The 219,588-nt window shown below is 31.7% G+C and overlaps 4 protein-coding genes and 2 long non-coding RNA genes across 27 annotated transcripts; 2 read left to right on the top strand and 4 right to left on the bottom strand.

Moving 5' to 3' along the window:
* Positions 1 to 10,254: 10,254 nt before the first annotated feature.
* On the bottom strand, positions 10,255 to 107,814 carry LOC143076340 (IQ motif and SEC7 domain-containing protein 1-like). 19 transcript variants are annotated; one of them, XM_076252084.1, is made up of 14 exons: positions 107,350 to 107,814; positions 60,063 to 60,086; positions 39,035 to 40,534; positions 37,868 to 38,029; positions 28,236 to 28,317; positions 26,810 to 26,842; positions 24,341 to 24,515; positions 18,354 to 18,493; positions 17,606 to 17,731; positions 16,742 to 16,841; positions 15,733 to 15,854; positions 14,015 to 14,228; positions 12,362 to 12,411; positions 10,255 to 11,937 (listed from the first exon to the last, which is right to left on the bottom strand). In XM_076252084.1, the coding sequence occupies exons 1-14, from the start codon at positions 107,559 to 107,561 to the stop codon at positions 11,758 to 11,760; spliced, it is 3,120 nt and encodes a 1,039-aa protein (XP_076108199.1). In that variant the 5' UTR covers positions 107,562 to 107,814; the 3' UTR covers positions 10,255 to 11,757. The 19 variants fall into 19 exon arrangements, with proteins under 19 accessions (XP_076108199.1, XP_076108223.1, XP_076108184.1 ...); XM_076252108.1 differs by lacking the exon at positions 107,350 to 107,814 and adding an exon at positions 84,435 to 85,061; XM_076252069.1 differs by lacking the exon at positions 107,350 to 107,814 and adding an exon at positions 71,226 to 71,380.
* Positions 96,689 to 98,777, top strand: LOC143076336 (uncharacterized). The gene is made up of 2 exons (XR_012978619.1): positions 96,689 to 96,877; positions 98,645 to 98,777. It is a non-coding gene; the product is annotated as an uncharacterized LOC143076336 (long non-coding RNA).
* Positions 107,815 to 115,105: 7,291 nt separating the features above from the next.
* LOC143076478 (uncharacterized) lies at positions 115,106 to 119,715 on the bottom strand. Its single transcript, XR_012978668.1, has 2 exons — positions 119,572 to 119,715; positions 115,106 to 115,675 (listed from the first exon to the last, which is right to left on the bottom strand). It is a non-coding gene; the product is annotated as an uncharacterized LOC143076478 (long non-coding RNA).
* Positions 119,716 to 120,257: 542 nt separating this feature from the next.
* LOC143076464 (sterile alpha motif domain-containing protein 3-like) lies at positions 120,258 to 145,867 on the bottom strand. Of its 2 annotated transcripts, none has more exons than XM_076252256.1 (2): positions 145,792 to 145,867; positions 120,258 to 129,583 (listed from the first exon to the last, which is right to left on the bottom strand). In XM_076252256.1, exon 2 carries the CDS (start codon positions 129,527 to 129,529, stop codon positions 128,639 to 128,641), a length of 891 nt encoding a protein of 296 aa, XP_076108371.1. In that variant the 5' UTR covers positions 129,530 to 129,583; positions 145,792 to 145,867; the 3' UTR covers positions 120,258 to 128,638. The 2 variants fall into 2 exon arrangements, with proteins under 2 accessions (XP_076108371.1, XP_076108376.1); XM_076252261.1 differs by lacking the exon at positions 145,792 to 145,867 and adding an exon at positions 135,722 to 135,794.
* On the top strand, positions 145,432 to 171,725 carry LOC143076449 (uncharacterized). Of its 3 annotated transcripts, none has more exons than XM_076252248.1 (4): positions 145,432 to 145,547; positions 154,628 to 154,792; positions 156,620 to 156,717; positions 164,097 to 171,725. In XM_076252248.1, the coding sequence occupies exons 2-4, from the start codon at positions 154,670 to 154,672 to the stop codon at positions 165,100 to 165,102; spliced, it is 1,227 nt and encodes a 408-aa protein (XP_076108363.1). In that variant the 5' UTR covers positions 145,432 to 145,547; positions 154,628 to 154,669; the 3' UTR covers positions 165,103 to 171,725. The 3 variants fall into 3 exon arrangements, with proteins under 3 accessions (XP_076108363.1, XP_076108345.1, XP_076108353.1); XM_076252230.1 differs by lacking the exon at positions 145,432 to 145,547 and adding an exon at positions 152,255 to 152,333; XM_076252238.1 differs by lacking the exon at positions 145,432 to 145,547 and adding an exon at positions 152,299 to 152,320.
* A 33,066-nt stretch (positions 171,726 to 204,791) lies between these two features.
* On the bottom strand, positions 204,792 to 219,248 carry LOC143076327 (uncharacterized). The gene is made up of 7 exons (XM_076252050.1): positions 218,700 to 219,248; positions 213,021 to 213,146; positions 212,259 to 212,416; positions 210,336 to 211,184; positions 208,490 to 209,926; positions 206,747 to 206,999; positions 204,792 to 205,798 (listed from the first exon to the last, which is right to left on the bottom strand). Exons 1-7 carry the CDS (start codon positions 218,953 to 218,955, stop codon positions 204,978 to 204,980), a joined length of 3,900 nt encoding a protein of 1,299 aa, XP_076108165.1. The 5' UTR covers positions 218,956 to 219,248; the 3' UTR covers positions 204,792 to 204,977.
* Between the last annotated feature and the right edge of the window lie 340 nt (positions 219,249 to 219,588).

The raw sequence follows: 219,588 nt of genomic DNA, 5'->3' as shown, positions 1-219,588 counted from the left end.
AAAACATTTGTATTACATTATTCGTAAAGGACTACGTTTTTCATGCCATATGTGAAATAGTTAAATGATTAACCCATTCATCCATGGAAATGAAATATGCTAATGCTAATAAACGGCATACCAAATAGCATTAACCAGCACTGCGTGGTTTTGTCTTAAACCAATGCAACTGTATTAGCATTCCCCTCAGCATGCACATATTCATTTTCATGAAGATTGTTATTAAGGCACTGCCCTTTTCTACATAGTTCATTGACTTCGAAATATTGAAATTGCTTACATGATAAACTTTGTGTTAAGGACAGTTTAAGGGTGACTACTTCGATAATTGAAGAGGTCATTGAATAGTATTTGGAAAACAGTTGTACTAGCTGTGATAGTTTTCATTTCTTAAGAGATTATTTGACCCTCACCTGTTATTGTATATGGATATTTCATACTTTACGTGTTTAAGTTTTGCCATTTTGATTTCAACATTTTTATTATACGATCAAAATTACATACAAAATTTAACTTTAACCATTCATTTATATCACAATAAAATATAATGTTGATTTCTATTCGTACTTGAAAAATGGGAATGACGAAACTAATAAAAAAAGATTGAGGATGGTTATGTTCATTAATGACCACAAACATGTCTGCATTATCATTAAAATCTCATTTTATGTCATAATAAAAAAAGATAACTGATTAAAGTTCATATCTAAACAAGATTGTTTGAATTATTGAATAAATTTATAAAATGAACTGAAATATAGAAATTTTAAAACGATTTTTGTTTATATGTTTAAGTATGAATGTGCGTTTCGATTCTGCTCATTTACATATCATTCCACTACATGACATTGACATAATTTACACTAAATCCCTCCCCTCCCCCCCCCCCCAATAAAAAAGAAAAAGAAGAAAGGAATAATCCTCTTGATTATTATGAGGAAGTGACAGAAACCAAAATATAAACTTTATCTGTTTAAACTTCTAAAAAAAAAATAAAAAAAAAATAGCTATGTATCAGATCAGTTTTAAAATTTTCAGAAAGGACACTTATCATGTATGGATCTTTTATGTAAATTTTTTTTACAGTCAACAGCATATGATTACTTGACAATGGTGTCTAAGATATACGCAAGATATCAAGATATCTTTAGATGATGTAAATAAACTCATCATAGATACCAGGACTAAATTTTGTATATTTGTTATTGTTGGGGTTTTGTCGTTTTTATTATGACGAGGCGTTACCGATACTATTGGACTGATGATTTTCAATAGCCTTTTTCTGGTATCATATATAAATCTCTCTTTCACTTATCTCGATAAGTTATTTTTCTTAAGAATACGAAAGAAGTAAAGTGCCAAATCGAACACATGAAATAAATGGAAGACATTGTGTAACCGCCAATGACAGTCACAATCACTCTTTATGTAGGTGGGAAGGGAAATCAATTGGTTGAATAAGATTTTTAAATTGAACATGAACAATTAGTAAGAAAACATCAATCCATGTGAACTCAGCAACAACTCAAAACTTGTATTTAGCTGATAACAATTTGAATGGCCAGGTAAGAGTAAACTGTAAATATATTTGATCATAAATTGTAATTGCTGTATAAATTATAAGGATAAATGATATTTATGTATCTTTTATTATATTTTCCTTCTTCAAGAGGAAAGTATTAAGAGTACTATTAGATTTTTTAAATGATTCATTACCGAGAAAGATGTTTTACTATCGTTATGGTCTTCATGCAGATTACTAATTTTTTTTGGACTTGGTACAAGTATGTACCTCATATCTTATTAAGCTTATTATCAATAGAAATTTATCATATTAAAATAAAACGATATCAGTAATATATAATATAGCATGACTGAAGGTAAATAAGGTTATTGTTGTATGTTTGTTTTTTATTAGAAAACCAACAATTCTAAATGGCCCAAAATCTTGCTGTCTGCGAGTTTTGTGATCTATCCATTGAAACAATTGCATGGAAGTGCATAAACTGTGATTTAACTCTGTGTGAAAATTGTAAAACAAAGAGACATGCGAAAATCAAAGGATCTGAAGAACACAACGTTATAATGTTAAAACAAATGGGAACTTTGGAGGCAAAAGATAGTGTTCGAAAGTTAGAACTAGCAAATATCATATGCTCTATGCACCAAAAAGAGAAATGTATCGCATATTGTAAAAGCTGTTCAAAGGAATTGTGTACTTTCTGTGCTTTTGAAGGAAAACATCAGGGTCATCAAATTTTAAAACTTGAGACTGTTTATAATGAACAAATATCTGAACTGACAAGTTTGAATAATAAAATGAAAGATGATTTGCCATTTTTTATTGCAAACTTGAAGAAAATAGAAATAAGTTGTCAGAAAGTAAATGACAATTATAACAAAGCAAAGCAACAAATAATTCAACGAGAGAAAGAGATAAAAGAAAAAGCTACCCATGAAGCAGATGTGCTCTATCGTGAATGTGATATGTTGTTTAAACCTCAGAATGACACTTTAACCAAAACAAAGGAAACTTTACAAAACAATGTTGATTACTTGAAGGAGACCACAAACCTTATAGATAAAATGCTTCATTCAAATGATGTAAAGTTAGTTCTTGACACATCGGTTTCAATAGAAACAGAATTGCCATCAAAGGATATTGAAGGATTAAATATGTCCCTGAAATCCCCAGTTGTCTTAACTACTCTAGTTTTGTCTCGTACATTTGGATCATTGGTAATGTCGAGACTAGCCATTATACAAAGTGTTCAGACTCCATTGAAAACAATCAAATGCTTGGAAAGCTTCGGTAATGGTACATACATAGCAATAGTTGATTCTGTCAATAAAAGAGATGAACAAACGTCTTTGCAGTATTTTCAACTCAATAATTCAAACTATATTGAAAAACATTGTAGTAGATTGGACTTTTTGTCTTTTGGCATGCACGTTATTGAGAACAATATAATTTTACTTTTATGTCCGAACAAAGTTGTGTCATTTTATGAAAGTAAAGAAATGGTAACCTTTTTCAAATATTCAACTCTACTTGAAAAGAAATTAACAAGTATGTGCACAACTGCTGAAGGAACAGTATTATTAGGGTATTCCAGGCCAAAATCTTCTGGTGTCAAATTGCTTTATGATAAAGGCAAATTGAAGAAGAGTTTTCAAATAAAATCAATTTTATGTGTTGACAAGATTGCAGCAAATCAACATGGTAAATTTATTATATCACATTCACGTTCCAAAAAGGTAGTTCAAGGACTAAGCTCTAACTTTCAATCAAAATGGACTTACACTGGACATAATAGTATTAACTCAAATGTCAAATTTGAACCAATGGATATGGCAGTTTCAGAGTCGGGACAAATATATGTGACAGATGAGAGCACACGTTCTATTTATATTCTTACACCAGATGGTGACTTTGTTGCAAACTATGGTAAAGAACATGGCATAATGGATCCTGAAATTCTCCATATCAATAAAGAAGGACAACTGATAATATGGTGTAAGGATGGCAAAATACATGTAGCTGATATTTCCTCATGAAGGTTTATGCTACATTTTTTTGTGGGAAGGAGATGGGATTGAAGATCGTAACGTTTTAGCGTAAAACATTTTTATATTAGATTATTCGTTTCGAACTATATTCAAAGAGGTCAAGGATTAACAACTTCATGTATTGAAAATAATTGATGCTTTTTTTTTTATATCATACTTCACCTGAACATTACGATATTTATATTAAAACATGTGGATAGAGAAAATATACCACTTGATTATTTTATGACATTAAACTTGTATCTTATGCTGGTTATTATGAATAAGAAAGACAACAGTATTATACCGCTGTTCAAAAGTAATTATGTTTGAGAGAATACATATCCGTGTTACAAATTAAAACCGAGTTGGATACGAAATGAAAGAAGGACAGATTTGGGATTTTGTAAAATTTCATCCTTTGTTAATGATGTTAAAGAATATGTAGGATTACCAGTTTTGCTGGTTATATCAAGTTTTTTTCTGAGACATTGCAAACAATGTTTTTTTTTTTATTAATAGAGGCCATATCTGCTCGAACAACGACATGTTTGTCATGCAAAGAGTATAAAGCATTCACAACCTCCGGGTTCTTGAATGGGTAAGAAATCCTTGTGTTCATAGTACATATTAGTATATGAACGCACTTTTGAATGCATGATCGAATAGCTTTGGTCCATTCAGACAAAGTGTCCAGTTCTGGTTCGTCTGATTCGCGATTCATCCATGTCCTACCATAGTCCTCAACTGCATCCATCAGTAACCTGAATTTCTTTTTCCAGTTAATGAACTGGCGAATTCTATATGTTGGTCCCTTGACTTAGAACTCTTTTAGTTTTTCATTGGTAACGATGACAAGGTCGGTAGTAATAATATGACCTTGTTCATAGTAACTGGGACAACGGAAGTGTCAAATTTCCTATTATATATACTTGTTTCATATTGTTGGGGGCTTTTGAACTTTTTTTTATTGTACTTTCTACCTTGAAAATGTACAGGAAATGAATTGTTACAAATTTAAAGTTATTACAACGCTATGATCATGGACTTCTTTTTGATGTTTTCAAACATCAGCATAAGCAAATCTTTGCATGATAATCCAGTTTCACTATAATGAAAAAGGACCACACAAAAGACATGAAGAAAAATCTGCAAAGATTAAAATCCTGTATCACTTAATATAATACACATTTTTGTTTTTTTTGCGTAGAAGAAACTCGGGACTGGTGCACAAAATGATAAGATGAGACAAAGTCTTGTATTTTTGTCCAAATAGGAACAATTATTTAAGAGAAATTTTTTAACAGCTCTGTTTTCCCCCTCGTTTTTTTAATTATATATGCACTTGTCTGCACTGATCGGGGCCTTTTGGGTAAGATGTGGAATCACTGGCTGTATGTCTGATGGCCAACCATATGAAGAACATTTTAACTCAAAACTCAACAATCTGTTATTTCTTTCTCAAAAAACAAATCCCATATTTTTATATTACACTATGGACTACAATTAATGGTATCAATAAACTCATCATAGATACCAGGAATGAAATTTTATATTTACGCCAGACGCCCGTTTCGTCTACAACAGACTCATCAGTGACGCTCGAATAAAAAAAATGTTTAAAAGGCCAAATAAAGTACAAAGTGGAAGAGCATTTAGGACCAAAATTCCTAAAAGTTTTGCCAAATACAGCGTATGAAAAAAGTGTTTGTTAACATTCCACCGTACGGTGACATATAGTTGTTAATTTCTGTGTCAGTTGGTGTCCTGTGGAGAGTTGTCTCATTGGCAACTATACCACATCTTCTTATTTTTTATACTACAAAAATTTTTGGACATTCGGAAAAAACAAAGTCAAACAAAAATAGCCCATTAAACAGCAAAAATATAATATTTTTAATGTTTTCAAAAACTAACTTTGAAGGCTACATTGATACGATATTCCCGTGCTTGAATTTCCTATAATGATTTTCTTGATAGAGGGTTGCTGCTCACAATTAGGAAGCTATTAAACCAAGAGTTCCAAATGGTGGAGTTGAAATCATCCCTTCGTAAATTTTACGGACGCCATCACGATTTAGTTGACCGTTATGGAATAACCTTTTCACAAATGATATCGAATATGTTCCTTACGTCGTAACTACATTCCCCTTCCCTTTCATGAATGTGACCTACCGAATTAGACTATTTAGCGGATTTGTTATCACATAAGCAACACGACGGGTGCCACATGTGGAGCAGGATTTGCTTATCCTTCCGGAGCATCTGAGATCCTCCCTAGTTTCTTGTGGGGTTCGTGTTTCTTATTCTTTAGTTTTCTATGTTGTGTCATGTGTACTATTGTTTGTCTGTTCGTCTTTTTTCATATTTAGCCATGGCGTTGTCAGTTTATTTTCGATTTATGAGTTTAACTGTCCTTCTGGTATCGTTCGTCCCTCTTTAATTCATCAGCTGTTTTTAAATAATGAATTTTAATGCACAGTAACTTTCATATTTGAAAAATCCTCTGAGGCCAAAATGCAGAATCTACTTTCCTTCCGAAAAACCTGCGATCATCCAGGTTTTATTGGGTTTCATGTTGCTAAGATTTTAGTTTTTTATGTAGACTTCTGTTTGTTATTCACCTCCTTGCAAAAGGAGGAATTTGTGTACAGTTAAAAATAAATAGTAACAATATATTTTTGGCTGAAACAAAGTAATGAGAGTTAATCAGCGCTGCACACATTTTAAGAGAATCGTGTAACAGTCATGTATACTCGTGTATGGCCGAGTAGAGATCGAAGAGTGGTCGAATATTGTCGCATAGAGATCGGGTATTGGTCGAGTTGGTCTGGAATGAAAAGCATATAGAAGTCGCAGTGATCATGAAGCGATCGGACATTGGTCGAGTTAATCTTGACCACATATCTTACAGTTTGTCGTTGATCGGGAAATGATCGGATATGAGTCGAGCAAAGATCGAAATGATCGAGTACTGATCGGTAAACTACTTGTATTCCGACCAAACCCGATCTCTACACGGTCCTTTCCCGATCAATTCGACCGCTACTCGACGAAGTCTCGATCTCTTCTCGAGTGACTGGCTTCTCGATCCTTACTCGAATGATTTTGACATGTCAAAAACTCTCGGGTAGAAAGTCAGATCGATGACGACCAAGGTAGACCAACCCGAACATTCTTGTCGATTGAGACAGACCAGTCTCCCGATCGCTTAATTTGTCTTGATCGAGTTGGTCTGATCGGCAGTGTGAACCTAGCTTAAACACTGAGGCATTAATGACTATTCCCTTTCAAAAACAATAATAGTTTGACGAAACTTTTCTTATTGAGTGTTGTGAAATTTCCAACTATCAGGAAACTCAGAGTGGTTGCAAATCTGATGCAAAAATCATTTACAAGCTAAATCTCAACATTACTAAAGTGAAGACCTATATCGGTAGTATAAAAAAATCCCTTTAAACTTTTCTTGTACATTGATTGTTGTAAAATTTTAAATAATTGGCAAACAGAATATGGCTGCATGGCAGATGTAAAAACTTGCACCAACTCAGAAGTGTCAACAAGATACAGACCAAATATAAAAGTATTCCCTTTCAAATGTGTTTTGGCGGAAAGACAGACAGATGGACAATCAGAGTTGGAGAGGTTGCTTGACCTACTATCGCCATTGGCTTTGTTGGTTATAATAGATCACTAAAATGGACGGGTTGTGAAGAATTTGTTTTATGCAATGGAGAATAATCTTCACTGAACATCTAAATACATAGATATATAGCAAGGAAACTGGGGGGAATCTGAAACAATGCCATAATGGAAGGTGCATACCTTTAATATGTTTGCAAACTTTCTATGAAGTTCCAACGATCTGCAATGAAAACGTAATTGGTACATGTGTTCCATCTCTTTTAAGTTAAAAAAAAAATGATTAAGGGGGCTCCTGGGTATAAATCAAATTTTTTTTTCTAATATAGGATTTTGCTATATTTTTTTATAAATGAACTTTATCATATACTTAAAAGAAAAATGAAATAAAAACATGGGATCACCCTTCATTTAAGCTCACAATCTGCCTCCAGAAGAAGCATACATTTTTGTTAATGTCCTTTTTTTCTGTTGAACTAATAGGAGAAATAGAGGTAATATCGAAATAAAAACATAACCTAATTACAGAAATCGCTTAAATTTTACAATTATTTAGTTTATGTACAGCTTATGTGAAAACAATAATAAAAAATATAGGTCACCAATGAGTTAAAATAGATATTTCAAATTCAATGCCAAAAAATGACATTTTTTCACAAAAGAGAGATAATTTGGAGCTTTTTCAATAATATAAACATTTTAAAAGTCATCTGGGCCCTTACCGAATCGATTTTTTTGGGTTGATGTTTTTACCATATCATAAAGTAGTAACTAATAATGTAATAAATAAAATTTGTAATGAAAAAATAAAGGTTCAATTTTTTGCTGAAATTTTTGTACCCATGAGCCACCTTAAGCTCTTATATTTTAAAAGCCAGGTCCTCATCGACTTCAATTTATGTACAATCATTCTGTAAAGTGTCAAAGATCGGGGTTGGAAAATGTAGGAGGATTTTATTACACAAAACTGATATCATTCATCTTTGGAAAATTTGAAGAAACCCCATTAGAATCAAAACTTCACATCTCTTTAATCAATTCTAATTCACGGAATTATGCAACAGTTGAGCAGGTGAAATTCAGTTACCTCCCTTTTATCAGTAGAAACATTTTGAGGACAGGAACCAGGATCTTAGTAAATATTTGTTATAACATTTTTCAGGAAAGTCCGCCAAACAATTTTAGCCATGAAAGTTGGTAATGCTTGAATTGATACTTAGAATAGATAGAAATTTGGTTGTCAGTGCATGTTATTTTAGAAGTTACATGGCATTGCCAATCAAACAAATTTATCTTTCCCTCATAATTATCTAATGCTCACTTGTATAATCCTATTGATGTCATTTGGAATTGAACTCAGTGAATCAAAGCCATCACTCTCAGCAAAATTTGAACAAAACTAACAACAGAAAAACTGAACTGCATCGAAAACAAAAGCCAACTTACATAGAAACGAAACTGCCATATTCCTGACTTAATACAGGACATTTTAAGAAAAAAAGGTGGGTTGAACCTGGTTTTATGGCTAGCCAACATCTCGCTTATATGGTAATGTTAAAAAATATTGTTAAAATGACAACACTATGGGACAGGAATACAGTGCAAACAAATGCAGTAACACTAAGCACAGAGAAATACATGAATAAATACTATAATAGTAAATTGTACATTAAAACGTGTAAATTGCAGAATAACAACAGACATCTCTCATGAATTAACGACAGCACAGGACACCACAAAGTGTGCTCGTTGCATGAATGGATCATCGCCAGAAAAAGTGACTTATTTTTGTGACATATAAATTTATCTTGAAATTCATACAAATTAAAAAGAACAAGTTTAATCAATACCTTAATTTTCCTTCGAAAAGGGGGTTAAAATGTCTCAAAACTGGTCTAAATAATTGTCATGTTTGTAACTGTTTTGAAAGGCTATTTCAAATGAATGCTGTGACGATGTCATAATTATTTAGACTAAAACAGTATAAAGAATTGAAAACAGCAATCATTAAAAACAACTCCAGCTTCAATGAATAAGGGATATAATAATTCTACATAAAACACCTTCCCCAATTTCATACTTTGTAACAAGAACAACATGGTGTTCACCAACAACTATAAATGGGAGGTAACTGTAGTATTGTAATTAATCACTGAAATCATAGTCAGATCATCATTCTGATTGTGTCCTTCACATCTTGATTTATTGATGATTGGGTTCAATATAACAGTGATTCACTTATCCTTGCTTTACCAAATTCCTTTTAATTGATCAGATATTTATAATTTTGTGTGCGAAAAAAATAACCTGGTCAATGTATTCACAGAAATAGGCAAATATGAACTGCATGGTATGGAACATGAAGACATAATATAGCAATTCACTCCAGTATCATATGACTATGCTTTGGTGGCTAAATAGTCAAACTATTGTATCCCTAGCTAGTCACTATGAGGTGAGTTCAAATCCTGAATGTGGCAGGTGAGCTTAATTGATTTTCAGTTTTCCTACTGAAGGTCAGTGATTCTCTCATCTCGTTAGGGCCTTCTTTACCAATAATAAACTGTTGGCACAGAGATATGTAAAGCCTTTTTGTTATTTTGATAGTAAAATGCAATTGTTGAAATTGAAATAGCAATACCTTTAACATGTAAGTTATACAAAATATTCAGTAAAGGAACCTTGACTGAAGGTACAAGGCAAACAATCTCCATGAAAAAGAGACGTGCCAATGCTTATATAAAAAAAAAACTTATCACAAAGTAATACATGTAAACTAAGCAAAGTTTCAAAATCAATAGGCTGAGGGGGTTTTCAAATAATCTACATGGAAATCAGATGTGCCTTTGTTAATACAACTGCATACCAAATAGTAGTGATTCCCCATAAACCAAACTTTTCACAAGCTTAATTGTTGTTGACGACGTTGACATTTTGCTTTTTGACTCTGTCAAAGCGAGACAAAAACTGACTACCATGAAATAGCACAGTAGTGCTGAAAGTGGCATTAACCACTGATCAATCTATCTATCGTATAAGAGGCATAAAATAATACAAAAAATATGAATTTTTCACCTTTATTGTGTGATATATATTTATGCAGATCTACTGCAATTAATTGTGGTCAACTTTTAAAATCTTTCATTCATCTCTTTCTCCCTCTCTCATTCTCTCCTATCAGATACATACACACACATATCACAATACACATGTACAGTGTTTTGTTTTAAAACTTATGATTGGTTGTATGACTAATGAGCTGTTACAAGATTGAGTATTCTATTTTCACTTTGAAAAATGAAAGAAAAAAAAGTTTAGAATTTCCATCAAAAATAATTTTTTGTAAGTTTTATAATACAATATGAAAAGAGTAAAAAAGTCAACTTCTGTTAAGGTTTACTTTAATGTATGAATTATTTCCCCAAAAAATTCCAATATGCATTTAGACAATGATTTTATAATGAAACAATACCCTGTAGTGCATTTTGGTCAGTTACTGTGCCATTTTTTCTTTCTCACTACCTATAAGTGTTTTTTTACATAACAAATATTGCACTCTAAAAATAAACACTGCATGACACACTCTGTCTCCACACTGACTCATAATGTAACCACCTCGTGTGCCAACCACAATCACCTAAACATATTCAAAACAAGGGAAAAAACAATATATTGTATAATTAAAAACCCAAAACAATAAATAACACTCTATCACGTAGACAGATTTTTAACTGAAAATAATCATAATTTATAGATTTTTTTTATAAGTTAAGACATATTTAAAACAAATACATTTCACAGTGCGTTACAAAGACATGTTTGTGTCTTTTATAAACGATCAACAAAGTATTTACAATATCTATATATGTACGTCATGATGTATTGCATAATTGAACTATAATTTGTCAACAACAACATGGCTAATTCCCTTACTTTCACTTCAATAAAAAAACCTAAATATCAGGTTTCTGGGACTCTTCTTTCACTGTTTACATCACAGTTTCTTTTCTTTTGTCTCTCGTTCGGTAATTTTTAGAAATCAGAAATTTTAAAACCATAATATTCTTTGATGTTCTTTATATCTAAATGAAATGTCAACTTCCTTTAAACATTTTAAATAGATGGAAAACATGGAATGGATCTAATAATAAAATTTAGTTTCAATTAAATTACATTTAAAATGTTATTTTTTAAATTTAGTTGTAGTATCTGTTAACAATATTATCTATTATGCTTCTGCCTATATAGATTTAACACAATTAAACATAGAATTGCACTTTCAAATGGATTTCTCCCTTAAATAACTTAAATATGGCACACAATCAGAAGAAAAAAAGATTTTAGTAAAGATACAATTGAAATACATACAGATTTTAAACTAACAGAAACAATATTTTAGAATACATATATTAAAGATTATCACATATTAGAGTTTATAGAGTTTGAAGTAAGTTTCTGAAAATCACTGTATCTTGAATAACACGTCATCCGGTAAACTTTCTAGAGACAACACTCCTTCCCTTCAACACCAAACGCCCCCCAGTTCTTAGGGCTATCTATAGACTATCAGACTTCAGTCCCGTGAGGTGCTTCATACTGTTGAGACAGAGATCCTTTGGACCGACCCTTTTTCCCCGATGAGAGTAAGGATGATGAAGATGGTCCCTTTATAACTAACAAGTTCTGACTGGTCTGTGTACCTAGTGACTCTCCACTACTGTTGACGCCTTGTGAGCTTCCTGAGGCCTGCAAAGATCAATAATCAGGTTGAATTGTCTATTCTGACTGATTAAATATTGTTTCAGTTTGTTTAAAATTCACAATAGATTTTATATATTTTAATTTCATGCAGATTTTTAAAGTTGATATGATAGGAAAGTAACCAAGCAATTACAATATGAGAACAGCCATGAAAGTATAGAATCTGACTTGGATCTATACACATATACATACATTTAATTTCATTTATATATACTTTAAAATAAAAACAGTTTTTTTTTGGTTCCCATTTGAGGATTTCAATTTTCAGTAGTGCTTATGTCTTTAAAGTTTTGATATTTAATATTTCTACATGCAAAGGCTAAATTTTGTTTTGTCCAAAATAATAAGATTTATCATCTTAGATGAACTTTGTTATAATTCAAATTTGTTGGTATATAAATATACTTACAACTCCACTATCTAATGATCCACCACTGCTACCTCTCCTCATCCCCTGAACTGTAACAAAAAAACAAACCAAATTACTTCCCTTGGTAAAAACCACATAAAAAAAAATTATATCCAGTTATCTCCCTTTGACCAATTTAATACCTTTTCATTTACAAAGATTAAACAAATTTATAAACAGAAAAATTTATTTGTGTATTTCCCAAACCCTTTAAAACTGTAAAAATATATATTGTTGTAAACATATATCTGATGAAGAATGAATTACTAACAACAAGTACAACAATCATAGCACATTTAACATAGAAATCACAAACAAGTAATTTAACACAAAACTTAAATTTGAACGTAAAATGGACTTTAATTTGTTGGACAAAAAAAAACCAAAAACATAACAGATATCTAATATGAATGGCACAACTTGTCGATTAACTTTTTTTAATAACATCGCTTTTAGCCTTATCTAATTTAATCATAGAAGACTAAATAAATTAACAAAAGGTTTGTTGCAAACCAAGAAATAACTAGAACTTTCTTACTTGAATAATTAAGACTATGTGAATTAGATCTAAATCATACAAGTCTTTCATATAAATCTTTTATAAATGTTATGAAATCAAAAAGATATGACTTATGATTTCTCCAATTTTAAAATCTGTGATAACAGGGTAATTCTAAAATTTGTTTTTTTATTATGGCATTTGATGATGAAAACAAGGCTTGGATAATTTTGTGTAAAATAATAAATTCTCCAAGGCAACGTAACAAATGAACAACAAATAAAGCTATGATAAAAATTGGAAATAACAGGAAAAACATATCCATAAAATAATAAGTAAATAAACTTTAGTTTCTTCAAATGAGGCTCTAGACTCCAATAATGAATATCATTAGAAATCTGTTTCGATCATTTAAAATCACACAATCCTCCTCTTTTGAAGAAACTTTAAAATAAAAAGTGTATGAAATGAAGACTGCATGAATAGTCGTTAGATGAACGATAGCTACTGTATATATATATATATATATATATATACGTTTTAATATGTCAGTTTCGACATGCATGTGAGAAATCAGAAATAATTAAAAATAAATTTATTGATAATGCAAGTCAAGAATGAAGTTATGCTAAGCTTGACATGATGAAATGACTAATTTTGTTATTATATCAAGCTAGATAATATAGTTTTTTTGCAATGCAATCATTTTCAAGATATATCAATAAATAGGACTGTTGTTTTGAGATTAATTCTAGAATGAAGTCAATCTTTTGCTGATTCAGTAAATATTTATGTGTTTGTGCCCTTCTGTTGATCATTATCTGATAAATCTGGAATATCGAGGTAAAAAACCAGTAGAGAGACAATGATTTCATTTTGTTAAAATTTATTTCCATCTTCTACCTTTTTTTTTTATTGCTTGATGAATTATTTCAAAATTTCAGAAATAGAAATCTTTTTTTTTTCACTGAAAGTAAAATGACAGCCTCGTTCAAAAAATCTTTGATGACATTATTATTTACTTAATCATTAAAATGAAAACAGTTTTTTTAGATAAAATAAAGAGTGGAATTTTTTGTTCTAAAAATATTTTCAGCAAAAGATTGAACTTGGTTATGCAGTCTTCTATTCATACTAAGTGACAACATGCATACCTTCACAAAGGTCAGTAAGAGAATTGGACAGATGAAGCTGTTTCAAGCCGCCACATTCAGGGGCAGATAATCTATTTAATGCAGGATCAGAAGGCTTTGATAATTCGTACATTAAAACCCTGGAGTCGTCATTAGCATATCTGTCTACGGAGTTGTGGTTAGCACTCTGTTTGTTTAATTCATCTTCTATTCTAAGTTGTTCCATTCCATTGCACTAAAATAAAAATAATAAAATGAATAATTCCACGTCATTGAAATGCATCATATGACAGAAAAGTATCTAAAATCTGGTCTCTCGATAATTTAACTTTACTCAGTGCTTGGAATACGTGCTAGAAACACAAAATCCAGTATTTTGATTGGTTGAATTCTAACTTATGAGAACGATAATACATGTAGTACTTGAAATTTTGAAGTCAGCAAGGCTAGAAATTGGGTCTTCTTGCTCTAAAAAGAAGAGTGCAGTATAAATTGATTTTAATGCACTTAAATTGTTATCTTCCTAGTAATTAGTCCTCCCAAGCTTTAGATATTGAGAGATTGGCATGGTAACTTTAAGATTAATTTACAATTACAAGTTTAAGTTGCAGATTCTGGCAAAATTTCATCTAAATAAAGTGCATGTATATGATCCACCTATCGTCTCTTTTTGTAACTTCCTCATTTCAGTGCACTTTAGATGTTGATATTTTTTTTTATTTCAATCGTGAATCATTAATTTTTCATCTGGTGCCAAGTTTTTCAACTTCCTGATTTGAAAACACAAACTTTTTTGATAACACCTAACATTTTAAATATTATAAAACAGATAATTTACAAAAACAAACTCATCAGGACATCTTACATAAATTTCAGATTTAATTTGAATTTTTTTTGTTTTTTGTTTAACAACAAATAGACAGATAAGATGTAAGTTTCAACTATCAAACAATGTACCTGATAAGAAATTGATTAGCAAACATACATCAGTTATCTGTTTCATTGGAATTCAACCTGATTCCTTGATTAGTGTAACAGTCAACATTGCATAATAAAAAATTCCTCAAAGGTGTTTTTAACTTTGTAGTTTTGAGAAAAGATCAAATATTTAGTATATAAAAAGCTGCCAAATAAAATATTTATTCCAAAAGTTGTTGCATCATGAGAGTATAAAGTCAATAAATGCTATCATTCTTATCAATGATACAAGTTTTTACAAAATCTAGAGTGTGTAGAAAGGATTAAGAATATCATTCTTACTTTCATGGTAAAACTCTCAGTAATATTTGAGTTTTTAGTCTGTAGATTAAAAGACATTGCACATATCAAGCAAATGGGGTTTAACAAAAAATTTCATAATTGTTATTAATCCCCAAATTTCACAATTACCTTATGAATTAGAGTACACTTAATACCTTTTATGCCATTTTTTCAGTTTAAAAGCATGTAAAGATATTTCTTTTCGTGTGACATGTCTCTAAAAAAAAATCAGTCTTTCACCCAAGGAACCTATTGAAAGTCCAGGTCATGGTAATAACTACTCTAGCATCCAAGTATACACCAGAAGCCCTCCCCCTTTGAAACAAATAAGCACTGTAAAAGTCAACGTTCTGTTTGAATTGTAACTGTTAAAGTTGAGTATGATAATATCAAGAAAAAAAACCATTGGAGATTCCTGGCTATGAACCTGTCATATGTTATTAATAAAGTGTGTATATTTAAGATTTTGTGATGGTCACCTCTGCTATAGCCTCTTTTAAATCTCCAACAAACTTCTGTCTATCATGGTCATTTCTGGCATTGAATGTGATTAAGGTTTTACCATCTAAGCCATTTGTTAATCGTACACCAAACTGGTAATCTAAAATATAAACAAATAATTGAGTTCTTAATCCCTTTGAATCAATTTCTTTCATTTGCATATGTGCTTCTTGTACATTTCATAAACAAAACAAGTTGAAAACAGTTTCATGCAGTCATACATTTCATGAACAGTTAAGATTGTAAGCATGAAATTCTATAAATTCAGAAATTAAGGTTTTTATTATTGCGAATAATGCGACTTGTGAGTATTTGAATAATAAGAACTTGCATTCGTAAATCTGATACATTTGTACATGTATTTGTATGCAACTTTTTCGCCTTTTCTGTAATGGCAACAATTATTCTCACATTTTGGTCTGTCATAAAAAAAATCTACTTTGAAAATATAGTTTCACAGTTTTTAATAGAAGTTTAAAAATTATCTCATTTTACGTTTTGTTTTATCAAATTTATTTTAAAGTCAGACAAAATCAAAATTGTCATCTGATGCAATAACATACAAGAGGTCAATAATCTCTACAAAACACAATGTATACCACAAACTACACGGAACATCCGATTAGAGCAATGTTGGTAGTTTTTGCAGTTCGAGAAGACAATGTTGTGACATGTTTCAGGAAGTCTGCATATATATCACTTTTATTTAAGTATGAAATTAACATTAAAATCATTAATATAATGTTCAATTCATGACATTTATAGATGTTATATTTTATGAGCAAAAAAGTCTGGAGTTTTCAAATTTGATTACATGTATGTTTTATGAACTATATTAAGTATTGTTAACATTTCATTGACAAACTTCAAAAGTTTTGGAAACATGGTGCCTAAGCCAAGCCTTGACTCCGAAACTTTCTTACAGATGAGACATAACTACAATTCTCTTGTGACAAATACATTTTTTAGTGCCATATATATACTTACGAGATGTTTCATATAAGTAAACATGCATGCCAGCCAGTGTAAAGGATTGTTTAAATGAGTATGTTATACCACTCTTCTTTTTACTTAATATTTTCGTCACCTGAAATAATAAAGAAATAAAAAATATAAACATCTGAACTTCATGTGTCAAAAAATGTAAATTTAACCTTATTAGACTCTGACACAATAAATACGCTAGTGAAGATTTCCAGTACATAAATGATACTTTTTGTTTAACTTTCTTTTTCGTGGTAATTCAAGTGTTTATCTGTACTTTGAAGCTTTAAAAGTAACCATTTGATACTTTTTTAAAAGAAATAAAATTATTGCGAGTTGAAATCTTTTTAAAGTTACCTATATATATATAGATGGTTTAACCAATGAACTAATGAACCTTTTTACCCAAGAAAAGTAAAATAAACATAAAATGTATAAGCTTGTGACACCAATTCTATAAAAATGTAAACACAGAGTATTTCTATTGTCTTGGTTTCTTTTTTTGTTAATGAATAGTTCAACACCTCATTTACCATTTCCCCCCCAAAAGATTATTTTGTCTTCAACATTTGTTTCTGTGATATTCTTTAGGGGTTATAGCTTCCTATCTGACTTTGTTCCTGTGATATTCTTTAGGGATTATAGCTTCCTATCTGCCTTTGTTTCTGTGATATTCTTTAGGGATTATAGCTTCCTATCTGACTTTGTTTCTATGATATTCTTTAGGGATTATAGCTTCCTATCTGACTTTGTTCCTGTGATATTCTTTAGGGATTATAGCTTCCTATCTGACTTTGCTCAGCTTATCAAAGCATGCAGTTTTTTTAGATTATTTTAAAATAACTATTTAACATTCATTCTACTAACCAGTAAACAATCATTAAATAGGAACACTTCACGTTGATGTAAGCCTATCTTCTCTTTCTTATTAGGGTCGTGAACCTCATACAATCTACAGTAACACACCAGTCGTCTATGAGGTAATGCTAGTTGCTGGAATAAATAATCAATATGTTTTATAATTGTAATGAATCTGATTAACTTACAGACATACATTCAATGAAATTTGTCTAGACAAAAGCCTTTTAGTATTCAGAATTTCTTTACAGTGCAGAGGTAATTTTCTGACCAAGGAGGTCTGCTTATAGCAGATATAGATGTATTTTTTCTGTAAATGTGTTCAAAGTTATGTCAGATTAAGTTTTAATGTAAATGTGTAAGACTTTTCCCCAAGGTGCATAACCTTCTTAATATTGCTGATGGTAAAAAACAGACAAAGTCAGCTGTTTATATTCAAATAACAAAAATATATGCATTTTAAACCTGCACAATAGTCAAAATACATTAAGATAATATGTGATAAAATCAAATGCATTTATCAGTGACAATTGTCAACAATATGCCCAAATCCATCATAAATCCCCCCTTCTTCAACAATGAAGAAAATCTCATTACAGCACTTAATGTTTCTTCACTCTTAAGACATATTTTTCATGTTTCAATATGTTTTGTTTGTGCAGACATCTTAGACAGGTATAAACCTATTTATTTTGATACTTGTTGTACTGAAGACATCCCACACTAGCAATTATGTTCTACGTTTACTATTACTTACTGGTTTTTTGCCAACAATCGTCTGCTCAACCTTCATGACTTGAGTCACATGATCCACGCCAGCACGGAATTCTGTCAGTTTGATTCGGTCATATATACCAAGTAATATATCTCTGTCTATATCATAGCCATCATCAAGATCTACGAAAAGATAACAAAACAAAAGTGTTAACTAGTTAAATCAAAATTAATCAAAGCATTTTTCACTTTTCTGATATAGTTGATGATAAGTATAACAGTGATAAGGTCTTTTGTACACTGTAGAGACAAGATCTTACAAATGAAAGAAAAATAAACAACAGAATGTGTCTATGGGCCACAGATGGTCTGTTAGGTTTAACATCAGTATTTTAAAAGGAAATGTTTAGGACTTAAGTTTGTTATAATCCAAAATCCAGATTACTTATCTGACAAACAAAAAAACAACTTTAATAGCTAATTTCTGCTTTATCAAAGTCATAAACTAGAAAGTCAAAAGTTAAATCAATCAAATTTGAATTTGATGTGTTTTGTTGTTTTTAATGATTTTTAAATAATTTGGTGGAGGCTGACACACGCCATTATTCAGAAAACAATTTTAGGTGCATATGTACTAACTGTGTACATAAATAAAACTGTATTAATAAAGTGCACAAAAAAAATTAATTATGCAAATAATTCTTATCTATAGAATATTTGTTTTCTGAAAAAGGAAACAATTCTCACACCTGCAGAAAATAAAAAGATATCTAAATGTATGTTTGTTTTCTGAATTTCTTCTGGAGAGGATGAGCTTCTAAGAATTAACGCTTGTTTTAATTCTCTATAATCAAACCAGGATTAAGATCAGTGAATATATTGGCAGACAAATGACTTTGTCCTTACTCACATCATGTACTTTACAACCTAAATATCAATCAAGAATTAATCGGAAGTTTTTATTTGTAAAGAAGCCAAACCAACAAGTTTCAGGAAGAGCTTGGCTCCCTGGGCAACCAATGCAATTTAAAATTCATTTATTTCCTCAAAAATAAACATCAGACTTTTAAAACTACAATCAGTAAGTACTTTTAGATTACTATCAAAATGTTCAAATCTGATTAAAAAGACTAGAATTTACGAAAATTTAAAAATAACCCAGGCAAACTTTTCATCTTGCATGCTCTCTGAAGCCACACAAATAGACAAGTTTGTGACTACAAAAGTATACATTTCAATTTAAATTCTATCAATTGCTCCTAATTCATTTATTAATATCCTAGGTCAGATTCAATTTTCATGGGTGGAAGTCATTAAATTTTCCAGATCATTTATTCTTTTTCAAAAGGTCATTCTCCAAACTTTTTATAGAATTTAAAAGTTAATCAAGCATTATGCCATGTTAAATTAATGCATTGAAGACACACAACTATTTATTCATGGACATGCAGGGTCATTTAGATATGATTATTCATGACCGTCTGCTAAAGGGTGAGACAGGAAGAAAAGTATCTAGTACCAAATACCTGTTGACTTCTGGTGACATTTTATAACCAACAATGGAAATTAATATATCTAATGTATGTTTAATGGTTTTCAACATTTTTCTACATTTTCTTTGATATTTTTTTTTTTTTTCAATCCCATTTCTTTTTTGAAAAGTTTCTTGAGCATATACAGATAAAACGTTACAATTGAAATCCAAGGACATAAAAATATATATGATAAATGTGAAATATATATCATATAAATGTGAAATCATATACACATTGACCAATAGTCTTGTACATGGTTAGTTCAACATCAAAAATTGTCTTAGAAATTGTTAGATGTTGACCAAAGAACAAAATTTTTCAGATGGTGCTTTTGTAAATTTAAAGTCATCTAAAGCAACTCTTTCTCCTAAGAAATACTTATTTTAATATCAAACAAATGTTCAAAGAGGCCTGGATAAAACTGTTCAACTGGCCATTTTCAAGTATACATGTAATTTATCCATTGGTAGAAATGTTATGACCCTGAGTAATCATTATAGCCAATCAACATTCTTATTTCTATAACTATTTTTCTTTGTCTTGGACTATCTCAAACTGAATAAATAATTCCGAATCATGCCTAAGGGACCTTTCTTATTTATTTTATCATTAATCTAAAAATCCCCCATCTGACCATATGTCAAGTTTAACTTTTGTAATTAAGCAAAATATTTGGCATTTAATGGTTTTCTGATAGGTGTTGAAAAGAAGTCTGGTTCTGACCATTCAAACCCACATCCAAATGTCAAAATGTCCAGATAATTCCTGTAAAACAGAAGCTATAATTGACTAAAGATAGCTCCATTTAATTACTCCCTATCAGACGAACAACTTAACTGACATATGTACTGACACATGTCAAACACAACTCATGGATGGCCAGTTAAGGATTGCCATTAGAAACTGACAAAATACATTACTAAACTGATGCCAGTGCTATTAAAATAACATTTAACAAACATATTCAAAATCATTTGGATGAGTATAACAGATGAATTGCCCTTTTAATAATGCTAGAAATTTATTCACAGGGTATATACCATATCATTATAAAAAGTAGAAAGAACTGCAGCCATAAAATTTATAAATATTATCCTTGTTGTAGTTCGAGATTGGTCTAATGTACAACATTTAGGACTTGTAAGGGCTACAATAAGTATGAAGTGATATGACTGATGTCAGAGTAAACTCGACTATATTGTGGGAATCTTAAATTTGTTATAAACAGTAAGAATGATTAATCCCGGACAATGAAATCACATCAAAATAAGACATCATTGTGTAAAGACGGAACTACATGTTAAGATAGTATGCAACATTCCTACACTTCTATTAGATAACAGGAATTCCTTTAAAATGCATCTGACTAACCAAACATTGTCAACTGATCAAAATTTGACAAAGGTGTGAAACTAAACAGATTATATCTGATACCACTGTCCTTTTTGACCTCCAGTAAAGGAGAGTTCATCTGATAATAGTGCACTGTACTGATCATAATAAACATTGATAGGTATCAATCAATATCTACCTATTATCATTCCTGTTTATCTCTCACGTGTGGAAAGGAGAATCTTATCAGCAATAAAACAGATACCATGTCCAAAACATTCAAATCAAAATTCTCTCAAATGCACCGAAATGCACAATTTTATTTCTATTTTATGACTTTTTTACTCTCAAAGTAAAACTTAAAGCAGTTTTCCAGAGATGTTATCAATTTATAAAATCTTCAGGTGGTCTTCAGGAAGATAAGTTCACTCTTCAAATGTTGCAGATCTATTAAAATAGTGCCAATATAAAACAAACAGGTGTTGCTAACAGATAGACATATCATGATGAGCCTACATGCAAACCCTCTCAATAATAATGCACATTGATTCTGGCTATTTTATCCACAAAACTTATCAGTCTATTTTCTACCAGAGACAGCATGTACATTGCTAGTTGGTAAATATGTTTGTCCTAACGTCATCGCATTTGACATTACGTCAACGGAAATGCACTGATTTACCAAACAAATTAAATAACTTAAATTATTTTCAAACACATCTTCTCCAGACTGCTGTGAACCAATTTTGTTCAGTAGTGCAATTATCTTAATTATTTTTACGTATGCTTTCCTAACTAATTTTATCATTATATATATAAACTGTAGCAAGCAGAATGAACTACAAAACAGGATAAAACTTTGACTATCAAACACTCCATTTGAGTGCATTTTTCTCTCAAAAAAGCAAAAAAATAATTATTATGTTACTTTTACTGTGACGCATAAATCTTTTAAAAGATAATTCTGTAAAACAATACACCCATCCTTGTAAAGATAACTACTTCCTCCCTATTTCACATGATACTAAACATAGCCAACATTTTAATCAAACGTCCTTGGATTACTGTCTCCATAATTTTAAGAAATCTTCAACCTTTCCTTTTCACATATATTAATATGATACTTCGACCCCTGAAGCTATATACTTAATTAGATGTCATCAGTTAAAGCTTTATCATCTTGTCAGAGTCTACATCATATCATCAAAAGGCTAATTTCATATATTAACATCCAAAAGAAAGACACTTTCAGTTAATTATTTTACATTGTATAAACATTTAGAGTAAAATTATGAAAAGAAATTTCCTGATGAAAAGTATTATCCTTAAAACAAATCAATCTTTAAGATTGATCTATTGGCTCCTACATACTTAGCATGTGTAGGACTGCTTGTGAAAAAGGTGATAATACAGGATTAGCAGCTTTTTCATTTTCCAACCTCAAAGGCAGAAATTAAAAAAGAGAAAATCTACTTTCTTTTTATGGAAAAATGGGTGGGATCAAACATTAACCATTCATCAAACATAACTGTATTAGAAAAATCTCGTTTTAACACTCCTAATACACATGAGACCTTACTAAAATTTACAAAAGCAATCTTTCAATATTTAAGGGGGCAGTTTTTTCAGGCTAAAATATTTGAGATCAAAGAATGCTTACTACAGCAAAAAAAGATTTACAAAGTACAACAAACTGAAAGACAAAACACATATCCTTGATCTTTATACTGGATGTCAGTTTCATACTGTACTGTAATGGTCACCTGTTTGTTTCACCCTTGTCCAACATATTTACACTGATGTAAACAATAACAACAACACCTCTGATAAATAGTTGATCCCATGCCAGGTCAAGGAAACTGGACATCTCTATCCAAGAATAACATTCTCATTATTAAATAGAAACCAACCTTTTCATTCATTTATCTATGTATCATCATAGAATGCATGAAAAACTTGCAACTAGACATACTCAACCAAAAAGATACTAAACAAACCACTTTCACAACTTCTGTGTTATTCCCAAATAAATCATTTTTGGTGAGAAACAGATACTCCTATTGACATGCCAATTTTTCAAGTCAGTTCAATATTTGTGACAAAATTGAAACATTTGCCTCAATATATTAAAACAAACAAATGTAGTTTTTTTGTAATTTTTCTTATTTTGTAGTGAAATTTCAAGTAAACTCCAACCAGGAAATCTTAAAAAACTGGTACATTTTCAAAATGATGGCATAGCGCTTAAATTTACATTCAATTTATAAAATAATGAAATTTTCAAAAGCAAATTCAAATGTCATTTCTCAATTTCAATAAGAAACTATTATTCAGAATCCTGACCACTTTTCTTCCTTTCTAATTAAAAGACATTATGTCACATAATGTTATTGTGAAATATTCATTTTATTCAACAGCTTCAGGCTACAGACACCTTGACTGAGCTTGATGCTTATTTAACCCTCAGGGTACTTTCTTATATACCAATGTTGCAAAGATTACTCAAACAAAGAGAATGAAACTTGATCATTGTCTGTTTTTCAAATAAATAATTACTATTTAATGTAATGAAACCTTTTCGTTTGGCGACAGCAATGAACTAACTCTACTTTTGTTTTGCTGATAAATTGCAAATTGATACTGATAATAATAATTTATCTTGGGTTCTTTAAAGTATGTGACTGTTGATATCGACATTACATGATGTTTAATTTTTTTTCATTAAAAAAAGTTTAAAATTTCCACTTTCATCTTTTCACAAATTCATGTGTATGGAAATTGAATATACAGAATAAACAAGTCCATCCACAAAGATGGGCAACGACAGAGCCTGGGATACTAGCCTTAAAAATGTTTCTGCCTTGAAACTTTTATATTGCAATGCATGTTGAAAAGATACTAAAAGGGGCAATCATTAGTCAAAGAAAACCAGACAACACCATGGGGAAAAGTAAAAGATCAAGACAAACAACAGTCCAGAGAACACTAATAATAAAACCCCAATAGATTGAGCAATACCAGCATCGTAAAAAAAAATCCAGGGGTGTTGAGTGCACTAAATGTTCTCCTAAACAAATGAAAAACTTCATCTCTGTGACATATTTTTAGTGATCAAAGAAGCACTTACTAATTTGAATGTAAGTATTAAGGCACATATATTTACCTCTTAAGTTTTTTATGAAATCTTCTGGTTTCATTCGTCTTTCTGGTTTAATACTGTTATTATGAAGGTCTGTGTTTAACATGATAATTGCAAACGCTAACAGGAATATTGTATCTGGATTCTTAAAGCTCTTGATTTGGTCGGGATTGCACAAACAAAATCTGGAAGCAAAAGCCTGCAAAAAAAGAAAGCATGAAATGTATTTTAAAAAGAAAGCATGAAATGTATTTTCAATATTACAGTGATCATTTTTATTTTTACATCTCCTTGATTAAATAATTGATTGATGTTTAGCACCACTTTCATCACTATTGTGTTATTTAGTGGCGGTCAGTTTTTATTGGTGGAGGAAGCAAGAGTGAACATTTCCTTGATAGCTGTAAATTCAAACTGTTTTGTTGAAAACAGACAGATTTGAGTGTCTATCATCCCAAATTAGTTTTAAATTTTAGTAAATTTCTAATTTAATGTTAATTGCAATAATTTTACAAGTAAACAATACAGAAGAGTTTGATAGCAGCATTAAGCTATTTCTGTATCCTTTAAGAACCTCATTATGATATACTTTGTATAATTACAACATCTAAGACTGTTTTATTTAGTTAATTGTATAGGTAATGGTTTACTACCACATTAAAGCTGTAAAATAATCAAATCATAATATTAGCTCATTATAGACTGGGCTCTTTAAAAACAATGTCCTAATGTAATCAAGTGCACCTTTGATAGTTTATACTATACTTAAAAATAAAGTGATCTAACAGATATTATGGCAACCTTGTAATTTTTATAGATTTATGAAAGTGGAATTTTCCCTCTTCAGATTTCAGAAAGTCATGAAACATTATAATGTGCTTGTTTTTCTACATCTCAAAGTCATAGAAACATTATAATGAGCTTTTTTTCCACGATTTCAAAGTCATTGAAACATTATAATGCACTTGTTTTTCTACAATCTCAAAGTCATGAAATCATTATAATGCACTAATTTTTCTACGATTTTAAAGTTATGAAAATGTTTAATGCCCTTATCTTAAGATTACTTTGAAGAAAAAGAAAAAAACATATTCTTCAAACCCCAGAACTGTGCCTCATTAATTGGACATCTATTAATTAACACCAACAACACAATTAATTTTGTAGCCTCCACATCAATAGGCACAAAACAAATCTGCCCCTTATGAAACCATCATTTGTGACTTGTAGACTAATCTATTTTCCATCTAAATCTCTATTTTAGCCCAGAATCAATACAACAGACCTTTTTTTGTCACAATGCTTCAATTAATGCACCAAGGCAGAATGATAATTTGCTGCTAACGATAAAATGGATTCAAAGTCATCATTTTCTTTCAGATAATTTTGTTGACATATCTTATTAATTCTTATACGCATGAAACAATGTTTTGGTTTTATCGATCAACACAAATTTAGAAATAACTTCCGAAATCCTAAAACTCTTTAGAAATATTGCAAAATATCGTGCCCTTGGAAAGCTATAGGAAGATTTTTTTTTTTTATCATTGCAATAAAATCTGAAGAGTACGGAAAATGCTTAGATACATGCAAACCATTACAGGTAGCAAATCATTTCAGGTTGTAGCTTTACTTGGTTATTGTTTTTTGACCAACAATTTTACCATGGAAACGAACAAAAACTCAATGTTACGTAATTAAATAGGTTGGAAATGTTTCATTTTTCCTATAAATTTTTGATGACTAAGTCATGATCAATTCAAACGTGAAAATATGGAATTGTATATGTTGGTCTTGGTTACAGTTTTATTGATATAATTCTGCACTGGAAGCTAATTAGAGTTTCCATTAGCACATTTGTACTATAACAGATGTACTTTAATAGTATTATTTATATATGAATCCAGAGACCTTTATTTCACACAATATGAGCCTACGTCCTATCTGCTATATATATATTTGTGATCAAACAACATATTATGTGAAAGGCAGGCCTCAGATGTATTACCCTCAGAAATTGTCATGTTTGTAAGTTTTTCATACTAAAATATCTGAAAAAGTTAAAAACTTAAGAAGGACTAAACAGACCTATGTATTATATAAATGTTTTAAAGTTAACAAGTTTCATTTTCTACTAATTGTAATGACTGTATTTCGTAATCCTGAATCACTCTTGAAGACTCATTTACAAGGACACCTCTTTCATTAATAAAATGTAATAGGAGAAAGGACCCTTCACATCATCAATTAATTCATCTCATGTAACCTTCCCTAATTATAATGTAGGTCTGTTTCCATCTTTAGAAAAGTATAATATAAGAGTAAAACCCTATCATTATCTTGTTTTGAAAGTGTCCATTTTGGTACAAGTTTGACAAATGTTCTAGATTGTGGTTTAAACAAGATATGACAAAGGTTAATCCATACTACTCAGGGTGTTGCTGTATTATTTTGTGATTGTGATTTAACCTGCTGTATAAATCAAGTACCTACCTCCATAAGTCGTTCTATCTTTTGAGCTTCTCCCTGAAAGTAGATATATATATTTTATGTTATTATAAATGACTTTGATCTTTGTTCTCAGTTCTTTCTTTTTTTCTGTCCAATTATTGCCATTGTTATCTGTTATTTACATAATGCTGTTTTTTCTCTAATTTATCATAAGGGTGTTTCCATTTCTTGTATTTTAACAACAATTTTTAAGAAATGTCTTTTAAAATTGTTTACTTCTATCAGGCTTCAAAAGAGTAGCTGTAGATAATTCGATAGTTATCGGAAACTACAAAGATCATCAACCTTAGGTTTTGAAGTTTATGTCTTTCTGACTCTTCTATCATTCAGTCTGGATGATTTTTTTTTATGTCTGTCAAAAATATTTCATTCTATGTGTAAATCATGTATTACACGCCTCCAGTCAAATCAAGAAAATGTTAGCTTCAATTTGGAGATGTTTGCTGTTAGAATGCAAGAAAAAAACGTATTTATTATGAATAATAAAGAAAACCAAGACAGAACAAAAATCAACAGAATCAAGTGAAGAGAAAAATCGCTTCAATTTGGAAATGTTTGAAGTTTTATGCAAAAAAACTTCCTTTATATATGAATAATAAAGGATACCAAGACAGAACAAAACAACAGACTTAATAAGCAGTTTTGTTTATGAAATCAATACTTATTTACATATATACTAATGGAAGTAAATCCTTTTGATATCATATAAGTCTAGGACCATAAAACAAATTCTGCTGACAATGTTCTTCTCTTTTACAGCGAAAAATCTATAAAACTGAAGTTCTAGGAGATTACAACTCACCAGAACCCTGCTTTATTGAACATATAAATTACTTAAACTCTTATAAGTCAAAGATCGATATAGTTTACCCTCTGGGCCAGAGAACTGACCTTATAACAGAAGTGATCTTTGAATTTGAGGTTTAAAGTTCATGTTAATACTACAGTGGGAGAATATGATGATAAAGGTTTTCATTTGATATAGAGGAGACCTTTTAAGCATGTTTGACTTAACTCTTTAGAGTTAATGCTTATATATGCAGTCTGGAACCTTATGTTCAGTGGTTGATTTTAGTTGATGTGGTTCATAGGTGTTTCTTGTTTCTCTTTTTTTTCCATATAGATTAGACCGTTGCCTGTTTGACACATCTGTGTTGAAGGCTGTACCTGTACTTTGACCTACAATGGTTTATTTTTGCAAATTGAGACTTGGATTGAGAGTTGTCTCATTGGCATTCATACCACATCTTCTTATGACTTTATGTCTATATGAGAGTAACTTAGTACGGAATAGTTTTTTTTCTGTAAGGCATTGGATACTTAGCTGTCTAGCAGCAGACAACTAGTTTCCAATTTCTTTTGTATCTTCTTACATTTCTGAAGATCTGACTTTAATTTCTAAACTTACAGGCATTCTAAAAAAGGACTGAAACTTCCGCAAGGCCATGTCTATTTGGAGTCCAGCGAGATCTATTTCCTGAGAAAAGTATCTGAAATAAAAAGAGAAAATAAATAATATGACCAAAACATTTTCTTAGGCATTAGCTGTAACCTTTGTTTGTTGGAAAGTTATAATTTGAGCTGCAAACCCTATCAAACATTGGCAGGAAATCGTAGTTAGTTAGATACAACCCTTTTAACTTAAGTATATTTCATACCATACTATTTTGATATTGTACTATGAATATTGGCAAACACTGTCCTATGCAGAAAATAATGTTGCAAGTGTTTCTGATTGTAATAAGCATTCTGAGTGGGTAATTATTCACCACCGCTGGTACTTAAATTGTTTGCAAAATTTTATCTCAAAGTATCTTTTGTGCAAGAGTATCTGTACAATACCCTGGAATGATGGCTGGGGACTTACGTGGGGTTACATTCATCTTACACTTGGAATACTAAGTGGTTTTACTATAATAAAAAAGATTGATAAATGATGACTGAATGTATACAATCCACTCAGCCTTACATGATTACTATTGATATTTTCTATTCTAATCACCCTTGCAATAGTAAAACCATATTGAATTATTGCGGTGGATTACTATAGCAGATTTAATGCACCCCTGTTAAATGCATTTAATGTTAATCTCTTCCATTCATAGCAAAATTCTTATCAAAGTAAATGGAAACATGTGTCTGTAAAAACATAAACCATGCCGTAAGGGTTTTACTGACCAAGAAATCAGATTACGATTTGAACAGTTTAATAATGAAATTATTTGGTTGGTTAGGTTTACTTAATACTATGGAAAGCCATATATCTTTTTCCATACATGAACAGAGACTTATAGTTATCTGTACTAGACATCTATTTATTGTATTGCAAAGTCTTCAAATAAATAAGTCTAAGTATAGGCCAGTACACAACTATTAGGTAGAAGTAATGTTATTTTCACATACTGGTACAATGTAATAGAATTTACAAAATTTCAGAAATTTTTGCATTATCAGCATAATTCATACCTGTGTGGTTTTAAGCTGTCCCATATATGTTTTTTTTTTTCAAATAGCCCAATCTATTGAGAATCTGCCTACATCACTTTTATGTTTTGGAATTTAAAAAGAGTTTAATTTAACTTTGTTAAGTTTTCCAAAATCTCAATTTGTACCATTATAATATTATAATAGACTATAAGGTAAGGAAATGAAATGGGATATTGATTTATCGGTCTATTTCAGCAAAAGTCAAAAACCCATCAGAACCTAAATCCAAACAAGAACGTTTTTTTACTTTCCCGATTTTAACCCCATGGCTCCATATAAACAAAAAAAATATAACATTGTTTATGATAACCTGATAGTGTCCTATGGAAATGTATACTTTAATAGCCTTATATCAAGTTTGTGACAGCTGGCCTTATTCTGACAACTTAAAATAATTTACTTTTCAACGCAAGTGCAAGGTGATTATTATCCACAATTTAAAAGGTCATTTCATAAATAAAGGAGGTAGATTGTATTTCTTCCTATTTCATACTAGTTATACATACACAAAAGTAGACCATCTGATTATGAAGTCTTTAATAGTTTTGCCTTGTGTTGCATGTTGTCTTATACAATTCAAAAACTTAAAACTACAATATATGAATAAAGAAACTGAAAATGTACCAAACTCAAGAGATTGTAATTCAGTGATTGGGTTTTGTTCATTGTTGAAAGCAAAAGAGTAACCAGTTGTTGCTTACATCCACTTCATTTGAACTCTGGTGCATAGTTGTCTCATTGGCAATCATACCATTACTTTTAATTTTATAATTGAGTGTTGCTTGCTTAGAGTCAAAGTATGAATGCAATATACCCAATGCTGTGTCAAATATTTGGAAAACTAGATCAAAAGTAAAATTATCAAAACTTCAATGCTACGCTGCTGACACCTTGCATTCTTGATTAGCTAAAAGTGGTTTCAATAATATTTTCAAAGCTTTATATCATTATCTCTGTATCAATTGACGTCAGAATTGATCTTTCAAAACATATATATCCACAGGAATTGAAAGCAAAAAGCATTCCAAGAAGTCCAAAATAAAGTAGACTAATTTGAAAATCATCTGTAATCATATAATTGAAGATAAGTAAAACGTAAATCAAATGCTGAATTCTTATTTTATTATATACAAGGTAACCTTCTACATTCTCAGTTTTGAAATAATTTTTTGATAACGATAATAATTATTTAACTGTCATCAAAATACAAAGGAAAGAATGTATGAACCATTTCAGTCTTTCCAAACCACTTTAAATAAAAAAAAGTTGTGGATTGATTATACATAGGTCTTATCAGGTGGGTCCATATTTTTCTTTGAAGGGGTGTTTCCAGCCCGGTTTTCTTGATTTAACCTGATAAAAATTACAAAGAAAGGGTCTAGTCCCTTGAACTCTCTGTCTAAGGGTCTGCTTTGAAAAGTACGAAAATGTATCACTCTTATAGCAAACCAATATAAAAGAGGAAAGCACTGAAACTATAATCTTTAAGCTGATATGGTTGTGATTCAAAACAGGCTAAACTGCATTCAATTTTTTCTGTTATAAGCTCAGATGTACAAACAAACAAATCCCAGCAGTATTCTTGAATACTTTTCATTAGGATTTTAACCTTTTAAATCAGCAGACCTTTCAGATCTATTAGAAGTAAGATATCTCTTAAACATCAAGACCAAAAACCCTCCCACTAGGAAACTACTTTCACCATTTTCTTAGAATTACTTAATATCAACAACTCCCACTGAACCATGGAAAACCCAGCAGCAAATTATTCTTTCTTTTTACATTTTGAAGTGTGCCCTGTCTCATAACTTCTAATTATTAACATGTTGTTAACCTAAACTTCAAAGGTTTCCGTGTTGTTTTATGTTATTCAAAACATTTTCTGCAGAACTCCTTAAGCAATGAGGAATTCCTGTAATGGCATATATATGTCATCCTTAACAAAGAAATATGCATTTCATGGAAAATCTCTGCAGATGCTGTAGCAATGAGATTTAGTGTGGGGTCAAAAGATCAAAGAACAAAAGTACTTTAAGTGTTGGGATAGACATATGGACAAACAAACAAACAAAATGGTTTCTATATACTTGTCACTTCTTACCAAAAATAATATATAAGAGTGACTCAACGAATGATTATATACTATAAAACATATAGAAAGAATATCAATCTTCATTTGTGTCTGTTACTTGAAGTAAAATACCATCAACTTCTAATTTTCAGGTCCAACTGATGATAAAACTTGCAGACCTGTATAATGATTGGTTTTTAAGTAAACATCTCAATTCATTGCAAGCTACAGATCTACTTAGTGTTAGCAGAATCAATCCCATTGATTCCATCATGAAGATTTGTACCGCTAGAAAATTTAGTAGGATTGATATAAAACACGTAAATCAGTAGTAAATTGGACTCCTGATTTTAGACTCAAACAAATCTTTTACAGATAAATGCTTAAGTTGGCGAAGAAAGGATAATAAAATCCAACTAATAAAGAAGAAATCAATGCAATTTCAATCTTGAAATTGGATGCTTCACAAGATTTATACAGGATTCTGAATTTTAAGATCCTGTTATTTGTAACGTATAACTAATTTATTAACTTCACTGAAACAGTTGCCATCATTACATTACATAATACTAATTATTTTACCACAAAAGAGAAGCACATGTATGCATGGAACATCTTTCGTTGAGTCTAAAAATAGTAGTTGTGTAATTAAAGAGTTATTTATGAACTAAACTCAAAGGTGTTGTATTATTAAAACTCTCCTCCCTTTGAACTTCTTTATGCAACTATATACATTTCAATCTCATTTAAGAAATATTCTTTGATCCTTCAGAACCAAATAATTGAATGTTCAATGTCTAATGGCAAATATATCATGTATTCTAAGGGTGCCTTTTAGAAATGTGATAAGGTACTTCTAAAATTAAATGCTTCAATACTGCATCAAGACCCTAGATTTAGTTTATAACTTTCAAACTTGGAAAATCTAAATAAAAGTGAAGGAAATTTACTAAACTTATGTTATTTCATATTTTTTTCTTAAACTTATGTTATTTCATATTTTTTTTCTTAAACTATAGGTAAGGGGAGACCAAAAGTGTTATGTTGAATTAAGATTCAAAGCAAAAATAACCAATAAAATTATGCAATAGGAATGTCATTTCACTAATTTATATACTTAGAGCCTGTTGCAAATTCATTTTTCCTATCTGATTGGTTTGAATGGTAAAGTGTTCATTGGACAACTTCCAGTTTATGAAGCTTAATTGTTTTGATATGTTGTAACTTCTCCAACTTGATGAAAAATACATCATTTTGAACTGATTATCTGATTTATCATATCAGAATAACATTTGCAATGTTGAATCAAACTCAGATAACGTTTAATCATCTTGAACATGAAGTATAGTTTTGCTTAAAAAGCTTTGGTTAGAATTTCTTTAGGGAGAATGAAACTAAGTTATACAATTTAAAGCAAAGTTCACAATCAGCAAGTCCCTATTAGCTAAATAAACAAGTCAAATTACCAGAATTTTTAGATGACCATCTTCAAAACTAAATTAGAGAAACAATACAAGAACAGATGGTTGATCACAATCCAACACTGATGAACACTTTATAATAATAGTGATGTTGAATGCAGAAGAATGCTTCATATTTGATAGAGCTAGGCATCAATTTTTAAGTGTTAACGCTTGGCACTTCAGAAGCCAGTCCTGTCAGTATTCATTTACTGGATATAGAGAAAATTTCTATTGTCATTAATTAACTTCTATCTACTTATCGTAATGACTTCATCTTTTTGTGTCTGAAAGAGAGCTGGCAAATAATAAGGTAGTGGTCAATAGTGACTCAATACTGTCGAGGTCATGTCATTAAATTAAGGACATCATGTCTGAGATATAAGAAGAGAACACTGACTTTGTAATCCTGGATTGAACTAAAATTTTAAATCAGTGCAAAAATGTATCTTTCCAAACAAACTCTGGAAAAGTACATTTTTAATCAAAATCAAACTCCTACAGCATATTGTCTCTGAACATTTGCTTGGCAAATACATCACTCCCACGTTAGTCCTGAGAGAATAAACCAGACAACGCAAGACCTTTCTGTATTTTATAGGACTAAACATTGGAGCATCATAAAACAGATAATCTGACATATGTCTAGCCAGGGAAATAGATTTCCATCTAAAATATAGAGAGCACTTACACAAGAATACCCTGGTTAACCATATATAATATACAGTATGAAGCATCATTATCTTGTTGATGAGCTTTCCTTTTTTGTTTCTTTAAATACTTTCTTCAAAAATTCAATAAGTCTAAAGGATATAACTTGGATGAAATCAATGTACTTTATCTATAAAACATATTCCAAAGGCACTTTAAACTAGCCTGAAAGTATATTTATAAGTAAGTGCCAATTTTAGAGGATAAATTTCAATCAGGAATTCTAATTTCAAACAATTCAGACTCAGAAACCTATGTTTAAAAGCAGACAAACCTAGGATTTATTTCACATGTTATGTACATTGTCTGATTATTGTTTGCTTAACAAACAGTATTATTCAAGATGAAAATAAATTAAGAAACAAATCATTTTGACTTAAATAATTGACCCTATAAGGGAAATTGAAATCCTCAAGTATAAGTGCTTTTCTGTATGAAACCATTAAAGAGAACATTAAGAAGTGATACTTTATTAAAATTGATGTTTTAATTAACACTTCAGATTAACTGGTTTGTTGTTTTCTTGGGTTTTGTTTCAATGAGAGAAAAGAAGCAAGCAGTAAATTTTGCATGTGCCATATTCTTTTCTCTTCATCTTAGATTTGCAATTATTATTCTAATGACAACTAATTTTGTGTCAGCCTCCAGGAAGTTGACAGTGTCCAGTCATTCTGTTGTAATTGGCATAAAGGAATATAATTCACATTGGAGATCAGTGACTCAGTCTAAGATGAGTTGACAAAGAGAAAGTCAGTTGGAAACAAAGACTAAAAATGCAGATTTTTTTTTACATAGATTTTAGCATTTGAGTTTGTAAAAACTATTGTATGTGCACACATAAATACATTATAAATACTTAACTCAGGTGACCACATACCAGTAGTTAGGATAAGAGTCCCTCTAGAAGATCAAATTTAAAAAAAAAGAGAGATATTTGATAAATTTTACTGAGATCTCAAACAGACTATACAAGGACAGCAAACTTTCCAAAGTACCAAACCCTGCAGAATAAAACCCTTTAAGGGACAGTTGCATGGAAATGATCCCTACTGTATCACCTTTCATTGGGAAAACATTTTGCATGCAGTTTTGAAGAAGTAAACAACTAGAAAATCAAACATGTAGATGAAGATGAACAAACAAAACAGGCAGCTTTATTGAAGAACAAAAACATTGAAATATAATCATATTTTCTAGTTAAATGTTTGAAGAATTACATTCAGTAAATACATAATCAACAGAATAAAATACAAAGCCTGATACCTGGTTACCTTTGCTACCTCATAAAACACGCGTTAATGATTAAAATTTCATAATTTCCTCAAATATTGATCACATGCCATTCTGTATAATAAAAGCTTTACAATTTTAAACGAAATCCTTGTTTTATTGATCCATCTATATCATAATACCATTATAAAAGTGTGTGATTTTTCTGTAATGAGCTTTCTGACAATAATTTTATTCGTATCTGCCTGCAGGAAGAGATCTATTGGAAATAAAGTGTTAAAAGTTTTAATACCTTGGGATTTTTATCACAAAATCGTTACATCTGGGATTTGCACGTTTTAAGTTAGATCAATGTCTTTTTTCTTTCTTTGTTAGGAATCCCGGAACTTCCTACTGTTTCTGTAAGCTTCTAACTTATAGTTCTTACAAATTAAATCCTTTGCATGCTATTAGGGGTTTAGAGTGAAAGCAAAGTCTACATTTTGTGTGGCTTTTATCTTCACTTTTAGTTTAACACTCCAACAATTTCTAAGTAAAGTTTTCCACACCTCATCTGAAAGCAAGGTGATCACCTGTTGATACATTTTGCAATACATAACAGTTAATTCATTAAAAGACCTCTGAAGACAACCTGTATACAAAAACCTCAAAGAATTATCACGAAATCAAAAGGACAGAGTGCTGAAGTGCAATGTGTTTCCTTCCACACCAAAACTTTCAGTTGCTGACTTTTGACTTAAAGGTCCCAAGAGTTGCGATCTCCCCAAAAGCAACATGAAAAAGTCAGGACTATGTTTTAAAAGCCATAAAAACTAAGCTTTTGTACCAGAGATATAAAATTTGAGTTCTTGAATCTAAGCTTTTGCATCTAACATATAAAATTGAGCTGTTGCATGACTAGTGTCGATGTCATTACAATAAATCTTACTAGGCTCTTTTATCAACCCAAAGAAAAAAGTTATAAATACATAAAATTCTTCCTAATGAGGGGATGTCTTAAAAAACAACAAACAGAAATCACTAATGAAGCCATATTTATATGTAACTAACAAATAACAGCAAGATAACATGCCACTCTTAAATTCCCTCCATTAGTGTAAAAAAATACTGTCATTTTAATCAACTCATTCAACTATTAATGGGATAATTCTCAGAAAAACTTGAATTCTCAAGTGTGTTCCATTTGTATCTGAGCAATAAACGAAAGAATCAACTTGTTTCAGAAGTGCAATTATAGGAGTACAACAGCTTTTTTCACATCTTTTTTAATGTTGGCAAATGAGTTGTTAGAAGGGTTTTTACAGATTTTGATGTATTTTCACTGTCAAGAGTACAGCTCTTTTGTCATTTTTATGTTCAAAATTTTGTAAGAGATCTGTAATTAAAAAAATACTGATGAATCATTCACAAATTGCCATATTAATTTTTGAAGGAAAAAATATTTTATGTGAAACAGACATTTTGATATGCTTGTTAATTATTACTGCAAGCAAGCTTATGCAAACTCTGCAGTGAAGCATTCTGGTTAATAATACAACAAGTTGCTTTAAATGTAAGTTTTTATTTAAGATTCCCCTATAATGAGTCCTAACCAAATACATGTTTTTATTTAAGGTTGTGTGCTGTAATGGGTCCTAATACCCAAATTCTCTGACACCTAACCTTTAATTATTTATTGCCAATTTACAAGGGAATGATCAGGGACCAGTACAATAAACCAGGAACATTTATTATTGCCTTGGAGTGATAGCATTAAGTCAGGAATTCCAAATACCAGTAAAAGATCCATTACTTATGCAAACTTATAATCGACATTTAATGAAATGGGGTAGATATACCTGATAGGACCATATAACTATAATAGAGTTATTATGTAATTTAGAAATGACTTTGTATGCTTCAATTAATCCCAGGCATGTCCTTATCTAGATGACTTATTCAATCAACTGAACCCGAGGGTTATGTAGACCAGATCAAACAAGTCATTGTTTATTATTTATAAGTAAACATTTCCCTATACATCTGAAGGACCTAATGATTTATTTCATCTCTCAGATGTATGTTATTCTACAAATGAAATAAGTAATAACATTATATAGTTTCATCATTAGTACTCCCAAAACTAATTTATACTACTTAAGGATGATCAAATATTGAACTTCACAAGGGCAAATCCTGGGTTATTAGAAGTGGAAAGCCAAAACAAAAACATTGCCAAATCATGCAAACAGGCTGAAAATTTGTACTTTGTACATTTTTCCAATTTTAACCATCTAGTTTCCTTATTTAGGTATTTTTTTCTCAGTCACTCTTCTTTGAAAGTCCTTCGAATAAGCCACTAGATACTATATATGATTAATTTTCATTATAGAAAATAAAAATTTTGAATTAAATACATAAAACCCATTTCTTATGTTTATTAATATCTTTCATACGACCTTCAAATTCTATACACAACAGCCTACACGTTCAATAAACAATGCATACATGACATATGTCACCACAGACTGTTTTTTATATCGGAAATATCTAAATATAAGCTTCTTGTTGTGTGTAACATCTGAGACAATTTATGTTCAATATACTCTGTTTTTGTGACGGGAAATTAAATCATAAAAATGAAAATATTCAAATACATGTACAGAAGCACGTAGAAGGAACATTCTTATGCAAATATTATTTCTTCAGTACGTCACAATAAAAATTGATTTAGAAAAATGAGAATTGTCTTTGACATAAGAGGGTATGAGTTTTTTGAGGTCATAAAAGCCATCACTTCTGTAGGTTCTTTTACTGTTTGTTCATTATATAACTAGCAGACAGGAGTCTAAAACAAAGATCTAAAGGAGTCCTATTTCAAAAAGAAGTCTGTCACATGTCTGGCTCCCCTAAGTTTATTTCTCTAATTTGTTTATAGTGTTTGAACTTCAAAGACAACTTAACTAAGACTCAATACCAGTTGAAAGACACCAACCAAAACTCCATCAGTAAAGAATTCTAGAATTCAGGCTGACTGCTTAGGCTCTTGCTTAATCTGTGGAATTAACATAAAAGCTATTTTTAGATTTGGTAAAAACTTACTCTAGTACTGCCATATTGAATTCATTCTGTAGGTTTCCTAAGTATTCTCCTATCATCTGTTTACTAAGTCCTTTCCGTGAGATGAGGAATTTTGCTACGGCATGGGGGTTTTCTTCTACAAATCCACACTCACATAAAAATTCTATTCCTTTATCTGGTTTCCTGGAGAAGAATACAATTTCATATAAAAAGGTAATTGCAACAAGAACTATATTTCAAAATTGTGCCATCCTACTGTAAAGGGGTTTATTTTCAAAGTTTAAATTTTGTTTTTTCTTCAAGAATAAGGCTTCAGTTTTTCTCAAAAGAAATTGATTTACATTTTATTTTGTTGTGGCATTGATTATATTGTATAGGTTTTGTAAATTTTGTTCATTGTAGAAGGCTGTATGGTGACCTGTAGTTGCTAACTTCCAAACTCATTTAGACTTTGATGGTTAGTTGATGATATACCAGATCTCCATTTTAATATACTTCATCAAATAGCAAGTGCATATTAGCCCCTTTGGCTAGTTAAGAATTTATGTATATAATTGCAATCAAATCTATTTACTCCATCTTAAAGTTAAAACATGATGCCATTTTTTCACAAATCACATGACTTGATGATTTTGAATGACCTACATAGTTACCAGAAGAAAGACATGGCCGTAACTTGTACTTTTGACTGTAATCAAAGTTAACAACAGGAAAGGAATGATTACGTAAAGGAAGGGATGTGGTGTGAGAATAAGAATGCTTCACAAGTGATTTCTGATGACTAATAAGGAACTATATTTGATATTACATGTCATTATTATAAACTAAAACGTAATATAAATATATATATAAACAAAAGTCCCTAATTGAAAATGTTCATTCAAATTACAACCACACTTGGAGCTGTAATTAAAACTAAATAGATATTTCCTTATGTGGTATAATGACGTAATGAGGCAATAAACCTATGGATATACCGCGGTAGACATTACCAAGAAGGGTGGCAGTGCTTGTATGAGATCATGGGTCTTTTCACTTAAAATTGCTCTCTGATTATAAAATTCTCTTACCGTACTCAAATATCAAGCTATCTCATCTATTACGATGATTATAATACTTTTATAAGATATGTATTGAAACAAAATAGAAAATACCAAGCTAAGAACTAGCACATTCTTCAAAACTTACTTGTTAAATAAGTTCATTCCGATTCTGTAGGTACGTTTTCTGACTTTGTCTGCAGATTTAGGAACAGAATGATGGTGATCAGGCGTTACACTAAGTCGTGATCGTCTCTGATAATGTAGACTACTTTCACTATTTAAACTAACATTTTCACCGTTAACGTTTTCTGAACTTGGGGAACTAGAACAGTTACCATCAAATGAACCTTCACTTGTCTCTGAAATATTGCTCATACGTTTTTCTACTGGTTTAACTTGTATACTACCATTCATAGCACTTTTTCGTTTCCAAACAGGTGAAGCCTCAGGAGCTCTTATCGGGACTTGAGGAGGTTTCTTTGAAAACACCTCTGCTATTTGTTTATTCCGTAATTTAACTTCCTGATTCATATAAAATCTTAAAGTCTGATCTGCCATTTGTTTTTGTTCTGGTGTTCGTATATTTTCTAATGAAGAACTATCGGTTTCTCCTTTGATTTGTAAATCCCCTTGACTCCCACATGATCCTGAGTCCGAGTAATTAGTCCTAAAGTTTTCATAAGAAGCACTTTTGTTACTTTCTAAAGTGTCTGTACTTGCATTTGAAAATAATGATGATGCCGAAGGTTTATGAGTATATGTGTGATTCGTAATTTCATTTTGACTATCACTGTTAATACTGTCACTATTAAAGCTGTCAACTAAAATTTCAGTCTCTCGACTATCTAACAGAGTTTCAAAATTAAGACTAGGTAAATCAACTGCATTTTCGGCTGGTCCACGTTGTGATGAATCGGTAGCACTACTTTGGTTCATTTCAGGATAAGAATTCCGATTATTATTTGCCTCATCAACAGTTTTGTTAAAATTTTGATTTTCAGGAATGTCGCTTAAATCCACCTCTTTACAACGTTCTAGTTTTTTCCTTTCAAATTTTGAAAGTTTTGTCCGTAATGAAGAATCGATTTTCATATTTTGATCTAAAGACATCTGAGGTCGAAGTCTAGATTCTCCACCCTTATTTTGATAACTGTCACTATTATTGTGTCCTTCTATGTTATTTTGCACTAATAGGGCACCCATTGTATGAACATTATCTGAAATTCTATCAGTCCAAACTGTATTACTGCGACCTAATTCAGATAATCGTTTCGATAATCTCCTTTCTCCAGCAGAATGTCGTAATTTTTCAAAGTTTCTGTTCATGCAGTGCTGTCTAAATGCTTGTTGAATAGTTTTAGCAGCACGGCGAGATCTGAGTGAACCTCCATATTTTCTCTCTAGCATTTCCAATTGTTTTTCTTTTAAATCTTCTGACAGTTCATAGGAAACGGAATGAGAACGGGAACGTTTCACATCCTCTTCATTGCTTCTGAATGAGCGCTGTCTCTGAGCTCGGTTACCATGTGTACTAGTTTGATGAACAAGTTTACTACTTCTCGGAGACTCCAATGGTGATCCCCCGACTGATCGTGACCTTGATTTATTTCTCAGTAAATCGTCTCCTGTTTTAGCTCCAGACACACTGCAAAATAGAAATAAAACATATGAGAATAATCCAACACAATAATTGATTTCTCGATTAAATAACACAAATCTGAATAGAAACCTTCACATACCTGGATTGAATCAATAATCATATCAATAAATGTAAGAATCAATTCATTAATTACATTCGGAGCAGATATTAATAACTTAATATCAAAAAGCGTACACCTTGCTGGAAACAGCTTTTTTGCGTCAAAACAAATGCTACAATAGAATCGTATTCAACTGGCAGATGGTTTGAACAACAAGACAGTGGATAATAGAACTCTTGTTCAATCACACAGAAAATAAATTTACCAAAGGAGAAGTTTAATTAGCCATGTCCTCCAACTGTGAACAGACAAGCACAAAATAACAAAAATCTTGGTAATTTTAATTAACAAACTTCTGTAAGACATATACAGCCGTGTCAAACTCATAACAACAATTCTTTCCAGATGTTTTAATTTTCCAATAACTGTTTTCCTATGATGACACTCATGCTGTTTTCAAAACATATGTTTTCGTAAGACATCAAAACATAATGAAGTTTCTTAATACCAGATAACATGATTCATTATATGTTTTTGCATCAAACTTTTCTTCTTGCAGATGAAAATTCAAAACAAAACTACATTAATTGGCAATTTACACACTTTTTTCAGAGACAAACTGAGTCATGATCTTGAAGATCGCAAGGTAGTCAGTTTGTCTAAAAAATAAACTCCAGAAATCCTTCAATAAAAGATAATTAATTAACATCAAATTACCCATGTATAACTTTCACCAGGCATAAATTGATTTCAAGCTGTTTTTCATTTCAAGGAAATTTATATAAGAATAGACACTTTAAAGTTCATGGGTCAAATTGACAAAATAGCAAATGACTTCATCATGCTCTTATCTTCAATAGAAGGAAGGAAACATCTAGGGAGAAACAATGAACCTCATTAAAATTTGACCTTGAAGAAAAGTCAATTGCATGTTGGGAACTGATAAACATTTAGTTCCTGTTTATAAAGTATATGAGAGACTTAAGATTTATGGAGGTGAAAAGATAACATGTGAAGTGTTGAAATACTCAGATAAATCTAGACACAAAGTTTATCCTCCAACATTTTCTGAAGCTTTACTTCTGTTCAAATGACAGTCTAATGTCTGTATCAGCACATTAAACTCAAATGTTAAGTTTAGTCTATATCAGCATTTTCAACTCAAAAGTGCAAAAAAGATGCAGTAAGTCTACAACATAACCATTGATTGACCTTTGAAGCCAGGTGTCTTGAGGTAAAATAATCAAAAAAGTTGGGCAAAGAAAATCAAGAAAACATTCTGTAAAATGGTCAAATATAAAGTGCTATACATAGAAAGCTTTCAATAAAACAGATTTTTGTACACCACCAAATTCCATTCCTTTTTCCAAACCAAGGTGAAGCCTCTGACATGTCTGGGGCTCAAACAAGGACTTCCTAATGTTTCTTAGAAAACACTTCAATATTTTTTTCTATTCTATAATTTTACTTGCTGATTCATAACAGATCAAACTTGGCAAATACAAAACCAAACATACATTTTCTGATAAAATAAACCCCATATGAAACCTCTTTAATTTCAACCTCTATAAAATAAATAAGTTGCATCATCTTTAACCAAATATTATTGTTGAGCACAGGAATAATTACAGGTGAAGAGATTGAAATCTACTTTTAAGAAATTATTTATCATTATCACCTGGCTTTTTCATTATCTTGTCTTCAAGGTTCCATTTTCCTATCAGCATGTGCTAAAACTTTAAAAGCTTGCTACATCTTATGTAATTGCCTGAACAAATTATCATGTAATTAAAGCAGTTTCCTCTCAGGCAAATGACTTATGTCTTCAAGTATCGGAGCAAATTATATGATTCTGCATCAGCGCCAGAAGTGAGAAAAATGTCATTTTCAAAGCATTGTAAGATGTAGCCAAAAAAAATCTTTTTCTTGTTTAAATTATATCAAATTTATGTTAAGACATGTTTTCTTTATTTGTAAATCAATTAAATGCTTGCCTTTTCTCAATTCTTTTTATAGAAACAGACAAGTGAATTATATCTGACACATTACAGACAAAGCTATCAACATGTTGCTCCAGCTAACAAAGCTCTTAAGAACCAGCACCCATCCATATTATTGTCTTTATATCTTAACATCTGCAAACTTTCCCAACTTTTATCACAAGACTTGTTTATTTTTATGCAACAGATGTGTATTCCCAAAAATCTTCAATCTTTAAATGAAAGGGGGGTCAAAAGATTACATTGTATACATGCAAGCAGATCAATGCTGGGTCTAAAATTTCATGCATTGCATTTTCAGCAGTAATTTGTAAACCTGTAAGGATATTCAAGACACTTCACTACCCAATATATCTAAAACAGCCTTTTGTAATACCCCAACTTAATTATGTAAATGAATTTTTGAAAGAAATTACTTACTTTAAAAGAAAAGTTGAAATTCATACTAAGTTATCCTTTAAAAATCCATACAAATATAACACAGCCTAGACCGATTTTATTGTTGTTATTTAACTCACATTGGTAAACAGACTAATTTTCTACTCTCATTTTATGGTGTTTACCTGTCTGAAGAGATTGCTATCATATCTACACCTGATATCTACCGGTAAACGGAAAAAAAGTCACAGGAAAAAAAGTCACGGGAAAAAAAGTCACAAAATCACTAGGAAAAAAAGTCACAGGAAAAAAAGTCACAAGAAAAAAAGTCACAGGAAAAAAAGTCACAATATCTTTTAGTAAAATTATTTCTCAGAAGTATGTTGGAATGCACATGAAAAGGTAACTATGTACATGTATGCAATAAATGATTCAACTGGAGTTTTTGAATGCATAGAAAAAAGCCATAATATACTTGTATCAGATTACTTACTCTTAGTGGTAAAGTTTAATCTTTAAAAACCATAAAGGAAGTATATATAAACTAATAAAAGCGTAATATAATATGTTCTTTTTTTCAAAATTGACTTTTTATCAAACAGGGAAAGCTGATTGTTTCCTTTCATTTAATATTGAGCTTAGTTGTATTTCATTGGTATGACTTCCAACGAAGACAGGAAGTGGCAGGTCTACAAAAGGGGGAAGGTGTCACAAGAAGCCACACATCAATATCAACAGTCCCTGTTAGTATTAATGGGAATGAGTTGTTTGTTTAACACTGAATTGAAGGAATTATACTTTATCTTCAAAAATCAAAATAACTTGTGATCAAGTCAAATACTGAACTTCTAACTTGAATTCACATTGAAGGAAATTGTTGCTGTTTAACTCACATCTCTTTCATTTCATAAGAGATATAAAACAAAAATAATTACAACAAATCCTTGAAAACATGCATGTATCAATAGTACACCAGAATGTACACGTTTCATTTTAATGTTTTGCGATTTATATCTAAATTTCCAAAGCTAGTCGTATAAAATGAATTAAAAAATGTCCATTTCCATACAAAATATTTATTGGGAATGTTTTCCAATATATTCATATATATGTGCGACCATATGACCATTTCCATAAAAAAAAATATATTTGGAAAGTTTCTCCTATTAATACATGTATGTGCAGACCATATGACTATTTCATACAAAAAAAATATATTGTGACTTTTTTTCCTGTGACTTTTTTACCTGTGACCTTTTTTCTTGTGACTTTTTTTCCATGACTTTTTTTCCGTGACTTTTTTTCCTGTGACTTTTTTTCCTACATTCTATCTACCTGGGGTATAAACTGCCCTATTATCAACATTCTTATAATTACTGATAAAATAATAATGAGCTTATTCATATCTATAATTTATAATCTAAAGGGACTGTAAATAACTCTCTATAAAAGGCAGATTATTGTCAACATTTAACTGCAAGGTAAATTTACCATTAATAATTGTGCAATTATGCAAGGTATTCAAATGCTTTGCTTGGTAAAACAAAAATATGAAAGAAAATGACAATTCAGCATAAATGTATTATTTATAAAAAAAATATTTATATGAATCATAAAAATGTCTCAGTAATTGCAAAAAATATATAAAACTGTATGTAAAAACTAAAGATTTGATAAACATTCTCATTAATCATTGTCATTTCACATCTGACCACAAAAATAAATAATAATAGTTCCAAAAAAATAAATTTCTGATAAATATCCAATTTATCATTTTTTTCCCCAATCAAATATCTATAATGAATACTATGAACAGCTGAGTGAACAGATAAATTTTAGATTTTTTTTAAGCACTTTTTTTGACAAATCCAAAAGGACTTGTAAAGCATTCTCATTTCCATTGTACAGAAACTAGTTTAAGCTAAATTCTTACCCAAATTTAACGTATAATGTCCATACAAATTCCCCCTAATTTAAGTCTGTCCATTGAGTTGACCAACTTTAAAATACTAGAATCTATAAGTTATATTTCATCATTTTCATAAAACTATATCCAACCTTGCATCATTCTAATCCACTACACCTTTACATAATGTCAAACAAAATGAAACTGAAGCCAAACGTGACCATCAGAACATGTGTCACTTAATTCTACAGCATCTTGTGTCACAGAATCCTTTGTAATCACTGAAGATTAATCAATAATCTCTTTCTGTTATTATTAATCAAACTTTATCCTTCATCCCCTTTTTAGTTCACTTGTAGGACTTCAATTTGGTGTCTTTGAAAACAAAAACATAAAAATATTGTTCCTTGTATATTAAAACTGTTATATGCAAGGCACGAGATCAGAAGCATGGTTCCCTGTCACGCTTGACAAAACATCCTCATTCTACAACAAAGACCTGACAGTCAGGCGCCACAATTACTGTTAAAATTAACATAAATAATTGATTTCAATTTATTCAGTTAAACTGCAATTTATTCATGTAAACAATGGACCATCATATTTTAACTAGACTTTCATAGCGAGACTAGAGCTAACAAGAACAACTGCAGCTGCAACATACAATGTATATCAAGACCTATTAGCACTCCTGATCCCATTCAAATGTGAGGACTTAAAAAATAAATATGAAGCATATACTTCAGTTAAAATATAATGGTATAAATTTGAATTTTAATGGTGCAAGACTCTTTTCACTTACTTGTTTAAAATTAATTCCCCATATAAATCTCTACAAAACCTTGGATGGCAATATTCCAAAGTTTCTTAACCATCTGATACTCGGTAACATGTTTGTGAACCGAAGGACCGTGAATCTTCAACAACAAACCTATGTACACCTGGTGACCCAATATTAATTAGGAATAGGTGAAAGACAAATAAACACATTAATACTCTGTAAATAAAGTCAGAAGGGATTAAATATCCCATAAATTATATCACCAAAATCACTGTTATCCCACCTTAATAAGTGAGCAATACTTGAGATTCAAGCCTTTAAAAAAATCTGATACCTGCACACAAAGTGAGATTCAAGCCTTTAAAAAAATCTGATACCTGCACACAAAGTGTGTCTTTTCCCCCAAAAGTACAACAATTCACTCCTCATTTTTCATTTTTATTTTAGGAATTAATTATTATTATTTAAAGTTTAAGCTATATCAGGTATTCAGTAACACACATGAAAATTTGCTGTCCAGGCCTGTAACTGAACCTGTTTGTAGTCTGGACAATGGGGAACCTCACTGGTCATTCACTGACTTCAAACTTTGCTTACAAAACTCCCCATGTTTTTTTTACAAGTGAATGCACTATCAACATGTTCTTAAGTTGAAGGCCATTGCTGAATAGCTTCTCAATGGCAATCATTAACACCTCTTGTATTTTGCTATCTGAATCCAAGGCCAGTCCAAACATACACACATAAGAATTTTTTTCTCCTGCTAAAAACAAACGCTCTCTGTAATCCACATCATATTCCCCCATGTCTGAAGTATCACTAAAGAACAGGTATACCACTGGGCTACCATAATATGTAAGTTTTTTATAGAGGTAAACATTCACAGGTGTGAAATTGTAAATAGTTCTTCTTAATGTGCTTGACAAGGTTAAAGTCTTTGCACCTGTAGTTCAAACATAAAATCTTACCTACTTCAACCTACCACAAAGAACCTTTTAAATATACATTTAATATAAAGTCGGTAATTATAGTCATAATTTTGAATTATTTCTATCAAATGTTCATATTTCTTATTCAAATCACCCTTCCCCTCTTGAGAATAAAATTTTGACAGTTCAAAAAGGCCTATAATTATAATTTTGAATTTCTATTGTGTTTTTCACAAGAATTAATAAAACACCCACACCCAAAAAACAGGATGGAATATGGACACAATTAGTTTTTCACAAAATGAGCTAAACATCTTATATGACTTACAAAAGAAAAGAAAAAATCATGAAGAAAAATGTTATAGAATCTATGTTCTATGGTTTTATCATTTAATTTCAGGTGGCATATGCAATTATCAAACATTTAACATAAATGAACTGAAACAACCACAAAAACCAAGGAAATACTAAATAACATGTAGTATCAGCCAGAAAACATGAATTCTGAGACATATAGGTCTGATTGAACTATAAAGTGGAGACAGAAAGCTTGTTACCTTTATTATATCACAAATATCATAGTGGAATATGATAGATATTACCACCAATAACATTTGTCATGGAAAATAATCATTATTGTAATTAAAACACTCAGCAACAGCTGAACATTGCAGTAATGTTTTATCCAAAAAAAATAAAATATAGGAAATATTATATCTGACAACTGCTGTAGATGATATTAATTACTTGTAACTTATCATCAATCATTTAATGTGTCGAAATCAAACATGTTGTTTTCAAGGTTAAAGTAAAGGAAAGAGTAGTCTCCCCTTTGCAGATTCTCTATTTCCAGAAATATTTATTTTTGTACATTATTTCATTTCATAAAGGTGGCACAAGCCTTTAAAACGTTACATATTTGGACAGACAAATGACCTATCTAAAAATAGACTCTTTGGAAGTGAGGTGGAAGTGGAGATTTAAATGAATACAACCATCATGACCATATATTTTACAAAATTAAATATATTCTTTTGAGTAAAACTTTTCCTGCAGTAATATATTGTACAGAAATTTTTGCTATGTCCAATAAAAAATATTTCATTTCAATAATATGATTTTACAAATTACAGAATTTTACAGATAAACAGCTAGTAAGTGTCCTGCCTCCTTTGTTTTCTATCCCAGAGACTGATGCCAAAGACAAATGGCTTCCTGATGCAGAATTGATCTGTATGCTTTATGTATTGTTATAAGAGATATAATGAATGAACTGAAATCAATCAAACCACCATATTGTGGTAGAAATGATGATAAATTCATCATAATTATCAATGGAATTTATATTAGTTTCCATGGCAACTATATTCAATATTAAATCTCCAAAGGTGCTAATACTATTATGGAACATCTGCTAATAAATTCTAAATAAAATGATGGGTGCTAATAAATTGATTTCAAAATATAATTAACTACTCCTTAATTTATTTCCTGCCATGCAACAAGAGGCTGAATGAGTCAAGTAGAAAGGAAAAACAAATGATGGCTCACATCTTAACTGCTATTGCTCATTGTCAAAGGCTAAAACATGACTTATAGTTGCTTACATGTGCACATCTTTAGACTCTGAAGGATGATTCCCTAAATGGCAATCATATCACATCTTAAAAAATAATAATAAAGGACTTGTTCTTAAAATGTCTATCTTTCACCAACTGAGTTATCAAACATTTGAATCATGACAAAAGAATTCTTTTTTAACTGACTTTCTCACTTCAATTTAACTTCAATCCATTTAAGCAGACAAAACACGAAAAAACATTGATCGATATCTACTTTTTCCTTCCTTGTAAGCAGTTGCACCCATGATAAAGAATCGTTTGTTTCCATCTCTTAGTAACTTTTTTTCAGCATTTAAAACATATCTATACAAATACATAACTAACATACCTGAATAAGATATCTCAACATGAAATCCAACATTTCTCTAAATAAATTCTCAACAATTAACCTTGCAATTATGAACAATAGTTTATTTTATCAAATCCAAACTCTCTGTATCAATTTTGTGCAAACTCAGCTTAATTATATCCCTTGAATCGACACTTCAACTGACAAAAACTTTTTTTTAAATCCTCCTTAACCTAGATTTTTATTTTTTAAAGTATTTGAAAAGTATTTTTGTTTGTGGTCCCCTGATCAACCTATTGCATGTTTCATGTCTTAATCAAGTCAAAATATATATGTTCATATGTCACACAGGTGTAAATGACACTTGACAAGATTTTTTATTTATGTTGTGGATTTTATATAATCTTCACCAATCCATGTAAGTGTATCCACGTCCAGCGACCTGAGATTATGTCCCATTACATTTAAACAATATTTAAAACTATCGAGTTCATTTTTTGTTAAATCCAGCTTACGTTTTTTTTCTGTCCAACTTGACCTTATAACATTGACGATTTAACTGTCATTCAAAGTCACACGATCAGTGGCAAATATGTCACTCATCAGAGTATCTTATATGACAAATCAAAAATGTTAAATATTTTATTCAACTTTAATGAGGCCGAAAATGTCTTCCCAAATCTTGAACCACATCATCTCAGTTTTATCAATCTTGTCATAAAGTGTCAAAATATATAGACCTCCCAATAACTTTATCAGGGACAATAATCTTCTTGACCGGTCACCCGTTGACAGTTTAGTATTATCGGTCAGATACAAATTTGTAGCTGCATTGTGCACCAATACACAAATGCAGAACATTGTCAGCTAGATCTATAAAATAATACATTTTTATCCCAAAGGATCTTTTATGGACTATTATGTATAGAAAAAATGTTTTCGTTTTAAATCAACACACTTTTGTACAATCCATTTACTTATATTAAGACCACCATGAAAAAAAATAATCCTTAACTTTATCACCATGAAAATCAAACTTTTTTAATCCTCAACTTTATCCTTTATCATATGTAACATCTAGCATGTATTTAGCTTACCTGATGAAGTTAACTATCTCATTGTATAACTCCATTTAATCTGTATCATTAAAATCCCCCTATTATTATCTGGAAATGTCAAAGATGTCAAAAACTTTTTCAACTCATATGACAACAAAATAACTCGGTCCTGTCTCAGCAATACATAGACTTCAAACCTTAAGTTCCTTGTTGTTCATGACAATGCACGCAGAGGGTAATTAACGGAAACATCTGATCAGTCACCTGAATGAGAATGACATCTTTTAACCTTTAAAGGTTTCAAAACATGTTTTCCTCATCACCGTTTTCACAAGCGTACATCACCAAAATAATTATACATGAGCAGTCACATCTACTTTACGTGTACATGTATATCTTATCAGTATAAAGTACTTAAGTTAAGGTTTTTTTTAATGTAAAGGTTCAACCATAAGTGTGCATTTTAACACTGTAAAAATTAAATCAACATATTTGGGAGAATTTACCAAAAATTAACTAAAATGGTGCAGGGGAAATCTTAACTCAAACTACACTATTTTCAACCCCAAAAACAGGGTATCTTACCTTATATTATTTCAATGTGTCAAATCCCAAATAAAATAATTAATCAATGACATATTTATTCCCATGTATGTAAAATAATATCAGGTGGTATGGTCTGACAAAATGTTTCACTGTTTCTATTTGTCCAATTAAATCCAATCTACTTTAAATTCCAAGTTTAACCATAGAATTCTTCACCCATATAATACCAGTAAATCAGATTTGAAGCAAACTGCATTAAGTCAATTATCCGACTACAATGAGAGCCAAGAGGATTAGATTTGTCCCTATCCCCCAATGGTAAATATACTTAGGATTAGATTTGTCCTGTATTCCTGTGGTAAATTAATCGTACAGTCTACTGTCTGTGATGCCAGCACCCTACTGTTGTTTACAAGTGTCTAGTCAAGTGTTAGAGTCAAGTCACACCAACCTTTTAAGGTTATTTATCTAAAACTACAGTCAGATATGATCCTTGATGAATGAACACAAAAGAAAATAGAAGATATATCCTTCAAAATTTTGCCTGTTTTTAGTAAATTTAAAAGATCCTGGCTTCACTGCAAAAAGACCAAACTGTATTTGACTGTATTTATCCTCGGTCTTGTAACATATGCAAACAAGAATTTGTTTTTTTTCCTTACGAAATCCAGATTGAGATTATAAGGGTGTTCTAGTAAATTTTCTCAGCACATAACCAGAAACAATAAGATCATAAACAAATACACAGCAAAACAAGATCTATCAAACTCTTAGGCTTGTTGAGAACTAATATTTCTCCAAGTTCACTCCTGCCCAGTATAAGTTACTGTTCCATACCTAACACATGTAAATATTGGCTCCACTGAGACAACATGTACCACCCCCTGCCAAACCTAAAACACAATATACCCTAATCTATTTAATAGTTAAATGTTAGATTATAGCTAATTGGTGGTTGTAAAATGGACTGGTACCAGTTTTCTTCATGACTCCAGGGTGTGATTGATGGATCAAAAGACCAGAAAACATGCCAAATATACCTGGGGACATGCTTCTTTTGATTGATTTTGCAGATTAACGTGTTTACAAAACAGGTCAATATTTAAAATATAAATCACCTGGCTGTGATTTTGTACCTTTACCAGCCATAAAACTGCCAGTATTCATACCAAAATAAGTCTAGCAAAAAAAAATGTCACCAAGAAGTCTGAATAACAGATGTCCAACCTACTGAATAATTTTTATTTTAACTGTAAAGAGCTCAACTCATATATAAATGAAAAGGCAAAAAGGTTGCAATTTTTTTTCCAGTATTTGGAGATTGCTACATAATTCTTCCAGATATGATATATCATGTTCATCCCCCCTCCTTTTCCCTACTGAGATTGGGGGTTAAATACTTTGTATTACACATTTGTTTCCCCGTTTTATGACAATAGCTGCTATTTTGCATTTTGATCCTGCCTTTATTATTAACCAAGAGTAACCTCCTATTATTTGCACAAGGTCATAATAAATTATTCCTTGCATGAAATGTTCTGGTTCTAGATTCTTGACAGTTGAAGTATGAATTATTTCCTAGATTTATTAGAAATATACGAAAGTCACCTTCAAAGTCAATGACAGGTAATAATATACTTCCTATATTATAATTGTAAATATGTTTTGATATGTTTTTTTTAAGACAAATCCATCAAATTCCAAATGTAAATACATCATAAAACAAATAAATATATCTATAATGCAAAAGGGCAAGCAGTAAGAAAAGGCAAATGATGTTCAGGCTAACCTCATTCATACTTAGGTAACAAGTCACAAGATAGTCATGCAGCACATACACGATTTTCAAAACTGTCGATCATGAAACATTTACATGGTTTTAACCTCTACATAACTGTGTTTGGGACAAATACGTTAAAATAGCATCAACATCGTTCAAAATCCTGCAGAAATCACAAATTGACAATTGATAAAATAAATCGGTCTTAAAAGAACCCCTTTCAATTATAAGTGCTGAGAATTTTAAGAAAATTGAAAGGAGTTTTGTGTGTTACAGGCTTGTTGTTTCTAAGTCAACAAGCCAGTGAGCAATCCAACAACTTAAAAAATAATTTTGTAAATACGGAAGAAAGCTGTTTAGCTCACTCAGGTTTCATAACTGTATAAAAACCTCTATATTTGTCCTGTTTATAAAGTTTCGAGTTCACACAGGGTTCAATGAGTCTGGATGCACTTAATAATCATACAATTAGAATCTGCAATGTCTTTCTGTTATTGTCTGAATTGTGATATATGTACCTCTATAACTTTAAAAGCAGAACCTACATGCCAAAATAGGTTTTCCATACCAGATTAAAATTTACAATGAAAAACAAATGTTTAAGACTTACAAAATTCTATTCCATTCAAGTGCATATATTTCTCAGTGTAAAATGAAAACATAATAAATAATCAACCGTCGCAATAATACGTATGATTGACAAATCATGTTGTACCTAACATGGAAATCACCTTAAATACACACCCCCAATGTACACTAATTATGAAAAATGTCACGTAATGTTATTCGAAGAATAGAAAAAAGCGTAATAGACTTAAGATCTAGCTGGAAGCATTTTCTAAGAATTAACAACATGTCACATACCTTTTGGTGGCACATCTCTGTCTAAGTAAACGAGTAGGGTCCATTGTATGACGCTAATACTTAACACAAGATGAATCTTCATTAATTTTACTTCATGTTTGGATTGCCGCATGTGACTCACTTCCCTCATTTACGACAAAATTCAAGTATACAAGGACACAATGTTAACTGTTACAACTCGATAAGTATATATGTATTCAATTGGCTAAATCTATGTGAAATTCTCCATTGAATTTTCGTTTCCTAACACAATTATCAATCACAATTTAGCTGATGAGATTTTACCTTCAAATGTCTAACGTTTCGTAACAGACAATTAAGAAAAACCAACAGCAACGCAAACAAACATGCATTGGCAAATAGAACAAAGATTGATAACAGTCTAAATGTTTGTCTTCCTATCCATGTATTTATGCAAATTTTCAATTAAAACAATCAATTCCTTCAACAGGCACTCTGTCCCATGTTTTTACTATACAGACATTCAAACAGTACAGAAGCTCTATACAAATCTATCATCACTATTATTTTTCTCCAATAATCAATACGGATACCAACCATGTAAAATCCGTTTTTTTCACAAACAGAATTCCTCAGGAGAAACAGCAAGCCAATCGCTGTACTTTCTGACTTCTACTATTCAGTTAAACTAAGTGGTTTTGATTGTACATTGGTATAGAACACTAGAATAACGTACGACGTATCAAACAGTGTGATCGGTCCTTTTTTCCAGCAGTAATTTTACAAAATGCCTTACATAACGAAATCAATACACCATGCCAATGTAATTAATGATAACACTCTATCTATCAATTATTTTCTAAATACTTAACGGACATTAAATAAAAGTAATACAATTACAGACTTTGTTCGCTTATTCCATAATCATGAATTTATTCATTCTCTGTTGATTACCACAGAGATAATATTAAATCTTGTAATGAACGATTTTATAATGTACATTCTGTGCGTAATAAAATTAAAGCAGTGAAAAGCTGTATCAAGTGATATCAAAGGAGTCCAACGGATATTTTGCCAAAACTTGATGAATAATTAATAGAGCTGTACTTTTTTTTCATCTACGATAAATAAAATAAAATTTCATCAGATTTGCCCTTAAAACATATACGAGCGCTATTTTACACTAAGTTACTATCTTTTATTCATTAAAGCATCATCTCTCATCATCAACAATGTCTCCATTGCCAATTTTTTTATGAGATCATAACAGTCTCATAACTCTTCATTCAAGTTGTCTATTATGCCATCATCTTTTTTTTACAAACAGTACTCATCTACTGTTATGCCAACATTAACATTAACTTCACGATCAGAAGAGCTCTCATTACAGATACAAGAAAGTGATGTACCTACTGCAGTAATTTTGTTTTGCCATACAACAAGACATGTATCAGAGATCAGTACAACTCTTACTACAAGAACAATCTAATGTCAAACACACGAAGACCTAAGCAGTGTAATTTTCTGCTAACTTAATATAGACTTGAGATATGGGATTCCACTGCTGCTGTAAAGTGTTAAATGTATTTTATATAATATGTAATTTATTTCAAGCTACGAGAAGATAATTCATTCAGCAACTAATATTTTCATAGTAATTCATGTAAAAGTGTGTCTGAATACTATTTGCCAATTTTTTTCATTCCAATTTGTATAAATGTTTATTTCATTAACTTTTAGGTATTGAAAATGTATTTTAACAAAAAAGCTATTTAAATATGCATGACTCTAAATTATATAATCATTCTGAAATCAATAAACTGACAATTTCATAAACTGAATATCTCTTTCATATTTCCCTTAAAACAGTTTTTCAGTGACCTCATCCAAATTAGGATAAATATCATCGATTAATAATCTCACAAACTAACAATTATTTATCATAATGGATGCATCATATGGAAGAATTGCAAAAAAAAGAGAAGATCCTTTGATAATTTTCTCTGATCAAGAACTAATACAGGATCGACCTCTCTTGGGATGAAACGGAATAGAACCACCATATGCTCCGTTAATAACAGGACAATCATAGAAAATTATACACAACCTAATATGAAATTATTGTCATAAGGTTAAAGAATGCATTCGTTCAGATTTTTTTTATTATCAATTTCATGCATTTATTTCATATATATTAAATACAATTAGGATGTCTTAAGAGTTATTAAGATGTCCCAATTTTCATAAATAAATAATTTGATGTTACCCACAGCGGGATAATGTAAAATATTAAGATGACAATCTCTACAAATGGTGTTTATTCAAACTTGCTGAATTATATTTCATTACATAATTTTCTTTTTGATCAAATGATTCCCCTGCTCTCCTGTCCATTAAGAAAACAATTCTATAGACAGTCTATAAAATTAAGAGGCAAGTAAAAGAAAATTTCGTAATTTTTGGCTAAAATCTCATATATCTAACACCTTATTTCTATAATCAGCAATTTTTTTTTATAATAAATTGTTTCTCAGCTGCTGTATCTGTTGAATCTCAAAACTAAATTAAATTTTCTTTTTCCATTATTAAACAATCAACGTTTCTTAAGAAGCATCATCACAGACACCAAAGGAACAAGAAGAAATGCTTACCATTAATGAAGTGAATTAAAGCTCCCATGGCCTTGCCTCAGTACCTACAGAACGACTATATAGATCTCACAAGATATCCACCTGGAGCATGTATATATAGATATACAATCAGTACATATAATTGCAGGATCACTGCATTTCTCATCCAATTGTTAACAATCTCAGTTTTCTTTTCTGAAGGTCATGATTGAGCAGAAGTTTAGAAAAACAGTAGATTGATGGAAAAATTCAGTTCCTTTTCATTGAAAATTCTGTTATATGTCAAAAAGTACAAAGTTTTAATGAAGAAATGTTATTGCTGTTCTTCTTCATGCATTTTTTTTTTCTAAATTCTTTTTCAAATTTTTTTTTTTTTTACAAAATTTGGCTCAAATTAATTTTAAGCAAATTTGAAAAAAACTTCAACATACAATACCAAACTTTCTTCTCTTATAATTTAGAAAAATAAACACTTTAATAATCCCTCACTGATATCTCCGCCAATTTAAGTTTACCAGAAATACAAACCTACTTCTCCATTTCCAGTATTCCAACAGTCTATACGGACTACAAGTATTACATTCCTCCTAGTGGAAACCAAAATGTGTAGATTGCATGTAGAATTCAAATTAATTTTGGTAAGTTCACGGTTCAAATGAGACAGGTGAAAAAGCAATACATTATGTTAATTTTAGGTAATTGTGGTTAAAACTCCTATAATTTAAATAATTATCTTGTCAATGCCATCAAACCAACAAATATTATCTCCCCTTATAAAAAGAAATCAGCAGACGATGGCATTATATTCATAGCTTTTCAAGACTTTCTGAACAGTCAACTTATGTTATAGAAGTTAAGTTTTTCATGCATTATATAAACAGCCCTTTAAAAAAATTAACGGTATGAAAAGTTTGATGGCTATCTTGAAACCAAGAATATGCAATGACTGAATAATTGTTTTGTTTCAGAAAGGAAGAGATTTCCTGTAGGCATACCACACCCAATGAACCAACCACAGCCTATATTGATTCCATGTTCTAAAGCATTGTCACCAAGACACTTTACTGGTCAGTAAACTTAAAGTCATAAGAAACAAGTCACCGGTGAAAAATAATGTTCTTCCAATTCTTGAACCAATGCATACAAACATCATAAACTTAGTCTTCTGTGCACGAATTTATAATTTTTTTCGTGTAAATTTCGTATAATCGTCAATTTTTTTTTCAATCGGTCAGTGTTGTTGTGAAAATATGGCTGGTAATTTAAAGTTCGTGTTTTGAAGCCGAAGTTTAATGATTGTCACCCGTTTGTCAACAATTGACAAAAAATAAACAAAAAAGCACGGAAATTGAGCACGTGTTTAACATGAAAATTCAGATAATAGTTTATTTTAAGGACATCCATGCGTATTGTGATCACCGGATTTTTACGAGATGGGTCACACTGAGGTCACTTTGCATACGGAAAATATGTTGGGGGGAATTGGAAGGAAGCAATTAAAATAAAGTAAACTTCTTCTAAATATGAATAAATTAAAGAATTTTCTTCAGAAAAAAGTATATGTACAAAAGTTTTATAATGAAAACTATCCATTGAGTTATAAAAAAACATATGCATTATTTTTTTGGATTTGAGGTTTCTTATGACTTTAATTGTCTAATTGTGTAGCAGATATCCGATCTAGATGAAACATCACTTATACATATCATAGAGCAAAAGCAAAAGCAGCTGCTGTTTGTCACATTATGCTACTTGACTATAAAGTACCAATATACTTGAAAATATCCACAAAAAAAGTTTTATTTCAATACAACCATCAATTAAGGGACGACATCAAAAGATTGATGTAGAATAAAAAACTTAAATCAAATAGTTTGGGGGTGGGGGGGGGGGGGGGGGGTCAACATTGCTGCAAGTTTTGTTAATCTAAAATCGATTTTACATATATCCTTATTGGTCAATCAATTTTTCCCAAATTAAGTTAAGAGGGGGGGTGTGGGGGTCAGTGAAAAAACTATGTGAATTAAGTTTTTTATCCTTCATTGAACGTTTGATGTCGTCCCTAATGTCATAGTCAAATTTGTTCTAAAAATAATTAGCCATAAATTCTGAGAGGCAAAGATACCGAAGGGGCAGAAATATAGCTAACATACTTACATATTCAAACCAATCTCAAAGATATTATATACCGTTATGTTCAAACCTTATGATTTCAAAATCAATCATTATAGTACAGATGTACCTAACTGAACCCCTCCCCCAACTGATTCAACTTCCTCCTAACTGTCAATCACCTAATCGGCCAGCATTGTTTACCCTATGCAACACACCAGGTACACAAGGAAGGGCATTGATTGTTTGATATTAATAATTTTATGAGGAGTTTATCATTTGCGGGGTACTGACCCTATAGTTATTAATTATCCAGGGTCTTGCCCTTAAATACATTTAAACAACATGATTCACAAGTACTTCTGAGTAAATACTGGGAAAGGTCGATAGAAACAGTTAGCCCCTCTCACCTGGTTAACGATTTTTTCATATAAATACTATTTATGGAATATGAATTTCTTTTCAGTTGTACTTTTTCAAAACCACATCAGAAGTGTGAAATTTTTTTATTGAAGTTTAAAGATTAAAGTAATTCCTAAACATAAACAAGCGATTCAAATTGTGCTATGATTAGGAAGTCTTTAATGTTTGCTTAAACTTTCAAATGGTAAATATTTAGGCTATAAAACTTAACTTTTCTTTTCATATGTACATGAGAATTAAATATATTTGACACATTATTAAGCAAAAGTAGCTTCCAAAATCATCTAGCCTAAATAACGACAATATATATAGGGTTTATTGCACTCGTATTGAGGACAATTATGTCCATTGCAGGTGACCTGCATGCAACAAGAGAAAGTAAAGAAATCATAATTTATCACCAAGATGCAAAATTTTCAACTCTTTGCATATATCCTCTACATATATTTAAGGACAACCCATAATTTATTTAAAAACAATAAATTTTAACTTGTTAATGTGATTTTAATGCCACATACATGTAAATGTACATGTACAAATGTTACAAAAGATGAAAAATCTTTTTTTGGCATTTAAGTATTTTTTTCTCAATGAAGCACAACCCAAATTAAGAAATTATTGATACCATTCAAGTAAGATTATTGCCTGCCATGAGCAATGATGATAATCTATATATATATATATATATTTTATAATTAATCTTCCAAGAAACATTTCCAATTCTTTTTTATTTCAACTATAGCATAAATATATTTAAGAGAGAACTATTCAAGCAAATTCATCACCTAAAGATGCACACTTTCTTGCTCAGATACCAGAAATGGTATATGCATGTAGTCAACTTACAAAATTTATAGAGCCATTTTGTCATTTTGATCTTGTGACACTTTTTATGCTTTTAAAACACTTACCATCTACAAGAAGCCTGTAATGTATAAAGCAGGGAGACTAAATATGTCCAAGTTATCTAATCTACAATGTAATCAGGCCACTAGTATATCCTGGTCAACTTAATGTCCACTTGTTTTGTTTCAAAACATCCTGTTTAACAGTTTCATCAAAGGTTTTAAGGCTTAAGTCTGATTTTTCACAAAAATTATTCAACCTTTTTCATGATGGGCAGTTCAAACCACTAATAACATTACCTCACGTTTGGTCAAAATTATGCAAAATGTCCTCTTCCAAACAGCTTTAACTGTAACTTTATCTGCCCCTGTTTTTAATTGGACAAGACATGCAGCTTGAAAAACAAATTTTACACCTTTCGCCAAAAAAATATCCTGCAGTTCAAATTTTCAAACATGTGCAATGATGAAATTCAAACCCTTGTTTATATCTTTAGATATTTGGTGTCAATCTAAACACATGTCCTGATTATTTCTGCCCTAATCAACACAAGCCATAAATCTAATTCTTATATCTCAACAAGCATGATCAATTAATTACCTACATCAAAGGATTTATTACAGTGAACATAAATAAGTGTTAATTGGTAACACCTATATATATATGACCTTACAGGTTAATTGTCAAATCACTGATACAGTTATACATACTGTTATTGTTATCAAGTACCTTTAAAGATTAAACAGTTTGAAAAAAATGTTTGTACAAAGATTAACACTAACAATTCTGTCTTTTGATCTTCTTTCATAGTAATTTTTTTCAATTTCATTTTTTTTGATTAACCAGTAAAGTACCTTTGCATTCAAAAGAAATGAAGCCAAACAGAAAAGAAAAAAAGGGGGATTATAGTGAAGCTAATGTTTTTCTTATTCATCACTTGAGCATTTTTTTGTGTAAAATAATGAAAAAATGTGCAAAGTAATTGCAAGGGATACCGCACTTCTAAAAAGCTAGAGCTTTTTAAGACAACATCATTTCATTTTCCATGGATCAAATCTTTATACTGATAAACTAAAACATCCCAACTCTGTAATGACATTGTAGTTTCAGACAGCTTAAAATAATGCTAAATAAAACTGGGAATAAATTATATATAAAGAAAACATAATAGGTATAGAGTACAAACTAAAGGAAGAAAAATTATTTTACTGAACATGCTATAGCTTAACATAAAATAATTGTAAAGACGAAAATTTTATAAAAATCTATATTCTGAACCAGTGTGGGAATAACCAAGATTGGAAAAAACATATAAAATCCTGATTATTTACACTTAAAACCTACTCACCTAAAATCCCTCCTGTTTGCATAGCTACAATTTACAAAAATAATTCAAAACTATGGTCAAAATCAAACAACAAAATCATTAGACAAGTTAACCAACCACATACTCATTGACCTGACCACATTGTTTGCAAAGAATCATCACTTGAAGGCGTAACCAGTCCTGGGTAACAGTTGCAAGTTGGGAAAGGTGTTTCAGGCCACAGATCAAACATAAAAATAAAGGGCTAGGTGAAAATTTAATATCCCTGTTGTTTTACTGTAGCTAATTCAATTAGATTCTCATTTCACAGGTCGAGAACTCTAGATTTTCTGACGTCCGAATATATTTGCATAGTAATTTCCAAAACACAAGGCCAATATGGCCTTGAAAAACTGACCAATCGACTCAATGAACTACAATGCATTGTGGGCTACTACGAGTAAACTACTACTTAAAACACGTGGAATTAGTGGGAAAACAGTCAATTAATATATTGTCTGGGACTCTCATTACCAAAGTTTTTATTCTGCAAATATATTTAATGTAAAATATATAACGTAATCTTCAATTTGCATGCTCAGATTAAAAAAATATCGTTTATTGGCTTCACGATTCGACTTTCTTTTTCGCCTTGCAAAAGTAGTTGAACCGGTTTTGTGCATTGTTATAAATTGAACCTGCATTAATTTCACGACATGACACAGTGAAATATCCAATGAAGTGACCACTGTCCAGTAAGAAAATCATTTGAGCTCTTTAAACCTGTATAATGTCATTGCAAAATCACTTCTGCCTAGAAAAACACGAAACTTTCATTGAAACACTTCTTTCTGTACTGAATATGTATTTTTTTTTTATCCGGACCTGAACTAATAGTAAGAACATCATAATATTCAGTATGCTAAAAAGAAGTGTTATGAAAGCGGCAGGGGCGGGTCCAGCCATTTTAAAAAGGGGGGGTCCTAACCCTGGACAAAAGGGGAGGGGTTCCAACTACATGTCCCAATCCAAATGCACTGATCGTCCAAAAAAAGGGTCCATCCCCCGGAACCCCCGCCCCCTGGATCCGTCACTGAGCGGGTACGGTATATAGCTCAATACATTTTTATAGTTTAAATTCATCCATCGAAAATAACCGTTTGTTGCTAATTTTATCACAAAATATACCTCAGAGGTTTTTTTTATCGTTCGACTGCTGTCCTGTTGACATATGTAAAATATCTCCAATATTAAAAGTCTCTGGATCATAGTGGGTACCATATTACCTATTATTTTTTTCTAAAACGTGCTTTGTATATAGAAATAAGAAGATGAGGTATAAGAGCCAAATGAGACATCTTTCCAACAAAGACATAATTTAGTAAAGTAAGCAGTCATAGGTCCAATGCTGAAAAGTAAGCTATTAATGACCCAAAAATTACTTGTGTAAAACAATCCAAACAAAAAAAAAACAAAAAAAAAACAGCCCAATTAAATATATAAAAGGACAAGAAATCTATCCCATAAAAAAAATATATTGTATAGGAGCCTGTATTTCAGTGGTTGTCGTTTGTTTATGTGTTACATATTTGTTTTTCGTTCATTTTTATTTTATATAATTAAGGCCGTTAGTTTTCTCGTTTAAATTGTTTTACATTGTCATATCGGGGACTTTTATAGCTGACTATGTGGTATGGGCTTTGCTCATTGTTGAAGGCCGTACGGTGATCTATAAATGTTAATTTCTGTGTCATTTTGGTCTCTTGTGGACAGCTGTCTCATTGGCAATCATACCACATCTTCTTTTTTATCATAGATCCAACGCTGCAATTTTCACAAAACATATCAAATATTCCACCTTGTCGCACATACATATTGATAAAATCATTACAGCTTATTTATTATGCATGTGGAGCAAAACTTTGGTTAGCTTGCTTGCTTGTTTGTATATTGTACAAAATATACAATATACAAGTTAAACTATGCCTATATATATATATTGTTTAAAGATGTCAATCTTATTTTCAAAGCTTGTATAAACAACTATACAAACAAAGCAAGCAAACCAACCAAAGTTTTACTTTGCAGGTTTAAGAAATCAGCTGTAATGATTTTATTCAGTTTGACAAATGTCCGAGCCCGTTAAAAAACGAACAAACTAAAACTACAGTTGCTGACTTCACTACTTTAAAAAAAAAGGGAACAGTTTGGAAGTCTCATATACTGAAATGTGACCAACAAAAATACTTATAAATTTTGTTAACACTGCCATGTATGTAAATATTTCTTCGCCTTTTTTACGAACACAAAATTCAAGGATCCCACATTTGCCTTTAATTATCTATACGAACATTGCTGTACTCTTGAATATCAGCACCGGCTGTTATCGACGGCTTTCTTTACACCAGTAAGTTTGTCTCATGGGTAATTGTGTTTTTTCGCTGTTGTTTCGTTGCTTCTGGTGGACAAATACATGAAATCTCTGTGCCATCATCAAACATGTTAATGACTATATATCGGGTAATTCAATGCCTTTTTTCTTCACATAGAAACAACTCTTCGTTAATCTGAGCATGGAAGTAATACTTTATATCACGAACTATAAATGAGGATACACAAAATGAAAAACTAAGCGAAATTGTGAATCCCGCATTGCACGAAAAAATGTGTTGTATTTCAGTAAATAACACGTGTTCTTGGTTGATTGTAAACACGTAGTAGTCCATCATGCATTGTGACTCATTTAGTGGATTGGTCAAAAACCTAGGTAAAAATAAATTGCGTCACATGTAAATAAACAATTACATGTGCGAGAACATAAGTATGCTAATTTATGCATTTCCATATAAGGTAGTGGTCCCGACCTGTTTCACGGTACATGAAGTAACAATGGCAATCTGATTGTCCTTTGTAAAACTGATATCTATAAATCATTCTTGGTTCCTTTCTGTATGTCTCATGAAGTTTTGATCAAGTGTGTTCAATTTTATTTCAATTTTAGGATCCATGATGCTACATACTTATTGTCCTTAATGAATAACTGATACCTGTAAATCACCCCAAGGTCATTACTGTTGTCAAGAGTTATGTCCCTTTGTAGTAGTTTGTTTTCCAGCCCACAAGATAGCAGTCAATAAACTTGACTGTCAACCAATAAATAGATTGTAAAATGTTAATTTTATATATTACAATAATGAGGAACATAAAAACAATCCCAATTAATTTGGGTCTCTAGATGGAAATTGTCAGTCAGTTAGAGTGTTCTGAAATGCTCAGAGACCAGTGCTAGATCATATTTTTTCAAGTACAAAAAGATCACTGAAATCATTTGAAGTCAAAAGACCTCAGGGCATATGGCATCTGTTGCAAATATACAGGAGGAAATTGTTACAAAATAACTATTAAATTCTGAATTCTAGTCAAAATGAATGATAAGTAATGATATTAGATTTTTTTATCCATAACAATTGTATAGATTTCAATATTAGATAACACAGTCAGTCTATAAACATCAACCAGAAAAACTTTCAGTTGTTGATTATATAATATCCACAATTGCTAATTGGAAATTCATCCATCAAAAACTATTGCTTACATCTCAGCAAATAAACTCCCACTAAAAACATTTAAAGACAATGAGTTAATAATGATCTTGTAAATGAACAAAATATATTAACATCAAGACACATGTATTAAAAGTCTTACCAAAGTAAACTCTTTAAGAGCGATTTCATTTCAAGTATGCTCCACTTATATCCAATTTGAAAGTAATAATTTACGTGTTCTAATAAATCACTTTATTTTCCCCAAACACCTAACCACCTAATAACATTACAAAACCAAACACAACCATCAATTTCATTCTCAATTAACTTTTAATTTTCAATTTTCTGACTATTGTCCAGTAAATACAGTATTTTCATAAGGATGGTTGGCCTTTCCCTATTTAGGTACATTTTATTATTGTCCATAAATAAAGAACTACACCGACAATTGACAAGCTATAAAAGAAGTAAACATCTCAATTAAAAATCAAATTTCCACAGCGTTTAGAGTGACATGCCGTGAATTATTGAAAACGACATAGAAATCAATCTTTTTAAAAAATTCATAGATGTCAAGTTTCTAGTTTTTTACTTATGTAAGATAATAAAATTTCCATAAGTAACGACCACATTCACCTTATTTTGAACTAAATTCTAGTACATTTCGAACAATAATTTGAAAGATTAAAATCAAATTTAAATTTATGAATAACAATGATATTCCAACATTGTAACATTCAAATATTATTGCATAAAAACATACACAATTTGCTTTTATATAATGAACTTTCTGAATACACAGGTTGAAAATAACAAAATTAAAGCTTACTTAAAAGTCAAAGTTTGTAACCCATTTTGAATTTGTAGAATTTATAAGTCAGTTTAAGTGTAAAATAAGTAACATTTACATGTCAGTTAAATGTGTTGACTTTGTTAAATTTTGTTAATGTCAATACCCCTCTACTTGCTGGACAGGCTTAATTTTTTATTTCTTGAAAATTGCAAGAATAGTTTAATCTACTCAACGACTATTTTATTTGAGAAACTCAGTGACCTACTTTTCATTCTTCATGAGTTATGCATTTAGATTTGACATGAAGTTTAGAGCTACAATATGCTGAATACAAAGCTATCTAAAACTTGGTTAAAATCAAATATCGATGACTTTTAATAAAAAGAAAAACACAGAAAGACAGACAGACAGACTCATAACATACTTGACAAACTATATATATATATCAAATACAAGGAAAAACTAACACTATTGAAAGTGCTAAGACAACAGGATTTATAAATTATATCACAAATAATCCTCAAATCTCTCAAGAGATGTATTTAGGTCACCTTTTATACTTGTTTAATGACATCCTTAAAAGTCCTCTTGACTTCAAGTGGTTTGTGAAGGAAAACAATATTCTTATTGGTTAGACAACTGCAAAGTTAAGAATAACAATTTCATCAACTTGTTATGAAAAATTATGCAAATTGAAGTCAAAGGGTTGGTACAGAGTGTTCCTTTCATAACATAAACATGATACAATGCACTGGAAAATAATTGATGAAATTTAAGACAAGAAGTATTTTGTATTACAGAAGAACTCTGTACCATTATGTAACTGTCTCTTCAGAGATTAAAGTCCAAAGTATATTTTAATGACATACTTCCAACTGCTGTCTCTGAACAAAAAACTTATGTTTATATGCGGTTTTCCCAGAACGAAATGTTTTTTTCTGCATGTTATTACCTAATACTTTTATTGGTAACTTGTCCAATGTACTAGTGTATTGCTCCCCATCCCCCAATTTATCATGTACAAGAAGTTTAAGGTACTTTTGTCTTTAAGACTTAAATGTTACCAAACTTAAAAAGACCTCAATATCTAGGAAGAACGAAAAGCAAGGTTAACATTTTTGTAGTAATCTTTGATCCTTTCTACAATAGTCCAACCTATACTTGCAAGGTCTTTCCCCAATACAGGTCCTTTAGAAAATCAAGATTTGTGGATGGACAAAAATTCTTTGCATAAACATTTATATTTCTCTTGAAACTACTAGGTATTTCATAATAAGGCTGTAACGAGCTATTTTGAACCTCTTAAAATATATTTAGCTAATGCAAATTGCAACTCAGTCTCTTTTCTGAACATTAATTAAAACATTCAGGTACAAATATCTAAAAAGCACCTTCAGACTTTGCCCAGTTACCAGACTCAACAGACAGAATGATAGATACATATATGTCTGTCAGACTGTTATGAAAATTTGAAGGATCAGCAACAAAAATAAGTACAATTGGGAACTCTGGAATTTATATTCAGTTTTTCATCAATTTGCATCATTTTGTTTATGACGTCAACTGACTTATATCTCTGACATTTCACAGTTATTTTCACCCTTCTAAACATTATAAGTTCCCTCCAGAAAAAAATGTCCCCACAAAAGTAAATTTTATAGAAAATAATTGATCATACCTTTCATTGTCTATAATAGGGCTCCACATCATAAAAGCCATGTTCCTGTATTGAAATTAACTTTCAAATTTTCTAATCAAAATGATGACAGGTGTATTATATATAATATAACCTATTATCATTCAAATCATATCAGTTTACACGTTTTGAATTCCTGTGTGACAAAAGGGGAATAACTCTTACTCCCAAAGACATCAAAGAAGTAAACAACTTTATAATAAATAACAAAAACATCAAGACATTCTTCTTAACCTAATGTTTATTTAGTGCATTTATTATTTTCTTTTTATTGGCAATGATGTAAATGCATCACATACTTCTTTAATCTGGTGTGGAAGAATTTCTTACTTCTAAGCCAAAATAAACTAAAAATCTCAACAATTATCACTGCAAAATATGAGAAAATTGTCATACATGTATCTCCTTTCAGTTTGAGCCAAAAATGACTATTAAATAAGCGAGTATTTCCAGCACATTTAATATAATATTGATACTATTAGATGTTCAGTCAACAAGATTTATTTTCCATTCTTTGAATATCATAACTTTTGTGCTTCTTGAAGAGCGTCTATTCTTTTAGCTAATCAGAATTGTGACCAAGATTATTTGAGTTAAACATTTTCAATGAGCTTCACATAACAGAATTAAAATTAAATCATGTATTTGTAACAATAAAATGTTATAACATGCCATATACTAGAAAATAAACCTTAAGGTTTATGTACACTCTAAGACATAAGCCCGAATTTCCAGCTACTTTGTAGCTGTGGTCTTATCAGACATCATGCTGATGCCAATTACCCCAGACCATGCATCATGCTGGGTTTGTTGATCATAATCCCCCAAATAACTGGTCACATACATATTATCATACTTAATATATATATCATTTTCAGTACAGTTACAAATGTGTATAAATGATTCCTAGTGAATATTGATATAGAAATTGAATAATAAAGTTTGATCATGTGAAAAGTAAAATCACAAAAATACTGAACTCCGAGGAAAATTAAAAAAGAAAGTCCCCAATCAAATGACAAAAATCTAAAGTTCAAACACATCAAACAAATGGATAACAACTGAAAGTTTACACCAGAAGTTGAAATAAAAACAGAAAACTATTACAGTAATTTTATCATAATTAATGTTAATATTTTAAAGTGATTAAGTTTTTATTGTAATTTATAGTATGTAATATGTTAATTGTTTGGCACAGTAGCAAATGTTACACCTGTTTAAAAAAAGATGACATAAATCTGATGTTGTCAAACAATTATGGGTATGATAGAAAAGAAGAGAACACATTGATTAACACATTCTATATTGTTTTGAAGAAAAAAGGGGGATTGTCATCTGGAGGTTTAATTGATTTTTTTCGTTTTCTGGTAATCAAATTGTTTTTTTTTAAATGAAAATCAGTTCTTTTGACCACATTGATTTTGTGTCACAAACCTATGCTGTGTCAAATATTCAATCACAATCCAAATTCAGAGCTGTTTTAAGCTTAAATGTTGTGTCCATACTTGTTCGACTGTTCCGCTTTCGACCTCTGCAGGAAATCTGGTTTGCTGTCACTCTTAAGTTAATTTTGGAATAGGGCTCTATCATGCATAGATCATAGTACTTAAAGAAAAGGAGTTTTTAAAGTCCTCCCCCTTTTTAAAAACATCTGGAGTTTTTTACTGTTAATTTCTAGCTGTGTAAAGTTAACTTAGAATTAAAAGCAAGTAGCAATTAAAATTTAATTTGAGCATGTTTATTTTGATATAGTATAGAAAAACCGTAAATTTAATCGAAATTGATAGAAAACTAAGAAAAATACCAGATTTAAATAAAAGGGGGAGGGCTAAAAAAGTTGTCTTTTGGCCAATACCTATGGCATAGACCAGATCATTTTTCAAAGTTAGGCTAATCGTTTATGGTAACTTTTTAATTTTCCCTGATTTCACATCAGTTTGAAAAAAATCAAAGTTATTTAAGTTTATTAAATATAGAAAAAAAGGTGAGGAACAAAATTATTTCATATACGTGTAAATGCAGGGAAAGTAGTCCATAACATCGAAATAAACTAAACATGCATATTATTATTTTTTTAATATATATTTTTTCTTTAGGATTTTTTTTTTCTTCAAATTTATTGTTCAGAAATACAATGAAGCTAGGAGGAAAGACACAGAGAAATATAAATTTATAGCTTATCATTTTGTGATCCACATGTGGTTATAATTAGTGAATCACTAAGAAAGTGTGTCCACATAATTTATATCTAACTGATTACTGATAACATGCTGAGATAGATTTATAGAAAAATATTTGGAAATCCGGGTTTATGTCTTAGAGTGTGTACCCTTCTGTAGTCATTTTTGTACGAACTTTTCAAACTTCAATTGTATCAAAACTACAGATAAAATGAATAATAGAGATAGGCCATTTTGTACATATTCCAAGGGGAAACTTGATGCAAAGCATTATTTTTTACTGTTCCATTGCATTTTATAGAAAAAGAGGACTTTGTGGCAAATAAATCAAGATTTTTATAGAAAATCCACAGCCTTTATCCTTGTACTCTCATATTTGGCAATTTGATGACTGATAGATATAGGATTATTGCATGCAGTGCTAGCATTGATTTCCTTAAAACAAGTTTATAAATGTAGTTATTGGTTAAGACAAGTATAAATATGGCCAAAATCAAGTACACCTTTTAGGGTGCGCTCGACTTTAGTGACTCAGCACGAGGTGTTTTGGAATTTACAGGTTACTTAGAACTTTTTGTAAAAAATAAACACTAGCACATCAAAGAAAATCAAGTGAGTAATTTATGTTTCAAATTTTATAACAAAAATCTCTGTATTAAAGGCTGTGGATTTTCTATAAAAATCTTGATTTATTTGCCACAAAGTCCTCTTTTTCTATCAAATGCAATGAAACAGTAAAAAATAATGCTTTGCATCAAGTTTCCCCTTGGAACATGTACTAAATGGCCTATCTCTATTATTTATTATATCTTTAGTTTTGATACAATTGAGGTTTGAAAAATTCGTACAAAAATGGCTACAGAAGGGTACATAAACCTTAAATAAAAATATCCAAATGGTTGTTCACAATATTTTGGCTATAACTGGAAGGTTTCTTCAACTAGGATTTGCCATTTTGATGAAGGTTGGTGGCTCTCAAGTATTACCCAAGCTTCCCCTGCCAGTATAAACTGGCCACCATGATGTAGTACAGTTTGCTGTAAGTAGTTTACTTTTCCAAATTGTGAGTTGGATTGAGAGTTGTCTCGTTAGTACTCATACCACATCTTCTTATATCTATTAAACACCAATCAATCAATCAATCATGAAATTTCTTGAGTATTCATTGTTTTCTTCCTGTCCCATTTCTAAAGAAGCTGTATGTAGCAGAGAGTGAGAAATTTAACACAGTACTTTAACATACAATCTCAGCAATGTACAATTTTACTACAAAGCATAAAAATAGTTTTTTTTCTGTATCATACAGATCAGCTCAGCAATAATTTATACTAACTGTTTTTTTCCCATGGTTACTTTGTTAAATATTGTGAATTCATTATCATTTACTGGATTACATTTTCTGTGTATATCATGGGTACAGGTGAACAACAAATATTAATGTTCCAATGAATTATAAATCTTCTATAAGAAATCAGAATTTGGCCAAACCAAAACATAATATATCAGCAAAAATTATGTTTTTTTTGTCATTCGGCAAAACAATTGATGACAATGAATATAAATGACTCTATAGCAGTTAGAAAATTAGGATTCCATTGGAATAGGATTCATGGGCAAGTCCATAACAAAGTATTCAATTTCATCTTAATGGTCCAGTGCTAAATAGAGATTACTATTTCCTATTTTTTTCTAAATACAAAAATATACATGCATATAACAAGTACATGTATTACCATCAGGGGACACACAAATGTTGAGTTAAACAACTTGGGGCTTTATTACAGGCTTATTAAGTTATCTCCCTTCTTGGCTCTGTTTTCTCAGGGTGTGGGTAGATTCTGGATAGGAAACATACTGGTTTGTTTCAATGCAAGAGGTCAACGGATGTCGTGGACATATGTCATAGGTAAAACAAATATTCTGTAAAATGTTATTTGTTGCTTCCTTACTGAACTCAGGCAGCATGTTTGAGTAAGATTCACTATTTCAAAGAAGGTTACAAACATGCTTGTTATAGTCATTTACAGCATAAGCTACTTCTAAGGGATGAAAAAATCCAATAAATTCACACCACCCACGTGTAATTGATATTATAAACAAACCATATATATAATCAATGATCAATTCTAAACATAGAAAAACAAATAACTTCAACAAAGCATCAATGTTATCCCCAGGGCCTTTTGGTACCATGGTAAACTAATGTTATGATATATTGCTTGAATGTGAATTATATTCCCACTTATTTTCATTGAAGGGATGCTATAATCTCTCAAAGTTCGTGGTTACCAGCGCTGTCAGTCAAGGCTTTTAAATACTCTGTGGCAAAGCTAAACTAAATTCAAACAATATGGTGGGAGGGTGAGGGGTCCGTAACAATGTGCACCAAAGTCAGGGCAAAATATTCAGTTTGTTGATTATGGCCATCATCCAGTAGAAGGAACTTCTGAAGACCTGTTGGTGACCTTCTGCTGTTGTCTGTTCTATGGTCGGGTTGCTGTCTCTTTGACACATTCCCCATTTCCATTCTCATTTTATTCTGTGAAGTTTATGAGAACAATATATACTGAACTCCCACAGCTCTTATGAGAAGAATAAAGATTAAAATATAAGTAACTGTTGTTTTTAGGTAAAATATGACAAAGTTAATAGGATAAGAAAGAAAATATAGGGATGAAGGATCACTAGGGTAGAAAGAATCTTAATTCTAAGCCCCCCCCCCCCCCCCCTTCCTCCTTATTCAAATTAAAAAAATAAGTTTGCGCCAAATACGAGAAAATTGGGTGGTACATATATTCAAAATGATACATATTTTTGGCAGTTTTGAATTAATCAACAACCTTTTGAACTCACTCAGGAGACATTCTGAGACATATAAGATCACTTTTTGTTGACAAACAATATTAACTTATTATCTACAAGCTCTTTTGTAGTTGGCATGGTTTCTGTTTCATTCCTATTAACCCAAATCTCCCTTTTATTTATAAATACCTTTTCTCTGGAACTGTTAAAAACTTTTTTACAGAAGAGTTTGTAACAGACTCACTGTCATCCTCAAAAGCTGGATTACTTTCAATTAAAACAATCTGGGGAATGGTTTCAAACGAAGAAGCTATCTCTGGTGGACCCATGTTATTAACAAACACCTTTTCGTCCCAAAAGCCATCACTGTCATAAAGGTCGTCCTGACTTTCACCGTAATATCCACTCCCTTTATCCTTCAGAAAATTATTAGGACGTCGGCAAAAACATTGCACAATCAAACTACGGACCCAATTAAGGGCCATAACTTCATTCCGGACAAGTCAACATTCTTATGTAGAGTAGGTAATTTCCAATATTCCCAATCAGGCCAAAATCTATGAATGTAAATGAACAAAAACTCCTAACGTATATAATTAATCTAAAAGAAGAATATTCGATTCTAAATTTCTCAATGGAAAAATGGCACAAGGCATTGATTTTTCACAACTATTCAATATTCCAGGCAATCCTACAAGTATCATTTTGTATGCTATCAATGTCAGTTCTGTTTGAGCTTAGGCCAAAAACAGATCAACATAAATTCCAGCGGAATACATCACTTTCTCAAATAATATACAAACAATTAAGTATGTATACAATGCCTTGTTAACAGAAATATAAGCAGCTGTTTTCCACGATGATTTTTCTTTTTTCAAGACAGTCAGCAAATTACAACATCATTAATAGTAAATGACCACAGCATCTTAAGTAGGTAATCCAGGTGAAAGAACGCAGGTAAATATTTGTTGATTTCAAACATAGAGCTCGTAAATTTTTATGTTTTCAAAGTATGTCAATAGATATGACAAAAGAAGATTGCACTATATGAAAACCGGACATCTTTTAACATTTAAAATAAATGATTTATGGAAACATACAAGTACATCTGTCAGAGACATAACATAATCATTTTCGTCACACAAAAAAAACAGGTGAGTTGAACAGGTGAAGAACCCTAAGACAAATTTTGTGTATTGAAAAACATGCAAGTCATGAGTGTTTCAACAACTCAACCATGACAAGTTTTTGATTAAAAAATTAAGAGAGAATAATTTATGCAAACTTTATAAAAACCACAAATCATAAATAATTCATAAATCAAGTTTATTTCTACAATTTTGTGCTGACACTGGTGGGAAATGGTAATTAAGGCCTTGGATATCTGTGTATTTACATGTTGCATGATTGATGAGAAGAAGTACCATACAGGTCACCACACGAATCTCATACCTGCAGGTGAGCATGTCAGGATATAATGCCATCTTTCATGTTCTACAAATTGTCTGATGGATGGGTAGCTTTGATCAATGTTCAGCACTGCAATGTTTACCTGATCTGGTCTATTTATAGAGTAACAGCTGGGTGAGCATGATAGCTCTTCCTGAATTACAACTGACAGCACTGTACCAGGCAAGGGAATTGAACCAAGGACTCCTGGTATAGTTCCCCACATAGGTAAAGGAATACCCCACTAATGCATCGTTTGAATGAATCCTAAGCACCTTTTATTGAAGCATAGGAACAAAATATAGTCAAATAATAGAATATTAGGACTGCAAGCACAAAATTATGGGTAGTAACCTGTAAATATATTGCTTAGCCATTTTCTAATTTTTCGTATCATAACCATAACACTTGGTTCCAATTTAAAATGAATTACCGAAAAAAGATCTTTAACAAGATATGAAGATGCTTGAATCAGTGCAACAACAATTGAAAGATAGATAGACAGGGAGGGGGGCAGATATCAGAGTGGAGCTACATCATCTTTGCATAAGGCCTTTGGCAGTTGAACCATTCATCCTCTATTTTTTCTTAGTTATACAAATTAGTTGGGGTTTTTATGTGTATGTACAGCACTATTCATAAAATATAACATGCCTTAAAACTTGCATTTCATATAATGACACTATATTTTGAATCAAAATGGTCAATTTAATTCAGCTTCATGAATAATACAATTATAATTTTAATAATGAAAAAAATATCAAAATATCTTCAGAACATAAATCAGATATCAATAAATTTATTAAGAACTTTGTCACTTCATTCTATTACAATTTACATTGTACCAAGGAATTGTATGATGAAAGGGGAATAACTCTAACTGCCTTCAAAAAAGTTTTCATTTCAGTGTATTATATTTTTCAGCTAAACTATTTTTAGATAAAACAAACTGTTTTCAATTCAATTAATTTATCTAGACTGATAAAACTTAATAAAATAATGATATGCAATCTACTTTAATGAAATTTGTTATCAAACATAAAAAATATGCAAGATTATTCAAATATTTCTGAACTTTAAAAAGCTCTTAATCAACAAGTTATCACATTAGAACAGTAACCTCTAGCATTAGAAAATATTATGACGCAAGCAAAATAACCCCAAAATCTAGATAAATAATAACAATATCCCACAGGGTCTGATAGCAGCATGCTCAAGATTTACTTTTGTCTCGGCTTACAATACAAATAAATGACAACACTAGTTACTTTCCCCTTCTGGATAAAAATCTTTGTTCATTTCTTGTCATTTCTTCTCGATTTTCATTAATCAACAGTGTCATTGGTTTAATATGTGCACATGATAAAGTAAGGAATACATATTATTAAACCACAAAACAAAACCACAACAGTTAACTGTTCATGGAAAACATTTTTTTCTTAATGTAAACATAAGATGTACTTTGACTAATACAACTGATAAATATCCTTGTCAAAGAAACGAAAATTGTTATATTTATAATACTTCATTTGTCATTGATATTGAGAAATAAAAAAATAAAATATAAATTTGTGATGAGTCTTACTTGACTATCATGACCATAATAATGCATGCACCAACATTTCATTCTGTACATTTTTAATTGCAATTTCAACAATTGTTCGCCTATCTCAGTTTTTTATTAAAATTCCACCCTGACTTGGATTAAGAGTTTTTCTACTGTCTTGTGTAATTAATGAGTATCCGTTCTTTTTAAACTATAAATAAAAGAACCTTGAGCTTCCATTACTAAATAAGTATATTTAAGGAATAAACTTTTCAAGTTTGACTGAAAAATGGCAAAGTCTGTCTCAGCCTCAGGAAATTGAGGCTGTTGACCTAACAAACAATAAGAAAGTGCATGCTCTTTTTAAATGATGGACAACATCTGAAATTTACAAAAGAACACCTACAAGTTCCATAACCAGTAGACAAGACTTGAGGGCAATGAACATCCACACTTTTCCAATCAACAGTTTTATCAGATCCTTGTTCTGGACAGACTTTTATGTCAATACAACATCTATCTAACATCTATCTGTTAATGAAAACAACTTATTTCCTATACCTTCAGGGAACCTACATATCTTTTTTTTATACAGATAAATATTTTTTCTATACAAGAAAATTGTTTAAAAAAACAACCAATCAATATCTAACTGGTCTGCCACAAGAGGTTTTCACCTCAAACCAAAATATATCACATATGTTCTCATAGGACAACTGTCATAACAAAGTAAACACACATGATATATTTCAACTGGGGGAATGTTCTAATATCTTTCATCAGAAAGGGCTACAGGCTCCATAAACAAATAAACTCAAATTGTTTCTTTCTCCCAATGGTCTTTCAAATACTGCTGGTTTCAATTGTAGTTTATGAAGAATGGGACTGTTGTATCTGATATTTTTTTCTTGAGAGGCAATATTCAAACAAATGCTACTTCAGCTGGATTCCTGTAGAAGCAGCTTTCTTTTTCTAATTAAGAAATAATTGATGCAAGCTATACTTTATTGTAGTTTTAACATGGGTAGGCCTTATATTCGTGATTATTTTTGCCAGAGTCATAGTGAGGGCTAAAATAACACGAATTTTGAATTCGATTCTGAATAGGACAATTAATTTCTATGTTTGATAAGTATAAGCGTTTAGCGTTTGTGTAGGCTCTTCCATGAACCTCCCTTTTAGTTTGTAAAGAAGCAAACGACTAGCACTGTGATTTTTCAGAAGGAGGCATTTGAACAGCCAGCATGAACGGTTGTTGTATCTAGGTCCAATATGTCAATATTGGAATGTAACACATTACAGTCATTATAAATGAATTAGTAACATCATGTGCAACATTTAAGAGTTTGAAAGTGTTTTAAAGTTAAGGAAATATATTAAGTGCGTAATATTTGATAAAATTCATTATCCTGAAGAAGTCAATACACGCATGTGCAAACAAATATTATTGGATTTAGAGCATGGGTTTGGTCACAAAGCGAAAGAAGCACGTCATATTAGAATTTCAAATTAATCACAGAAAACATAGTGGAGTTGCTATTTCTTGAAGGACTCAAATGGGAAAAAAGACCAAATATGTATCTACGAACATTGTAAATTCTGAAATTAAGGCAAACACCATCATTATCAACACTCTGAAATTATAACTATTTCCTTAGAATACAAGTATGGCTTTTACACGATTACCTATGACCAAGTATCATATCTTTTGCATTAATTTATTATTTACACTGGTAAATTAGCCAATCAGTCACCAGTGAGCAAGTTAATTAGTGCACTGCACTATGGTAGAATACATAATAGACATTATACAGGGGAATATATCAGCTATTTCATTAGAAAGAAGTAAAAATTACAATAAAAGATACATGATCCTGTCGATAATTGTTTTATACTGAAAAACTTTAGATTTTTACTGTTTAAAGTGCTCTATCCCAAGTCAGGAGGCTGAAATTCAGTGGAGGTTGTATGTTTATGTGTAACATATTGTTTTTCATTCATTTTTTCATATAAATAAGGCTGTTAGTTTTCTCGTTTGAATTGTTTTACATTGTCATTTCGGGGCCTTTTAAAGCTGACTATGTAGTATGGGCTTTGCTCATTGTTGAAGGCTGTACTGTGACTTATAGTTGTTAATTTCTGTGTCATTTTGGTCTCTTGTGAACAGTTGTCTCATTGGCCATCATACCACATCTTCTTTTTTATCTGAACTAATTTAGATATGGGACAGTTTTATTACAAGAGTGCACACGCTGAAATGTCTCGCCTTCTATACTAATCATTGATATTATGTTGATAGTCCTAGGTATAAAGCTAAGCTTTATTACAACTGTCACATAAACTTAACATTAACCAAGATAACTAAACAAAGACCAATGAACCTTGAAAATGAGGTCAAGGTCAGATGAAACATGCCAGGCAGACATGTACAGCTTACAATGCTTCTATACAACATATATAGTTGACCCATTACTTATAGTTTAAGAAAAATAGACCAAAACACAAAAACTTCACACTATGCAATGAACCGTGAAAATGAGGTCACGGTCAAATAAAACCTGCGCAACTGACATAAAGATCATAAAATATTTCCATACACCAAATATAGTTGACCTATGGCATATAGTATTAGATAAAAAGCCCAAAACTCAAAAACTTAACTTTGACCACTGAACCATGAAAATGAGGTCAAGGTCACATGACATCTGTCTGCTAAACATGTACACCTTACCATTATTCCATACAACAAATATAGTAGACCTATTGCATATAGTATGATAAAAACAGACCAAAACACAAAAATTTAACTATAACCACTGAACCATGAAAATGAGGTCAAGGTCAGATGACACCTGCCAGTTGGACATGTACACCTTACAGTCCTTCCATACACCGAATATACTAGCCCTATTGCTTATAGTATCTGAGATATGGACTTGACCACCAAAACTTAACCTTGATTACTGATCCATGAAATGAGGTCGAGGTCAAGTGAAAACTGTCTGACAGACATGAGGACCTTGCAAGGTACGCACATACCAAATATAGTTATCCTATTACTTATAATAAGAGAGAATTCAACATTACAAAAAATTTGAACTTTTTTTTCAAGTGGTCACTGAACCATAAAAATGAGGTCAAGGACATTGGACATGTGACTGACGGAAACTTCGTAAAACGAAGCATCTATATACAAAGTATAAAGCATCCAGGTCTTCCACCTTCTGAAATATAAAGCTTTTAAGAAGTGAGCTAACACCGCCGCCGCCGCCGCCGTAGCCGCCGGATCACTATCCCTATGTCGAGCTTTCTGCAACAAAAGTTGCAGGCTCGACAAAAATTAAAACGCACCAAACCACATGTACACCAACATTATAAAGGACTTAACCACAGGCTGACAGCATTGATTTTTATATGAAATATTAACCTATCTATTAAATTTCTTATCCTAATAGGAATGCAATGTAAGCATGAATACATTAAAAGCTGTGCATATATCATTTAATCTTTTAATTTTCCCTGCATTCATCACTTTTTAGAAGAAAGTCTACATTTGTAAAGATAAACCAAATTGAAGGACCTGAAAAGTCATTTCAATGTATGTAACTTATGTCACTGAACTAAATATCTTAATAAAATACAATGAGAATGCACCAAGATTATCTTCCTCAATAGTCAACAACGCATTTGTCAAAACATTCATCAACTGAAGAAAACAGTTTATGTACAGTATATCTATACTGAGCTTTAAAACCAGTGTTGACAAATTATTGTCACATGCAATATAAAATTGAGTAAGGAAACAAAGAATGTGTCAAAGAGACATCAACCCGACAAGGATGATTACATAGCCAAAGCCACGGATGAGTCTTCAGCACAGCAAGAAACAAGAATGTGTCCAAAGTACACGGATGCCCCACTCGCACTATTATTTTGCATGTTCAATGGACCATGAAATTGGGTAAAAAACCTAATTTGGCATTAAATTAGAAAGATCACACCATAGGGAACATGTGTACTAAGTTTCAAGTTGATTGGACTTCAACTTCATCAAAAACTACCTTGACCAAAAACTTTAACCTGAAACTCACACTTTCATTTTCTATGTTCAGTGGACCGTGAAATTGGGGTCAAAAGTTTAATTTGGCTGTAAAATTAGAAAGATCATATCATAAGGAACATGTATACTAAGTTTGAAGTTGATTCGACTTCAGCTTCATCAAAAACTACCTTGACCAAAAACTTTAACCTGAAGCGGGACAGACGGACGAACAAACAGACGGACGGACGCACAGACCAGAAAACATAATGCCCCTCTACTATCGTAGGTGGGGCATAAAAACGGCACCTGAAGGCTGGTTTTTAGCTGGCCCCTTAACAATTATGACTGTACTAGTACACCTCTAATGCAAACTGAGTGAATTTGGAAAAGAATGTGTGACCATAGGTCACCAAGCACTATGTTCACTCCAGTAAACCACAAAAACTTCATTTGAGAGATATATATATATATATATAAATTTTGAAATGTTCACATTTATATAATAGAAGGCTGTACTGTGACCTATAGTTAATAATTTTTGTGTCATTTGCTCTTTTGTGGAAAGTTGTCTCATTGGCAATAATACCACATCTCCTTTTTTATACATGTATTGAGTTATTAAATGTTAATGTGATTGTGACCAAAACTTCATTGCTAGGTTTCTCAAAGAAAAACATTCTTATACAGGACAGAGGGAGGGACACACAGACACATGTGTACAAACCAACAATGCCAACCTTCCCAAGATGTCATATTATTCATTCTTGTACCATCCAATGAACCTAAACATCTGAGGTGCAGCTATAATGCCTTTTGTGCAGTTACTTCTTGATGTCTTTTTAAAAACAATGAAATTACAGTCAAAGATACAATGTAAACACCTTCACACAATATATACAACTGTTTGTCAGAAATGCATAATAGCATAATTATCCCCCATGGACACTGTAATGACATTAATCTGCTCAAATAATATGGTTGTTACAGCAAAGAATGTGGTGCAGGTTACGAAAGTAATGCAATCCTTAGACAACTTAGTTTTATTTACAAATTCTTTGCCCATGTGATGCAAGGATTGAATGACACTATAGCATTAAATTTGACAGGCACTGTGACCTATCATCTGAGTCCGATATCATTCTAGTAGGTAAAAGATGTACTTTAGACCCCTATTACATTTAAGAGACTTGAAAATATAGGTATACCCAGTGAAACAGCAACTTTATAATGAAAGTTGGGTCAAGTATAAGTAAGTACCATGATATATCAAATTTCAAGTGGTAAAATAAACAAAGATCAAGTACCAAGTACAACAAAACAATAGAAGAGATGGATATAAATTATCCATGTGGAATATGATATGGGTACCTTTTAATTTTTTAATTTAACATATCATCTCATTGAATTACAAGAGGATATAAGAATTCATAAGAAAATATAAGTCAATCAATAACTTAAACATCTGAAGATTGTACATCTTTGATTACCCCCCTTTTTCATGCTTGCGTAAGGAATAAAGCTGTTGGGATATGGTCAGGTATTCAATTATATGTTTGTACTTATATTTGCCATGTAAATCATACTTTAAGTTATCCCATTTAAAGGAAATAAATTGACAACAAAGATGAAAAGCCATATAAATGTTTTTCTCATATTTTTTTGATATTTATCCTCATACCAAACCATGTTTTAGTCATTTGTACATGTCTGAAGACCTAATAAAAACCATACCTTGCAGTCATTAGACAGACCGTTAGGTCACTAAAGGTCAGTCATCATTTTAAACAAATTATTATTTGTTTTTGTAGTCTCTCACTACATTAATTTTCATAATTGCTGCAGTCCTGATATAAAGTTCTAGGTCATTTGAAATCTTTTGTACCTATAAGCCAAATTCAATGGTCCTCAAATTCTCATTGCATAAAACTAAGTTATTGTGCTTTTCTAAATGTTGCAACTTTACGTTGGCAAAGTTTGCTTTAGATCGCTTTTCCCTCGAGGTTTATGTACTGAAAAAGATTGACACTTTATGCTTTCCATATTTTGGTGTCTAAGTGTACCTGAAGACAATAATTTCAGTTTTTTTTTTTTATAAAAAACAGGTTGAAAACAGTCAAGAAAACCAGATGTATGGATGTAAACCCTTGACAATTTTATATGCATGTACACTCTCTAACAAAAAGAACTTTAGATTTAATATCCCAAATGCAATAGGAAAGACTTTTTTATTTAGACATGTGATTCTTCAACAGAAAGATACATTAGTATAATTTATAATCCTAGAAACATGAGAAAAGTTTGAATGCCTTTTTACATTCATGAAATTTGTCCCAGACAATAACATTAGTGATTGTATGGTGTGATATGGTGCCCATCTTACTAACTCTAGAGATGTCATTAATTCTACCCACACAAATCATTCAATATTTTTCTCATGTGAAAATTTAAAGATTAACTTCAGTTTCACATTAAAATGGATTTGAGAAATCTAAACCTGCATTCATTGATGCAAATAATAATTTATAGGTGCATTAGCATCATTAATATTTTCCAATTACTAATCATAATGTTCGATTGACTGTGGAAATGCAACTCTTCTAATGCATCTAAACAGATAATTCTATGCCATGATTTTTAATTGTATATCCTCAGCATGTTTTTAAGTGTATCTGTCATAAATCATATTTGACATATAATAAATATGCATATTTATTGATCCTCTGTGCATGAAATGCATTAAAAGATGCAAAAAATACTGAAAATATTCACAGTTTATATAAGTATTCTCACACTATTTTAAAACTTCAGTCTACATTCCCCACACATTCAAATTACGGTCACCAATTCACCATGTCGATAACTCTTTCAGAATGTTTCAAAACACATCTCTCCTTTGATGAGTCATTAGCGGTTTTTATATACCCGCCAATTATATTCCCATCAAAATCGTTTATCACCCTTCAAATTCAAATTAATAGGGGTGGGTTATGCAAAGTATCTAACCGTACCTCTCTATCCCTCTATTCCCTATCTTGGTAAAAACTTTATTTCTTTACCCCCTGGTCATATAAGTAGCCCATCATTATGGTCAACGAAGCTTTTAAACTTCGGTAATAATGTCCCGTCACAATCCTATTACAATCTATGGTGTTTTAATTTGATCAGATACAAAAGAATTCTAGCTTTTATATACCTCTAACTGTAGCATTCCGACAGTATATTTGAACTAATAAAATTGAAATAAAATTTCAATAAACATCCAAATAAACTAAATTACAAAAGCTTTTAAGTCGTAAAAGCATGTTTGTGAATTAATTCCAAGTACACTATGATCAATTTTATAATTTTCACAACAATCTCCTATTATAAATATATATATGTATTACTGATTCAATAAACAAATCAAATGAATTTCAAATTGGAGTTAAAAGAAAATAATTTCTTCTTAAACTGTTTATATTACGGACCCCACAACAAGAACTAAATGATATTAAGTTAAAGTATGATGAATATCACAAGTTCAAAAATATGATGCTTTACCTTCAAACAAAATAAAACAATCTCAACTTTAGTTCTCGAAAACCAGATTTAAAAATCCTTTTAAATCACAGTCCATTCTGCTCATTATTGAAGCTAAACTGATTCAATGACCAACACAGCAGACCAGTAGAAATCTGAGGAGCAACATGCATTAAAGATCCCAGTCCATAAATGACTACCCAAGGACAAGCCAATCTTTGGTAGATACAATGCAATTTAATTTCACAACAATTACTATATATGGTTGTATTCAAATTTACTTTAACAGTATGTTCTCCAAATAAACGTCAAGACTGGAACCATCATGGCATCAATTATCATTAGTTGTTGAAAAAGACAGAACCAAAACCATATCTTTTATTGTCTCTGGTGAATTCATTCACTGCTTGTCTAGACTTTAGGGATTTTATAGCTTGACATTTACATAATGTCTGACATGGCAGACTGTTGACCTCTAAATGTCTGTTTTAATTTTATAGTCTTCTTAGGTTGCTGTCTAATTGACATAATTACCCTAAATCTTTAATCTCAACTGTAGTCTATATGTTTTTAAAAGAAATAAAAGCGTAGCTGATTTTGCCCAAATTTAATTGCATTCTGAGGAATTTGAAGCAGTTCTAAAAATCAATTTGTTCTTTCCCAAATTAAAGGTTTATTGGTTTTTGCCATTTTATTTCAAGCCTCTTCAGTATCTGTCAGTGATGTATTTTTTGCGATTCTTAAAAGTCAATCCAATTTGATCAAATAAAACTGATTGTGTATCTTGTTATCAAACTATGTTCTTAATATAACAATATTTTAATCAGATGTTAAGAATGTGCAAACCTTGTATTGAGCATAAAAATCTGTTAGAATCAAAACACAGACAATCGTACTTTTAAATGTATGCCAGATTAATCATAGCTTGTTTAAACTTATTTTTCTAAAAAGGGGGGCTTAAGCTAAATTTTACAAAGTTTATGCTCAGGTAGAAATTGTTGCTGGATGCAATTTTAGTACTCCTTAATGATTGTTCTATGAAGAAAAAGCCACAAATCATATCGTTTTGTATTTGTGCATGTGGGTTGTACATGTAAGTATACATAATTAGAGTAATATGCTTCTTTTAAAAAGATAAACATATGAAAACTTAGCAAAGGTATGTTTAATGGTTTTATATTATGGCGTCAATTTTCTTCAATATTTCTTTGAAATATTTCTATTCCTTAACCATAATTCCTAATCCTGTTATTGCGTTATGTTTACCCAAACATCAATTTCTAAGAACCAGTATTCTGGTCAAATTTTTGTCACCATAGCATTGATTATATATTCTTGTAAGATATGTCGCATATAGATTTTTCTTAACAAAGTTCTGATACTTAAACATCAAATATAAAAAAATCCACCAACTACTGGTAAAAGATTTTCAATATTCATATAAAACAGAACCTGTGAAAGGCCACAGTCTCAATTCACTATGTAAATTGTGAAGCGAAAGAGTGCAAAAGTTTTCTTTACATTATGTACCGGTATATAAAAAGTAGACTTTGATAAACATTGATATGTAAATATTTAGAAAGCCTTATCAAAAGCTGATTTTTATTGGTGTTAAAAACATCAGGCTGATTAAATAAGCCATTAGGTTTTACAGGAACAAATAAAAATAATGGCAAATTTATTTGTGTAAATATTTTTTCTATCAGTCAAACAGATCCATTCATCAATTAACATTTCAACCAGATACAATCAAAACATGTTTTTAATGGAATGAATGAACTTTAGTTTAAATTTTATTAGGCAAATTATTTGTAAACTTCCATGGTGGCACAAATCTAAGATCTATAAATTGACCGACCTAAGTTGAAATGTTAATTGATGTAAAAATGGACTTTTAATTGATAGCTATAACATTTTTAAATGCACATTAGTAGGAAATAAGTTATTTTTTATCATCCATAAAAAGATATGTCAACAGGTCAAAAGTGGAAATTGAACACAAATTGATCATCAGCCTGCAGGCTGACTACTTTTTAATGAAATTAGTTTATCAGTCAAGTTTTTTATACAAATATGTTAGATTTCAGATAAAATCAACTTAACCTGAATTAATGAGGCCTTGACACTTATGACTTATATCTCCAGTGTATTTTGACATGTTTCATATCAAATTAATTAGCATAATTACATGTAATTGCAATGACCAGCAGCATCTAATTAATTACTCTGCATGTAGGACACACAACATGTGGCGATTCTGAGTAAAAGCACAAGGAAACTAGATGAGAAAGTAATCCAATTTTAGAAGGAGGATAAAAATTGAGAAAATTTTATGAAGGGTCAGGGCAAAATTAAAAACATCATAAGTCCTTGTTCACAATTTAGCAATTAGGAGGGATTAAACTGAGATATAGGCTATAATTCCAGAATTTTTTACTTTACTTAAAACTAGAGTATGCAACTTTTTGGCATCAAATAAAATTGGGAATCTTTCAAGTCTATGTGATATCATTTGAAAGAATTGTAAATTACAACCTGATCGAGAAGAGAAAATGAATTGTATTTCAATTCATCAGTTAGAAATTTACAGAACTTGTCTATAAATTCTTTTCTGCATTTTCTGACCAAAGTCACCAAGACTGGACAATTGTCCACTTTAACCATTATCAGTATCATATTTGACATTTTTGTAGGTATATAAAATTAAAACATATTTTGACACAGTCATCTGAAGGCATTATATACCTACTATATCTCAAAATTCTGTAAACAAATCTACATTAAAATTATCAATCAAATTAAATCCAGAGTAGATATAAAAATGATTAAATACTCTACCTACCCAGTGATACAAATATACATGTTGATTTTGTCTGTATAAATCCTACAGTTAGTAAGCTCCTGTCATGCTATGGTTCCAAAGTGACCAACGTGTCCACAGCAATCGGCAAATATTTAGTTAATTAATCCCTCTGTTCTATTATCATTCCGAAACTACAACCTCATTTTCAAACTATGTGGTCAATATTGTTTTAATTATTGCCCCGAATTCCACACTGACCTTATACTACAACAATCTTGATGAGTTACGACAGGCGATAATTGTGCTATTAACTCGAATTCCACAAATCGTAGTTTATTTTCCAGCACATCAATTCCAAGTTTCAATCATAATTTTCTTTAAAAAATCGATAAATGTTGCTGACTTTTTAATCTGAATAATCCTCCACAGTGAAGTTATTCAATAAGGTTTATGTATTGTTAAGATAACTTGCAGTGTTAATATCTCCTATTGATATAAATAATTGCACTCTTTCTATACACAACTATCCTCCCAGCACTAAAGTGCAACCTTTAATAAATCACTCAAATATGTCAGCTGAGTAATTGACCTTTTGTGACTTAGAAATTGACCAAAAACAAGGTAAACTCCAATTACATATATGTAAATTTCACAAAACTATATAAAATTTCAGCCTTTCACAAAACAATTGTAAATTACAAAAGTGTCTTAAAATAGTTTCAGGGCCATAAATGACCAATGGCCTAGCAGGAATCTGGAACTGTGAATATAATGTTCTAGGTTGTAATAGAGATTTGTCCAATTATTACTGAGGTGTCAACATTATTTGCCAAGCAATCATTTAGTCCACTGCCAATCAATGTTATCATGGTGTTTATCCCATCTGTGGCAAATTAACAAATAAAAACAGCAGAAAAAAATCAATTCCTTTGTATACTTGTAAAAATCTATCATAAAAATCTTTATGTTACACTATTATCTCTCCTTCTGATAAGAGGTGTCAGACTGCCATCAGGGAATACACTGGTCAGTTTCAGCAATCAAAAATCTGACCAATGGTCAATGGTGTCCAATTTCAGATTTTCTCTCCATTAAACTCTCACAAGTCTTTAAATATTTGTTTGCTACTCCACACTGAAGTGTACACAAATAGAAATTTCAATAGCGACCACTCAAATGGACAGTTCCAAAGTGTATATTTCACCTTCTATGGGTAATTTTCTTTGTCAAAAGACATCTGTCATTATAATCCAATAGCCGTAATCACAGGTCAGCTGTTAGTTGTGAATTTTTTCAAACACAAATTTCTGATATTTCACACAATCAGCTGATTACTAAGACATCTCTATGACACTTTGTGTACCTTTCAATATCAGCAAACAAATATTCATGGAAAAACGTATAGGTAAATTTGTATATATATATATACCCACAAGTTAATCCAGGTAGAACGCTTCCACAAACAAAATTGTTTACACAGATGTATATTAACGTCTCAAATTGATACAGTTAATACAACCAACAACAAAAAATTTAATTTATTGAAATGTCGGAAATTAAAATTAATAAAATTCTTAGTCAAATTACATTATTTTAAACCCCAAATCATGAGAACTCAATTTATTTAAGTGTCACCAATAAAAAGAACAGAATTTAAAGAATATGTTGATAAGAATTTTTTTATTTTAAAATAAACATATCAGATTTTTGTAAGTCTACCCCAGCTCAGCTAAGACAAACATAGACAAGATTTTAAAAGATAATTAAATTCTTAAGACTAATTTAATTGTTGAATAAATGAAATGAAAACTTGACAAACAATGGTCTTTTGAAAAGCTGAGATGAAACCAGATTTGACATAATGAACTCTGTTGTCCTTTAAATTGGCGATAGACATCTCAATCATAAATAAACAAATAATAAGATTTTAAAACAACAAATACATTTAATTTCACTTTTCACAAGGAAATATTTATTATTAGTATTGTCTTTCAAATATCATGATATATATATTTAAAACACTCTCCCTAGAAATAAATAATTTTAATTTGCAAAACGATTTCAGCATTATCAGTGGCTGATCCAGGGGAGGATTCCTTAGGGGTTTGTAGCCACTCTTTTTGTTGGACGATCAATGCATTTGAAATGGGACATTTAGTTTGAACCCCACCTTTCTCCTGGGTCAGGAACCCCCTTTTTAAAAATGGTTGAATCTGCCCCTGATTATGAAACATTGTCTATTACATCTGATTGTAAGGATTTATGGTTCATGGTCAGAAAATATTTGTTATTTTTCTTATCATAAAAAACCCAACATCCTCACAAACCAATTTAAGGAATTAATTGTCTGAATACCATATAAAATCCAGAATTTTTTTTTTTTTTTTACAGATATTCAAACACAAGTATTAATGCAGCTACAGAAATAAACATGTCATTTTCCTTTATTCTCCAGAGACCAACTAAAAATTGATCCATAAAAATCAAATCAACAGACAAAGCCAATAAAAAGAACAAAAAAAAGTACAGGCCAATAATCCAATTATCATTTTCCTCTCACTCTATTTGTTTCAATAAAACAAGAAAAGGGACAATTTGATAATTGAGTTTTTTTTGTCCCACCTATCAAATAGTAATCCAATTTCAAAAGGCAATATTGATCTTTGTCCATCAAAGATATTTGTGTTCATTTCATTACTAAGATGATTGCTACAACATGTAGATATCAGACTGACATTTGACCAATCAGCAATGAGAGAGCCTGCTCAGATCAATTCATTTGGTCAATTGTTATCTTGTTAAAATATGGCTGATATTGCAAGTTCGTAACACTAAAGATTACATTAACTTTTCCCATCAAGAACATCTGTGTTGTATTTTTAAAAACACAGTGATTCAATTGAAAATGTCTAATAAAATACTCATTTGGGTTATTTGTACAGGTGCTTAACTATATATGTTTCTTATAATTCTCATGGATTTGCTATTGCAGCAAAAAATTGAAACATTAAACTAACATGTTCTTTTTTCCCAGTTTACAGTTGGAAGAAATGCCTGCTTGAACCTTACAATGAAATGGAATTGAATTCACTAGGAATTCATCGCTGATGATGTCCCTTTCAAAATTAGCCAGTGCTGTACAACATATGACTGCCATATCTTTCTGATCTTCAGAATAAAATTGGTTTTGCAGGAAAAATACAGAACACCCTATACTTATTTATTGGGATAACAAAGCTTTTTGTAAGTGGTCAACTGTATACAGTATGTCACAAATCAATTTAACCAGGAAGATATCTCTTACATTTTATGGAAATCAGCTGATATTCCAGCTGGTTTTCAGTCAAACCAATAGCATCAGAGACAGCTGACACATTATGGTGTCACATTAGATATGGTAGATCGGTAAAAAACATTGAACGTTTTTTAAAGCTCAATACGTTTTTTTTTAAAATTTATGCTAATGAAACTTCAATATTATATATCAATATCATATATCTGAATCATCTACATATAATTTTTATTTATATGCAGCATTGCTGATGGAAATTCAATAATTATATCATTTAAATGTTTTATGAAATTTGAGTCATTTTTTCTTAACCCTTATAATATATTATACATATATATCTCATGATCTTTGAAATTTAAATCAGTTGCAAGTTTGATGGTTTAGGTAAGATTTTTTTTTATCATGCTATACATTTTGTGATAGGAATTTTTAACTTGACCTTGACCTAAATAGGACTACTTAACTTGACCTTCAACTTTGACCTTTTAAACTAAATAAGTGGATCCTCTCAACATTATGTTAACTATGCAGTCATATTTATTATCATTATGTGGTGTTGTTATTGTATTTGTTGACCAAATTTCATTATAAAAGGACACCTTCAAGTGAGGGAATCAAAGTACCATTCATTGTTATAAATTTACTCTAATATTAGTTCCTTCAGTCTAAAGTCAAATAAATTAAATAAAGAAGTCCCATAAAATTAGGTCAAAATGTCAAAAGATCGATTGAAGGAAAATCATTTCGAATTGAACATTACCAGTAATTCTTTAGAATATCACAAGTATAACATACAAAACTAGCATTTTCAGTCTTTTTAAAAGGGTCATGTGATCAAATATGGTCCTCTGTGATGTGAGCACAAAGGTCTATTGCCCATGCTTCGTAACAACATACACTTTACAGCCAGTACCTCAATTATAATCATTGTCAAATATAAAAACAAGAGTGCACACACTGAAATGTCTCGCCTTCTTTACTAATCATTGATATTATGTAGATAGTCCTAAGTATAAAGCTTTATTACAACTGCCACATAAACTTAAAGGGGCACTAGCTGTCAAATTCATGGTAACCGATTTGACTCAAATTCTCATATTTGGTTTATAACAATGTAAAACATTTATCCAAACTACCAAAAGTCTAAAATAAACAGTTTACAAAGCATTGGGTAGAGAATATATAGGTTCGTTTCGTGTGTATTTTAGTCCAGACGCCATCTAATTAACTATCGATTTGACCTCAGATGACCATATAAGCGATGTAAACAAAAATAAAGATACAAATAGATTAAACCAACACGTGCAATTGGATTTTTATAGGTCTGTTTGATTTTATTTTATAGATTAAAAATAGATGTTTCTCATTGTTTTTAACCGTATAAGAATGGTTTTATGTGCATCGAATTAGTAATCAAATGATTTTTGTAGTTTCACTTTCATTGTTGACAAGTGAATTACTAATTATCAATGTTTTTTAGCGTAATTTGACAAAATTGAACCTTTTTGGCTGCAAAAAGTGAATTGTTATTTCACTATTTCACTTTCATTATTGATTGAACAGAAAAAAATCAAACTTTAGATTTTTTATATATCTCGTAGCTAGTGTCCCTTTAACATTAACCAAGATAGCTAAACTAAGACCAATGAACCATGTCAGGCAGACATGTACAGCTAACAATGCTTCCATACAACAAATATAGTTGACCTATTACTTATAGTTTAAGAAAGACAGACCAAAACACAAAAACTTAACACTGTGCAATGAACCGTGAAATTGAGGTCATGGTCAAATAAAACCTGCCGGACTTACATATAGATTATAAATATTTCCATACACCAAATATAGTTGACCTATGGCATATAATATTAGATAAAAAGACCAAAACTCAAAAACTTAACACTGTGCAATGAACCGTGAAATTGAGGTCATGGTCAAATAAAACCTGCCGGACTTACATATAGATTATAAATATTTCCATACACCAAATATAGTTGACCTATGGCATATAATATTAGATAAAAAGACCAAAACTCAAAAACTTAACTTTGACCACTGAACCATGAAAATGAGGTCAAGGTGAGATGACACCTGCCAGTTGGACATGTACACCTTACAATCATTCCATACAACAAATATATTACACTTATTGCATAAAGTATGAGAAAAACAGACCAAAACACAAAAACTTAACTAAAACCACTGAACCATGAAAATGAGGTCAAGGTCAGATGACACCTGCCAGTTGGACATGTACACCTTACAGTCCTTCCATACACCAAATATACTAGCCCTATTGCTTATAGTATCTGAGATATGGACTTGACCACCAAAACTTAACCTTGTTCACTGATCCATGAAATGAGGTCGAGGTCAAGTGAAAACTGTCTGACGGGCATGAAGGCCTTGCAAGGTACGCACATACCAAATATAGTTATCCTATTACTTATAATAAGAGAGAATTCATCATTACAAAAATTCTGAACTTTTTTTTCAAGTGGTCACTGAACCATGAAAATGAGGTCAAGGACATTGGACATGTGACTGACAGAAACTTCGTAACATGAGGCATCTATATACAAAGTATGAAGCATCCAGGTCTTCCACCTTCTAAAATATAAAGCTTTTAAGAAGTAAGCTAACACTGCCGCCGCAGCAGGATCACTATCCCTATGTCGAGCTTTCTGCAACAAAAATTGCAGGCTCGACAACCAGAGGTGGCTTTAGAGGGTTTTTCAGGGGGCACAAGCTAAGCACCCCCCCCCTAATTGAGGGGAAAATTTGGTGGATTATATTGGGAATCACGGGAAGCATGAATGGAACAGGCCCCTCTTAGGCAGTCAGTGGGCACCTCCTTATGAAAATTTCTGTATCCACCACTGAAAACGTTCAAAAGAGACTCAAACTTAAAACCAATTTACCAAAGACATCAGTACTTTTGGAAAAAAGAAACAAGCAAAGTTTTCTTTGCCCATAAAAAGTGGATGATAGACAATAATGTGATGCTAGCACTGGTATACTGTGCTGCAATTTAAAAATATAGTCATTTTCTATGCACCTGAGCCAAAAAATCATCTGTAGGGACTTACAAATATTTGCTCCCACTCCAAAACTCACTACATCGACGTATGTACTTGTTAAACTTAGCCAGGAGGAGGAGAATATCAAAAGAAAGTTCTTAGACCTTTAATCTTAAAATTACAAGCCCAAAATATTAAACAAATTTCATAATCAAAAGACAAAATATTGAAATTTGTCATATAGAACACCCAAACAAATCTGAACATTTATAAATGAGTGTTCTACAAAGATTTTTCTAATAGATTGTAATTATATATCTCTAAAATTTAACAACAGTTAAACCTCTTTTGAAGTTTTCATTTTCCAGCTGGATAAAATCTAATTAACATACACTAGAAACTCTTCAAAAGGATGAAATTCAATGACCAAATTTAATTAAAAGATCAAGTAAAGCCTAAAGCCAATACACATTTTTACCTGGACAGGTATACCTACATCAAACACCAGCCTCATTCCTACCAATGATACAGCAAATTTTGTAAATAAGTTCTTTACAAATAAAAGTACAAAGATTAATGGATAACTTTGTTTTGTACAAAAAAATCTGTAATATTTGTCACAATGCATTCATTGAATAGGTTGTTTTTGAATTTGTTACTTGTAGATTTTTCTATGTAGGTATTTATGTAGTCTATATCTTGCAATATATATATCAACCATTCCATTAGATGTCTCATTGTCAGATTAAATTCACAATAATATAAGCTATTGACACATTTTCATTTTTAATACCTGGTTCATATCAAGGATTTGTATAGTTATACAAATCCTTGTTCATGTGTACTCCTTACTTCAATTTCTCTATCTTTGAATATGGCCCATATGGAAAAAAAACAACATTTCCATGATGGAATACTCATACCAATTATTGGCTATAATAAAAGTAAGGAACATGATAAAATAATATTGATAAAAAGTTACCCAATTAAAATGTAATCCACCATGGCCAGGCTTTGGCTATTGAACTCGAAGATGAGTTTGGAAAGTGCACAGATGAGAATATCATAGAAGTCCCTCTTGAATAGGTAATAGTCATACTCCTTTCATGAATTACAAGCAATGAACTTAAAAACCTGATTGCAAAATATATTTGTGCAGAGTATGGACCAGTTAACTGGAATCCATACATATATATGGCATCCAAAGGATTTCAAAATATTGACTTGTGATCTTACATTTTCTTATGTAAAAGGTCATGTCAAAATCTTGGATCATGGGCAACAAATATTGACAAATTTGTAGAGTGAACAAAGAATAAAACAAAGCTTCATGTTTATGCCACAAAATTAATTATCAAAGACATTTATGCTAAACCCCTTGAAAGAATTGTGCTCAAATTATACCAAATGTTTAGGTTTAAACTGATAGGATTGTTACTAACATATTTGTATGTAATGTGAATGACATTATCAAACATGAAGAAAAAAAAACACTTAGTTCAGTGCTGACTGCCAAATTATCATTTTATCTTTTTAAACTGTTTATTTGTCATTGCCAAATTTTCAAATCTTTTTTTATACAGTGTTTATTTATATCTCAAAACATTAACATTCAAGACAACTTTATCATGTCACATTCTAGAACACAGCATGTTATCATGGAGTTAAAAAGAAGATTTGAACATCAATAAGACAGTAACCTTTAAAACACAGTGTTCCTCTTGAACAATAGACAAATCAAAATACCCTACTCAGTACTCTACCTAAAAATTTACATTCCTTAAATCTTTGAATACGTAACTATAGCCATACACTATCAAATGACTTATAGTTATAATATTATTCTGTTCAAATTACCAAAAAAGAAATAATGAATTATTGATTTTTACCATACAAGTACTCATACTCTGTCAATGAAATATTGTATGCATCTACCGGTACGTTAAAAGGGAAAGAATCCAATTTGATCAGATCCTATTATATTCCTCATCCTAAACAGTTGAAAGAGAGACAACTCTTACAGATCTTTTTAATGCAAATCATTTTAATTAAACTTTGCAGAAGACTGGGAGAATTTTCATCATAAATGAATTGAAGTACTCATTAATTCTTCCATGAAGTGAATACCATCTATCAAGGATTAATAAATTCACACTATCAAATCTTTATCCTTCCAGAGCACTTGAGCTATACTGAAAGCCTAATTTTGAGCATGATTATTCTACTCTGACTCAAAAATCAAAATACAACAACTGGTGTTTTGAGCACACATATATCTGTTCTTCTAGTACGTAGTAAACTTTGATGACCAAAGCCACGGCCTTGGTCTCCTTTTATATTGGCTGTGGAAACTATGTGAGCTTTATCTGTAAGAGTTCGATAAAAAAACATTTATTGTTATTTAATCAATGGGAAGCAACTCTGTGTTACTTGTAAAACACATGTTCTTTAAAACTTACATTCTAAGGGAAATAACTCTAACGGTCTTGATACAATTTGTCTAATTTGATCTATATTCCTTTATCAATGAAATTGCTTGATGTGTATGTGCACATTCCAAAGAAGTATAAAACATAAGTCAGAATTTATCTTTCAGTATCTCTGAACTTGAACAGTTTTAGGATGCCTCAATTTATCTTCTAAAAGAAACATCTATTTCCCAATCTAAATTGAAAGATACCAAACCATCTTTTAGTTCTTATCATTATTGGCCTCTCAATAACAAACAGACAGGTGTGAATCAATTTGTAGTAAAACGTTTACTGTCTAGTAAATACCACCCTCTGTGAGACATTGGGAATGTATTTAACTCAGAAATAAAAAAAAGACATAAATTGTTTTTTAAGCAGTACTGTTTGGTCTAGTTTTTATTCATGAGAACATAAATTGTTTGTTTTTTTGTTTGTAATAGTTCTAGTTTTATAATAACACATAATAGCTTGAATGCATTAATCGATGTTCAATAATTCTTAGGTTTATACCCATACTGTGTGTAGTACAACATTCTCCCAAGATTCAGCATATAAATAACAAATATTACTGTTCTTCATATATTGAAAATTATAGGTATTTAATAATCCTCATAAAACCATAATTATACATGAAGATCAAGTCTTGCCTCCATGAAAATTTCCACTAAAACTAAAAGCTCTGTAAATTTTAAGCATCTTTAATACTTTATACATCATGGAGAAACAGTTAAATGTGATGTTAGCAATGAGAAATTCATGAAGTTTCGAAGAGATATTTTGTATAAATAAATGGTGACCCATATACAGGCCTAAAATGAATAACTGATAAAAAAAAATCTTTTAGGGGGTTGTCCAATTCTTTTTTCCCCCATCCTTTATCATTTAAAACCACTGCAGAATCTACCATGAAGAAAAGGATGACTAAATCTTTAAAAATGCACCTTAATAATCTGTTTCGATAACATATGCAAATATTATTAAATCATACAGTGTCAGAGATTTATTGCATAATTTCAATATATATATACAAATTTTCACTATGTTAAATTTAGAATTCCATAGAATTTGGATGGGTTTTCCCAGCTTAAATGTTTATTTTTCACAGCTTATCAGACTACAACCCTTTTGAAAGCAGATATCTCTACTCCAAATTAAATACCCCAATACCTGGTAGCATTATTTCATTTTTGTTAAACCAAAACAATTCAGTCTAACAACCCAAATCTGACATGTATTTATCACATAACCTTATCAAATGCTTACTCAACTGAAAATATGGGGTCAAAATCGGGTACCTTGAAAGTAACACACTGAATCATATCGTAAACTCTTTTTGTAAACTGCAAATAAAGAACTACGAAATCAGATAAATTGAAAATAAATCCATTTTTTAAAGGAACAATATTGACAAAACTCTAAGCAACGACACACCACCTTAGTTTTCTCCTCAAGTTTGCAGACAATAATATATATATATTTCATTAATATATTCCCAGGTAAATGTCATTGTTATGAAATAAATATATACAAATCCATTTGACTGAAGGAAACCTGTTTATTATAATATTTCATTCAATTGAAGTTGTCCAAATCTTTTGATCAAAGAAAATATTATGAGAAAGATTTAATCTATGACCTTTAATGAGCTGATCCTGAAAATGAAAAGTAAATGTTACTTCATTTCGTGTAATTGTTTATATGTTAGTGATTATTTGAATATCAAATGGTGTTGTATATATATATGTAGTAAAATTCATATTGATGTCAACTATTTTAATATCATGTTAAGCTATTTTAGGTACATTTTATTTATCATTTTTATTATGTATCATGAGGGGAGATTAACATCTTCATATACTGTGGACTCATTAATATTCGTTGGATATCAATTATTAAGGAAATTAGTGAGTACTGGGGAACCAAGAATTTAAATAATCAAGGAATTAAAAACTTTTGCAAGGAATGTATGCAAACGTTGTCAAAATCACGAAACGAAATATCCATGAAAAATACAAGTTCTCCACAAACTAAGAAAATTGGTACCCACAAAAATAAAGAAATGCACAGTATGTACGATTCCACATCTCCTTTAAAGCTACCTATATTCAGTCTTCAGAAAAGTTAACTCACAATGAAGAAACAATTGATTTCAACTTTTTATTAACTTTTAATACAGATTCAGTAAATTTTTTATTTCTCTTCCCTTTGTGGAAGCTGTGTTCTCAATTATGATTTTTTTTTATCTTTTATATCATCAAGACAGGTCTGTGGAATAGAGCAGGTAATTCAATAAAGTTTTTAGTTCTATGAACTTCTGTTTATCCCTCCCTGAGGCCAGCAGAGGTTGCAATAAATTATTAGGTAACATGAGTGCAGCTACTGAATGAAGATATATAACATGCATTTCAAAATTATTATTAAAAGAAACTAATCAGACCAAATGTGGTCTTGTCTATTGACCAAAGTCCGAAAATGGCTTTCCTAAACTGAGAAGAAAGTAAATTGAGACCAGTATATTATAGAACTAATAGGTAAGGGAGAGTTGTGTAAAGAAAAGCCACAGGAACCTTAGTATTGTTTTTTGGAACTTCACAAAGTATTGGTCTTTTTTTTTCTCTTTCTCTCTAACTTGTTTTCAATGTTAAATCCACATTTTGAATTTCTGTATCTACAAATTGCCTATCTAGTATAATAAGGGCTATTTTTTGCAATCTTGCACAGCCAAAAAAACATTTTCACTTAAGAATCCACCCAAATATGAAAGAAACATCAAGCCCATGGCAATGAGTATGTACATTTTCAACTATATTTTAGGGGACTAGTCCAAAATTAAGAAGCCAGTGCTACACAGCTCCTCACTCACTCACTCACAGCTCATCATTTTCCCTTTATAGAGAGGAGGCAAGAGAGTTGATGATTGAGATATATGTATCTGAAACTCATAACACAAATATTGTTGATGGATCGTGACTTCTTTCTCAACAAGTCAGATTAACAAACAAAAAAACTGTGTAAATATTATGCAATTTTTGCAATGATTATAAACTTTTAAGTGTAATACCAGAAGATTTACTGCATTCCAATGCTTGGCTCCTAAAAAAAATTCAAACATGAACTGATGGCAAGAAGGCCCTGATCAGATTGATAAGATTTTACTATAGACTTGGAGTTAATCTTAATTTTTATACTATCTTTAAGTCTACAGTTCTCAGTTGAAATGACAAAATCCCTGTATAAATGTCTGAAAAAAAACGGTGTCAACATATTCACACTTATCATTATGCAGAGCAACGGGAAAAATAAGCATTTTATAGATTCTAAGTAAAATTTATCCCATAAAACAGTTTGATATGGTTTGATAACAATATCTTTTTTATGGTTTCGTGGGGGAAGAAAAAAGATATCGGAAATACATAATAAACTGTACTTTTGTGGTCTCTTTATCTTTCAAAAGGTTATACAGGAAGTCAAGATTATTTGCATATGAATATGAGGCTTCCTGAGCTTTATTTTACAAAAAATAAAACAAGATGTAGTCCTTCTATTATGTTTGCATGTCATCATTTCATGCTTTTCATTCACCAGGTCCAGCACAATGCATGATGAAGATTTGAAGAAAAGGGATTCAATATATCAATATAACATTAGAACTTTTAGGCAGATGCACCTGTGATGCAGGCCTGCATTTCTCAAAAGAATGTAAGATTCACAAACAGATTTATTTTGTATTCTTCTCTTGTATATCTATAGTAGATTTGTTTGAACAGGGCAAACGCCCACAAGACTAAAAATTGAAGGCCTTTAACAATCCCAAATATACTCATCAATTCACCCTCTATAAAGGATATAGGGACCATAGGCGGATCCAGGGTGGGAGGGCCTGGGCCCCCTTTATCGTTGGAAAAATTTGGTTGATTATATAGGAAATCACTAAAGCATGACTGGAGTGGGCCCCCCCTTAGGTCAGTCAGTGGGCCCCCCTTATGAAAAGTTCTGGATCCGCCACTCAGGGGACCCTCTTCTGGAGCCTTAATTTAATAGTCCTCAAATCACAAACAATGAGTCAGAATAAAAAAAACTAACTTGCACCTATAAAACCATCAAGACACCTTGACTACCTTGATATTTCAGAGATTTATTTTGTTTCCTTCTATCAAACCTAAAACATTCCCCGACACTTCAATAGCAAGAAGCACTAACTGTCAATAAGGAAGGTTCTTTTTTCATTAACTTTTCATATAAATAGTTTTTTGGTCATTAAATGTACAACGATTTTAAACTGATAACATTCACTTCAATTTTTAATCGCAATCTCAAATAATTTGACGTAATCCATGTATTTTAAACCATAAAAGGTAGTCAAGAAGACGGAGATTTGTCGCATTCCATGTATTCATGGTTTACACAAAATCACAGATATTCACATGTTTACAGGTGGTTTATAAAAATAAACAGACTAGACTTCTAATGTTAAAAAGTCATGTTACTAAGTGCTTATTTACATATTAAATAAATTTATTCATAGACATTTCGAAAAAAAACAAAACTGAAATGAAGTTAATGATACACCAGCTAAGACAATTATATTACTCTGAATAAAATATTGCGCTTTTACATCAATCCAACAAATTTATATCTTTATCATGGCTCAAAATTGGAACATTAAATTAGAACAACAATTATCTGAAAGCCAGCAGGCACTGCCCAGATAGTCAAAACAAAATAGCTTAATTAACTTTGCATGCATCGATTCTATAAAACTATGTCTATGAGAAGACAAGACTTCATCTTTTTCTTATTTCTCTTTTGTTGTATTGAATGCATTTGAAAAGCAAAAAGCAAAACAGGAATTTATGATTCAACATGGAATTTGAGAATCAGAACTTATTAAATTGTAAACCGAATCAATCAAATGGGAAATGTACTGTCTATGGGACACAGATGATTCCCTGGCTTGCATATAACCTTATAAAGGGACATAACTCAAGAATGGTAATAGTGAACCCACAAAATTTCAAAACTGGAACTGTGTTTTGTACCAGTAATATTTTCATTGTGTATACGATTCATAACATTTTGGTGAGGCAAACTAAACTTAGGGAACCGAAACAAATTTCAGGACGCACAGTATGGATGGACAATGGTAAAACTGTGGGGGCATAAAAAGTACTTTTCCATTAATCTTAACTTATTCTAGCATCTTTCAAAATGCCTCTTATAACAAAATGATTGCTGTAGATAAGTGTTATACTGTTGACTTTCATCTCTTAATGGTTCAACTTTAAAGATTCTTAGTTTCACTGCATGTTCAAATCCCAATCCAAGAATCCTCACCATTGCCAGAACAAACAGCATTTGACACCTTACCTTGTTATGTGTGTTTAAATGAAAGTTTTTACCTAAATTTGATTCTCAGCCAGGTAAAGCAAAAATTAATAATGATATTTCTTACTTCTCTGCTTTCAGCATTTAGAAGAGAATGGTTTGGCTTGAATTCAGAAAATTGCATCTAAGTGGTGCAGAATGTTTTCATAAAGACTGTAACCTTAGAATGTGAGCTAGTACATTAAAAAAACTCATTGAGTTGGTCTGGTACAAAGCCAAGTTATCAATGCTCTTTGCAGTTCATGCCATGCAATCAGTTTTTGTTTTATGTTACTTTAATTTGTCTGTTTATAATTGATTAACCTGCATTTTGGAAAATCGGTAAATTATTGTCTCCATAATACATCATTCAAAATGACAGTACATGTAATATTTGTCTCTGAAATATCTAATTTCTAGGTTTTGGTTTTAGGAAATTGATTTAATTGACTAACATCTTAGATTGAAGCTCTCTATAGATTCCGATACTTTGACTATCCTCAATATAAATCCAACATTAGTCCGCTGACCTATGTATTGATTGATTGGTATTAAATGCCATTTCAGCCCAACGTTCATTTTGTGGTAATAATTTTGAATTGGTGGATTAAGCCATCAGTGTCTGGAGAGAACCACTGACCTTCGGTAGGATGACCAACAGACCTTAGCAGTTTAAAAATAATATTGGAGTAAAGGGTACCTCATTGACACCTGCAGGAATCAATCTCACAACCTTAGTGTTGACAGGCTAGTGATATTGTAGTTCAACTACTTAGACAACTCAGTTACAGAGGCCCCCAGACCAATTTAAAAACTCAATTTAACATCACTAGCCTACTACTTACATTTCGACCATTGACATATATATGAAATCATGCACATGGAGGAAAATATATTTTACCTTAGTATAAATGGGCTTTCCATTGTAAAGTATAATATTAAGTTATAATTCATAACTCAAAATCCTTTGAAGTGTCATAAACACTAAATATAAAAGGTTATTCATATTTGAATGAGATGACATTTTCACAAACAATGATTCAGATAATTTACAATGCATCTGATATAAGTACTTCAGTATCAGGTGTCAGGAGAGTATTTGTAAATAAAAACAATCATATACATACATGGGATATATGTTGAGTACCTGATTTCAGCCCAGTTTTTGATTTGTTTTGCTCATTGATAAACTTTCTGTGTAGTGTTTAAATAATGAGTGTTGTTTCTCTTTTGGTCAATTTTTGTTTTGACTGGTTTTCAACTTTTGTATGTCTTTTCTTAAACTGTTTGACTTATGGTTTTGATCGCCCATCCCCAAACTCTGGTATCGTTTTAATTTTAAATTTATATAACAGTTTATAATGCAAGCATTTTCATCAAAACTTGTACAAATCTGTTAAAAAACACCTTTCTGTTTTATTGACAGCATATTACTCAGTTTGGTGGAAACTGTTTTACATGTTCTTTTAAATCTATTTTCCATTTATTGACAAAATCTGGACAAATAACATGTTTTCTACTAACCAAATCCTGATTTAAATTACACATAATTCATCATTAAATAACTCATGCATTGCACAATGCACATGCACCATGGAGCGCTTGCAATTTAAAATGTTGTGACAATTAATCCGATCAATTTTGGTCAATTTTATGTTACACATTTTACTTTTAAGGAACAGCACGGTAAATTGGATTTATTGTCTTATTGAAGCATGCAAAACATTATTTCTAGAAATTAACTCATCTCACAAAGTCGTAAAATGTATTAGTTTGAGGTCTCAACTGAAAAGTCGGTCAACAGACATAATTATGTTTTTTGCCTTATAAAATTATAGATCATGTTGGTCCTATAGCTTTGTATTCACATAGAAATTTAATAGGGGAAAAGTTGTTTCGGAAAAAGATTTATTTTAAAATTTACAAAAAATTTATATATATATGTACACCAGCTTTGGGTAAAAGTTTTTGTAACGCCCATGTACATGTAACATGTATATCTAAGTTTTTTTCCTTTCCTGAAGGAACAACGTATTGTATCAAGCAATTTTATTTTTTTTTAACTGGAAAGTGACAGACCAAAGCTGAAGGTCACTCCAGGTCAAAGAACATTTATCTAATCTTAGCCAAAGGATAAATGAAGGTGTTTCACTTTTTTTGTTAAAAGCTGAATGAAAAACAGTTTGCTCTATTTGTTTAACCTTATACTATTACATGATTGATTGTTGAATTTTACACCTCAAATCAATATACATATATGTAAGTACATATACAGTTTTGTATATATTTTAACAATCACAGCTTTGGCAAACAATACCTAATGTTCAAGTATATTTTATGGAATTCATATTTGACAAATACATGTACCTGAAATAAATATACATGATGTTATGAATGGATCATGTCCACATTATTTATAGAGATATTAAATTTGTCAAAACCTGCATACATGTAGCCCAGTAAAAACATATAAATTGCAGTCAAAGACTTAGCAAAAGTAACTGTTAAAGCTTCAATGTATCACAAATATCCAATTATCTTCTTCTGGATAAAAATTGACCCATTTTTTTCAAATCAGAGATCCCTTACAATTTTCCACCATAACAACAATGATGTCCTTTTTACAGAAGATCTCAACTATAATACACCCTTCGTTAAGGCTGCACAATTCTCAGTACATAACTAACTGATTTACTGTTTTATATTTCTCATCTATATTTTTAATGAATATGTGGATTTCCACTAAATAAAAGCCTATTGAACATACATGTATTGTGCATCAATTAGATTTTTACTTGACCTTAAAATATTGTAAACTACAAATGTAACTATACCAAGACATCTAGTGTCTATTTTTTTTTACAATTTCACTAGCTCTGCATAAATTTTGCTTATAAAAATTTAGTGTCTTCTTTGACCGATGTATGTAATCTAAAATGGTATAAATTTTCAAAGTTTAATCTTGCACACCAATACATGTATCAAACCTGAACATCAACAATTGTTTACAAAGATCGTGTAACCTAAACAATACAAAACACACTTGAAACTCTAAAGTTTAACTCTCCTTTTCCAATTCAAAAATACAAATTTGAAGTGTAACAGGAAAGCTACTAAAGTCATTAAGTACAGGTAAATACTATTTCTACACTTTGATTTTATTCAAGATTTATCTTTGATGTGGTTATTCTGTCTACAACAGAATTCTTTTTGTTTCATATAGTGATGTGTTAAAAGCTTAAAACATTTTTGTTTGGTACACATCAATCATTTTAATCAATCTAATTTTTGGCTCTAGGAAACAATGTTGTTTTCTGAGTTAATATAACATATTTCATCTTTCTGATAAAAAAAATCAATCAATATCTGTCTCAGCATGAAACAATTCTGACTTTGGAAAATAAATACAACATACATATTTTCAGTAGGCCTCACTAAGCTATTGGCCATTTCATTATTTTGCATGTTTGTTTTTTTTCATTTTTATTTCATTTTGTATTTGGTAGTATTTGCATGATGCTGCATGATTTTTTTATGTGATAGTCGGTTAACATGGTTAAAGAGCTCACCAGAGCTCATGTTTTGCTTGTTATTATGTATATATATATGCCGACTCTAAATAAAATTTACTTACTTACTTACTTACTTACCATGGCCATACTGAAAATAGCAACTTGAATTGACACATTAAGAAATTTCAAGTAAAAGTTTGATATAGATGTTTTGCAAAATTGAACATGTAGCTGATCTTTTTTCTGTTCCCTTTACAGTTTAGAGGTCAAGTATGTATAAAGGAACACATCCAAAGTACATCTGTACCTGAAATCTCCTACATGTAGCCCTAGACCTTTTATTCACAATGAAATTCTCAGAGCCTATTTTTTCAAGGTCCACAGCCAGTAAATAACTACTGAAAAATCAGAAATTATTGCGAGCATTTATTTAACTGTGATTTTGACATTAGACCAACCAACATGACCAATATAGAAATTAATTATTCAATCTCAAGATGTGATCATGAGTTTTAACAATGTCTAAAATTGTTATATACAAAATGTACTTCTCCAGTTAAACATGTTGTATGATTCACAAAAAAAATGAATACTTCAGAAAATGATTTCTGAATTTACAGTTTACTCTTGATTTTGATTTGACTTTGATTCTTTTAGTTAAAGAAATGATCTGCATACTTTTTATAAAATCTTAATCTATAAAACCTCTATAGAGTACAGATGGGCTTTTGTGCAAAGTGCATTTATTGAAACACTGTTGATCATGTGCACAAGACATTCAGAGTTTCAGACCACACAAACTTTTTAAAAAAATATATCAAATGATGCAATTGCAACTGAATAGCTGCAGGTGCGTGACAATGTTGAACAAATGTGGAATGATTCTGCCTTTTTTTACAGTTTGGGATCCGATAATGTCAATCACTCTGACAAAAAGTGCACTGTGAACTCCTGGCTGATTGATTCATTGTAGTGTAACTTTGAAGTCAAAGTCTGGCAGAAATATTTTTTTATCTCCCTGTAGTAATTATCAGTTATATGTGAAACACTAACTGTAGTTATCAATTTGATTGATTTAATTGTTTGACTTTAATTCAATAGTTTTTTTTTCAACCCACATATTGTTCTTTAGTCAGTGTTTTCAATCAATGCTGGAGAACTATTGAGTACAGGTTTACAATACATAAAAAGCAATTTGTATACATTAGCTGAATATCATTATAGTTTTTGGTTTGAAAACTTAGTCTGCTAGATTCCTTTATATGCTAAAAAAAACATTTTTTTCTTTTTGAGAAAAGACAGAATAAAAAATTACTGATGCCTCTGACAATCAGTGTTCTCCCATGGGCCTTTTACCATTAATATGTAAATGTGATGCTATCTACTAGATTGTGTTATGGATGTAATAAATGCTATAATTTCTAGAAATGAGATGGTATTTTACAGTTCTCGATTTACAAGGATGCTATGTGAAATCTGTGGGGAGAACACTGGTTCAACATGTAAACATGACACATTGTAAATGTAAACATTGAAGTTAAATTTAGCTGAATTCTAGGAAATTATGCATTCAGTTTTATTATTTTCAAGATACATATAACACTTTTAAATTGCTTAAATTTTGATTACTTTGTCAATTAATACAAAACAGAACTTTTGTTCTGAAATGTAAAACCGTTTACGAATCTGGCTTTTTGGATTATAATTGTTTAACAGCAGTTGAGGTGCAACTACTCGAGTATATCACAATAGTATCCCATCTCTTTCTTCAAACTATATATATATATAAAGCTTGATTGTAGAGGGAAAGATTTATGTGAATTTTGTATTTCTCATCAGCTTAGAATTTTAAATGGGCATACACTTGGTGATTTAAATGGTAATTTTACCTGTTATACTCCTAATGGAGCAAGTGTTGTAGACTATTCTATTGTGTCGGAGAGTGCCCTTGATTATATTTTGTACTTTAGAGTTGCTGAATTTGTACCTACATTATCTGATTGTCATTGTAAAATTGAATGGGAAATGTCAGCCCAATTTAGTGCTAATTTAAGAGATGATTGTATTGATCATGATTTGCATACTATGCCTTCTCGATACATGTGGTCAGAGAACTCAGTTACAGTGTTTCAGGAGGCTCTAACTTCTCCATCTGTACTTGAAAAAATATCAGATTTCATACTTAAAGGGCATTTTACTTCCAAAATAGAGATAAATGAAGCCTCAGTTAAACTAACTAACATTTTCATTGAGGCTGCTGAACAATCTTTGAAAAAAACACCTAAATATAGGAAAAACAAAAAGAAACACAAAAATTTCTTTGACTCTGATTTGCACTCAATGAGAAAGAATCTTATAAATTATGGAAAAATTTACTCTTCTAACCCGAAAGATCCAATGGTTAAAAATCATTATTACAAATTATATAGGGAATATAACAAATGCAGAAAAAACAAAAAGAAAGTTTTTAAGGCAGATATTTTAGAACAGTTAGAAACTCTTCATGAGGACAATCCAAAATTATACTGGGGATTGATTAATAAGTTACAGGACAAAAATCATGATTCTTCAGTTAACAATATATCACCATCTGATTGGCTTCATCACTTTCAAGATTTAAATAAGATTAATGATAATTTTTTAGATAGGGTTAAACATCTTGAGGAGAGTTTAGAATCTGCAGAGATATCCCCGAAATGTTTTAATGAATTAGATTTTGTAATAACTGATAATGAAATTATCACTGCCATCTCAAAATTAAAGTGGAATAAATCCCCTGGTTTGGACAATATTACAAATAATATGATTAAATGCAGCCAAAGTATTTTAGTTGGTTGCTTCAAAAAAATATTCAACTCTTGTTTGAGTAATGGCATTTATCCTGAAAAATGGGCAGAAGGATATATAGCACCCTTACATAAGGCTAATGATATTCTTGATCCTAATAACTATCGTGGTTTGACCATAACTAGTTCAATAGGAAAATTGTTTAATTCTATTTTAAATTCCCGACTAGACAAATTTCTAGTCGAACACAAAATAATTGATGGCTGCCAAATTGGCTTCACAAAAAAAGCATGTATGAAGTAAGTAAATCATGTGTAAAGGTAAATGAAAACTTAACAAATTCCTTTTCAACACACCTGGGGGTGAAACAAGGAGACAATCTGAGTCCAAACCTCTTCAAGATCTTTATTAATAATTTGACAAACTATTTAAAACACTCTGAAGACCCAGTTTCAATAAATGATCAAGATTTACACTGCCTTATGTATGCTGACGATATTGTTTTATTGTCAACATCTCCGAATGGTTTGCAAAAAAAATTGGACATTTTGCAAAATTACTGCAATGATTGGTGCTTAAGTGTGAATACAAACAAAACAAAGGTTCTTATATTCAACAAGGCAGGTAGATTGATTAACAAATATGATTTTATGCTAAATGGTGTAAAACTAGAGTGTGTTAAAACATATAAATATTTGGGTATACATTTTTGTGCATCTGGCTCCTTTACAGTAGCCCAGGATGAATTGTATAAAAAGGCTCTAAAAGCCTATTTTAAGTTATCTAAAGATTTTTTATCCTTGCATCCTTCAGTCAAAACAAGCATGCATGTTTTTGATCATACCATCAAACCCATCTTGCTATACAGCTGTGAGATATGGGGTGCCTTTAATCCTATGTCGTCTAAATATAGAAATGGAATTTTTTCATTTGACCATATTTATTCTAAATTACCTGCTGAAAAACTTCATACTAAATTCTGTAAATTTATTCTTGGAGCTCCAAAAAAAAGCACCAATTTTGCAGTATTAACTGAGTTGGGAAGACTACCAATATATTTTAACATGATTAAAGCAATGACTAAATACTATTACAGATTAGAAAAGTCAGACACTAACTTTCCATTGTTATATAATGCATTTATAGAATCAAAGAAATTGTATGAGTCAAAGAAACCATCATGGTATATGTCATCTGAAAAACTTCTTTCACTGATTAATAATTATCAAATATCCTCAGACATGGCTAAACCAATTGACAACAGAAAACTAAGAATTGCCATGTTAAAAGATTGGGAAAAGAATCTCAAAACTCACTCAGAAGGAAAACTTTGCACATATGTTACGTTTAAAGCAAATTTTGGTTGTGAAAAATATCTTGATATTGTTAAAAAATTTGAAGATAGACGGAGTCTAACAAGATTTCGCATATCTGCTCACCATTTACTTATAGAGAGAGGTAGATATAGTAATACTCCCCGACACAATAGAGTATGTAAGAGATGTTGTAGTAATGAGGTCGAAGATGAAACACATTTTCTTTTTAACTGTGATAGTTTATCAGATCAAAGGAAAGACATGATAACAATGATAAATAATTGCTGCAAGAATTTTCAATATCTTGACCCTAAACAAAAACTGATATGGTTAATGAATAATGAAGATGAGAATTTATTATCAGAATTATGCATGTTCATTAAGAAATATGAAAAGTTTTAATGGGATTTATTTCCCTCTACTACTTGTAATTTGAACTTTATATTTTCTCCATAGTGAGTTCTAGAGCACCGTCCCTTGATGAATATTGTCCAGTAGCAATGTTAACCCTTGCTATTGTGCATTAGTCATGAGGAGAATCACTATTGGAGTAATCTCATGTATCTGTAGCTAGTTCTGAAGGATCCCCCCTTGATGACCTTTGCATTGTTGTGATGAAGTCCCTCACTACTGTGCACTGGTCATGAGGAGAACTACTGCAGATTGAGATACTATATTCCCGGTTCTATTTTTGCTATTTTTTAGTTTCCGTATTTTAAAATAAACTTAATATCATATCCTTTTAATATTAAATCGGCCTCATTGCACTCAATGTCTCTTACTATAATTATATCCTACATTACTCATATTATCAATTTATTATTTGTGTATTACTTATTGTGTATTTCACTAATGTTTATATAATCATTGTATTATGATGTTTTTGTATCTTGCCTGACAAGGGCCCATGATTGGAAAATAAAATAATGTCTAATGTCTAATGTCTATATTTAAAAATATCAGTATCTTTTGGCTTCAGTTTGGGTCAACTTAGGAACTTTCTCAGTATAAACAGCTTAAGTGTCCTTTAAATCATTGTACTCAATGTTTATCATGTAATGTAATTGTATGTTTAATCCAACTGTGTAATTGACATGTGTATTACCAGTGGTAATCAATTATTACTGATCATTACATTATGATTATATTATACACAACCTGTTACTAGATCAATATCAATTATTATACACACCTGTCATTCTCTGTGAGGGACGTCACCTTCTCTTTAAGTTCCTTGTTTTCTTGTTTTAGGTGAAACATTGCTGCTTTTAGTCTTTCAATTTCATCTCTTTGAGACTCAATAATCCTCTCTTTATTTTGCACTAATTTCCACAATTCCTCCATCTTATCCTTGTTTATTATTTTAGACTGAATTATAGTAAATTCCCCAATAGTATATACCATTTCTTATCATGATCAATACACAAACAGAGCTCACCCCATTCTAAATGCTACCAAAAATCGTCAGCCATGTTCCATGGAAAAAACAACACAAAAAATCAATGCCAGGAGAATATCAGGAGCGAGAACTTATTTACAACTCATTATCAGTCTACTGTTCACAGTCTAGTTGTAAATTGATGTAAGAAAAGCTAATTTGTGTATTACCCGCCAGCACAGATTCACCTCATATTACAGTCCCCATGGTCCGGAAGTTGTGATGACGTCATTTGACAGGTACGAGCTCGGTAACGCCACTCGAAATTCAGGGACAGGTGATAAAAAATTCCAGAGTGAATCATTTTCAAGAATTAAAAATGTTTATTTTTACTTTGGGTGTTCGTGTTATTTAAAGGAACATGCTGAGAAAATGACTGTTTCCATAAGTGATAGTAAATCATTGCATTTAAAAAAAACAAATCGTGATTTAAATCTAATCAGTCGAGTCACAGGCACTTGTCTATATCTACAGGTATTTTTTCACAGACAAGTGCCTGCGAGTCACCAGTGGCGTAGCTTGCATGTATGCTCAGATGCTCAAGCATCCACACCATTTTGACAGGAAAAAAATATAAATAAAGATATGTTCGCAGCAGTTAAACTCGGAGGTATCCGTATGTAACAAGGGTTAGGATATGAGGATAACATCCAATTATTTCTGATGAAGTATGCTTAGTCTTTTATTAAGGATAATTTAGTTCATGTAATAAAATAAGATGGATAAATCGCAGAAAAGTGTTCTCGATTTTTTTTCGTAAAAAGATTATGTCGTCGGCTACGGCAAGTACAGAGGACGATGCACAGATTCTCGGACATGTTTCATTTAAAATTGAGCCTAACGGAGCGATGGCTTCTACAACTGCCTAACAACATAACTGACAACTAAACCACCATATCCTGATATCGTTTCCTGTGACATGTAAGACGAAGTGAAAACCACTAATCCATAATAGAGTGTGATCATTCCCAGGCTTATCAGTAAATTCAACTTTCTATCTAGGTCCACATATTAATTTCATTTTCAATAAAAGAACAAAGTTCCTATGTCCCCTGTATTGCACATATTTTATGTAACCAAGGAACAAGGGCAATAACTAATAAAAAATAATGTTTTTCCTCTTCCTTTTATTTTTAATGGAGAAATAAAAGCTTCAGAGAAAATGCAATGGGATTTCCGTTATAATTTATATTTCAAAAGGTCAAAGCTTAGGACTTATTTTCGAAATTGTCATTGCTGATGATATAAAAAAATCTGGCAAGAATTGTACACATGAGAGTGTAAACAAGACCGGATTGACGGACACCAGGAATTTCGATGGTCTCCCCTGCGACGCGTTAATGGAATCACTTCAGTTCCTGTATTTCGAAGTGCCGCTGCGATGGGACCGTTTTTTGAGAAATGCTAGGAAAGGGGATCACTTCAGTTCCTTTATACAGAAGTGCCGCTGTGATTGGGGCCGTTTATGAGATGTCAAATATAAGATTGGTGGGAAACTTTTACATCAAATAAATAAATTATGAATTACATTCAATTTCGAGAATTTTGAGAAAACATTAAAATTTTGTTTGAAATATAATTATATGAATTGGGGGGTATTTTGAAATTAAACAAAAATCTAACCAGTGTCGGATTCTAGAGAAGTACATGTGCTTACAGGAACAATGTCTGAAAAAATTCTGCATAAAATAGTCTAAATCTCTCCGCTCGGCGAAGGCATCCACATCATTTCAACCCTGGCTACGCCACTGGTCACAATGACTTAAATTTTTCTCCCGTCATGTCTCTGAAATTGTCAATTCTCGGGATTTTAAAATTATACTGATTATTTATATTTATAATATGTTATAAATACTCAGTAATAACTGTGTGATATAAAATCTCTACGCTATTAGCTTAGTTGAAGAACTTTGGATTTTTGTCTATTTTCCAAATAAAAATAATATCTCTGATAAAAACGAAAAAGACACGCATGTCGTAACAGCAGTTATGTAAAAAAAAAATAAAATAAAAACCCACTAAAATTAAGAATGGATATGATGAATGTGTCAAAGAGACAACAACCCGACCAAAGAGCAGAAAACAGCCGAAGATCAATACAGCGATACAATCCCGCACCCGGAGGAATCCTTCAGCTGTCCCCTATAAAACAAAAATTTTACTGCATACCATATCAGTGATAATGGACATCATACTAAACTCCAAAATATATAAAAGAAACTAACATTAAAAATCATACAAGACTAACAAAAACCAGAGGCTCCTGACAGGGATCAGGCGCAAAAATGCGGAGGGGTTAAACATGTCCTCCCCCTATACCTCTAGCCAATGTAGAAAAAACACCCAACAATACGCACAGTAAAACTCAGTTTTAAATAAGTCCGATTTCAGAAAAGGGAACAAAAGAAACTACACAGAATGACAATGCTACATAAATTAACATTTAGGACTACTAGCAGTTACTGACATGCCAGATCCAAACCTCAATTAAACTGATAGAATTATTATGTCTTCATCATATCATGGAAGTATCATATTGACAATATAATACTTCCATGATCATATATATATATATATATATATATATATATATATATATATATATATATATATATATATATATATATATATATATAAAAGAAGATGTGCACGGTATGATCGCCAATGAGACAACTGTCCACAAGAGGCCAATATATGACACAGACATTAACAACTATAGGTCAAAAAAGGCCTTCAACAATGAGCAAAGCCCATACCGCATAGTCAGCTATAAAAGGCCCCGATATGACATTGTAAAACAATTTAACCGAGAAAACTAACGGCCTTATTTATATAAAAAAAAAATAATATCAAGCACAATCCCTCCCGTTAGGGGTTTAGTATCATACCATCATAAAATATATGAGAAAAACATAACCAGTATGTATGTAAGATTGTATGGTATGTCTTGCTTAGGTTTTTTTTCTGTCTTCTGATGTAAGGGAGATAACGCATACTCGTTGTATTGAAAATCGTTTAAAAAAATCAGGGCGGACACCAATACGATATAGTAAAAAGCCTTCCAGATCCCGCTAACATGTTTAACCCCGCCACATTATTTATGTATGTGCCTGTCCCAAGTCAGGAGCCTGTAATTCAGTGGTTGTCGTTTGTTTATGTGTTACATATTTGTTTTTCGTTCATTTTTTTACATAAATAAGGCCGTTAGTTTTCTCGTTTGAATTGTTTTACATTGTCTTATCGGGGCCTTTTATAGCTGACTATGCGGTATGGGCTTTGCTCATTGTTGAAGGCCGTACGGTGACCTATAGTTGTTAATGTCTGTGTCATTTTGGTCTTTTGTAGATAGTTGTCTCATTGCGGCAATCATACCACATCTTCTTTTTTATATTTAAGGTTTAGTTGTTTTGTAACTACTCTATTCAGTCAATATAACTGACAAGAAACATTCCTCTACATCTTCAAAAAATCACGCTATGTAAAGAAGATTGAACACCTTAGATTTATTGCTTACCTCTCACCCTTCATTTAAATTAAAATGCAAACCTTTACCATCAATAAGAAACAACGACAATGATATCGTCCTCCTAGATTTTACTTTTTTCTCCTAGATATGGCGTGTAAACCACTTAAACCTAAACCAGTCAGAAGAAAAATATTTCTATGGAAAAAAGCTGAAATACATAATATAAAGGAAGACCTACAAAACTTTATAACTACCTTCAAAAACATCAAAGATAGAAGCGTTGAGTCTTTATGGCAGGCATTTAAAACAGCTGTACAAACCACCATAGAGAAGAGTACAAACAAAAATGACCCTAGGAAGAAACACTCATCCATGAATCAATACAACCATAAGACACAAAGTTAATCAAAAGCAAAAAGCACACAAGAAGGCTAGAAAAACTAAAAAGAAAAGAGACAAGGATAGGTATAAACAGAGGCGGATTTAGGGGGTGGGGGGGGGGTGGGGGCCAGGGGGCCCCCCTTTTTGGAAAAAAAATTGGTTGCTTATATAGGGAATCACTGAAGCGTGACTGGAGCGGGCCCCCTCTTAGGTCAGTCAGTGGGCCCCCACTTATGAAAATTTCTGGATCCGCCACTGATAAAAGACTCATGACTACAAGAAGTACAGTGGGAGGTCCGGCAAGCCAACAAGAAATATATCGGGAAGAGGTCATGATCTTATAGACATAGACCGTCACCAATATTTGACCCCGAATGATAACCGGACCAGAGGTAAAAACCGCTTCTTCCAAGAAAGAACAAGTACAGACGCCTACGACCAATCTTTCTTCCCGAGGACAATCAGGGACTGGAACAACCTACCAACAACAGTTACAGCGACCAGCACTGTTGAGAGATTCAGACCTGCCCTAAAGGCATGTTCTGAAACGAAGTAGGAAAAACCAGTTGTAAATAATTTTAATTGTATATTGTTTGCGAACGTTTTAAATGTAATTTGTAAAGAGTCAAGAGAAATCTTTCTGTGTTGCCCGACACTGCGTAAAGTTTTCGCGCGGAACCATTCAGCTTAACAACCCCAAACACCCCCAACACCCCTACACCCTGTGTCACGACGACAGTTAAAATTTTATTGTCAACGTAGATATCTCTTGTCTAAGATTTATGGATTGACTCATCATGTAAGTATGTAAAATAAAATTAAATTAAAAAAAAAAAAGAATCAAAAAGTCAGATTCATAAAAAAAAAAGTGATTGAAGTAATTCTTTATTCAAACTGAGACTACTATAACACAGTGTTGAAAGAATTCCATTCCATTTAATGGATTTTGAAATTAGAAGTATCATTCCAAACAAAATCAGATCATGTGTATACTAACGCAACACCGTTAATATCTTAGTGTACTTCATTCTTTATCATGATGAGGTTTTTCTTTATTATGATGAGGGTTTTCTCGATTATGATGAGTTTTTTTCTTTATTATGATGAGCTTTTTCTCTATTATGATGAGCTTTTTCTTTATTATGATGAGCTTTTTCTCGATTATGATGAGTTTTTTTCTTTATTATGATGAGCTTTTTCTCTATTATGATGAGCTTTTTCTTTATTATGATGAGCTTTTTCTCTATTATGATGAGCTTTTTCTCTATCATGATGAGCTTTTTCTTTATCATGATGTTTTTCTCTATTATGATGATGTTTTTCTCTATTATGATGAGCTTTTTCTCTATCATGATGAGCTTTTTCTTTATCATGATGTTTTTCTCTATTATGATGATGTTTTTCTTTATGATGTTTTTCTCTATTATGGTGAGCTGTTAGATGTGAATCATCGGAAATTAAGAGAATTAAGATCAAACAAAAAAGAAATGGTACAATTGTTAACTAAACTCTTGAAAGTGATCAATACACATTTAAAGAAAAAAAAAACAGTGTTGATAAACCAAATGTCAATTGTTGTACTGTTTTATTTTTTTTTTTAAATCTAAGGTGCTGCCGATTTACTAAAGAACAAATACAAAATTTCTCCTATGTCATTGATATTTTTTATCACAAGGTCCTATTCTATTCTATTCTACCATTTAGTGACCGCCTTCTAATTGAAGATTATGTCACAGGAGGAAACTTACAACAAGACATAGATTGAAAAATGTAAAATTTAAAAAAAAATACGAAGAGTTAAAAAATAATAGGTTTTGTATAGTAAAGTAAGATGTTATAATTGAGTTTATACTGATGCTTTGGAATTGAAGATTTGAAAGAGTCTACTGAAGTGCAATTAACAATGTTATCCGGAAGTTTGTTCCAGTCGGTAATAGTTCTTGGAAAATAGGATTCTTTTCTGTACTTGCAGGATGGAATTTGGAAGCTGTTCGAATTAGAAAGTCAGCTTGTTTGTCTTTTTTGTGGAATTAATTTATCCTTTTTAGGTATTGCAACCTTTTCGTGTTCAATTTTGTAAAGCATTACCAATCTGGAGTCTTTTCTTCTGTCAGAGAGACTGCGCCATTTAAGATGTTGTAACATGTTACCAACGCTTGAGGTGTTTCTGTATTTGTTGGTAACAAAACACGCAGCCCTCCTTTGAACTATTTCAATGCTATCTATGTCTTGTTGTAAATATGGATCCCAAACAGAGCAAGCATACTCTAGTGATGGTCTTACTGGGGACTTATATGCTTGCTCTTTAATGGATGTTGAACTTACGTTCAGGTTCCTCCTTAGAAAGCCTAGTGTGCTATTAGCTTTCTTGCATATGTTGTTAATATGCACATCCCATTTAAGGTTGGAAACTGTTGGTGACCACCAGATATTTTGCTGTTGTTACATGTTCTAATGAATGATTGTGTAATGTGTAGTTAAATGTGATTGTTTTTTTTTTATTTCTGGTGACTGAAATTACATTAAACTTATCTGGGTGGAATGCCATTTTCCACGTAGTTTCCAACGATGCCAGTTTGTCAAGATCTTTTTGTAATGTTGATGCATCGGAGTTTGATTTTATTACCAAATAAACTATTGTGTCGTCTGCAAATAAACGTACTGTAGATGTTAGACCAGTTGGAATGTCATTAATATAGTACAAGAAGAGACTTGGTCCAAGAACTGACCCCTGTGGAACCCTGACTCAACTGTAACATACTCAGATCCCCCCTCTAGAACTACCGCCTGTTTACGATTGCTTAGAAAATTTTGTATCCAGTAATCTAATTCCCCCTGTATCCCGTAATGGTGAAGTTCAAGTTATTAGTTAGAAAAGAATGTGAAACTTTATCGAATGCTTTCGTAAAATCCATGACCAAAATATCTGTTTGTTTACCGTTTTCCGTGTTAAGTGAAACATCGTCTATAAATTCTAGTACACTGCAAAGGTACTATTTCTGTACAAAAAATCTGTAGTACTGGAGACATACCTTTAATATTTAGTACTATTCCTTTTCGTTAAAATAATTGTAATATTTAGGTACCTGTATTTTAAAGTACTTGACTTGTACTAAAAATTTTGGTACAGAAATAATACCAACAGTGATCGCAATATTCCTTGTTTGAAAATCAAATTTTTAGAGATTTGAAATAGACAAATTGCTGAAAATGTAACGGTGTAACCAAAATTCTGTATTACTAAGATTTCAAGTATAAATCAAGTACTGTAAAATACATGTACCTAAATATTACAATAATTTTAAGGTAACAAAACTGTATTGAATATTAAAAGTCAGTACTACAGATTTTTGGTACAGAAATAGTACCTATGCAAAAGTAGCTGTGTAGTTGTGTTTCGCAGGATCGACCTGACGTCTGCGAAATCCATGCTGTAGTGGATATAGAATGTATGATTATCTGCATGTTTCATCATCGATGTGTTTAACTACGATGTGTTCTAAAAGTTTGCAACAAACACTTGTGAGTGATATAGGACGGTAGTTTTCAGGGTTATATTTTTGGCCTTTTTTGTATACAGGAGAGACAGGGGCAGTTTTCCAGTCATCTGGAACAACACCTGTTTAACTGACTTCTCAAAGATAATGATAAGTATGGGTGCAATTTCATGTGAAAATTCTTTTAAAAACCTTGGATTAATTTCATCTGGTCCTGCTGCTTTATTCGGATTTAAGTTATGTAAAAGTTTTTGTATACCATCTGTTTTTGCCATCTTATTTAATTTCAGTAATTCCACTATAATCAGCTTTTTATGTTTAATGTCCAAAATTTGTTCATAGTGCCAAAATTTGTTTCATTTTGTGGTGGTAATATTATGCTTTCAATGTATTCCCAGTATGATTTTCGTATACTTTTCTGCACCTGGTGTTTAACCTCTTTGTAATTTTTAGCAAGTGATGCATTCACGGATCAGTTTTTTGTATTTTTTATAAAGTCTATCTCTTTTTCTAATGAGCGTTTTGTTTCCATTGTGATCCATGGGTGACCGCCTTTGTTTTTGCTGTTTTATGTGAGATGTGATCTTTCACTGCTTTTGTTATTGTTGTTTTAAAACAGTTCCACATTTCATTTACACAGATGTACACAGCTACATGCATATTCTAAAAACTCCAAACAATCTTGGCAGAAGTGCAGGATACATAAGGTGTTCTTCTCAAAGGATTCAAGTTGTCTCTGCAATTAAACAAATCAGCCAGATCAATAATCTAATCTTAAATTTTCAAATATTTTATATTGAGACAGAGTACTAATTTTCTACTCTTTGGTAGGATTGTTGTCTCTTTGATACATTTCCCATTTCCCATTTCCATTCTAAATTTTAGTATAATCTTACCATTTCTAATAAAAAATTTGATGGCTATCTTGGATGGTAATCAGAGTTTATCCAGAATGTATTTTTTGTCCATAAACGAGGGGGAGGACAGGGGGGTACCCTTCTCCCTTCTCCCACCCCTCTTCTCCTTTCTCCTACCCCTGTTCTCCTTTCTCCCATTAGAATAAAACATCTCCTTTTGAAATATTTTTTCTTGAAATATTAGAAAAAAATTTAAAAGGAGAGATATTTTATTTTTTCTCCTTTCTCCAACTTTTTCTCCTTTCTCCCAGCCTTCCTCTCCTTTCTCCTACCCCCTTTCTCCTTTCTCCCACCCCCTTTCTCCTTTCTCCGACCCCCTTTCTCCCTGTCTCCCTTACCCCTGTCCTCCCCCTCATAAACTTAGGGTCAATAGACGATGGCAACATAATTGAAAAGATAAGAATCTCCAGAACTACGATAGAAATAGTTGACTGGTGTTCTTGTCCTGAAAATAGTTTACAACATCAAACTTTTAATGTAAGGGGTGCAGAATGATGCCACTATCTCAAAACGCTTCAATACTGGTAATGAAACTGCCATTTTTTTTAATTTTTTTTTTTGAAGCAAGAGCAAATAAAGCAATTTATCAAAGTTTGTTAAACTAATATAATTCTTCTATGATTTGCATATTAGGGAATATGTTGATATGATTGGTAGAGAGAACTTCCGGTAGTTAATCTTGACGTTGGTTATTTTTCGACAGACGACGTTGACCGAACTTTTTTTCGTAACCAATGTAAACAAGATGGCGGCAATAATATCTCCGACATTACCAAATTTATTTTCACTGCACGTTTCAAAATCGTTAAACAAATAATATATAAAAAAAACATTCGTTTGAACTGGGATAATATATATGTTCCTGGTTTGAATAATAAGTTTTTGCAGTTTAGAGTACATATTTTTGCGTAAACCAACAAATATATTCATGCGCCAGGCCTATAAATATACAATTTACGTGTGATAGAGCAAGGATTTGTATACAAATCCTTGGATAGAGGTAACGAGTGTGGAAAAATATATCCCCTATCTCCAATTTACAAGAATTATAATGATTAATCGCCTTTTTAAAGGAAATTTATTGGTGTATAAACTGGACCAAATCACTCACAAACATATCATAAAAGTCCTTTGGACTTTTATATTTTTGTGAGTGAATTGGTTGAGTTTTATCAAGGATTTGTATACAAATCCTTGGTTTTATATACACAAGTAAATTCCTTTAAAAAGGCATTTAATCCTATAGCAATGTACAGTTGAAAAAGTATTTGGCAATACTTCTTAATAAACCTGAATAGAAAACAACAATAGATAATATTTGTTAACTGCTAGTTTGTTTTGCATTTTTTGTGTCATTGAACTGCTGTGATAGGTCTCCCACAAGGATCAGTTATAGCTCCACTTCTTTTTAATATCTTTATCAAAGACATTTTTGCTAACCTATCATGTAAAAAGTGTAAATTTGCTGATGATGGTACTGTATGGATAAATGGAAAGAACTTGAATGACATGGAGAAACTGGTACAAAAGGATCTTAACATAATCCAGGATTGGACCAAAAAATGGAGAATTAATTTGAGTATTGAGAAAACAGAATATTGTATCTTTTCAAGGAATGGTCCAATAAAGAAAATGAATTTACAACTAGAAGGTAAATTGCTAAAATATAACTGTAATCCAAAAATATTGGGAGTCACGTTAGATGAAAAACTATCATTTCTCAAACACATCGAAAATGTGGAACAAAAGGCACATAAAGCAATTAGCCTACTTAGAATGATCAAAGGAGTTGCAAAAGTTTCTACAAAAATTCTACTTCAAATTTACCAAAGTATTGTCCTTTCCACCTTAGAATATGCAAGTAGTGTTTGGCAGACCTGTGAAACCAATATAACAGTCAAACTGAACAAAATTCAACGAAAGGGATTAGCTATATGCCTTAATGTTACCCCAACATCAAGTGTAGAGACTTTGGAAGTAGTTTCTGGAATCCTACCAATACATCTGCGTAGAGAAGAAATTGCAACTCGTACACTTGCAAAAATTAACTCGTATGATATCTCCATTCCAATAAAACAAATCCTGGATGATTGGAAAACAATTAACATCCCTGAAAAATATGTATCTCCAGTGGGAAAAATGATTCTTCAGGCAGAAGACATGAAGGTATGTACAGGTGTTGATGTAAATGGTATAGAAGCAGAATTTCAGTTTAATGGGATACAAAGATATAAATCTCCTCCAGATTATTGGAAAAACCTTGGAAATTCCAAATCAAGATCAACAGACCAAAAAAAATGTTGGAAAACACATAATAATGGAAAAACTAAGTCATCTTCCAGCAAATTCATGTATAGCATTTACTGATGGGTCCTGTCTTGGTAGTCCTGGCCCTGTAGGAGCAGGTGCTGTCATCTTTCCATCAAATAATCAACCACAAATTGAAATTAGTAAAGCTGTATCCAAGAAAGGATCAATACTACTCGGAGAACTGATCGCCATTAAACTTGTTGTTGACCACTTTTTAATATCAGAAAACAGACAAAACACAGACTCAATTACACTTTTTTCAGATAGTCAGACCTCAATTGGAATTTTAACTTTAAACTGGAAATCAGAGAATTACATCAAAGTCATACTAAAGAGAAATTAAGAAAAACATGAAAGTATTAAAGATGAATGGAATTCCATTAAATTTTGAATGGACACCTGGTCATGCTGATATCCAAGGAAATGACATTGCTGATTCACTGGCCAAAAAAGGAGCTAAAGAAGCTGAAAAAATAGAAGAACCATCAGAAGTAACCAGGCAGGATATAAAACGTGCAGCAAGAGAAAGTGTTTTAAGAAAATGGCAGAACCAATGGGAATCAAGTCAACGTGGCAGAAATTATTACAACTATCATCAAAAAGTTTGTCAGAAAATACCAAAAGATTTACCATCCAAATGGTCGTTTTCAATTACTACTAGTTTGAGAACAGGTTATTGTGATCTAAATGATTATAAATCCAAAATCATACCATCATCAGACAAAAACTGTTCCTGTGGAGAGCCAGAAACTGTAGAACACTACCTTTTACATTGTTCTAACTATGAGGAGGCTAGAGAGAGGATGAGAACATCTATTTACTTTATTACAGGAAATATACACATGGATTTAGACACCTTATTAGGAATCGATGAAGAAGACATTAATAGAGACAATCGAAATGAGATATTGTGCCATCTGGAAAATTATTTAACGGAGTCTGGCAGATTCAAAAACACTATACAGCAAAAAACACTATAAATCTATATCAAAATTAAGTCAAAATTTTTTAAGCAGCAGCCACCATTTCAATTAAGTACAGGAGTGAACATTACATATGTGAAGAAACTACAAAAGAGGAAACGTACACAAGTGTTTACAGTGTCATTTGGGACACTTACTAAAGACTAAAGACTGCAATTTAAGTTGACCTCACATCTCCTTTTGTTCAGAATTATAGAATTTGTAAACTACTGAAGCATAGCTAGTAAAGTCATGTACATGCAACTAATTTTTGCTTAGAATGATAATGCACTTGAATGCATAGCATTACAAGCCTTTAATCAGTTACTGCAGTTGTTGTAAAACTATGCAGGTGATGCATTCAATTTTCAGATAATTTGCAAAAATCAGGATACTGTATACAGGTGTTTACAGACAACTTGATAGAAACACAAACAACTCACCATTGTTACTTTTGATGAACTTTAAGTCATTCATAGGCTTAGTTAGTCCTCCTTTTGTTTTATCATGAACTATTTAAAGCAGAGTACATATGAACATTGGCAAGAGATAATGAATGTTTTCAATTTGTGACCTACAATTAAACATGTAAACATGATACATATATTGTGTACAAAGAAACTCATTTTGACAATATATTTAACTGAGTAACTTCCCTTTGATCATAATTTTGAAGGAAGAATAGTTAGGTTAATACACCATGTACAACTTGTATAAGTATTCATAAAAACTGTTCTTTGAGATAGTATGGTTATAATCACACTTCTAATTGTAAATAAGTTATCTGGGCATATTTTGTGGGAAAAATTTGGTTGATTATATAGGAAATCACTGAAGCATGGCTGGAGGGCCCCCCATTAGGTTGGGCTTTTCTACAGGCTTGTATGCAGCATAGGAAAACCAAGAAATGTAATATATGCAAAAAATACATTTTCTCTATCAAGGAAAATTGGTATATATCAATGAACATGAATAAATCCACAGTAGCTATTAATATTTGAAATAGCTCTTGATAAATTTTTAATGTAAACGCTATGATTTTTAATGTAAGCGCTATGAAAATTGGGTATCACTGTTATAAGCTATCAGTATAGGCCATATGTATTGCATAAATAAAGAGTAAGAAATATTAAACTGACAACTTCTTTATTCTATAACTAAAACTTATACACAACAAATTATAAAAAAATAAACAACACTGAACAAAAGCACCAATGTGACATTGTGTAAACGTAAAAATAGACATTGTAAAATAATAGTTTAAAAGGTTTACAAAACCTCATCTTTATAAGCTATTTCTTTTATAAGTTAGTATATTTATTGCAATAATGTGTATGGGTGACAGCAGATAAAAATGTTTACATGAAAGAACAGAACCAGATGCTCTGCAGAGTGCAGCTTTATACGACTGCAGAGGTTGAACCATGAACAGTTGGAGTAAGTATGGACACAACATTCAAGCTGGATACAGCTCTGCATTTGGATTGTGATTAAATAGTTGACACAGTTTAGGTTTCTGACACAGAATGAATGTGGACTAATGAACTTAAATCTTTTTTTTCTGAAATCTGAGATAAGAAAAAAAAGAATGACCCCCACCCCAATTTTTTTTTCACTTCCCCCTTTACCTTATTCAAAAATGATCTCAATTCAAATTTCTAAATTGGAGTTTGCAACAAAAACTACTCATTTAAATACATCATAAAATATTAAAATATAAAATGTCATACAGTCATGGTTAAAATTAATACTAATTAATAGTAACTTCTAAAAAAATAAATGGTGAATGTGTCCAAAAGGACACAGATGATGCCCTCGCTAGATATAACATTATAAACGGACATAACTCAAGAACTCTTCTATTCTGGACAGAGAAAGATAACTCCAATTTTAAAAGAAAATTATATAAAGCATTGGTTTTAGGTGATTCAACAACCATTCTTGACAAAGAAAGATAACTCCAATTTATTGACTTGAAACTACAAAAATGCTTGTTTTTGGCCCCCTTTTGGACCTTTATTCATAGACTGTTTGCCTCATAACCCTTAAAATATATCTCAACATTCTACTCATGGTATTAAACATTGTGGAACAATTTCAAAACAATTGAAATACTTATACACAATTTATTGTTCTGACACTAGATAAATGCTTTTTTAGGCCCTTTGCGCCCCTTATTCCTAAACCTTAGGAACCATTACCCCTAAAATCAATCCCAGGCTTCCTTTTGAGGTTATAAACATTGTGTTAAAATTTTATTGATTTCTGTTTACTTAAACTAAAGTTATTATCCAGAAACTATCTGTCTTCAGACGACGCTGACGATGCCGACGTGATACCAATTTATAAACGCAAAACTTTTTGCGGTGGTATAAAAAGGTGGAAGAAAGTATTAAAGAATTTTTCATATAAAGAATTTTCAAAAGTTTTAGTAAGAAAAATCTCATGGAACATAATAGATAATAACCAAAAGGGACTGTTTTTGTTTATTGCTATTTTTCATTTTTAAACCATAAGGACCTTGAACGATAAAATTAATAAATTACATCCTTCAGAAAGATAAAAGGTGGTATTGTTTTGACAACATTTACACAAAAATCATTTAAACATAATGAAATGAAAAATATTTGAACTATAACATTGGTTTTTATTATGCATCTTTGCTTTGCCCTTTTACAAGAAACAATAAGGATGAAATTCAAACTATAGATAAAAATCTCTTTCTTCTTCAAATCAAAAATAAGTATATATGAACACACAAGGTTTTGTAGATTTTATATAAAACTGAAACTGACACTAAAGTAAATATTCCACCAGGAAACTGATAAATCATGCATGAAAATTGCTTTAAATTCTTTTTCTAAAGTAGTATTTACATCTGAACTTGACCTTTTATTGAATTTTGTATAGATTTGTAGTTGGAATTTTAAAATGTTTATTTATTCAGTAGCTTAAATCAGAGACATTCATTCTATGCTTTAAACAAATTATTATAAATTTCAATGTGTCTTTTTAACAGCTCTTTACAAGATGGTTTATCACAAATAATATGTAAATTGTGCTTAAAATAATTTTTTTAGAACTAATTTGATAAGTTATTATCGTCCTAATATTTCAAACAGCATCTATGTATTAAAAAATGACAAGATTGCGACTAAAAATTGAACACTTTGGATATTCATAAAATTCAATAAAGGATTATGGGTAATTACTTTGTTCAAACCCATAATGAAAATAAGTGTACATCATTGACTGTGTTGAGTTAACACTTGAGGATGTTGTTAGCAAAAAACACCATCTCTATGTCTGCTTTGAATTTTTCTAAGAATGCAATTTGTCCTGGAATTGTTAATTCAACAATGAATTATATCATTTGGTGTTGTTTATATTCAGAAGAAAAACAGAAGATGCAGTGCGGAAGCATGGTGAATGGAAGTAATATTCCCTTTTCAGACATTTGGAACGATTTGGAATACATGACAAAAAAGATTTTGATTTAAATAAAATTTATCTCTGGGACATGAGACAGACCTATTCAATTTAAAATTTAGATATGGTTGTACACAATGTTGTATGGGAACATTATACAATTCTCAAAAATAAGCAACATATATGGTAAAATTTTGTCAAGAAAGTTTGTCATTTAAACCATAAGCAACACTTCTGTGCATCTGTACATCTTAAATTAAAAAAGATATAATTATAGTGATAAAAACATCAATCTAATTAAAACCAATAGTCTACACTTGCTCATTTTTTATGCCTAGTTGCTGAAAGGAAAAAAATGAGCTAGACTAGCCTAGTACAGAGATTACATTTTAATTAGATTGTAAAAACATAAACAAATATTTGATTTAAAAAATGAATTAATACAAATAAAAATAATCATAAACAACATACTTAAACTATATGGTCATAAAATAGCACCATTGTACAGTTTTAGTACAAAACTTAATTAGTAAACAGTAACAAATAAAAATAAAAACATGGTTTTGTTGTAAGGTTTATATGACACCAACAGTAGGCACTTATATACTAGGGCGCGTTTGAAACAAAATGATACTGTTGTTAAAAATGCTGTAATTTTGAAATCAATAAAACATTTTTTTGTACATGTATAGTAAGTATTAGAGAACAAGCAATGCCAGAATAGAAGTAATCTAAAAAATTTGGTGCAATTCTAATTGCTATTTTAAAAATTAAATAAAAAAAATTTAATCAAGATGTTTGCAGCTTAATTTTGTTCAAAATGCCTTCTACTGTTAATATATATGTTTAGAAGATACACATATCATGTGTATAAATAGATTCAATAATGAAACATAGTTACAAAAAATATACAAGAAAATTGATCCTTGGAATAGGTAGAGTATGAACAAGCAGACAATTATGTAATGCTGAACAAATGCTTGAATCATGATGACCTTTGAAATTACTATCAAGGTTATTTGTACTTCACATAGTGAATATGATGACTTAAACTTTTATGGTACCCCCACCTTTACTCTTGTAATAAATTTGCATAAATGGATGACATAAACTCAAAAAATGCACATTTTTATTCGATTGCACCAAAATTTTATGTTTTATTTTTTAATGTTTTACATGAACAATTGATGACTATTTGAATTTAAATCCCTTTCATCATTTACTCTAGGTCTTCACAACCATAGCAGAAAACAAAGGAGACCACTTATTCATGAATTTTGTAGCTGGTCTTTTTATCATAGCAAACAACATGATGCCTTTCTTCTTTTTTGGGAATACCAAGGACTAAAAATCTGGAGTTATACAAGTACCTAATTGTTTAAAATATTCTTATAAATTTCCACACACTCAGTTAAGCGATAAAGTGACCAACACACTTCATTTATTTGTCAAGAAATTAAAGTGGTTAAATTTATTTAACCATTATAGAAATTCAGAATTTTACTTTTAGCTTTCAATCAAATTCTAATGAAATTTCAATAAAAAATGGTCAAACAGTTCTTCATTTTCATAATCTTAAGTTTTAGAAATACTTAAAAAAGGGAAATGCACAGTGATCACTATATATACCCCTAACCTTCTTAAACATTGGTATTAAATTATACTCTGGATGAAACAAATCAGCAGCTTGTATGCTAACTTTGGAAAACATATTGTTAACAGTATTGATAATAATTAGCCCTAATAGTGATAAAAAGACCACATAATCATGGATAACAGATACCATTTAAATGCACCAGAAAACAGCCAAAGGTGGAAAACCATTAATAAACTTAAGGATGTACTTAGGTGAGGTTTTGAATTTGTATCAAATGTTCGAACTCCTTAGTGTTTTTCCATACAATACAATGTAAAATATTTTGCCCCATAACACCCATTTATTTTTTCACATAAGACTTAATAGCTCATGAAAGGTCATTAACCAAAATTTAAGAAGATTCTCGATTTTCTTTCTTTTGTTTTGAGACCCAAATTATACCAATGCAAATATAAGGTAAAAGTCTGAGTCAGCCTTTTCCCGCCATATTTTAAATCTCAAATATCTCGAAAAGGAGGTCCATGAACTATCAATATTTTTAGCTTATCTTTATCCTTAATTGATGCTCTACCAGGTTAAAGTATCAATTTTAATTTCTTAATTTCCCTACTTTTTACCTTACCTCACCTAAATACATCCTTAAGCTTCAACTATACACATGATACAAAATGACTCTAGATCTACAGTTATCCAGTTTTGGGTTAGTTTGAATATACATCAATTGTGACTCGCAGCAAAAATTTAAAGCAAAATCTAATCCACAAGTACAACCATGAAAATCAAGTCATTTTTTACATCAGGACTGAGCCAAGGCTCCGTGTTGAAGGCCGTACATTGACCTATAATGGTTTACTTTTATAAATCTGTTATTTGGATGGAGAGTTGTCTCATTGGCTCTCACACCACATCTTCCTATTTCTACTGATGATTGCTTTGTAAACTATATAAATTATATAGTGATGACAACATGAAATATACCGATAGGTCATCATATAAGAAATAAAGTGGGCGTAGGAGCAATGAAAAATGAGTTTGCAACCAAACAATAAATGGACTAGGTGGAAGATGACATTTTATAAACAAAAACATAATTCTTCCTAGTTACATTGTTTTCGATAAATAACATGGATAAAATAAAATCTCAGGATTTCAAAGTTACACATATTTTGCCACTAGAACAGAAAAAATGTCATTTTTGATATATATTGTACATGTACTATTTGTTCATGAAATTTTGAAAGCAATATGATTACAAGCTTATAATATAGCTAAGACAATAAGTAATTCACAAAAAAATGAAAAGCAAATGTCTAAATAAAACATGACCAAACAAAAAATTTGTTAAACAATAAATATCCCTGGATGTTGGAATTAGAATGCTTAACAGATACAATTATCTACACATAATGAAGAAGGACTCGATTTTGCTGTTGCCACATTGCAAATCCAGAAAAATAATATAAAAATAATAATCTTTCATTAAGTAGACAGAAATTTTACCTGAAATGTTTAATCTTAGCTCTTAGAACTTTTACAGAAGTTTTGTCAATTTGATTACCTTACATGAACATATATGTTACAAGACAAATAGACCCAAAAAAGACGAATTTTATTGAAAACAAATCTATATTAAAAATTAAAATCTTTGGTTTAAAAAAAAATCAAAGGGAGACAACAAGTGACTGACTACCTGTCAATATATACAACCTAAAAACTAATACAACTTCTTAACAAACAATAACAAATTCCAAATATTACATTGGTATGTATATACTTATCTTTTTATTTAAACCTCTTGTAAAAGAAAGTTTCAGCAATTACAGCTGATTTCATTGCGTGTGTAGGCAAAGGTAATATCTTTGGTTAGCCTTTTGCTAGGTGGACTGTGAAGTCATTATTAGGTAAGGTATACTACCCTCCTTTCTAAGTAGCCTAGTCCTACAGACAGATTATATTGGTTATCTGTCGTACTAGTCTACTCTTAAAGGAGGGTAGTTTACCTAACCTAGTAATGACTTCACTGTTCAGCTAACAAGCAAGCTCACAAAAGATATTACCTTTGTCTACACACTCAATGAAATCTGCTGTAAAATTTTTAAAAATCTAATGAATCAAAGCCATATTGTTAAGGTTGGAAAACTCAAAAACAACTTTTTTTCCAAATGGTGAAACATCTTTGCAGTAAGTTAAAATGTTTAAATAATAAACTGTATACATCACTTTAAACTTCAGTGGATTCCTGTTAATTGCATAGGCAAAATCCCAGAGAAAATTAAGCAATTAACAAAACTATTTATATACATGTACTAAAAAATCTTCCTATTTTTTTTGTATTTTTGACAACAATTGTATGTATATCCTGACCAAAGTCATGAAAAAACACACATACTTGAGACACTTATTAAGAATCTTTGATGTAGATACAAACAATGTAAGGACACACTATTGTTACAAAAACAAAATACTTATGAAACCTTTAAAAACTCTATTTAGGATGTTCTGATGTCCTTCTTACATGTCTTACTAATTGGTTTAATACCAAAAATAGTTGCATTATTTCCCTGGAATACTATATTTCAAATCATCTCTTTATGCAATTAACAGGAACTGTTTTATTGACCTATGCAATTAAGAGAATTTTATTTACAAAGAAGTTAAAAGAAATGGTTCTATTCTGAAATTTTATGCAAATAAAAATATTATGTTTTTAACACGATGAGTCCACAGTACCTCAACTACAATTTACAAATATAACCTTAATAATTCAAATCTTCCTGTTATCTAACCTCTGAATGAATCAAATTACTGTTAATAGGGATATTAAATATACCAAAATGTTCAAGGTGCACTTGATCTATGGGATGGTCACTTGTACAGGGACTATTTGTTAGTAAACTTACAGTAAATAGATGAAATAATATACTGCCCAAAATCTGCCTGTCGATCCTTTTAATCCCAGTTTCTCATTTGTGTGCAAATATAGTATGAATGAGTCGTTGACATTAATGGAAAAGTGAATAAAAAACATTTTAACCTACATATCTGTTTTGGAGCTGCATGAGGATATAAATTTGTTTCAGTCATCTATCACAACAGTAATCAATATAAAGAAGAGTATATTCTTAAACAAATTCACAAACAAAGCAAAATCACTATTTGTAAGACTATTTTTTCTATAAAATAACAATACTTTAGTATCAAAGTTACCAGAGCAGTCAGTGTAAAATAAATCTTCTCTTGATCTCAAAGTAAACTGGAGGCTCCATGGATCATGTATTGGCCCATTTCACTTTTTTCTGTTTTCCCCTAGATATTATTTTCAGAAGATGAAAAAAATGTTTGTCAGATACTGTTACAGAAAAGGGTCAGGGGTGTAGCTGAATACTGTCCTAAACAGGAATGAAACTCAAATCAAAATCAGGCAATTGCTCAGAACTTTTCTTAATTTTTTCAGAAAACTTCTATTTATTACCATGCTAACACAAACAGCTATTTCTTTGCTCTGACAATACAATCGTCAAGTCCTAATAAATACCCATGTTTGCCTAATGTAAAATTTACAGAAAAGGGAACCAATTTTAGGTGAAACGTATGTTTAAAAATTTAAGCATCAACATTTTTTTTAAATAATCTTCTCTTAGATTTATGTCTATTGTTAAAATGAATCTATGATATCAATGAAAGTGGACAAAAAAAAAGCCTAGTAAGGCCAATAACTCTCACTGATGACTATACAGTCTGTCATGCTTAAGTGAAATTAAATTGACATTTTTACTTACAATTACATTCACAACAGCATGATAACACAAAATATAATACTTTCCAAAAATAATTACACCTTTATAAAATCAAGGTATATCAAATTTTCTAGAATAAAGTATTACATGTATTCAACACAAACGGTTAATTCTCTAGTGTGTAGGAAGCTGTAAATATTGTGTGATGACATTAAAACACAATTCAACCTTGTCAGGAAGCATGGTCATTATAATGAATGAATATAGAGAAAATTGGATATGAAGAAAATTATTAAAAAAAAAACATGACAGTTTTATTAAACATTGATAATATATTGGTCAAAATACTCACAAACTTTTTGTGCTCATATTTAACTTTAAGACGAAAACCTCATTTTGTCATTTTACAAGCATCTCACATAAGGGAGATACTAACAATTATCTGCCTTTGTTTTTATATAACTTGGTTTAAGAAACAAAGCACTTAATCAGCCATTATTTCTCTTTAAATGTACCAATACATAAAGTAAAATATTTTTAATGAAGCTGGTAATCAGTAGTAAAACTTTGTCAATTATACTGCTAAACATCTAAACAAAATTATATGATTTGAGTAATATTGTTAATTTCTTTCTTGAAAATACTATTTGTAAGAGATTCTAGTCAAGCCTTTTGATTTTGAGATTCTTCATGATGTCGTAGACAAAAAGCATATAATATATGGCACAATAGAGGATTTCACTGAATTTATTTTTTCTTTTGCTTTACACTTTCTGCTGCTTCCATTTTTTGTAACCTTTGAACTAGTTGTTTACAAGGAGGAGGTATCGGTGTTCCATCCTTCAGGTGTATGATTGCCTTTTGAATAAAGTTATAGGCATTGTTCAATGTTTTAGGGTACTGCATGTTGAAAACCCAGTATGCTGCAAACAAAGTAGCAAAAGCTATTGTGAATTCTTCAAATTCTTGGACGATTTCTTCTTCAATGACTAGGAAAAATTCATCACTTCTAAAAATGGTACCCTTAGATATTAGAATGGGGACAATTTTTCCTTTTGGATTAACTTGTTGATCATCAGTGATTTCAACCACCATTTCAACAAAATTTTCTTTCAAAAGCATAGGAATAAGTGATAAAGCCGTAACCATGTCCCAGTATTGTTTCAATGCTGCATTTTGCTGTTTAATTTCATCAGCTTGACGGAGAATGACACTTGCTCCATGAATATACTTTGAAATACCAATAATATTGTTAGCGTATTTTACACAGTACTCCTGAATCAAATGATCAATATCAAGATTTGTAATCCTCTGAAACTCCGCCAACATTTGTCTTCCAGTAAACAACTGTGGATAAGTCTGCTTCACTGCTAATGCAGAGGGCATTTCCACGGTAATGAAAGAACGTCTTATATCGAAAGTCTCATCCATGTATGCTTGGATTTCTTCTTGTTTTTTCTCGTCATTTGAGTCTTCTTCTGCTGATAATTTTATCTTTTTGTCTGGACTTGCATCCTCCTTCTCTTCCATTTCAAGTGATGTAGTAGCTTCTTTGATACTTCTTTCTATTGCACTTGAGGGTCCTGGCACAACCTCAGCAGTCATCATAGCAGTTTTCCTTTTTGGTCTCTGTGACATGGCAAGTCACCTCAAAGGTGATACTGGCTCTTCATATCTTAATTCGACATTTGTCTACAAAAAAGAAAAGAAAATTTAATATAACTATTAAGTACATGCATAGAAATTGAAAGGAGTTGAAAATACAAAGATTTTTACAAGGTCGTGGACTCTCATAGCATGGAATCTAGCCAAAAAAAGTAAAATCTAGTCATTTTCATTACAATTACAATTTGTTTCTTAATTATATACCATCACCTACAATAACAAAATTCAGTGTTATACTAATACATTATACATGCATAAAATTCAAAGGGACATAAAACCCAGAATTTTGATTTTTTTTGTATTAAATATCAATAGTTTAACATGACATGAGTCATTTTTAGTCTTCTATCATTCATATAACTAGATATATTGATTGTTGGTTGCTTAACGTCCAGTGGCAAATATTTCATGCATATTCAGGACGAGAACAAGGTAGGTCTTGAAATAATAGAGGCCATCTGGGATGATGGTCGTGGAAATTTGGACTGCCACTGGAAAATGAGGGTATATTGGATAGGGACAGAAATTTTGCCTTGCAACAGGCCACCTATGGACCCCTCAAAGAGTTGTTGCAAGGGTTCTTAACGTGCAAATAGCGTGGCACTCTCCTTACACGAGGCATCGGATTTAACGTCCCCAATCTGACCGGACATGACTGCAAATTTGATACATCCCGCACAGCCAAACGGACGCCCCACTTCGGCAAGCGTTTTACTGCCGGTCGGAAGAAGACCAAGTGACCATATTTCTATTCCCCAGTCACCCTTGGGGGTCATATAACTAGATATATTATCAATAAATATATATCCATTCAATTACCCGTTCACCGTTCACCTGCAGAACATGAGATATATGGTGGTCTGTATCTTATTCTGCAGTTCAATTACAGATAAATTCAACAATAATATATTGATAGAATACTTAAAATGGTTCACATAATTGTTTACCGAAATCTTTTCGACCACTTGGTTTGAGAAGCTATTTTTACTGACTCTGGCAAAACTTTTACTTCTTACAGTTATAAAACATAATTTAATATTTGGTCATGTCAACATCAGAAGCCTGAGGGAACCTCCTTATATATTGTCTTACTATCCACATGTTTAATAAACAAGAGGCTGACAGAGCAACTCTTTAAAATGTCAAAAGGAGACAACGTGTGAACAAGTTTTCTATGGAGTCAAATCTTAACTTCTCTTCTTACAATGGCTGATGAACCTGTAAGTTCATTTCATAATATCCACCTGTTCTTATCACTTACATTATGAAATACTTGCTATACTAAACATCAACAATTTGTAAAGCAAAAGTTATGTTTTAAATTTCAAGTCCTCTTAATCACCCTTTTGCTCCTTCTTATATTTTCTGATTTTTTTTCTTCAAATCAGACCAACACTTCAAAATTAGTTGTTTCAAATAACACTGACGGTTACCCCTCTTCACATCAAATTAGTTTATAAAAGAGAAAATCTATCTGCTTTGAAAATCCATATTATATCAAAACAAACTCTTTTTTCTTTGGCCTAAAATAAAAAAAAATTGTTTTATTTTGTTTAGGCTTTAATTACATGTTTGTGTAAGTTTTTCAAAACTGCACTTGGCCAACTGTCAAATATCTCATTTGTAGCTGAAGTTTTATTGCATATGTATAAAATAAAAACCTAACAAAAACAATATTACATAATGAAAAAGAAATTTTTAATTTTTACAACTAACATGATTAATGTCTCACAATAACTGAAAGTACACTAAACATCATTACATGTCTTATTTTACCTCCGTTTTATCGAAAACCATAACACCTTATTAATAGGGAAATGTGTACCTTATTTTACGTTTGTGCTGAAGAAGTTTTAAAAATGTTAGTAAATAAAAAAACAAGAAATGAGCTGTCCAATTGACCTTATTTACCCTGTTTTTTTATGCACTTTTATGGTATTTTAATCTGCTATGTCATTAATATTCCACTTGATCTCCATTTTGTTATCAGTATTACAACATATTGAAATTTGAAAAGCATTGACGGAACAGAAACAACATAAAGTCAAGGCCGTAGCACATGTCCTATTGAAGTGAGGCAAATCGCGAAAAAATTTTGAGCAGAGCGAAGTTCGGGTGCCTGAAAGTCAATGGTCATCTACAAAGTAATTGAACAAATAACCAGATGCTAGCATTATGATAATGATGATGAATGCCTGTTTTATGTCCAGTAGCAAGTTATAAGTATATAAAAGACGAGAACATGTTAATGTGAATATGAATACGAACAGTCACTGCTTTATTATATGCATATATATATATTTATGTCCAACAGTTATAATAGATATAGGAAGATGTGGTGTGAGTGCCAATGAGACAACTCTCCATCCAAATAACAATTTAAAAAAAGTAAACCAGTATAGGTCAATGTACGGCCTTCAACACGGAGCCTAGGCTCACACCCAACAACAAGCTATAAAGGGCCCCAAAATTACTAGTGTAAAACCATTCAAACGGGAAAACCAACGGTCTAATCTATATAAAATAAAAAAAACAAGAAACGAGAAAGACATATAAATTACATTATAAACAAACGACAAGTACTGTACATCAGATTCCTGACTTAGGACAGGTGCAAACATTTGCAGCGGGATTAACCGTTTTAATGGATCCAAACCTTCTCCCTTTTTCTGAAACAATAGCATAACATCACAACATAGAAAAACACAGGGTAAAATATCAATTGGCAGGCTTAACTCAGGCTTAACTCAATCAAAAAACGTACATTAATACACTATAAAGCTTATAAAAGACGAGAACATGCTATAAGCACCAATTAGGATGTATTTATTTTTAATACATAATCATTAACTATAAGAAAAGGTACAGAGAAGACTAGACCAACATTGTTACTTAACCAGATTTTTTACATGCTAATGTCACAAGTGATCACAAGTTACCTGTAAACATTCCGCTGGAGGACATGTCAACCTACCTGGACACATTATTCTACCAATTTTCAAGTCATTGGTTTGACCTACCGGGGTTCGAACCCACGAACTACTGCACTAGAATCAATGGAACATGCTAGCATACAACTAGACAATGCTGATCATAATCAGAAAAAGAAACACGAAAAAAAAAAAATATTTTCAAACAATACCAAAAATATATTTCATACTTTTATTAAAGATAAATAAAAATCATGAATTGCCTTATACATTAAAGATTTCCATAGAAAAGGCGCTTCATGATTTTGTTTAAATTAAATATAAATAATTATTATATTTTTGGTCAATGAATTATTTTATCGATTAGCATTTGTTGTTCAGTGAGTTGATAGTGTAAACATTGGTAACTATAGCGTTATCGATTCAAAAATAAACCAATAAAAGTAATAAGCCAGCATACTTATACTAGGGGGTGTTGATACCCATGAGTTACCCTTTTCATCTTTTTTTCTCTTTAAAGATTCCCTCTTCAACCAGTTTTGTAACGACATTAAGATTCGTTTCAATTTTTTTATTTGATTTGTATTCGGAGCACTTATTGTTTTTTACCGTCACCGCTATGGTAAAAGTTGCGATCGCTGCTGCTGATTGAACACACTGTATGTAGTGTGCCGGTAGATAATTGGAAACTCGAAACTCCCATACTGATAATGTAAAATACATAATTGAAAAAAAAAGACACTTCTAAATTTGGTCGTCGTTTCAAAAGTGAGGCATTTGCCTCAGTTGCCTCCATTATGCTACGGCCCTGAAAGTAACATAAAATTGTCATTTTGCAATCTAATAATTCAGGTCCATAACTTCTGAATGGTAAAGTTAAAAATCATCAATATCACAGTTGACCTCTATTTTGTTATCAATAGCAATATATTAAAAGTGTAAAGCATTGGTGGAAAGGTTTGTAAAGCTTTTAGCATGGAGATAACGCAAAATGTCATTTTCCAATATTTCAAAAACCATATATCCTAAACAGTTAAAGTATCGTCAATATTAAAACTGACTCATAAATTAATTTAACTATCTGCAGCCTGTCATCCATCTTCTGTAATACACCGTTTGATAACCGGATTTCAGAAAACACAGTTAAAAATTTGCTTTCACAACTAATAAATGTAATATAGTCAGTGGGCCCCAACTTATGAAAATTTCTTCATCGGACACTGATACAAGATACAACTTATATTCACTGAACGCTGATTAGTTGGGCAACTTCTATATCAATGCTCTTCAGCCCTGTACTTTATTTGGCCTTTTTAACTTTTTGGGATTCACGCCTCACTAATGAGTCTTTTGTAGACAAAACGTGAGTCTGACATAAATACAAAATCCTTGTATCTATGATGAGTTTATATATAAGTATGCTTACTAGAAGTATCCAAAAACAAATTTTGCATTCCGTGAGAATATAAAATTTGATTGAACAATGTGCATTTATTCTTGTGCAAAATGAATAATTGTCATATGTGATATAACCCACATTCAAGTCAGTTAATATCAAATTCTAATTCATTAACAGAGGCGATTTTTAGGGGGGGGGGGGGGGCCTGGGGGCCCGGACCCCCCCCCCCCTTTTTGGGAAAAAATTTGGTTGCTTATATAGGGAATCACTGAAGTGTGACTGGAGCGGGCTTCCACTTGTGAAAATTTCTGGATCCGCCACTGATTAAATTGGTCTTCCCACTTGTTTCTAATAATTCAATAAAAAGTAGGTGTAGTTTTCCATTAAGTGCATTAGTTGCATTGTTGAGCAAGCAAGTACGTTATAGAGACAAATGACAAACAGTAAAATGCTTATAGTGCAAAACATTGAAAGAATCTACAGTAAAAAAAAACAACATATATATACTAAGAATAATGGCAGAGACAGATGAAGTTTACGTGTTCCATCCAACTGTTCGTATATATATCAGTGGCGGATCCAGAACTTTTCCTAAGGGGGTTGGGGCAATGACTGACCTAAAGGGGGCCGTTCCAGTCATGCTTCAATGATTCCCTATATAATCAACCAAATTTTTCCCACGAAAGGGGGGGCCAGGACCCCCCTGGATCCGCCTGTGTGTATTGTCATATTTCTACTACAAGTTTAAGTACAATTAGGCCATGATGATAATTATTTTTCAAAAGAACATTCCAATTCATTATTAAGGAAGTTCGCTTCTCAGTTTCAGAGTAATTAACTTTTTAAAACACTAGTTTATATTGACAGGGGATTAAAAAAGGAATCCAAAGAGCAAAAAAAATATATAGGTCACCGTGCTTGTTTTCTAGATATTAGCCAGTGAAATTTTGGCAGGAAAATATTCTCTCTTGACTTTTCATAGCTTTATCATTGACAAATTGAAGTTCTCAAAAACTGTTAAAAAGTAATTAAAATTTTATAAGACTTTTACAGATGGCTTATCATTATACATGTAAAAGATTTATAAAAAGAAAAATGGGGGTCACCGGGCAATTTTTTTCAAGGCATTCAAATTGAAAAAAACCAGAGGATTCCGAAAATCTGACAAAAAATCCAAAACATGACAAGCCAGCTTCCTTAATATGTAAAAGTTCCTATTCTTTTGACTTCACTTTCATTCATTTCTGGGAGGAGAAGTGCGTGCATGACCAATATAAAAATGAAATAAAATTTCTTGCTTTTAAAAGAAACAGTACATCTTAAATTTCAAAAATTTTTTCAAATGAATTTAAATATAATTATTGTCAATATTTGACAACTTTTATATTTGTCTTACAACCAAAACACATATTTTCTGATTGAAATCAACACGATATATATAGCAACCTTAACTTTTACAACAACAATGGCCAGTGGTCAAGCTGACCTGCTGTCATTTTATCTCTGTATGCTATTGTTATCATGCTTATCCATTCATTACTTCAAATTATAACAATTCAAATCGTGACACATAAAAATTAATTGAAAACACACTTCAAATAGAAATTAAAATTTTAATCTCAACCAAATCATATGGAAACTAAAAGGGATAAAAATAGAACAGATTAGTTCTTAGCATCTCTGCAATGTTATTGTTCGTCTATTCTCTGCAATGATATTGATTTGCGTCTCATCTTCCTACATCTTTCTTCAAACAACAACAAAAAAGACCAACAAACTCATAAATTAGATTTTTAAAAAAACAAAGCAAAAACAAGAGAATATTGAATATTTTACCTTAGTGTATTGAGACATCACAGAAAAGTGGAATACATAATTGTGTGGGTCTGAAAACCCGTGGACGTTATTGATCAGCTGTTTAATGACAAAGAAAAATCTATTCTAGGGCATGATGCACCGTAGCTGGAAGCCTGATCATGGTGGTATTGACGTTATATCTTCAAATGTAACTAGATAGATGAGGAGGAGATATAGAATTTATTTTAGAAATAAACCCAAGAATAAAATTAAAATATTTTTTTGTAATATACTTTTCATAACTTAAGCTAATGTTTCTGTCTGGTCTACTCTAATGCAGGTCTACATTAAAATTGTCAATTTCCCTTCATTTTCTTCAAATGTAGCATTTAAAACTTTAAACTTAAATACACTAGTTTAATATGATTTATTGTAATAATAATATTTTCAATATATTCTTATGTTTTAACTAAGAAAAATGTTAGTGACCCAATTTCTTTGAAGTACTGAAATGTTGGCCTACATGGCCTAGATAGAGAAATACTAAGTCAGAATAGTTCAAGTTTATGACAAGATCAGCTGTTTCAAGATTTTCAGGAAAGATGATGAAATTAAAAGAATCAAATAAGCTTTTGTCTTAGCTTTTATATATCCCTTATCAATTTCAAAAAGATATATAACCATCATTGACCATTATAAAAGTACAAACTAAATGAAAAAAAACATCATTCTAAAAGTCTTGCACACAGCAAAGATTATGACCGCAGAGTTCGAACCCTGAACAGTTGGGGCAAATATGGACACAACATTCAAGCTTGATACACCTCTGAATTTGGATTGTGATTAAATAGTTGACACAACATAGGTTTCTGACACAGAATGAATGTGGTCTAAGAACTTAAACTTAAAAACTTGAAAATTTTAAATTGGACATTTACCTATTATGGTCCAATATCCAAAATCTAAATACATGGTTAGATTCAGCATATCAAAAAACCGCAAGAATTTAATTTTTGATGAAATCAAATAAAGTTCAGTTTTGGACTCTTTAGACCTCAATGTGGACCAATTTGATAACCGGGCCCAAATATCAAAAATCTAAATACATGGTTAGATTCAGCATATATATATCATAAAACCCCATATATTCAATTTTTGTTGAAATCAAACAAAGTTTAATTTGGACCCCGATTTGGACCAACTTGAAAACTGGGCCTATAATCAAAAATCTAAATACATGTTTAGATTCTTCATATCAAAGAACCAACCTTGTGTTTAAATTTCATAGATTTCTATTTACTTATACTAAAGTTATTGTGCGAAAACCAAGAAAATGCTTATTTGGGCCCTTTTTTGGCCCTTAATTCCTAAACTGTTGGGACCAAAACTCCCAAAATCAATCCCAACCTTCCTTTTGTGGTCATAAACCTTGTGTTTAAGTTTCATAGATTTCTATTCACTTTTACTAAGTTAGAGTGCGAAAACTTCATACCAATATACGACCGCAAAAATTTTTTGGGGTCGTATAAAAATAGTTGTTAAGAATTAATGAATAAACTATTCAAACACCATGCTGAATCTGATCATACTTAAAAAAAACTAGAGGCTCTTAAGAGCCTGTGTCGCTCACCTTGGTCTATGTGCATATTCAACAAAAGACACAGATGGATTAACCCTTACCATGCTGAATTGTTTTCAGAAAATGTCTAATTTTCGTTTATTTGCAAAAATATGCAAATTATATGCAAATGAGCTTAGCCCTGTTGCTGTAGCATATTGATTCCTTTAAATCTAATATAAGTGATCACGGGGTGGGGTGGTCGGGGTGAGGAGGCGGGGGTACGTGGGCGGGAATTTGCCCCAAAGTGGGTCATCAGGTGCAAAAAGCGTCAATTTTGCCTATTTTTCGTTCTTTCTCTTGACCAAGAAGACCCAGGGATGCTGGTAAAGGTATCCAGCTGTAGCCTGCATGTAGAGTGGACCCTAGTTAACGAATTGACCCCAGCAGTTGTTAGGTCGGAGTGAATCTGATCTTGGTTCAGCAGTCTACAGAAGGTCATTTGGACCAAAAATACTGAATTTCACAATTTTTGCCGATTTTTGACTTCAAATGGACCCAAAACCGGAAGTAGTTGTTTCCTATGCGTATTTCAATAATAATAACGATCAGTAGTTATATGGCCGTAGGTTTGCACTATTTTTGCAAGTTTTATGCCTCTGAACTTCCTGTGTAAGATACAGATGTGAAGCCCACCCCTCCAGAAATCCGAGTTTTAGCCAATTTCAATTTTCCAAGTCTGTATTTGTGCTCAAAATGCTACTTATACATGAGAAACGTGAATATGGATAGCCTCAGGTTGACGGAACATCCATAACTTTTAAAATAAGTATCATAAAGTGGACTTCTAAAAGTATGGAACGCCATTGGAGCCAAATAACGGTTAATTGGGTACGCCCGTCATATGACGGTCACCGCATGGTAAGGGTTAATGACAAAATTGTGTTTTGGTGATGGTGATGTGTTTGTAGATCTTACTTTACTGAACATTCTTGCTACTTACAATTGTCTTCATCTTTAATGAACTTGGCCCATTAGTTACAGAGGAAAATATTTTGTTAAAAATTTACAAAAATTTATAAAATTTATGAAAATTGTTAAAAATTGACTGTAGAGGGCTGTAACTCCTTAAGGGGTCAACTGACCATTTTTGTCATGTTGATTTATTTGTAGATCTTACTTTGCTGAACATTAGTGCTGTTCACAGTTTATCTCTATCTACAATAATTTTCAAGATAATAACCAAAAACAGCAATATTTCTTTAAAAATTGCCAATTCAGGGACAGCAACCCAACAACCGATTGTCCAATTTGTCTGAAAATTTCAGGGCAGCTAGATTTTGACTTGATAAACAAATTAAGCCCATGTCAGATTTGCTCTATATGCTTCGGTTTCAGAGTTTTAAGCCAAAATCTACATTTTACCCCTATGTTCTATTTTTAGCCATGGTGGCCATCTTGGTTGGTTGGCCGGGTCACACAACACATTTTTTAAACTAGATACCCCAATGATGATTGTGGCCAAGTATGGTTAAATTTGGCCCAGTAGTATCAGAGGAGAGGATTTTTGTAAAAGATTACAAAAATTTACGAAAAATTGGTAAAAAATGACTATAAAGGGCAATAACTCCATAAGAGGTCAACTGACCATTTTGGTCATGTTGACTTATTTGTAGATTTTACTTTGCTGATCATTATTGCTGTTTACAGTTTATCTCTATCTATAATAATATTCAAGATATTAACCAAAAACTGCAAAATTTCCTTAAAATTGCCAATTCAGGGACAGCAACCCAACAACCGATTGTCCAATTTGTCTGAAAATTTCAGGGCAGCTAGATTTTGACTTGATAAACAAATTAACCCCATGTCAGATTTGCTCTAAATGCTTCGGTTTCAGAGTTATAAGCCAAAATCTACATCTTGGTTGGTTGGCCGGGTCACACCACACATTTTTTAAACTAGACACCCCAATGATGATTGTGGCTAAGTTTGATTAAAATTGGCCCAGTAGTTTCAGAGGAGAAGATTTTTGTAAAAGTTAAAGACGACGGAAGACGGAAGGCCAGGTGAGCTAAAAATTCATAAAAAGCAAATAAAAATCATAGTTGTGAGATCCCTCACAATCATGCAATGTTCAATATAAAGAAGATTTCAAAGGGACACTGTTCTTGTAAAAATAGTTTATCAGCACTGACTGTTAATCAGTGATCTATTTAGTCACTGATAATCCTTCTTACAGAACAACCTCTTTATTTAAGGGTAAATGCCAAAACCCAAATTTGTAATGAATGGTACCTGTATTGTATGTTTCGTGACAATGCATTAAAATAAAAAAAATAAAAATTAATGTGTTGCTCACCTTGGTCTATGTGCATATTAAACAATGGACACAGATAAATTCATGAAAAATTGTGTTTTGGTGATGGTGATGTGTTTGTAGATCTTACTTTACCGAACATTCTTGTTGCTACAGTTATCTCTATCTATAATGAACTTTGCCCAGTAATTACAGTAGAAAATATTTTCTAAAAATTTACAAAAATTTACCAAAATTTATGAAAATTGTTAAAAATTGACTATAAAGGGTAATTTGAAAATTTTGGTTATGTTGACTTAATTGTAGACCTTTCTTTGCTGAACATTGCTGTTTACAGTTCATCTCTATCTATAATAATATTCAAGATAATAACCAACCAGATGCTCCGCAGGGCACAGCTTTATACGACCGCAGAACCCTGAACGGTTGGGGCAAGTATGGACACAACATTGAAGCTGGTTTCAGCTCTAAATTTGGATTGTGATTAAATAGTTGACACAGCATAGGTTTCTGACACAGAATGAATGTGGTCTAATGAACTTAAAATTTTTTTTGCCTTTGAGCAATTCACTATGCTGTTGAATATTCATCCTCTCAAAAAAATGTTTGAAGAAATTTTCTTTTTGTTTATGAAATCTGAAATGAGAAAAATTGACCCCCCCCCCCCCCCCAATATTTTTTTCACATCCCCCTTTCCCATATTCCAAAACTGATCTTAATTCAAATTTCTAATGGAGTTTGCAACAATAACTACTCATTTAAATACATCATAAAATATTAAAATGTAAAAAAAGTGCTTGTTATCACTGAATAGTAAAGATTGTTTTAATTTATCAGTTGGTGGTAAAAGTGAATATATACATTGTATATTGTGTAAAACAATGATTTAAGTTGATTCAACTACTATTCATGAAAAAGAAAGATAAATCCAATTGAAAATTTCTTGCTATTGTGCAATACTGTGCAATTGAAAATACTTGCTATTGCTCCATACAGTGCAATTGAAGATTTCTTGCTATTGATTGGTTGATTGCCTAAACTGTTGGGATCTCAACTCCCAAAATCAATCCCAACATTTCTTTTTTGTTGAAATCAAACAAAGTTTAATTTTGGACACCAATTTGGACCAACCTACAAACTGGGCTCATAATCAAAAATCTAAGTACATATAATTTTGGACCCTTTGGACCCCTAATTCCTAAACTGTTGGGATCAAAACTCCTAAAATCAATCCCAACCTTCCTTTTATGGTCATAAACCTTGTGTTTAAATTTCAATGATTTCTATTTACTTATACTAAAGTTATTGTGCAAAAACCAAGATTAATGCTTATTTGGGTCCTTTTTTGGCCCCTAATTCCTAAACAGTTGGAACCAAAACACCCAAAATCAATCCTAACCTTCCTTTTGTGGTCATAAACTGTGTGTCAAAATATCATTGATTTCTATTTACTTAAACTAAAGTTATACTGCGAAAACCAAGAAAATGCTTATTTGGGCCCTTTTTGGCCCCTAATTCCTAAACTGTTGGGACCAAAACTTCCAAAATCAATCCCAACCTTCCTTTTATGGTCATAAACCTTGTGTTTAAATTTCATACATTTCTATTTACTTAAACTAAAGTTATAGTGCGAAAACCAAAAGTATTCAGACGACGACGATGACGACGACAACGACGCCAACGTGATACCAATATACGACCAAAAAATTTTCAATTTTTGCGGTCGTATAAAAACTGCAAAATTTTATTTAAAATTGCATTTTTGGGGGCAGAACCCCAACAAGGGGTTGTCTGATTTGTCTGAAAATTTCAGGGCAGATAGATCTTGATCTGATAAACAATTTTATCCCAGTCAGATTTGCTATAAATGCTTTGGTTTCAGAGATATAAGCCAAAATCTACATGTCACCCCTATGTACTATTTTTAGCCATGGCGGCCATCTTGGTTGGTAAGCCAGGTCACGCCCAACATTTTTTAAACTAGATACCCCAATGATGATTGTGGCCAAGTTTGGTTAAATTTGGACCAGTAGTTTCAGAGGAGAAGATTTTTTTAAAAGAATACTAAAATTTTTGAAAAATGGTTAAAAATTGACTATAAATGGCAATAACTCCTTAAGGGGTCAACTGACAATATTGGTCATGTTGACTTTTTTTGTAGATCTTACTTTGCTGAACATTATTGCTATTTACAGTTTATCTCTATCCATAATAATATTCAAGATAATAACCAAAAACTGCAAAATTTTCCTTCAAATCACTAATTTGATGGCAGCAACCCAACAACAGGTTGTCTGATTTGTCTGAAAATTTCAGGCCAGATAGATCTTGACCTAATAAACAATTTTACCTATGACAGATTTGCTCTAAATGCTTTCGTTTCAGAGTTATAAGCCAAAATCTACATTTTACCCCTATGTTCTATTTTAAGCCATGGAGGCCATCTTGGTTGGTTGGCCAGGTCACGCCACACATTTGTTAAACTAGATACCCCAATGATGATTGTGGCCAAGTTTGGTTAAATTTGGCCCAGTAGTTTCAGAGGAGAAGATTTTTGTAAAAGTTAACGACGACGGACGACGACGACGGACGCTGGACGCAAAGTGATGAGAAAAGCTCACTTGGCACTTCGGGCCAGGTGAGCTAAAAAGCTGTTATCAAATGGTACTTTTATCATGCATGTAAAATCTAAACAAAAGTCTAAAGTTTAAGGTTACTAAGGACAATAACTCTTATTTATAAGTAAATGTAATCATAATTGATTTTGACCTGTAATTAATGATCATACGGTCCATGACATTGTGTTTAGAGATTTTGTCCAATCTTACTGAAATTTTCATTGTAAGCTCCAACAATTAAAATACCTATCTTTAATATAACAAGGGGCATATTTTACACAGTAAATATTTAACCATCAAAACCTAATTAGATTGTATTTTATGGCTCACAACATTGTGCTTAAAGTTTCAAATCATCTTAATAGATATAGGAAGATGTGGTATAAGTGCCAATGAGACAACTCTCCATCCAAGTCACAGTTTATAAAAGTAAACCATTATAAGTCAATGTACAGTCTGCAACACAGAGCCTAGGCCCACACGGAACAGCCAGCTATAAAAGTTGTTATTTATTATATTTATTCAACCAGAAACCAAACTTGCGACAGACAAACTAAAGTATGGACATACACAGTGGGAGGGATGTAACCTATGTATTTCTATGTTCCTTGCAGTTTCTTGAATAGGGGACACTAAAAAACAGAATTTGTATCTATAGGACAACATGACCTGTTGGCAGTACATGTATCTTATTTCCATGTTCACTGTGAACCCTTCTCACAAGGAATTCTACATCAAAGTTTCATAAATATACTTCAAACAATATAAACTAGAGGCTCTTAAGAGCCTGTGTCGCTCACCTTGGTCTATGTGCTATTAAACAAAGGACACAGATGGATTCATGAAAAATTGTGTTTTGGTGATGGTGATGTGTTTGTAGATCTTACTTTACTGAACATTCTTGCTTCTTACAATTATCTCAATTTATAATGAACTTGGCCCATTAGTTACAAGAGGAAAATATTTTGTTAAAATTTACAAAAACTTACAAAATTTACAAAATTATTTAAAATTGACTATAAAGGGCAAGACTTATTTGTGGATCTTACTTTGCTGACCATTATTGCTGTTTACAGTTTATCTATATCTATAATAATATTCAATATAATAGCCCAAAAAACGGTATAATTTCCTTCAAATTGTCAATTCAGGGGTAGCAACCCAACAACCAGTTGTCCGATTCGTCTGAAAATTTAAGGGCAGATAGATTTTTACTTGATGAACAATTCACCCAATGTCAGATTTGCTCTAAATGCTTTGGTTTCAGAGATATAAGCCAAAATCTACATTTCACCCCTATGTTCTATTTTTAGCCATGGCCGCCATCTTGGTTGGTTGGTCGGGTCACACCACACATTTTTTAAACTAGATACCCCAATAATGATTACCATTTATCCATGTGTTGAGAAAATGAAGGAATTACTTTCATTTTGTAATATCAAAGTTCTTAAAAATTTATCATTGTTTATTAAGAAATTAGTTAAAATATTGTAACTTATATGATTTTATGTTAACATATATATATATTGTTTTGTAGTAACCATAATAATGACTATGTATTTTGCATCTTGTTGCACATGTAAATATGTGTCTGAGTGTTTCCAAATAAAGTATATTGTTATTGATTGTGGCCAAGTTTGGTTAAATTTGGCTCAGTAGTTTCAGAGGAGAAGATTTTTGTAAAAGTTAACAATGACAACGGACAACAAGTGATGAAAAAAAAGCTCACTTGGCCGAAAGAGGTCAACTAAAAACGGCCAAATTTCCTTAAAATTACCAATTCAGGGGCAGCAACCTAACAATGGGTTGTCTGATTCATCTGAAAAACTCAGGGCAGATAGATCTTGGCCTGTTAAACAATTTTAAACAACTTCAGATTTGCTCTAAATGCTAAATGGTTTCAAGAGATATAAGCCAAATCTACATTTTACCCCTATGTTCATTTTTTAGCCATGGTGTCCATCTTGGTTAATAGTTGGCTGGGTTACCAGACACATTTTCTAAACTAGATACCCCAATGATGATTGTGGCCAAGTTTGGTTAAATGTGGCCCAGTAGTTTCAGAGAAGATTTTTATACAAGTTAACGACGACGAACCATGACGATGGATGACAAGTGATGAGAACATATATAACTTTATTTTTTATTCTGCAGAATATTTTTTTGGTGCTAAAATTGGACTTATTCTAAAACAAGCTTATAGTATGTGATGATGGGCAAGCAGATTGGCTTACGGATAGGGAAAAGTTGGTAGCTTTTGTGTAATGGACTCAGACCTTGACCCTTGAAAATGATAAGTATTAAAAAATTGCACATATGTAAAAGCTGATCACCTTCACACATATAATTGTTTGAGAAATTTTTACTTAATTTTCCAAACTTGATCACTTCTTTAAGAGCAAAACTTATAAAAGAGGTTGGGTTGAAAACTGTAGGAGACAGATCAAATTTAGGGGAGCCCGAGGTCAGGGGCAGAAGGCCCAGCCACCTCCCCCTTTTGTGGGAAAAAATTGGTTGATTATTCTTAAAGGGAATAACTGAAGAATGACTGGAGAAGACCCTCTCAAACCTTTTTCAAACATCACAAAAACATGACATCTTCAAATTGTACAACTGTTTTGATGGAATTGATTAAAGAACTTTCCCTCATTTTTCATGAAGTTGTATATACCTGCTTTTATGGAATTGCAACCTGACCATTTGAGATTTTGACAGATCTACAAAAAGATTAGTTTGTAAAAATGTTGGTCATAAAATTTTGTTTCACTATGATCATGATGATCATGTACATGATGTACAAGGGTCTAGTTGGTCTTTATGTCTGTGTACTCTTTGATTTTCAAGCCATTTTTTTCTCTATTCATAATTTCTTAATTAAACGCTATCCAGAACCATGACAACCATACGTATGCTATTTTGTAATATTGTCCGTGTCAGTAGTTTAACTGTCACATGTTTGATCATTTGTAATGTGTACAGAACAACTGACAGAAAAATAATAAACAAACTGTGCCTGATTAATTTCTTATAAATAAGTATTGATTAAATGTTTACTCTATTTGCAGTGGCCAATATCACATGCATATTTGGAACAAAAACATGTGAAATTAAAAGTGACAGACATGTAAAGTTGTCCTTTTAATTGTTTATCAACAAGAAAACAGGAAAGCATACATAACCACATGCAGGAAACCATGTATGAACATACCATGATATATTTAAACAGACAGCAGACACATATGTATAAACACATGTATAGACAGAGGGCAGGAAAATTATAAACCCATTCTGACAGTTTATACAAGACATGTGTGCATTTCAGCTAGCTAATCTGCATAATGTGACCTCAAATGGCATTGGTCACTGTTGGTGAGTTTTTTTATTACATTTTCAAGCTATAAATGCAACAGGTTCGACTTGTTAACTGCACTGCTTTAACCCATTGCACATCAGCATGTCATACATGTGCATTTACTAGTTCTTGGTGACCCTAGCTAGGCCTCTAACCACATTTTGTGTACTTTATATGTGTGCAGACTTTGACATTATTTTATAGATTTCGTTTGGTTGAAACCGTAAATTATTTAGGTTAGTAAAATACCTGTAAACTTACAAATAAATGCAATTCTTCAGTGATTAGCACGCACCTTGCAGCTGCAGCCGATCACTACAGAACGGTCTTCGTGTAGAGATACGAATGAGCGTGTAAAAACCGGGTCGGCTATGGGGAAAAGTGAAACAATCTTATTGCACGGAATAACACGCTCAAATTTATGTTACATAAATGATCTTAAATTTGTTCCTTAGGTTTGGTTCTAGATCAGTATTATTTATTTTTTCTGTCATGGAAAAATAAACAGACCAAATTGATGCAGCATTATTTCACGGTAAACAAAACCCACCAAGAATAGATCAGAATATAAACTTTCCTGTCGCATGCAGTGTCTTTTAAAACTGAATCTTTCAAGACGGATTTTTTTTAACTCTGTCATGGATCATTACGGACCCATAACGATTTCTAAATTTCGTGGACATTTAATGAGAGTCGTAATGGGTGTACCTTCATGACGAATAACGGTAAAAATTCTTGTCAAAATGACGTTAGCGGTAATTTTTCGTGCATGACGATAAAAAGTACTTTTTAGACGATAATAAATACGACTGATTTTGACGAATCACTGAAGTTATTTTTTTTTCCAAAAATATCACAACGGTTAACAACAAGTACTTTTGGGACCTCTGACGAATCACGGTAACATTTTAACCATTTTGACGCTAACAATAGCCGAAAATGACCGTTTGACGCCTGACGGCAAAGCTAAAGGCGTTACTATACGCACTTTTATAGTACTAGGACATATTGTATTATTTGGCTCTTGTATTTATTATCATTAGGAGTCTCGGTGGATGAGCAGTCTAAAGTAGTTTATTTACTGTTCCACTAACTTTGTAATTTTGAACTCCTCACGTGGAAGGTGCGTTCGATTCCCAATCTTGATTAACTATGATTGTCAGTTTTCCTGCCAAAGCAGTGGCGGATCCAGAGGGGGCCGTAGAGGGCGTACGCCCCCCCCCCTTTTGCTCGGGCTTTTTTTTTTTTTTTTGTAAAATGATTAATCAGACTAGATTTTGTGAATTTTGCCATTTCCCGTGTCTTTAATTTTCATGCGACAATTCTTTACTTATTAAGATAATTTTCGCTGATATTTACTTATCATGTCAAAGTCATGTGATTCGCTATGGTGGAGTTGACGAGTGGGTCGAAAAAACGTCACTCAGCCGTCATTTTGGAATTCAAATTACAGTAACACATTGCTTAAGCTGAGACTGACAATCATGACACCTCCAAAGCGACACAGGATTAAGCATGTTTAACCCGTAACACCCAGCCTATTTTAAAATAACATACAGTTAACTCTCGTTGTATCGAACTCGGTTGACTCGAAATTTCGGATGAGTCGATGTTTTCACGTGGTCTTAAATAACATACATGTAGCTGAATAATGATCCCCACAATAGAGTATAAGCTCTAGATATATTTTAAATCTAAGGTACGAACCTTTTGATTTGAGATATATAAGTGAACAAAATCTGACTCTGATTTTTGCTATTAGAAAAGAAAATTTCCAACAGAATCATTTAGCATTTAATCAACATGATGAATAAAAAGCAGGCGTATTTTTTTTTTTTTTGGGGGGGGGGGGGCGGAGGTTTGCATGCCTGTTTCGCCGAACTGATATATTGACTTTTTTTCTCAAGGCCAGAGCTGGGTGTGGCCTCCATTCTCAATTTTATTTATGTCTCCTTTTGACGACCGTCGTTTATTAATTCGTTGTCATTTCAGACTCATTCGTAGCCTTTTGTTGATTTGGAACCCCTCATATCCTTTCATTTTGTTGGGTGAAACATATCAACCAAACATTTAAATAAAATTGCGTGTCCGTCTGTTTTAACTCGTGTCGGTCGTATTGTATTCCATCGAATAGCCCGGCGTATATCTTGTTTACAACAAGAAATCTAACGAGGTTATGCTAACTTAACATACAACAAACGAGAATTGCCCAGGTCTATTTATTACTGACAAGTCTCACATCAAATATATCAGTACATAGCTTTGAATCCATACTATCATTTTATGATAGACAGTTAATAGGGAGAATCTGAGACTACTATAGTCTCAGGGAGAATAAATTAAACATCAAAAAATGTCCTACCCTTACACTTTACAGCAACTATAGAATATACATGCCACACGTCAGAAACCGTTTAAAAAGTGTATTTTACACTTATTTTATGTTTTTTAGGCTAAAAACAGGTCCCAAAAATTTTTCGCCTCGCTACGCTCGGAGAATTTTAAAAACTTCGCCCCCCTTTTCCAAAATCCTGGATCCGCCCCTGCAAAGATAGTTAGTTCTCTAAATAAAACACCGGCACAAAATACAAAAGTAACATATAAAAACTAAAAATCAAACTATCAATATTGCCATTAAATTAAGAAATAATTGATGCACGTTATACTTTATTGATCTTTATTGTAGTTTTAACATGGGTAGGCATTATATTCGTGATTATTTTTGCCCGAGCGATAGTGACTCATGTTAAAACTACAATAAAGTATAGATTGCATCAATTATTTCGAATCTGATTAGGACAATTAAGTTAATTTTGATGTCCAATGTATAGAAGTGTAGAGTGTTTGTGTAGGCCATTCCATGAACCTCCCTTTTTGTTTGTAAACAAGCAAACGACTGGCAATGTGATTTTTCAGAGGGAGGAGTTTTGAACAGCCAACATGAAAGGTTGTCGTATCCAGGTCAAACTGTATATTAAACTCATATGAAGAGCTAAAGCGAGTTTGCGAGTTTAAAGTTCTTTGAAAAAGTTTGAAAACTAGAGCACCAAACAATACCTTTAAAAACGATTAATATAAAAAAAGAAGATGTGGTATGATTGCCAATGAGACAACTCTCCACAAGAGTCCAAAATGACAGAAACAACTATAGGTAACCGTACGGCCTTCAACAATGAGTCTATTCTATGGTGTATTAAAGTAATATTGTGTTCGTAGAGTGCCAAGACCACAAATCGTCATCCACGGGTTAGTCTCAATGTTTTATAACTACATATATTCTGAGATTACTATAGTAATCTCAGATATATGTTCATGTATTTCCTTTTTTTTTTTTATCTTGAAACTATGTACATTTACGAATGACGACACACATTTGAGATGACAAGTAGTACATTATAAACTAACATAAACTTAAGAGACCGAGTATCTCGAAACAATTTAGAAAAACTATATATATTAGTTTTAATTCGACACAATTTGAATATGCCACGGAAGTGTGGGATAATTGTGGAATATGCCTCTCACACAAATTCGAAAAGTAGTTAGAGGCCGCAAGAATAGTTACCGGTCTACCGATATTCAATCTTTATACTCTGAGGTTGGCTGTGAATCTCTTTTTGAAAAAAGACAAAGAAGATTACAAATGTGTTATATATAGCAGTTAACATGAACCAAAAACATGCACCAGAGTACAATCAAATATTTATTGCGAAATGGTCACTAGTGATATTATTGTTCCAATTTGTATTGAATCGTGTATTCCCTCTTAATACGTGAGTCGAATAAACTTGATCCAAAAATTCGCAGCGTCGACTCTATTGCTAAATTTAAGAAAGAATTATAAAACGATATTCTACTAAGTTAAGTTGAAATGTTTTATTTGTACAGCCCGAGGAAATTGAATATTAGCTTAAAGCAAGGATTTGTAAAGTGTCACTATACAAATCTTTGCTTAAAGCAATTGCGATACAGTTACTCCATTCTTAACTTGACTATGACCTTTTCGAGCTAATATGATAAATGATCCTTCTTGACAATGTGGGTCAGATATTGAGGATGTTCATCATAATTCTTCATCTGTCCAAAATACATCATATAGAAAACCTTATTCGATAATCTTAACTGGCTTTCCGAAAACTTTGTTTTAGATACAAAACTATAAATTAGCGGAAACTTGGACCTTTCCAACGAACAAAATATTCAAATGTTCAAACATGTTCATAATTTCATCAAAAGGACAAACAGATGTCTTGTACCTTCATAAAGCGTTATTGATACTGACACGGAACAATATCATCATCAACACTCGTGTCATCATCAAAGAATTATATGACTTTTAAAAAAAAATTTCTCTGTCTCTTCTTTTTTTTTTTTTACCTACAATGACCTATGATTATGGAACGCCATAACTGCCTTATGTTGATGATAAGCATTATATGCAGTGGTCACAACATTATAAGAGGTGCTCACAACATTATATGAAGTGCTCACAACATTATGTAGCTTGTATTATTAAAGCTCTATACTGTTTGCTTTACATGCATGCGCATTATTCTATTATTGTATTTATTTATATTGTATTGTGGATAAGACTTCATCAGTATGATTTACTTAGTGTGTCTGATCCATTTTGCTTTAATTCAGCAAATAAAATATGTTTGAACTAAACTGAAAGCTTTCAACATAAACTAAAATTGTCAAAACTTGCGAAATTCCGACATTCAACACCTAATAATCGCTTAAGATCAAACTTGGTACTAACCAGTGCTATCTTATAAAACGCATATATATTGCAAACCTAAGATAACACTAAAACATAATTGTGTTATTCTTTCTAAACCAAAAACTCTTCGTAAGAGCAAAACAAAAAAATTAAGGTACTGGGTCCGTTCGCTCCCATAACACGTTCGGATATTTAAGGGCTGTCGAGTTCACCCTAATGACGTCCAGCAAGTGTTCTCCTTGACGTCCGCTGTCACGTTGCTTTCTTTGACGTCCGCTTAATCACGTTGCTTTCTTTGACGTCCGTTTGATCACGTTGCTTTCTTTGACGTCCGCTTGATCGCGTTGCTTCTCAGTTTGACGTCCACACAGGCGACATGTTATAATCAACTCAATTTAAATCAATTAAACCACTCGTGCATCGTTTCAGATTTCTAACATGATGTGCGATATATGATAAATAAACGATAGACATCAGTGGCGGATCCAGAACTTTTTATAAGGGAGGGGCGCTGACTGACCTAAAAGGGGCAGGCAGCTCCAGTTATGCTTCAGTGATTCCCTATATAATCGGCAACCAAATTTTTCCTACGAAAGGCCCCCCCCCCCCCTTTTGCATCCGCCTATGGACATTCGTGGATAGGTATATAAATCAGTTTGTTTATAATCTGGGAATAGTCTGAGGCTATTGTACCTGAGACTACTATAACTGTGTTATAGAAGTCTCAGATTGTACTAACGGGACTGGAAACCGTTACACCGATTAGTTTAATGATGTCTACATCACAGTCGCTAGAACGAGACTTTATCTGCGCTATTTATCGATACACCATATTTTTTGACAGTGACAGTGTGCCTTGATCTTATAATTAGTATAATAGTCCCAGGAATCTATACTATTAAATGAGAAGACCTCATTTTTGGTGTCGCTTCTCTTCTTTCCAGAATAAATTAATCAACACGCCTCTGTGTCCTATAGGTACAGTGCATAGTCGCATTTGTCATCCATTCATATGATTATTCAGATTGAGTTGTTTTAGGAGAAAAACGAGAAAAAAGGCATCCGGATATTGTCCCGTCATTGTACGAAATTTTAAGTCAGATTAGACTTCCGGTTTGCGTTTTTCTGTATACTTTGAACATACATATATACTACGAATAAAGTGTATTTTCAGAATTTTATCTGCTATCATTTTCAAGTTTACTATCCACGGCGGTCACAGAGTTTATTAAGTAGAGAGGGTCTGTATACTATATCAATGATCACCATTGATCGATTAGTAAACTTAGAATTGAAAGTAAATACGCTTTCGGCCTAGCCAAGATCAGATGTGCATTTCATATTGGGTCTATGTTATAGGCTTGTAAAGACAAGAAGATAAACTGTACATAAGTAATACATCTTTGAACTGAAGAAGAGAATGTAGGGCTTCACAATGAATATCAAATATCATGTATAGGTGTTACCATTTGAAAAAAAAAACACTAAAATACACGCTGAAAATGGGCAAAATTTCACGTAATATTGTTTCATTTAAAATTTCGCTGTTTTTATCAATTGATAGTTAATAAGTGAACTTAATTTAAACTACATTATTGGTTCATTGCTTTAGACAATTTATTCATCTTTCTTTTACTGTTTGTTGCAACAAAAAATCTTCAGTGGTTACAAAGTTATGATAAAAAGTTGAATACTATGCGCTTGTAGTATATTAAAGTTCTATCAGAGACATATAATACAACAATTGTATTATATGTCTCTGGTTCTATATACAAATCCTTGGCCAGTTTATTAAAATATATTTTTTTAGTCTTGGGCCATAAATTTGATCTTTAAAGACAAAACTTTGCTGATTGCTAGAAAATTCAGGTAACTGTGGCAATGTATAAACTGAATTCCACGATAAATATCGACACTCACAGTTTAAGTATGTTTCAACAGTACATAACTGTAAAACTGGTTTATTTCGAGACATTCCGAACATCCGCTTGTCATGCGTATTATTTATAAACTTCCGGGTTGGTTGCTTTCGTTGACCTGTTGTTGATGGAAAATATCAGCAAGTTTGTAAGAAAACATGGTAATATAAGACAGTAGATTGCCTAAAATATAAACATTCGAAAAGAGATAATTGTCCATTTTCGTTTAAATAGACCCCTGGGACGGAATATACGGGAAATTGTCCACGACAAGTATTGTAACGTGGTTCTACCATGTTTGTTATTGTAAGATAATGTATTGATTAATTTTGGAAAATCCCTTACCTTTGAGGTTATTCCTTAAAATTTTAATAATATTATTATCTTTAAACAAGGCTAAGAAAAAGTGTAAGTATGACACTGTGATATTCTTGCCTACAGTTTTTAAATAATATGCTTTGAAAAACATATATTTTTATTTTATTTTTTAGAGATCTTTAACATGTATTATTATTGATGCAGGCTACAGCTTGACTGTATCATATTAAATATTATATTGTCACTCTTTGTATTCAATCATTATTCATCTAACCGAAAACTTTGCTGTCATAACTTAAACTTATACACAGGTGACAAAATAAACAAAAAACTTAGTCAACAAACTTATGTAAATGGTAAGAAGAAAGCATCTATAACTAAAACAAACTTATATATATAATTACATGTATAAATGAATAAACAATGGATGTACATAATAAAGTCATTGTCAGAAAATATAGATTTATTTGTATGTGCTTTAGAAACAAGACATTAAGCAAGGCTCACTGAGCTTTTTTGCAGCAAGTACAAATAAATTTGATATTTTCCGACAATGTACATATATTGTTTTTATACTGAATTTAACTCCCAATACTTGAAACTTCAGTTATTTAACATATCTAAATCTTAGTTTCTTATTTTTGAAAGAAATCAAAAAGTTTGAACATGCACTGTGACGAGGATCCCAAAATGAACTGGTACTGAAAAAGAAATATGATCCACATTAATGCCTGCTCAACATGGAAAAGGGCTACCTGGAGACTTTATTTGAACAAGTACAAATAAAGCAAAAAATTATTTTTGTACCTGCTATTTGTGCATTAGTTAGCTGATTGCAGGATAAATACATATATAATAGTTTATAATGGCCTACATGTATTTGCCAATTACCAATTTGATTCTGTTTTTTTAACATTTTTAACCCAATTTGTTTCTTTTTTCCAACTTTAGACTGGTTTTAAACCAGGGGTAATGGGAACCTGTCTCTGTCACTAAGTCAGATAAGTTGAAAGTGATGCATTGTTCATTTATGCATTTTAATCAACTTTTAATAAAAAAATGATTTTCATTTCAAAAGTTTTAACCTTTAGAAAAGATTGAATTAGAATTTAAGGAACAAAAAAAAACCTGAAAGATTACCAACATTACTGTACACACAAATTAATTTGCATTTTCTGCTTTCATGTTCATTCATGATCAGTTTCATTGAAACTAGTTCAAAATGATTACAGGGTCAATTAGGGTATTGGCAAATCATTACCATATAGACTATCTATATTGAATATTCCTTTAGAGTAATAAAATAAGTTTTATAATGCAATTTATGCTTTCTACCTGTTTTGTTGTGTAGAGAATATATATATTTCATTTGTGCGTTTATATTATCAGCCCAAGTCACAAAAATCTTCTAAACAATTTTAAAATAACCAAACATTCCATTCACAACTTACAAAATTTAAAAAAATCCAACAAAACATCTTTCCGTGCCCTTCAGACCTATACTCATACATATCTTTATGTCCTTTTGTCCACATAAAACTGTTTAAAGTAAGTGAAATTTATTTAAATCCTTCATCATGACATCATGTTCATAATTTTTGTTTTAACATGTCTAAGAGCAGATCAAAACATGAGCTCTGGTGAGCTTGTTAACAAATTTTCACAGAAGTTTGCTGTAACCTGGTCTTTACAGTATTCAAATGATTTGGTGTATTATATTTTTTTTTTCAAAAGCAATGCATATATATATATATAATTATACAATTGTATATACAAACATCCTGCCACGTTTGTTGAATTTTTTCATCATGTTTTTTCCTTCACACTTGCGCTGTATGATAGCCTAAGTTGATGAGAGATGTTGTGGTAAGGGTCACTGCATATGGAAAAAAGAGTTGGTGAACATGGTGAATAAGGATACAGAAAGACAACAATTCAATAGTAGTTAATTTCTGAATATTTGTATGATACAATTTTATTTTGAAAGAATGTGGTAGTCTATGTACACATATTGTATAGCAAAACATCGTCATTCAAGACTGAAATATAAAAAAAAACATATTATTTTTTTAATTTGAAAGATCATACAACTCTAACTGTAAAAAAAATGCAAATAATTTAATGCTCTGTTTTTCAGAATTTAGAATAAGCATAACTGTATAAATGAATATCTACAAAAATGCCACGAGGGAAGACTCCAAACGGCCCACTACCTGCATCAGAGGCCAGCAATGGTAGCCTTGTCTCAATTGAAAGCAGAGAACTTCCTTATTTTTATAGCAATTTTAGCAATACAGATGAGGTATGAATCATATTTAGTATAGAATATTGGAGATTTGAATTGTGTCTGTAAATGTAGCTGGGGTGTCTAAATGTTCGACAATAGATTTTTCTTAAACTTGTATAAAAGACTTCATGCCAATCTGGGCTTACATTGTTTCAAATTTCATTATAAAACTGGGCATCACATTCAGTGTTTTCTCATGAAAATACATTGAAATTAAAGATATTACCGTTACTTTAAATCCGGAAACTTTTCGGGATTGTTCTTTATTGAGAAAACATTAAGCTTAATAAAATTGATTATAATTCAATGAGATTTATTGCTTTTCATGAATACATTGTATCACTGAAATGTCAATTGAAATATTGGGATATGGGCTTTATTTTCTTAGAAAATTCTAAAAAAAACACAAATTGTCAAATTCAATATAATTATCTGCCCTTGATTTAAAAGGATTTTTTTTTTTGAAATTTTAATTATACATAACATCACTTAATTTGTTTTATTATTTACTCTTACTTTAAGGTAGCACAATACAAAGATTTTTCATCCCCGATCAGACATCTTTAAACTTATGTGATTCCACTCATCTTTCTTTAAATTTTATAAATGAGGTACCAAAAGAAAGAAGAAGGATTAATCTTTCAAATTGTGATAATTTCATTAGGACATAATTATTACATCATTTATTATTATGTAATTAGTTGCTATATTGTGATGTCTATACTTAAATGAATTTAGCTTCTTTGTTATTCATAGCATCCAAAAATATTTTATAGATTTTTGCACAACACAGTTTGACCTCCAAAACTGTGTCTCAGATTTTTCCTATTGTATTTCATTCTCTCATAAATCTTCAATGAAGTTTGCAACATCAATTCATAAAAGACCACTAAATTCAATTGGGTATAAAATTTGTTCTATTGATGTTTTTGGAAATCTGAGACACAGTTTTGGAGGTCAAGCTGTGTTGTACAAGAATATATAAAATATTTTGGGATGCTATGAAGAACAAAGAAGCTAAATTCATTCAAATGTGGACATCACAATATAGCAACTAATTACATAATAATTAATTATGTAATAATTATGTCATAATGAAATTATCACAATTTGAAAGATTAATCTTTCTTCTTTCTTTTGGTACCTCATTTATAAAATATAAAGAAGGATGAAATGAATTACATCAGTTTAAAGTTGTCTGATTGGGAGTGACAAAATCTTTGTATTGTGCTACCTTAAAAGAAGTTTTAGATGTTTTGTTGTATGTTAAATGATACTGCATTAACAATTTTTAAAATCAGAAAAGTATTTTTGCATCATGCCCAAAAGGGATGCCTTTAAAAAAGACGCCAGATCTACCTGGAAAGCAAAGGGAAATGGGTATGCAATGGTGTTATTTAAAAATTGTTACTGGAGTTATGGGACTTAGACCATATTTGGATTATTAAACTGCAATGGCCCGTTTTGTACCATTATTTGATTTTATCAAAGCAATGGGATTTTGACTTTTTTTTTCAACTTACCTACCACTATGTCGCCATGCTCTGCCTATTAGAGAAAAGAAACAAAAATATAGTTTGAAATACACTAGAATAGGCTTAACCCAAAAATAAGTTTGTTTACAGTAATTGATTTATCTCTGGAAGTAAAATGTGATAATATAAATATCATATATTTTCTTGGTTTTCTGAAATTCTGATAGACTGATACAATTCAATCTTCATTGATTTTTAAATGTATTCATTTATTATAAAAAACAAAATTTCATTAAAATCCTAAAATATGGCCTTATCATGTCTTCTTTACCTTATTTTCTGTACATTTTCATGATTTGTTTTCCAGGTTGCTGACTACTTGCTCCATAAATCAAAGTCCAAAGTTGGAGTTTTTCTGGTCAGGCCAAGTTTTAAGAATAGATCTATGCTAACAGTTTCTGTTGTGTAAGTACATATATTATTGTATTTGTAATGTTTTGGCCTGCATATATACTCACTCTCTGCTGTGTCATTCAATTTATCCATTTGAATGAACTTTTTTGCACAGTGTCAATGATGTAATTCAATTTCATTTTTTTTTGCTTTGATTTTTATGATAATTACCATGCGAGAAAGGGCAGAAGGGTATACAATACACAGTAATAGGCAAAAAGTACAGAATAAAGGATAGAAGAAAATAGACAAAAAAAATAAAGATTTGAGAAAAATGGGGTTTTAAAATATAAAAATAATACTTTTATTTAACAGGAAGTGGCTTATTATCTCCCTTAATGGTGAAAAAAGTTTTTCAAACATTGTATTTTCAAAATCAGTGTGTGATAAGCTTGAATTTAAGCCTGCATATATTGTTTTTATCAAAATTTTCTTTTCTTAGACAGGGATCTCCATGGCCTGTTTAACGATGGTGCCCCACCATCGTTAAATTGTCTTCCGCCATCGTTCAAAACTTCATCGTTTTTTGTAGCCTGACGCCATTTTTTTTTATCAATTATAATCAAATGCATGTAATTGCATAACCCTTAGGCTTTTTATGTTATAATCCAATACAGTTCTAACACCTGAGGGATATCCGGATTAAGATCGCTAATCACTTGTAACTGAGCTTGTACAGGTAGATCAACAAACCAGACAGGAGAATACTATCTGAGGTTAGACGATCCATTTGTCGAATTAATCAACTAAGTTTCAGCAAATGATTAAGATAATTTAGATTAAATAAATAAATTAATAATCCAGTTACAAAGAAAGCAGTTTAACAAGTCGAACACGTGCTTTATTTTGACTAATGCAATCAGCATCCCCCTTTTTTAAGAATAACAAAATAAGACGCAAAACAGTAAATATTATTTCATCGCAAATAACTCGAGTACTGTTGTTATTTTAAATTAATTTACTTTAAAAGTTCAAAAGTAAAAACTTAAATATTTCCTGTAAAGAAATATCGTATCGTAATTCCGAATTCATTTCGTATATTACAATCAAATTGATACATCCGCTTTTCTGGTTCCTATTCAGACTCGAAAGATGCATGTTGCACAGCATCAATTTGTCAGATAAAGTCATTAAAAACCTTTTCATTTGTCAACGTTTGCTTTACAAATCTCTTTTAAAATTTTACATAACCCTTACTAATCGTTTTGTTGTTGCTGCAAATCAGCCATACCGGTAATGGGTTCTGAATTTGGTAGTGTCCATGAAAAATAAGCTCCACATCATATGATTTTCAACCCCCATAACAATTACTAAAAATTCAAGAAATCTACATGGAGACCTTCATGACAGCTTTTGGTCATTCTTGACTAAGGGGGGCACCATGAAGACTTGGCATTTGAATTATTAAAAACTGCAATAAATGAAAATATTGATACTTCTAATTCTATAATGAAAATTCAAATAAATATAATTTAAATAAGCAATGTCACAAACTAATTATAGTTATATGACAAGAAAGATTATTTATGTTACTTTAATACTGTACCACCAAAAGGTGTGCCACATTTAAGGCTAAAATTTCAAAATGCTTGGTTGTCATGAATGAGGCTTGAAGGTCCAGCAGTCAAGTTAATACCATGAAATTAGTTTCTATATAACTTGCTAAAATCTCACTTTTGAAATCCAGAATCTGAATAAAGATTACAACTGTATACAAATTATTTCCCTTTGTTGAGAGGTACATGTATACTGGTTTGTTGTAGTGGAATCCCAGGGGGGTTACTGACTATCCTTTCGGGTATAACTGTGCCGACAACACTTGCCAAACCATACCCTTTCTAACCAGAAAACATTAAAAAAAAAAAACACCCTGTTCTAAACAAAAATATTGAATAACATACCCTGTTCTATACACGCTCAGAAAATGTATACCTTGTTCTAGACTGTATAAAATAGATGCAGTTTAAGACCTGGGTTCTAGACTGTATCTTTAACAGCTAAATAAGCGATCCTGTTCAAGACAAATACTTTGTTTAAAAAAAGACCCTGTTCTCACCAGCATGGCATGAAAAAGCGGCCATGTTATAACCAACAGAGCATTAAAAGGTGATCCTGTTTTACAACACACTCATACATGTACCACTTAAAATAAAGGAAGTAACCCCACCCACCCTTACTAACTTACTGACTGGTTTATAAACCAAATGTTATCTTTAAAACAACTGGATTAAAAACTGCTAATGGTTGACTCTTTATTAGGCTCCTTTGCTACAATACAGTTTTACTTTCCAAGAAGGGAGATAACCTTCTTCCAATTATATTTTTATGACTATGATAGTGAATATTATTCCTTGTAAAAAATTAATGGTATCGACAACCTTGTTACATATAATTTTGTGCTTTAAACAGTATTAATGCAATAGGCCTTTGATTTTCTTAAACGAATTTATTTGCTGGTTATTTTGATCGAACAAAAAAAAGTTTGGTTATATTATCATCTTGAATATTGTTATAAACAGCAATAATGTTCAGCAAAGTCTCTACAAATAAGTAACCATGACCAAAATGGTCAGTTGACCGCATAAGGAGTTATTGCCCTTTAAAGTCAAATTTAACAATTTTTCGTCAACTTTTGTAATCCATTTCAAAAGTCTTCTCTGGAAACAAATGAGACAAATTTCATCAAATTTAGCCTCTTTCAGCATTAGGGTATCTGTTTAAAAAATGTTTAAAAAATGTGTCCAATGACTTTGCCTGCCAACCAACAATGCAGACATAAATAGAACTTAGGGAAAAAAAAGCAGTTTGACTTCAATCTCTAAAACTGAAGCAAAAGGATAACAGTTGCATTATTTCATACATCATTAACCGGATTTTTGTGACAAAAATGTCGGTTATTGATTTGGGGATGTACGGCGGGCGGCCGGGCGGGCGGCGGGCGGCAATAAAATGTTGTCCGTGCATTAACTCGTGAACCGTTCAACCAAAGCTTTTAATATGTTATTACTGACAACTATACGAAGGTCAAGTTCAATAATGGCGATTTTGACTTTTACCGTTCAGGAGTTATGGTTCTTGAAAGATTGAAAAATGGAGTTTCCAGTCGTGTCCGTGCATTTACGCATGAACTGTTCTACCAAAGCTTCCCAAATTTTAATATGTTGTTACTAATGACAGAATGGAGGTCAAGTTCAATAATGACGAATTTGACTTTTACCGTTCAGGAGTTATGGTTCTTGAAAGATTGAAAAATGGAGTTTCCAGTCGTGTCCGTGCATATATGCATGAACTGTTCTACCAAAGCTTCCGAAATTTTAATATGCTGTTACTGATGACAAAATGGAGGTCAAGTTCAATAATGACGATTTTGACTTTTACCGTTCAGGAGTTATGGTTCTTGAAAGATTGAAAAATGGTGTTTCCCGTCGTGTCCGTGCATTTTCTCATGAACCATTCAACCAAAGCTTTTGAAATTTTAATATGTTGTTACTGATGACAAAATAGAGGTCAAGTTCAATAATGATGATTTTGACTTCTACCGTTCAGGAGTTATGGTTCTTAAAAGATCGTAAAATGGCGTTTCCATTCACGTTGTTGCATTTACTCATGAACCATTCAATCTAAGCTTTTTATACGACCGCAAAATTTGAAAAATTTTTCGTCGTATATTGCTATCACGTTGGCGTCGTCGTCTGCGTCGTCGTCTGCGTCGTCGTCGTCGTCGTCCTCTGCGTCGTCGTCGTTGTCCGAATACTTTTAGTTTTCGCACTCTAACTTTAGTAAAAGTGAATGGAAATCTATGAAATTTTAACACAAGGTTTATGACCACAAAAGGAAGGTTGGTATTGATTTTGGGAGTTTTGGTCCCAACATTTTAGGAATTAGGGGCCAAAAAGGGCCCAAATAAGCATTTTCTTGGTTTTCGCACTATAACTTTAGTTTAAGTTAATAGAAATCTATGAAATTTTGACACAAGGTTTATGACCACAAAAGAACGGTTGGGATTGATTTTGGGAGTTTTGGTTTCAACAGTTTAGGAATTAAGGGCCAAAAAAGGGCCCAAATAAGCATTATTCTTGGTTTTCGCACAATAACTTAAGTTTAAGTAAATAGAAATCAATGAAATTTAAACACAATGTTAATGACTACAAAAGGAAGGTTGGTATTGATTTTGGGAGTTTAGGTCCCAACAGTTTAGGAATTAGGGGCCAAAAAGGGACCCAAATAAGCATTTTTCTTGGTTTTCGCACCATAACGTTAGTATAAGTAAATAGAAATCTATGAAATTTAAACACAAGGTTTATGACCATAAAAGGAAGGTTGGTATTGAGTTTGGGAGTTTTGGTCCCAACAGAATAAGGGGCCCAAAGGGTCCAAAATTAAACTTTGTTTGATTTCATCAAAATTGAATAATTGGGGTTCTTTGATATGCCGAATCTAACTGTCATGACTGTGTATGTAGATTCTTAACTTTTGGTCCCGTTTTCAAATTGGTCTACATTAAGGTCCAAAGGGTCCAAAATTAAACTTAGTTTGATTTTGACAAAAAATGAATCAGTTAGGTTCTTTGATATGCTGAATCTAAAAATGTACTTAGATTTTTGATTATTGGCCCATTTTTCAAGTTGGTCCAAATCGGGGTCCAAAATTAAACTTTGTTTGATTTCATCAAAAATTGAATAAATGGGGTTCTTTGATATACCAAATCTAACTGTGTATGTAGATTCTTCATTTTTGGTCCTGTTTTCAAATTGGTCTACACTAAAGTCCAAAGGGTCCAAAATTAAACTTAGTCTGATTTTAACAAAAATTGAAATCTTGGGGTTCTTTGATATGCTGAATCCAAAAATGTACTTAGATTTTTTATTATGGGCCCAGTTTTCAAGTTGGTCCAAATCAGGATCTAAAATTATTATATTAAGTATTGTGCAATAGCAAGTCTTTTCAATTGCACAGTATTGCGCAATGGCAAGAAATATCTAATTGCACAATATTGTGAAATAGCAAATATTTTTTTTTAATTGGAGTTATCTTTCTTTGTCCAGAATCAACCTAAATCTTTGTTATATACAATATACAATGTATATTCACTTTTTACTACCAACTGATAAATTAAAATAATCTTTACCATTCAGTGATAACAAGCAGTTTTTTTTACATCTTAATATTTTATGATGTATTTAAATGAGTAGTTATTGTTGCAAACTCCATTAGAAATTTTAATTGAGATTAGTTTTGGAATAAGGGAAAGGGGGATGTGATTAAAAAAATTGGGTTCAATTTTTCTCATTTGAAATTTCATAAATAAAAAAGAAAATTTCTTCAAACATTTTTATGCCCCACCTACGATAGTAGGGGGGCATTATGTTTTCTGGTCTGTGCGTCCGTTCGTCTGTTCGTCCGTTCGTCCGTCCGTCTGTCCCTCTTCAGGTTAAAGTTTTTGGTCAAGGTAGTTTTTGATGAAGTTGAAGTCCAATCGACTTCAAACTTGGTACACATGTTCCCTATGATATGATCTTTTTAATTTTAATGCCAAATTAGAGTTTTTACCCCAATGTCACGGTCCACTGAACATGGAAAATGATAGTGCGAGTGGGGCATTCGTGTACTGGGGACACATTCTTGTTTTGAGAGGATTAATATTCAACAGCATAGTGAATTGCTCTAAGAGAAAACAAAAATTTTAAGTTCATTAGAACACATTCATTCTGTGTCAGAAACCTATGCTGTGTCAACTATTTAATCACAATTCAAATTTAGAGCTGAATCCAGCTTGAATGTTGTGTCCATACTTGCCCCAACCGTTCAGGGTTCAACCTCTGCGGTCGTATAAAGCTACGCCCTGCGGAGCATCTGGTTCAAATTTTAATATGTTGATACTGATGACAAAATGGAGGTCAAATTTGATATTGACGATTTTCACTTTCACCATTCATCAGTAATGGTTCTTGTGATATTGCCAGGACATAAATAAATGTTAATAAATCCGGTTTGCTGTCGTTGTGACAGCCTCTTGTTTGTAAATAAAAATATCCTTGGAGCCTCTAGTTTGGGTTGATCCCTTTGTATGAATTGTAATTATGCTAAGTTTGATATCTGGGATTTAACATAATAAAATAAATGGGTTCACTGTTTGTTAAAAATTTAAAGGTTATCTTTTTCCAGACAAACAAATTTCTTATCAGAGTCTGAGATGAAAACTTTTTAAATCTAAAATCTCTATTCTTTTAATTTAGACAAAGGGATCAATGTATTTGATGTTTGAAAAGAATTAAGTCTAGAACAGATATTTTGCCCCTATTTAAATGTTTGAAAAAATTTAAAAGCATAAATCATAATTTTATGTATGATTATCTATTCAACGAAATTATTTCATCGATTATTTAAAGTTCTGACTGACATACTTAAATTCTTGCATACCAATGATTATGTCTTTATATACAGTATGTATGAATGAATAGGGAAGAAACATTTTAAATCATAAACAACCTTCCTCAATACCAGGATTTTAAATTAGCATATGTTTAGTAAACTACCTTTTTGCATGTCTTAGTCAGTTTACAAATATATTAACACAGAGTTACTTTTGTTACCAGTATATTAATTTAAAAATTGAAGCAGGAAGAGTATTGCATTTAGTTTACAACATATTATACTAAATGCATTTGCTACATTGAATCTATTGCAAAAATATGAGATTAATTTATTTTGAGCCCTGTACCAGCTTTAGTGGAATATATTTTGATAAACATGATAAAAGAGGAGATTTTAATACTTATGAATTCTCCCATGTCAAATTTTTAAAAAACTACATTAATATGGGAAAGATATATTCAATTTATTATAAGTATGAAACATGAAACAGTATTTGTAATATTAGGATTGCTAGTTTTCCTTTTGATGGTTGATGATTCTTACTGGACACTCTGGCTTCTTTCCTTGATTAAAAGTGGTCCCAATGAAACAAGTATCTCAAAGGCAGGAAGGGAACATTAAAAACTTCAAAACAATACCATGGCAAAAAATAAAAGACCACAAAAAGCAAACAAAGTCACAAAACACCACATAGGAACCTGTAAACTAGGCAAAAACAAACCTCACTAAAAATGGGTTGTGATTTCTAGTGGTCCTGAAGGGTAAGCAAATCCTGCTTCATTAGTTTTGAATGTTAGGTTTCTCATGGTAAATGTAAGTACACGTTTCATGATGAGTCTTATTCTCAATGAAATAGGCGTTTATCACTTAAAAACAAACAGTGTCACTGTGGTATGTGCTTTGCTAATTTTTGAAGGCTATACAGTGGATTTGAGTGATTGTCTCATTGGAAATCATACCACATCTTGATTTTCTAAAACATGAAATCACTAATTATGATTTTGATTTCTTTTCAGAGTGGCAGATAAAACAGTGAGACATACAAACATTGTCATAGAAGGAACAGGTGCTCTAAAAAAGTACTACCTTGTAAAGGAAAAGAAGTTTCACAGTGTTGATGAACTCATTAGATACTACTATGATCATGATGTGAAAAACTTACAGAAAGTCACCCATGTACGATTTCTTTATCCACTAACACCATCCAATTATCAACAAAGTCGATCTTCTTCAGGTGGTTCTTATCACACAATTAATAGTCAGGGTTCTGGTGGGGGACGTTCAGCATGTGTAGGGGGGAATGATGAAAGACCACCTTTGCCTGAAAGGAACCATGTTCGGAGAGGAAGTCAAGAAAGTTTTAATAGTCAGATGTCTGTTTTTACTGATACAGGTTCTATGAGCTCAGCTACGCCTCTTTTTCATAGCAATAGTGGACCTATACCAATTCCTAAAGGTGCATCGAGTAATAGTATTAATAAAGATGGGTCATTTCATTCTAACTGGACATTAGGACCAAGTGGTGGATCATTTCCACAGCTACCATCTCCAACTTCACCAACTGATGACATTGCTAAACGTCCTCCGCCTCCGATTCCTCAAATTCCTCAAAGTGATGTAAACCCATATTATTCTGAAGCAAGAAACGTTGATAAAAGTATAAAAGAAGAACTGAAAAAAGTCATACGTGACAGTGAAAGATGTGACTGTGGAATTCCAAGAGACATATCTGATTTACCACTGGGTTGGACAGTGCATCGTAGTAAAGATGCTGCAACTTATGGGAGGGTATTTTTTCAAAATGAGGCTGGTGTTACAAGCTGGAAACTACCAGAAGATGTAAATCGTAAGCTAACTGCACAGCATCAGACAAATTTGAAAAAATTAAAAGTGATGAAATTTGATGATGATTATTTGGAAAGTAACATACCTCCAGACTCTCTTCCAAGATCACCATCAAATCGCTCAAATGGCAGTGGAATAGGATCTGATGGCAAAAGATTTTCTAATACACAATTCTGATTCATTTGCTTTTATAAATATTTGTAAATGATGAAATGACTATTACACCAGGTTTAAAAATGCTGTTGAATTTTGAATGAGTCTGGTACCATTATTCACTTAAGATTTCTTTTTCCCACACTCAGTCCTACAGTTAAATTGAAAGAGTTTATGTATTATTTAAATTTTTTTGCTTCAGAATTTGATGTGTTTATGGTAATTTTTTTCACAAGAGTACAATAAAAAATAACCCATTTTGAATGGTTACTATGGTTCTTATTTCTAAACAAATATGGGGCTGGGAGGATTTGGAATATCTCTATCCATATATTTTCATCAACACTCACTAACAGGCTGAGATAATAATAGATTTGATCAATTCCATGAGAATGAATGACCAACAGTATAATTCAGATTTTGTTTGGGTGTTTACAAGTTGATGAATTTTCAATGGTATTTTAAATCTTGATGTACTAAATTTTGTTTCCATATCTTGTAAAGAAAGCACATTTTAATTGATACATTGACTCAACCTTCATCTTTAGTTCCATTGTATTGTCTAATCAGACGTAGATGTCACAAGTCAAAAAGTATAGTGGTGGGATATACATGTATGTTAAGATAAGTTTGCTAAATGTAACTATTACATTTTTGTTATGGTTTTCTGAAAAGCAAGATCTGACATGTCTTAAGGGTAATAACATTTGCATCATATTATTTTTTTATATGGCATTAGGAAAGCTAAAAATGGAAATGGGAGCATGCATAATTAATGTCTCATTGTATTCATTTTCTTAATTATCGTTTATCATAACTTCTATTATAAAATCACTAACAGTATCTCATTTGCATACATGTATCTATGTGGCTAAATATGTTTATTATCATTACTAAGTAATAATGGTAAAAGCTAGGTGGAAGATCTTGGTTAAAGGATTTTACTCATAAATTGGTTCTGTATTTGTGATAGAAGGTTTTATCAATGCATTTTTTGCATCTTTCAAACCAACTTTCTTAATCTTAAAGTTCAATAGTAATAAAAACAGTGCAATAATTTCTGAATTAACAGTATTAAACTGTAAATTCAGAAATTATTGCAATGTTTTTATTATGTGAAAAACGTGACAGGGTTATTATAAATTGTAAACATGCATTTTGAAATTTGATATGAATTTAACAGGATTTTTTCTCAATATCACAAAAATTAAATTCACATTTAAGTCTTAAATGACAAGATCACAAAAAAAAATGCCATAAATATTTCTGAATTTACAGTAGTTCTTCCAAAAATAGAAAAGGAAAGGATGATTCAATCATATCTTGTGTAAAAAAGCAGTGCAGCAAAATACATATAAATCTGTAGAATATACTCTCAACTAGTATTATATTTTTCAACATTATTTATCATATATAAAGAGCATGTGATTTGGAAATGTTTGTAATCTCCTTTTTTAAATGCACATTTGTTTAAAATAAACCAGTATTATCTGTCACTAAATAGTGCTATTCTAGCTGAAAGCTAAGCCAAAATCTCAGTGTTTACAAAAACCAAACTGTAAATTGGTGCTTTTTTATTAACTTTTATATTTTGTATCTGTTACAGCATTGTAAAGCTACATATAAAATGGTGAAGGCTGTTAGTAATGATACTTTTGCATATCAAACTTGTTATTGTATTCTTAATTTATTGATTCTTTTGAATTACTGACATATTTTGCCTGTATATTAAAACTTACTTTATATCTTATTGTATCGATAAAGTCATGGGAATAAGTTAAGATTTTGCCACATTTTTAATCACACTTTATCTTAAACTATTCCTAACTAGAATGCATTTCAAATCTTAAACCTCTTAGATGACTAAGATCAGTGGCACATCTTTTTGAATCACTGATTCCCCAATTTTTTAACTGTTTTCTCCAATACATTTTGAATTATCATGAATTATACATGTACAATAGATCAAAATTTATAAACTAAATTACTTGTGTAATTTTAAAAAAGACAAACATATACTATTTTATGGAACTTAATGTAAATATCTCTTTTATGATTCTTACATACTAAATATTCTCCTCTGAAAGTACTTCTTTTTCAATTAACCCTCTAGAAGTTATCTTACCCCATCTACATGTAGATGTTCAGGACCATATGAGTATTTGGACCATACGCGTATGGTCATGACCATATGCGTATACTCATATGGTCTGACCATACGCGTATGGTCGGACCATATAAGTATAATACTCGTTTGTTTTTTAACGGGCCGGACCATATGAGTATTTGGACCATATAGGTATTTTTTTAAATTAAATTATATAAGTTTCAATAATACAAAAACTTTATCTAAAAAAACAATGATGGTTACATGACAATGTATTATTTTTACTTTCCAGTGACTTCTTGTGTAACAGTTCATAATGAATTTTTTGGAATGAATTTTTTTAAGTCGACATATTGCCATCATTCGTAATAACAAATCGGGGCTTATTCTCATTTCGCCTTAGTTGTCAAAATGTATATATAAAATTAATCCCAGTTTGCCTTAGTACAAATTTTCAGGTACACAAGAATTATTTAAGGCGAAATGGGAGCTTCTGTAAACAATGGTAATTAAGTTATGTTTTCTTTGTATTGCAATAAGTTGACATTTTTTTATTCTGATGTCAAATTCTACCATGAAATACTTTTTAAAGGAAAGATATTTTTTTCAATTTTTGGTGTCCCACTTTTTATAGTTGCTCTTTTTTTTCTGAAAGTGTTTTTTTTTTTACTCATGTGTTATATTTTGTAAATAAAGTCTTATTAGAGATGACAAATTGGATATGAACATTTCATATCTTAAGGAATAAATTTATATAAAGACTAATATCATACAAGTACAAGGCACTGATATACACATTTGAATTTTCAAGGTTAATTTAGTTTCCAAGTTTGAGGATGTAAGATGCTGCATCACCATACTGAATATAGTCAGTTGTACCATTGTGTAAGGTTTTCTTTATGACCATCGGTATAAAATGTGTTTATTATAGTTTTGACAAGTAAGTAAAATTAAATATGTGAAACTTCTAATTTTTATTTAGCTAATCTTTTCATTATAATATAATAATAACATTACCTATATGATAGCGTCTTTTTAATGAACGGTCATACCATATGAAGAGTTTAGAAGTATTAAAAGTAAACTGTTACAGAGTGTCAATTACTCCGACCATACGCGTACGGTCGGACCATACGCGTATGGTCGGACCATATGAGTATATACCCATATGGTCATGACCATACGCGTATGGTCCAAATACTCATATGGTCCGGAACATAGACACTAGTTCATCTAGGTGATCTACAAATTATAGAAATGCTACATTTTTTTGTACTTGATTAGGTAATCTAAAATTCTGTTATTCAGTCATACATTCCACTTAAAAGTTCAATAGATAAATAAGAAATATTATTAGTTATGCATATTGTACCATGTCAACATATCATTTTTCTGAAAGCCAGTTTTGTGAATTTGTCAACTTTTATCAATTGGATAGTGCATGTATATGATAGAAAATGTGTGAAAGTGATTCCTACTGTTATGACTGTACATGAATACTATTATTGTTTGTGTTTATACCATAAAATATTTGTACATTTAACAATGTTATTTACAATTTGAACAAAACCCTATTTGGAGAAAACAATTTTAATGTCAATAAGTATTTTTATATTTTTTTTTTTTAGTACATGTACTATTTTATAGATCAGACAGTATTAAAAGCTCAAAATGTAAAAGTGTAATCTGTTGGAAATATCATGTATATTATTTGCATAAATAGAACCCCTGAATATGTACATGCATGCATATGTTAATCCAGAATTTGCAGTTTGTATAAACAGATTATTTTATTGTATTGATTTTTATTATTTTGGGGAAATGATTGCATAAAATGCTATCAAAAACCTATTTTCATTGACTTTATAGCTATATCTTCCAGGCCTAAACTGTACGGTTGAGGTTTTGTACAAAATATTGCAGTCAGGTTAACTTTGTTTTAGACAAGCCCATGTCAAGCAATTAATTATACTACCCAGTACATGTATATACTCAAATATATAATAATAATAATTGTATAAATCATATATTTCAAATTGGTCTAGGGAGGTGTCAACTAACCCTAATTTTGTCCTTTGATTATATGCAAACAAACTTTTCTGTTATTTGACAAATTCCTTGACTCAAGAAATTTCCGGGTAGTTGATTCCCTTATGTGATCTAGATCTGTACCCTTTTAAGTCTAAAATACATTTGTAAGAGTGATATAAAATTAAAAGATGTTGAAAAATAAATAGCCAGAATTGGGAAAGCTTAAGGTGGTACCCAACACTTTCACTAAAATTAATTTGGCTCGTTTAATTTTCATAAAATTTTGTCAAAGTATTTACTTTGAAACTTTAATAAAAATATAAAAATTAATTTTTTTTTGAATTAACCGTTTTGTCAGAAAAATTATACTGGTTATATAGCAATTTGACAAACACCAATTTTGATCATTGAGAAGCTTAATATTCCTTTTACAACTCAACGTAATTAAAACGTTTAGCTGACTTTACAGAGTTATCTCCCTGTAGTGTTAGGTACCACCTTAAATGTAATTATTTGATACTCAGATTTTTTGTGTGTCTTCAATCAGTGTGTAAATAGTTATTATTGTTCATAGGTGCTGCAGTATTGCATTTTATAAGCTAGAACAGAAATTGAATTTTTGGATACACATGTACAAAATCACAACGAATATAAATGCTTTAAACAGTTTTATCACCCATTTTAGTACAATAGTCAAATCACCTGAAGAAAAGATAAACTCTCAATTCCATCAGCCTACACATTTCACATTACTATCTGCATTCATCTAAATGCAGATTTAGAGTGAAAAGGATGTGTGTGGCTCCAACCATGAACACTGAAACTGTAATGTTTATACCGTTGAAAGTTAATTTGTTAAGAATTTGTATTTACTGTGAATTCAGTTATTTTCGTGGGTACATACCAATTTGCATGGATTTAGGAAAACTTGCATCATTGAGGATATTTAATTCCATGGTTTTGAAAAAGTCTGCATGTATTCCTAAATACAAAAATTTGTAATTTTCTTAACATTTAAACCCATAGTTCCCCTGTACCCATGAAATCAACCCAAAATAATGAAGTTAACTGCTATAGATTTTATTTTTCATGATTTTGATGTTTCTTCTCAGTGATACTACTGTGTAGTAATAAACCCTTATAAGATGATGATTTTAAAACACTTTCATGGTGTCTGGGATATCTATAGTATCTTACTAACTTGATTACATTTATAATTTACATTTCAAAACAGAGTTTTCAAAGAATATTTTAAGATACCGTTAATCAAGTTATCTATTAAAGATAATATATATATAGTTTTTGAAGAGTGCTCCACACGTTAGAAAATTGATTGATGAAAGTAGAAATGTATATTTTTTTTTAGAGAAATAGCAGTCTTCATATATATCCAAGTATATGTATTGGTAGACATTATTTGCTTCAATGATTGTCTTCTCAGATGGATGTTTGTTTTTTTTCATATGTTTTATTTGTAATCTTCATAGAAAGCATGTGTGAAAAATTTGTGTAATTTTACTAACTTATAAAATGGTTGTGTACTATTTTTTTTAATTATTTAAAGATATATTTATTTTTATTTATATTATTCATTTTATGAGTTATTTGTGATGACAGAATGATATCAAGGGGCACATGAAGTATTTCTGGTAAGAAAAATTATTGTATTCATGATACATTTAACATATTAAATGTATCATTTCGTAAGAGAGCTAACACATTAATATGTAAGCGTGTGTTCACATATAAAGGTAGGCTACTCTTGCTTAACCTGATATCTCTTAGGTTTTGAATTCATTTCTTGTTTGAAAGAGCAGACGACATGAGCTCATAGGCCAAATACTTTTCAATGATATCCATAAGAATTATAGGCTTGAGATGTTTGTAATTTTTTATTATTAAAATGATTGCCAAAAAAACAAATAAAACCCTGAGGTTTTTTTAACCACAGAAAAGACAGAAAAAAATCATTGTATGAACAAATAGTTATTTATTCAGACTGAAAAGGGAACCTATCTTGGATACCTTGACATTTGCTCAAGTAGTCAAAATTAGTATAAATTAATAATATTAGTATTTTGATATATACCTTTTTGTAGTTTAGACTATAAGAAAAATAATGGGCTTTGTATCATATGTAAAGCAATGAACAAATTCATTTAAAAGTGCAAGGGAAGTAACTGTTGTTGAACAACACATTATCTCCCTTGATGTTTAACATTACCTCATTTAAACTCTTTCTTTATGATAATTTTGCATATCTGTTCTTGATTGAGTATATTTATATCATGTTCTAACATTTTATCTTTAATTTATCATGAATAACCTATTTAAGTAGTTTTACTATCAGTAATTTACTATTTCATCATACTGTTCTATTTTATGCATTATATGATTTTAGTTAAATTTGGTATTTCGTTGTTATATTTCACATTCCATTTTGTTTTGTTATTTCTATATAAAAATATGTTTTCATCTCATGAGGCTTCCAATAAACAATATATCTTCACCATTGTTTTTCCTTTTTTTACATGATATGTATGAAAGAGGGAGAGTCAAACTCATAGAAAGAAAATAAACTGACAAAGCCATGGCTAAAAATAAAAAGACAAACAGAAAAATAATAGTACAGAAGACGCAACATAAAAAAACTAAAGACTACGCAACATGAACCCCACCAAAAACTTGGGGGGATCTCAGGAGCTCCAGAAGGGTAAGCAGATCTTGCTCCACATGTGGCCCCCGTCATGTTGCTTATGTTATTACAAATCTGGTAAACAGTCTTATTCAGTAGGTCACATTCATGAAAATGGAAAGGGTATTGTAGTTACGACATAAGGAACATATCCAATATCATCTGTGAAACGGTTATCCCATACCGGTCAACCAACCAGTGGTGGCGTCCGTAAAATTATGAATTTATGAAATAGGCAAATGATTATATCTATAATACTAAAATTACGAGGTCCAATTTGTCAGCCGTCATCACGTAAAAACGACGAATCAAAGAATTCAACTTTATATACAACTAATATAGTACAAAGGTGTAGATTAAAAATTACACCACTCCAGGCCCTTTTGTTTTCCATGTAATTAATATCGCCAATAATTAGGAAGTTCCGGGTCGAGTCCGATACCGATACCAATAGTATAATCACCTGTTACCTATTACCTTATCTGTACGTTCTGCATCTGACAGGCACACCACCAAACGGTGTATTCAGGATTAATATGCTATATAAACGGGTCATAATCACAGGGTTGACACTACTAAATTGTCAAATTGTTACCTATTGTAGTATTTTAATCCGTAAGACTTTTTAAGATAACAATACGAATACTAAAAGTCTGGACTAAAAATAAGTTTCAATTTGTTAGCGGGCATGACGTAAAACAGTGAATCAAAGAATTCAACTTTATTTATAACTAATATAGGACAATGCTGTTGATTAAAAAATACTCCATTCCAGGACCTTTTGTTTTGCAAATATTTAATATTACCAATAATTGATAAGTTCCAGTTCGATGGGTTCAAACAGAAAGATTTGAAAGCAGAGAAAATTGTGTATCTTATAATCAGCATGACTTTATCAGATGACAGTACTAATACTAAGATAAGGCTTGCGCATAGTTATATACTTTAATTCAGTCACGGACCCGCGATATCACAGGTGTGTTCTAGTGATATTGAAAAGGTTGTTCAAGATATTTTACATGGTATGTCTGAAATACCCAAGTCATTGTAGACAGATGATTATGAGATATTGAAAAGACTGTTCAAGACTGATTGATTGATTGTGGTTTAGCGTCACTTTCAACACTATTGTGGTATTTCATGGTGGTCAGTTTGTATTGGTGGAGGAAACTGGAGCGTCAAGAGTCCCTGCATTGGCTTCAGTCAACACTTTTACAACTCAATTAAATTATTAAAAGAAGCATAATTTCTTAATTGAACGATTCAAACTCATCCCCAGCTGTTCAAGAGTAAAAATTTACTTCTGAGGACTTAACACAAAAATTTCCCATCATTTATGTTCTGCTGTTGTTTTTAAAATTTTCACAAATATAATTTGAGTGTCCAGCGAAATATAACAACTGTTGTTAAAAAAAAACACATTACGAACTATACAGTAAGCAATAGGTCAACTTTATTTGGTGTGTGGAATGATTGTAAGGTGTACATATTTGTCTGGTAGGGTTCATATGACAATGACTTTATTTTTATGGTTCATTGGTCAATGTAAGGATTTTTTAGTTTGATCTGTTTCTCAGATTCTATTAGCAATAGAACCACTATATTTGGTACTTGTACGTCATGTCTGTATCAGAGACATATAATTTTGTCTTGTATTGTATTGTATTGTAATGTATTATATGTCTCTGTCTGTATTAAGTTGTATATAGTGACAAATGATATTGCAAGCCAAACAAAGTGTCCAAAAATTAGACCGATCATATCATATCATAGTGAACATGTGTTTCAATTTGATTGAACTTCAATTTCATCAAAAACTTATATATAACCTCGACGAAAAACTTAAACATGAAGTGGGACAGACGGACGAACGAACGGACGCACAGACCAGAAAACATAATGCCCATAAATGGGGCATAAAAAAATTGTACATAATGAATTAGTATCGAATTCATAACAGTGTGGCTATGGACATTGATTGGCGCACTTTAATATCCCATTGACTGGGACAGATAAGGTGAACGTTCGTCTATAACGCCTATTGCTCACGACGTCCTTAATATAAACATTTAAACAGTGGGGTCACCAAAGGTTCTCAACGCCTATATAAAATAATTCGAAATACTAATCAGGAATTTGTGTTTTGATTTATATTGATTAATTAAACGTCCTTTACTTGTGTTTTTGTTATGTTTCGACAATCAATTTTCATAATAAGATATCGCAAAGCCATGTTCTTTCAGAAAAAAGAATGACTTACTGAATGCATGTATTGATTGATTATCTTTTTCGGATTTAACAATTGCGATTGTCGAGTTATGTAATCTTTTAACTTTTATCTGGTCTAATATTATTTTAGAACGAATGCATAATCCACTTTCAAAAGTTGTGCAAATACGAAACATAAAGACAAAATATACTTCTGTCCTGTCTTTTTCGTACTTGAAAGTTATTGGATAGTAAGAAAGCTATTTGGATTAAACCTTGTGAAATTTGCATGCATTTACGTTATTGTATTGGCAAAATGTATCATTTGGTGTATATAGGAAACTTAAACTGTTCTGCTATACTGCTACTATACTTGTGAAAAACACTTGGCAACAGAAACGCATTCATCTTATCTATATAAAAAAATCGACCCAATTTACATAGAAATGGACGTCTTCGTGCATTTGTGATCGCAAATAAAATATGTTCCGGACCTTATGAGTATTTGGACCATACGTGTATGGTTGGACCACATTAGTATACCCTTATGGTCATGATATATGCGTATGGTCCAAATACTCATATGGTCCGGAACACGTACAGGATATTCTGTGCGTTGTCGGTCGTCTATTAATTTTTTTCTTTTGTTGATGGATTTGACGTCTTTCTGTGAGTGATTATTTGTTCATGACTTAAAACTTACTTGCAAATAATTTAAAAACAAGACATATTCACCATTTCCTTTCTCAATTTTATTTTGATTTATAAAAATGTCCAAACAAACCATGATTTTTTTTTAAACATACATCACATCCATTGCAAAAGGCTAAAATTCGCCAGGTCTTTAATTTCAACTAAGTGAGTTGACTAAATTAATGTTGCGGACCATTTTCCAATTTCCATGCGGTATCCCTATTTTTTTTCTCGCTCATCTTTTATGTTTGTTTTTTTTTTCATCCCAAGACCTCTCGGAGCTTTCATTCTATAAAGTGTGTATTTTGCTAATGGTCGAAGGCCATACGGGGACCTAAAGCTTGATAACGCCTGTTGGTCCCTGGAAAGAATGTGTCTGATTGTCTATCACATTTCATATTCTTATTTTAACATGCAGTTATATCTATGATAAGAATGAAAATTGAATTGTCATTGAGACAAAAACCCAACCAAAGAGCAAAACAAAAAAGAAAAAAAAAGCCCAAGGCAACATGTAGATCTTTCGTATCAAGGGAATTGCTATAAATATATTTATTTCAGGTTAATAGTATTAGGCCATACTCAAGTTATAAAATATATCTTGTCGTCAACTTTTGCAACCATCTTCTATGTTTCTATAATGCACTGTTCATCTTTTTTGGGCTTCGACTTTTCCATTGGACAGACAATTTTGTTTTCGACTGTTTTAAAAAGATGCATTTTTTTACAAAATCATACAAGTAAGTAGTCTCTGGCCTTTGGTAGTGTTGTATGTTAATTAATGTTTGTTTATTTATTTGTTTAGGAAATAAGTATGACGTACATTTTCACTGAACTAGGACACTTTTTATAATTTTTTTTCGATATCGCTCGGGCAAAAATAATCACGAATATAATGCCTACCCATGTTAAAACTACAATAAAGTATAGTTTGCATCAATTATTTCTTGAACCTACCATTTTTTTTGTCTGTGTTGGATTTGTGTGGCATTGAAAAAAAACGGGTATAAACTACACAGTGCAGCTTCCAACAAGAATACAAGATTTATTGATTTTCAAAATGCGACCAAAATTAAAAATTTGCTCGCAGCGGAAAAAATTCAACAGTTTGATTTTCATTGAAAAAAAATAATTGTTATGATTTACACACCGTTACTTTTTCCAATATAATTTAATATTCGAACTACTTTGTTTGTTGTTTCCTTTATAAATTTACATCATTTTTAAAAAGACCACGCGTCTTCGATATTTAGAAGACTATAAAAGCGATGTTCATTATCTTTCTTCTGCTGTAAGTTTAATTTAGTTATTTTGTGTCATAATTGCCATCTCGTATGTTTTAAATTTGAATAAAGAAGATTCAGGTTGTCTTATACGTCAATGATACACACACAAAAAACGATAACAAATAAAATAAGGTGCAACATTCATTCTCCATGAAAATAATACATCACATGGATGTAACTTTTGTAAGAAAAATACCAATTTCGTGAGAAGTTGTGTGTTGGACTTGAAGAGCCAAGGCAAACTGACAAATATCTGAATGAACGAATCGATTTATGGTATATAAAAAAAAGCAAAGCCCACATGGTTAGCATTGAATAAATAGAAGGCCACTCTTAAATGATCACAACGTAGAAGTTTTTGTTCTCTTAATCAATAAGATATTTTCTGAAATAACGCGGGTCCCTATTAACTTAAAAGTTTTTTTGTTTTTTTTTACCATGAATAAACTTTTTTTTTTATTATTATTATTTATTGATATCAGCTCTGGACATTAATATTCTTAAAAGTGAAACTGTTGTAAGTGATGGTATAACAATTATTTAAAATAAATTCCTTAAATGATTTGTGAAAAGAAAGTTTCATTTTATGTATCAAAATTTGTAACAAATGATTATTTAAATCCCCACTTGAAGGCCTCCGATAGACTGAGTGAGCATAAAATCATCGCCCACGACAAACAAGTTAAAGGTAAACTTTTCAGTACAATTACTAATAAACGTTTTACTGTCGACCACACTGTTACGAATTTCGTTCTATATTCGGGTCTACAATGATAAAGAGTGGCAATAGTTGATGCAAATAGATTCCGGTGAGCACAAACTTAAAAAAAAACCTGCAATCTAATTAAAAGTCGTATCTACAATACCTCGCATGCTCCTACATATGAGAATAACGAAAATAGAGAACTATATTTTGATTCGATTATCAAAACCGATACCATATGTACACATCAGGCTACTTCATGCAGAAATTGACAATGTTGATAGGTTGACCCACCCTTATGAAACTGAATTGTTTGCCGCAAACTTGCAGTAGACTTGCTGCAAGCTTGCGGCAAACAAAAAGTTTGCAGGAACACAGACAACAGTGTTTGCAGATGTTTGCCGCTAGCTGCAAACTTCCGGTAAACATTGCTGCAAGCTTGTGGCAAGTTTGCAGAAACATCAATTTTTGTCGTAAGATTGCCAGAAAGTTAAAAATAATATAGAATGTTTGCCGCAAGATTGCAGAAAACTTTGACCATGCCATATGTTTGCCAGAACATTGCAGGAATTACACAATATTTACTGGGCATGCCTAGTTGGCACTTCCTGGATGCTAACAATTTGAAAATGTGGCTAGGTCATGTATGTTGTGAATTAGGAAATGCATTTCACATATAAGAGATCAAGGAGGCATATTGGTTCAGTACTAATATGGGATAATCAGTATGTAATTGTGTAAGTACAAATGATTCATAGAATTGCATGTTTTAATAAAATAATGTTATCATCATATATAATTAAGTAAGCAACTATATATACATGTATGTGTGATTGAAAAACTTTTTATAAGTTTGAATTTGTAACTGATGTACTGCACCATCATGATCATGTTTATTAAAATTAAGTTAAAGCTTGCGGCAATGTTTGCTGCAAACTTGCGGCAAATGTTTGCCGCAGGGCTTATTTTTCGGTAAGGGCTATTATACTTCTAAACAAAAGAGACCATTTCAATTTTCCTATGTTGAAGTTTTCATTTGTTTGTAGTGACATTTCGCAGGACCTGTTTTTTTTAGAGTATATATTTTTGCAGTTGATACGATATTTGAGGTCTTTTGTTTCCTATCAGGATTTCCCCGAAAGCGTATTGCTTCATACAAGGACGTTATTGCAAAAAGGTATCTGCCTGGAAAAGTAGGGGGTCATATTACACGACTTCAACACTTGGTTCTGTGACGCAGATGACAACATATATATGTTCAACAATTTGGTCCTTCATTCTTCGATTTACGCATAATGGAATGTAGCTTGAACATCACAGTATTTCTACTTACAATGAGTAAAACGATAGTCTCCATTAATGAAGCAGAAACTAATTTCCTACTTTGTTACTTATTGTATTGTATTGTATTGTATTGTATTGTATTGTATTGTATTGTATTATATTGTATTATTGTATTGTATTATTGTATTGTATTGTATTGTATTGTATTGTATTGTGTTATATTGTATTGTATTGTATTGTCTTGCATTGTATTTCTATTGACACGAGTTTATTTTCCCTATTTTGCCTTATTTATATTGCTAAACAGATGATTGGAGGATAAAAACGGGGAGAAGTCTGGGAATCAGACATAAATAGGGAAATAGCTATATTTTGGAGATGTTACAACAATTTCAGATTCTTTTTGGAAAATGTGTTTGGCTCTGAAAAGAGCCTTCTTCAGCAAAAGCTGTTTTCGAACTCATCAACTTGTCGTCAGCTTTTCATTTTCTGATTCTTCGTTGCCACACCCATTTTCTCACTGCTAACTTCTTCTGGTACTGATGGTTGCCAATAAATCTGCAACATTCAAATTTTAGTGAACGATTTGATATTTGTTGTACCTCACTGTTCAACTTTGGGCAGTTGCTGTGTCTTTATTTCTCTCTTTAGACGACCGACTTGTGTCGCTTGTTTGACTGCATACTCATAAAACATGTTTCTGGCACCTTCTGTGGTGGCTAGTTGTAACCGTAATGTGTATCTAAAGCTCTTCATGTCATCTCGTTTGGCTTTGTCGTATCTAATCTGTAGTAAATTTAAACGTCTGGTGATTAGTTTAATCTGTTCACATGCTTTGCGGAATTTATTTTCGGCCATGTACAATGCCAGTCGGTTATCAGTACAAACTTTTTCAGACATGGTTGTTCAAGGTTATCAAACTTTGAAATTGAGATGAAGTTGAAATATCATTCTGCACATTTATATTCACCAAACATATTACTCTTTGTCATCTTCAGGTTCTGTCATAAAGTTAGCAAATAGTGTCGACTGACATCGGTGAACATTTCCGGTAGCGGTGAACAAATGTGACACCAACAGGTAAACTGAAGCGTCCCCTCTGTTCAGACGATCGTTAACATGACACTCTCTGGAATTTGATTGACAAAACCTTTTAATGATTAAGAAGAAACATTTGTTCAAGAACCAATCAGATATTGTTGTTTTTTAGTCTAAATGGTGAAAATTAACGTGTTTGAATGTATTGATGAATAAAATGAGTTGATTGGCGAATCTTAGCAATTGGATACACTAATTGAATACACTTATCTATTTTGGGGGCATAACGATACATCGAAGAGTTGTGTATTTCATACAAAACTGTTTACAAATGCGGGAGGAGACATAAAAAAAAAGATAAAAAGGGGTCACTTTTTCCAAAGATAAAGGAATAACAAGAGCTGCTGTTATCAGAAAATCAGCTTAAGAGATTTCTGTGAACAGTAAAAAAAATATCGATTCTCCAATGAAATATGGTTGAAAAACAGATATTTTTTTTCCGTATTTATTGTTTTCGTTGCTGATATGCTTTCTGAATGCCAATTTTGTATTTTATATCTCCATTTCCTTATTTCATGTAACATGAAATTTACCAATTGTATTTCTATTGGCACGAGTTAATTTTCCCTATTTTGCCTTATTTATATTGCTAAACAGATGATTGGAGGATAAAAACGAGGAGAAGTCTGGGAATCAGACATAAATAGGGATATAGCTATATTTTGGAGATGTTACAACAATTTCAGATTCTTTTTGGAAAATGTGTTTGGCTCTGAAAAGAGCCTTCTTCAGCAAAAGCTGTTTTCGAACTCATCAACTTGTCGTCAGCTTTTCATCTTCTGATTCTTCGTTGCCACACCCATTTTCTCACTGCTAACTTCTTCTGGTACTGATGGTTGCCAATAAATCTGCAACATTCAAATCTTAGTGAACGATTTGATATTTGTTGTACCTCACTGTTCAACTTTGGGCAGTTGCTGTGTCTTTATTTCTCTCTTTAGACGACCGACTTGTGTCGCTTGTTTGACTGCATACTCATAAAACATGTTTCTGGCACCTTCTGTGGTGGCTAGTTGTAACCGTAATGTGTATCTAAAGCTCTTCATGTCATCTCGTTTGGCTTTGTCGTATCTAATCTGTAGTAAATTTAAACGTCTGGTGATTAGTTTAATCTGTTCACATGCTTTGCGGAATTTATTTTCGGCAATGTACAATGCCAGTCGGTTATCAGTACAAACTTTTTCAGACATGGTTGTTCAAGGTTATCAAACTTTGAAATTAAGATGAAGTTGAAATATCATTCTGCACATTTATATTCACCAAACATATTACTCTTTGTCATCTTCAGGTTCTGTCATAAAGTTAGCAAATAGTGTCGATTGACATCGGTGAACATTTCCGGTAGCGGTGAACAAATGTGACACCAACAGGTAAACTGAAGCGTCCCCTCTGTTCAGACGATCGTTAACATGACACTCTCTGGAACTTGATTGACAAAACCTTTTAATGATTAAGAAGAAACATTTGTTAAAGAACCAATCAGATATTGTTGTTTTTTAGTCTAAATGGTGAAAATTAACGTGTTTGAATGTATTGATGAATAAAATGAGTTGATTGGCGAATCTTAGCAATTGGATACACTAATTGAATACACTTATCTATTTTGGGGGCATAACGATACATCGAAGAGTTGTGTATTTCATACAAAACTGTTTACAAATGCGGGAGGAGACATAAAAAAAAAGATAAAAAGGGGTCACTTTTTCCAAAGATAAAGGAATAACAAGAGCTGCTGTTATCAGAAAATCAGCTTAAGAGATTTCTGTGAACAGTAAAAAAAATATCGATTCTCCAATGAAATATGGTTGAAAAACAGATATTTATTTTCCGTATTTATTGTTTTCGTTGCTGATATGCTTTCTGAATGCCAATTTTGTATTTTTTTATCTCCATTTCTTTTTTTCATGTAACATGAAATTTACCAATAGGGGTGCTTGTTGTTTTAGAAGAACCCCATTGGTTTAACACCATATGTTGTATTGTATTGTATTGTATTGTATTGTATTGTATTGTATTGTATTGTATTGTATTGTATTGTATTGTATTGTATTGTATTGTATTGTATTGTATTGTATTGTATTGTATTGTATTGTATTGTATTGTATTGTATTGTATTGTATTGTATTGTATTGTATTGTATTGTATTGTATTGTATTGTATTGTATTGTATTGTATTGTATTGTATTGCATTGCATTGTATTTCTATTGGCACGAGTTTATTTTCCCTATTTTGCCTTATTTATATTGCTAAACAGATGATTGGAGGATAAAAACGGGGAGAAGTCTGGGAATCAGACATAAATAGGGATATAGCTATATTTTGGAGATGTTACAACAATTTCAGATTCTTTTTGGAAAATGTGTTTGGCTCTGAAAAGAGCCTTCTTCAGCAAAAGCTGTTTTCAAACTCATCAACTTGTCGTCAGCTTTTCATCTTCTGATTCTTCGTTGCCACACCCATTTTCTCACTGCTAACTTCTTCTGGTACTGATGGTTGCCAATAAATCTGCAACATTCAAATCTTAGTGAACGATTTGATATTTGTTGTACCTCACTGTTCAACTTTGGGCAGTTGCTGTGTCTTTATTTCTCTCTTTAGACGACCGACTTGTGTCGCTTGTTTGACTGCATACTCATAAAACATGTTTCTGGCACCTTCTGTGGTGGCTAGTTGTAACCGTAATGTGTATCTAAAGCTCTTCATGTCATCTCGTTTGGCTTTGTCGTATCTAATCTGTAGTAAATTTAAACGTCTGGTGATTAGTTTAATCTGTTCACATGCTTTACGGAATTTATTTTCGGCAATGTACAATGCCAGTCGGTTATCAGTACAAACTTTTTCAGACATGGTTGTTCAAGGTTATCAAACTTTGAAATTGAGATGAAGTTGAAATATCATTCTGCACATTTATATTCACCAAACATATTACTCTTTGTCATCTTCAGGTTCTGTCATAAAGTTAGCAAATAGTGTCGACTGACATCGGTGAACATTTCCGGTAGCGGTGAACAAATGTGACACCAACAGGTAAACTGAAGCGTCCCCTCTGTTCAGACGATCGTTAACATGACACTCTCTGGAATTTGATTGACAAAACCTTTTAATGATTAAGAAGAAACATTTGTTATAGAACCAATCAGATATTGTTGTTTTTTAGTCTAAATGGTGAAAATTAACGTGTTTGAATGTATTGATGAATAAAATGAGTTGATTGGCGAATCTTAGCAATTGGATACACTAATTGAATACACTTATCTATTTTGGGGGCATAACGATACATCGAAGAGTTGTGTATTTCATACAAAACTGTTTACAAATGCGGAAGGAGACATAAAAAAAAAGATAAAAAGGGGTCACTTTTTCCAAAGATAAAGGAATAACAAGAGCTGCTGTTATCAGAAAATCAGCTTAACAGATTTCTGTGAACAGTAAAAAAAATATCGATTCTCCAATGAAATATGGTTGAAAAACAGATATTTATTTTCCGTATTTATTGTTTTCGTTGCTGATATGCTTTCTGAATGCCAATTTTGTATTTTTTATCTCCATTTCCTTTTTTCATGTAACATGAAATTTACCAATAGGGGTGCTTGTTGTTTTAGAAGAACCCCAGTGGTTTAACACCATATGTTGTATTGTATTGTATTGTATTGTATTGTATTGTATTGTATTGTATTGTATTGTATTGTATTGTATTGTATTGTATTGTATTGTATTGTATTGTATTGTATTGTATTGTATTGTATTGTATTGTATTGTATTGTATTGTATTGTATTGTATTGTATTGTATTGTATTGTATTGTATTGTATTGTATTGTATTGTATTGTATTGTATTTCTATTGGCACGAGTTTATTTTCCCTATTTTGCCTTATTTATATTGCTATACAGATGATTGGAGGAATAAAACGGGGAGAAGTCTGGGAATCAGACATAAATAGGGAAATAGCTATATTTTGGAGATGTTACAACAATTTCAGATTCTTTTTGGAAAATGTGTTTGGCTCTGAAAAGAGCCTTCTTCAGCAAAAGCTGTTTTCGAACTCATCAACTTGTCGTCAGCTTTTCATCTTCGGATTCTTCGTTGCCACACCCATTTTCTCACTGCTGACTTCTTCTGGTACTGTTGGTTGCCAATAAATCTGCAACATTCAAATCTTAGTGAACGATTTGATATTTGTTGTACCTCACTGTTCAACTTTGGGCAGTTGCTGTGTCTTTATTTCTCTCTTTAGACGACCGACTTGTGTCGCTTGTTTGACTGCATACTCATAAAACATGTTTCTGGCACCTTCTGTGGTGGCTAGTTGTAACCGTAATGTGTATCTAAAGCTCTTCATGTCATCTCGTTTGGCTTTGTCGTATCTAATCTGTAGTAAATTTAAACGTCTGGTGATTAGTTTAATCTGTTCACATGCTTTACGGAATTTATTTTCGGCAATGTACAATGCCAGTCGGTTATCAGTACAAACTTTTTCAGACATGGTTGTTCAAGGTTATCAAACTTTGAAATTGAGATGAAGTTGAAATATCATTCTGCACATTTATATTCACCAAACATATTACTCTTTGTCATCTTCAGGTTCTGTCATAAAGTTAGCAAATAGTGTCGATTGACATCGGTGAACATTTCCGGTAGCGGTGAACAAATGTGACACCAACAGGTAAACTGAAGCGTCCCCTCTGTTCAGACGATCGTTAACATGACACTCTCTGGAACTTGATTGACAAAACCTTTTAATGATTAAGAAGAAACATTTGTTAAAGAACCAATCAGATATTGTTGTTTTTTAGTCTAAATGGTGAAAATTAACGTGTTTGAATGTATTGATGAATAAAATGAGTTGATTGGCGAATCTTAGCAATTGGATACACTAATTGAATACACTTATCTATTTTGGGGGCATAACGATACATCGAAGAGTTGTGTATTTCATACAAAACTGTTTACAAATGCGGGAGGAGACATAAAAAAAAAGATAAAAAGGGGTCACTTTTTCCAAAGATAAAGGAATAACAAGAGCTGCTGTTATCAGAAAATCAGCTTAAGAGATTTCTGTGAACAGTAAAAAAAATATCGATTCTCCAATGAAATATGGTTGAAAAACAGATATTTATTTTCCGTATTTATTGTTTTCGTTGCTGATATGCTTTCTGAATGCCAATTTTGTATTTTTTTATCTCCATTTCTTTTTTTCATGTAACATGAAATTTACCAATAGGGGTGCTTGTTGTTTTAGAAGAACCCCATTGGTTTAACACCATATGTTGTATTGTATTGTATTGTATTGTATTGTATTGTATTGTATTGTATTGTATTGTATTGTATTGTATTGTATTGTATTGTATTGTATTGTATTGTATTGTATTGTATTGTATTGTATTGTATTGTATTGTATTGTATTGTATTGCATTGTATTTCTATTGGCACGAGTTTATTTTCCCTATTTTGCCTTATTTATATTGCTAAACAGATGATTGGAGGATAAAAACGGGGAGAAGTCTGGGAATCAGACATAAATAGGGATATAGCTATATTTTGGAGATGTTACAACAATTTCAGATTCTTTTTGGAAAATGTGTTTGGCTCTGAAAAGAGCCTTCTTCAGCAAAAGCTGTTTTCGAACTCATCAACTTGTCGTCAGCTTTTCATCTTCTGATTCTTCGTTGCCACACCCATTTTCTCACTGCTAACTTCTTCTGGTACTGATGGTTGCCAATAAATCTGCAACATTCAAATCTTAGTGAACGATTTGATATTTGTTGTACCTCACTGTTCAACTTTGGGCAGTTGCTGTGTCTTTATTTCTCTCTTTAGACGACCGACTTGTGTCGCTTGTTTGACTGCATACTCATAAAACATGTTTCTGGCACCTTCTGTGGTGGCTAGTTGTAACCGTAATGTGTATCTAAAGCTCTTCATGTCATCTCGTTTGGCTTTGTCGTATCTAATCTGTAGTAAATTTAAACGTCTGGTGATTAGTTTAATCTGTTCACATGCTTTGCGGAATTTATTTTCGGCAATGTACAATGCCAGTCGGTTATCAGTACAAACTTTTTCAGACATGGTTGTTCAAGGTTATCAAACTTTGAAATTAAGATGAAGTTGAAATATCATTCTGCACATTTATATTCACCAAACATATTACTCTTTGTCATCTTCAGGTTCTGTCATAAAGTTAGCAAATAGTGTCGATTGACATCGGTGAACATTTCCGGTAGCGGTGAACAAATGTGACACCAACAGGTAAACTGAAGCGTCCCCTCTGTTCAGACGATCGTTAACATGACACTCTCTGGAACTTGATTGACAAAACCTTTTAATGATTAAGAAGAAACATTTGTTAAAGAACCAATCAGATATTGTTGTTTTTTAGTCTAAATGGTGAAAATTAACGTGTTTGAATGTATTGATGAATAAAATGAGTTGATTGGCGAATCTTAGCAATTGGATACACTAATTGAATACACTTATCTATTTTGGGGGCATAACGATACATCGAAGAGTTGTGTATTTCATACAAAACTGTTTACAAATGCGGGAGGAGACATAAAAAAAAAGATAAAAAGGGGTCACTTTTTCCAAAGATAAAGGAATAACAAGAGCTGCTGTTATCAGAAAATCAGCTTAAGAGATTTCTGTGAACAGTAAAAAAAATATCGATTCTCCAATGAAATATGGTTGAAAAACAGATATTTATTTTCCGTATTTATTGTTTTCGTTGCTGATATGCTTTCTGAATGCCAATTTTGTATTTTTTTATCTCCATTTCTTTTTTTCATGTAACATGAAATTTACCAATAGGGGTGCTTGTTGTTTTAGAAGAACCCCATTGGTTTAACACCATATGTTGTATTGTATTGTATTGTATTGTATTGTATTGTATTGTATTGTATTGTATTGTATTGTATTGTATTGTATTGTATTGTATTGTATTGTATTGTATTGTATTGTATTGTATTGTATTGTATTGTATTGTATTGTATTGTATTGTATTGTATTGTATTGTATTGTATTGTATTGTATTGTATTGTATTGTATTGTATTGTATTGTATTGTATTGTATTGTATTGTATTGCATTGCATTGTATTTCTATTGGCACGAGTTTATTTTCCCTATTTTGCCTTATTTATATTGCTAAACAGATGATTGGAGGATAAAAACGGGGAGAAGTCTGGGAATCAGACATAAATAGGGATATAGCTATATTTTGGAGATGTTACAACAATTTCAGATTCTTTTTGGAAAATGTGTTTGGCTCTGAAAAGAGCCTTCTTCAGCAAAAGCTGTTTTCAAACTCATCAACTTGTCGTCAGCTTTTCATCTTCTGATTCTTCGTTGCCACACCCATTTTCTCACTGCTAACTTCTTCTGGTACTGATGGTTGCCAATAAATCTGCAACATTCAAATCTTAGTGAACGATTTGATATTTGTTGTACCTCACTGTTCAACTTTGGGCAGTTGCTGTGTCTTTATTTCTCTCTTTAGACGACCGACTTGTGTCGCTTGTTTGACTGCATACTCATAAAACATGTTTCTGGCACCTTCTGTGGTGGCTAGTTGTAACCGTAATGTGTATCTAAAGCTCTTCATGTCATCTCGTTTGGCTTTGTCGTATCTAATCTGTAGTAAATTTAAACGTCTGGTGATTAGTTTAATCTGTTCACATGCTTTACGGAATTTATTTTCGGCAATGTACAATGCCAGTCGGTTATCAGTACAAACTTTTTCAGACATGGTTGTTCAAGGTTATCAAACTTTGAAATTGAGATGAAGTTGAAATATCATTCTGCACATTTATATTCACCAAACATATTACTCTTTGTCATCTTCAGGTTCTGTCATAAAGTTAGCAAATAGTGTCGACTGACATCGGTGAACATTTCCGGTAGCGGTGAACAAATGTGACACCAACAGGTAAACTGAAGCGTCCCCTCTGTTCAGACGATCGTTAACATGACACTCTCTGGAATTTGATTGACAAAACCTTTTAATGATTAAGAAGAAACATTTGTTATAGAACCAATCAGATATTGTTGTTTTTTAGTCTAAATGGTGAAAATTAACGTGTTTGAATGTATTGATGAATAAAATGAGTTGATTGGCGAATCTTAGCAATTGGATACACTAATTGAATACACTTATCTATTTTGGGGGCATAACGATACATCGAAGAGTTGTGTATTTCATACAAAACTGTTTACAAATGCGGAAGGAGACATAAAAAAAAAGATAAAAAGGGGTCACTTTTTCCAAAGATAAAGGAATAACAAGAGCTGCTGTTATCAGAAAATCAGCTTAACAGATTTCTGTGAACAGTAAAAAAAATATCGATTCTCCAATGAAATATGGTTGAAAAACAGATATTTATTTTCCGTATTTATTGTTTTCGTTGCTGATATGCTTTCTGAATGCCAATTTTGTATTTTTTATCTCCATTTCCTTTTTTCATGTAACATGAAATTTACCAATAGGGGTGCTTGTTGTTTTAGAAGAACCCCAGTGGTTTAACACCATATGTTGTATTGTATTGTATTGTATTGTATTGTATTGTATTGTATTGTATTGTATTGTATTGTATTGTATTGTATTGTATTGTATTGTATTGTATTGTATTGCATTGTATTGTATTGTATTGTATTGTATTGTATTGTATTGTATTGTATTGTATTTCTATTGGCACGAGTTTATTTTCCCTATTTTGCCTTATTTATATTGCTATACAGATGATTGGAGGAATAAAACGGGGAGAAGTCTGGGAATCAGACATAAATAGGGAAATAGCTATATTTTGGAGATGTTACAACAATTTCAGATTCTTTTTGGAAAATGTGTTTGGCTCTGAAAAGAGCCTTCTTCAGCAAAAGCTGTTTTCGAACTCATCAACTTGTCGTCAGCTTTTCATCTTCGGATTCTTCGTTGCCACACCCATTTTCTCACTGCTGACTTCTTCTGGTACTGTTGGTTGCCAATAAATCTGCAACATTCAAATCTTAGTGAACGATTTGATATTTGTTGTACCTCACTGTTCAACTTTGGGCAGTTGCTGTGTCTTTATTTCTCTCTTTAGACGACCGACTTGTGTCGCTTGTTTGACTGCATACTCATAAAACATGTTTCTGGCACCTTCTGTGGTGGCTAGTTGTAACCGTAATGTGTATCTAAAGCTCTTCATGTCATCTCGTTTGGCTTTGTCGTATCTAATCTGTAGTAAATTTAAACGTCTGGTGATTAGTTTAATCTGTTCACATGCTTTACGGAATTTATTTTCGGCAATGTACAATGCCAGTCGGTTATCAGTACAAACTTTTTCAGACATGGTTGTTCAAGGTTATCAAACTTTGAAATTGAGATGAAGTTGAAATATCATTCTGCACATTTATATTCACCAAACATATTACTCTTTGTCATCTTCAGGTTCTGTCATAAAGTTAGCAAATAGTGTCGACTGACATCGGTGAACATTTCCGGTAGCGGTGAACAAATGTGACACCAACAGGTAAACTGAAGCGTCCCCTCTGTTCAGACGATCGTTAACATGACACTCTCTGGAATTTGATTGACAAAACCTTTTAATGATTAAGAAGAAACATTTGTTATAGAACCAATCAGATATTGTTGTTTTTTAGTCTAAATGGTGAAAATTAACGTGTTTGAATGTATTGATGAATAAAATGAGTTGATTGGCGAATCTTAGCAATTGGATACACTAATTGAATACACTTATCTATTTTGGGGGCATAACGATACATCGAAGAGTTGTGTATTTCATACAAAACTGTTTACAAATGCGGAAGGAGACATAAAAAAAAAAGATAAAAAGGGGTCACTTTTTCCAAAGATAAAGGAATAACAAGAGCTGCTGTTATCAGAAAATCAGCTTAACAGATTTCTGTGAACAGTAAAAAAAATATCGATTCTCCAATGAAATATGGTTGAAAAACAGATATTTATTTTCCGTATTTATTGTTTTCGTTGCTGATATGCTTTCTGAATGCCAATTTTGTATTTTTTATCTCCATTTCCTTTTTTCATGTAACATGAAATTTACCAATAGGGGTGCTTGTTGTTTTAGAAGAACCCCAGTGGTTTAACACCATATGTTGTATTGTATTGTATTGTATTGTATTGTATTGTATTGTATTGTATTGTATTGTATTGTATTGTATTGTATTGTATTGTATTGTATTGTATTGTATTGTATTGTATTGTATTGTATTGTATTGTATTGTATTGTATTGTATTGTATTGTATTTCTATTGGCACGAGTTTATTTTCCCTATTTTGCCTTATTTATATTGCTATACAGATGATTGGAGGAATAAAACGGGGAGAAGTCTGGGAATCAGACATAAATAGGGAAATAGCTATATTTTGGAGATGTTACAACAATTTCAGATTCTTTTTGGAAAATGTGTTTGGCTCTGAAAAGAGCCTTCTTCAGCAAAAGCTGTTTTCGAACTCATCAACTTGTCGTCAGCTTTTCATCTTCGGATTCTTCGTTGCCACACCCATTTTCTCACTGCTGACTTCTTCTGGTACTGTTGGTTGCCAATAAATCTGCAACATTCAAATCTTAGTGAACGATTTGATATTTGTTGTACCTCACTGTTCAACTTTGGGCAGTTGCTGTGTCTTTATTTCTCTCTTTAGACGACCGACTTGTGTCGCTTGTTTGACTGCATACTCATAAAACATGTTTCTGGCACCTTCTGTGGTGGCTAGTTGTAACCGTAATGTGTATCTAAAGCTCTTCATGTCATCTCGTTTGGCTTTGTCGTATCTAATCTGTAGTAAATTTAAACGTCTGGTGATTAGTTTAATCTGTTCACATGCTTTACGGAATTTATTTTCGGCAATGTACAATGCCAGTCGGTTATCAGTACAAACTTTTTCAGACATGGTTGTTCAAGGTTATCAAACTTTGAAATTGAGATGAAGTTGAAATATCATTCTGCACATTTATATTCACCAAACATATTACTCTTTGTCATCTTCAGGTTCTGTCATAAAGTTAGCAAATAGTGTCGACTGACATCGGTGAACATTTCCGGTAGCGGTGAACAAATGTGACACCAACAGGTAAACTGAAGCGTCCCCTCTGTTCAGACGATCGTTAACATGACACTCTCTGGAATTTGATTGACAAAACCTTTTAATGATTAAGAATAAACATTTGTTATAGAACCAATCAGATATTGTTGTTTTTTAGTCTAAATGGTGAAAAATAACGTGTTTGAATGTATTGATGAATAAAATGAGTTGATTGGCGAATCTTAGCAATTGGATACACTAATTGAATACACTTATCTATTTTGGGGGCATAACGATACATCGAAGAGTTGGGTATTTCATACAAAACTGTTTACAAATGCGGAAGGAGACATAAAAAAAAAAGATAAAAAGGGGTCACTTTTTCCAAAGATAAAGGAATAACAAGAGCTGCTGTTATCAGAAAATCAGCTTAACAGATTTCTGTGAACAGTAAAAAAAATATCGATTCTCCAATGAAATATGGTTGAAAAACAGATATTTATTTTCCGTATTTATTGTTTTCGTTGCTGATATGCTTTCTGAATGCCAATTTTGTATTTTTTATCTCCATTTCCTTTTTTCATGTAACATGAAATTTACCAATAGGGGTGCTTGTTGTTTTAGAAGAACCCCAGTGGTTTAACACCATATGTTGTATTGTATTGTATTGTATTGTATTGTATTGTATTGTATTGTATTGTATTGTATTGTATTGTATTGTATTGTATTGTATTGTATTGTATTGTATTGTATTGTATTGTATTGTATTGTATTGTATTGTATTGTATTGTATTTCTATTGGCACGAGTTTATTTTCCCTATTTTGCCTTATTTATATTGCTATACAGATGATTGGAGGAATAAAACGGGGAGAAGTCTGGGAATCAGACATAAATAGGGAAATAGCTATATTTTGGAGATGTTACAACAATTTCAGATTCTTTTTGGAAAATGTGTTTGGCTCTGAAAAGAGCCTTCTTCAGCAAAAGCTGTTTTCGAACTCATCAACTTGTCGTCAGCTTTTCATCTTCGGATTCTTCGTTGCCACACCCATTTTCTCACTGCTGACATCTTCTGGTACTGTTGGTTGCCAATAAATCTGCAACATTCAAATCTTAGTGAACGATTTGATATTTGTTGTACCTCACTGTTCAACTTTGGGCAGTTGCTGTGTCTTTATTTCTCTCTTTAGACGACCGACTTGTGTCGCTTGTTTGACTGCATACTCATAAAACATGTTTCTGGCACCTTCTGTGGTGGCTAGTTGTAACCGTAATGTGTATCTAAAGCTCTTCATGTCATCTCGTTTGGCTTTGTCGTATCTAATCTGTAGTAAATTTAAACGTCTGGTGATTAGTTTAATCTGTTCACATGCTTTACGGAATTTATTTTCGGCAATGTACAATGCCAGTCGGTTATCAGTACAAACTTTTTCAGACATGGTTGTTCAAGGTTATCAAACTTTGAAATTGAGATGAAGTTGAAATATCATTCTGCACATTTATATTCACCAAACATATTACTCTTTGTCATCTTCAGGTTCTGTCATAAAGTTAGCAAATAGTGTCGACTGACATCGGTGAACATTTCCGGTAGCGGTGAACAAATGTGACACCAACAGGTAAACTGAAGCGTCCCCTCTGTTCAGACGATCGTTAACATGACACTCTCTGGAATTTGATTGACAAAACCTTTTAATGATTAAGAATAAACATTTGTTATAGAACCAATCAGATATTGTTGTTTTTTAGTCTAAATGGTGAAAAATAACGTGTTTGAATGTATTGATGAATAAAATGAGTTGATTGGCGAATCTTAGCAATTGGATACACTAATTGAATACACTTATCTATTTTGGGGGCATAACGATACATCGAAGAGTTGGGTATTTCATACAAAACTGTTTACAAATGCGGAAGGAGACATAAAAAAAAAAGATAAAAAGGGGTCACTTTTTCCAAAGATAAAGGAATAACAAGAGCTGCTGTTATCAGAAAATCAGCTTAACAGATTTCTGTGAACAGTAAAAAAAATATCGATTCTCCAATGAAATATGGTTGAAAAACAGATATTTATTTTCCGTATTTATTGTTTTCGTTGCTGATATGCTTTCTGAATGCCAATTTTGTATTTTTTATCTCCATTTCCTTTTTTCATGTAACATGAAATTTACCAATAGGGGTGCTTGTTGTTTTAGAAGAACCCCAGTGGTTTAACACCATATGTTGTATTGTATTGTATTGTATTGTATTGTATTGTATTGTATTGTATTGTATTGTATTGTATTGTATTGTATTGTATTGTATTGTATTGTATTGTATTGTATTGTATTGTATTGTATTGTATTGTATTGTATTGTATTGTATTGTATTGTATTGTATTGTATTGTATTTCTATTGGCACGAGTTTATTTTCCCTATTTTGCCTTATTTATATTGCTATACAGATGATTGGAGGAATAAAACGGGGAGAAGTCTGGGAATCAGACATAAATAGGGAAATAGCTATATTTTGGAGATGTTACAACAATTTCAGATTCTTTTTGGAAAATGTGTTTGGCTCTGAAAAGAGCCTTCTTCAGCAAAAGCTGTTTTCGAACTCATCAACTTGTCGTCAGCTTTTCATCTTCGGATTCTTCGTTGCCACACCCATTTTCTCACTGCTGACTTCTTCTGGTACTGTTGGTTGCCAATAAATCTGCAACATTCAAATCTTAGTGAACGATTTGATATTTGTTGTACCTCACTGTTCAACTTTGGGCAGTTGCTGTGTCTTTATTTCTCTCTTTAGACGACCGACTTGTGTCGCTTGTTTGACTGCATACTCATAAAACATGTTTCTGGCACCTTCTGTGGTGGCTAGTTGTAACCGTAATGTGTATCTAAAGCTCTTCATGTCATCTCGTTTGGCTTTGTCGTATCTAATCTGTAGTAAATTTAAACGTCTGGTGATTAGTTTAATCTGTTCACATGCTTTACGGAATTTATTTTCGGCAATGTACAATGCCAGTCGGTTATCAGTACAAACTTTTTCAGACATGGTTGTTCAAGGTTATCAAACTTTGAAATTAAGATGAAGTTGAAATATCATTCTGCACATTTATATTCACCAAACATATTACTCTTTGTCATCTTCAGGTTCTGTCATAAAGTTAGCAAATAGTGTCGACTGACATCGGTAAACATTTCCGGTAGCGGTGAACAAATGTGACACCAACAGGTAAACTGAAGCGTCCCCTCTGTTCAGACGATCGTTAACATGACACTCTCTGGAATTTGATTGACAAAATTTTTTAATGATTAAGAATAAACATTTGTTAAAGAACCAATCAGATATTGTTGTTTTTTAGTCTAAATGGTGAAAATTAACGTGTTTGAATGTATTGATGAATAGAAAGAGTTGATTGGCGAATCTTACCAATTGGATACACTAATTGAATACACTTATCTATTTTGGGGGCATAACGATACATCGGAGAGTTGTGTATTTCATACAAAACTGTTTACAAATGCGGGAGGAGACATAAAAAAAAGATAAAAAGGGGTCACTGTTTCAGAGGATAAAGGAATAACAAGAGCGGCTGTTATCAGAAAATCAGCTTTACAGATTTCTGTGAACAGTAAAAAAAAATATCGATTCTCCAATGAAATATGGTTGAAAAACAGATATTTATTTTCCGTATTTATTGTTTTCGTTGCTGATATGCTTTCTGAATGCTAATTTTGTATTTTATATCTCCATTTCCTTTTTTCATGTAACATGAAATTTACCAATAGGGGTGTTTGTTGTTTTAGAAGAACCCCAGTGGTTTAACACCATATGTTGTATTGTATTGTATTGTATTGTATTGTATTGTATTGTATTGTATTGTATTGTATTGTATTGTATTGTATTGTATTGTATTGTATTGTATTGTATTGTATTGTATTGTATTGTATTGTATTGTATTGTATTGTATTGTATTGTATTGTATTGTATTGTATTGTATTGTATTGTATTGTATTGTATTGCATTGTATTGCATTGTATTTCTATTGGCACGAGTTTATTTTCCCTATTTTGCCTTATTTATATTGCTAAACAGATGATTGGAGGATAAAAACGGGGAGAAGTCTGGGAATCAGACATAAATAGGGATATAGCTATATTTTGGAGATGTTACAACAATTTCAGATTCTTTTTGGAAAATGTGTTTGGCTCTGAAAAGAGCCTTCTTGAGCAAAAGCTGTTTTCAAACTCATCAACTTGTCGTCAGCTTTTCATCTTCGGATTCTTCGTTGCCACACCCATTTTCTCACTGCTAACTTCTTCTGGTACTGATGGTTGCCAATAAATCTGCAACATTCAAATCTTAGTGAACGATTTGATATTTGTTGTACCTCACTGTTCAACTTTGGGCAGTTGCTGTGTCTTTATTTCTCTCTTTAGACGACCGACTTGTGTCGCTTGTTTGACTGCATACTCATAAAACATGTTTCTGGCACCTTCTGTGGTGGCTAGTTGTAACCGTAATGTGTATCTAAAGCTCTTCATGTCATCTCGTTTGGCTTTGTCGTATCTAATCTGTAGTAAATTTAAACGTCTGGTGATTAGTTTAATCTGTTCACATGCTTTACGGAATTTATTTTCGGCAATGTACAATGCCAGTCGGTTATCAGTACAAACTTTTTCAGACATGGTTGTTCAAGGTTATCAAACTTTGAAATTAAGATGAAGTTGAAATATCATTCTGCACATTTATATTCACCAAACATATTACTCTTTGTCATCTTCAGGTTCTGTCATCAAGTTAGCAAATAGTGTCGACTGACATCGGTGAACATTTTTGGTAGCGGTGAACAAATGTGACACCAACAGGTAAACTGAAGCGTCCCCTCTGTTCAGACGATCGTTAACATGACACTCTCTGGAATTTGATTGACAAAATTTTTTAATGATTAAGAATAAACATTTGTTAAAGAACCAATCAGATATTGTTGTTTTTTAGTCTAAATGGTGAAAATTAACGTGTTTGAATGTATTGATGAATAGAAAGAGTTGATTGGCGAATCTTACCAATTGGATACACTAATTGAATACACTTATCTATTTTGGGGGCATAACGATACATCGGAGAGTTGTGTATTTAATACAAAACTGTTGACAAATGCGGGAGGAGACATAAAAAAAAGATAAAAAGGGGTCACTGTTTCCGAGGATAAAGGAATAACAAGAGCGGCTGTTATCAGAAAATCAGCTTTACAGATTTCTGTGAACAGTAAAAAAAAAATATCGATTCTCCAATGAAATATGGTTGAAAAACAGATATTTATTTTCCGTATTTATTGTTTTCGTTGCTGATATGCTTTCTGAATGCTAATTTTGTATTTTATATCTCCATTTCCTTTTTTCATGTAACATGAAATTTACCAATAGGGGTGCTTGTTGTTTTAGAAGAACCCCAGTGGTTTAACACCATATGTTGTATTGTATTGTATTGTATTGTATTGTATTGTATTGTATTGTTTTGTATTGTATTGTATTGTATTGTATTGTATTGTATTGTATTGTATTGTATTGTATTGTATTGTATTGTATTGTATTGTATTGTCTTGTATTGTATTGTATTGTATTGTATTGTATTTCTATTGGCACGAGTTTATTTTCCCTATTTTGCCTTATTTATATTGCTAAACAGATGATTGGAGGATAAAAACGGGGAGAAGTCTGGGAATCAGACATAAATAGGGAAATAGCTATATTTTGGAGATGTTACAACAATTTCAGATTCTTTTTGGAAAATGTGTTTGGCTCTGAAAAGAGCCTTCTTCAGCAAAAGCTGTTTTCGAACTCATCAACTTGTCGTCAGCTTTTCATCTTCTGATTCTTCGTTGCCACACCCATTTTCTCACTGCTGACTTCTTCTGGTACTGATGGTTGCAATAAATCTGCAACATTCAAATCTTAGTGAACGATTTGATATTTGTTGTACCTCACTGTTCAACTTTGGGCAGTTGCTGTGTCTTTATTTCTCTCTTTAGACGACCGACTTGTGTCGCTTGTTTGACTGCATACTCATAAAACATGTTTCTGGCACCTTCTGTGGTGGCTAGTTGTAACCGTAATGTGTATCTAAAGCTCTTCATGTCATCTCGTTTGGCTTTGTCGTATCTAATCTGTAGTAAATTTAAACGTCTGGTGATTAGTTTAATCTGTTCACATGCTTTACGGAATTTATTTTCGGCAATGTACAATGCCAGTCGGTTATCAGTACAAACTTTTTCAGACATGGTTGTTCAAGGTTATCAAACTTTGAAATTAAGATGAAGTTGAAATATCATTCTGCACGTTTATATTCACCAAACATATTACTCTTTGTCATCTTCAGGTTCTGTCATAAAGTTAGCAAATAGTGTCGACTGACATCGGTGAACATTTCCGATAGCGGTGAACAAATGTGACACCAACAGGTAAACTGAAGCGTCCCCTCTGTTCAGACGATCGTTAACATGACACTCTCTGGAATTTGATTGACAAAACCTTTTAATGATTAAGAAGAAACATTTGTTATAGAACCAATCAGATATTGTTGTTTTTTAGTCTAAATGGTGAAAATTAACGTGTTTGAATGTATTGATGAATAAAATGAGTTGATTGGCGCATCTTAGCAATTGGATACACTAATTGAATACACTTATCTATTTTGGGATCATAACGATACATCGAAGAGTTGTGTATTTCATACAAAACTGTTTACAAATGCGGAAGGAGACATAAAAAAAAAAGATAAAAAGGGGTCACTTTTTCCAAAGATAAAGGAATAACAAGAGCTGCTGTTATCAGAAAATCAGCTTAACAGATTTCTGTGAACAGTAAAAAAAATATCGATTCTCCAATGAAATATGGTTGAAAAACAGATATTTATGTTCCGTATTTATTGTTTTCGTTGCTGATATGCTTTCTGAATGCCAATTTTGTATTTTTTATCTCCATTTCCTTTTTTCATGTAACATGAAATTTACCAATAGGGGTGCTTGTTGTTTTAGAAGAACCCCAGTGGTTTAACACCATATGTTGTATTGTATTGTATTGTATTGTATTGTATTGTCTTGTCTTGTCTTGTCTTGTCTTGTCTTGTCTTGTCTTGTCTTGTCTTGTCTTGTCTTGTCTTGTCTTGTCTTGTCTTGTCTTGTCTTGTCTTGTCTTGTCTTGTCTTGTCTTGTCTTGTCTTGTCTTGTCTTGTCTTGTCTTGTCTTGTCTTGTCTTGTCTTGTCTTGTCTTGTCTTGTCTTGTCTTGTCTTGTCTTGTCTTGTCTTGTCTTGTCTTGTCTTGTCTTGTCTTGTATTGTATTGTATTGTATTGTATTGTATTGTATTTCTATTGGCACGAGTTTATTTTCCCTATTTTGCCTTATTTATATTGCTAAACAGATGATTGGAGGATAAAAACGGGGAGAAGTCTGGGAATCAGACATAAATAGGGAAATAGCTATATTTTGGAGATGTTACAACAATTTCAGATTCTTTTTGGAAAATGTGTTTGGCTCTGAAAAGAGCCTTCTTCAGCAAAAGCTGTTTTCGAACTCATCAACTTGTCGTCAGCTTTTCATCTTCTGATTCTTCGTTGCCACACCCATTTTCTCACTGCTGACTTCTTCTGGTACTGATGGTTGCAATAAATCTGCAACATTCAAATCTTAGTGAACGATTTGATATTTGTTGTACCTCACTGTTCAACTTTGGGCAGTTGCTGTGTCTTTATTTCTCTCTTTAGACGACCGACTTGTGTCGCTTGTTTGACTGCATACTCATAAAACATGTTTCTGGCACCTTCTGTGGTGGCTAGTTGTAACCGTAATGTGTATCTAAAGCTCTTCATGTCATCTCGTTTGGCTTTGTCGTATCTAATCTGTAGTAAATTTAAACGTCTGGTGATTAGTTTAATCTGTTCACATGCTTTACGGAATTTATTTTCGGCAATGTACAATGCCAGTCGGTTATCAGTACAAACTTTTTCAGACATGGTTGTTCAAGGTTATCAAACTTTGAAATTAAGATGAAGTTGAAATATCATTCTGCACGTTTATATTCACCAAACATATTACTCTTTGTCATCTTCAGGTTCTGTCATAAAGTTAGCAAATAGTGTCGACTGACATCGGTGAACATTTCCGATAGCGGTGAACAAATGTGACACCAACAGGTAAACTGAAGCGTCCCCTCTGTTCAGACGATCGTTAACATGACACTCTCTGGAATTTGATTGACAAAACCTTTTAATGATTAAGAAGAAACATTTGTTATAGAACCAATCAGATATTGTTGTTTTTTAGTCTAAATGGTGAAAATTAACGTGTTTGAATGTATTGATGAATAAAATGAGTTGATTGGCGCATCTTAGCAATTGGATACACTAATTGAATACACTTATCTATTTTGGGATCATAACGATACATCGAAGAGTTGTGTATTTCATACAAAACTGTTTACAAATGCGGAAGGAGACATAAAAAAAAAAGATAAAAAGGGGTCACTTTTTCCAAAGATAAAGGAATAACAAGAGCTGCTGTTATCAGAAAATCAGCTTAACAGATTTCTGTGAACAGTAAAAAAAATATCGATTCTCCAATGAAATATGGTTGAAAAACAGATATTTATGTTCCGTATTTATTGTTTTCGTTGCTGATATGCTTTCTGAATGCCAATTTTGTATTTTTTATCTCCATTTCCTTTTTTCATGTAACATGAAATTTACCAATAGGGGTGCTTGTTGTTTTAGAAGAACCCCAGTGGTTTAACACCATATGTTGTATTGTATTGTATTGTATTGTATTGTATTGTATTGTATTGTATTGTATTGTATTGTATTGTATTGTATTGTATTGTATTGTATTGTATTGTATTGTATTGTATTGTATTGTATTGTATTGTATTGTATTGTATTGTATTGTATTGTATTGTATTGTATTGTATTGTATTGTATTGTATTGTATTTCTATTGGCACGAGTTTATTTTCCCTATTTTGCCTTATTTATATTGCTAAACAGATGATTGGAGGATAAAAACGGGGAGAAGTCTGGGAATCAGACATAAATAGGGAAATAGCTATATTTTGGAGATGTTACAACAATTTCAGATTCTTTTTGGAAAATGTGTTTGGCTCTGAAAAGAGCCTTCTTCAGCAAAAGCTGTTTTCGAACTCATCAACTTGTCGTCAGCTTTTCATCTTCTGATTCTTCGTTGCCACACCCATTTTCTCACTGCTGACTTCTTCTGGTACTGATGGTTGCAATAAATCTGCAACATTCAAATCTTAGTGAACGATTTGATATTTGTTGTACCTCACTGTTCAACTTTGGGCAGTTGCTGTGTCTTTATTTCTCTCTTTAGACGACCGACTTGTGTCGCTTGTTTGACTGCATACTCATAAAACATGTTTCTGGCACCTTCTGTGGTGGCTAGTTGTAACCGTAATGTGTATCTAAAGCTCTTCATGTCATCTCGTTTGGCTTTGTCGTATCTAATCTGTAGTAAATTTAAACGTCTGGTGATTAGTTTAATCTGTTCACATGCTTTACGGAATTTATTTTCGGCAATGTACAATGCAAGTCGGTTATCAGTACAAACTTTTTCAGACCTGGTTGTTCAAGGTTATCAAACTTTGAAATTAAGATGAAGTTGAAATATCATTCTGCACGTTTATATTCACCAAACATATTACTCTTTGTCATCTTCAGGTTCTGTCATAAAGTTAGCAAATAGTGTCGACTGACATCGGTGAACATTTCCGATAGCGGTGAACAAATGTGACACCAACAGGTAAACTGAAGCGTCCCCTCTGTTCAGACGATCGTTAACATGACACTCTCTGGAATTTGATTGACAAAACCTTTTAATGATTAAGAAGAAACATTTGTTATAGAACCAATCAGATATTGTTGTTTTTTAGTCTAAATGGTGAAAATTAACGTGTTTGAATGTATTGATGAATAAAATGAGTTGATTGGCGAATCTTAGCAATTGGATACACTAATTGAATACACTTATCTATTTTGGGATCATAACGATACATCGAAGAGTTGTGTATTTCATACAAAACTGTTTACAAATGCGGAAGGAGACATAAAAAAAAAGATAAAAAGGGGTCACTTTTTCCAAAGATAAAGGAATAACAAGAGCTGCTGTTATCAGAAAATCAGCTTAACAGATTTCTGTGAACAGTAAAAAAAATATCGATTCTCCAATGAAATATGGTTGAAAAACAGATATTTATTTTCCGTATTTATTGTTTTTGTTGCTGATATGCTTTCTGAATGCCAATTTTGTATTTTTTATCTCCATTTCCTTTTTTCATGTAACATGAAATTTACCAATAGGGGTGCTTGTTGTTTTAGAAGAACCCCAGTGGTTTAACACCATATGTTGTATTGTATTGTATTGTATTGTATTGTATTGTATTGTATTGTATTGTATTGTATTGTATTGTATTGTATTGTATTGTATTGTATTGTATTGTATTGTATTGTATTGTATTGTATTGTATTGTATTGTATTGTATTGTATTGTATTGTATTGTATTGTATTGTATTGTATTGTATTGTATTGTATTGTATTGTATTGTATTGTATTTCTATTGGCACGAGTTTATTTTCCCTATTTTGCCTTATTTATATTGCTAAACAGATGATTGGAGGATAAAAACGGGGAGAAGTCTGGGAATCAGACATAAATAGGGATATAGCTATATTTTGGAGATGTTACAATAATTTAAGATTCTTTTTGGAAAATGTGTTTGGCTCTGAAAAGAGCCTTCTTCAGCAAAAGCTGTTTTCGAACTCATCAACTTGTCGTCAGCTTTTCATCTTCTGATTCTTCGTTGCCACACCCATTTTCTCACTGCTAACTTCTTCTGGTACTGATGGTTGCCAATAAATCTGCAACATTCAAATCTTAGTGAACGATTTGATATTTGTTGTACCTCACTGTTCAACTTTGGGCAGTTGCTGTGTCTTTATTTCTCTCTTTAGACGACCGACTTGTGTCGCTTGTTTGACTGCATACTCATAAAACATGTTTCTGGCACCTTCTGTGGTGGCTAGTTGTAACCGTAATGTGTATCTAAAGCTCTTCATGTCATCTCGTTTGGCTTTGTCGTATCTAATCTGTAGTAAATTTAAACGTCTGGTGATTAGTTTAATCTGTTCACATGCTTTACGGAATTTATTTTCGGCAATGTACAATGCCAGTCGGTTATCAGTACAAACTTTTTCAGACATGGTTGTTCAAGGTTATCAAACTTTGAAATTAAGATGAAGTTGAAATATCATTCTGCAAATTTATATTCACCAAACATATTACTCTTTGTCATCTTCAGGTTCTGTCATAAAGTTAGCAAATAGTGTCGACTGACATCGGTGAACATTTCCGGTAGCGGTGAACAAATGTGACACCAACAGGTAAACTGAAGCGTCCCCTCTGTTCAGACGACCGTTAACATGACACTCTCTGGAATTTGATTGACAAAATCTTTTAATGATTAAGAATAAACATTTGTTAAAGAACCAATCAGATATTGTTGTTTTTAGTCTAAATGGTGAAAATTAACGTGTTTGAATGTACTGATGAATAAAAAGAGTTGATTGGCGAATCTTACCAATTGGATACACTAATTGAATACACTTATCTATTTTTGGGACATAACGATACATCGAAGAGTTGTGTATTTCATACAAAACTGTTTACAAATGCGGGAGGAGACATAAAAAAAAAAGATAAAAAGGGGTCACTGTTTCCGAGGATAAAGGAATAACAAGAGCGGCTGTTATCAGAAAATCAGCTTTACAGATATGAAATGACATTTTCTGTGAACAGTAAAGAAAATATCGATTCTCCAATGAAATATGGTTAAAAACAGATATTTATTTTCCCGTATTTATTGTTTTCGTTGCTGATATGCTTTCTGAATGCCAGTTTTGTATTTTATATCTCCATTCATTTTTTCATGTAACATGAAATTTACCAATTGGGGTGCTTGTTGTTTTAGAAGAACTCTAGTGGTTTAACACCATATGTTGTATTGTATTGTATTTAAAGTTGAATGACGGATTAATAAAGTACATTGAAGATTTGTATCCAATTGCTATTTAAAGATTCGCCAATCAACTCTTTTTATTCATTAATATATTCAAACACGTTAATTTTCACCATTTAGACTAAAAAAACAACAATATCTGATTGGTTATTTAACAAATGTTTCTTCTTAAAATCATTTAAAGATTTTGTCAATCAAATTCCAGAGAGTGTCATGTTAACGATCGTCTGAACAGAGGGGACGCTTCAGTTTACCTGTTGGTGTCACATTTGTTCACTGCTACCGGAAATGTTCACCGATGTCAGTCGACACTATTTGCTAACTTTATTACAGAACATGAATATGACACAGAGTAATATGTTTGATGAATATAAAGTTGCAGCATAATATATCAACATTATTTTTCTAAGCTGCAAACACTTGGAACAAAAATGTCTGAAAAATTCTGTAGTGATAAAAGACTGGCACTATCTGTCCGTAAAGCATGTGAACAGATTAAAATGATCAACAGCCGTTTAGATTCACTACAAATAAGATACGAAAATACCAACCGAGATGACATGAGTAGCTTTAGATTCACATTTACGGTTACAACTAGCCACGACAGAAAGCTCCAGAAACATGAGTTTGGTATCAGACAGAAAACACATGTCGCTCAACTAAAGAGAGAATTAAAGACACAGAAACTGTCGAATGTTGACTGTGACAGTGAGTAACAACAGTCACAACATCGGATTTCAACATTGCAGACTTTGCATCTATGTCAGTGGAAGTCATTAGAAAGAAATTAGAAGGCTCTTTTCAGAGCCAACACACATTTTCCAAAACGAATTTGATTTTGTTGTAACAGTCATGATATAGCTATTTTCCTATTTCTGTTTGATCTTGAGTCTTTTACCACGTTATCTTTTCGATATAAATACAGTCGAACAAATATATCCTTGTATGTATTTCTGACATTCTTGGAAATTTTGAAATTGTGAACGTTATACCCTAAAGCTTTCTTTGAGATCCAATTACCCCAAAAAGTTTATTTTTTAAAGAAAAAAATAAAAGGATCACACAATGGTGTATCCTTTACAATTCCGAGTACTTAACATTTTTAATTAACAACTCTCTATGGTTTATTCCTGTTTTTGTATTATTCAAGTGGTTTCTTGATATTGTTGATATTGTTTTGTAAGTGTGTTTTTGTTTTTTGTTAGTAACTTTGACATCCTACTGCGGTTCTAAAACGACTATGAAACGTGCCCTTATGTTTGTTCAATTCTATATAGATATAAGAAGATGTGGTATGAGTGCCAATGAGACAACTCTCCATCCAAATCACAATTCATAAAAATAAACCATTATAGGTCAAAGTACGGTAGTATGTTTATGAGTGCAGTGTGTCTCTCACCTTTATGCTACGTATATCAAATCAAACTTTAGATTAATATACAATGTATAGGGATGCAAGAAAGAAACCCTGTATAATATACAATGTATAGGGATGAGAGAAAGAAACCCTGTATTCCTATGCTATCGTTCGAGTCTTGACATGGACATTTGATCAAGGCATCGTAAAATCATATATGTATAGTCGATAGCTAGAAATAAAACAGTAAGAAAATAGGAAGGTATACAGAAAAAAGATATGCCAAAAACTAAATAAATACAAAAGACAAACAAACAAAAAGAGAATTCTACAAATAACCATAGACATATAAAAATCGGACAATAAGAGCTCTGCGAGAAAACCCCCAAAAACATTTAAAAAAAAGAGCCCTTCAATTGTTGTGACATCAATACAGCGAACTACGTGTTTTTATCTCATATAGACTTTGCTCTTTCTACAATTAAATTGAATACTTAAAACTCTCAAGCCAATAAAAAGCCCTTCTTAGAAGTTGTTTACAGAAAGTCGTTATACAATATTTTTATCAGTAGAATTATACCGTCTATATCAGTTACTAACTTAAAGTAAAGTAGTTTGTCGGCAGGAGAAGTTGGATGGTCTTAACAAAAATTACTCCCTGATAGTATCTAATTTACATGTACCTACTTTCCATTCTATTTAAGGTTTCGATTTCAAATCTTTCTCAAAGAGTTTTGTAAAACCTAAAATTCATACACCAAATTTTGCTCCCGTTCAATAATAAAAACGTAAGGGGTTCCGCGTCTCGCCTATGATTGTTGCTGTCGGTGACTTACGTGAAATGGTGACTGGATTTTTTTTTAAAACTTTTTCTTTCGGCGCTATTTCTTGAAATTGAAGTTCAGCTTCTGTCTAAGTTTCATAACTATCCACGAAGGTCTGTATCAAAAGGAAACGCAAACTGTTTTTTTATTAAAAGTTGTTTTCGTTTGCAAACAATATAATGCGAACAAATTAGTCAGCGTTTCATTTTAACAAGACCTTCAGAAAGGAGATTGATGTGTATGAAATGTTTAGAATTCACATTCTGTTACCATCTATCCCCCTTTTTACAGAGAGACTTCATAAATACACAAAATTGAAATTCTTTTTTCCAAGTTATATTTTGTATCAATAATAATAATAGTAGTAACATAACATATTGTAAAATATTCTAATGTATAAATAGAACCCAAGTATTCTCAAGGTTAACAGTAAGATCTGGAATGTGAATGCCGATTACTAGTAATATCAAGTCATGTGGTATATTATATATATACATATGAGAATGTTAGACACGTGATATTTTCTGTGGTTCTTCGGATGAGAAACTTTTCAGTCTTTTTCGTCGCTCTGGAGACAAGTTCCCAGTCATATGTAGGGTTTCACCAGAAAATTGTGAATGAATTGAATTATTATGAGATACAGGTGACGATGGAGATCGAGTTCGATTTTCTTGGTTTGATTGTGATATTTTATGTTTTTCATATGGCGATCGAGGTGAAGAAGGCAGGCTTTGGGACGGAGGAATATGGGTTTTTGTTTGTAGTAATATGATTTCTGGATTTTCATCGTCTGGAGTTGTAGCAACTGGATGGCGAGGGGAACCAAATACACTTCCCTGTGAGTGTAGAGAATCAGTTGGAGTCGTCTGAATCGCAGTTCCCATGCGTGGTTGATTGCTTAATGCAAAGTAATTTCCCATTTTTGGTTTGATCACGGGATAAGAATTATGAATATCGCTTTCGGATTTGGATACTATTCTTTTATCGGGGATATTCCTTGGAGGTAAATCTGGACGAGTTGTTTCCAGAAGTGATTGATTACTAGCAGATACTGATTGTTTTGGAGTCGTCTGATTTAATAAATCAAGACGGTTTCCGTCATATCTATGAGCACTTCGAACTTGTCCAGATTCATGTAATGGAAGATAGTGTTGACCAGGCGGTTCTAAAGGAACGATACCGCCATTAGAAAATACAGGGTTGTCAAAACAAACAATATCTCCGTTTTTCTTTTCAGAATGTTTTTGTTTCTGTTTTTTTGCCGGCGTTCCTATCTCGTTGTAGTATGTAATTCTGGCTTTCGTTTCTTCAAGCATTTTGTGGAGACCTGAAAAAAACGGAGACGAATATGAGAAATTGATTATTAGAATGAACAGAGCAAACGTTATTCACCACAAGTATAAGTTACACGTTAAGAATAAAACTACTGGAAGGATAATAAATGTATTTGTTTTGTTCTAGATAATTGACTTTATGCTATCTCAATAGTGTTTTGATGAAGATCTACATACAATGATATATTTTGCTTCTACACAGTCCATACATAATCTTAGTACTTGGTTTTTTATTTGTGTGAATAAAAGAACATAGAAACACCAAGTTCGCAACCAAAAGTATATACCCTTAAAATGATAATATATAGACAGCTTTATATATTGCTACAATCAGATAAAAGCAAATATCATGGCACCTGAGTCAGAAAATAAATAAGTTTACTGAGTGGTTGTCGATTTGTTGGTGTGGTTCAAACGTGTTTCTCGTTTCTCGTTTTTCATATAGGTTAGACAGTTGGTTTTCCTGTTGGAATGGCTTAACACTAGTCATTTATGGGGTCCTTTATTGCTTGCTGTTTTGTGTGAGTCAAGGCTCCGTGTTGAAGGCCGTACTTTGACCTATAGATAATGGTTTACTTTAATAAATTGTGACTTGGATGGCCATGAAGAGTTGTCTCATTTGCACTCATACCACATCTTTTTTATTCGAAAATGCTTAAACAACCTTAAAAATAGAATTTTCTAAATACAATAAGCGAATTTGAGTCGTATCGTAAATTTTTGATTGATATTGTCAATATTAAAATTAAAGTTCATCTTTCCAGTTTACTAATCCAGATTTGTTTCAGATGAAGACAAAGTCATGTCAATACACTAACCCGAATAGTAGAGTCCCTCCCCGTAATATGTCTCTTCATCTTACGATAACGTAGTAATCGTAGATCAAGGGAATATAACGACTGAATTGTTCGGGTTTTACAAACTCTAGTATTAAATCTTACCTGTTGTCTTTCTCCAAAAACAATAGACGACAGCAACGATTACAATAACCAGAACAACACAAAGAGATCCGAGTAGAGCTATCACTACAATGTCCGCCAATCGGAAGTCTTCCTGTTCTGGTGACGAAGATGATAGATCTGGAATTGCAAGACCTGGATTTGCTTCACATTCGGCAACTGACAGTTTGTCTCCTATTACCGTTCTTACATTTTCGGATTTAATCATCAAATTGTTGTTGTCATAGGAACCAACCTAAAATTTAAACATTATAAAACAAGCATTGACACGAGGAAAAGTTCATCAGTGAATAGTATAACAGATCATTTTCAACGGATTCTTCAAGTATAGTTTGTTCTTAAGTTGCGCTGTTACACCACTGACCCAGGTTGTAGGGAGTGTTGAGTGCCCATAAACATGTTTAACTACACCACATTATGTATGTGCTTGTCCCTGTAGTATGTAGCTCAGTGGTTCATATCTATCATATAAGTATATCATAAATTGTTTTGTTATAAATAAGGCCGTTAGTTTTCTCATTTGAATTGCTTCATATTTTTCCAGTCTGTGCCTTTTATAGCCGACTAAACGGTATGGATTTTACTTAATACTGAAGGCCGTACGGTTGCCAAAAACTGCTTACGTCCACTTTATTTGAACTTTGGTGGATAGTTGTCTCATTGGCAATCATACCACATCGCATTATTTTTATAGTTACAGTTAGTCAAATAAATAAATTAGATTTCCGTAATGTAGGCTTTTTTTGTATATGTAACTCTAAATCATTGTTTTCTTTGTTTATTTTCTGTGACCATACATATAAATTTATCTTTCTGTGCAATTAATGCTTTTTTTAATGAATTTTCATAGTTTAAAGTTCGTCGAGTTTTACCTTGACCCTGGCATTGAGAGAAATTCTTTGTTCCGTGTCATTCAGCAAAAAATCATTTTAACCGTAAATTTAAAATACTAAACGTGTAATACGAACCGAAAGTCATGATCTTCATAACACTATATAAACTGAATATTAAGAAACATTGCACGATGATAAAGCAATATTGTAAAATGTATGAAGGTGAAACATATTATATTCCATATAACCATTCAGTTAATATATATTTTTTACATCTTTTTTATATTATGAGCTGTTCTAGTTTGCTTGACCAAAAAGATTAATATTATTTGAAAAGTCCGAAACAATTTTGCATACTGATTTTGATTCAGTTTTCAAACTTAAAAATGCGTTTGACCTGTATTAATAATATTTTAAACTCAAAATTATTATATAAAGTTTTATCTCTCTTCAGTTACTTCAAATGTTAAAAATGTAGCTCATATTTACCCTATGTAAAAGTTCGATAGTATTTAGAAAAGGTACCAGAATTTAAATCTACAAAAAGACTCATCAGTAACGCTCGAATAGAAAAATTCAAAAAAGAACAAATAAATTTCAAGTACGAAGTTGAAGAGCATTGAGGGCCAAAACCCCGAACGGTTATGCCAAATGCAACTGTTAAGGTAATATATTCCTGGTGTAAGAAATACATAACACGTCTAATTTAATGTCATGTGGAATTACCAGAACGTTTTAAACAATGACATCCCCCCCCCCAAAAAAAAAAACAACAACCCCGATACCATTTTGTCCATGAAAAAGAAAAGTGCAATTTTAATACCGGTACTAGTATAAGAAATTGATTTACAAATCATAATCTTAAAATATGATTTGTGAATATGATAGTTACCTCTGCATATACATATTCATCTCCATCTTTTCTTATTTGAAGAATCTGGAAACCAACATCGCCATTTCTGTTTTTATCAAAGACGTTAAAAGATATCTGGTTATCGTCCAATATTGTAACTTCTGCTATTTTATTCCGAACAAAGTCGATATTCCTATTATAGTTTGCACAAGGAAATTCGGCCTCTCCTTGGCATAATTCTGGTTTGGCTATTGCAATACCTTTAGTCAATGCTTTAACAGCTAATATACAATGTGAAACTCTTCCATCCGCCATTATGCCATTTGTATCTGTTATTGTTATATTTTCAGAACATGGTTTGGGAAATGTTTTAACGAAATCGTCTTCGAAATAACACTGAAAATAATTTCGAAAAAATTTCTTATACCAGTAGCTCGCTGTGTCTAAGGACGAAGTCTTTTTAATTAGGTTTCTAACAAAGTTTGTATTTGTAGTTCTCGTTTTTATCTTGAAGGAAATTGAACCTTCGATCATTTCTCCAAACATGTTCTTTATATTTCTACTGTCAGCCCAATCGTCGCTTCCGATAAAAATATATTTAGCACCCGTTTTGTCAATGTCTCTTATATGAGACAAAATATCAACCATTCGCCCTTCTGTTCCAAAGTATATAAACAGATTCGTTCCTTTGTTCATAATGGATTTCAGACCGTTCTGAATTTCAAAATTCCACAGTGCAGTATCTTCTTGTTGCACTGTTATTTCTCCTACGATACAAATACCAGAGTCATTTGCCACACGTTTAAAAGCATCTTTTCCTTTGCTTCCATAATTGCTATTTACATAAACTAGACCAACTGATTGCCAACCCATAGCATTAAGAACCTCAACCATTGCATGTGCTTGATCTACATCACTCGGAACTGTTCTTAAAAAGTACGGAAAATTTATGTCTTTGTCGTCAAGATCCGGTGACGTTGATGCATATGAAATTGACGGAAGAGCAATACTAGAGAACATAAAAGTGACGGGAACAGTGACGCCGCTTGGAAAAGGACCCACAACACCAACAATTTTAGCTGGATCTATGGGGTTTGTTTCAGATGGTATTTTTAGCTTACCAGTAAAGAGATCACTAATAATCATCGATGCTCTGCTTGAACTGTAACAATCATCAAAGACTATTGCTCCAAATTTTATATTAGTTTCCGATTGAGATTCTTTTATGCTATTTAAAAAAGCTTCAACTGAAAGAACGTCAAATGACAAATTTCTAAACTCGCCACAACCAAAAGGATCGTCTGATAACCTGTGTAGGGAAAATAATCCTAGAATATAGACATCGCCTTCAATAAATTCGTATGCTATGTTTGGCGTTTCTACACACAGTTCACATCCTTTTTGACATTTCGAAGAAGGAAACCCACTTGGAAACTCGGAATTAATGCTGAGAGAACTATTAACATATGACCCTACCTACAAAATAAAGTTATATGAGTTAAATGCAAATTAATTCTAAAGCATAAAAAGCTAAAGATTAAGACTCATTAATACAGATACAAAAGTTGGCTGCAAGATTTTCTAAACACGTTTAACGTTGATGTTTACGTTTGTGTGGTAATACTAGTTAGGTTTGCAAAACGATACACTGGACTATGTATAATAATTTGAACGGTATTTTTCACGATCCTGGTTTAAATATAATTTGGATGAAACTTGTTTCTTTAAATTCCACAGTGCAGGTGTTTTAAGTTTGTTTTTGTTTCTCGAAATTTGCTGTTTTCAGGTTGATCCGGGTTGGCGTGTGTTTGATCGTCATATTTTTGTAACGCGTATTTATATGGTTTTAAATGAAAGTCTGGGGTATAAACTTATCAAAACTTACCCTCAAAAGTTGTGAGTTTTTGTACATATTGATGTCGTAAAGTGAGGTTTTGGAATCGGGAACAAGGTCACCATAGCTATTAAATGTAACAACTCTGTGCTTGTTTATAAATTCTTTTGGAGAAATATCTGGACCTAAATCGGTGTAGTTCACTATTGTGTTATTCATTGTTTCCAACTTTTTGGAATTGTAATATTCCTCAAAGCCTTCACAAATAACTTTATACCCGGTACATCTTGTATCAAATGCCGTTTTCAAAGAAGTGGTTAGAGCAAAAACGCTATCTAAAATAGATACAATAAAGTCCTTCCAATCATCACCGGAAATTGGTCCAAAATTATTTATGAGCGTAGAAATATCATCCGACATTGACGCAGACGACCGGATGTTTTTTGCATGTTCAAGAACTTCTGGAACATTTAATGTTGACATAGAAACAGTCATAGCCTCGTTCGTAACATCTGGTGCTCCAGATAATACCATGACACGAGTACCTATTGATTCAGACATAATCCATTTTATATTCTTTAATTTTGCTTTAATATTGGCTGTTAGCTGCATTTTACTAAGGAGCTGCTGAATGACGTTTCGTTGACCAAAATACAGTACACCTAATGTATCGTCTGTTGTGTTTTCAACGTGTTGCAATAGTTTCTGAAGTATGCTGTCTCTGAATGATGTGTCATCAAATGTTTCTGTGGTTTTAAATCCAGGTATGACATTTACGCAAATATTGCGAATTTTTGCGAGCTTGACAATGTTCGTTACTCCATACCGACCATAATTATCATCCGTGTGCATTGCTACTACATAGTTCCAGTTGTGCTGTTCCATTAAGTCAACAAACACCTACAAGAAACAATATATTGATTGATTGATTGGTGTTTAATAGATATAAGAAGATGTGGTATGAGTGCCAATGAGACAACTCTCCATCCAAGTCACAATTTGTAAAAGAAAACCATTATAGTAACGCTACTTTCAGCACTTTTGTGTTATTGAGAGGCGGTCAGTTTTTCTTGCTGAAGGGAGTAGATAACAATAGAAACAGACATTATATTTGTTTTGATTGAGTAAAAAAAAAAGAGAAGTAACACAGTAAGTTACCACAGCATTTCCTCCTTGCGTCCAATTCCAGTGTTTACTGTACTTCTTTCAATTGCTATCTCTACACTCGAATTCACAAAAATGAAAAGTTACTGGTATTTGTTTTTTTTCAATTGTTTGTTCAGAATGAAGAAAATATATCAAAATAAAAAGCTACCCTTTTGCTTAAACACGTGCGCATAAGAAATGAAATAATTGATATGGAATTTTTACATGCAAGTTTTGTAACGGGTGATATCTCAATGATCTTCAGTGCACTTTTTGTATCTTTTTCGCCCACAAACAGGCAGTGGTAGAAGAATACCCTAAACCACTGTCACAGATTGAGGGAAGGATCTAGCACACACACACATGTTTAACCCCGCCAAATTATGTACATGTATGTGCCTGTTTCCAGTTAGAATCCTGTAGTTCAATGGTTGCCATTTGTTGTTAACTGTTATAAATGTGTTTTTTTTTTCTAAATTGTATTATAAATCAGGGCCTTTGTTTTCACGTTTTCATATTATCATGCGGCCGGTATAGGTTTTCTCATTGTCGAAGGTCTTACGGTTAGCTTATTGCTTATATCAATTTTATTCGAACTATGGTTGACAGTTGTTTCATTGGCAATCATATCACTTTACCCATCCTTATACTTATACGATAGTCAAATAACACAATTTGTAGGCTTAATTCATGTTAATCCCTTAATTAATTTTTTCGAAAATTGAATTATTATCATTAAAACAACTAAACTATTATTGTTATTATTAACAGGCATTGTCAATATAAGATATCACTAGCTACATTACTAGTAAAATAAAAAATACTTACGCGAACTTGGTCATCATCCGAAGGAACCGTTCGGAAGAAGTTAGGACTGTTGCGTAAATCAGGAGACGTTGATGATGGACTTACTACAGGAATGTCCATATTTTCTACCATTTCTAAAACTTTTTGCGTATTTTGACTGCGTGAGGGACCAAGAATACCTGTAATTAAACAACAATAGTCTTTAATGTTGATAGAGACGTATGCGTAAGTTTGGACAATACTTGTGTATGTCGATTCCTTAACGTCCAGTGGCAAGTATTTCATACATATTGTCGTCCTGTATATGTTCAAATATGTTTACTCTAGCCATAAAGCAGGAAACACCCAATCAATCGGATTTATTTGTAGTGCCTGCGTTAATGGAAAAAGATATTTTTACATTTAAGCAGACATTCAAAATGAAGACACAGCGACAATACTTGGAATCTAAGTATATGACTATGTGTGCTTTTTAAACGTGTATGTATTTTCATTATCAGTTTTCGAATATCAGTATCGTAAACTCAATTATTTTTCCACTTTGTAAATGTTGTGACAAGAAATATATATCGATATGTATGCAAAGGAACAAATCTCAAAATAAATCTTTATCAAAATTTATAAAACACTTCGCAAACACTATGGTTATGTTACAATAATAAACTTAATATTATGTAATAATTTTGTTTTAAAATAAAAGTTGCTACCAGCCATTTTAGAATAATGAATTAATGATAAAATTAAAAAAATATATATGCAAGAATAGAAGTTATGTCATAATACCTAGATAATATGTAGAACTATTTCCTGTGCAGGATCTCAGATCTGGCGGGAAATAGTAATCCATGGCATCCAGTACACTATACATGCTGTACCGCTCAATACCACAGTCATCGTATAGGTCATATCCTGATAAAAAAGAAAATATTTTTTTTTATATATGTGTGAATAAATAGAAACCCCAATAGTGTACAAATACACAAAAACCAGTCTTTGATATTTTTAAAATATGCTGTTTTAGCTTGAAAACTGGTGACAAAAAATCATCTTCCTACCAAATAGAATTCCTCAATGTTTGTCATGTTTTTTTGCAAGGACGCTAAACTGTCTCAGATTTACTTAATTAAATGCAGAATGTACATGCATTTATTCTAATAATATATTTTTATGTTGTTTTTACAAGTTTTACAGCCATGTAATTACAGTAATATGTTAAAAGTTACGTGTATATGCTATATATATGCCCCGCTCGGGATGGAAGTTACGAATCAGATCTACATTAGTATATATATATTGTAAATAATAACAAAGAAAAACAAAAAGCATAAAACAGGGTTATCGTTTTGCTTTATATGTAACATGCAAAGAGAATAGCCTGAAGGCAATACGAGTTTTGGGTGAAATTCTATTATGAAATTATATATAACGGTTTAGTTTTAAAGATAAGTACATGTACATGTAATAAAGTGTTATTTTCTTTGTCCTGAGACAACCCTCATTAGGGACCAATTAAAGGCAGCTTTGATTTAGAACCTAATAAGAATCCTAGGGTGGTCCCATACTAGTAATAAAACTCTGTCATAAGACATGTCTATCCTTGGATACTTTCGAAATTCAGGCCCCTGATTGAATCTTCTGGAATTAAGTCGTCAAATATTAAAGGAATGTTTTATTCAAACATGTATACATGTAATCTAGAAACCGTAGAGTGTGACAATTAAAACGACCCGAACGATAATTGATAAGCAAATAGTTAAATCCCCCTTGGATAATCTTTCTTGTAAATATATTTGCCTTTCCAATTTTAACATGGACAGACCAAACTTAAAACCGATTTGTTCGTACAGTGGCGCTTCTTTCTATATTGAAGTTCTCCGTGAAAATGAATGAATCGTTCAAATCGAAAACTTAGCAGTTGACATAAAGCAATGATACAGTGTAAGAAATGTTTTCTGGTCTTTGGTCGGGTTGTTGTCTCTTTGACACATTCCCCATTCCCCATTTCCATTCTCTATTTTATAATGCAGGACAGAACTTCTGTATATACATTTTATCTTTAAAATGTCAATGAAGAAAACGATTCTAACGTAAAAAAAATAATCTGAATATATAAAAATAAACCAATCTGTATTTGCACGTATATTTTAAACAGCATGTAGTTCGACAGAAAGTTTCTAAAAAAAAAAACTCAAGAAAAACAAACAAATAATGAAAATGATGTTTTGTTTAAGTAACCGAACGTATTGACGTTTTTATTTTACTTGGATTGCACGGAAAGGAAGTTTTCGACTGTCATGAGCACGAACATATTTAAACTGTTTTTTGTTTTTTTTTAAATAAAAAAAAAAATGAAAAATAAATTGACAATTTGGCACAGATTATAGCGGCCTTGCTTTTTATTACGCTATAAAGGGGCATTACCAGAGAACGGTAAATTCGAACTTGATCCGTGTTTTGTGGTAATAAGCATTGTGTCATTAGTTGGGTGTGTATACCATTTGGTTAAGCAAACTTAAGTTATAAAACGAAATCCAATTCTGAGACTTCAGACGGACGGACGGACAATGATATACGGTGACGCCGGGGGCATAAAACAGTTGTAAATTATGCGTTGACCCCAAAGAAACCGTTGCTTAAAAATCAAAATAACAATATAAAACAAAATGCTTAAACCTTGCGTTCTTAAAAAGACAATTATCAACTAGTTCATAACCTGTATCTGTATAGAAATTTCATATCTACCAAAATTAAGGAGCATTTTAATAACTCAGTAACTGTATACATATTTATTTGTACTCCTCGCCTTTTTTTCTCACGCAATGGTAAACCACATGTTTCTCAACCACAAGCAATAAGTAGAATTTAAATAACCAATAAACATAAAAATGTATTGGGACATCTTTTTTTTAATGAATTTACCACATATGTTAATATTCAATCAAAACCAGCAACCTTCAGAAATACAATCCTAAATATTTTTCAGTGTAAAATTCTAATTCCAACACGGGTCATATTATATAGTATGGCTATAATCTGAAGATAGACAACTTGAAGGTAGAAAAAATAAAAAAGAAAGAGAGAGGGGTTTATCATTTCCCGAACACTTTTAAGTGTGAGATTCAAAGCTACATAAAAAGATTTGCGATTCTATATGTTGGAAACAAATTCTGATCCCAGCAAAGTTTGGTAGTTAGCGATAACTTATAAAACACCCCATCTGTCAAAAGTAAGTCCATGGGAATCCAGAATAACAACCATTGGTACATGTATATTTGATTTTCAATTTTGTTGTGGCCTTCTTAATTATGTAATTTCATTAGTTATGATTCCAATATTCTCAGGCAAAACTGACTTCCGGCGGTTTCGGCTGTTAAAAAAAGCATTGCTCCTCATGTTTTATGACTGTATACATATACTTTATATTCAAAACTTTTTCGAAGTACATATACATGAAAGTAACATTGATTATGGAGCTGATGATCGAAATGATGATGGATTGATGTGAACGTCCAGTAGCAAATATTCCATGCATATCTGGACGGGATTATGCCGTTATTGTTATATGAATATGAACCTTGCTTTGTACTAAAACGCCACGATAAGTCGGGTTTTTAACGCGCTAGTTCACAAGATAATAGTAATAAAAACTTCCAATGATTCATATTATTTGGGTTTGTACGCGGATTTACACGGGTCTCAATTTTTAACACAAATCACATTTATATTTTTAAAGGATATATACAACCAAATTCTTTAATTTGAGAAAGCAAAATGTAAGGTGAATCTCATTCAGGCCTTCACCTCTTCAAATCGGTATAAAACCAAAATGCGAACAATTATTGTTCAAATTGAAATTTTGTTTAAAAAAAAAAATGTAGAAGCGATTTGATAAAACGATAGCTAAGCTTTGTGTTATACAATTATCTTGATATATATCTTGTCATAAGGATAAGTCATCCAGAAACAAGTAATTTGGGATAATTTGTGTTATTTATACAGCCTTTGGTACTTGTTCGCATTATGTTAAAACAGTTTTTGTATGAATTGGACCATTTTATTGGCTTTTGAACAAGTATGACCTTGTTTGTGTCTGGAGGAAATTTTAATGACTGAATAAGGGAAAAGTTCAATGTAATACGAATATTCTTCGTATATCTCGTCTTCTAATTCCCCAAATTAAATCTCTAAAACGTTTGCACACATTTTCACCTTTCAAACCTTACACAAGTTATTAAAACTTTAAACTTTTAAACATGCTTTCAAGATAAACAGGAATTAATATCATGAAACTTTCTACATGTAAATGATTAATGTGCAGATTCTTTAAATCCCATGATATGCAATTATTTCTGTGTCCGTTTTACTGCACTTAAATTCAAAGTAAACAAAAGTCAAAATAAACGTAGTTTTAACAGCATGAATGTGAATACATGCATAAAAGAAGATGTGGGATACACGGCTAATGCGAAAACAACCCAACAACCAGAAAAAACCAGAAAACAACCTATTCGAGATATTTTTTCTGGTTGTTGGAATGTTTTTTCATTGGTGTGTACCCCCACATCTTCTACTGTTGACCAAGACTCAAACCGGTGCAATGGGCCGTCTAATGAGATTTGAGTTTCTTTAGTTTCGTGTTGAAGGCCCCACTGTGACCTTGAAATGAAGAACAGCAACAAAAGTGACGTTCCATTGACTTTGTGTGTTTTTGCTGTGCATTGTTACGCCGGCCCATTCAGTCAGGAGTCTCTGGCCTTTGTAAATATAAAAAAGAAGATGTGGTATGATTGCCAATGAGACTACTCTCCACAAGAGACCAAAATGGCACATGTAGTAATTAACAACTATAGGTCATTTTTATTTAGTTCATTTATATGTCTCGGAGTTTAGTGTAATTTCCGTTTTCACATTTTTACATTTTTACATTATGTGTTTAGGGGCCAGCTGAAGCCCGCCTCCGGGTGTGGGATTTTCTCGCTGTCACGATTGAAGACCCATTGGTGGCCCTAGGCTTTTTTCTGCTCTTAAGTCAGTTTTTTTGTTGAATTTTTGACATTTTTTTTTAATTCCCAATTCTCAATTTTAATGTACCTATTTTGTGTCATAGATGGATACTCAATACCCTTTATTTTGTATTAGATGTTGATAAAACAAAAACATATTTTAAATTTTTAGACTATTTGTCTGATTAAAAATCAATCATGATAGTACAAATCTCTATTTAAAGCTAAAGTCTCAAAACAGAAATACTGTGAGCACAGTTTTACAACTCAAAGCCGAAAATTCTATTTGTATAAATAAGGCAAAGTCCATGCATGTTTTGTTGTGACAAACACGAAATATCAATGGGATAAACAAAAATCAGATGTAAATACATCATTATGCAAGAAAGGATCAAAGAAAGTTTCAATGAAATACACTTAGCGGCTTTGGATATATTGCTTTACACTGCGGCAAGATGAGCACCCATAATTTGATATGTGGTAAACTGTCCTGCTATAATGGGCGTAATCTTTTAGCCTTTGCACTGTATACCGTTTCTGATATGTATGTGCTATTTGCTTTGAGGAACCCTAATGATATATACCCTTATCAAATCATAGAAATATATACAAACAAACAAAAAGGAGATGTACAACATTCTAGGTAATAAAACATCAGATTTTTTATGAATCATTAAACCCATTTAAATGGAGTTGCGGATACAAAGAGCAGAATAATGAGCAAATGAACAGTATAACAGACATAGATCAATAAACACTCCCAATGCGGGAGTGTAATGAAATATGCAGATCAAAATAAAGATATTGTTTAGGAAAAGACACTCATTTGGAGTGTTAAATTACATGCAAGTACAGAATTGAAATAAAATTTTTATTGATAATTGATTGAATTGTTTGATAATTTCTTTATTCATTTTGATAAGGGGAGGATCAGTTATAATTTTGGTTGATAATTTATTTTGCTACGAATGCTTATGTTTTTCTCACTTTGGATACATTAAAAATTTTGTTTCCAGACCTACGTTTTGAGTTGCAGAAAGTTAATTTTCACCCAATCGTATGTAAATATATTCAATCTCGGTTCTAACCGGTCCTGCACCCCACCCCTATAATTAAAATGCTCTTCCCCTTATCATGTAATGCATGTGCATTAAATTGAGAGAGAGAGAGAGTTATTTTCAACAAACGCGTGGATCCCCTTTAAACACAAGGAAATGCCTGTACCATGTCAGGAAGGAATAAGACAATTGTATTTTATTTTGAGATCTTGATTTTGACATTTGATAAGGGTCTTTCCGTTTTTGAATTTATTTGGAGTTCGTTTTTTTGTTTTCTACAATGAGTTTTAGTTTCAATTTACGCGACCTATTTCCCAATTGCTAAATTAAGATCCGGATTGTTGATATCAATTCAACCATGGCACAAATTACGAGCTGTTATTTAAGATAGACGAACTTACCAAATTTAACTCCTGGTACCAATGTCACATTATTTAATCTAGACACTGCCCAATCTATTGCAACAACAGTCATTAAGGCAGAGGTAGCAATGTCTTGACATTCTTCATCCCCAGATGTTTGTCTCAAACTTAAAATGACCGAAAATCTAGCCTCAGCATCCGGGTTTTTCTGTAGAGGTTTTGCAAAACATTGCTCGTAACTCCAACACAACTGAATGGAAGTGAATAACACTAATATAACCACACATGAAATCATATCTCCACTTGTTCATAACTTGACGAAATTAAACAACACTTTTGAGAGTGATTGAGCCAGGTATAATTATCTAGTTGGATTACATTGTCAACACAGAGTGGTCATCGCCTAATCCTGTCATAATCTTGTATATATCCTAATCTTTATCACTTGAAATAACATAATTGATACGCCAGTTTATAATTAAGATTTGATAGAAATATCACCGTTAGAGATCCGTCTCAAATATTTAAAATTATTTAATATAAAGTGACAAAAGGTAAACAGAGGCCTAATACAGGTAAAAATGTTACCTGCACAGGTAGATAATGTATATTTAAAACTATTTTATTCTTAATTGGAAAATACCAGACACTTTAAATATTCAAGTATTATGTATTAAAAATTGACAATATGGTTTAAATTGTAAGTAGCCAGTGTAAATAAACAACTGACCATACAAATATAGTCCCGTTAGCCCCGGGAAAGTAGACATTCCTTTAACCATCTTTGTATTGTTGGTAGTCATTCATTACTGACATAAAAACTACATTCAGTCAATCAAAGAACACGTGACGTGATGAAAAATACATCACATGCTTCAGTGGTGTATATAATAATACTTTTAAATGGCAAATTATAAACAAATAACAG

The sequence above is a fragment of the Mytilus galloprovincialis genome, chromosome 1 (assembly GCF_965363235.1).
Source record: "Mytilus galloprovincialis chromosome 1, xbMytGall1.hap1.1, whole genome shotgun sequence".
NCBI lineage: Eukaryota > Metazoa > Mollusca > Bivalvia > Mytilida > Mytilidae > Mytilus > Mytilus galloprovincialis.
Note: the sequence above shows the minus strand (reverse complement) of the source record. Positions and strands in the feature narration are given on the sequence as shown.

What these genes read in the sequence shown, in the direction of transcription:
- LOC143076340 (XM_076252084.1), bottom strand. Translation starts at nt 107,561, where the DNA reads ATGGTATATACTATTGGGGAATTTACTATAATTCAGTCTAAAATAATA. An exon ending in TCCCTCACAGAGAATGACAG is followed by an intron (nt 60,087 to 107,349) that starts GTGTGTATAATA and finishes TGTAAATTGTAG; the next exon opens with CTATGCAAACAGGAGGGATT. An exon ending in AGATAGAACGACTTATGGAG is followed by an intron (nt 24,516 to 26,809) that starts GTAGGTACTTGA and finishes CTTTTTTTGCAG; the next exon opens with GCTTTTGCTTCCAGATTTTG.
- LOC143076464 (XM_076252256.1), bottom strand. Translation starts at nt 129,529, where the DNA reads ATGTCACAGAGACCAAAAAGGAAAACTGCTATGATGACTGCTGAGGTT.
- LOC143076449 (XM_076252248.1), top strand. Translation starts at nt 154,670, where the DNA reads ATGCCACGAGGGAAGACTCCAAACGGCCCACTACCTGCATCAGAGGCC. An exon ending in ATTTTAGCAATACAGATGAG is followed by an intron (nt 154,793 to 156,619) that starts GTATGAATCATA and finishes TTTGTTTTCCAG; the next exon opens with GTTGCTGACTACTTGCTCCA. An exon ending in ATGCTAACAGTTTCTGTTGT is followed by an intron (nt 156,718 to 164,096) that starts GTAAGTACATAT and finishes ATTTCTTTTCAG; the next exon opens with AGTGGCAGATAAAACAGTGA.
- LOC143076327 (XM_076252050.1), bottom strand. Translation starts at nt 218,955, where the DNA reads ATGATTTCATGTGTGGTTATATTAGTGTTATTCACTTCCATTCAGTTG. An exon ending in AAAACTCACAACTTTTGAGG is followed by an intron (nt 209,927 to 210,335) that starts GTAAGTTTTGAT and finishes TTTATTTTGTAG; the next exon opens with GTAGGGTCATATGTTAATAG. An exon ending in ATGAATATGTATATGCAGAG is followed by an intron (nt 207,000 to 208,489) that starts GTAACTATCATA and finishes TTTAAATTTTAG; the next exon opens with GTTGGTTCCTATGACAACAA.